The sequence below is a fragment of the Oryx dammah genome, unplaced genomic scaffold (genome assembly GCF_014754425.2).
Source record: "Oryx dammah isolate SB20612 unplaced genomic scaffold, SCBI_Odam_1.1 HiC_scaffold_24, whole genome shotgun sequence".
Taxonomy (NCBI): Eukaryota; Metazoa; Chordata; class Mammalia; order Artiodactyla; family Bovidae; genus Oryx; species Oryx dammah.
In genome coordinates, this window is record NW_024070208.1 from 71,110,023 (window position 1) to 71,396,072 (window position 286,050).

At 42.6% G+C, this 286,050-nt stretch overlaps 4 protein-coding genes and 2 long non-coding RNA genes across 8 annotated transcripts in view; 3 read left to right on the top strand and 3 right to left on the bottom strand.

The window, feature by feature from the left end:
• Positions 1 to 69,520, bottom strand: part of LOC120883243 (multidrug resistance-associated protein 4-like) — a 199,662-nt gene extending 130,142 nt beyond the window's left edge. Inside the window, 15 exon segments of the mRNA XM_040267272.1 lie at positions 1 to 22; positions 1,351 to 1,551; positions 7,639 to 7,735; positions 15,529 to 15,615; positions 15,839 to 15,933; positions 23,522 to 23,713; positions 25,354 to 25,443; positions 29,223 to 29,324; positions 38,148 to 38,397; positions 40,589 to 40,714; positions 50,229 to 50,392; positions 51,612 to 51,701; positions 56,051 to 56,275; positions 68,692 to 68,812; positions 69,360 to 69,520. The exon segment at positions 1 to 22 is cut by the window's left edge and continues 119 nt beyond it. Coding sequence (XP_040123206.1) covers positions 1 to 22; positions 1,351 to 1,551; positions 7,639 to 7,735; positions 15,529 to 15,615; positions 15,839 to 15,933; positions 23,522 to 23,713; positions 25,354 to 25,443; positions 29,223 to 29,324; positions 38,148 to 38,397; positions 40,589 to 40,714; positions 50,229 to 50,392; positions 51,612 to 51,701; positions 56,051 to 56,275; positions 68,692 to 68,812; positions 69,360 to 69,520 — 2,023 coding nt within the window.
• Positions 69,521 to 96,975: 27,455 nt separating this feature from the next.
• Positions 96,976 to 193,179, top strand: CLDN10 (claudin 10). Of its 2 annotated transcripts, none has more exons than XM_040267356.1 (5): positions 96,976 to 97,680; positions 180,540 to 180,701; positions 180,790 to 180,871; positions 191,882 to 191,989; positions 192,699 to 193,179. In XM_040267356.1, the coding sequence occupies exons 1-5, from the start codon at positions 97,467 to 97,469 to the stop codon at positions 192,820 to 192,822; spliced, it is 690 nt and encodes a 229-aa protein (XP_040123290.1). In that variant the 5' UTR covers positions 96,976 to 97,466; the 3' UTR covers positions 192,823 to 193,179. The 2 variants fall into 2 exon arrangements, with proteins under 2 accessions (XP_040123290.1, XP_040123289.1); XM_040267355.1 differs by lacking the exon at positions 96,976 to 97,680 and adding an exon at positions 172,738 to 173,006.
• On the top strand, positions 129,420 to 158,619 carry LOC120883317. The gene is made up of 3 exons (XR_005725736.1): positions 129,420 to 130,100; positions 158,162 to 158,169; positions 158,586 to 158,619. It is a non-coding gene; the product is annotated as an uncharacterized LOC120883317 (long non-coding RNA).
• Positions 131,144 to 132,220, bottom strand: LOC120883316. The gene is made up of 2 exons (XR_005725735.1): positions 131,771 to 132,220; positions 131,144 to 131,325 (listed from the first exon to the last, which is right to left on the bottom strand). It is a non-coding gene; the product is annotated as an uncharacterized LOC120883316 (long non-coding RNA).
• Positions 193,180 to 195,051: 1,872 nt separating the features above from the next.
• On the bottom strand, positions 195,052 to 243,267 carry DZIP1 (DAZ interacting zinc finger protein 1). Of its 2 annotated transcripts, XM_040267352.1 has the most exons (23): positions 243,015 to 243,266; positions 242,242 to 242,339; positions 241,686 to 241,887; positions 240,652 to 240,883; positions 239,960 to 240,523; positions 236,524 to 236,608; positions 233,460 to 233,584; positions 232,820 to 232,981; positions 230,677 to 230,814; positions 227,495 to 227,557; positions 221,552 to 221,692; positions 221,042 to 221,090; positions 219,547 to 219,603; positions 217,064 to 217,120; positions 211,737 to 211,796; positions 207,085 to 207,227; positions 204,020 to 204,182; positions 203,600 to 203,729; positions 202,974 to 203,027; positions 201,128 to 201,324; positions 199,458 to 199,588; positions 198,107 to 198,284; positions 195,052 to 196,134 (listed from the first exon to the last, which is right to left on the bottom strand). In XM_040267352.1, exons 4-23 carry the CDS (start codon positions 240,685 to 240,687, stop codon positions 196,058 to 196,060), a joined length of 2,610 nt encoding a protein of 869 aa, XP_040123286.1. In that variant the 5' UTR covers positions 240,688 to 240,883; positions 241,686 to 241,887; positions 242,242 to 242,339; positions 243,015 to 243,266; the 3' UTR covers positions 195,052 to 196,057. The 2 variants fall into 2 exon arrangements, with proteins under 2 accessions (XP_040123286.1, XP_040123288.1); XM_040267354.1 differs by lacking the exon at positions 211,737 to 211,796 and having other exon boundaries at positions 243,015 to 243,267.
• Positions 243,268 to 279,005: 35,738 nt separating this feature from the next.
• The window catches only part of DNAJC3 (DnaJ heat shock protein family (Hsp40) member C3), a 59,404-nt gene continuing 52,359 nt past the window's right edge, over positions 279,006 to 286,050 (top strand). Inside the window, exon 1 of the mRNA XM_040267357.1 lies at positions 279,006 to 279,276. Within this exon, the coding sequence (XP_040123291.1) occupies positions 279,195 to 279,276 (82 nt within the window). The 5' untranslated portion in view covers positions 279,006 to 279,194. The remainder of the gene's footprint in view (positions 279,277 to 286,050) is intronic.

Below are 286,050 nucleotides of genomic sequence, written 5' to 3' on the forward strand. Positions count from 1 at the left end.
ATGTAACCTGGATGGTCTCAGTCTGGGAGGGAGAACAGCAGTGAAAACAAAATTTTAAGTAAGGAACCCCCAAATTTCAAGTTTACAATGCCCTCCACTGCAAAGCTATGAGGAAACAGACACATCTCATATGCTTGTAGGAGTGCAGGATGGTCCATTTCCTACAGAAAAGGGTGTGCAAATGTCTAGCCAGACCACATATGCATTTACCCTTGGACTCAGCCATCCTATTTTCAGAAATCTATTAGAAAAAGAACATCATTTGCACGAAATTATTCACTTGTTGGGTGGCTTTGCTTAAAGTCAATCATGACTCTCAGCACAAGCACAACTACCTGATTCAAGTACAAATGCAGAAGCTTCTTCCAAAATAATACACAAAGTGATATGGCACTAACATATCCCTCTAAATGACTTGTATCACTTCCAATGATAGAAACATACTTGGTGCTCAAAATCCTAGACAAATACAGCAAAATAAGTTCACACAGGAAGTTGAAATAATGTGAGTCTGGACAGCACAGGACAGCATATGACCCAAATCTATTTAATTCCTGAATTTCAGGGAGTGACTCCTGAGTGTAGAATGTGAGGGACTAATCTGAATATTTATCAGAATCATCCAGGTTCCTAGGTCTGGATATTGTGGGCTTGGATACCAAGGAGTACCCATGTATATTTTTAAGAGAGAGCTAGTGCTTTTCTTCATTTCTGTCTGTAGGACCTAGAATGCATTATAGAGTCATATGAGTCAAAGATGTACTCAACTCTATGCTGACCACTGGACATTCAAGGTGAGTAAGATGTGGCTCTAGGTCTCAAAGGGTAATAAAAAAGGAAGCCAAGAACTAACTCTAAAGTGTCTGGCCTACAACAAACGATCTGACAAAGGGGCAAAATATTACCATCAATCACCTGCAGTGCCAGAACATTCCAACATATAGGAAAAGTAGCCAATTTAATGTGGTCACAGAAAGACTCAGTCTAAGGGAGTCTTCACATTAAACTGCTAGATGCATAAGGGAAGTTGGGATCCACCAGAGTGAGTAGGATGTAACTATGGTAAACTGATGAGTTCTCATATCAGCGTGAGCCACAAACAGCTGGAAATTCATAGCAGTGCACCCACTACTGAGCTCCATACGATTCTTCATCCTACACCCAAAGGAGAACACCAAGCAGGCTTGCTCCCTTCATGCTTTTCTAATTCTACCAATTCCATGGAATGAGGCTTGGAATCTTAGGATCTACTTTGGGATAAACAAAGATGTCATGAGAGAAGCAGACTGAAGGTCCACGAGGCCACCAAGAGCAGACAGACAAGGGCATGTTGCAGGATGAGAAACTCACATCTTGGTCCTCTGGAGCCACATCTTTCAAAGAGGGTCTGGAAGACGGCTGAGACTGAACCGAAGACTCGGAGATCAGAGTGAGTGTTCCTGGACCTGGAGATGGTTCAGCCTCCTCTATCTTCTCCCATAAAATAATATCTTCAAAATCTATCCCAAATTTTGAAAACTCAGCAAAAGTCCCCTTTCTCATAACTTTGCCCTAAAATAAAGAATTTGAGAGGAATTCATTTACATTTGATAATATTAATCCAATCTACATACTAATTAAAAGTTAACTAGTTTTAAATTATTATTTTCCTAAGAAAATTATCTCTAGGTTTAGAATTCTGGTGAAAAAATCTAGTTCAGTTCAGTTCAGTCACTCAGTCACACCTGACTCTTTGCAACCTCAGGGACTACAACACCCCAGGCTTCCCTGTCCATCACCAACTCCCGGAGCTTGCTCAAACTCATGTCTATCAAGTCAGTGATGCCATCCAGCCATCTCATCCTCTGTCATCCCCTTCTGCCTTCAGTCTTTCCCAGCATCAAGCTCTTTTCAAATGAGTCAGCTCTTCGCATCAGATGGCCAAAGTATTGGGGTTTCAGCTTCAGCATCAGTCCTTCCAATGAATATTCAGGACTGATTTCCTTCAGGATTGACTGGTTTGATCTCCTTGCAGTCCAAGGGACTCTCAAGGCTCTTCTCCAACACCACAGTTCAAAAGCATCAATTCTTCGGCGCTCAGCTTTCCTTATGGTCCAATTCTCACATCCATACATGACTACTGGAAAAATCATAGCTTTGACTTGTTGGACCTTTGTTGGCAAAGTAATGTCTCTGGTTTTTAATATGCTGTCTAGGTTGGTCACAGCTTTTCTTCCAAAGAGCAAAATGAGCATGGTGTTCACTGTCAAACCCTATGCTAGGTGCTGGGAGATATGAAAGAAATATATGTTCATGTTTTAAAAATGGAGGCCATTGACATAACTACCATGGGAACTCAGGGATACTAAAACTACAGATGTGGGTAGAAGTACCAGTACAATATTTTTGGGCAACATGGAAATTGAGAGAAGCATCATGTTAAAATGCAAGCAAACAGTTAATTGGGGAAGATATTCCAGGAAAGAAACTAAGGCTGACCCAGACATGGCAACAAGCACATCTCCAGAGGTAATGGTCTCTCATCAAATCTTCACAGACCATGGTTATAGTATCATGTGCTATAGGCATGTAGGAACCAGCCCTAGACAGAGAACCCATGAGCTTTATCTTCATGGTCTTTACCACTTCCCCACAAATGAAGGAAGTTCCCAACTGAAAATTCAATATTCTACCTGCCAAAGTATTTAAACAAAGAGGCCATGAGACTGAGGTGGCTCTAAATCCTTGACCTCCCATGCCAGCAAACCAACACCTAAGAACCAATGCACGCAGATTTAACAAAAAAAAATTTTTTTAATAAAAACTGCAGAACAACCAGTCACAAGCAGTCAACCAGGTATCCTCTACTCAGGCAACTGTTTAAGCTACAGTCAGTCTAATCATTTTCTTTGAACACATGTGACACACCATTGCAGTTTCCCTCCTTTTGTTGTTGTTGTTCCGTTGCTCAGTCATGTCCAACTCTTTGTGACCCCATGGACTGCAGCACACCAGGCTTCCCTGTTCCTCACGATCTCCCTGAGTTTGCTCAAACTCATGTCCATTGAGTCGGTGATGCCATCCAACCGTCTCATCCTCATCCCTCTCTTACAAAGTCCTATAAAATAATGTGCAGATATCTTCACTATATTCTGACCCCACGAAATAAGGCTCAGCTCATTCACTCAGTGTCAAACAAAATACAGGGAAAAATCACAGGATGCAAAACTAAACAGAGGAGGGCATCTCTGGTTAAGGCAGGTCAGATGGAAGAAGATACCCCAGGACCCTAGCTGGGACCTCTTTCACCCTATCTCCTGAGGTGGTCCATTGTGAGAAACTCAACGAAGCATTTGGGTACTGTCTATACTACAGAATTAGAAAATTATTCAGTGTATACTGTGCCTTGTTCCACTTGGGAGGCAAAATTCAAGGACTTTATTTAATGAAATTACCATTTTCTACATAGTACCTATAAGACACACAAGGAAACAAGTAGTGGTACAAGGATAGCAACTTCACTGAGCAGCCAAGCATAGACAACTCTGAGGGGTTGAGAGGGCAGCCATTCCCTTTCTGCTGTTAGAGAGGAACCAGACAAACAGTAAGGATAGACCCCAACTCATCCAGGGGTGCTCACACTTGGACAAATAGTTGTCCTGATAGCACTAAAATTGGGGGTAGTATCCTCAAAAGAAGCAATAAGGGACCCTAAAAGATCTAGGGACAAACTAAATAGGTTACTCTGTCTCCCACTGATCCTGTGCTAATAATACTGTCATCGTTGGGGTTTTACACACTAGTATCACCCTCTTCCAACATGAAATTAACTGCTATCAAATCTGAGAAACCTGAACTCCCCATTCCTGAAAGAGGACATGAGACAGTTGACATGAGATATTTCTTCTAGAGAAGCAGAGGTTCTGCATTTAATAATTTTTCTTAGGACAGAAATTCATTTGATAAATGAGGGATCTGACCAACCTTGACAGCATATTAAAAAGCAGAGACATGACTTTGCCGACAAAGGTCTGTATAGTCAAAGCTATGTTTTTTCAGTAGTCGTGTATGGTTGTGAGAGTTGGACCATAAAGAAAGCTGAGAACCAAAAAATTGATACTTTTGAACTGTGGTTCTGGAGAAGACTCTTGAGAGTCCCTTGGACTGCAAGAAGATCCAACCAGTCCATCCTAAAGGAGATCAGTCCTGGCTGTTCATTGGAAGGACTGATGTTGAAGCTGAAACTCCAATAATTTGGCCACCTTATACAAAGAACTGACTCCTTGGAAAAGACACTGATGCTGGGAAAGATTGAAGGCAGGATGAGAAGGGGACAACAGAGGATGAGATGGTTGGATGGCATCACCAACTCAATGGACATGACTTTGAGTAGATTCTGGGAGTTGGCAATGGGCAGGGAGGCCTGAATGTGTCCCTGGGTCAGCCTCCTATTCCCCTGTCCTTTGTCACTAATGGCAGCTTCAAGATGGGAGAAATAGAAGATTAAAAACAGAGGGGAAAAAACCTTACTACATTGTGACTAACCAAGCCTATGGATGAAATCTGCAAGGCAGCAGAGCAGTGGCTGCAGAAAGTACTCTGTGTACCACACGGGGACCAGGAGAACCAACAATCTGTGTTAGCAATGACAGGGGAAACGGTTCACATGGTTCACACAGGTGACTGTGGGCAAAGGGAGGAGGAAACCAACATTCCTGATGCTCACCAGATCTCAGTCAGTCCTCCTGCTCTCTCCACCCACTTCCCAAACTAATGAGCTCTACGTCTACCCTGGAAGAGAGTGGCCAGGGATATACAGTCTTTCCCAAATTCTCTCCAAATCTTGGTCAAAACTGTCAGGTCTCTGGCTGAGCTCATACATCAACATAATCCAAATCAAACAATGTGACCCAGGGACACATTCAGGTTTCCTACACAGCCTCTATACATGGCTCATTACGTCCTGAGTTCACACTACTTGTGCGTATGTGCTAAGTCACCTCAGTTGTGTCCGACTCTTTGCAGTCCTATGGACTGTAGCCCATCAGGCTCCTCTGTCCATGAGATTTACCAGGCAAGAATACTGGAGTGGGTTGCCATGTCCTTATCTTCCCAGCCTAGGATCGGACCCAAGTCTCTTAAGTCTCCTGCATTGGCAGTCAGGATCTTTATTACACTAGCTCCACCTGGTCTCACTGCCCAATCCTCCATAGCTATCCATAGTCCAGATTTTGCCGGGGGAGGGAGGGTGTCATAGAGTGGGACAGCTAACTAACTATACTGATCTCTACAGGGTGTTACAGTTTCATCACCCTACCCCCAGGGGACAGAAGAGAAATCTACAAAGGAACAGATGCACCATCTTTAAAGAAAAAGGCCCTTTATGTTTTGTTATCAGGAGTCTCATTTGTGAGGTCTGCTGAGCTTTCTTTCCCAGTCCTGTCTTCTTACTGGCTCCCTTTTAATATTGTAAATAGTAAGGAAAATGTTTTCACTCTGTAACTCAACACTAATTGAGAATCCTCTCTTGTTGATTGTGGGCCTTCGGAAATGTTTAATGCTTGATAGATGGTTTGCAAGACAGGGTCTTTTTTTTTTAACACCTTTATTGAGGCATATTATCATAAAGTTTGCCCATTTCAAGTGTACAAGTCAGTGATTGTAATAACTTTCCTGAGTGGCACAGACATACAATTCTGTTTTAGAACCCTTCCATGCCCTCAATAAGATCCTTCTTATCTATTTACATGGTACCCATGGTACTTGGAGAAGGCAATGGCAGCCCACTCCAGTATTCTTGCCTGGAGAATCCCATGGATGGAGGAGCCTGGTGGGCTGCAGTCCATGGGGTCACTAAGAGTCGGACACAACTGAGCAACTTGACTTCACTTTGACTTTTCACTTTTATGCATTGGAGAAGGATGGCAACCCACTCCAGTATTCTTGCCTGGAGAATCCCAGGGACAGGGAGCCTGATGGGCTCCTGTCTATGGGGTTGCACAGAGTCAGACACGACTGAAGCGACTTAGCAGCAGCAGGGAGGCCTGGTGTGCTGCAGTCCATGGGATCGCAAAGAGTCAGACACAACTGAGCAACTGAACTGACTGACCAAGGGCCTGTGGAACAGACAAGGGTTAATGACAGAGGTGCTGAGGCCCAGAGACAAAGAAGCCAAGGTCTGAAGCATCAAACAACCAGTAAGCCTGAAATATTCTCACTAATCTCCACCCCATCCCCAGTCATGCTAGGAGTTGGGGTTGATTGGTAGCCCCCCAAAAAGTAAGTTCAAGCCCTAAACATGATGCCTGTGAACATGATCTTATTTGCATTCAGTGTCTTTGTAGATGTAATGAAGTTAAGATGAGGTCACACTGGAACAGGGTGACCTTAAATCCTATATGACTGATATCCTTATGAGAAGAGACTCAGACACGGGGACAATGGCCATGTGACGTCAGAGGCAGAGACCACAGTGCTGCAGCTGGAACACAGGGAACACAAGGAAGGTCATGACTACCACCAGCTGGAAGGAAGGATTCTCCCCTGGAGCCTTCAGAGAGAGCACGGCCCTGCCAGCACCTGGATCTGGGATCTATAACCTCCAGAACAGGGAGATGATAAACTTCTGTTGTTTTAAGTCACCCAGTTTGCAGTGCTTTGTTACAGATAGAAACTGATACCCTATCCTGAGCCCATACTTCTGCCTCCTCAGCTTTACTAAGACTTCTAACTGCTTCTGCTGTCACCCCTCCAGTGACCATCAGAGGAATCTCTTAACTCCAACATCAGACCACATCACTCCTCTGCTCTGGCCCATCCAAGGCTTCAATCCCACTTCCAGGCTCATTGCCCACTGCCTGGAGAACAGCTCCCTCCACATCCCCCTGCTCACTCTCCTCAGACACACTGGTCTTCCTGCTGTTCCTCCAACCTGCCAGGTCAGCTCCTTCCTTAGGACCCCCTGCCTCTGACCCCCTCCCACCAGGTGACTGTGTGGCCCCCACCTTCATATGGTTCAGTCCCCAAGAGGCACCAGCTCCTCAAGGAGCCAGCCAGGATGTCACCCTTTGTCACATCCATCCCCATAAGAACAGGAGTCCCATGAAGGCAGGGCCTTGTCCTCCTGCTGCACAGGCTCCCACATGTATCGGGCTCATAGAGACCTGGGCAGGGAGACCTGCAAAGTGGGCGTTTCTGACCCAGGTGCTTGGCTACCCAACCTCGCTTCTAGTGTTAATGGAAGATGCTCTTTAGGCAAATTGTGCTTGACAATCATGTGGATACAAACAGGTCTCAGTAGCTCTAATTTCCAAGTAAAAACTTTGACTTAAGTTGTATAAGGGGAAAACACAAGATACAAATAAAATAGCATCATTATCCTTAACAAATTTCACTAGAACCATAATATTTCAGTAGTCCTGTGGTAGCACTCCTATATGCTTTAGTGTTTATGTGGCTTCAAGTTTAATAGTGACACTTTGCAGGTCTTTGGATTGATACTCAAAGACGTGAATAGCATCAGCTCTGAGAAAAAGAGGGAGTTAAATTGAGGGAGAAGAGGATATTTACCATGAATCCAAGGAGAGTGACCTGCTGGAAGGTCTGGCCTTCAACACACCTGAGTGCTAGTAATTTCACAGACTTCTAGAAACTACTTACATCTCTCAGTATCAGAATCTGACTTGCATCTTTTAGGTACTGCAGCTGATGAGTCACTAAGATTGTGATCTTCTCCTTCAAGACCTGACGAATACACCTACAAATGTAAAAGGTATAGAGTGCAAACGCACATTAGTGGGGGTGCTCCAAACTGCAAACACATATTCTGAAAACATAATGAGACAAAAACAACACAGCAAAGGCCTATAGTTTAAATAAAAAATGAATAATACAAATTAAATACAAATATGTCAATGATCCTGAGCAGGTCCTCAAATTTATCAGCAGCAAATGTGAACCCAGCTCTGCTAAAAAAAATTTTAAAAAACAGTCCAGTGAAGGAGGCACTTGCTAAATTTTTTCTAAAAACTCAGCTTAACAATAATTTACATTTCATAATGAAAAATAATTGAGCAATACTGAGATTCCAAAACTTGACTGAACTTAATATTTTATCACTATGTGGGAATGGGAAAAGAAGCATCTATGTTATATTAAAATGTGTGCATTTGCCTTAGACAATTTTCTAGGAAATTATTTATGAGTTATGATGTATACATTAACAACAAAAAATTAATAGAATCTTGGTAGCCTTTGCTAGAGTGCCTTTTCTAGACACTTCTTCCCAAATAATATTAAACAGAAAATGAATGCCAATGTGGCTTCCATCAGTCTCTACAACAGTCCCCCAGTCCCATCCAGGAAACTAGTCTTCTTTCATAAGGACTGAACACCTTCCAAATATGAAAATAAAGAACAGAATTCAGATGGCCCAAATCACAATGGGAATAATCTAACGGCCAAAAGATACACCAGTTCTCTTAGCCAAGACCCATGTGTGATCAGGCCACCCAAAATGGCTCTTCTTTTGCTCTCTATACATCCCTGCTCAACCAGTGTCTGCTTCACCTACACCTACTTACATGACTAACCTTCCTATATGCTTGTCCCAGGGCCCAGTTAATGACTGCTCTAGCTTTAGATAACAACCCTACACAATGCTTGTCAAAGGGGCAAGAGGGACATGACCCTCTGCTGGTTTTCATGGTGACCAATGGCCCAACCTGACATCAACTTCCCCTATAACAGGTAATCTCCCCCCTCTCCTGCCCCCTTGCCCTGGGAGCAAAGACTACCACCATGTCCTGTTCCAACGTGGGCATCAAATGATAGGATGCCCTTCCAGGATTTCCTTTGGACATGTAAGTCGGCCCTAATCATTAAACCATATGTGTGTCTGTCACTGATTCTGGGCTCTTTCTTAAGTCTAACCTGGGCAAGTATTAGGCCTGGCAGATCTGGAAGGCCAACAACCTCTCTCAGTATCCAACCTTAAGTGTGTTTTTACAGTAATTTACCCAACTGCTTCACATTTTTAATTCAGACCCCTAGAAACTCAGCCCCAGTCTCATCCCACAAGGTCCACAACCCCTCCAGGGAAAAATGTAGTTGGATTTGGGGCCCCAGGTGACCATAGTCAGGGCTGCAAGCAGGTACTCTGGGTGCCCAAGTCCCTCACAGAGCAAATCTTAGGAACCTGGGCCAGAGCTCAGCCTGTGAGTGAGTCAGATGGAGAGTGTGAAGGCAGCAGACTGCAGCTCATGAGCCTGATGTCGGATGAGTGATGAAACCTGTTTCTTCATCTCAAAACAAGGCCAAGGACAACTCACCCATGGGTTCTGAGCAATCAAACCACCAATCCACTCAGTAAATGTCAGCACCCTTCTCCACTCCTCCCTAACCATGAGCAGTCATGTACTTTGGACTCATGACAGAAAAATCCTAAAGGGACACTCTGGACACTGGGCCTGTGATCAGAAGCAAGACACCAGGATGTAAATACACACACCATTGCTTCATTAAGTCCAAAAGAATTCATTTTTCCCTTTGACATGTCTTAGTTCAGCATTTGTATCTAAGATTCCTGAGTGATAAACCTCTTCAGACTTAGTACTAAAGCTTTTAATGGAACTGTTTCTCCTTAATTCATAATTACTTGCCAATAGTCCCTGAAGGCAGATGTTAATCAAACCTGATGGGATTCTATGCCCAAGACAGAGCAACACAAAAGTGGTAACATGTTTGCTTCCTAACATTCCATCAGAGACCAAGTAATATAAAGAATTACAACAAAGTGGCCAGTTAAAGACTTTGAAATTTTCCTAAATAATTGCCAACATCTGCTGGATCATTGAAAAAGCAAGAGAGTTCCAGAAAAATATCTTTCTGCTTTATTGTCTATGCCAAAGCCTTTGACTGTGTGGATCACAATAAACTGGAAAATTCTGAAAGAAATAGGAATACCAGACCACCTAACCTGCCTCTTGAGAAACCTATATGATATGCAGGTCAGGAAGCAACAGTTAGAACTGGACATGGAACAACAGACTGGTTCCAAATAGGAAAAGGAGTACGTCAAGGCTGTATATTGTCACCCTGCTTATTTAACTTATATGCAGAATACATCATGAGAAATGCTGGGCTGGAGGAAGCACAAGCTGGAATCAAGATTGCCAGGAGAAATATCAATAACCTCAGATATGCAGATGATACCACACTTCTGGCAGAGGGAAGAGGAACTAAAAAGTCTCTTCATGAAAGTGAAAGACTAGAGTGAAAAAGTTGGCTTAAAGCTCAACATTCAGAAAATGAAGATCATGGCATCCGGTCCCATCACTTCATGGGAATTACATGGGGAAACAGTGGCAACAGTGTCAGACTTTATTTTTTTGGACTCCAAAATCACTGCAGATGGTGACTGCAGCCACGAAATCAAAATCACTTACTCCCTGGAAGAAAAGTTATGACCCACCTAGATAGCATATTCAAAAGCAGAGACATTACTTTGCCAACAAAGGTCCCTCTAGTCAAGGTTATGGTTTTTCTATTGGTCATGTATGAATGTGAGAGTTGGACTGTGAAGAAGGCTGAGCACCTAAGAATTGATGCTTTTGAACTGTGGTGTTGGAGAAGACTCTTGAGAGTCCCTTGGACTGCAAGGAGATCCAACCAGTCCATTCTAAAGGAGATCAACCCTGGGTATTCTTTGGAAGGACTGATGCTAAAGCTGAAACTCCAATACTTTGGCCACCTCATGCGAAGAGTTGACTCATTGGAAGAGACTCTGATGCTGGGAGGGATTGGGGGCAGGAGGAGAAGGGGATGACAGAGGATGAGATAGCTGGATAGCATCACTGACTTGATGGACGTGAATTTGAGTGAACTCCGGGAGTTGGTGATAGACAGGGAGGCGTGCTGCAATTCATAGGGTTGCAAAGAGTCGCACACGACTGAGTGACCAAACTGAAACTGAACTGAATGCTTTTTATCCATCTCCAAAAAGATAGACTATTTTTCAAGTTCACAGTAAAGATTTCCAAGTTATGTCATAAAAATGATTGATTCAGAAACAAGTTAACTGTTAAATTCTATATAAAGGCTGTGTTAATTCTATTTATTGGGTTGGCCACAAAGTTCCTTTGGGTTTTTCCATAACATCTTACAGAAAAACCCAGCTGAACTTTTTGTCCAATCCAGTATCATTCTATATAGGGGTTGTATTAAGAGGAGACACATTCCATGGTAGAGGGGATACAAATAATTCAGAATCCCCACCTTCATCCATTCAATCTGCAGAGGTTTACTGAGGTGCCACTCCCTTGACTTACATTGCAGGTCAAGAAAGAAGACATTACTTTGCACCATGTAAAAGGGGGATACACTGAACAAGTATAGGACATGTGCTATCAGGCCATGATGTGTGCTCTGAAGAAAAAGCAAGGGGGCTGCTGTCTTAGATGGGGAGACACAGGAGCCCTGAGATTCTCTGGGGAAACATCTCTGGAAGAAGACAGAGCTGGTGCAGGGGTCTGGGACAGAACATGCTAGGCTGAGGCGCTTTCCTGCAATCACAGCTTCTTGGGGGTGGGGAAACTCATAAATGGTCAAGTGCACCCACTGAGGGCTGTGGGAAGACAGAGGGCACAGGCACCCGTGGAGGAGCAGGAGGGAATGGCAGGTCCCATCTTCCATCTTCTTTCTGTGTTCTGGCACATTGCTCCCGGGCTCTGGGACAGAGGGGCCAATATGTATAGACAGGGCGAGAAAGGACCCCCACAAAGCCAGCACAGTGGAATACTGAGTAGGTGTGGGGACGAGCTGGAAAGGCTGATGGGGGCAGACGGCAAGGAAGCCTGTTCTCTGAGGACCTGGAGTTGCTTCCTGAATGGAGATGGGAGGGGAGGGCAGGGCGAGGTCTATGAAGGGCCGGAGCAGGAGGGTGAGCTGTGTAGACAGCAGCATGGGGGTCTTATCAGGACAGACCTGAAAAGCTGATGACACAGGAGGCAGGGGTTTGGTGATGTAGGGCTGAACCAGGAGAGGATCCATGGCTGGACATAAGTGAGACTGCATCAGTTCATCTAAGGACTCTCACCTTCTATATGTAATAGAACCCACTTAATCATCACAAAATATAGTTATAAAAATCACAAACATTAGTAACCTGGTATATACTCATGACTAAAGGAAGCTGATAAGGGCAAGTAGAAGTGTGATTCATTCACTTTTAATAGAAAACATTGACCACGACTAAGCTTCAACACAACCACCATCTCTCATAGCATATTGTTCCATCCAATTGCCTAACTCATTGAGAACATTTTCAGTCACTGTTGAGTGATTTCCTTAATTGCCTTTGTGATCCCTGCCCTAAGTTTCCCTAGAGAATGTGGTTCTGATTAGCAAAGAACTCTTAACAAGCTTGCTTCTATCAAGTGAACATCTAAGGTCACTAAACTGAAAGGTTGGAGAGGACTTTATAAACATGTTATAAACACCTCACCTTTATAAACACCTGAGAGAGTTTTTGTGTTCAGCACACTGATACGTGGCAATCAGTAAGCTTTCCATTCCCCTTCTTGCGACACAGACACAAGAGCCAGCAGAAACTGCTCTTGCAGTGATGGGGAACTTTTGCAGATAGCAGACATTTGCAAGTTCAGGGTGGAGCGCTGGGAACAGGGAGGCTGAGCCATTCATGATGCCAAGAGAGTGGGAGATGGAAATTCATGTCTCAGTACTAGTATCCCATCACTGAACTCATGACAAGCCACAAGGCACTTCCTAAGAGAAAAGTCATCAGTGAAAGTGTTGGTCACTTCTTCGTGTCTGACTCTTTGCAACCCCATGGCCTGTAGCCTGCCAGAACCTTCTGTCCATGAGGATTCTCCAGGCAAGAATAGTGCCCTGCCTTGCTCCAGGGGATCTTCTCAACCAAGGGATTGAATCCAGGTCTTCTGCATTGCAAGCAGATTCTTTACCATCTGAGCCACTAGGTGCTTTATATAAGAGAAAATGTATCAAATCACAATCAAAAGAGGGTGGGAAGAGGGGGTGGTCAGATCGGATAATGGGAGGCCATGCCACATGTCAGCTGCCCTGCTCTCTTTTGTTCTGAAAGAGTCAATGCTAATGTGTAATTTTTGTGTGTGGTAAAATATACATAACATGAAATTTACAGTTTTAACTGTTTTTTATGCATACAGCTCAATGGCATTAAGTACGTTCACATCATTGTGTAACCATCACCACCATCCATCTCCAGTGCTCTTTCATCACTCCAACACTAAGCACCTTTCACATACAGCTTTCAGTGGTACCTGCCTCATGACCCCTGCTTAATGGATGTGGAGTCCCAGCTCCTCATATCCAGAGCTCAGAGCTCCTCACATATCTTTCTCACTCACTCCACTGATCTGCTTAAGTCTCTTTACTTCGCTGTTAAGGATTTGCTATAGATGAATTCTGTTCCCCAAAAAATTCGTATGATGGCACATTGACCACCAGAACCTTAGAATCTGGAGACAGAACCTTAGAATCTGGTGACAGAACCTTTAAAGAGCTAACGTTACCCTTAATTAGAGTGGGCCTAATCCAATCTGACTGGTGTCCTTAGAAGAGGAGACTAAGACATAAGGACAGAAACACGGAGGTGTGCATGGACAGAGGGAGGACCATGTCCAAGGACACAGTGAGGAAGCTGTCATCAGAAGATAAGGAGAAGGTCTAAGGAGAAACCAAACTGCCCACACCTTGATCATGAGAGTCTAGCCTTTAGAACTGTGAGAAAATGAATTTCTATTATTTTTGCACTGCTCCCCCAGCGCTGCCATCTCTAACAACCTGCTGTGACTGAATGTTTGTGTCCTCAAAATACATACATTGAAACCTAATCCCCACTGTGAAGGTACTGGAGATGGGGCCATTGGGAGGTGAGATCATGAGGGTGGAGTCTGCCTGAATGGGACTAGTGCCCTTATAAAAGGGACCCACACGCCTCCCTCACCCCTTCCACCACATGAGGACACAGGAATTGGGTCCTCACCAAACACCAACTCCGCCAACACCCTCACCTTGGACTTTCCCAGGCTCTGGTCTCTGTGAGAGCAGCCTGGACAGACACAGCCCCAGCAAACTAACACAGGACCTGACAGCGAGAATTCCCAAACAGCTTCTCTCTGCTGTACAACCTGCCTCCTCCAGGTGAGGACGTGCCTTCTGTTCTCACAGCCTCACTTCCTGTGCTTCTACTCTTCCTCCAGCAAAGAGAACTGGGTCATCTTCTCAACCTCCACATACATACCCAGCCTGCACGCCCCCAGGGCACTTCCCGCCCAGCCCGGGGCACAGGGAGCTGTCCAACATCCACTTCCATTCAGCACTTACTATCCTGTATAGAAACCTCTAAACCCTGACTCAGCTGACCTTTTCCCAGGCAACTGTCTTAACAAACTCCACACTGAGACAGATTCCTCAGAGGCAGAAATGAGAGCTGAGCATCCTAAGTCTCCCTTATGCTGCCCAGTGTGGTCCTTCCCCTCTCCTTGCTCTCCATCCTCCTTGTAAACTAAGAGGTTTCCTGCAGTAGCATCTGTAAGGGCATTGATCTCAGTGCACACAGCAGGGCATTAATAAATGCAGCTGGAAGGCTCATTGGCCTTAACAAGGTGGACAACAGCAAGGTAAGCAACCATGGGGTAGGTGTGGATGCTGTTTTTGCAAAAGCAAGCTCATGAGGCTTTCAAAAAGGCCAGTCTAGACTCCATCAGAGGCTTCAGTCAGCATGTATTAGGACAAGTTATTCACAGAAAAGCATACGAGTTGTTCCATTTCAGTCATTCTGTAGCCAGGCAAGAGCAATTTGTATTCCAGAAACACAAAAACGAAAGTCAAGATTTCCACCAGATTCTAGATCTCTAGTTCCACATTCAAGCTAACCCTACATCATGGGTCTAAGTATTAATTCAAGTAAGCATCCATGAAGCAATGCTAAACAATTAATTTCCTGCTTAGATGCGGAATAAAGTAGTCTTCATTCCAGGCCTTATTAAGAATTTCCAAACCTACAGAATAATAAGCATAAACCAAGAGGGCCTTTCCACAGAACCCCTGTGTCAGTACCGAAAATTTTGCTTCTAATGTGCCTTAAACACATGATGGAGGAAAAGGACACTAAGTACTAGATTACTGGGTCCAACTCTATGATTTAAAAACCATTCATCATCTTTATTTCAAGGGTATGGATCCATCACAGTGTCTGGTTATCAACTGCAGGTCATTGGGAAATCTCCCATCTATTCTTCACTCCCTAAAGTACAGACCCCATTGTCCTTCACACATTGGAAGCACCTTCTGTATTTTCCTGTCCTGACCTCATTGTGATGCAAAATTTCTCTACGATGGATCTTCTGTGGAGAGAAGGGAGGGAAGAGAGAGACACCAGGACAGAGCAAGCTGAGTCTCCTGAAGCACAAAGGCTTTCCTGAGCTCTCTTCCCCAATCTCTACAGGGTTCCTGGAAAGCAGAGATTACAGAAAATAGCAAACTCACTGTTCGAACAAGTGTCTGCTGACTCCTACGTCCACTGCGCTGAGCGGATCGTCCAGGAGGTAGATGTCTGCATCCTGATACACGGCTCTAGAAAACATAGAGAGACGTCAGGAGAGGACACTTCACACTCCCTGGGTCTCATCTCTGAATCATGATGGCGTCCAGCAACTCCAGGTTCATTCCAAGAGCCCAGGGAAAGAGGCAAGACCCTGCTTCACACAGGCCCACCTTGTGAGCGGGGTCTGTGTGCTCACATTCAATAGGAGCCGCAGAGCAGGAGGGGCAGGATGGCAACTGAAACCCCATTTACCTGGCGAGGCTGACCCGGGCTTTCTGTCCTTCACTCAGTGGGGTTCCCCGGTCTCCTATCTTAGTTAGATCATTTTCCTTCAAAAGCTGTAAATCCTACATGGAGATAGAAAAGGAGAGGAAAAAAAAGATCTAAAATATGTTCTCCTCCTGCCATCCTAACTTTTTAGCATCAGTTCTCCCCACAGTGTTTGTTGAGTATATTTCGTAGTGGCTAAACCATAACAGTGAACAATTTAAAAAATCCTCAGGGTTCTTTTTTATTTTCATTCTGTAGTTTTCCCAACATTTATGCATCTGACCATTCTAACAGATATTTATTGTGGATCAATATACACCAGGCATTGTTCTGGTCACAGTGAATTCAGCCATGAGGAAACAAAGCCCATAGAGTTTCTCTCCACAGTAAGAGATGGTCAATAAGGAAAATTAACTTTAGTGCAAGTACTGAGGATGAGAAGGAAAAGGAAGCCAGCTCAGGGGGATGGAGAGTGAAGGAGGGAAGTGAGTCCACACTGGCTCTGCTCAGAGGGGGGTTGAGCAGATCCGGGGGAGGGGCTCAGGCAGACCTGGAGAGGCTGCTCCACACAGAGGGATGGGGGAGTACAGGGGCCACGGGGAGATGCCCAAGGGGTTCAGGACAAGCAAGGGGGCAGGAGAGTGGAGCTGAGTAAGAATGAGGGGAGTGAGGGCAGAGACAGAGCAGGAGGAGCCTGGGGTCACTCCCAGTAACAAGGGGAGAGGGAGAAGGGAGGACTGACCTGGTCTGAGATTTCTACAGACTCACTCCTGTGCTTTGCAGAAAACAAGCAGTAAGGGGGAATGAGTGAGGGTAGATACAAGTAAGGAGGCTACTGGAATAATCTAAGTGAGAGATGACGGTGGCCAGGACCACAGTGGTAGCAGCAGGGATGGAGAGATGGAGCACACTCCAGACACATTCTGAAGGCAGAGTCTGTAAGACCTGCTGATGGGATGCGTGTGGGTTGTAAGAAGAGCACCATGGTGTTTGGAGCATGAGGAAGAACAGGGTCACCATTTACTGAGTTGTTACTGACGAAAGTCAAAGTGAAAGTCGCTTAGTCATGTCTGACTCTTTGTGACTCCATGGAATTCTCCAGGCCAGAATACTGGAGTGGGTAGCCTTTCCCTTATCCAAGTGATCTTCCCAACCCAGGGATCAAACTCAGATCTCCCACACTGCAAGCGGATTCTTTACCAACTGAGCCATCAGGGAAGCTCTTCTACTGATGACTGATGCCTGTTTTCTCATTAATCCAACAGGGGGACCCCATTCACAGTGTGAATGTGACCATGAGGACAAGAAAGTGTCTCCATCATAACCCTCCCTGACAGCCACAAAGACACACAGACACACACAGGTTCCCTGCTCACTCAAAGCTTAACAAGGGAGGATCAAATGAATAGCAGCAATTGCTCTGTCATGAAAATTCATGATTTCTTCTTATTTCTTCATCAAGCTCAGAGGTTAATACCATCTCTCCCTCCTGGTTTTCATATCATTTTAAGATAGGCTCCAGCCATACATACACACACACTGTTTTCTGGGCCTCCATTTCACTGTTGACAGTCCTTGCAAACTGTTATTAGTTTTTATCCTTTAATTTTATTAATGTATCTTTCTGGTTTCCTTCCCCAAATAGCATCACATTATAGCACAGCAATCACAACACGCTCTAGAAAAAGCACTGAAGTTCACTCTTTCACTTAGCACAGTCTGAGCATAAGAAACAGGCTCTCTTCAACTCTGGTGGTAGGACTTTGAGTGTGTTGTTGACTTTGCAAATTACTAATGGACGAGTCCCAGATGGAAAGAACATTTTAAAGGATTTGAGGTAAAATCCAAATCAGGCTAATTTCCCAGCCATGATTTTCTGATTAGGTTAAATGGAAAAGCCTGACTTGAGCATATATTACAATTCTTCCCACTGACAGGAAAGTGTTCTTGTTCATGTTGTTTTCCTCTAAGTTAAATTTAAACAATTTTCACTGAACAACAGATACACAAACTAGAGGCAAACTAGGAAATGAAGAAGCTGGTTCGATACCATCTACCAGAAACATATCAAGGGCCCTTCAGCAATGGTGGAGACTTAACAGTAGAAACACAATGGAGCAGTCATTGAAACAGTTGATGAGTGCCCTGGCAGAGGAGAGCTGGATTCCGGAGTCAAACAATGGAAGGTCACACCTTCCTTTACCACTTGTCTTCCATTTGGAATTGCCCCTCCTCTGATGGCCTGTCAATATCCTGCTCAGCCCAAACACACTCTCCATGAAACCATCCTGGAGTCACTCTTTTCCTACTGGGTTCCTAAGGCTTTGCGTACATTTCTTCTGAAGGACCTGTCCTATTATGATCAATAATTTGTATGCATGCACATAGCTTCTCTCAGCTCCTGGTAGGTAAGGTCTGTGCACCAAGCACTGTGTTGCACCCTAACACTGATTATCTTTAATCTTTGCAACAAGCTACCTGGTAAGTACTGACCCCATTTCCCAGATGAGGAAACGGGGACTAAATGAGGTCACGTCACTGTTCTGAGGGTCAGTTCAGTTCAGTTGCTCAGTCGTGTCTGACTCTTTGCAACCGCATTGACTGCAGCAAGCCAGGCCTCCCTGTCCATTGCCCACTCCCAGAGTTTACTTAAACTTATGTCCATTGAGTCGGTGATGCCATCCAACCAACTCATCCTCTGCCATCCTCTTTTCCTCCTGCCTTCAATCTTTCCAAACATCACGGTCTTTTCTAATGAGTCAGTTCTTCATATCAGGTGGCCAAATTATTGGAGTTTCAGCTTCAGCATCAGTCCATCCAATGAACATTCCAGACTGATTTCCTTTAGGATGGACTTGTTGGATCTCCTTGCAGTCCAAGGGACTCTCAAGAGTCTTCTCCAACACCACAGTTCAAAAGCATCATTTCTTCGAGACTCACCTTTCTTTATAGTCCAACTCTCACAGCCATACATGACTACTGGAAAAACCATAGCTTTCACTAGATGGACCTTTGTTGGCAAGTAATGTCTCTGCTTTTTAATATGCTGTCTAGATTGGTCATAACTTTCCTTCCATGGAGTAACTGTCTGTAAATTTCATGGCTGCAATAACCAACTGCAGTGATTTTGGAGCCCCCAAAAATAAAGTCTGTCACCGTTTCTACTGTTTCCCAATCTATTTGCCATGAAGTGAGGGGACCAGATGCCATGATCTTCGTTTTCTGAATGTTGAGTCTTAAGCCAACTTTTTCACTCTCCTCTTTCACTTTCATAACAGGCTCTTTAGTTCTTCACTTTCTGCCATAAGGGTGGTGTCATCTGCATATCTGTTTTTTATATCTCTCCCAGCAATCTTGATTCTAGCTTGTGCTTCACCCAGCCCAGCATTTCTCATGATGTGGTCTGCATATAAGTTAAATAAACATGGTGATAATATACAGCCTTGATGTACTCCTTTCCTGATTTGGAACTAGCCTGTTGTTCAATGTCCAGTTCTATCTGTTGCTTCCTGACTTGCATACAGATTTCTCAAGAGGCAAGTCAGGTGGTCTGGTATTTCCACCTCTTGAAGAATTTTCCAGAGTTTGTTGAGGTCCACACAGTCAAAGGTTTTGGCATAGTCAATAAAACAGAAATAGATGCTTTTCTGGAACTCTCTTGCTTTTTTGATGATCCAGTAGATGTTGGCAATTTGATCTCTGGTTCCTCTGCCTTTTCTAAAACCAGCTTGAGCATCTGGAAGTTCACAATTCACGTACTGTTGAAGCCTTACTTGGAGAATTTTGAGCATTACTCTGCTAGCGTGTGAGATGAGTGGAATTGTGTGGTAGTTTGAGCATTCTTTGGCATTGCCTTTCTTTGGGATTGGAATGAAAACTGACCTTTTCTAGTCCTGTGGCCACTGCTGAGTTTTCCAAATTTGCTGGCATATTGAGTGCAGCACTTTCACAGCATCATCTCTTAGGATTTGAAATAGCTCAACTGGAATTCCATCACCTCCACTAGCTTTGTTCATAATAATACTTCCTAAGGCCCACTTGACTTTGCATTCCAGGATGTCTGGCTCTAGGTGAGTGATCACACCATTGTGATTATCTGGGTGGTGAAGATCTTTTTTGTACAGTTCTTCTGTGTATTCTTGCCACCTCTTAATATCATCTGCTTCTGTTAGGTCCACACCATTTCTGTTCTTTATCGAGCCCATCTTTGCATGAAATGTTCCCTTGGTATCTCTAATTTTCTTGAAGAGATCTCTAGTCTTTCCCATTCTATTGTTTTCCTCTTTTTCTTTGCACTGATCGCTGAGGAAGGCTTTCTTATCTCTCCTTGCTATTCTTTGGAACTCTGCATCCAAATCGGTATATCTTTCCTTTTTGGCTATTGAACAGAAGAGCTAGAATCTAACCCAGCTCATGTCAGTTCAGAGACATCTGCTCTTTCACATCATACTGCCTCTAGTTTCCATGCTTATCCATGGTGTTGTGCTGCCTCTCGATTGAGGAAGTTTAGAAGTAAGAATTTCTTGAAAAGTGAGCAATGAATGAAGGTGTAAAGGGGCATGTAAACAGAGACCCTAACCAGGGTGTGCCTCTTTCTTCACCAGAAAAGCAAGGTCATGAAAGAAACAGGTACACTCTGCCTGGGTCTCTGGAATTTGTGGGGTTTTTTTTAGAGGTTTTTTTTTTCCATCTTTATTATTTATTGAAGGTTTTTCATGTTAATAAAGTCACATACATTAGATGATAAGACTAGAAAAAATAGTAATTAACAGATTCATAATTACCCATGTGCACATATGCATGTGGTCATTCTTCAGTGAAGTTCTAAAGCTCTTTTTTTTTAGGGGATTATCAGTTTATTATTTATTTATTTTTTCACTTTACAATATCGTATTGGTTTTGCCATAAACCCTGTAGTTAGCACCGACGACATAGGAAGGGGCCTATAGACCTTGAGAAGTACAAGCCGGACCAAGGAACTATCTGAAAATGAACTGACCCCACACTGTCCACAACAGCTCCAGAGAAATTCCTAGATATATTTTTACTATTATCATTTTTTAAATTTGAACAAATTTTTTATTATTTTTAAACCCCCTATTACTCCTTTAATTTTCATTTTTATAACCTACTCAGTTCAGTTCAGTTGGTCAGTTGTGTCCGACTCTTTGCAGCCCCATGAATTGCAGCATGCCAGGCCTCCCTGTCCATCATCAACTCCTGGAGTTCACTCAGACTCACATCCATTGAGTCAGTAATGCCATCCAGCCATCTCATCCTCTGTCGTCCCTTTCTTCTCCTGCCCCCAATTCCTCCCAGCATCAAAGTCTTTTCCAATGAATCAGCTCTTCGTATGAGGTGGCCAAAGTAGTGGAGTTTCAGCTTTAGCATCATTCCCTCCAAAGAAATCCAAGGGTTGATCTCCTTCAGAATGGACTGGTTGGATCTCCTTGCAGTCCACGGGACTCTCAAGAGTCTTCTCCAACACCACAGTTCAAAAGCATCAATTCTTCAGCGCTCAGCCTTTTTCACAGTCCAACTCTCACATCCATACATGACTACTGGAAAAACCATAGCCTTGACTAGATGGACCTTTGTTGGCAAAGTAATGTCTCTGCTTTTGAATATGCTATCTAGGTTGGTCATAACTTTTCTTCCAAGGAGTAACCGTCTTTTAATTTTATGGCTGCAATCACCATCTACCTTGCAAAAAAAAAAAAAAAAGACCCTATTTTTAAAGCAAACTTCATATATATATATACATTATAATTTTTGTGACTCTTTTTTCTTTAATATTGTATTTTTGAGAATCTAACTTCTACTCTAGATTTTTAATCTTTGCTTTTTGGTATTTGTTCTCAACTTTGTATCTTTAAGAACCCAATCTTCAGTATCCATTTTTACTTGGGAGAGATCACTGGTCTCTGGAATTTGATCTGGGTGTCAGGAGCTGGAAGTGATTAAGGTAAAGAGGAAATGCCCGAAATCTGTGTACTCCACACCCTACCTTCCATGGAATCTAGGGTTATGCAGAAACAGATCTGAACTTGAGCTGCAAATGCAGAGATGAGCTGTTTGACCCCCTCAAGTCTCAGTTTCTCCTACTATAAAATGAAGATAGGAACATCAAGGACACTGATAAAGAATTAATAAATCATATTCCTGTTTATGTGTGTGCATGTGCACGTGTGAGAGACAGATACAAAAATGATTTGCACATGGACTCTGAATAAATAGAAGCTATTGTCTCACTGTTTCACATTTGTTTCCCCTCTTCTTTTCTTATGCAGTCTATGCACCATTTAATAAAAATCTAGCTCATTCCTCCTAACTTCACTTCATTTCTGCAAAAGCACAATCTCTCATTAACACAAGCCCAGGAGAAAGAAATAGCAGCCATTAAATGAATAATTCTGTTCTGTCCGTATTATCATAAAATGCTGCTCACCTGATACTATCTATGATGTTCAAGCCATCGTTCAAGCAGAATTATTATTTCGTCACAAAGAGAGTTTGAAGCCTTTAACACCAAACCTTTGAAAGTCTGTCCCAGCCTTTTCCTCACAGTATAAAAGAATAGTCAGATGTCCAGTCTGCCCTGAAGAGACCAGGGGGAGCCCTTTGAAACTGTTTCTCACTGATGTTTATAACCCAAGAGAATAACAAACTATTTACCGGTATCTACATTTTTCTTTCTTTCTGCCAAATTATATTCCATCAGATTTTACTTTTCGTCATTCATTCACTAATTTCATCTAAATCTTAATATAGAGTTAAACATTTCACTTTGCCATTTTCTGTGAAAACTGATGCCCTTTCTGAAAACAATCTCTTCTCCAACAAAATGATGCAGTATTAAGAAGAAACATAAGTATTCTATTTTCTTTAAATAATAAATTATAAATCAAAAATGAAGTAAAGAGGGAAACCTACAGACTGAAAGGGATCGGGGAGGCAACAACTAAGCACAATGGACAGACTTTGTGTGGAATCTGATTCCAACATCAGTGAACAAGATTTCTCAGTGAGATGTCTAACAACCTGTAAACTCAGATTAGAAGATTTATAACATTCAGGGTTATTTTTCAGGTGAAATAATGTAGTGATTTTTTTTCCAAAGAGAAAAGATTTTTTCTCTTAGAGGAAATTAATGAAATGTTGACAGATGAACTAATATGATGTCTAGGATCTGCTCCAGAATAATCTAGGTTGAGGGTGGGACAGGCAGAAGGCAGGGGTAGAGATGCAGCAAGACCAGCCACCAGCTAATCCTGGCTGAAGCTGGGGGTGGTACATAAGGATTCATTACACTGTGCTTGCTATTTTAGAAATTTCTGTAATTGTTGAAAGTGAATGAAACTTCACATAATGGACTGATCCCCTCAAGGGGAACAAAAAATAAAGGCATTCTGTAAGTCTTATCACATCAGGATTAAAACAGCAATAAACCTGCATATATAATAGTATACTGTATATACAGTGTGTGTGTATATATATATATATATATATTTACCCAGAAGATTAGCTTCAAATAATCAGCAACAATCAAAGATTTTTCAAATTAAATAAATAAATAAATAAAAACTCTCAACAAATCTTGTAGGTTAAACCAATACTATCATTATTTAAAATTCAAGTATATCCAACTTAGGAGTCATTACTCACCTCTTCCAAAGCACAAGCCTTTATTACTTTTTCATAGCGTTCTTCTTCATATTTCTTCCCAAATAAAATGTTACTCCTCACAGTTCCTGAGAACACCCAAGGCTGCTGAGAAACATACACGATCCTCCCGTGCACGCTGACCTGTCCCTGGCTCGGGGGCAGCTCCCCCAGCAGAGCATGTAACAGTGACGACTGAAACAGACGGCAACACACACATGTAAACAGGCAGCACTCAGGATGGAACAATGCCGCAGCACAGCTGACCCCACCATGGTGCTTGATACATGATAGAACGCTTGTGTTTAGAACAGGATAAGTATAGTTCTGGCTGCTGCTGCTGCTAAGTCGTGTCAGTCATGTCCGACTCTGTGTGACCCCATAGATGGCAGCCCACCAGGCTCCCCCGTCCCTGGGATTCTCCAGAAAAGAACATTGGAGTGGGTTGCCATTTCCTTCTCCAATGCATGAAAGTGAAGTCGCTCAGGCGTGTCCAACTCTTAGCGACCCCGTGGACTGCAGCCCACCAGGCTCCTCCGTCCATAGGATTTTCCAGGCAAGAGTACTGGAGTGGGGTGCCATTGCCTTCTCCAGTTGCAACCAAAAAGTTGAAAATAACACTGTTAGTCAACGTAAACCCACAGTTGACAAGAAATACTAATAAAATGCTATAACAATCTACTGTGCCCAAGAATTTCCCCCAAATGAAGCGCTATACTCAACAAAGACTAAATAAGAATGTTTAACATTCTTAACTAGCAGAACAGCCCAGCAGGATGTGTATTTCTTGCATCTGATGCTTATGCAGCTATTCCTACATCTGGGTATCCTTCACTTGACAAATACTTGTTCTTAAAAAGCTACATGTGAAAACTATACCCAAAGATGATTATTAAAAGAACTCTGAAGTGAGTTGTGTCCAAAGAGCAAAAGTCCATCACAGAAGAAATCAACCTCTCATGTACACACTTAATGTTTAGATTTCTGTATTTTGTTGTACAGAACACAAGAGACTAAGTGCATGTACACATGTCCTTCAAATCTTGTACACCACACAGATGTGGTGTGTCTGTGTCCCCACATCACAGTGCTAGGGCACTGGGCTAAAATAATCTGCCTGCATATCTGTCTCATCCCAGAACCTGGTTGTCTCTGGATGGCAGAGGTGTCAGGGCCTTGCTCACATCTGTTCCTTTAGCTCCAGCACATGGCTGGTCATTCACTACATGTGCACTGAGCAGATCAAGTCAAGTCATGTGAGAAAACGCTCAAAGCTTCCTGGAAGAGCCTTCACAACCTCCAGGCTTCCTGGAGGGACCACCGTCACAAAAAGAAGTCCCCACTGTCTCATTCTGTCCTAAATAGATGTCACATAAATAATTTCCTTCACTGAGATGTCCAAACTCCCGACAAGCTGTTCCCAACTGTGCAACATGAAACACCAAGAAGGAAAACACAGTGTGCATTTACCCAAATTCATGTGGCCATGAAACCTTCTTGCAAAAGGAATGTCCCATGGAACACACCTAGAGGAAAGCGATTCTAGATTTGCCCAGTTCAAACTGTGTTATACACAGCTTTAGGCTCAAATCTTAAGAATTTTTAAAACATTCATTTATTTATTTTTGGCTGTGTCGGGTCATAGTTGCAATACTTTCATTGCAGCACACAGGCTTAGTTGCTCCAAGGCATGTGGGATCTTAGTTCCCCGACCCATGTCCCCTGCGTTGGAGGGCAGATTCTTAACCACTGGACCACCAGGGAAGTCCCTCAACTCTGAGAATTTAACAGAGGCTGTAGTGTTGCTGCAAGCTGACAAAGGTATCATTGCTTACCTTTCCTGCTCCCACAGGTCCAATCACAGCTAACAGTTCACCAGGTCTGACAGTAAATGAAAGGCCTTGTAGGGTTGGGGTTTCTGATTCCTGAAAATTAAAGTTTATAAATATCTGCCCATTTCAATAAAGTGACACACGTTACTTCAGAAAATGGACAAAATAACAAAATAGTCATTGATATGCTAAACACAGCCCACATTTTTCTCCTTCCTATTTTAAGATAATGTGTTCTACAGGACTTTTCATCCAATCTTTTCTCTTCCAGGGTCTGAAACAACTTCAGTTGCCTTTAGAAGGCTCTTTTTACCAGCTAGCCATATGGACACAGTATTAGATACCCACAGAATTTAGCAGTTGAAATGACAAGTTGAAATTTGAAATGCAAATTTTATGATGTATACTAACTTATTAAAATAATATACTTAATAGAATAGTCAGTATAGGAAGTTTTTAATCATTTATGTTTTCATTATGACCCTTGGTTTTAACTATTTCATTAATCTCTATGATATGGCGATTAAATCATCCTGGCCCTCTACTAATAAATTGAAACCTCCACTATCTCTCCATTTTCATTTGATAAAGAATGAATCTCAGTAATGCTAAGGAAACAGATCACTTTGTATGATGAAGCCTTTCTTGGCAAATTAACTCTTATAAATACCCGTCAAAGCTCTAACTTCACAAGAGCTCTAATTTAACACCAACAATGACAACAAAAAAATAGGGAATTAACAAATTAATTATGACTTTGTGGGTCAGAGTGATAAGACTTCAATTTTAATACGTGTTACATGCATTACCTGTCCTGGCTAAACAGGGGCCATAAAGTACTTCTGCTGTAAGAAAGCAAAAAACATGGAGGTACCTGCAACAGCACACAATCCAGTGTGAGGGAGAAGTCATGCCAATTATAGGTCATATTCCTGAGAGACTTAAGGGTATGTGTATGTATTTACATGTTCTTAGTGTTAAGAAAATTGTCAGTAACTGATAATTTTTGTTTTAAAAGAGAGGTTACAGTTGATCAGTAAAATGCCCAAAAACTAAAAGTACAAAGTCTGGATAAACTATTGGGATAATCTTCAAAATGAAAAAATTTCTCTGGGAAGAAATGAATTATAAAACATTAACTTTTTTTTCTTTTTTTCCTTTTATATTTTTTTTTAGAAATTTTTTGCCACGCGTGTACATGTGTCCCCCATCCTGAGCCCCACTCCAACCTCCCTCCCCATCCCATCCTTCTGGGTTGTCCCAGTACACCTGCTTTGAATGCCCTGTTTGATCCATTGAACTTTGACTGGTCATCTATTTCACATATGGTAATATATATGTTTCAATACTATGCCCTCAAATCATCCCACCCTCACCCTCTCCCACAGAGTCCAAAAGTCTGTTCTTTATATCTGTGTCTCTTTTGCTGTCTTGCATATAAGGTCATCGTTACCATCTTTCTAAATTCCATGTATATGCGTTAATATACTGTATTGGTATTTTTCTTTCTGACTTACTTCACTCTGTATAATAGTTTCATCTACTTCATTAGAACTGATTCAAATGTGTTCTTTTTAATAGCTGAGTAATATTCCATTGTGTATATGTACCATGACTTCTTTATCCCTTCATCTGTCAATGGACATCTAGGTTGCTTCCATGTCCTACCTATTGTAAACAGTGCTGCAATGAACAACAGGATACATGTATCATTTTCAATTTTGGTTTCCTCAGGGTATATGCCTCAGAGTGGGATTGTTGGGTCATATGGCCAGTACTCTTGCCTGGAAACTCCCATGGATGGAGGAGCCTGGTTGGCTGCAGTCCATGGGGTCGCTAAGGGTTGGACACAACTGAGTGACTTCACTTTCACTTTTCACTTTCATGCATTGGAGAAGGAAATGGCAACCCGCTCCAGTGTTCTTGCCTGGAGAATCCCAGGGACAGCAGAGCCTGGTGGGCTGCCGTCTATGGGGTCGCACAGAGTCAGACACAACTGGAGCGACTTAGCAGCAGCAGCAGCAGCATGGTGGTTTTATTCCTAACTTTTTAAGGAATCTCCATACCATCTTCCATAGTGGCTGTATCAATTGACATTCCCACCAGCAGTGCAAGAGTGTTCCCTTTTCTACACATCCTCTCCAGCATTTATTGCTGGTAGACTTTTTGATGATGGCCATTCTGATCAGTGTGAGGTGATATCTCATTGTCATTTTGATTTGCATTTCTCTAATAATGAGTGATGTTGAGCATCTTTTCATGTGTTTGTGAGCCATCTGTATGTCTTCGTTGGAAAAATGTCTGTTTAGGTATTTTTCCCACTCTTTTATTGGGTTGTTTGTTTTTCTGGCACTGAGTTGTATGAGCTGTTCATATATTTTTGAAAGTAATCCCTTGTCAGTTGTTTCATTTGCTATTATTTTCTCACATTCTCAAGATTGTCTTTAAATCTTGCTTATAGTTTCTTTTGAAGTACAAAAGATTTTGAGTTTAATCAGGTCCCACTTGTTTACTCTTGTTTTTATTTCTGTTACTCTAGGAGGTGGTCATAGAGGATTGTGCTTTGCTTTATCTCATTGAGTGTTCTGCCTATGTTTTCCTCTAAGAGTTTTATAGTTTCTGGTCTTACACTTAGGTCTTTAGTCAATTTTCAGTTTATCTTTGTGTATGGTGTTAAGAAGTGTTCTAATTTCATTCTTTTACAAGGTAGCTATCAAGTTTTCCCAGCACCATTTATTGAAGAGGCTGTCTTTGCCCCATTATATATTCTTGCCTCCTTTGTCAAAAATAAGGTACCCATAGGTGCATGGATTTATTTCTGGGCTTTCTATCTTGTTCCATTGGTCTATATTTCTGTTTTTGTTCCAGTACCATACTGTCTTGATGACTGTAGCTTTGCAGTATAATCTGAAATCAGGAAAGTTGATTCCTTCAGCTCCATTCTTCTTTCTCAGGACTGCTTTGACTCTTTGGGATCTTTTGTGTTTCCATAAGAATTGTGAAATTTTTGTTCTAGCTCCATGAAAAATGCGATTAGTAACTTGATAGGGATCACATTGAATCTTTGGTAGTATAGTCATTTTCACAATATTGATTCTTCCTACCCAGGAACATGGAATATCTCTTCATCTGTTTATGTTGTCTTAAATATAAACATACTAAAAAACATTCTAAAATATGTCTAAAACATTAACATACCAAAACAATGACAATAATTTTTCATCACTAAAAAGGAGACTTGGATGTTATAGGAATACAAATCTATCAATGTATGGCAAAACCAATACAGAATTGTAAAGTAAAATAAAAAAGAAAGAAAGAAACAAAAAAAAGGAAGAAAAAAAATAAGAAGCTAGATTTTTAAACATGAGAAAAAATTTTTATGCTTCTCCACTCTTTTCTTGTCTGATATTGAAAGTTCTATTTTACTACTTTCACTCAGTTACGACAACAAAATAATGAGCCACATACATTCAGCTTCCTGTCCCCACACCTCACAGTTTCCCAGGGCCAGACACTGAGCTCCCTCCCTGTTCAGGCTTCAGAATCTGGCATTGCTCTGCCATTTGTCTCTCCAGTCCTGTAAATTCTAACATTACAAACATATGTACTTTAAGTTCAAGATGTGCTAATATGTTGAAAGCTCTCTTGAAAATGAAATAATGAACATATCAAATGTCTTAGGCTGATTTTATATGCAATCTCTATTAGTTGCAAATTTTATCTCTGATTTTGAGAATTTTTATAACATACTTTCAGTAAATGTGTGCAAGTCACATTTTACACCATGGGTAAAATCTCAAAATTCTCCAATAAATCTATGTCACAGTTATCTATTAGCAGTCATGATCTAGGAATGGAGAACTTATTACCTTATCCCAAAAAGCAGTAAAATCTTTCATGTGCACAATTGTTTTATCATCTGATGGCAGTTGAGTGTTGAGCTGTGATATCTCATCAAGTAACAAAAAGTTCTACAGAAAAAGGAAAAACATAGACAGTTTAGTCACCGGGATGAAACACAAACAAAAATAATTGTTTCCCTGGAATTTTCAGTAAAAATCTATACAACCTACAAATTGTTTTGCCATTTGTACTTGAAGTGTTGGCTCACATCAGAACAAACTAATATATAGGGTAATATATACTCTTATTACAGCATATAGTATGTACATTCATAATATAGTATACAGAGTTCTTTATATAAGCGAGTGTGTTGTGTGTGTGTGTGTGTGTGTGCGTGTGTATAATGTGTGTATATGCATGTGTATATATGATATAAATAGAGAGAGTGCTGGCCATGAGTCTATCTGCAACTTTCTCAACATTTCTCAATGTACAAGTTTTTCCCTAAGGGGAAAATATAGCTCCAAAATCCAACACATTTAGAACCAGGACAGTTATACTGCTTTAGTCTTGTGCTACCAGCAATAAACATGGGAGCTGATAGGAAATTATTCCATACATATTTGCTGAATCCCACTATGCACCAAGCACCATGTGACACTGCTAGGAACATAGAGAGGAAGGCCATTCCCAGGCCTTCTTCAGTCAGGTGGCACAAGGCAGGCTGGAAACACAAGACCTACAGCAGAGATGCTGAACGAAAACTCTGGCTCTACTGTGGGTCATGACCCTCACGTGAGCACTCAAAACCACTCTGCTTTTCTCATGTGTGTTAAATCAATATCACTGCTTTTCATTAACTATCACTTGTTATCATTCTAAAAAGAAAATGTTCTTATTAAAATTCTACCTCTTAAAAATACTTCACAAGCATCTTTTCACTATCACTTATCTCTTCTCTTTAGTCAGTACTTTCTCTCCGGCTCAACAGGAATGGCTGCATCTTCCACTTGCTATTTTCACAGCACTTAGCAGTCATTCAATGTGATTTAGCTGAATAATACCAAGTCCTGTGAACCACTACAAAGCTAACATAAACATATACCAGAAAACTCTCTCTTGCCCTACAAATGATAGACATATTAATAACTCAATGAAAGAAACTACAGTGGTAGAGAAATTGAGTAAACAACTGAGACCACCTCCATTGCCCACACCCCAAGAACTATGAATGTGTGGCAGAGACTGCTGACTATCCTCAAAATCTGCTCTCATTCTTCTGTGGTAACAAACCCTGGATTTTAGCTGCACGTGGCAGTTTGGAAGGAGGGCCTCTCTCTCCAGCCTCACAAGCAGATAGGCACAGCCATGTGGCTAAATCGAGGTCAGTGGAGAGTGACAGCAACCAGGACCTTCCTCCACCCCCACGGTCTGGGCCTTGGAGGCTGCCAGCGGGGTCAAGGCCACATGCATTGGAGTAACATAATAAGAGAGAAAGAGTCTGGGTCCCAACACCATGGAGGTTCACACTAGCCATGGGACTTGTTATGGAGAGAGTAGTATCACCACAAAAAAGATATGTCCTAACCCCAGTTTACTCAAAATGTGACTCTATTTGGAAATAGGGTTGTTATAGGTGTAATCCATTAAGGTGAGATCACAGTGGAGTAGGGTGGGCCCTGAATCCAACATGATTAGTGCCCTTATAAGAAGAGAGATGCAGAGACAGACACACCAGCAAAAAACAGCCAGATGATGATGGAGACAGAGGCTGGAGTGATGGCAGTTACAACCCTAGGAAAAACAAGGTTTGTCTGAAACCATTTAAGTTAACAGAGCTAACAAAGGAGTCCCCCTTACAGTATTTAGAGAGATCGCAGCCTTGCTGACACCTTGATTTCAGACTTTCAGCCTCCATGTCTGTGAAACAATATACTTCTGTGATTGTAGGTCTTGTGGTTTTGTGTTACTTTGTAAAGGCAGCCCCAGGAAAAGAATATAGAGCCTTACGAGGACTCTTGCATGAGAGAAAAGCAAACTATCCTTGTAAGCAGCTTTAATATGGGCAATTCTAGGACCCAGAGGCAAACCAAATCCCTACTAACACACGGGCAAATGATAAAAGCTTCTGGGGATGTTTGAGAAAGAAAACATTTGAATAGGAACCTACTTCCCTAAAATCATAAACATCCTCCAAGTCCTTGACATTCTCATCTATCACACCACAGAGCTACATGTGTGATTGCAATCTTCCTCTTCAAAAGGACAATTGGCAAAAACTGATCATGAAAACCTGCTTCTGTGGGAAAGAAAAGCAGTACCCTTGCATTTCTCTCAAAGACCAGCAGCCAGGAGATAAGATCCTCTCGTTTCCTCCTCCTCTCATCCAGGCTCACTGAGAATTTAACATGGGACACAGCTACTCCTCCCTGCCCCGAGCCTGTGTCCAGCAGGAGGCAGGTTGGACAGATGGTGTTCTGAAGACTCCTCTGCAGGCTCTCAATCACCACAGCCTGAGTTCTCTCTCCACATCATCTCTCCCATCATCAGTCACGTAGCAGCTCTTGTCTATTCTGCCACAGCTCATTCATCTCCCAATTTTCCTTTTCTCTTGAAGCAACATAATTTCAGAGTCTAACTTACTATTAATCATTTCAAATACTGATACAATGTTTTGGGGTTTTTTCCCTAGTTCCTTCCCTAGCCACCCCCACCCCCCCCCACCACCAACAGCACTCCTTCCTAATCTCTTTACAATACCTCTGGGAATGTCCACCATACTTAATATCCCCCAATGATCCATAAGCACCTAAGTCCACACTCCCCCAGGTAGCCTCTGCCTGGACACCCTGAGTACTAACCCACCCATCCTTCCAGTCCATCTCAAAAGCTAGTCCTCCTGGGAACCTGTCAGGACATCACCAGCTGGCACTGTCCTTCCTACCCCTGAATCCCATGAGGGATTCTCCTATATGTCACACAGGAGATATAGACACTACATCACTCACACACTTACAGACACTAGTTCCAACTCCAACAGAGACCAAGTCTTGTACAGAGTCAGTAAATCATGGGTAAGGGAAGAAATAGATTACAGGGCTCTTCAAATCCATCCAACCTGCATTGCTACAGCTTTACATAGACTGAGCTAACACAGCAACAAGCAAAAAGTTGTATGCATATATTGTACATCTTCTCTAGACAGAATCAAATGCCAATTTCAGCTTAAATATGTTACCAAGACAAAAAGTCAATATTCAGTGTGCGCATGTGTTCAGTTGCTCAGTCATGTCCGACTCTTTGTGACCCCATGGACTACAGCATGCCAGGCTTCCCTGTTCATCACCAACTCCTGGAGCTTGCTCAAACTCATGTCCATCGAGTCAGTGATACCAGACACCATCAGTGTGTACATAGTAGGACAGAAATTCCCAGCACTTCACAAATAATAGGTTTGAGTGAGGAAATATGTCACAATCTTCCAGGGGTTAAATGAGATTCCAACACATAATCAGCTTGTAAAGGTGTCAGAAGTGCTAGCTGGACTTTTTTCTAGGGCTCAGGCTGATTAAAAAAAAAAAAAAAGCTGAAAATAAATTCCAGATGATGTGCAGACCCAGAACAGATCGTGTGGGAAAATACAAAAGTCAGAACTTCAGCCAAAAAGATTGACTTCCCAGTGGCTGGTGGGGGAAAATCTAAGCCGTTTTATGCATAATATAACTTCAGAGACACATTCTACTGGATGTGAAAGTCACTGAAGACTTATAGTGCTTTCAAGATATTTACAATCCTATCGGAGTCATTCAAAGAAAAGAGCTTCAGTCCATTTTCCTTAGAGGGACTTCTGGGGCCTATAAAGTCACAGTAAATCATTCATATTTTGTACATGGGAAAAAATGACATAGAAAAGCACATGTAAACAAGAAGACACAACACTATGAAGACCATGTGTAGGTCTGCCCTTGGGGATGGACCACCGCACCCCCTCCAAGGTGGGCAGGGGTAGTGGGTTTCCTTCCTGGGGCTGCCAGACATGACCTGAGCAGAAATTCTGGATGATGAACCACCTAGTCTGCTGAGCCCCAAGCTTCAGGAGGCCGTGGGGCAGCAGGGCTCAACACCACACTGTGTTCCAAACTCTGCATGCCCACCACACCTCCAGCCCATCTGAGGTCAAATCTTGCCCAGTTCTGACCACCTGGTCAGTAAACTCAGTTGACCTTTTCTTCCACTTCTGTGGCCCTTTTCACCTTCTAGTTGGGCATCATCACATCTAAGTGAGAGGCAGGGAAAGGAATAAAATGATTATCCAATAATTGCTGCTACCTGTTAGATAACAGGACAGGAGGTTGAATCTGGCCAATGGCTGCTCAGTGAGGTGGGTCTTACAGCAAACACTGAGTATTTCAAAATGCTCTCAGAATCCAAAACCACGTCCAGGCCAGTCATCTCCTCAGATTTGGTTCTCTCTTAGCATTCCTTATTATAGTGAATCCAGGTGATTTTACAGCCTGAAAAAGCAAAGCAGCCTGACATCCACCTCTCCTCTCCCTGCCCCTAATACCCAACTCAAAATGTGCCCCTGAGCAGCTCTCAAATCTGGCCAAGTCTCTCTATTTCACCCTAAACCAAACCACATCATCTCGTCCCTGGACCATGTTCTGCATTAGCCTCCTGACACACTCATCTTCCTGTCTCTGCTCTGGGTCCCTAACCTACCTCATTGCCCTGTTCCCCAGGCTGCAGCCAGGCTGACTTTTGAGATGATAAAAACCTTAATGTTTCCTGTAGGATCCTGTATGGGCCCCTGCTCAGGCCTCCAGCTCTCTACTCTGCAGCCTCAGACATTTCTGGTTCCTCAAATGCACGGATCCCCCTTCTTATCCACAAAAGGCCTTTGTCACATGACCATCCCCAGGGAAATGTGAAGCATCAGCCTCCCATCTCCCACACCCCCACACATGGAATTCTCCAAGTAACTTGCTTAGCCTTCCCTGCTCAAACTTCTCAACACAACCTCCAAAACTACACCAGTGACTCTGCCAAAGCAACTCATGGCCCCTCAGACTTTTCCTTCCAAGAACTATTGACACAGAAATGCACACCAGGTATCACTGTTTGATGCTTTATTAACCTCCCACTTGATGAAACATAAATTGCAAGTAGGAAGGACTTCTCTGCAGTTGCTTACCTGCCACTGTATATACTCATCTGTACCATACTCAAGGCTGCACCAAATTTGTTATTCTGTGGAATGACTGGATGAATAAATTCAAACTTGACCCCCAAAAGTCAAACATAAATCAAGACAGCTTTTTCCTCTCAACTGATTTTGTTTTTAAATGGTCCTGTTATCTTTTGCATTTGCTAAGGTATCTTTTAGATTTCTTTCTACAACTAGGGCAATGTTTCCCAAACGTGATTTATTTTCAGGGACACAGGGACACTTATTAAAGACATAAGTAAGTTGGACCCCAGCAAAGGAATAGAGAATCAGAGACTCCAAGATGTGATAATTTAGTTTTAATAAGCACACCAGGTGATCCTCATGAACTAGAGACCTACATTCTTTATAGGGTAGTAAAACTAAATAGGTTGAAGAAGTTTCTATTAATAGGATCTAAAAGAAAAAAAATACTTCCAAGATTACTTCAACACACCATGGAGCAGTTTCCAACACAAACAATCTCACCACTCTTATTCTCAGCTATTTGCCATGTCTTTACTGCAAACTACCATCAGCAGATCTCTAAATTCCAAGACCACCTTCTGGCCATGAAGAGAAAATTTAGATGTTTTTCCAAAATCAAAGGTGTGTCCTTCATCAGGACACAAAGCAGCCTGACAAAGTCAGCACCAGGAAAATTCAAAGTTCTCCCCAGGCCATAATTTTAATGTTACTGCACACACCTACACAGGAAGAAGTCTCAGGCCTTAGACATTGAATTCATTTTAGTAGAAAAGAAATAAAAATCCACCCAAGTATTTGAGCACAATTCTCTGAAAACCTTCTACAGGACCCCTTTCCCACTACACTCTCTGGCATGTCACATCATCCATCAGAGAATCCCAGTTATCACTGTCTCCACTTCAACCATGCTTAATGGTTAGGTATTTGCAGGATCCCAGACATGATGGAGCTGGAAGGTCCCTTCAGTTACACATTTTCTGAGCGTTTGCTATTTCTGAGCACTATGAAAATGAAGAAGGCACTGTCTGCAAGAAGTCTGGAGTTCAGGGAAGGAAAGAAATCCATAAACACATGGCTTAGTAAGGACAAAGTCACATCCAGGAGCTCAAAGGAAGATACAGAGATTCAATAGGGTGTGATAGTTAATTTTATTAACCAGACACTTGGCAGACCAGCCCCCAGACACTTGCTCAAACACATATTACACTGAAAGCATTTTTAGATGAGACTGACATTTAAATCAGTAGAGTCTGAGTAAATAAGATTATCCTCCATTATGTGGGTGGGCCTCATCCAGTTAGTCAAAGGTCTTAAGAGAAACTAGACTGACCAATTCCAAAGAGGAGGGAATTCTGTCTCAAGAGCACCTTCAGACTAGGGATGAATTTTAGCATAAAGCCTCATGGTATAAATCTTCTTTTATGATGGCCATCAAGACAGACTAATTTTGTTAAACAAGTAAGAGTGTTTCTAGTTTACTACAAGGCCCAGGAGCCAGGCCAGCAGGAGCTACATGAACACCTGGCTGTGCAGGGCACAGCTAGCTCCTCTCTTTAGAGAGCAGGTCCACCAAGCGCACTCGGGCTGGGTTCAGATACACAGATGGATGCACAAAACAAGCAGAAGATTCAGACCTATCCCCCACTGGATAAGATTCAGCTCCCCTGATTTGATACTCTCATCAAGACCCAATGTTCCAGGAATGCCTATCTCCAATCTGCTCCCTCCTCTGCATTTCTCCAGCTTCTAGTGCAGACCGACCCACCCTGGGCCTTTGTATGGACCCAGTCATTTTCTGTAACTGTTGTCTCAGTCAATCCAGCATTTATTTGATATCCATGATGTGTCCAGCATGGACCAGGCACTACGCTAAAGAAGCACTACAGACAGTCCGCTGTCAAGGGCTCAAAACACTCCCAGGGAGTCAGCATCAACCCCACCTGACATGAGGCTGGCTGTGCACATAGATGGAAACCACAGATCAATGTTAACAGAAGTGCTGGGAGAGGGTCATGGGGCTGCTGGAGGCTCAGAAGCATTTACTTAAATCAAGGACAGAAGAGAAAGCAATCCAAGAGGCTGAACAGAGTGAGCCAAGACCTCAAAGTAGGGATGGATATGGCAAGTCACAGGCAAGCCCCTTTCCTCCTCCCCATCCCAGTCCCCATGTGCTGAGAAACAGAGAGACCAGTGGAGCCCAGGGTTTAAAACTTGATTCTTCAAAAAACCGGGACTTCAAAGGTCTTCAGAGTAAGAAAAGATGATAAAAACCATACTTAATGAGATAGTCCACATAACAGAAGGTACAGAGAAAGCAATGTAACAATGGTTAAGAAATCAGGCTTTGGTCAGAATCCTATTTCTGTCATTTGCAAGCTGTGTGAGGATGGGTGAGCTATTTCAACTGATACAGGAACCTGTTTCCTTATCTGTAAAGCAGCTACACTAATGTTTACCCACTCAATTGCTTTCCTGATTAAATGAGATGGCATGATGCATAAAGGGTTCAAGAGGGCCCAGACAACAAGTAGATCACTGGTAGCCATGATCAAAGACAGCAGCTGCAGCAGCAGTAATAACAAAACCACATTAGCACAACACACATATGAAGCTTGCAAATGGATAGGTTAATGTGTCACTAAGAATGTCACTACAGTCCAAGGATTTTCCTAAATGTCTTATTTCAAGATGTGAAAGCCATGAAAAAGGAATTTTTTAACACGTTGCATGGACCAAACCTTATAAGTGTTGCTAGAAGCCCCCATCAGAAAGAATGACAAACTCAGGGAACCAGAACTGACCCCATATGACTGATGTGTTTTATGCGAAATGGTTTTTTATAGCATAGAAACTTCCATCACAAAAAAGATTGGCTTTTATGACAAGACCCAAAAATAAAATATAATCACATGGAGAACTATCTAACTTCACTAGAGATCTATTACTAGTTGCCCATCACTGTGGAGAAGTAGAAACAAGTCAGATTTTACATAAAGCCTAGACATTCAAGCTCATGCCCAGGCTGACTCACAGAACTTTTTTTTAATTTTAGATTTATTCACAAACACATGAATAACTGATCACCTACTGTGTGCCAGACCCTTGTCTTGGTGATGTAAATTATTTGCCCAAGGCAATTTAGGGACAACCAGGAAAAAAAAAAAAAAAAAACATAGTGGGGATGGTGGGAATCACAAATTTGAAGGGAAGAGTCCAGCTACAGACAGAATTAAGCAGTGAAAAGAGGCAGAGAGGAAAAGGCAGATCCGAAAGGCAAGCTCAGAAATTAACAAGCAAACCACTTATGCAGGAAAGAACCCGTTACCAACAGAGAACTAAGTAAATCTTCCTGCCCAAGGAGCAAGGAGCTCTCCGAAAGTTTTTTCCTTCCCAACCCTGAGAGGAATCCTGTTCACTCCAGGACTCTGCACAGTCACTATCTAGCCATTTGAGTTAGCACAGGAGAGGCAACCTGTTCGCTTCTCGTTTTTAGACATATTAATCACCCTGACATCATCACTTGTATGTAGAAAGTCCTGTGTTGTTGCTACTGCTGCCAATAAATGAGCAGGGAACTTATGATATTTATAATATACTCTATCAAAGAAGAGAGGGTAGTATATAAGAGAGTTTGGAATGACTACCAGCTTTGGCACAGAGCTAAACCTCATCTAACTGGCACACAGTCACACCAAATAAAACAAAGCATTTTATGTAAAATACACCTACAACTTTAAAAAGTTATTTGTTCCCAAACCTTGATTCTTCGGATACTGACGATGGCCTCTGACACTTTCTCGATGGCCATGGGGAAGTAGAGGGTGCTCGAGAACCGCAGAGCCTCAAACAGCGTCACCACCACAAACACTTGGCTGGCTGTAATCACCTTGTTGAAAGCCACATTGGTGGCAAAGGTGACAAAAATCATGATTTTGGTTACAGCAAAAAATGATGCCAAATTCAGTCCTCTAAGGTAGGAACTTTGCCGAATCTTGGAAATTTCCTTCCTGGAAAAGAGTAGAAAATAGATTTTAAAACAATCACCGACATCCAAGGCATGAATTCAAGTGCCCTGTGTGAGTGGCCCCTTTTGAGGGAGTGGGCACAGATAAACTATCCCTCACATCATGGGGATGCTACACAGTACACACCCGGGGGTCTGCCCCCAAATCAGGACCACACTCTGCAGCACCACTTCACTCTTCCAACCAGAAGAAGACTTAAAGTCACACTTTTTAAAACATTTTGGACCAATGAGACTGAGTTTGAACTTTCATTCAACATGCATTCAAAACCACAAGCCCTGGACCAGGCTCCTCACTGATGACAGAAAGACACAGCCCATCACCTCCAGAAGCTCATGAACTTGTAGATGAAGAGAATAAGACACCCCAAAACTGTGACACACCAAGACATTAGACAGAGGCAGTCACACAGCCCCCACAGGAGCTCAGAGCAGAGATGTGTAACATGGAGCAGTGGAGTGAGAGCAAGTTGCATGAATGTGTATCTTGAGAAGATAAGCTGGAGTCAGGGTTGGCAGAGGCCAGAGAATAAGGAAGATGGGAGTGTATTCCCATCAGAGGGAGGGCCCCACAAAGGCGCAAAGTAAGAAGTGACAGGGAGCTCCCAGAGAATTCTAAGTGCCCTGTGCTGGAGTAAAACACTCATCGTATATTTAAATGAAAGATGAAAAATTATTCTGCAAAGAAAACAATATAGTGTTTTCATGGCTCTGTTTGGAATGAGTAATAATGATTCACAAAGTTTTGCCTGATACAGTTACATCCAATCTCTAAAATCTCACCATTTGTGCTACATTAAACTATAGTTTTAGTTTTAATGTCATCATCTCAAATACTAGTACCTTCTGTGGAGAAGGAAATGGCAACCCACTCCAGTATTCTTGCCTGGAAAATCCCATGGACAGAGGAGCCTGGCAGGCTATACTACATGGGGTCATAAAGAGACGGACACAATTTAGAGACTAAATAATGACAACAAGCCCATCCTGTACCCTGCATTGACAACAGGCAAAAGCCACCTGCTTCAAGAGAAGAGAGAAAACCAGCTTCTGCCCAGGATCCTGAAATTGTAAAAAGCAGAGGACATTAGCTGGGGCAGAGAGAGGAAATTCCTCACACGCAAACTCCACCAATATAGGACAGAGAGACAGAAAATCCACTTGCTATCATCATCAGAAGAAAAGGCCTTGGACTTTTCAGCTAAAGACTGTCCAACAATTACATACTCTGCTATCTGAAACATTTAGCCATCAACCATCATGTCTCTGCTGATGTTTCTGTATTAGGTAAGAAAATAAAACTTACCTTGTGGAGTTCTTTTGTAATTGATTTCCATACATGACAAAACTTTATAGACAGTGAAAAAGCTAAGGAGTATTATTGGGTAAAAATGAATATAAAAGACAGGGAAAAAATACTAACATCTTGAAATTACTGCTTTTGGGGGGTTTCTGATACTAAGAAATACTTGGAAATTCATTTCTATATAAGTAAGAAGCACATATAAATTTTTCCTTTAAGAAGACAGTAAGTGGAAGAGCAGGTTAAAATGATGTCTCCCCTATTCTACTTAAACTTTCTGCCACATGTTGGTGGTGGAGTGCATAGAATTTAAGTTCATCGTAATGTGAAAAACTTGGTAAGACTTCAAAATTCATTTAGAAAAGTCAACTGTAGTAATGTAGGTGAACCTAGAACCTGTTATACAGAGTGAGGTAAGTCAGAGAGAGAAAAGCAAATATTAATGCATATATATGGAATCTAGAAAAACAGAACTGACGAACTATTCACAGAGAATAAATGGAGACACAGATGCAAAGAACAATCTCAGAGACACAAAGCAGGAGGGAGAAGGTAGGACAAATTGAGAAAGTAGCATTGACATGTATATGCTGTCATGTGTAAAATAGATAACTAGCAGGAAGCTGCTATATAACACGGGGAGTCTAGCCTGATGCTTTGTGATGACCCAGAGAGGTGGAATGGGGGCAGAAGGCAGAGATTCAAGAAGGTGGGGATAGATAGATATATATAATTATGACTGATTCACCTTGATGTTAAGCAGAGACCACCACAACATTGTAAAGTAATTATCCTCAAAAAATAATAAGTAAATTCAGAAAAAATGTGGAGAGGAGTACAAAAATATGGTGTGATATATACAAAAACTTACCTTCTCAAGCTGGTAATGAGGTCTATCAGTGACTTTTCCCAAGCATACATTTTTACTGTTCTGATGCCACTTATAAATTCATTCATGGTCCTGATCCTGTCATCTGTGAGAGCTGCGGTCTTACTCCTAAGGGGACAGACATGATACATAAGCCTTAGTTATCACAGCCTAACTTTCTGTAGCATCAGCAGCAGGGGACATGGGGAGGAACCAGAGATCAAATGATTCCCTACAGCTCTTCTGTGCTGACATCACAGGCAGGTCCTACTCAAAGTACAAATGGAGAAAAAGACTTCTAGGAAGTCAACAACTCAGCCTAATGCAAAGACTAACTCAGAGAACTTGCAGTATCAGCCAAGGAAGACCTGAAGTGAGTCAGATACAAACCATCTGCCCAAGAAGATGGTGGTTGAACAGGAAAGGCAAAAAGGAATTTAACAGGAAGACAGTGTCTGTGCTGTAATAAAATAGGAGTAAAATTCTGGGGAACAGAAAAAATGAGGCTGTTAATAAAATCAGGAAAGGAGAACAAGAAAAACTTCAGAGACCTTGTAGGACTGGAATAGGGCCTCAAAGGATAAGGAACATCTCTCCACAGCAAAGAGAGGAAAAGAAATTTCAGGTAAAGAAAAATACCACATGTAATGGTACACACATAAAAGAACTTAACTAGCTTCAAACAACACACCTTCACCACCTGACAATCTGAACAATGACCCACTCCCAACCCTCTGGAACCTGCCTCAGCTCTAACTCATCACCATTAGCCCTTCATCACCAGTTACTTTTCTATCACATATGCTGCTGAGACTGTGGGACTTTATGAAACTGAAGTCGCTCAGTCGTGTCTAACTCTTTGCAACCCCATGGACTATAGCCTACCACACTTCTCTGTCCATGGGATTTTCCAGGCAAGAGTACTGTAGTAGGTTGCCATTTCCTTATCCAGAGGATCTTCCCAACCCAGGGATCGATCCCTGGTCTCCCGCATTGTAGGCAGACACTTTAGATGTCTGAGCCACCAGGGAAGTCCTAATAAAGACATAGTTAATCAAGACTGGGCGTGGTCCCAAGATGGCAGAGGAATAGGATGGGGAGACCACTTTTGCCCCACAAATTCATCAAAAGATCATTTGCCTGCTGAGCAACTGCCACAAAACAACTTCTAAATGCTAGTGGAGGATGCTAGGCACCCAGAAAGACAGCCTAATCTCTTCAAAAAGAGGTGGGACAAAATATAAAAGACACAGAGAGAGACAAAGATTTAGGGACAGAGACCTGTCCTGGGGAGGGACTTGTGAAGAAGAAGCAGTTTCCACACAGTAGGAAAACCTCTCACAGGCAGGTCTGTGGGGAGTTTTAGAATCTCAGAGGGCAACATAACCAGGAGAGAAAAAAAAAAACAACAGAATATGCACCTAACCGCAAGTGCGAGCGAAGTAGCCCAGACACTCGTGTCTGCTACCAACAATTGGGGACTGGACAGGGAGGCACGGGCTGCAGAATCAGTACTTAGGGTAAGGGCCAGGCCTGAATGCCCTGAGGACGATCTGAGGGAGCTAACATGAGATAGCAACCCAAACTATGGGATTGCCAGAGAGAAAAAAGAGAGAGAGAGAGAGAACTTGCCCATGAAAGGCTCTAAGGCGCAACCTGGCCCACTCACAGAACAAAGGATTGAGCTAACACCAAAGAAGAGATAGCCGGGTGCATACAGGCCCCTCCTCCGCAGGTCCCCAGAGGCAGACAGGCAGGCATGTGACACCCAGAGCCACACTGCAAGGGGCTGCTCCAATCTCGGCCCCAGGGACCGGCATCCTTCACCAAACTGTGAGCAGGTTCCCCGTTGCTAACCACGTCTTCCTGGGATCCTGGACGGTTGACATCTGCCAGGAGTGTCATAGCCTGAGATCAGCTCCCCGGAGGAGACACACCTCTCACACAGCACACCTGAGATAGTGCTCTTGCAGCGCACACGCGATACTAAGCAGCATGGACCAGGGAGGTGATTAAGACGCATGGCCCACCTGGGACAGTGTGCTCACCAAGTACCTGGTTGCCTGAGCTGCTTGGACCTGGGAAAGGCACAAAACGCATGCCCAAATGAGTCTGTGCCCTTGTGGAGTACCCAAGAACCTGAGCAGCTTAGACCTGGGAAGTGCCCGAAAAGACGGGTCCGCTTTGGACAGTACCCCTGCAGAGCACCCTGGAGCCTGAGCAGTGTAGACCCAGGAAACACATGCCACCTTGAGCTTTGGTACACCCAGTGTGGTCCTTACACTGCAAACGCTCCCCACACATGCTAGCAATATTTGTTTGTAGTATCTCCCCCTCCCCACAACAGAACTGAACAAGTAAGCCTAAATAAGCGACCACCTTCACCCGTTTGTGTCTGGGTGGAAATTAGACACTGATTAGACTTGCAAACAGAGGAAGCCAAAATAAACAAAGAAGAGGGAACCGCTCTGGAAGTGACAGGTTCAACAGATTAAAATCTTGTAGTTAACATTGACTAAATATTGGAGGGAGCTGATAGACCTTGCAAAGAAGTACAAGCTGGAACAAGAAACTATATGAAACTGAACTGACCCCACACTGCCCACAACAGCTCCAGAGAAATTCCTAGATATATTTTTACTATTATCACTTTTTAATTTTTTAAGTTCCTTATTACTCCTTTAATTTTCATTTTTATAACCTATTATCTTGCAAAAAGACCCCATTTTAAAGCAAATTCACATATATATTTTTCATAATTTTGTGATTTTGTTTTATAATTTTAATATTGTATTTCTGAGAGTCTAACCTCTACTCTAGATTTTTAATCTTTGCTTTTTGGTATTTGTTTTCAATTTTGTACCTTTAGGAATATAATCTTCAGTACCCATTTTCACTTAGGTGTGTGAAATTGCTGGCTGGCTTTATTGCTGTCTCCCTTTTTGACTCTCCCTTTTCTCCCCCAGGTCACCTATATCTTCTCCCTCCCCTTTCTCTTCTCTACTTAACTCTGTGAATGTCTCTGGGTGTTCTGGGCTGTAGAGAACACTTAAGGAATTGATTACTGGCTAAATTGCTCTCTCCCCTTTTGACTCCCTCTCTTTTCCTCCTGGTCACCTCTATCTCCCTTCTCCCTCTTCTCCATGTAAATCTGTGAACCTCTCTGGGTGTCCCTCACTGCGGAGAATTGTTTCACTATTAACCTAGATGTTTTATCATCTGTGTTATATGGATGGAGAAGTCTTGAGGCTACTGTAAGAATAAGACTGAAAGCCAGAGGGAGAAGGTTTAACTCCAAAACTTGAGAACATCGGGGAACTCCTGATTCCATGGAATATTAATAGACAAGAGCTCACCCAAAAGGATACATTCCTACACTGAAATCAGCTCCACCCAAGAGTTAACAAGTTCCAGAGCAAGATATACCATGCTAATTTTCCAGTAAAGCAGGAACACAGCCCTGAGCATTAAAAGATAGGCTGCCCAAAGTCATGCCAAACCCATAGACACCCCAAAAGTCACTACCAGACACTTCATGGCACTTCAAAGAGAAGAGATCCATTTCCACCCACCAGAACACAGACACAAGCAAGCTCCCCTAACCAGGAAACCTTGACAAACCACCAGTCCAACCCCACCCACAGGGAGAAGGCTCCACAATACAGAGGAACCATGAACTGCCAGCAAACAGAAAAGGCACCCCAAACCCAGCAATCTAAACAAAACGAAAAGACAGAGAAATATTCAGCAGGTAAAGCAACATGATAAATACCCACAAAATCAAACAAAAGAGGAGGCAATAGGGAGTCTACCTGAAAAAGAATTCAGAATAATGATAGTAAAGATGATCCAAAATCTTGAAAACAAAATGGAATTACAGATAAATAGACTAGAGACAAGGATTGAGAAGATGCAAGAAATCTTTAACAAGGACCTAGAAAAGATAAAGACTGAAAGTGAAGGGCTATAAAAGGTATTTCATGCAAATAGAGACCAAAAGAAAGCAGAAGTAGCAATATTCATATCAGATAAAATAGACTTTTATCTAAAGAAAGGCTGTGAAAGAAAGGCTGTGAAAAGAGACAAAGAAGGACACTACATAACGGTCAAAGGACCAATCCAAGAAGAAGATATAACAATTATAAATATATATGCACCAAACAAGGGCTTCCCTCATAGCTCAGTTTGTAAAGAATCTGCCTGCAATGGAGGAGACCCTGATTTGATTCCTGCGTTAGGAAGATCCTCTAGAGAAGGGATAGGCTACCCACTCCAGTATTCTTTGCCTTCCCTTGTGGTTCAGCTGATAAAGAATCTGAGTACAATATGGGAGACCCCAGTTCAATTCCTAGGTTGGGAAGATCCACTGGCAAAGGGATAGGAAACCCACTCCAGCGTTCTTGGGCTTCCCTTGTGGCTCAGCTGGTAAAGAATCTGCCTGCAACGTGGGAGACCTGGGTTCAGTCCCTAGGATGGGAAGATCTCCTGGAGAAGGGAAATGTTACCCACTCCAGTATTCTGGCCTGGAGAATTCCATGGTCAATAAAGTCTATGGGATCGCAAAGAGTCGGAAACATCTGAGTGACTTTCACTTTCATACACCCAACATTGGAGCACCTCAATACATAAGACAAATGCTAACAAGTTTGAAAGGGGAAATTAACAGTAACACAATAATAGTGGGAAAATTTAGTACCCCACTCACACCTATGGATAGATCAACCAAACAGAAAATTAGCAAGGAAACACAAACTTTAAATAATACAATGGGCCAGTTAGACCTAATTGATATCTACAGGACATTTTACCCAAAACAATGAATTTCACCTTTTTCTCAAGTGCACACAGAACATTCACCAGGATAGACCACATCCTGGGCCATAAATCTAGCCTTAGTAAATACAAACAAAGAAGAAGAAATCATTTCAAGTATCTTTTTGGATCACAACATGGTAAGATTAGATGTCAACTAGAGGGAAAAAAACTATTAAAAATACAAACATATGGAGGCTAAACAACATGCTTCTGAATAACCAGCAAATCATGGAAGAAATCAAAAAGGAAATAAAAATATGCATAGAAACAAAGCAATATGAAAACCCAACAACCCAAAACCTATGGGATTCAGTAAAAGCAGTGCTAAGACAAAGGTTCATAACAATACACACTTACCTCAAGAAACAAGAGAAAAATCAAATAAATAACCTATGTTTACACCTAAACCAATTAGGGAAAAAAAAATGAAGAACCCCAGGGTTAGTTGAAGAAAAGAAATCATAAAAATTAGAGCAGAAATCAATGAAAAAGAAACAAAGGAGACTATAGCAAAAATCAACAGAACTAAAAACTGGTTCCTTGAGAAGGTAAATAAAATAGACAAATCATTAGCCATACTCATCAAGGAAAAAAAAACGGAGAAGAATAAAATCAATAAAATTAGAAATGAAAATGGAGAAATCACAACAGACAACACAGAAATAGAAAGGATCATAAGAGACTAGTATCAGCAACTATATGTGAATAAAATGGCCAACTTGGAAGAAATGGATAAATTCTTAGGAAAGTACAACCTTCCAAAACTGAACAAGGAAGAAATAGAAAATCTTAACAGACCAATCACAAACATGAAAATCAGAACTGTAATCAAAAATATTCTAACAAACAAAAGCTCAGGACCTGATGGCTTCACAGGTGAATCCTACCAAAAATTTAAAGAGCTGACATCTATCCTACTCAAACTCTTCCAGGAAATTTCAGAAGAAGGGAACTCCCAAACTCATTCTATGAGGCCACCATCACCCTAATACCAAAACCAAACAAAGATGCCACAAAAAAAAAGAAAACTACAGGCCAATATCACTGATGAACTTAGATGTAAAAATTCTCAAAATTCTAGCAAAGAAAATCCAACAACATATTAAAAAGATCATACATCATGACCAAGTGGGCTTTATCACAGGGATGCAAGGATTCATTGATATTTGCAGATCAATCAATGTGATACAACACATTAACAAATTGAAAGATAAAAACTATATGATTATCTCAATAGATGCAGAGAAAGCCTTTGACAAAATTCAACATCCATTTATGATAAAAAAAAAAAACCCTTCAGAAAGCAGGCATAGAAAGAACATACCTCAACATAATAAAAGCCATATATGATAAACCCACAGCAAACATTATCCTCAATGGTGAAAAACTGACAGCATTTCCCCTAAAGTCAGGGAACAAGACAAGGGTGCCCATTCTCACCACTACTATTCAATATAGTTTTGGAAGTTTTGGCCACAGCAATCAGAAAAAAAAAAAGAAATACAAGGAATCCAGATTGGAAAAGAAGTAAAACTCTCACTGTTTACAGATGACATGATCCTCTACACAGAAAATCCTAAAGACACCACCAAAAAATTACAAGAGGTAATCAATGAGTATAGTATAGTTGCAGGATATAAAATTAATACACAGAAATCCCTTGCATTCCTATACACTAACAATGAGAAAACAGAAAGAGAAATTAAGGAAACAATTCCATTCACCAGTGCAATGAAAAGAATAAAATACTTAGGAATAAATCTACATAAAGAAACAAAAGACCTGTATATAGAAAAATATAAAACACTGATGAAAGAAATCAAAGATGACATAAATAGATGAAGAAATATACCATGTTCAAGGATCAGAAGAATCAATATAGTAAAAATGAGTATACTAACCAAAGCAATCTATAGATTCAATGCAATCCCTATCAAGCTACCATCAGTATTTTTCAGAGAACTAGAACAAATAATTTCACAATTTGTATGGCAATATTACAAACTAGCCAAAGCAATCTTGAGAAAGAAGAATGGAACTGGAGGACCCAACCTGCCTGACTACAGGCTCTACTAAAAGCTACAGTCATCAAGACAGTATGGTATTGGCACAAAGACAGAAATACAGATCGATGGAACAAAACAGAAAGTCCAGAGATAAATCCACACACCTATGGATACCTTATCTTTGAAAAAGGAGGCAAAAATATACAATGGAGAAAAGACAATCTCCTTAACAAGTTTTGCTGGGAAAACTGGCAACTGCCTGTAAAAGAATGAAATTAGAAAACTTTCTAACACCATACACAAAAATAAACTCAAAATGGAGGAAAGATTGAAATGTAAGACCAGAAACTATAAAACTCCTAGAGGAAAACATAGGCAAAACACTCTGACATAAATCACAAAAAGATCCTCTTGACCCACCTCCCAGAGTAATGGAAATAAAAGCAAAAATAAACAAATGGGAACTAGTTAAACTTAAAAGCTCTTTTACAATGAAGGAAACTATAAAAAGGTGAAAAGACAGCCTTCAGAATGGGAGAAATAGTAGCAAATGAAGCAACTGACAAAGAATTAATCTTAAAAATATACAAGCTGCTCATGCAGCTCAATACTGGAAAAATAAATGACTCAATCCAAAAATGGGCCAAAGAACTAAACAGACATTTTTCCAAAGAAGACATACAGAGGGCTAACACATGAAAAGATTTTCAACATCACTCATTATCAGTTCAGTTCAGTCGCTCAGTCGTGTCTGACTCTTTGCGACCCCCTGAATCGCAGCACACAAGGCCTCCCTGTCCATCCCCAACTCCCGGAGTTCACTCAGACTCACATCCATCGAGTCAGTGATGCCATCCAGCCATCTCATCCTCTGTCATCCCCTTTTCCTCCTGCCCCCAATCCCTCCCAGCATCAGAGTCTTTTCCAATGAGTCAATTCTTCGCATGAGGTGGCCAAAGTACTGGAGTTTCAGCTTTAGCATCATTCCTTCCAAAGAACACCCAGGGCTGACCTCCTTTAGAACGGACTGGTTGGATCTCCTTGCAGTCCAAAGGACTCTCAAGAGTCTTCTCCAACACCACAGTTCAAAGGCATCAATTCTTTGGTGCTCAGTCTTCTTCACAGTCCAACACTCGCATCCATACATGACTACTGGAAAAACCATAGCCTTGACTAGATGGACCTTTGTCGGCAAAGTAATGTCTCTGCCTTTGAATATGCTATCTAGATTGGTCATAACTTTCCTTCCAAGGAGTGAGCGTCTTTTAATTTCATGGCTGCAGTCACCATCTGCAGTGATTTTGGAGCCCAAAAAGATAAAGTCTGACACTGTTTCAGAGAATTGCAAATCAAAACCACAATGAGGTACCATCTCATGATGGTCAGAATGGCTGCTATCAAAAATTCTACAAACAATAAATGCTGGAGAGTGTGTGGAGAAAGGGGAACCCCCTTACACTGTTGGTGGGAATGCAAACTAGTATAACCACTCTGGAGAACAGTGTGGAGATTCCTTTTAAAAAATGGAAATAGAACTGCTATATGACCCACCAATCCCACTGCTGGGCATATACACTGAGGAAACCAGAATTGAAAGAGACATGTGTACCCCAATGTTTATCACAGCACTGTTTACAATAGCTAGGACATGGAAGAAACATAGATATCAATCAGCAAATAAATGGATAAGAAAGTTGTGGTACATATACACAATAGAATATCACTCAGCTATTTAAAAGAACACATTTGAATCAAGAAACCCAGAGAGTGCCAAACTGGAGCCTATTATACAGAGTGAAGTAAGTCAGAAAGAAAAACATCAATACAGTTTATTAATGCATATATATGGAATTTAGAAAGATGGTAACAATAACCCCATATGTGACACAGCAAAACAGACACAGATATAAACAACAGACTTTTTGACTCTGTGGGAAAAGGTGAGGGGGGGATAATTTGAGAGAACAGCATTGAAATATGTATATTGCCATATGTGAAACATGACCAGTTCAAGTTCAATGCATGAAACAGGGCACTCAAAGCTGGTGCACTGGGACAACCCAGAGGGATGGGATGGGGAGGGAGATGGGAGGGGTGTTCAGGATAGGGGGCACATATATACACATGGCTGATTCATGTGAATGTATGGCAAAAATCACAATATTGTAATTAGCCTCCAATTAAAATAAATAGATTGATTTAAAAATTAATCAAAACTGACTTTGTCCTTGGACACTTATAAATTAATGGAAATGCTGAATCAAAAATAAAACATGATTATATATACTGGAAATAACAAAAATATATGCAGCTAAGATTGAGCCTGTAGGATTATTACTATTTAATAATGTTTAAATAACGTCAATATAGGTACATTGTACTCAAGGACACTCTACATATTCAGGTACAGTGCTGGGAGGGTCTGGAAAATCCCATAACTTTTCCTGCTTCAAGATTATCCTTCAGCTTAAAGCTGGAGCCGCCACTGGCTAAACTAAGCCTGAAGCATCTACAACACACACAAAGAAGAGATCAGAGAAGGCATTTTATTTGTTAAACAAAAGCATCCAACAGGTTGTAGTTTTCACCAAATATATGTTCAGTTCAGTTCAGTCGCTCAGTCATGTCCAACTCTTTGCGACCCCATGAATCGCAGCATGCCAAGCCTCCCTGTTCATCACCATCTCCCAGAGTTCACTCAGACTCATGTCCATCGAGTCCGTGATGCCATCCAGCCATCTTATCCTCGGTCGTCCCTTTCTCCTCCTGCCCCCAATCCCTCCCAGCATCAGAGTCTTTTTTAAAACCAGTGTTTCACTTACCGGAGTGATGAAAACCACATCCCAAAGCAGCTTTGCAACAGCAGAAGGAAAATGAGAACTGCCATCCCAGCAAGACACGATATTCCTGTTTCCATCCAGAGCAGAGCAGTCACTGCAATTGCCTGCAGTGGCCCCACCCACAGATAGTGCAAGAACATCGTTACCTTAAAGAAAAAGATAAGCCTTTTAAGGATATTATAAAAAACAACACAAGTAAGGACACAGTATAGAAATAATATGCTTGTAAATGGAGCCTGGTAGGCTGCAGTCCATGGTGTCGCTAAGAGTTGGACACGACTGAGCAACTTCACTTTCACTTTTTACTTTCATGCATGGGGAGAAGGAAATGGCAACCCACTCTAGTGTTTTTGCCTGGAGAATCCCAGGGACAGGGAAGTCTGGTGGGCTGGCATCTGTGGGGTCGCACAGAGTCAGACAGCAGCAGCAACAAAGAAGACACAGGAACCAAAACAGAAATGATCACAGTGGGTTTTAAACCTGCTAAAGCAGAAATCCACACATCCACCCCAGATGACACTGTTCTGGGGCAGCACAGGACCAGCCAGAGAGAATCCAACCAGCAGCACTGGGAGGAAGATCTGAATTTTATCCACAACACAGATGAGCTCAGGGTTTCCCCAAACTCTCTTTGTTCCAAAATTCAGCCACCATCTCCCCAGGAGAGCCTATATTATGGTACCTCCTACTTTCTCCAGTAATTACTTAAGTATTTACCTCCCTGACAGGCTGTGGCTTTTGAGGGGCAAAAACTAAGCCTAATTTATCCCTGAAACTGAGTAGAAGTCTTACTTCATGGTTTATGAATGAATAATTGAAGAAATGGTCTAGTGCAGTACAGTTCTGACCAAGAGCTATGATGCCCAGGGTAATATGATCTATTCATAAAGTAAGTGGGAAAAAGAGTACAGAGGGATGACAGAGAGGAGGTTGTGTCTGGCTGAGGACCATCCACTTGGCATTATTCCTCACAGGCTCCCTATACAGCAGGCACTAAACAGGGAAAGAACAACCCCTGCCCACCAGGCCTTCATCATCCAGAGGAGGAGGAAGACAGCCCAGCAATACCAACACCATGTGCCAAGATGAGCTACAGCAGGAGGACCCCTAGGGACACTAACCAAGCTGGGAAAGAATCCTGCTGCCTGTCTATTATTAGAAAAACAAAATTCTCATCCACAGGACAACACACATTGTTACATCTAAGTTGCACACAGAAGAAATGAGACTTGGATAAAAAGGACCCTTGTCTTAGGTGCTCAACAGAACCCTGGCTGACACCAAACACTGGCACCTGGCATCCCAATAAGCTACACTAAGTAAGAAGGATGGGAAATGGAAGAGGATCCCTCAGGGGCAGCTCACCTGATCAAACCTGTTCACATCGTTGGACAGCAGGTTGACTATCTGTCCTGTGGTGGTCTTCCCCATGGCCGAGCTACTCAGACGAAGTACCTAGTGAGAGAAAGATACAGAGAATTGGATTGCTAAGGTGATACCAAGTCAATCTTCAGTTCAGTTCAGTTGTTCAGTCGTATCCGACTCTTTGCAACCCCATGAATCGCCGCATGCCAGGCCTCCCTGTCCATCACCAACTCCCAGAGTTCACCCAGACTCATGTCCATTGAGTCAGTTATGCCATCCAGCCATCTCATCCTCTGTCATCCCCTTTTCCTCCTGCCCCCAATCCCTCCCAGCATCAGAGTCTTTTCCAATGAGTCAACTCTTCGCATGAGGTGGCCAAAGTACTGGAGTTTCAGTTTCAGCATCATTCCCTCCAAAGAAATCCCAGGGCTGATCTCCTTCAGAATGGACTGGTTGGATCTCCTTGCAGTCCAAGGGACTCTCAAGAGTCTTCTCCAACACCACAGTTCAAAAGCATCAGTTCTTTGGCATTCAGCTTTCTTCATAGTCCAACTCTCACATCCATACATGACCACTGGAAAAACCATAGCCTTGACTAGATGGACCTTTGTTGGCAAAGTAATGTCTCTGCTTTTGAATATGCTGTCTAGGTTGGTCATAACTTTTCTTCCAAGGAGTAACAACATAGCAAAATGGAGTGTGTTTTCATGGGGTCTTGAGCAGTCCTAGGACAGAGAGGGTGACCCCAAACAGCAGGGTTCTAGGGACCTACATTCATCCTTTGTCTCCTCAATGTGGCAGCAGCCCCGCCCACAAGAACAACAAGGGAGGAGCAGGAGGTAGAAGCAAAATCCCCCATCCTGCTTCTCAATGAACTTGAACCTGCCTGAAGGATAAAGGGATGTTGATTTAGACTTAATAACAAACCAAAATAAATTTAAGCCAAACTAGATGAGAGTGGAAAGGCTACCTTAAAGAAAGAAATTCGAGGACTTGGACAGACTATAAATCTGGAATCGATTATTAATTCTGTGTGTGATCTCATTTAAACACTTTGGGCTTAGTTTACTCATTCTGAAATGAGTGAGTATAATGTTCAAAACACTGTTCCTGTGAGGAACCTCTGTTCTTAATGCCAGTCTACTGACTTTACAAAAAACACAGCCTCTGCTACAAATTCCTTTATTTGTTAAGAAAAATGCCCTAGAGATCTGAGGAACCTGAACAGACACCATGAGCTGCTTTAAAGACCACCAATTGGATCCAAATAGAGTCTCATGGTTCACAAAACGTTTTCACTTAGTCCTCAGGTTAAACAGAAAAATCAGTGATAAAGTGGGAATTTAAAACAAAGTAGCTGCCATAGAAGAGAGTATGGTTCTTCTTCAAAAAACTAAACACAAAATTAGCATATAATACAGCAATTCCACTGCTGGGAATATACTTAAAAGAACTGAATGTATGAACTTGAACAGATATTTATACACTTGTGTTCAGAGCAGCAATGATCACAATAGCCAAAAGGTAGAAACAACCCAAATGTTCAATAACAGATGAATGGATACAGAGAATGCTGTATATACGTATAATGGAATATTATTCAGTTGTAAAATGGAATTAAATTTGACACCTGCTTCACCATCAATGAACCCTTAAGACATTGTGCTACATGACATAAACAAGACACAAAATGACAAATATTTTACAGTTCCATTTACATGGGACACCAAGTCAAATTCAAAGGTTGAAGTAGAATGGTGATGGCTGGTAGGGGTGGGGGTGGGGTGGCTGGAGAATTAATGTTTATTGGATGGATAGGATCACTTTGTGAAGATGAAATTCTGGAGATGGAGAGCAGTGTTGTTTCCTCAACAATGTAAATGCTCCTAATGTCACTAAATTGTTGTTGTTCAGTCACTAAGTCATGCCCAACTCTTTGCAATGCCGTGGACTGCAGCACACCAGTCTCCTCAGTCTTCCACTATCTCCTGAAGTTTGCTCAAATTCATGTCCATTGAGTCAGTGAAGGTATCTAAACATCTCATCTTCTGTCACCCCTGTCTCTTTTGCCTTCAGTCTTTCCCAACATCAGGGTCTGTTCCAATGAGTCAGCTCTTCATGTCACTAATGTCACTAAACAATGTTCCCCAATTTAGTTAAAATTGTAAATTTTATGTTGTACATATTTTATAATAATTTTAAAATCAATGACCAAAAGCCAAAAGTAACTTTACCAAATTTGTACAAATGACAAATCATTTTATTTATGACACATCCCACAAGATCATTCAAAGTTCAGCTAAAAAGAGCCTAAAATTTTCCCAAAGGTGACATTCCAAAGTGTTAGTGGGAAGAGGAAGAAAAACAGGTGGACAATGGCTCACCTGTGCAGCAAAAAGGAGCTTTGACTGAACCATGACCTCACACCTAACTGAAGGTTTTCACAGTGCAGTTCTGGTGAAATTTCACACATACTTATGGGAGTTAAGCACGACCTAGAAAGACAAATATCTATCTAACTTGTGGAGAAATCTGAGTACTCATCTCCTAAACAGTGAAAGGTGCAAGAAAATAACAAATATATGATGGGGGACAATGAAGAACCCTGGCTAGAGTGTGCAGTCACCACTGCCATTTCCATGTCACCCAGGAGGAAACCAGCTCTTGTGCCAAACACACACAGTGAGATGCCAGGGGCCCTGGATTCATACAGCACTGAGATTAACAAGAATCTGCTCAAAGAAAGATGAGGAGAAGACACTTTACCTTTTTTTTTTTTAGGTTTTTTGTTTTTTTTTTTTTTTTAATTTTACTTTACTTTACAATGCTGTATTGGTTTTGCCATACATCAACATGAATCCGCCACGGGTATACTACCCAAAGCAATCTACAGATTCAATGCAATCCCTATTAAGCTACCAGAGGTATTTTTCACAGAGCTAGGACACTTTACCTTTTGCCAAGAAAAACATTCCCAAGAAACAGAAGCTCTAGATAAGCAGCATAAGTAGCAACTAGGTAAAAAAAGTGATAATTTCAATTTAAATTGTTTGGCTTTAGCTTTTGATTAGGATTTTATCTTTTGATAAAAATTATATGTATTAAGGTGGACAACATGATTATTTTTAAAAATATACATTGGGAAATTATCTCTGTAGTAAAACCAATTAACATATTCACACTTTATGTAGTTACCATTTTGTGTGTCTCCTGTGAACACTTAGGTCTTCCCTTTTGACTCAGCTGATAAAGAATATGCCTGCAACACGGGAGACCTGGGTTCGATCCCTGGGTTGGAAAGATCCCCTGGAGAAGGAAAGGCTACCCACTCCAGTATTCTGGCCTGGAGAATTCCATGAACTACATAGTCCATGAGGTCGGAAAGAGTCGGACACAACTGAGCAACTTTCACTTTCACACTTGCACTTGAGAACACTTCAGATCTACTCTCACAGAAACATTTAAGTATATAATACAATTAAATGAGGATTTTTTAAAGCAAATAACCCAGGGCAACAAGATACTGAGAAACAAGTTTACACAGAGCCTTTCAACAGTTGACATGGTGTATCTGTGGCAATTTCTTTGTAAAGACACCTGAAATCCTAATTCCTTTTACACTAGCTAAGATCAGGGTAAGCTATGAAATAGTTGTATGCCATTTCTCAATATAAAAATCACTGAACACATCAAATCAGGTCTTATTAAAACTTCTATAATGCATACCAAAGAGAAAAAGGAAACATAGTATTATGAAGATAACTTGAAAGAACAGCAACAAATTCTCTCCCAAATTACTAAAGACAATGGAAATTTTCAAGTTTTATCCAAAATAGACAATTATTGTCTTTAATGCCAATAAAACAATCATAACTATAGCATATAGTGAGTCTGTATTTAGCCTGAGTTATATTTATATTTTTCTTTAGTTAACACAGTTGTACTGAATGTGATTAAATGGGCCATTGAAAAATATAATCATTCCCTTTATCAAATCCATTCTGTTCAAGATTTAATTTTATGGATCCAATCCTGAAGTTCACTTTTAAATACAGCTTTGAAGGTTTTAATGAACAACAACAACAAAATTTCCAGAAACACCACTATGAGAATTAGGCATAAAAACATTGAAAATCAATGGGATACCTTTGATACTTTAATTTTTTATTAGTTTTATTACAGATTTAGTGGATATTATGCAACAGTGGATATTATGTGGCTAAAAGTTATAAAAGGTAGCCCTGATCCAATCTCAATAGAAAACTTTTTATTATATATTAGAAAAGCAACAAAAAAAACTTGACTTGGTGCAAATACCAAGCTTCTCCAGTAAAGTACAAATGATCCCAGTTACAAAATTTTTAGTTTACAGAGAACTTTCCCTAAATGTTCCTGATCCTTCACGGGAGGTACGCACTGTGGAACCGAGTGACACTTACCTTGCAGTAGATCATATGGCACACAGCTACTCTCAGCCTCATCCCCACACGCTGAATGTGATAGAAGTACAAGTGGTGCAGGACAGCCCACACGAGCACGCAGGTGCTCAGCCCTGCTGCGTAGCCGTAGGCTTCGTGCAAAGTGGCAGAATCCGTGCGATTGGAGTTTTCAACATAATTAATCATTTTCCCCAAAAATATGGGCTGAACGACTCTGGTGCCTTCCTAAAAGGAAAAAAAAAGGCTTAATTAGAAATGCAAGCTCTACCAGTTTTCTTAACACAAGCTTTACTTTTACTATTAGAGTATTAAAAGGGCATTTTGGCAAAATACTACATTTATGATTCACCTGAAAAGAAAATATCTATCTCCTGTTAGACAAGCAGACAGTAGTTTTAACCTTAAGCCAAAATTTTACATTCACAGACAATGAAGCCTTAGTACTTCATACTCACTACACTCTAGAAGTTCAATAAATACTACAACCAGTGCTTTAGAATGCATTTGGCAAAATACCAAGTTATTCTTAGGGTGCTGGTGCTACATCGCTTCAGTCACATCCAACTCTTTGTGACCCTGTGGACTGTAGCCCACGAGGCTCCTCTGTCCATGGGATTTCCCAGGCAAGAATACTGGAGTGGGGCCATTTCCTTCTTCAGGGAATCTTCCTCACCCAGGGATCAAACCTGTGTCTCTTTATGAACCCTGCATTGGCAGGCAGGTTCTTTATCACTAGCACCAGGAAAAGGGTAAGAAATTTGCTTCCATACAAACAAGCTCTGCTGGCAGTCCATCCCTGTCCCCCTGTTCTTTCAACATCTCAGCCTAACAGAAAGTCAAATTGGTTCATGTATGGGAGACACACTCTTATCACCTTAAGAATCTTTATGAACTGAGACACTGGGACAAACACATTCACTTGTACCCACCCCAAACTTCACACATCAGCACAACAAGAAAATAGAGCCCAGACTCTGTTGGAACATCACAAAGAAACCAGACTGGGGAGGTTCTCAGGGTCTCAGCCCCGAGGGACACTGTGTCAATATGTGTCTACCCTCTAGAAGCTGGGCTGTTCCTTGGAATCAAGCTAAAAAATAATTTTTGTCCACGGTTTGCCATCAGCCACTTATTGAAGGTGCTGGTTTGGAAGAAATGTTACCAATCATCTCTTCCCTAAGACAAAAGTTAAAATCCTAAACCAGTGAGGTGGGGGACACTGAGCCTTCTCCCTTGAGTAAGACTTAGGGAAAGCAATTTTCTTTCCCAAAACTAAAGGTAGAAAAATGCAACACTTGCTCACCCTGCCAAATGGCCACTCCACGCCACAACCTACTTCTTCCCTCTAGTCACCCCTTGAAGGTCCCCTTCTCTCCCATCAAAGAAAACCAAACACTCAACACAAATCCAAGTCATCAGAAGTAAATGCCATGACCCTCAACATCATTTCCTCCACAGACTTCTCAAAAGACAAAATGTCAAAACTTTGGAAATCTTTCAGGAACTTGACTTTGGAGCAAGCTTTTCCTTTTAAGCAATCCTTCCTTATTAACACAGACAGGATAAGCAACTGACAGGTTTTCCTTGATAGCGCTCTTCTGTCTGTCTGAGGTTGTGGAAAGGATATACAAGAGGAAGGGAAGGAGAATCCCAAACACAAACAAAACTAACAAACATTTTCTGCTCAACAAACTAGTGTCTGATGAGGATATATAGAGAAAGTTGTGCCCATTCCTCAAATGGATATAACATTAAACCCCGACATCCCTGTCTTGTTCTGCACCCACAGGTTCATGGTCTACACCAACTGCCTCACCTTCCTCAAGGTAATAGAAAGCTTCATCTATTACAGAGAAGAAATCACTGTTAAGCTAAAGAATTATGCATAGGATGATCAGATCAGAGTAAGAGGATCCATTCTCAAGAACACAAAGTTTCACTGTTACATTTCCAGAAAGCCCTATCATTCACCCCTAGAGATTCTAAGAGCTTATGGATTGTACACTGTAAAACAGACTTTGTATAGACTTCACTGAGACAGAAATATGTAGGCTCACACAGAGAAACAAGAATATCAGCCCAGGTATGGCCGAGGGCAGTCCGGTGCTGCAGCCTGCAAACCTGGGGCTCTCCATCAGAAGCCCAACACTAACACCTGCCATCCCAAACAGTCCTAAAACATGATTTTCTTAGGAAATCATTGTTGCCTGTTACTCAGCTCTCCTTTTGACCCTGATACTGTTCTAATTACAGTAAGAGTAATGTCACCCACCAAAGAGAAAATGATAGATGCCAAAAATTCACCAAAAAGTAGTATAAAATAAAGATACCTCATTACTATCTGATTGGATTTTTTCTGCCAAGAGATAGTATTTAATAACCCAGTTGAGCAGATAGCCTCATTAATGAGTAATACCATGGACTTTCCTGGTGATCCAGTTGTTGAGAATCTGGTTGCAAATGCAGGGGACACAGGTTCCATCTCTGGTCAGAGAAAATCCCACATGCCGTGGAGCAACTAAGCCTGTGCACCACAGCTACTGAGCCCATGTGCGCTGACTACTGGAGCCATCACACCTAGAGCCTGTGCTCCGCAACAAGAGAAACCACTGCAGTGAGAAGCCCGCACACTGTAACCAGAGAAAAGCCCTTGCTCAGCAGTGAAGACCCAGTGCAATAAAAATTTAAAAAAAAAAGAGTAAGGCCAGTGGTGAAAGACAGGGAAGCCTGGCATGCTGCAGTCCCTGGGGTGGCAGACACCGACACGACTGAGCGACTGAACAAGAAATGCCAGCCCTGGCTCAGAGCTTCCACTCCTCTGTCTGCTCTTTTTTAAAATCTTGTTTATTTATTTATCTTCGACTCCGCTGGCTCTTCGTTGACACACACGGACTCTTCCTTGCTGTGTGGGCCTTCTCTCGTTGCAGTGAGTGAGGGCTACTCTCTAGTTGTAGCGGCCGTGCTTCTGGTTTTGCTGGCTTCTCTTTTTTGCAGAGCAGAGGCTCTAGAGCACACAGGCTTCCGTAGTTGCACCAAGTGGGCTCCGTAGTTGCACCAAGTGGGCTCCGTAGTTGCAGCTGATAGGCCCCAGGGCATGTGGGATCTTAGTTCCTGGACCAGGGGTCAAACCCATGTCCACTGCACTGGCAGGAAAATTCTTAACCACTGACCACTAGGGAAGTCCCTCCTCTGTTCTTGATCCTAATCCTCAACGAGTAAGAAATAAAACAATTGAGAAAATGTTCATTAGCAAACTTGAAACTAACCAAATGAAAACCTTCTGGATAGCAGGAACAATATCAAAAATTGTTCCCATAAAGCCTTCATCTTTGACACCAACCTATAACCCATGAATAGCCTTCCCACAAAACAACTGGGAACATTGTTCTTCTTCCTTCACAAGAATTCTGCATCACTGTGAAACTGTAAAAGATATTTAAAACAGTCCAATATAATACCACAACAATCATTTCAAAGTTCTACGAGAGTCTCAGAGTCTCTGAGGCAGACATCCCTTGGTGGAGTCCTTGTTAGTTACCTCCTGTAAGCACTTGACATTCCGGCTCACCTCTTGCTTCTTAGGGGAACTTACAGTTTCCCCACTACATTTCCACACTACTTAAAGTGTTTCTGGCCCAATTCTACCATCTTCAAGAAAAACTGAATAACTCCCTGAGATGGCCCAAGCCAACACCTTGAATACCATCTCCAGCTAAAGAAAGGTTGGTAGGGACACATATGAGAAGTTAATAGGAAAAGCAGCTAAAATTAAAATGGCTGGGTTTGTTACGGAGATTTAAGTATTCTCCATTGACAAGATTGTTCTGTGATTTAGAGACATCCTTCTCTTTTTGGTACTGGGAGGAAGACACCTTTACAAATGGAGATTTCCTTCATCAATGTAAATGTCCCTCACAGAAGGGTGACTTCTGCTCTGTCTTTGCAGTTTCTCCTGTGTCTATTTCTCAAAAAAAAAAAAATCAGCTAAAAATAATCTTTGTGTCAAAAATGCACATTCTCAGGTGACACTTTCTACTACCCTTCAATCATATTCAATGTTTGTAGTTTTGAAATATTTGTAACACCTACAGGAAAAAAAAAAAAAACTCTGTAGGAAGCAGGTGACAGAGGAGCACAGAGCTATTGTCAGAAAAACATATCTTGACTCTGAGTCTCAGTGGAGGCTGTGGGAGGAGAGGAAGCCTCAGGAGAGAATGCAGAGAACACTGGCCTGGGAGTCCGAACACTGGGCTTCAGAAACCAGGTCGGCCACCTGCGAGTCACATGACCCTAAGCCCATCATGTGCGCACCTGCCCTCCAGGTCTTTGTTTACCTCGAGGAACTGTGGGACAACTAAGAGCCACAACAGCTCCAAGTACTCAAAAACCAACACTAAAAACCAAGTGTAAGCTATGATCATTGTTATGATACAGAAGTCCTGGGAAGAGACCTGCTCTATTAATGGCAGAGGCTGGTTTCACAAAGGGCTTGGAAAACTCAGTGCTGCTCACAGGCCACCATGCAGAACAACTCTTGAGAAAAGTCATTTATAAAAGCCAACATTTCTGGATAGCAATTAAAAGTTTCACTTCTAAGCAGATTTTTTTTTTAATTTTTAACCATTATGAATGCAACCTTTAAAAAAGAGGCACCTACTTCCCTGACTTCTAAAGGAAAATGGAATAAGGGAGGAGTGGGGAGAATGAGTGAAATAGGTGATAGAGATTAGAAGATATAATCTTTTAGTCAAAAAAATAGTGAGATGTGATGTACAACATGGGAAATACAGTCAATAATATTGGAATAACTTTGTATGGTGACAGAGGGCAACTAGACTTGCAGTGATCATTTTATAATGTATACAAACATTGAATCACTATGCTATATACCTAAAACTAATATGTCAATTATACTTCATTTTTTTTATTTTTAATGGGAATAAAACCTTTTTTATGCTTTTTTAAAAATGAATCCACAGGTCATCACTGTGGATATCACTAACAACTAATGGCTAATGCTATGATCTCAAGATCCAGCAGGGTGCACACAGCAGGTCTGCTCTGCAGGTCCCCTTCTGCTTGGCTCAGTGCCCCCTCCTCCTCTCCCTTGCTGTGTGGACTTCGGTGGTTGCTCTCAGCCCACAGTAACTTTGCCACCAAAGCCTCCACTTTGCCACTTTTCAGACTCCTGCATTGAGCAGACTCAAGGGACACTTGGAAGAAGGGTTGGGAAATAAATGCAAAAGCCCAATACAGCTCTTGGGGAACCAGCCCTGAGTCAAGGCACAAAACCCGCTGTGAGACTCAAAGGATTCTGTTTACCCCCTGCCCATAAGCTGAGCTCCAAAGTGAATATTTACACAAACATGTGCCTCCTTCAGCCTCCACCTAGACCAGAGACCATCAGCAAAAGTAGCCTTGGACAAACAAGTGACTGGACAAGGCCAGGCCCTTTCTAATGTTCCTGGGAACAGGACATAAACCCTGGTCACTCCGTCCCTCTCAGGGAAAGGGACTGGGTGAACCCACTCTGGTTCTCTGAGGTCATCCCACTTACACACCAGCAGGTGGAGACCTCGCCTCTTAGAGGGAAGCTCTGATGACCTGGAGAGGTGTTCTCTGTGTCTCTAGTCCAGGAAGAGACTTCAGGCCCCTCCTCCCTACCCTGAGGGCCCTGGGCAGGCAGAGACCTGTCCTCCCCACCCACATTCCCCTTGGAGGTGTACAAAGCAGGGGGCCAGACATGCTGAGAACTCGATGCCTGTTCTAATTAGGGGTGACCTGTAAATGCCCTAGGTTCAATATTCAGCCTGGTACTTGTTTCCCCAAGCATTACAGTCACTCCTCAATTCTCACAGGACAGAGGTTCACATACCTTGAAATTCTAACCCCAAAATCCTCGCCCTGGACTAGCATGGCCCTGCCTCTTCCCACTGATGCTGCCAGGGATACCTGCATTATGGTTGGTCAGAGCACTGTCTGGGAACCACAGATAATCCATGAGTCATCCTGTGCACCAGAGGAATTAAAAAAAGGCTGGAGGTCACAAAATAAATGTGTTCATGTTTTAGAGAATCCTGAGCTGAGTTTAGATCTTCCACCATATAAAATAAAAAGCCACTTAGGGACGGTAATGAGGGGAAAGGTGGTTTCTTAAAGGGTTGCTGGGTCCATCTGAACACAGCATGCTGCTGCTGCTAATGTCAACATCCTAGTCACTTCTGGCACCCAGGGTACATGGTCACCTGGAACCTACCCTCAATTACAATCCCCAATCTGACTTCCTGCTCTAGGAAGTTCTTAGCATCTTATTAACTTCAGGCCACGTTCAGGATGCATGTGTCTTGAGACCTGTAGACAAAGCTCTCAAGATAAGTCTTCCTGGGAATTCCCTGATGGTCCCATGGTTAAGATGCTTTGCTTTTATTCCATGGCCGAAGTTAAATCCCTGGTTGCAGAACTAAGATCCCATAATCCACACAGTCAAAAAGAATGTTTAAATAATTTTTTTAAATGAGCATTTCTGACACTGGACAAGCTATGAGTCATTGAGATGGTCAGGATGGTAAGTCAGAGTGCCTGAGACATAATGTCCCTCTGTCCTTTATGCTTTGTGAGACCATGGGCACATTATGGAATTACGTAGCACTCAGTGTCCTCTATTCTAAAACCAGGATAATACTAAGTCAGGAAGGTGGACTCCTCCAGCTCCATTTCTTCTTTCTCAAGACTGCTTTGGCTTTTCAGGGTATTTTGTATTTCCATATTAATTGTGAAAATTTTTGTTCTAGTTCTATGAAAAATGTCATTGGTAATTTGATAGGGATCACATTGAATCTGTAGATTACATTTGGTAGTATAGTCATTTTCACAATATTGATTCTTCCTACCCAGAAACATGGAATCTCTCTCCAGCTCTCGTCTAGTTTGGCTCAAATTTATTTTGGTTTGTTCTTAAGTCTAAATCATCATCCCTTTATCCTTCTGGAAGGTTCAAGTTCATTGAGAAGCAGGATGGGGGATTTTGCCCCTTTGTTGTTCTTGTGGGCGGGGCTGCCACCACATTGAGGAGACAAAGGGTAAATGCAGGTCCCTAGAACCCTGCTGTTCAGGGTCACCCTCTCCAGCTGTTTAAGTCATCTTTGAGTTCCTTCATTAGTGTCTTATAATTTTCTATGTACAGTTCTTTCATCTCCTTAGGTAAATTTATTTCTAGATATTTCTCTTTTTTGCAATGGTAAATGGGATTGATTCTATAATTTCTCTGATTTTTCATTGTTAGTATATAGAAATGCAAGTGATTTCTGTGTATCAATTTTGTATCCTGCAACTTTGCTAAATTCACTGATTAGCTCTAGTAATTTTCTGATACTATCTTCAGGGTTTTCTATACAGTGTCATGTCATCTGCAGTGAGAGCTTTACTTTTTCTTTTCTGATCTGAATTATTTTTATTTCTTTTTCTTCTCTGATTGCTGTAGCTAGGACCCCCAGAACTATGTTGAATAATAATAATATGGTGAATAATAACAATAACAAGACACCCTTGTCTTGTTCCTGATCTTAGGGGGAATGCTTTCAGTTTTTCACCATTGAGAATAATGTTTGCTGTAGGCTTATCATATATGGCTTTTACTATGTTTAGGTAGGTTCCTTCTATGCCCATTTTTTGAAGAGTTTTAATCATAAATAGGTGCTGAATTTTGTCAAAGGCTTTTTCTGCATCTATTGAGATGATCATATGGTTTTTATTTTTCAATTTGTTTATATAGTATATCACATTGATTTATTTGCATATGTTGAAGAATCCTTGCATTCCTGAAATAAACTCAACTTGATCATGGTGTATGAGCATTTTGATGTGTTGCTGAATTCTGTTTGCTAAAATTTTGTTGAGGATTTTTGCATCTATGTTCATCAGTGATATTGGCCTGTAGTTTTCTTTTTTGTGTTGTTTTTGTCTGGTATTGGTATCAGGGTGATGGTGGCCTCATAGAATGAGTTTGGAAGTGTTCCTTCCTCTGTAATTTTTTTAAAGAGTTTTAGAAGGATAGGCATTAGCTCTTCTCTAAATGTTGATAGAATTCTCTTGTGGAGGCATCTGGTCCCGGGCTTTTGTTTTGGGGGAGATTTTTGATCACAGCTTCAATTTCAGTGCTTGTAATTGGGTTGTTCATAATTTCTATTTCTTCCTGGTTCAGTCTTGGAAGATTGAACTTTTCTAAGGATCTGTCCATTTCTTCCAAGTTATCCATTTTATTGCCATATAGTTATTCATAATAGTCTCTTATAATCCTTTGTATCTCTGTATCCTCTGTTGTAACCTCTCCTTTTTCATTTCTAATTTTGTTGATTTGATTCTTTTTTTCTTGATGAGTCTGGCTAAAGGCTTGTCAATTTTGTTTATCTTCTCAAACAACCAGCTTTTAGTTTTATTAATCTTTACTATTTTTTCTTTCATTTCTTTTTCATGCATTTCTGCTCAGATCTTTATGATTTCTTTCCTTCTACTAATTTGGGGATTTTCTTGTTCTTCTTTTTCCAGTTGTTTTAGGTGTAAAGTTAGGTTGTCTATTCAATGTTTCTTGAGGTGGGATTATATTGCTATAAACTTCCCTCTTAGAACTGCTTTGGCTGCATCCCATAGGTTTTGGGTTGTTGTGTTTTCATTGTTATTTGTTTCTAGAAATTTTTTATTTCTCTTTTGATTTCTTCAGTAACCTGTTGGTTATTTAGAAACGTATTGTTTAATCTCCATGTCTTTGTGTTTCTTAGAGATTTTTCTCTTGTAATTGATATCTAGTCTCATAGCATTGTGGTCAGAGAAAACGCTTGATATGATTTCAATTTTCTTAAATTTACTGAGGTTTGATTTGTGACACAAGATGTGGTCTATCCTGGAGAATATTCCATGTGCACTTGAGAAGAAGGTGTATTCTTCTGCATTCAGATGGCATGTCCTGAAGATATCAATAACACTCATCTCATCTAATGTATCATTTAAGACTTGTGCTTCCTTATTAATTTTGTTTTGATTATCTGTCCATTGATGTGAGTGGGGGGTTAAAGTCTCCTACTATGATTGTGTTACTGTCAATTTCTCCTATTATGTCTGTTAGCATTTGTCTTATGTATTGAGGTACTCCCATGTTGGGTGCACAGATATTCACATTCATGTCTTCCTCTTGGATTGATCCCTTGATCATTATGCAGAAACCTTCCTTATCTCTTGTAATCTTCCTTTTAAGGTCTATTTTGCCTGATATGAGGATTGCTACTCCAGCATTCTTTTGCTTCTCATTTGCATGGAACATATTTTTCCATCCTCTCACTTTCAGTCTATATGTGTCTTTGGGGCTGAAGTGGGTTTCTTGTAGACAGCATATATATGGGTCTTGTTTTTGTATCCGTTCAGCCAGTCTGTGTCTTTTGGTTGGAACATTTAATCCATTTAAAGTAATTATTGATATATATGTTCTTTTTGCCATTCTCTTAACTGTTTGGGGATGAGTTTGTAGATCTTCTTTCTTCTCATGTATTTCTTGACTATATAAGTCTCTTTAACATTTTTGTAAAGCTGGTTTGGTGGTACAGAATTCTCTTAACTTTTGCTTGTCTGAAAAGCTTTTGATTCCTCCATCAGTTTTGAATGAGATTCTTGCTGGGTACAGTAATCTTGCCTGTAGATTTTTCCCTTTCAGTACTTTAAATATATCCTGCCATTCCCTTCTGGCCTGCAGAGTTTCTGCTGAAAGATCAGCTGTTAAGTGTATGGGGTTTCCCTTGTACATTACTTGCTGCTTCTCCCTTGTTGCTTTTAATAGTCTTTATTTGTGTTTAGTCTTTGTTAGTTTGATTAATATGTGTCTTGGCATGTTTCTCCTTGGATTTATCCTGTATGGGACTCTTTGTGCCTCTTGGACTTGATTGACTGTTTCCTTTTCCATGTTTGGGAAATTTTCAACTATAATCTCTTCAAAAACATTTTCATACCCTTTCTTTATCTCTTCTTCTGGGACCCCTATACTTTGAATGTTGGTGGGTTTGATATTGTACCAGAGGTCTCTGAGGCTATCCTCAGTTCTTTTCATTCTTTTTACTTTATTCTGCTCTTCAGAAGTTATTTCCACCATTTTATCTTCCAGCACACAGATTCATTCTTCTGCTTCACATATTGATTCCTTCTAGAGTATTTATAATTTCAGTATTTGTGTTGTTTGTCTCTGTATGATTATTCTTCAATTCTTCTTCTGCTGCTGCTAAGTCACTTCTGCTGCTAAGTCACTTCAGTCATGTCCGACTCTGTGTGACCCCATAGATGGCAGCCCACCAGGCTACCCCATCCCTGGGATCTTTGTTAATTGATTCTTGCAGTTTCTCCATTTTGTTTTCAAGGATGTTTATCATCTTTACTATCATTATTCTGAATTCTTTCTCAGGTAGCTTGTCTATTTCCTCTTCATTTATTTGGACTTCTTTTTTTTCTAGTTTGTTCCTTCATTTGTGTAGTATTTCTCTGCCTTTTCACTTTTTTTAACTTATTGTATTTGAGGTTTCCTTTTCCCAGGCTTCAAGGTTGAATTATTCCTTCCTTCTGTTCTCTGTCCTCCTAAGGTTGGTCCAGTGGTTTGTGTAAGCTTCGTATAGGGTGAGATTTATGCTAAGTTTTTGTTTGTTTGTTTGTTTTTCCTCTGATGGGCAAGGATGAGTGAGGTGGTAATCTTGTCTGCTGATGATTATGTTTGTATGCTTTTTTGTTGTTGTTGTTTAAATGAGGCATCCTGCACACGGTGCTACTGGTGGTTGGGTGATGCTGGGTCTATTCAAGTGATTTCCTTTGTGTGAGTTCTCACTATTTGATACTCCCTCGGGTTAGTTCTCTGGTAGACTAGGGTCGTGGAGTCAGTGCTCCCATTCCAAAGGTTCAGGGCTTGATCTCGAGTTTTGCGTGGATCTATATATTCTTTTCCACTGGTCAGGTACTCCTGTCCACTCTCAGCTGGTGTTCTGCATGCACTTCTGTGTCTGAAGGTGTATTCCTGATGTATCGTGGAGAGAGATGTACTCCAGGTCCACCTACTCCTCCGTCGTCTTATTATCCGCTACTAGTACTTCTAATACTACAGAAGACGAGCCCCACATTTACCAGATCCTCAACTTCCCACTCCTCTGTCATGACTACCCAACAACCAACCTCCTGAAAGAGGTTGATCTACCAGTTGCACCTTCCTAGATCCCCAGCAGGCAGTATTACTGGGGCTGGACAACTTTGAAATCAACACTCCATCCTGCCCTCACAAGGCACCTCAGTATCTCAGTGGTCAATGCCCTCTCAAAGGTGGCACTCCACCCCACAAACCTGTCCCCACTCTCTGACACAATGGTTAACCCATCCGTGTCATCAAGGACTCCATCTCCCAAGACCACTCAGTCACCTGTGAGCTGACAGACTCTCTGGTCACTCCAACTGTGTGGGGCAGACTTCATCTACTCTGCTGCCTGCTGCCCACAGTGCCCTTTGGTACAACACAACCTTTAAACAAGAGCCACACCCCCAACTCTAAACCACCTGGCCCACCCCCTTTATCCCCAACACAATGGACTTATGACAACTCACCACCTTCTCCACCCTTTTCATATCACCTGTATCTTCCATCCCTTCTGCTCTCACACACTCACAGGCCACCCATGTCCCTACGGCAGCACTAAGGGACCACTGAGAGCACGAGCCACCAAGTGGGTCTGCAGCAGACATTGAGGCTCAGCCAGAATAGGTGGGCTGATGGCACTGTGTCCCCAGGGTGGAACTGTCTCTCTGGGGAATCTTGACCCGGGATCTTCAGGGTCATGAAGGTCACCAACCTCACTGCTTTCTGTCTCTGGTTTTCTACTACACATCCCCTCCTACACCTTCTGCCAATGCCAGGCTACCAGGAACCCTTTCATGCAGGAAACCACCCCACATCCAGGGACAGAAGCCAGCATGGATGGTGCATGGAGTCTCTGCAATTCAATGATGAAGCTGGAGCTCTTCATCACAGGGAGCTCTGTCCTGGGTGACCCAGCCTCAGCCTACAGGGAGGGAGGCAGCCCAGGGAAGGGTGTACTCTTGGGAGTTCTGGTAGCTCCAGCCCAAATGCAGGGCCTTGTGTTCAGTGTCACAGGAAGAGGAGAGGTGATGATTCCTTCTTAGAAAAGCATTTATCAGATGTGAACTGGGCAATTTAACAATTACTTGCTGAGCACCTATAAAATGTCTTATGTTATCCAGACTCTGGTCCAAGTTTACATCCTCCAAATCACATTTCTTGAGTTGTAGTATATTCTTTTGGTCAAGGATCACTTCCAGCATTTATGTTATTTACGGAGCATCAATAATATCCTAATATGGTATAAAATGTCTTTTCCTTCCACAACACTATATTTTAACCTGTTAAAAGGAAAAGAGTTAATCCCCAGAGGTCCAGTCCTTTAAGCATCTGTCCATTCTAAAGATAAACACAACTGCTGGGCTACATCATGATTTCCAGACATTTTATCCTCTAATCTTAAAATACTGGTCTCTCTCCCCACAGGTCCCATCCATCTCAGTACTGACCTGCATATAGTAAAAAGCAATGCACAGTATATAAAAGCTTTTACCTCAAGAAGTATAAAAATTCCCAAAACTAAATAGGATTTCCAGTGACACCTTAAGATTGCTTTCATTAAAGAAGGCTCCCGCACATCTTTCTCAGCTCTCAAAACTTCTTGATCCCAGTACCTGTGATGAGAAACAAAGTACAGTAAAGAACAATGTGTCCACCAGACAAAACAGGGAGGTGGCAGACTGCAGGAAAAGCCTTTACTACAGGGACTCTGTGGATGCCCCATAAATGCTGGCTAATTGCTCACTGGATGCCTGAAAGATGAGCGGTGTGGACCCTGAAGCACCAGAAAAACAGGCCTTGAGGGAAAAGTCTCAGTCTCAGGAAACAAATTCCTGCCAAGCCTTTGCTAAATTCACAGGGTCATGAGCAGCTCAGCAGAGCAGATACCCTCCTCCAGGGACCCCACCTTGAGGGACGGAGTTCAGCCTCCAGGGTCTTGGCTGCAGGTTCTCTCCACTTCCATAAATGCACAGAGAATATAGGCTCCCCAGCTTCCAAAGTGTGTTAAGCCCAGGGTTAGCCTGAGGGGGGTGAGTGTGCCATGTCAGGGAAAGGAGTCTCAGGAGAACCCAGAGGAAGGCAAAGCTCCCCACAACACAACTTTAGCCATCCGTGGAAATTCTCAGTCTTCCTCCCCTTCTCCTTCCTGCCTGTGCTCACCCTTGTAGTTCTTCTCCAAGGTTCTGGGAGCAATCTTCCGGAAGCACAGAGTACATGTCATCTTCTTCTAATCTTCGTTTGTAACCAATTTTAAACAAGGGGTTTAGCCAACTGTTAAAAATTAAGAGAAATGGAGAGTCACAGATATACAAATCACACATATCTAATTAAATTCTAACTCTTGAGCTTTGTAAAAAAAAGAAGAAGAAAGAGAGAAATGGAAAAGGAAGAATCAATATAGTGAAAATGAGTATACTACCCAAAGCAATCCACAGATTCAACACAATCCCTATTAAACTACCAATGGTATTTTTCACAGAACTAGGACAAATAATTTCAGAATGTGTATGGAAACACAAAAGACCTCAAATAGCCAAATCAATCTTGAGAAAGAAGAATGGAACTAGAGGAATCAGCCTGCCTCACTTCATACTACACTACAAAGCTACAGTCATCAAGACAGTATGGTACCGGCACAAAGACAGAAATATAGATCAATGGAACAAAATAGAAAGCCCAGAGATAAATCCATGCATCTATGGACAATTTATCTTTGATAAATGAGGCAAAAATATACAATAGAGAAAAGACAGTCTCTTCAACAAGTAGCGCTAGGAAAACTGGTAAACTACGACATAATTGGAGAAGGCAATGGCACCCCACTCCAGTACTCTTGCCTGGAAAAATCCCATGGACAGAGGAGCCTGGTAGGCTGCAGTCCATGGGGTTGCTAAGAGTCGGACATGACTGAGCAACTTCACTTTCACTTCGACATAAATTACAGCAATATCTCTATGATCCACCTCCCAGAGTAACAACAATAAACAAAAAGGACCTAATTACACTTTAAAAATTTTGCACAACAAAGTAAACTATAAGCAAGGTGAAATGACAGCCTTCAGAATGGGAGAAGGTAACAGCAAACAAAACAACTGACAAAGAATTAATCTTCATAGTATACAAGCAGTTCATACAGCTCAATATCAGAAAAACGAACAACCCAGTCAAAAAGTGAGCAAAAGACTTTTCTTGAAAGAAAACATACAGATGGTAATAAACACATGAAAATATGCTCAACATTACTGTTAGAAAAAGACAAATCAAAACCACCATGAGGTATCATCTCACATTGGTCTGAATGGCCATCATCAAAAAATTCTATAAACAATAAATGCTGGAGAGGGTGTGGAGAAAAGGGAACCTTCTTACACTGTTGGTGGGAATGCAAACTGGTACAGCCACTATTTTTGGAGAACAGTGTGGAGATTCCTTTAAAAACTGGAAATAGAACTGCCATTTTGAGTGAGTTAAATTGAGTGATGTCTCAGTCGTGTCCAACTCTTTGCGACCCCATGGACTGTAGCCTACCAGGCTTCTCTGTCCATGGGATTCTCCAGGCAAGAATACTGGAGTGGGTTGCCATTTCCTTCTCCAGGGGATCTTCCCAACCCAGGGATCGAACCCAGGTCTCCCGCATTGGAGGCACACACTTTGACCTCTGAGCCACCAGGGAAGCCCAGCAAATTGCCATATGACCTAGCAAATCCCACTGCTGGGCATACACCTCAAGGAAACCAGAATTGAAAGAGACACATGTACCCCAATGTTCATTGCAACACTGTTTACAATAGCTAGGACATGGAAGCAACCTAGATGTCCATCAGCAGATGAACGGATAAGGAAGTTATGGTACATATATACAGTGGAATATTACTCAGCTATGAAAAGGAACACATTTAAGTCAGTTCTGATGAGGTAGATGAACCTGGAGCCTATTATACAGAGTGAAGTAAGTCAGAAACAGAAAGCCAAATCCTGTGTATTAACACATATATATGGAATTTAGAAAGATGGTACCAATGATCCTGCATGCTGGGCAGCAAGGGAGATACAGATGTAAAGAACAGACTTTTGGACTCAGAGGGAAAAGGCAAGGGTGGGATGACTTGAGAGAATAGCATTGAAACATGTATACTATCATATGTAAAACAGATGGCCAGTGCAAATTCGATGTATGAAACAGGGCACCCAAAGCCAGTGCTCTGGGACAACCCAGAGGGATAGGGTGGGAAAAAATGTGGGAGGTGGGTTCAGGATCAGGGGGACACATGTATACCTGTAGCCAATTCATGTTGATGTATGGCAAAAACCACTATAATATTGTAAAGTAATTATCCTAAAGTAAATTAATTTAGAAAATAATTATATATGTGTTACACACACACACACATGTATACACCCTAATTCTATACAATGAGAGGCCCTGGAGTAATGACATACTGGTAGCAAAGAGCATTCTAGTCCTTAGATCTTGGGGTTCTGGTTTTTTTAACATACACAATTACATTTCCTTTCTTGTGGTGAGAATTTTTAAGGTCTAATCTCTTAGCAGCTTTCAAATATGCATAGAGTATTACTAACTATAGTCACCACACCAGACATTACATCTCTATAGCTTATTTATTTTATAACTGGAAGTCTGCGCCTTTGAGGCCCCTTCACCCAGATCTTAACTTTCTGATACCCTTCTTCTCTAAAAGGAGCCAAGGCTCCTTGAAGAAATAGCTGGTTCCAAGGTTGGGGCAGTTTATGTAAGCACCTGATAATTAGCTTTTTTGATTATAATATAAATGCCAGACATTAAGCTTTGGAAACATCCTTGTCGAAGACTGCCACCTCCAATGAACACGTGCCAGCTATACAACTAGATAAAGAGCCAGGCCACCCCACCCATGGAGCTCCCGCTTGGAGAAAGCTCTGGCTGACCTGATAACAGACTCTCTTGCTGACTGCTTGGTTCTCCCTTCTCACACTTTATTTCCCGCTCTTGTGTTTTAAATTCACCAGTAAAGAGTGAACGTTCAAAATTCTAAACACCCCACCCTCAACCCCCAAAAGGCAGAATCTCGAGTCCAGACTTACGTGCCCTCTCTCTATTCAGGACCTGGCTGTGTCACCCCAGATGTGTCTGGTACCCTCCACGACACGTGAATGAGTGATACACCTCATCATTTCAAAGTCCCCAGATGGTTGCTGCTGACACGTGTCTCACAGTCATAAGAACCACAAGAGCCAGTCAAGCCACAACATTGGCTCCAAAAGGAGAATTTCTGTGGGGGCTGCTCATAACTAGTATGAGCCCTGGTAAGCAGAGCCCCAGGCAATCCCGGCAAAAGCCTCACTGTCTACAGCCTAAGACCGACAGGCAGAGAAAGTCCAAGAAGGAACAACTTGCACCATAAAATAAGGAAGCCCTGAAAGAATCATGAGGTTGTATAGAAAGCACAGAGAAGCCAGCTTGAATGACTTTTACTAGACAAATCGGGGATACATTGAGAATCAAAACAAATAAATGGCAATGAATAACAACAAATTAAACAAAGAAAGGATCTCTGAATCCATGTTGTTACATTAACAGGAAAGAAAGGAATGCTCTTGCAAACAAAGGCAAACAAACACAAAAGGAGTGATGGAGACAGAAAATTATCAAAGTAAGTTAAAATCAGTGGGTGAAAGTTTGATGTGGAAGACGGTATCCATATAATCTCAAATTCTCTCTCTGCAAATTACTTATTATAAAGGGAAAAAAGCAGTTAACTATACACATGATACCCCTCAAACCCTGTTCAAATCAATCAGGCATTATTTAAATGATAATAAAATGTAGAGATAGCCCAAAGATTAATACCGTTTTCCTGACCTTGCCAGGGTAAGGAAATTTTCAAGGTCAGACAATATTTTTTTTTTTTTACAATTTATTTTTTTTAGTTTATTTTTTTAATTTATTTTTTATTTTACTTTACAATTCTGCATTGGTTTTGCCATACATTGACAAGAATCCACCACGGGTGTACATGCGTTCCCAAACCAGTGAAAGCAGAGATCACACACTCCTTTTATACAATTATTCCAAGGAGACTATGTGAACAGAGGTGATGCTCAAGAATTATTTATTGAATGTATGAATGTCCATGAATCATTAAAGCAGCAATAAGAGAAGCTGAGCTTCAACTTTTATAAACTCTGGTAGGTTGGCACCTCAAAAGAACCCCAATCCAGGAGACAGAAGACTGGATCCTAATCCCAACAGTGGCAAAGAGGACCCAGGGCCTTAACTGTGCTCCTTCCTCCACTCCAGGTTAGCATCTCAGTGACCGTTCATATGTCTTCAGTTCGGTTCAGTTGCTCAGTCATGTCCGACTCTGTGCAACCCTATGAATCACAGCATGCCAGGCCTCCCTGTCCATCACCAACTCCTGGACATCACTCAGACTCATGTCCATCGAGTTGGTGATGCCATCCAGTCACCTCATCCTCTGCTGTCCCCTTCTCCTCCTGCCCTCAATCCCTCCCAGCACCAGGGTCTTTTCCAATGAGTCAACTCTTCGCATGAGGTGGCCAAAGTACTGGAGTTTCAGCTTCAGCATCAGTCCTTAAAATGAACACCCAGGACTGATCTCCTTTAGGATGGACTGGTTGGATCTCCTTGCAGTCCAAGGGACTCTCAAGAGTCTTCTCCAACACCACAGTTCAAAAGCATCAATTCTTTGGTGCTTAGCTGTCTTCACAGTCCAACTCTCACTTCCATACATGACCACTGGAAAAACCATAGCCTTGACTAGATGGACCTTTGTTGGCAAAGTAATGTCTCTGCTTTCCAATATGCTATCTAGGTTGGTCATAACTTTCCTTCTAAGGACTAAGCATCTTTTAATTTCATGGCTGCAATCACCATCTGCAGTGATTTTGGAGCCCAAAAAAATAAAGTCTGACACTGTTTCCACTATTTCCCCATCTATTTCCCATGAAGTGATGGGACCGGATGCCATGATCTTAGTTTTCTGAATGTTGAGCTTTAAGCCAACTTTTTCACTCTCCACTTTCACTTTCATCAAGAGGCTTTTTAGTTCCTCTTCACTTTCTGCCATAAGGGTGGTATCATCTGCATATCTGAAGTTATTGATACTTCTCCCAGCAATCTTGATTCCAACTTGTGCTTCTTCCAGCCCAGTGTTTCTCATGATGTACTCTGCATATAAGTTAAATAAGCAGGGTGACAATATACAACCTTGACGTACTCCTTTTCCTATTTGGAACCAGTCTGTTGTTCCATGTCCAGTTCTAACTGTTGCTTCCTGACCTGCATATAGGTTTCTCAAGAGGCAGGTCAGGTGGTCTGGTATTCCCATCTCTTTCAGAATTTTCCACAGTTTATTGTGATCCACACAGTCAAAGGCTTTGGCATAGTCAATAAAGTAGAAATAGATGTTTTTCTGGAACTCTCTTGCTTTTTCCATGATCCAACGGATGTTGGCAATTTGATCTCTGGTTCCTCTGTCTTTTCTAAAACCAGTTTGAACATCTGGAAGTTCATGGTTACATAGAAAAGTTTAATTTCAAACTAGGATTCTTTGCACCATTTTCAGAATATCACTTATTCTTCATTAACAGTCAGAGATCCCCATGTTGTAGATTGAGGCTGGGTGACCTCTGCAGGGCTCTTTCTCTGGTCTTGATCTGTTCCCTGTAAGCATTTAGTTTGATGAGTTTTGGTAATTTTATACAATAACTAAAGCCTTAAGCTAGATGTAGAACATCCCAGAGGTGTGGTGTGTCCTTGTGGAAAACTAAACTGCCTAACAAATTTATCACTTGTAGTTTTTTCTTGATTTTTTTTTTGATCTTGATCATGCTACCTCATCACCCTGAGAGGTGTCAATTAGAGTCTTTTCAGATGTGTCAAGGGAATAAGTTGCCTTTCTGAGTCTTCCAGAGGTCCCCCAATCATGTTAACCCCCTTCCTCTCTGTTGGCATGAAACAAATAGGGTATCAGACATTTCTCTGGCAAAGACAGGCTTATGGTATCAACGGAAAATTGTAGTTCAGTGTTTACAACTGTGGGGAGCTACGTGCAAGTCCTCAAAGGGCCATGGAAAGAGATCACTATTATAGAGGGGAAAGGAAGTTGGCAGGTCTGTTAAGGAATGAGTCCAAGGCTTTTCACTGGCTGATTCCTTGCCAGGAAAGAAGCAGAGTCTTTGTTCTTCCTGTCAGTCTCTGCCATTGTAACTGCATATATCAAAATTATCAAAGGTTTTCTACCGGGGCCCAATGGGATTACTAAGGAGCTCTGTCGTGGTGGTGGCTGCTCTTTGTCTGGTGAGATGTTGTTCTGTTTAGAGCAACACCACCTTCTCCGCTGACACCTCAACAGCCTTGGGAGGTGTTATCTCCACATGTTCTCCTCAGTTTCCAGGGGCCAATACTGAGACGGTACGTTGTTAGTTTTTGGTCATACAACCAGAAAGTGACAAAGTCTAGACTCTAGCACAGGAAGATTTCCAACTGAGGCATATCATGTGCAATTTTTTTTTCTCATTACATTTTTTTAGAATTGTGGAAAAAAGCACACAACATAAAATTTACCATCTTGACCCTTTTTAAGCATATGGTTTAGCATTGTTAAGTACATTCACATTATTTTGCAAACAATTTCCAGAACTCTTTTCATCCTGCACTAGTGTGGGGACAGAGTGTCATCATCTTGGCATGTTCCAGTGCTAATTCCCTGAGTGTTTTCTGTGAGGAATGACTGTAGGATAAATGGCTTAACGTGTTTCAAACCTGTTTAGTGGTAAAGCTCACAGACTTATACTTTTGTTTTGGAAGGAAATTGAGACATAGTAAGACAGAGGTGTCAAGAATACACAGAAGTACTGTACAAAAAAGAGCTTTACGACCCAGATAATCACGACGGTGTGATCACTCACCTAGAGCCAGACATCCTGGAATGTGAAGTCAAATGGGCCTTAGAAAGCATCACTACGAACAAGGCTAGTGGAGGTGATGAAATTCCAGTGCAGCTATTTCAAATCCTGAAAGATGATGCTGTGAAAGTGCTGCACTCAATATGCCAGCAAATTTGGAAAACTCAGCAGTGGCCACAGGACTGGAAAAGGTCAGTTTTCATTCCAATCACAAAGAAAGGCAATGCCAAAGAATGCTCAAACTACCGCACAATTGCACTCATCTCACACGCTAGTAAAGTAATGCTCAAAATTCTCAAGCCAGGTTTCACCAATACATGAACCATGAACTTCCAGATGTTCAGGCTGGTTTTAGAAAAGACAGAGGAACCAGAGATCAAATTGCCAACATCCACTGGATCAAAGAAAAAGCAAGAGAGTTCCAGAAAAACATCTATTTCTACTTTATTGACTATGCCAAAGCCTTTGACTGTGTGGATCACAATAAATTGTGGAAAATTCTGAAAGAGATGGGAATACCAGACCACCTGACCTGCCTCTTGAGAAACCTATATGCAGGTCAGGAAGCAACAGTTAGAACTGGACATGGAACAACAGACTGGTTCCAAATAGGAAAAGGAGTACGTCAAGGTTGTATATTGTCACCCTGCTTATTTAACTTATATGCAGAGTACATCATGAGAAACACTGGGCTGGAAGAAGCACAAGCTGGAATCAAGATTGCCGGGAGAAATATCAGTAACTTCAGATATGCAGATGACACCACCCTTATGGCAGAAAGTGAAGAGGAACTAAAAAGCCTCTTGATGAAAGTGAAAGTGGAGAGTGAAAAAGTTGGCTTAAAGCTCAACATTCAGAAAACTAAGATCATGGCATCTGGTCCCATCACTTCATGGGTAGATGGGAAAATAGTGGAAACAGTGTCAGACTTTATTTTTCTAGGCTCCACTGCAGATGGTGATTGCAGTCATGATATTAAAAGATGCTTACTCCTTGGAAGGAAAGTTATGACCAACCTAGATAGCATATTGAAAAGCAGAGATATTACTTTGCCAACAAAGGTCCATCTAGTCAAGGCTATGGTTTTTCCAGTGGTCATGTATGGATGTGAGAGTTGGACTGTGAAGAAAGCTGAGTGCCAAAGAACTGATGCTTTTGAACTGTGGTGTTGGAGAAGACTCTTGAGAGTCCCTTGGACTGCAAGGAGATCCAACCAGTCCATCCTAAAGGAGATCAGTCCTGGGTGTTCATTTTAAGGACTGATGCTGAAGCTGAAATTCCAATACTTTGGCCACCCCATGCGAAGAGTTGACTCATTGGAAAAGACCCTGATGCTGGGAGGGATTGGAGGCAGGAGGAGAAGGGGACAGCAGAGGATGAGGTGACTGGATGGCATCACCAACTCGATGGACATGAGTGTGAGTAAACTCCGGGAGTTGGTGATAGACAGGGAGGCCCTGCATGCTGTGATTCCCTGCATGCTGTGATTCATGGGGTGGCTAAGAGTCGGACACGACTGAGTGAATGAACTGACGGACTGACTGATGCATTCATAATCACTAGTGGAGTGAGGAGGTAACCACTCCCTGATGGGCCAAGTGCAGCTAATCCAAGACCCTGCTCCACCCTCATCTCTAGGGACAGGCCCTGAACCAACACCCAACCTGCTGGCTTCTGGGATGAGGGGGGAAAGAAATGCATAGCTCACCCCCAAGGCTGCAGGGCAAGGCAGCAGGGACATTGCCAGGGAGAGTCTCAGCAAACTGGACATGGTTCAAAAATTGTGCCACTGATTTCCAGTAATGGGAAAAAGGAAGAATCACTCAATAAATCATGATAGGAATATGGGCTGTTTGGGAAAATGGGGTCTATCTTATGCCAAATACTAAAAAAAAAAAAAAAATTTCTAGTTGTCTTTTTTGTTAGAAACTAAAAAAGAAAAGAGGGCCAAAATAGAATCCTTACAGAGATTTAGAGGATGCTAGGATTTTAAAAAGACATGATGAAAGCAATACAAGAAACCAAAAAGAAAAGTTCAATTAATTATATCTAATTTAAAACCTCTAAAGAACAAATGAAAACCTGAAAAAGTATTATATGCACTATTGCAAATTATTCAAATATAAGAATGCCTCATGGGAAAAAATGTCTATGAAGAGACAATTCAAACAAAGACAAATAGTCAATAGACATAAAGTTACAACTCTAAAAATCAAATAAATTCTTATTAAAACTGATACTGGACTTCCTTGATGGTCCAGTAGCTAAGAATCCATCTGCTAATGCAGGAACACAGGTTTGATTCCTGGTCCAGGAAGAGTCCACGTGGCATGGAGCAACTAAGCCCATGAGCCAAAGCTATTCAAGCCCACTTGCCCTGGAGCCTGTGCTCCATAACAAGAGAAGCCATGCACCACAACTAGAGAGTGGCCACCGGTCACCACACAACTAGAGAAAAGCACGAGAACAGCAAGGATGGCCCAGCGTGGACAGCAATAAATAAATAACTGCTTGACATTTTTAACCTCAGGCCTATAAGAAATGTAATTCAGGTACTCACAAATAGCAATGAAATAAGCACACAAGCAGTTTGTTTTTGTTTTTGTTTTCACAAGCAGTTTTTAAGCAGGCAAACCTGATGGAACAGAATTCAGGTTTCACCAGTTACTCTACTTCTAAGAAACAGCCAAATTATCAGTAAGAATACGTGGCTAACAGAAATAAACTTTTATTCATTTCTTCTTCTGTAGTTTTAATTTTATTACAGAAATAGTAAAGCATATATTATTTTCTAAAATCCACAATAATTACGTATAGCCATAATGCATGCCTTTTTTTTTACCCTAAGTCCCATCTGTGTTTTGAAAACACTGAAACTCCAGTGAGATCATTTGTATAAACACAATAAGCTAGTTACTGGCATCATTTGCAAATTTAGAAAGCAGGTGAAATACGAGAAGAGCAAACATCCAATGAGAAGATGAAAACTCAGTTTTTCTCTACAAGGCGGACTTTGTCTCCGGGGGGTATTTCCTGCCTGGGCTCATGTCAGCTTTCCCCAGGGCAGCGAGTGGGGAACACAAGGAAATCACGAGGGTACCTCAGACTTTACGTACAGCCTGGAAATCGTGGTCAACAACTAACTTCACAAAGTCCGGACCCCTTTTAAAAGTTAACATTGAAGTAGTAATGCCAGTGGGAGGGATGGCTGAAAGCAGAAGCCAGTCTCAACCTTACTTCAGAATCACCTGGAGCTTATTTAACCCCACCCCCAGAATTTCTAACTTTACACAATTGGTCTACAAAGAGTGCAGGGGGGGGGTTGCGTTTCTAACAAATTCCCAGGTGAAGAGGATGAGCAGGTCAGAGAGCTATACTCTGAGAACAGTCGCCCTAAAGCTTGATTATAGAGATGTTTCACATGCATCATCTCCAACAGCAAGAACTTTAAGAACTTCCCTTGAGCGACTCCTGCCAATAAGACCAAAGGTGTGTTTGGAATCGGCTTCTCTGTGCATTTACAAACAAGGACACAAATAGAACCTACTCGATACAGCACAGGGAGCCAGACTGCCTGGTTTGGGATCCAACTCTTTCACTTTCTAGCTATGTGCTGGTAGACAACTCACTCAACCTCTCTGCTTCAGCAACTTCAAGTGTGAAATAAGAGGTAATAGCTTCTCTCCTTCCAACAGGAAAACTGGAAATTGGTGTCTACCAAAATCAATGAGAAGTCTTTATCTTCCCATTTCCACACACACATTTTGAAAATCCACAGACAGAAGGTGGCTGGAGAGTTGCTTGCCCTGCCTTTAGCAGATGTTTGACTGTTTCAGTATTATTTAGAATAACCACACCCACATCGCTTCTTCTAAGCCCCTCTTTCCTTAAGGGCCACCAAATGACCAAGAGATGTAACTACACACTGAATACACCACCATCAGAACAAGCATAGGAGCTTCCATTCCCTGGGAATCCCTCAGGCTGTCCCATAAAAGAAGTATCAGACTTTGTGGAAAAGATGAATGGGTTAGGTTCCAGAAACAAAAGACCTAATAATCACCCAAGAGTGATTAAAATCCAGAAGTTCAGGCCTGCCTAGTAAGTTCAGTTCAGTTCAGTTGCTCAGTCATGTCCGACTCTTTGCAACCCCAAGAATCTCAGCATGCCAGGCCTCCCTGTCCATCACCAACTCCCAGAGTTCACTCAGACTCACGTCCATTGAGTCAGTGATGCCATCCAGCCATCTCATCCTCTGTCGTCCCCCTCTCCTCTTGCCCCCAGTCCCTCCCAACATCAGGGTCTTTTCCAATGAGTCAGCTCTTCGCATGAGGTGGCCAAAGTATTGGAGTTTCAGCTTTAGCATTAGTCCTTCCAATAAACACCCAGGACTGATCTCCTTTAGAATGGACTGGTTAGACCTCCTTGCATTCAAGGGACTCTCAAGAGTCTTCTCCAACACCACAGTTCAAAAGCATCAATTCTTCAGCACTCAGCTTTCTTCACAGTCCAACTCTCACATCCATACATGACCACTGGAAAAACCATAGCCTTGACTAGATGGACCTTTGTTGGCAAAGTAATGTCTCTGCTTTTGAATATGCTGTCTAGGTTGGTCATAACTTTCCTTCCAAGGAGTAAGCGTCTTTTTAATTTCATGGCTGCAATCACCATCTTCAGTGATTTTGGAGCCCAAAAAAATAAAGGTCCCAGCTATTAGATGAAGACCAGGTAAGAGCTTCAGCTCTCTGCAGCATTTTTCATTCGTGTTTCCTCACAGTTCAGGGACCCTTCAGTGGTTTCAGGACCAAATGACTCCTGGGCAGGACCACCTGCATCAAGACCATGCACTGCTTCTCTGAAGGCTAGAGATCTGCGTTAAGACCCCACAGGTTTCAGGGACCACATCCCCAGGGTTTGGTTCTCAAATGTGGAAGTAGAGATATTCACAATAGAGAAAGGGGCTGTTCAAATACATACTCCAGTCCTGGCTGTGTGTCCCAGGCAAAAGCAAAACGTGTTCAAGAATAGTATCCCCATTCCTTACATTAAAAACAAGTGTTTTTACACACATGAAACTTGTCACAAATAGATACCAGGAAACGCAATGAGAGATGCACAGGGAGAGAGGGAGGGAGAACGACAGACATTGTCACAGGCACAGTGACGAGGGAGCCCGGTGCAGGCGGAACTCAGCTATGACCTAAGGAACATGGGGGAAATGGGGACGTTCTTGGAGAAGGCAATGGCACCCCACTCCAGTACTCTTGCCTGGAAACTCCCATGGACGGAGGAACCTGGTAGGCTGCAGTCCATGGGGTCGCTAAGAGTCGGACACGACTGAGCGACTTCACTTTCACTTTTCACATTCATGCATTGGAGAAGGAAATGGCAACCCACTCCAGTGCTCTTGCCTGGAGAATCCCAGGGACGGGGGAGCCTGGTGGGCTGCCGTCTATGGGGTCGCACAGAGTCGGACACGACTGAAGCGACTTAGCAGCAGCAGCAGGGGACGTTCTTGGACTATGACAGCAGTGCAGGGCACTAATTGAATATAGGAAGCTGTTCATAAACTGCTTGCTTAGGGGAAAAATAAGCATGCCGCTTTAGTTCAGAACTGCGAATTCCTGAGCGGTACTGGGGAAGCCGGCTAAGGATGGAGTGTGGGTGTGTGGCATTGGGTGTTGGCGGGGAGGGGTGGTCCAGTCCTTCTCCCGCTTGGCGGGAGACTCCCCTTGGGCAGCCTGGGTTCTCAGCTTCCCTGCCTTCTGCTTCACTCGCCGCCCCTCCGGCTTCACCCGCTTCCCCTCCTACTAGGGCCTAAGGAGTTCGCTGGTGGGGCAGCGAGCTACAAGTCAGGGAGCCCCACGACGAGTTCCCTCTCCCGGGCTCTGTTCCCCTCGCCACATGCCAGGGATCGCGTGGCCCCACGGGCTACAAGCAGCCAGGTGCCCAGGGCGCCAGCGGAAAGCACTCCCTCGCCCCGACCACCCCCCTCCTCGGTCCCCAAAAGCGCAGCGGCGGCGTCAAGCACCCGCCCCACGACGGCGGAGGTGTCCCAGCCCAGGCGGGCTCTCACCAGAAGAACAGGCGCGAGCAGAAGTTCGCGTCCTGCAGCGGGTTGGGCTTCCCCATCTTGCCGGCGGGGGCGGCCGCGGGCCGGGGCCGCGCTGCTCTGGTGATGGAGCTGCTCCTGGAGGCCCCGGCAGGGAGGCTGGAGGCTAAGACACAGCACGGTGCTCTCAGGGAGACAGAACCACCGGCTCTGGGAGTGGAGCCCCGGGGGCCGCCCGCTCTGCGCCTCTGCCTCTGGGGACTGGAGTCGGGAGCGGTGGGGGCAGCAGGACCAAGGGGCGGCCAGGCGGGCTCTGCCCGGGCCCACGCAGGTGTGAGGCGAGGCTACAGGCGCACGTGATGGAGCCACTTAGGGAAACTGCGGCACCCAAGGCAGCGGACAGAGGCGCCCAGGTTTGGGCACCGGGCTGCAAATTCTACCAAAGGGCGCGCTCTGAGCCCGGGCCCCCACCTAGAAGACAGAGAGGGAGGGGCAGGCTGCATCAGAAACGCTCCCTCAGCTGTGGTGAAGACCAGGAGAAAGGTGGCACAAGGAGATAGCAGCCCGCGCTCTGGGCACTCTGCCCTCATCAAGACCAAATAGGGGTGCTATAGGAGGGTGTCCAGCTAGTATGGAGCAGGACCCCGTGGGGCCTTCCTGGGATAGATCCCGCCCCACCCCACGCCCTCTGCCTGCCTCTTGTTTATGCATGTGGTGCTCACTCAGTCCTGTCCGACTCTTTGCGAACACATGGACTATAGCCCACCACACTCCTCTGTCCATGGGATTATCTACTCAAGAACACTGGAGTGGGTTGCCATTTCCTCCTCCAGGGGATCTTCCTGAACCATGGATCTAGCCTGCATCTTGCTTCGCTTTGCATTGGCAGGTGGATTCTTTACCACTGAACCACCTGGGAAGCCCCTCTTGCTTGGAGAAAAGTTTTAATCTCCCAGGCCTCCTCTGAGCCACAGAAGGCTGGCTCAAGAATTAATGATTGAAAGAATGTGAATGTGTAGTAACAACAACAACAAAATATTAAACAATAGATCAGCCATATAGCAATCACAAAATCTTCAGTCCTTCCCTGAAGGATTTAGATCATATAGATGACAGTGTCTGATGCACATTCCTGAGTTGTTCTGCAGCTACTAAAAGCCTCACCAGATGGAAGAAGTTAACTGCATGATGACCACGAGCAGGGAGCCCCCACACCAGCTGGAGCCTGAGGACTGAAGATGTTAAACCTCTTGACAGGACCCTGTTACCTCATCATCAACCAATCAGAGAATAATGCTGAAGGTGATCACCTACACTGCACTTTCTCCCTCACCTTCCCTGTAAAAACTCTCCCCTGAAATCCATCAGGGAGTTTGGATTTTTTTGAGCATGAACTCCTTGCTTGACTCTTTTCAATAAACCTTTCTTTGCTCCAAACTCCAACAGTTTTTTTGACCTCAGACAACAGGGTTTAGCACAGATTATGTTTGTAGAGCTGCAAGACCTAATGAAAAGTGACAGAAAGTTAGAGGAACTCAGATGCTTTTGGAAAAGGAATGCATGGTGTTAATGGGGGCAGCTTTCTGGCATCTTACATGCTACATTGTACAGGGAACCTCTGTGAGCTTGTTGCTGCCCTCTTAGGCTGGGAAAGGGAAATCTGAGGGGAGAGAGACTGTCTCATGATTTCTTTCACCATGAGCTCAGGGCCTAGACAAATAACAGTGGCATATGTTACAGAACACAGGTCATGTATATTTCTGGGGAACTTCCTTCACCTTTAACTCTAACAACACCCTATTCAGCAAGGTATTATCCCTGTTTTATGGATGAGAATGATGAGGCTCAAGGACAGCACTTGTCCAGGGTCTTTGAATCAGTAAATGATGAATCCTGATTTGGACTCAAGTCCAAGTGCAGCATGACTATCTCACTGGTGGATGGACAGTGTGCATCAAAACTGCCTAGAATGTGCTGTTTGAAAGAATGAATGACTGTAGGACTGAATGAACAAAACGTTGGGCTCCCACCCATAAGTATGTAGCTGTTTGTGTGTCCATCTTATCAGCTCAGCATTTTCTTTGCTTCCACCCTAAATGAAGAAAGATCAAAATTTGTGGAGCTTATTACAAGATCATGTTGCTATTCTTTGATAATTTCCCTTTTTAATGACTTTTGGCTTCAGTTACAAAAGATGAGTAAGTTCTGGAGAACTGATATACAGAAATGTGACTCCAGTTGACAATTATGTACTGTGAAATTTCAATTATCTACGAGAAGAGATTTTGGAAGTTCTCAACATTAAAAACACAAAAGGAAAACAGTTAAGGTGTGAAGTGACGGCTATGTTGATTGCCTTGGCTGTGGTATTTTCTATAGTCCATGGGGTTGAAAAGAGTCGGACGCAACTTAGCAACTGAGCATTTATGTGTATCAAGTCATTAGGTTGTATCTTCAATAGTTACATTTTTAATTGTCATTTATACCAAAAAACCTGGAGGGAAAATGATTTTAAAGAAAGCCTTAATGTATTCAAATATTTTTTATAAGTCAACTTGTAAGAATGACAGAATGTTGATCATGTTCTATCAATGGGCATTATGAAATTTTATTATACTATTTTTTTGAAAGTCCATGCACGTTTAAAATTTTCTGTTGCAAAAAAATGAAAACAGCTGAAATTTGTAACAATTACCTACTTTCTGGTGTTAGCTCTTTCTGAGATAATACGGTCTACAGTCTACATAACCAGACTTCACCTGATTTACAGTCCTCTTAAATCTCTTGCTGAAGTTGGAAGCCTAGTGACTTCCCTTATCAGGCTTCCCCAGACTATTCTCTCCAGTCCCCACAAGTATCTCAGAACCATAATTAGCATCTCCAAACTGTCAAATACACTCAGTCCCTTCAGCTTCTGCTGTCTTTTTTGCTTTTAACTAAGATCTTTTGAAACTTCTTAGCATTCTTTTCTGAACATTAATATGAAACTTAGAAGAGATGTTAAAATCCAGCATTGCATTGTATACAGAAGACTCGACATGAACCCAGGGGACCAGAACTTTAGATGCTTCACTTATTACTTAACCTTTCTGACCTAACCCATCTAAGGTCTAACATGGGAATTGCCATTCTTTGTACTCCCTGTAGGTCTATTGTGAGTCTCATAATTTGTAAACGCACTTTTTAAAACTAAAGCAACATACAAATAAAAAGGTTTCCATTCACTGGAATGGAAATTCCATCCATTCCATTCATGTTTAGCTACATGACCACAAAGCCAGACATGGAGCTTACAAACACAGAGAAGATGTATTAAGGTCTATATCTGCATGTGTTTTCTGATCTTTAATGTTCAGTACTATAACTAAAAGACAATAATAACAAGTGTTGGAGAGGATGTAGAGAAATTGGAACTCTCATACATTGCTAGTGGGAACGTAACATGGTACAGCCACAAAGTTACAACATAATCCAGCAATTCTACTCTAGGCAGATAAATGAAGCACAGGTACACATGAAAACTTACATATGAATGTCACAGTGGCACTATTCATAAAAGGAAAAAATGAATTGGAGGCAGGGGGATCCAAGGGTACATAAACTGATAAATGGACAAATAAAACATGGTATTATGGGCTATGGAATATTATTTGGCATTTTATAAAATACTGATGCATGCTATAACATGGATGAACACTAAATACATTATACTGAGTTAATGCAGCCAGCCATTGATTCTAGTGAGAATGATGAGACAGCATCTAATGAGAGATTCAATCTTGTTGGACTTGATTCATTCTCAGACAAACCTCAGGGACATATGATGCAAATTTATAACTGTGTGAAAACTGATGTTGAAGTTGAAACTCCAATACTTTGGCCACCTCATGTGAAGAATTGACTCATTGGAAAAGACCCTAATGCTGGGAAGGATTGGGGGCAGGAGGAGAAGGGGACAACAGAGGATGAGATGACTAGATGGCATCACCAACTTGATGGACATGGGTTTGGGTAGACTCCGGGAGTTGGTGATCAACAGGCCTGGCGTGCTGCAATTGATGGGGTTGCAAAAAGTCAGACATGACTGAGCTACTGAACTGAACAGAACTATAAATTATTAACTGATCTACGGTATCTCTGTCAAATAGTCAAAGCATCAAGCATTAAATCTGCAGCAGATATAAGAGCAGTATTAAAATAGTTCAGCTGAGACAGTGCTGGTCTTCAGGCATTTTTCTATCAAGACAAATGGGACAAATGGGATTCACAATTTAAATACATTCCAGTGAGTAGCCATAGTCTGAACATGGTTAAAATTTCATTGTCACTCCACCTTTCCATAATATACCCACCCCTGTAACCTCAGGAATGGACATCTCATTCAAATCTAGCCAATAATAGTATGCTTTGTCTGTGTCCAAAGGGTTTGGCCCAGAGATAAACTGTAAGCCCATGTTAGGCCAACTGGCTTTCTTCCTTGAAAATATTTTTGTTGCTGTTCTTTTCTTTTTTTTTCCTCATTTATTTTATTTTTTTATTATTTTTATTTTTAATTTTTTACTTTACAATACTGTATTGGTTTTGCCATACATTGACATGAATCTGCCACAGGTGTACATGAGTTCCCAACCCTGAACCCCCCTCCCACCACCCTCCCCATATCATCTCTCTGGGTCATCCCAGTGCACCAGCCCCAAGCATCCTGTATCGAACCTAGACTAGTGATACATTTCTTACATGATAGTATACATGTTTCAATGCCATTATCCCAAATCATCCCACCCTCTCCCTCTCCCACAGAGTCCAAAAGTCTGATCTTTACATCTGTGTCTCTTTTGCTGTCTCACATACAGGGTTATCATTACCATCTTTCTAAATTCCATATATATGTGTTAGTATACTGTACTGGTGTTTTTCTTTCTGGCTTCACTCTGTATAATCGGCTCCAGTTTCATCCACCTCACTAGAACTGATTCAAATGTATTCTTTTTAATGGCTGAGTAATACTCCATTGTGTATATGTACCACTGCTTTCTTATCCATTCGTCTGCTGATGGACATCTAGGTTGTTTCCATGTCCTGGCTATTATAAACAGTGCTGCAATGAACATTGGGATACACATGTCTCTTTCAATTCTCGTTTCCTCAGTGTGTATGCCCAGCAGTGGGATTGCTGGGTCATAAGGCAGTTCTACTTGCAGTTTTTTAAGGAATCTCCACACTGTTCTCCATAGTGACTGTACTAGTTTGCATTTCCACCAGCAGTGTAAGAGGTTTCCCTTTTCTCCACAGCCTCTCCAGCATTTATTGCTTGTAGACTTTTGGATCGCAGCCATTCTGACTGGTGTGAAATGGTACCTCACTGTGGTCTTGATTTACATTTCTCTAATAATGAGTGATGTTGAGCATCTTTTCATGTGTTTGTTAGCCATCTGTATGTCTTCTTTAGAGAAATGCCTATTTAGTTCTTTGGCCCATTTTTTGACTGGGTCATTTATTTTTCTGGAATTGAGCTACATAAGTTGCTTGTATATTTTTGAGATTAGTTGTTTGTCAGTTGCTTCATTTGTTATTATTTTCTCCCATTCCAAAGGCTGTCTTTTCACCTTGCTTATAGTTTCCTTTGTTGTGCAGAAGCTTTTAATTTTAATTAGATCCCATTTGTTTATTTTTGCTTTTATTTCCAGTATTCTGGGAGGTGGATCATAGAGGATCCTGCTGTGATGAACCTTCTCCAAGATAGATCACATCCTGGGCCATAAATCTAGCCTTGATAAATTCAAAAAAGTTGAAATCATTCCAGGCTTCTTTTCTGACCATAATGCGTTAAGATTTGATCTCAATTACAGGAGAAAACCTATTAAAAATTCCAACATATGGAGGCTGAACAACACGCTTCTGAATAACCAACAAATCACTGAAGAAATCAAAATATGCATAGAAATGAATGAAAATGAAAACACAACAACCCAAAACCTGTGGGACACTATAAAAGCAGTTCTAAGGGGAAAGTTCATAGCAATACAGGCATACCTCAAGAAACAAGAAAAAAGTCAAATAAATAACCTAACTCTACACCTAAAGCAACTAGAAAAGGAAGAAATGGAGAACCCCAGGGTTAGTAGAAGGAAAGAAATCTTAAAAATTAGGGCAGAAATGAATGTTCTTTTTTGGTTTTGTTTTTGTTTGTTTCTTTTTCCTGGAGTTAGAAAGGGGGAAACTTCACTTTCCTTTCTAGCGAGGGAGTTATAAGGACATTACCCATGACTGCTGGTAGCTATGTGCCCCATTTACATGGAGAGACCCAAAAGAAAAAAAAGCTTCCCAGGTGCGCTGGTGTTAAACACACCACCTGCCAATGCAGGAGACATAAGAGATGTGGGTTCGATCCCTGGGTTAAGCAGATCCCCTGGAGGAGGGTATGACAACCTACTCCAGTATTCTTGCCTGGAGAATCCATGGACAGAGAAGCCTGGCAGGCAACTGTTCATAGGGTCGCAAAAAGTCAGACATGACTGAAGTGACTTAGCATGCACACACATGCCTAAAATAATAAAGCTGGTACCCAAAGGAAAGTGAACAGCTGTTTATTAATGGTGGATTCATGTCAATGTATGGCAAAACCAATACAGAATTGTAAAGTAAAATAATTAAAAAAAATAAAACTAATTTAAGGAAAAAAAAAAAACACTTACTGTGTGGCAAGACTGATCCAGAAGCCAGGGACAGGATAAGTTAAAGAGGATGAATGATGTAAAGGAGAGTCTTGGCATCAGATCTCCAGGGCTCCTGAGACTAACAGGATCCCTCCTTGGACGGTGTGACCTGCTGGGGCAGAAACTGTCACATTCCAGCTCCTATCCTCTGACATTCCTCCAGAATTAAGGCAGCTCACTGTTTTGGGAACTCTGTGCTTGAAGAGCACATTGGGGCCACATGCAAGACAAGCCAAAACCCCTGGATTCAACCCTCAGCCACTGATCAATGGGGAGTTCCTAGATAAATGCCTAGTGCCTTGCCCATTAGTTGAAGCAATTCTCTCTCCCACGGTGACCCAGCAAGAAGGAATCCAGTAGCCCAAGCTGTAACTTGCTTGTTAACAAACTCTTCATTGACTTCCTTCCTTATGTATATCACTTCTCCACTCCCTAAATGTATTTTCCAGAGATCACTTCCAAAATAAACTACTTCCACCCAAATACTTGTCTCAGGGTCTGCTACTGGGGAACCCAAACCAAGACACCTACCAAAACCGTCCTTCTAATTACTGAGAAATGTCTTCACTCCTTTGCACCCATAGAAGTCCTAACTAATAATACTGTAAACCCTGGGTTGTCCAACACATTTGAGGACTTCAAATGCATCTGGTTAAAACTGAGGTGTGCTATATGTATACAGTACACAATGGATTTCAAAGACAGTGTAAAAATATTTTTCCCTCATTAATGATTTGTCACATTGATTACATGTTGAAATGATATTATTGTGAACATACTGGTTTAAAAATATCTTACTAATATTCATTTCACTTATTCCTTTTTACTTTTTAACATGACTACTACAAAAATTTTAAGTTATAGTTCATGTCATATTTCTGTGGCTGCAAGATAAGGCAGTAGCTTTGGATAAGAAGCAAATGAGAAAGGGCAGCTGGCCTTTGACCCAAAGCTGGGAGTTTTGGTCAGAAAGCCTGAGGTGCCACCTCTTCAAATGAGCCTATCTGCAAGGGTACAATTAACCCCATGTCATGTATCCATGCAAAGTTCAGAATTAAACTATAAGGTACAACTTGCTTGTATCCTGTGAGAAATGCCACTCTGTAAACAAAAATCAAATTCTGACCCAAAAGTTTTCTCCCTTTTACCAGGTGGTGAGTATGCGTGTGTCAGTTATCATTCTTCAGAGTGCAGGTGACTTAAGTCTTTACTCTTTAAACAACAGCCAGACTATTCTAATACACATCTGTATGTCCTATAGGACTGCAACTTTTCCTCGCTACCATCAAATCACTATTCTTATTTCAATTTTAGACTTTCATCCAGCAACTGACTATCAAGCATTACCATCCATCTCTGCCCATCAGTCAACTTGTTTAATTTCCATAGAAGAACCATCCCTGTATTGTGATGGCACTGCTTTGTAGATCCATTTGGGTGTTTTATAACACTTCCCTGAATTGTTCAAATAAATGGAAGATGGAAAAAATGAATATGTTAATATTAGAAATAATTAATGTAAACATGGAGAAAGTATGAAGTAAAAGAAAGGAGGTACCTATTCAGTCTAGTTTGCATGCATATTAGAAGTAATGGTTCATTATATGTTTAACTTTGAAGGAAGAGAAACAAATTTTTAAACCTGTAAAATACGTATAGCAGGTTTATTTATAATTACCAAAACTTGGAAGCAAGCAAGATATCCTTCAATAGGTGAATGGATAATTAACATAGTTCATTCAGAATGGAGAATTATTCAGCACTAAAAAAAAAAAAAAAAAAGATGTGCTAACAACCCATGAAACAACGTGGAGGAAATTTAAATGCTCATTACTAAGTGAAAGTAGTCAGTCTGAAAAGGCTGCTGCTGCTGCTGCTAAGTTGCTTCAGTCATGTCCGACTCTGTGCAACCCCATAGATGGCAGCCCACCAGGCTCCGCCGTCCCTGGGATTCTCTAGGCAAGAACACTGGAGTGGGTTGCCATTTCCTTCTCCGATGCATGAAAGTGAAAAGTGAAAGTGAAGTCGCTCAGTCGTGTCCACCTCTTAGTGACCCCATGGACTGTAACCCACCAGGCTCCTCCATCCATGGGATTTTCCAGGCAAGAGTACTGGAGTGGGGTGCCATTGTCTTCTCCCTGAAAAGGCTACATGCTGCATAATGCTAACTGTATGACAAAAAGGCAAACTATGGAGACAGTAAAATGATCAGTGGTTACCAGAGAGTGGAGATGGGAGTAAGGGATGAATAGGTGGAGCACAGAGGATTTTTAGGACAATGGAAATACTCTGAATGATACCATGATGATAGAAATGTCATACATTTGTCTAAACTCATAAAATGCACACCAGGAGCGAATCGTAATGTAAACTATGGACTTTGGGTGACTATGATGTGTCTGTCTAGATCTGTCAGTTGTAGCAAATGTATCATCTGGTGAGGGATATTGGCAGTGGGGAAGCCATGGAGTGTGAGGACAGGGGGTATATAAGAAACCTCTACAATTGCCGCCCCCAAAAAGTAAAAAAGTCAATGGAATACTGATAAAATATTGATGAAGATTATATACCCAAATGGTGAAATGTTATAATAGAAGAAATGGAGAGGGTGTTTTTGTTTTTTTTTTTTAAGTTATAGACTGAGATTCCATAGTACTAGTATGCAGGTCAGGAAGCAACAGTTAGAACTGGATATGGAACAACAGACTGATTCCAAATAGGAAAAGGAGTACATAAAGGCTGTACATTGTCACCCAACTTATTTAACTTATATGCAGAGTACATCATGAGAAACGCTGGGCTGGAGGAAGCACAAGCTATAATCAAGATTGCCAGGAGAAATATCAATAACCGCAGATATGCATATGACACTACCCTTATGGCAGAAAGTGAAGAAGAACTAAAGAGTTTCTTGATGAAAGTGAAAGAGGAGAGTGAAGAAGTTGGCTTAAACTCAACATTCAGAAAACTAAGATCATAGCATCTGGTCCCATCACTTCATGGCAAATAAATGGGGAAACAATGGAAACAGTGGCTGACTTTATTTTTATGGGCTCCAAAATCACTGAAGATGGTGATTATAGCCATGAAATTAAAAGACACTTACTCCTTGGAAGGAAAGTTATGACCAACCTAGACAGCATATTAAAAAGCAGAGACTTTACTTTGCCAACAAAGGTCCATCTAGTCATGGCTATGGTTTTTCCAGGGGTCATGTATGGATGTGAGAGTTGGACTATAAAGAAAGCTGAGCGCCAAAGAATTGATGCTTTTGAACTGTGGTGTTGGAGAAGACTCTTGAGAGTCCCTTGGACTGCAAGGAGATCAGTCCTGGGTGTTCATTGGAAAGGCTGATGTTGAAGCTGAAACTCCAATACTTTGGCCACCTAATGCAAAGAGCTGACTCATTGGAAAAGACCCTGATGCTGGGAAGGATTGAGGGCAGGAGGAGAAGGGGACGACAGAGGATGGGATGGTTGGATGGCATCACCCACTCAATGGACATGGGTTTGTGTGGACTCCGGGAGTTAGTGATGGACAGGGAGGCCTGACATGCTGTGGTTCATTGGGTCGCAAAGAGTCAGACACGACTGAGAGACTGAACTGAACTGAACTGCCTGGGAGCCCCAGGCTCACACTAGATCCAGGAGCCAACAGCATCAGAGCATTTTCTCCTTCAGACACCCACACCCTACTGATCTGAGCCCCCGGAAAACACGCCTAAACTGTCACTCTAAACTGAGTGGTTTAGACTTGAGACTTGGTGACTGGCCAGGGGAAAGAAGCCTTGAAAGGGAAATAATACATTTACAGTGCACAAAGCTGAAACCAAATTAACATTACCAATGTTGAAACACAGCTACATCACATATTTCCTCATTTGATGTCAGCTGGACTGCTTACAGAGTGCCCAGATTAAACACTGATTCTGGGTGAGTCTGGAGTGAAAGCAGGGCTTCTCTGCTAACTAGGACTGTATTCCCAGAAGAGAAATACTCATCACCTGGCTTGAGTGGTGGAGGTGGAGCTGAGATGAACAGAAGGGATTAGAGACCAGGAGATGAACTCAACAGTATCTGGGTAAATAGACCCGCCATGATGACCCAGTCCTCAATCCCTCTCTCTGCTTCCCTCCTTCAACATTCCACCTGCCCTGAAAAAGGAATCTGGTGTTGTGTGTGTTGGCAAATACTCACAGTCAAATGGCACGTGGAATGTAAAGTTCATTTTCACTCCTTTGAGTCTGCGAGGGTATTTCTGAATAATCAGTGTTTGACTCAGTGAATTTGTGGATTCTGTAGATTGCTACCCGCCGCCTCCCACATTGTGAATGGGCATCATCCAGCCTGTTAAGGGTCTGACTAGAAGCAGGGCAGAAGACAGAGAATTCCCTCCTTTTATTCTTCCCTCACCACTGGAGCTGACCAATCTCATCTTCTCCTGTCCTTGAAGTGAGACTGACTTCATCACTGACCCCCTGGGTTCTCAGCACTTCGGACTTGAACTAAATTACGCCATTGGCTGCCCTGGTCTCCATGGAGACTGTGGGGTTTCTTACATAATCAGTAAGCCACTTCCTCCTTTATAAATATACACATATACATATACATATACATATACACATACACATCAGTTCAGCTCAGTTCAGTCCCTCAGTCATGTCCGACTCTTTGTGACCCCATGAATCGCAGCACGCCAGGCCTCCCTGTCCATCACCAACTCCCGGAGTCTACCCAAACCCATGTCCATCAAGTCGGTGATGCCATCCATCCCTGGTGGCTCAACTGGTAAAGAATCCACCTGCACTGCGGGAGACCTGGGTTCAATCCCTGGGTTGGGAAGATCCCCTTGAGAAGGGAACGACTACCCACTCCAGTATTCTGGCCTGGAGAATTCCATGGACTGTATAACCGATGGGGTCGCAATGAATCAAATATATACACATACAAGTAGGTAAATGTCCACAGAAAAATGAAGATGGGAGAGCTTGGACTGGGAAGTTTTTGATCCCATTTGATCCCAGTGTCTGCATTTCCCGCCACTACTCTGCATTGCCTCCACGTTCTCAGCCTTCACTCACTTCCCCGGGTTTGTCGTTCTATGTCCCTTGTCAGGGTCACCAGCCCTCCATGGGATGCAAGCCTGCAGAGCAGCCTGAGCCCAGCAGCCATAGCGTCTTACTGGTGCATGGCGCCATCTCGTGGCAAAACTAGGCAATTGTCAGGGTCAATTTGACACTACTGTATTTGGGACCCTTACTGAGGTGATGGCACCCCACTCCAGTACTCTTGCCTGGAAAATCTCATGGACAGAGGAGCCTGGTAGGCTGCAGTCCATGGGATCGCGAAGAGTCGGACACGACTGAGCAACTTCACTTTTACTTTTCACTTTCATGCATTGGAGAAGGAAATGGCAACCCACTCCAGTGTTCTTGCCTGGAGAATCCCAGGAACAGGGGAGCCTGATGGGCTGCCATCTATGGGGTCGCACAGAGTCGGACACGACTGAAGCGACTTAGCAGCATAGCATTAGCATTACTGAGGTGAAAACAGAGCTCTCAATCGTTTGTTTTTTCTCTTCTCTTCTTTAGTTTTCTTTAGACAGCAAATCACATATACTCAAAGAAATTCATGTTCCTATTTTAATCATCTCACTGAAGGAGCAAGAAATGCATGTACAGATGGAAATGGGGAGTATATCACAGGAGCAAGAGGGGTTGCAAAGAGCATTTTATTGTGAATGCAGTACCAATGCCTCTTTTTCCAGTGTGATTCAAAGGGAGAAGTACAAGTGTGCATCCAAAAAAAAAAAAGGAAAGAACAAATTAAAAAGAAGAAAAAAGAGATTTATTTGAAGGGGGTGGAAATCTGTGAACTCTTCCAGGCTCATACATTTTATTATATCATAAATGCCTCCCTCCTAACTTAGGGTGAAGATTATGACCTAAGACATGCAGAGCAGAGCAAAGTGCTAAATAAATGTCATCTGTTGTTATTTTTATTCCCAGAAAGAGGAGGCTACTGATAGCAGGGTGATGAACACTTTTGGTTTGCTCAGATGGTCCAGATTTTAACACTGAATGTCCTGTTTGCTGTGGATCCGCTTATCCCCAGGGACACAAATTGTTCCAGGTTTTCAGCTTTTGTTGGGGTTGAGGAGGATGGAAGAAAGTGACTGAACGTCTATTTTCCACAATCAAACGATAATCTCCTGTCAGAAGCCCAGCAGTTCCTATTTCTACCTTATCTTCTCCTCACATTGCCACCTGCCTGCAAAAACGAAAGAAATTCTTGTCCTGGGAGACAAGTCAGCACGTTGCACTGAAGAGGGCAGCCTGAAGCTGGACTTGGTGTTCTCTGCCCCACTCAGCACCTACCAGCAGAGGGCACACTCCTACCCTGCTCACTGTATTCCCAATTCCCCTCCCCCGACATGCCTAGTTTCTGCCTTCCAGGAAATCTTAGTCCATTAATTGCTCTTCCAAGTTAGGCTGTGTTCATCCTTTTTCCTCTGCCTCCTTCCTCTCCCTCCTTCCTGCCTCTCTACCTTCCTGCCTTTCATTTCCGTGAGTAAAGTTGCAAGGAATGTGAGCTCACAAATACAAATTACAAAGCACCTGTTTTAACAAACTACCATGAGTAAGAAAGTCAAACTTTTAGAAATTTTATGGAAAAACTAAAATCAATCCAACCTGCAAAAACTACAGATATGAGAATAGTGAGATACAGAATATAAAATACCTCTTTAGGGACTTCCCTGATGGCTCAGTAGTAAAGAATCCACCTGCCAGTGCAGGAGACATGGGTTCGATCTCTGATCCAGGAAGATCCCATATACCTCAGAACAACTAAGTCTGTGCACAACTACTGGGCCCATGGTCTAGATTCTGGGAGCCACAACTACCGAGCCCACAGGCTACAACTACTGAGCCCTCTCACCCCAGAGCCTATGCTCTGAAACAAGAACAGCCACCACAATGAGACGCTCATGCACCAAAACTGGAGAGGAGCCCCCTTCACCCCAACAAGAAAAAACCCATGCTGCAACAAAGACTTACCACAGCCAAAAATAAATAAAAATAAACAACAAACATCTCTAATACTAAAAAATAAAATATGGCTTCTGAATTTTGACTAAAGAACAAGAAGTTAGAAAAAATGAAATAGGCAGATTTGATTAATAAAATGGAAATTCTAGAACTTTTTTTTAAGAGTTTTACATAGCCAAAGATAAATTTTTTAAAATCAGAACATATGTCTGAAAAAAAATTCCCAGAATGCAGCATGGAGCAATAAAGAGGTTAAAAAAAAAAATGTTAAAGGAAGTTTGAGATATAGAACAAAGTAAAAAATACATCTTATCAGAGTCAGAAGGAGATAAAGGATAAGTGCAGAGGTAATTCCTAGAGAGAGAAAGGACTAACAGTTCTCCAGAACTGATAAAAGAGCATCAGTTTCAAGAAGATCAGTAAATCCTAAAGAAGATTTAAAAAAGAAAAATCCACACTTAGAAAATTAGTGAAACTGCCAAAACCAAAGAAACAATCTTAAATCCAGCCAAACATAGATTAATCTACACAGAAATGACAAATCAGGCTCTCAGTTTCTCAAAAACAACAATGGAAGTCAACTAAAAATAGTTGTATCTTCAAAGTACTGATTCAAAACGATGATTCAGTTCAGGTCAGTCTCCCAGTCATGTCTGATTCTTTGTGACCCCATGAGTCGCAGCATGCCAGGCTTCCCTGTCCATCACCAACTCCCAGAGTTTACTCACACTCATGCCCATCAAGTTGGTGATGCCATCCAGCCATCTCATTCTCTGTCGTTCCATCTCCTCCTGCCCCCACTCCCTCCCAGCATCAGGGTCTTTTCCAATGAGTCAACTCTTCACATGAGGGGGCCAAAGTATTGGAGTTTCAGCTTTAGCATCAGTCTTTCCAATGAACACCCAGGACCCATCTCCTTTCGAATGGACTGGTTGGATCTCTACAACCCAGTAAAAGTCATCTAATTAAATACTATATTCTGCTCTCATAATTTATGAACTATAGCTACATTCCAGAACACAGATAAATTTCACAAATGCAATGTGTGGGAAAAAATAGGTTACAGAAGAAACCTAACACAATGATTCCATTTATGTAAGACTCAGAAACACACAAAATTAAAGCAATGGGTCAAGTAAGCCTTCACTGTTACTGTATAATTTGTACTTTGTAATATCTGGTCATCCATGGTTCGTTAAGCTTCAGACTAACAGAAAATTAAGCATTAACTACGGAGCCAGGAAAAAAAAAATCTGCAAACTCAAAACTTTTAGAATCGGTCTACAAAGTTTTAGTAAATACCCGTGTAGAAAGATTGTCTTTGGCTACTTCTAAAACGCCATCGGTAAATCAGACTGTATTCTAAATTCCAGTCCTTCCTCCGGCCATCCGAGCATGAAGCGCTGTCACCTACCCACATTGACTCGCTGCCACGCTGGTCCACGCGGGTTGTGCCCGCTGCATGCCTAGACCACGGCTGCCATCTGTCTGGACAGTGTCCCCGGAGACGCCTGAGCGACATGTCCAGGGCTCAGATCTCGGCTCTGGTGTTCGGCGTCGGGGGCTTTGGCGCTCTCGTCGCAGCCACCGCATCCAATGAGTGGAAAGTAACCACCAGAGCGTCTTCGGTGATAACGGCCACTTGGGTTTACCAGGGGCTCTGGATGAACTGCGCAGGCAACGCGTTGGGTTCTTTCCACTGCCGGCCGCACTTTACTATCTTCAAAGTAGAAGGTAAATATAATAGCTTTGCTTGGGGTGGAAGCAAAATGTCGCTTTTACCTCTCACGGCGATCAAGTGTGTGCGTTCAGTCTGCTGTTGACTGGGTGCTTAATCCAAGTGCCAAGATTTGCCTAAGACGGATGATGTGTGTGAGTGTTGGCTGAAAGAATTAAATCACGCCTTTTATATGGAAAAGGAAAATTAAGAATAACTTTATGGATATGGTGAAAGTCACTCAGTCATGTCCCACTTTTTGTGACCCCTCCATGGACTGAGTCCATGGAATTCTCCAGGGTAGCTGTTCTCTGCTCCAGGGGATCTTCCCAACCCAGGGATCAAACTCAGGTCTCCTGCATTGAAGGGGGATGCTTTACTGTCTGAGCCACCAGGGAAGCCCAATGGTTGTGTTAGAAATATCTAATGTGAATAATAGATGCCAAGGGAAAGGGCAGAGGTGACTGGCTTGTTTTAAAACTCGTTTCCATTTGCCTTATGTCATGGAGGACTCCATATACACACATATAGGACGCACACGCCACCAGAAACCATATGTTATACTGTTTTGTTTTCTTGGTCTCCCTGCCTGGCATGTGGGGAATCTTAGTTCCCCAACCAGGGATCCAACTTTTGCCCCCTACAGTGGAAGCAGAGTCTTAACCACTGGACCACCAGGGAAGTCCTGATCCTATGTTATCCTAAATCCTTGTATTTCCTCAGGCCATTCTAACATGAAATCCATATACACGTATGTAGATACTCATATATATGTGTATATATACTTATATTCACAGTGATATGAACATATGAGAAGACATATAGTATTGAGAGAGTAAGAGCTTTTAGAGGGGTTTCCATATTTTTAAAGAACTATGTTTAATGATAAAATAGCAGGACAAGAAATTTTTAAAGTAGAAGGGAAATAAAATGCCCATGAGGTTTTCATCAGGATTTATCAAAAATATGTATGTAGATGAGCTTTCAACTTTATGCGTATTAGAAACTACTGCAAGGGGTTTCTTGCAACATACTGCAAGTATATATATCCTCAAGAGGGAAAAAATTTAAAGGTTTTTCAGTATAATCTATAAGAATACCAAATCACTGTGTAGTACACCTGAAATTAATATGATATTTAAATCAACTATACTTCAAAGAAAGACATTTTCATACCTTGGAATACCTCCAGGCAACAATTATTGGCTACTTGCTTGTATGTCATTATAGAATTACTATCTGCATCTGTTTTCTGCCTATTAGGTATGTTTACGAATCAGTCACAAGTTGTGGGTTTATTATACTAAAAATTGCACCCAGTAATTTATAATACATAGAGGTTTCACAATCAAATGGCAAAACTGAACCTTGGCCCCAGTAAAGAAAATGAAATAAAATTTTAACTAGGAAGTTACTAAAGCATAATATTTTAAGGGGTTTTTGTGTCAAGTATTCATGTCATTAGTCCACAATGTGTGCCAAGGGATAAAGAGAGGATATTTAGCTAAATTCAGGAGATTCTAATGACAATCAAGGGAACAGTTCAAGCTTGGACACAGGCCTCCAAATAACATGAGCTTTCCTAAGCCCTCATTAGAGGAATCAATGCTCATCTCTCTTCAGTCCCGACTTCTAAACTTATCTTGGGATATTTCATAATTGTTCCTTCTGCTGTGGAAGGTTTCCCGAGGTGCAGGGGAAACTGTTAAAGGAGAGTGTTGTGGGGGACATGGTTGTCATTCCACAGACCTCTTGGCCCAGTTCCACCTCGGGCAGCAAGTAGAAGATATCTCATGTGGGTAAGTGTATTTCTTTGTTCTTTCTGGGTTTGTTCTTTATATATATACATACATATATATGCTCTGCTGCACTGTGCGTTAGTCACTCCAGTCATGTCCGACACCTTGCAACACTATGGATTGTAGCCCGCCAGGCTCCTCTGTCCATGAGGATTCTCCAGGCGAGAATACTGGAGTGGGTAGCCGTTCCCTTCTCCAGGGGATCTTCCCGACCCAGGAATTGAACCGGGGTCTCCTGCATTGCAGATGGATTCTTTACCCACTGAGCTGGTATATATTTATCTTCTATCTTTCATTCTCTATTCCTTAATGAAGCCTAATTATTGTGAAAAATAGGCAATCAATCTTAGCTCCAAAGTGGGCTAAAGAATCACTGTAACCTTTTATAATGATTTCAACAGCTACTTCCCCAAATGTATCTTAGAAAATGTGGAGTTAGAAATTTTGTTTCTAAATATTGTTGATGGTGATCCAAACAATCTTCTACCCTTAAACTTCATGCTCTTGCCTTTGCTTCTTGATAGAAATATAGCATGTTCTGTTCTACGTCTGCTGTGTACGCTGCACATGAGAGGTAATTTGGAAAACTTTCTTCACTGACAATGCTTCAATTAGAATTTTTAAAATTCATTTAGGGCTTCCCTGGTGGCTCAGAGGGTAAAGTGTCTGCCTACAATGCGGGAGACCTGGGTTCAATCCCTGGGTTGGGAAGATCCCCTGGAGAAGCAACACAATCTTTCTACTTTCTTCATCCTGAATCAAAATCTTTATCAAAGACACAGGTTACTATTGAGGTGTATGTTCAACATCAGGAACACTGATTCATATTTTCAAGAAAATGGACATACAAACTTGGATTTCCTCAGTCACACAGAGTCATTGCTGTCAACACTAATTACTTTTCTTTTATTCTTTTTTTAAAGCATAACAGTGAGATGTTTGGAAAGTTTTCTATGCCAATAAGCTCTTAAATGTCACAATAATTTCAAACTGAGTTAAAAAATTCAGAAGCCAAAGAGGAATGAAAATGGTTGTATCGTGTTTTAAAATAATAAATTGATTTAAGCCTATACTGTCAATTTGAGACAAATCTTCTTAGGCCAGATTAAGCCTCCTCTAAGAAAGAAAAAGAGAAGATCTTTTTAAGCTGCCAGATTTTTTTTTTCTTTGATGTTTACATAACTTCATGTCAAAGTCATACCTTCTTGTTGCTCACCATCTTAGATGCCCCAGTATAGCTACAGATTTTTAGGAACTCATTTAGATTAATAATGATGACATCCTTAAAAGATTTGATGTAAGCCAGCACCTCTTTGGACAAGAGGCATTTCCAGTTGTGAAAAATACAAGCCTCCTTTTACTGTAGTTATAAGGAATCAATTTTAGGAGATTACCATATACTTTATTTTTCTGGGCTCCAAAATCACTGCAGATGGTGATTTCAGCCATGAAGTTAAAAGATGCTTACTCCTTGGAAGGAAAGTTATGACCAACCTAGACAGCATATTGAAAAGCAGAGACATTACTTTGTCAACTAAGTTCTGTTTAGTTAAGGCTATGGTTTTCCCAGTAGTCATGTATGGATGTGAGAGTTGGACTATAAAGAAAGCTGAGCTCCGAAGAATTGATGCTTTTGAACTGTGGTGTTGGAGAAGACTCTTGAGAGTCCCTTGGACTGCAAGGAGATCCAACCAGTCCATCCTAAAGGAGATCAGGCCTGGGTGTTCAATGGTAGGACTGATGTTGAAGCTGAAACTCCAGTACTTTGGCCACCTGATGCAAAGAGCTGACTCATTTGAAAAGATCCTGGTGCTGGGAAAGATTGAGGGCAGGAGGAGAAGGGGACAACAGAGGATGAGATGGTTGGATGGCATCACCAACTCAATGGACATGGGTTTGGGTGAACTCTGGGAATTGGTGATGGACAGGGAAGCCTAGCGTACTGTGATTCATGGGGTCGCAAAGAGTCGGACACAACTGAGCGACTGAACTGAACTGAACCATAGTTGTTCAGTTGCTCAGTCGTGTCTGACTCTTTGCAACCCCAGGAACCGCAGCACACCAGGCTTCCCTGTCCACAATCCCCTGGAGTTTGCTCAAAGTCATGTCCCTTGTGTCGATGACACCATCCAACCTTCTCATCCTCTGTCACCCTCTTCTCCTCCTGAATGAGATCTTTCCCGGCATTAGGGTCTTTTCCAATGATTCAGATCCTCACATCGAGTGGCCAGAGTATTGGAGCTTCAGCTTCAGATCATAGGAACACTTGTAATTCAGTCCTCACTGTGGCCTGAAAGAGTCTTGACTCAATTTCAAAGCACTTTGTCATCTTTAGATGCAATATCCACTCTAAGCTGTGTCTCTTGTTTTGTCTTCTTTGGTTTTTCTTACCTGTGAAATGGTGATGAAACAAAAGAACATAGGCAAAGCACCTTGTACAGTGCCTGACACAGAGCCGTGCACCATAAAGGGTGGCAACCATTCCTATGAATACAGATTTTGATGCCGGGAGAGCTCACATCTCCGTGGTAGGAAGGTGACTGTTTCTTCTGCTCCATCTATTTGTTTCTAGCCAGGACAGTCATAGCTGCTACCTGAGATCCAAAACCAAATAGAAAGAGGCCTCTGATCCTTTGTTGCACACCCTATGTCATGTTTATGACAAAGTGAAGGCTATTGTGTTCATTGGATTAAAGTTTATGCTTATCCTACACGTTAGGATTCACTGTACATCATTAGCCAGGACCACACTTTGTGTCAAAGCCAGTTTCTCAACACAGATGTGGGCCTGTTCCTTCTGTCAATCACATGTTGCATCTGCTGAAATGGGGAGAAAAGGCCCCCTTCAGGCTTCATGGTGGGAAGTAGAGCCTCACCAGACCTAGGATGTGTTTGTATGCTCCTACCGTTACCATGCTGTGCTCATTCGTGTCCAACTCTTTGCAGCCCTATACACTGTAGGCCACCAGGCTCTTCTGTCCATAGGATTTCCAGGCAGGAATATTGGAGTGGCTTGTCATTTCCTTCTCCAGGGGATCTTCCCAACCCAGGGATGGAACCTGTGTCTCCTGAGCCTCTTGCATTCCAGGCAGATTCTTTACCTACTGAGCCATTGGGAAAGCCACTGGGATAGCTTATAAAAATAGACAAAGTCTCCTTAAATATTCCTGGTTCTGAGCACTGGGAAAAACTTTGTGACAATTTAATTTACTGAGTTGATTCACATTTGCATTTTACAAAGTGATTTCACATACATGATCATATTTATCCAAAAGATGGTACTCTGTATTTCCCATTTTACAGAGTAACCGAGACTCACAGGAGAGTGTATTTATAACCTTGTATGGTTGTCTATAGAATTTTGGGGGAAATGTCCAGTGTTTGTACCAGCCTAAAACCTGCATTGAAGTCCCAGCTCAGCCACTAATTTTTTGTGTGACATGCATGCACAGATAAACTACTTAAATTCATTGTTTCCCTTTCTCACTGAAAAGATGATGATATTGGTTACATACCAAAATTTGTGGGAAGATTGAGAAAAAGAATCCTCTGTGTGTGTGCGTGCTCAGTTGTGTCCGACTCTTTGCAGCCCCACAGACTATAGCCCACCAGACTCTTCTGTCCATGGAATTCTCCAGGCAAGAATACTGGAGTGGGTTGCCATTTCCTTCTCCAGGGGATCTTCTCAACCCAGGGATCGAACCCATGTCTCTTACATCTCCTGAATTGGCATGGGAGTTCTTTACCACTAGCGCCACCTGGGAAGCCCTATTAAGTATGTATTTTTAAATGTGCCTGGAATTTGTTTTAATCAGGGATGATAAGATGCACAGACATGAAATGCCATCGAGGAGGAAGTTTTCACAGTCACAGATCCCCAGAAGTAGGAGCCTGGATCCCCACACAGGCCCAGGCTAGGAAGCACTAGAGTCAGTCAGGAGGCTGAGGAGTGAGAGGAAAACAGAGGCAAGAGCTTTTATTGAGTTGTCTGGTACCTGCCCCAGGTTGATCACGATGGAGGAACATTGGCTTGATGTATGAAAGCTTGATCAAGGAGATCACTGGGGTGTGGGCTTTGGATTAGTTGATTTGTCTCTGAAAACAGCACGTGTATTTTATCTCTAAGAATCCACTGGCCTTGGTACTGCCCTCCCCTACCTGCCACGGTGGTGCCCTGGATGCCAGAGCATCGAGAATGCAGAAAGCAAGAAAATACAGGGACTTTCCAGATGGTCCGGTGGTTGAGATTCTGCCTTGCCATGCAGGGGACATAGGTTCGAGCTCTGATAAACAGCTAAGCCTGCCTGCACGCTCCAGCACTCGTGTGCCATAACTAGAGAGTCTGAGCATGGGAACAAATCATGCACTAAGACCCCATGTGCTGCAGCTAAGACCCCACACAGCCTAATAAATAATTTAAAAAAAAAAGAAAGAAAGAAAATACAGTAAACACAGTATGGCTATGAAATCCTTTGGTAGTGTTTGCATAGGTAGATCAGGAAGGCAAGTGCTTTGCCATCCCCCCTCCCCTTTATGGCCTCTCATGCTTATCTGATGGGAGAAGGCAATGGCACCCCACTCCAGTACTCTTGCCTGGAAAATCCCATGGACAGAGGAGCCTGGTAGGCTGCAGTCCACAGGGTTGCTGAGGCTCGGACACGACTGAGCAACTTCACTTTCACTCTTCACTTTCACTCTTCACTTTCATGCATTGGAGAAGGAAATGGCAGCCCACTCCAGTGTTCTTGCCTGGAGAATCCCAGGGACAGGGGAGCCTGGTGGGCTGCCGTCTATGGGGTCGCACCGAGTCAGACACGACTGAAGTGACTTAGCAGCAGCAGCAGCAGCTTATCTGATTGTCAGTCTTTGTTTTCTTGTGGTGAATATTTTGTGTAGAAAAGGTTCAGGTGTGTTTCTTGCCAGGTCCAGGGCTCATCTCTCGCTCATTGCCCATCTGACCCTGAGTGCAGCCAGCTGGCGCCGGTGAGTCTCTTCTGCTCCGATTCCCCGACTCACCCACAGACTAATTCGCATCCTCAAGCGGATGAACTCAAAGGGCATCTAAGCAAAGAGCATGCTGGGACTGATAAAACCCACCACTGTTATGCATTTTTAGACACTTGCAGAGCATTTCAGAAAGCAGTAATGCTCTTGAATAAAGCCAGGATAATTGAGCAGATTTTCAGGAGACAGCTGGTCTACAATTAAACTTGGACCAAATTTTTGTACACATTACAGGAAAAAACTGATGATCAAAATTAACAGTCTGACAAATGGCTGCTGCTGCTGCTAAGTCGCTTCAGTCGTGTCCGACTCTGTGCGACCCCATGGACGGCATCGTATTACAACTACAAAAGGAATCCTCTAAGTAGTTAATTTGCTTATTCGCTAATGAGTTCCTTTCCATTCATTAGATTCCCAGGGCAGCATATGGAGACAAGTGAGGACAGGACCCAGGCCTATCCTCTGTGGATATATGGCTTAGAGGAGATGATCATTTAGCAAGCGATTAGCACAGGACAGTAAGTGCTGTCTGGGGTTAAGTTCAGGGCATAGGCAGACTTCCCAGAAAAGCTAATGCTTGAACTGACTTAAAAGATGGGTAGAAGTTGGCCCAGAGAAAGGAAGGGAGGGCATCTCAGGTCAGGGGACTTTCCAGCTCTATAATTTATTAACTGTGTGACTCCAGACAAAAATGCTTAAAATATGAGCTCCCCTATCTGTAAAATGGAAGTAATATTATTACTACTATTTAATTAATTAAATATAATTAATATTATTATGGGAAATATATTACTAATATTATTAGTAATATTATCTACTTTAGAGGGCCGTGGTGAGGAGAAAGTGAATTGATTTGTGCAGAGGATTCAGAGCAGGGCCTGAAGCATCTACAAGCAAAGACCTCAAGGCAGAAGGAGCTAAGTGCATCAGGGACCATCAAGCACATCGGAAAGGCTGACATGTGGACATGCAGGAGCAGGCTCAGACGGGGTGCAGGTGCAGAGAGAGGGGAACTTGCAAAGAGACCTTTAAGCTTCATTAGGGGATTTAGACTTTGTCTTAGAGGAGCTGGAAAGCCGTTGAAACATTCTGAGCAGAGAATTTCTGATGGGACTTGCATTTCAGAAAGATCCTGCAGTATTTCATGTGAGAACCTGAACCAAGAGGGCAGCATTGGGAACTGACAAGGAGGGTGCTTAGAGGTAGAGAGGATGAGACCAACTAACTTGGTGACTCGTGAGGGATGAAGGGGTCATAGATGCTCTGAGGTTCCTGCCCAGAGACTTGTGGGCAGCGAAAGAAGAGGCTGGCTACAGAGCAGGTCCCAAACTAATTTCCATCCCTTCTCCCAGAAGTGTTTTCCAATACATACCAAGATCTCAAGCAGTCAGATCCTCAACTTAATGTCTGGCTTTAGACATCAGTTGGATAGAATGAAAGATAATAGTTTGAACCAAATTAAAAAAAAAAAAACTGTGCTGTTTAGATGCTTAATAAAGAACAACAGAAAAAGGTGGCAGCCATAAGGATCAATGCAATCTGAAGCGCCATTAATAGCATAAGAATGTTAAGTTAGAAGACATATTCTCCCCATATGCTCCCCATATTTCTGTAGTCAAATTGCATAGCGCTAGCCTGGGCACCATACTTCATGGAACACAAATACAAACCACATTCATTGATTTGAGAGGAGGGTAACTAGGAGGATGGAAGGTCTTGAAATAAATTCACATGAGAAATTGTTTCACCTGGAAAAAGGAAAAAAAAAATGCTGGGTGTAGGAGAGACTGAGGAATGGGAAGAAGATGGGTAGGACCAATGGGTAGAAGGTACCAGGGAATCGGAGTCACAGGGGCTATGAGGAATTTCTGAGTTGCCCAGTGATGGAACAGGCTGTCCCACAAAGAACTGGCTAGAAGTATCTGGAGGAGGCTGCAATTGGTCCTCTGTTAAAAAGTGGTAGAAATAATTCCTGCACTGGCTGGAAATACAGACTGTGAGCATACTCAGTCACTCAGTCATGTGCAGCTCTTTGCGACCCTATGGACTATAGCCCCCAAGACTCCTCTGTCCATGGGATTTTTCAGGCAAGAATACTGGAGTGAGTTGCCATCTCCTCCTCCAGGGGATCTTCCCAACCCAGGGATTGAACCTGGGTCTCCTGCATTGCCAGGTGGATTCTTTACCACTGAGCCACTTAGGAAGCCCAGAAAGACAGACTAGGTAATCCCTCAAGTCAATTCCAGTTTGAGATCTGAGATTCTGTGACATGTAAGTAGAAAGAGAATATTTAAACATCAGTATTTCTGATTTGCATATTGACTTATTATTGGACAACTCATGAGCTCCATGCTGGTTATTTTGGAACAAAATAATAAAAAGACCTGTCTGACCTGGAGATTGTTCACAGTCCAGAAGGGAACATGAATTAAGGTAGTAAATGTTATAGTAATGTTATTATATTTAAATCAATATATTAAGGTATGTTAGAATTAATATAATAATCAGGTAATTCTCTATCTTGAAGGTCCTAAGCAAGCCCTAGGGGTGTGCCCCCTAACCCTTGCAGAGAAAGGAAGGACTCCTGCTAAATTGAGGTATAGAGTAAGCCCTGGTGGCTGAGGGGAGGGGTGGATATAAGAGCACAAGTCTTGCCTTTAACTGGATTTCTTTGAATCAGTAATTTTGCTTTATATGAACCAAACATAGTCCATGAATATAACAGCCAAAGAGTCACCTTATTGGGAGATGCATTTTCTGCAGAACACAAAATGTGACTCTCAGTGACATGGGCAGGAAAATGAAGGCTATTTTCTCCTTGTCTGACCACAGCAGAGGCTCTCATTCATTTACCAGCAAACCTCCAGCCAGTCATGTCTGGGGATTTTCACCCACTCTGCAGGACTCTTACACACATCCCCAGGGAAGCTGAGTCTCTCCTGTGGGCGTCGGGACCCTTCCTCAGTCCTGCATGCCTGCTCTGTGCTCTTCCCACTATGATCAGCCTCCCACTTTCTGGAACAGAACAGTAAAACCGCTCTCCTGTTGAAACCTGGACCTCAGACCTCACATTTTGCTCTGCCCGCTGATGTCTGGGCTCCAGACAGTACATCTGTCTCATGACTGTCCTACCCATAAATTGCAACCCATCAGGCCACTCAGTCCTGACCCAATGCCTGCTCTCAACTCTGAGCTCCAGTCCCAGCTGGCCGGACTGCCTGCTGGTTTGCCCAGTGGGTTCTCCTGCCCCGGGTTCTATTTCCTTAGCAGAACAGGCTCCTCTCCTACCCTCTACCTTGGGAAGGACTATTCTCCAAGATGTGAGAATGTGGGTGGGAAGGTGTGAAGCAGGAATCACTTCCACGGTCCAGTTAACAAAAGGAATGCAGTGGGTGGTGGTCTTGGTAGGAGATGGAGCCACAAAGAGGAGCCAACAGATGCTATTTACAAAATTAGAATTGATTTATGTCACCTGGGAAAATACCCAAGTTATCCTAATATCTTGTCCTATCACTTCATGACAAATAGATGGGGAAACAATGGAAACAGTGACAACTTTATTTTGGGGGACTCCAAAATCACTGCAGATGGTGACTGCAGCCATGAAATTAAAAGATGCTTGCTTCTTGGAAGAAAAGCTATGACCAACCTAGACAGTATATTAGAAAGCAGAGACATTGCTTTACCAACAAAGGTCTGTCTAGTCAGGGCTATGGTTTTTCCAGTAGTCATGTATGGATGTGAGAGTTGGACTATAAAGAAAGCTGAGCACTGAAGAATGGATGCTTTTGAACTGTGGTATTGGAGAAGACTCTTGAGAGTCCCTTGGATTACAAGGAGATTAAACCAGTCCATCCTAAAGGAAATCAGTCCTGAATATTCATTGGAAGGACTGATGCTGAAGCTGAAACTCCAATACTTTGGCTACCTGATGCGAAGATCTGACTCACTGGAAGACCCTGATGCTGGGAAAGATTGAAGGCAGGAGGAGAAAGGAATGACAGAGGATGAGGTTGTTGGATGGCATCACCAACTCAATGGACATGATTTGAGTAAGCTCCGTGAGTTGGTGATGGACAGGGAAGCCTGGCATGCTGCAGTCCATGGGGTCACAAAGAGTCGGACATGACTGAGTGACTGAACTGAACTGAACTATCTAACTCCCTCTATTCCAGATTCAAGTCAGTACTGGGAGGGTTAGGAGACCATAGCGGCCTCCCCAGGGAACTTCTGTTCCAATGCTGTCCTGTAGGGGCGCCCAAAGGTTCTTAGGGAGCAGTAACTACACTCTGCTTTATAGGGCTCTTTCTGCTTCTGCTTCCTGCTCCTTCATTAATCTCCCCTGGGAGTGCTAGGGGTGGAGGGGACTGCCATTGCCCAGGGTGGTGAGCCATCCAGCTTGTGCTCCAGGTACTCTGGAATCATAAGACAGACTCACACCAGAGTGCTCACTCCATGTGGGCACAGGCATGCACACAGACACAGCTGGTTCTACAGCTAACTACACGTCCATACAAACTCTCACCATGAAAACACCTCTACACATCATGTGCACATACACACACACACACACACACACACACAACTCACCATGTAGACATCTCACCCATATCCCACACCACAGTCATCAGAGTCAAAAGACAGACTTAGAGACCAAGATTTTCACAGACAGAAATGTGGACCCAATGAATAGAAATGACTGATCACCATTCATCCAGGCCATAGTAACAAATAATTCATGTAGATCCGGGGTCAGCACAAAAAAGCCATTTTCCTGCCTCATCTTCAAATGCCTTCCTAGACATGGGCAGTGCCTAAAAATAACCTTCTATTACATTGCCATCATCTTTCACCTCCTTCCAGGCCTTCCAGCTTCCTAAGTATTCCCTTGGGGGAATTTGGTGTCTGGCAGATTATAAATACTCCATGACCATCAGTTTCCTTCGTACTTCCTTCCAGAAGGCAGAACCTGAAACCTGACTTCCTGTTCAAATCCTAGGTTTACCAATATCAGCTGTGTGACCTTGGTCTAGTTTCTTAACCTCTCGTGTTTCAGTTTCTTTCCCTGTAAAATGAGGATGATAATAATATCTCCCTTATGAAAAAAATTGAATGAGCTAACAAATGAGTTCACTATTATTGTGGTGGTTGTTTTCTCCAACCAACAAATCTTGCCTTCAAGACGATTTTGAATCCTGATTTGGTCATCTCCATGTTGGGTGTTCATTGGTAGGACTGATGCTGAAGCTGAAATTCCAGTACTTTGGCCACCTGATGCAAAGAGCTGACTCATTTGCAAAGACCCTGATGCTGAGAAAGATTGAGAGCAAGAGGAGAAGGGGATGACAGAGGATGAGACGGTTGGATGGCATCGCCGACTCAATGGACATGGGTTTGGGTGAGCTCCAGGAGTTCGTGATAGACAGAGAGGTCTGGCATGCTGCATGTCATGGGGTCACAAAGAGTCGGACAGGACTGAGTAACTGAACTGAACTGAACTGATGTTTAATATCGGGCTTCCCCGGTAGCTCAGCTGGTAGACAATCTGCCTTCAGTGCAGGAGACCTGGGTTTGATCCCTGGGTTGGGAAGATCCCTTGGAGATGGAAACAGCTACCCACTCCAGTATTCTGGCCTGGAGAATTCCACGGACTGTATAGTCCATGGGGTCCCACAGAGTCCAACATGACTGAGCAACTTTTACTGTCACTGTTTAATATCATATAAAACCCTTCTGCATACTCCCTGTGGTCTCTGTGGAGCTCCTCCTCTAGAGGTAAAGACATCTTCCACCCAGTTGCACACTTAGCCCCGGATTTCCAAATCCAAGAGGATGCGGCATAATTTCTCCTCTTTGTTTTTCCCAAACTGCTGATCGCACACTTTAGTGGTGGTGGTTTAGTAGCTAAGTCATGTCCGACTCTTGTGACCCCGTGAACTATAGCCCGCCAGTGTCCTCTGAGCCCCCACCTTGTCAACTGCCAAACCCTGCAGAATCTGCCTACTGCCCTCCCATTGCCCCTCCAGGAAGCTCTGCCTTGTCTGTGGCTCAGCCAGTGGTTCACCTGAGCTCAGCCTCCCCGCTCACCTGCTGTACTAGATTGAGAAAGACACTTTCTGCTCTTTGACTTGCCATCCGGTGCTGCCAGTTCATGCTTGCAAAACAGAGCTTCTTCCAGTTTAATTCTGAGAGCTTCTTGCCTTACTAAGAGCTCTAAAACCACTTCTTTAGTTATCTATTCTAGAATTGATCTGGGGTTTGCTATCAAGCACACCAATGGCCATTTCTGAAATGTACCCTTTTGAAATTTGGGATATTTCCTTGACCTTTGCCCTTCTCCCTGGTCATTGCCTTCATTCTGAAATCATACCTGGTCCTTTCATCCAGATATTAATGTTATGAAAAATCTCAGGCATCATTCACAATATTCCCCTAGGGCCATAGCAAACAGCTTGTATTTGAAAGGCGCAGCTGAGAAATCAGAAAGTGATTTTATTAAAAAAAAAAAAAAGTCTGATTATTCGAGCATACTCACTCTCTGAGAACTTTCTATCCTCTGAGTGGTTGTGGGCTGAGTCCTTCTCTTGGTAATTAGTGACTCTGAGATATGGATGTGGTTGTTGGTCTTGACCATAAATCACCCAGCCATGCATGACCACCGTCAGCAGAAAACGGAGCTCCCTAGCCCTTCATCTGCTGAATTCTGAAGAGGGGCTGGACTGTGGGGCCCTTTCTGTGAGGGTTACTTTCTGCAGGTTACAAGCAGCTGGGTAAAAAGTGCAGGGTAAACATAAATGTCATTCACTGCAAGCAGACCAGCAGCAGCAGCAGCAGCAGCACCTCCTCGAGACAGCATGCTACCACTCAGGTTAACTGTGTTACAAAACATGTTTGAGGACCACTTCTCTGGAAACAGTGGTTCTTTCACAGGTCTTACTTTAACTCAAATGGTTGACATGAGGAGGGGAAATCAGTAAGCTACTTCCTTCCTGAATTTTTTTCTTGTCAGGATTTTCTCCTCATTACTCTGTTGCCTGGCCACACACCACCCCCACAGCTGAACTATGCTTTCTTAGCTTCTTAAAAAACATTTATAATTATCTTTATTGACAGCCCTTCTCTTCCTATTTACAAAGCTTGATTCTTCCCTTAATCAGCATGCAATTTTTTTTTTACTATTTAATCTTTATCTTATATATTTTTTTCTTATGTGTAAAAGTTATATTCTACACTACACCAACCTATGGGAACAAATGCTAAATCTTCACATTTCTGCCCCCAGTTCAAATGGAATCCAGGCAGAAACTCCAGACTTTTCCAGGGATCACTGCCCTAAATATCTCCGAGCTCCCTGGTAATGCCTACGATGATCTCGTCTCCTACTTGGATTCTCCTCAGCAGGGCTCAAGTCCCATGACCACCACCTCTGCTCCACCTCAGACACCATCAGCCTTTCCTCTACGTGAACACACTTTGCTTTCTATGCAACAAGGCTTCTAGAAAAGACCCCAGGCATAAGTTTCCCAATGACATCACTGCACACAAGCTCCTCCCACCTAGAAATCCAGCACCTGCATTTCTCGTCAAGGTCATATTCCACCACGGCTGGCCCCTGCGTCCACCTGGCTCCTTCCCCCTCCCTCCCGATGTCAACTGCAGAGAGGCTTGTCCCAGGGCCCCAAGACGGTGACGCTTTCAGCTCACCTATGGGCAGGTGTTTCCCACAGAGACACCACAGCCGGGATGGCCAAGGCAAGACAGGTTTTAGTGTTGGTGCCACACTGGACCAAGACCTGGTCCTCCTCTCCAACAATTTAAAGAAGGCGGATGCTGAGACCACACCACTGTTCAGGCTCCTCGCCCACTCTCCCCACCCATTTATGGGGTTGATGGCAGGGTGGGAAGGGAAGTGCTGTCCTTTCTATACTCTGGCCTCATCTTAGCTGTTCAGGGGAGATGAAAGCAGAGTGGGTGGTGTGTGTGAGAAGGGAAGGATGGGAGGGGGCCTGGAGATGATGTCAGGGTCAGAAAGCTTGACTCTCGTGAAAATTTGTCAATATGAATAGATATTGAAGACAAACTCCATAGGACATGTCATACATGTAATGCAAAAGGACATTTGGGGGCCTAATTCCATTCCCCCATGTCACAATAAAGTTTGAATTCCAACCCTTTAAGTCCAGTTGAAGAAAAAAATGCCCCTTTACAGGAACCCCTGGCTGGTGGACTTTTTCTGCCAGTGGGACTAGGCCATTCTCTCTCCAGGTTGTTCTGTGCCGACCAGTCCCTGGAGCCACAGAAAGAGATGGACATTGCTATTTCTAGAAGCGTTGATAGTTCCTGAGCGCACCGTGTCTTCTCATGCAATGTTTTGTGGGTCTCAGAGGCTGACTCTCGTCCACAGCACACTGACAACCTCAGGCAGGCAGCAGCCCCCTTGTGACTGGTCCCTTCTTCCCCCAGGGACCAGTGGGACAAGCAAAGCCAAGGGCCTCCCCAAAAATAGTTCCCTTGAGTTCTTCTGCCTCTAGCTTCCACTGGTCCTCATCGCCTCCAGGAAGCCCATGACAGCGTCCTCATCTCCAAGGGATTCCACAGCCTCATGCAACTCACTTATGACTATTATTACCATCCACCATGGTTTGTTTTTTTTTTATTTTGGACAATGATGTGTTGGTAAATGTTAACAACCAGTGCCCCAAAAAAGTACAGATAAAGTATAAATAAAGATATAGATATATATCCTTATATCCACATGTAAGTACATATGTATGTTTATGATAGATTTTACTGATGCAGGACTTCCCAGGTGGCTCAGCAGTAAAGAACCTGCCTGCCAGTGCAGGAGACACAGAAGATGCAGCTTTGATCCCTGGGTCGGGAAGCTCCCCTAGAGGAGGAAATGGCAACCCACTCCAGTATTCTTGGCTGGAAAATCCTATGGACAGAGGAGCAGGACAGGCCACAGTCCATGGGGTCACAAAGAGTCAGACACAAATGAGCAACTGAGCATGCACTAGTATAAGGAATATGTAGCACACAATTTATAAATAGAAATATGATGCACAGTAGTGGGTTTTTTTGACAATTTTTAAAATATTTATTTATCTATTTATTTTACTTTTTGGCTGCACCACACAAGACATGGAATCTTAGTTCCCTGACCAGGGATTGAACCTGGGTCTCCTGCAGTGGAAGCGCAGAGTCTTAACCACTGACCATGAGGGAAGTCCCTAGATGCACAATATTCTTTATCATAAACTACATATAATCTTCAGCAAATTGGACCAAGAATCTCCCAGTGAGTTGAAAATTAATCCAGTGAAATGTTCTGTTTGTTTTGGATGAGGGAATTCTATCCCAGATAGGTCACACTCTCTCACTAACCTCGGGTCTGGTTGAAAGAAGATTCCTCTAATCCAAAACATCCTGCGATTTTAATTTAATTACAGGACACATTTTGCAAGTTAAGTTGGACTTCAGGATGACTTAGCAGAAAGACTCTGCTTTTACAGGAAAACAGGTGCCATCTAGAGCAATAAAAATGACCACACCAGGCCAAGCAGTCAGAGACAAGTGAAAAAAATAAAAAAAAAACTGGGATGGCGTTTACTTAACATGACATTAGGAGCAATAAATTTCTGTGTCATTCAAGGTTAAATTTTAATTTCACATTCTATAAGCATAAAATGCATTTGTCATTTTCACGCCAAGTAGACAATCTAGCTGTCTTTAGTCTCTTTCTTTACTTCTCAAATCACAACTTATTTTTAGGTTCTGCCAACTCTTCTTTCTGATCTTATACATCTGTCTGGAAAGATCGCCAGCCTTTTCCAACCTCTGCTCTCCTCCTGACCCACTTTCCTCTAAGGAACTCCAAGGAGCAAAGGGAAATCTCTGCTCAGGAACATTTGAGTATTCATCCACTCATCCATCCATCCATCCATTCACCTATCCATTCAGTATCTTCTATGTGTAAGGCATTTTGCTTGGTCGTGAGATCAGATCAAAGAAAACCAAGCTCTTTCTATTCTCCAAGAGAGGTTTAAACTTGAAGGGAAGACTGAAGCAAAGCAGCAACAAGAGAAAGATGGAGCTGATACACATAAATGTATGATATGAATTCACCAGGTCATAAGTAGGTCCTGAACGGAACTCATCATATTCCCCTACAAACCACTTCCTTTTCCAGCCTTCCTCACGTAGGCATGGTCCCACAGCTGCTCCTCTGTCTTCAGGTAGCCTTTCACTGTACCCGTCTCCTGTCCACCTCTGTCGCTCTCAGTTATGCATTGGGGAGACCTTCTTGAGGAGGTCTGTACCTTAAACCTGGCAGATCTGATTCCTAGTCACATCCTCATCCCTGGAGATGATTCCAGTTTCCACAGGGAAGGACACTTCTCAAGACCATTATTTATGCAAAAAACCACTTTACTTTTTTCCTTCCCCATTCATCCCCATTGATAATCATTCACCCCCATCTCTAAATTATTTGGCTTTTCTCATCATAGCATTAACTCTTTCGAATTCTGCCTGAGTGCTCCTTCCACTCTCACACTGAGCTGCAGTTTAAATCAAAGCTAACTATTCCTCCTACAGTGCAAATGCTTGAATTCTCTGTTCCTCTGTGAGACATAGAACAACAGAACCCGCTCTGTATAAAGCAATTTCCATGTAGTACCTAGCGCTTTTGCTAGGCCAGCCTTTTTTCCTCCACATTTTTATAAAATATTTACAAGCATTTTCCCACAGTCTATAATACACACAGGGAACATTCACCCAAGCCTAGGATTCCTTGTGATCTGGGGGAAGGAAGCAAGGAATGGGGCTGAAGAGGGAATGGGGAGATATTAATAAAATGAAGGGAGAAGCTGTGAAAGATGCTGAAAGGGCAAGAGAAGCTACAGAATATCACTTCAGTGAAATGCTGGATTATGACCATTTGCAGGGTTGTTTTATCCTGCCGAGGTGAGCACACTGGTCTGTCAACTAGGTTGTTTTACAGCTCTGTTGCGGCAGCAGTTAACCTGTAGAAAACGAATGGTGATACAAATGATTGCTGCTCACAGCAGTGCAAACGATCCTGCTCACGGCGATAGCGAGGAGTTTGTCAGGGACAGACTATAAAAACTAATTGTATTATCTTACTGATTCCATCACGAATTAATAACAGTTCATTTTAAAATCCATTTTAAATTTAGAATGGATTAATAATGACCATTATTTGCATGAAAGTCATGATTTTACTTTTTTTTCACATATATTTTTTAAATTAATTTTTATTGGCGTATAGTTGCTTTACAGTGTCGTGTTAGTTTCTCAGTCAGTCAGTTCAGTCTCTCAGTTGGGTCCGACTCTTTGCCACCCCATGGGCTGCAGCACGCCAGGTTTCCTTGTCCATCACCCACTCCCGGAGCCTGCTCAAACTCAGGTCCATCGAGTTGGTGATGCCATCCAAGCATCTCATCCTCTGCCGTCCCCTTCTCCTCCTGCAGTTAGTTTCTACTGTGCAGCAAAATGAATCAGCCACACATATACATATATCCTCTGCCTTTTGGGCTTCCTTCCCATTAAGGTCACCACAGTGCATTAAGTAGAGGTCCCGGTGCCCTACAGTATGCTTTCCTTAGTTGCCTATTTCACACAGAGTGTCAACAGTGTATATGTGCTGATCCCAATCTCCCAATTCCTTCCACCCAATCCCTTTCCCCCTTGGTATCCATATATTTGTTCTTACTCACGTCTGTGTCTCTCTTTCTGCTTTGAAAATAAGATCATGTATACCATTTTTCTAGATTCCACACATATGCATTAATATACAATACTTGTTTTCTCTTTCTGACTTCCTTCACTCTGTATGACAGTCTCTAGGTCCATCTACATCTCTACAAATGACCCGATTTCTTTCCTTTTTATGGTTGAGTAATATTCCATGGTATACATGTACCACATCTTCTTTATTCATTCCTCTGCTGATGGACATTTATGTTGCTTTCATATTTTTGGCTATTGTAAATAGTGCTACAGTAAACATCAGAATACATGTATCCTTTCAAACCATGGTTTTCTCCGGATCTACGCCCAGGAGTGAGATTGTTGCATCAAACGGTAGCTCTATTTTTAGTTTCTTACAGGAACCTCCATACTGATCTCCATAGTGGCTACACCAGTTTATAACCCACCAACAGCGTAGGAGGGTTCCCTTTTCTCCACACCCTCACCAACATCTATTGTTTGTAGATTTCTTGATGACGGCCATTCAAACCAATCTGAGGTGATACCCCCCTAGTTTCATTTGCGTTTCTCTAGTAATTAGTGATGTTGAGCATCTTTTCATGTGCTTTTTATCCATCTGTATATCTTCTTTACAGAAACGTCTATTTAGATCTTCAGCCCATTTTTTATTAAGTCGTTTGCTTTTTGATGTTGAGTTGCATGAGCTTTTTGTATATTTTGGAGATTAATCCCTTGTTGTTTGCTTCATTTATAAATATTTTCTCCCATTCTGAGGGGTGTAGTTTTTGTTTTTTGTGTGATGTCTTTGTCTGGTTTTGCTATCAGGGTAATATTGGTCTCATTAAATGGATTTGACTTCCCTGGTGGCTCAGACAGTAAAACGTCTGTCTACAATGTGGGAGACCCAGGTTTGATCCCTGGGTCGGGAAGATCCGCTGGAGAAGGAAATTGCAATCCACTCCAGTACTATTGCCTGGAAAACCCCATGGACAGAAAAGCCTGGTAGGCTACAGTCCATGGGGTTGCAAAGAGTCAGACACGACTGAGCGACTTCACTTACTTCACTTATACTTTGGAAGAGTTTGTCTGCCACATAGAATGGAGTTGATTATTGAAGGCTTGCTTTGTCAAAATAGAGGGTATCTGCATTTTATTACTTACTAGAATATGCATTTCAATAAAATTTTTTAAATCACTACAAGTAAACACAACTTTAACAAGCATTCTCTTTGTAAGATAAAGAGAGTTAAAAATATACAGTTTAGGAGGCAGAAGAGTATATTTCCAATAGTGAAAATGGAACTGGTTTTGAATGGTACCTTAAAAATGGAGAAGCATTTGAAAAAACAGCATTTATTTGTAAAAAATTTTATTATGGAAATAAAATACAAAAATAGATAATATAATCAGCTCCCATGTTCTCATATTCTACTCTCCAACGATTATCAATACACGGCAACTTTTGTTTTTTCTGTAGCCACTCTACTCCTCAACCTTACTCCTACACTTCCTGAATTATTTTGAAGTGTCAGATATTAAAATTATTTCACTCACATATATTTCAGCCTATATCTGAAAAATATGTGGGCATTAAAAAGCATAGTCACAGGGCTTCCCTGGTGACTCAGTGGTAAAGAATCCACCTGCCAGTGCAGGAGACATGGGTTCGATCCCTGATCCAGGAAGATCCCACATGCCACAGAGTAACTAAGGCCACGTGTCACATGCCACAACTATTGAGCCTGTGTCTAGAGCCAGGGAGCCTCAACTACTGAAGTCTGTGCACCCTAGAGTCCATGCTCTGCAGCAAGAAAAGCCAGCGTAGTGAGAAGACTTTGCACCTCTAGAGAGCAGCCCCCGCTCACTGCAATGAGAGAAAAGTCTGCACCACGACAAAGACCCAGCACAGCCTTACTAATAGCACAGTCTTATTAATATAAATAAATAAAATTATTTTTTTAAACGGCCTACATCAAAAAACCTTTTTTTAAAAGAAAGTATAGCCACATAAATATCATGCCACCTCTCCCAGTTTACAGTATTTCCATAACACCATCAGATCTCGAAGCAATGTTTTAAATAGACCTTATTTGTTCATAATTTCATCATTTTTACAGTTGATTTGTTTTAGTTGGCCTCCATACTAGACCCCTATATTCGCTATATTGCATTTGGTTGGTGTGTCTCTTAAATCTCTTTTCATCTACAGGTTCTGGTCCCTCTCTCTTTTTTTATGCAATTTATCTGTAGAATGTCCCATAGTTGTTTTGTTTTGTTTTTAATTATATTCCTGTGGGGATGGATTTCCTATAAAATGGTCGTAAGATCTAGGCTGACTTCATCATGTTCATTTGTTTAGTCTTGCTTTGTTTGTGAAGAAGGCTTCATAGGTGGTGGTGTGAGCTCTCGCTGCATCTTATCAAGAAGTTCATGAAGCCACATTAAGAATCATTGGTGGGTTCTGGTGTCATAGCCTGTTCCATTCATTGTAAAATTTCCTATCCGTGTTTCACCTAATCTTTTAAGTAATTGAAAACCATTTGCCTTCATCCATCAGTTCAGTGCTGCTGCTGCTGCTGCTGCTAAGTCACTTCAGTCGTGTCCAACTCTGTGCGACCCCATAGACGGAGGCCCACCAGGCTCCGCCATCCCTGGGATTCTCCAGGCAAGAACACTGGAGTGGGTTGCCATTTCCTTCTCCAATGCATGAAAGTGAAAAGGGAAAGTGAAGTTGCTCAGTCGTGTCCTACTCTTAGTGACCCCATGGACTACAGCCTACCAGGCTCCTCCATCCATGGGATATTCCAGGCAAGAGTACTGGCTGCTGTTGCTGCTAAGTCACTTCAGTCTTGTCCAACTCTGTGCGACTCCAGAGACGGCAGCCCACCAGGCTCCCCCGTCCCTGGGATTCTCCAGGCAAGAACACTGGAGTGGGTTGCCATTTCCTTCTCCAATGCATGAAAGTGAAAAGTGAAAGTGAAGTCACTCAGTCGTGTCCAACTCTTAGTGACCCCATGGACTGCAGCCTACCAGGCTCCTCCATCCATGGGATTTTCCAGACAAGAGTACTGGAGTAGAGGTCATAAAATAGCAATATTCCAATTGTATTATCCCTCTTCATTTATTAGCTCAAATTCCTCTAAAAGAAGAAATTTAGTTTGTAAACTATTTGGTTATCCTTCAATAACAACTTCAGTATAATTCTGCAGGAAAAAGGTTGAGCAATTATTTTTCCCTTCTCTTTATTTCCCAATTTTCAGAATAAGAGTTTTAGCTTCCTTCAAAGGTGTGTGTGGATGGGTGGAGGGAGGTAATGACATGAACTCATAGATTTTTAACATATTCATTGTGCCTCAATCCTTCCTTTTCATGTTGAAACTGTATAATCTCTGGCCTACAGAGATCTCTGTTTCTTCAGTTTGGACCCTAAGTCTTTGGGGCACAATCTTGTGGTCTTTGATAGTTCCGTGGCTTGTTGGCATGTCAAGATATTCCAGGCTTATCCTTGACTTGGATTCAGCCATTTCTCCAAGAAGCTCTGTTCCTTTTAGTGGAAAATGTTATTTAGTAGCACAATCTAGATGCTAAAGGTGTTGGGGCTATGGGTTAGTCAAGGTATCTAGGCCTTTGTAACAGGCAGAGCTAGAAAGAATGTTTTTTAAAAAAACAGAAAACACATATGCATTGTTACTAATATTTCTAAATCAAACTTAAGCTACAGGGCTTTTATTTAACCTCTTTGATTCAATCTGTATATCACTTTTTTGTTGCACTGAAAAGCTTGGTTCCTAACAAAAAATATACATTTTATTTTGTGGCAAAATATATTATTATTTAATAACTGTATCAGAAGTCATAATATCAATCAGGGGGAAATCAAGCTAAAAAGTAAACTCCTGAAAACCATTTGAAATTTCTTTGCAGTTTGGGGACTGTTTCTTTTTATCTTTTCTTTCTTTTTTAAAAAATTAATTAATTTTAATTGGAGGCTAATTACTTTATAATATTGTAGTGGTTTTTGCCATACATTGACATGAATCAGCCATGGGTGTACATGTGTCCCCCATCCTGAACTCCCCTTCCGCCTCCCTCCCCATCCCATCCCTCAGGGTCAACCCAGTACACCAGCCCTGAGCGCCCTGTCTCATGCATTGAACCTGGACTGGTGCTCTGTTTCACATATGCTAATATACATGTTTCAGTGCTATTCTCTCAAAACATCGCACCCTCGCCTTCTCCCACAGAGTCCAAAAGTCTGTTCTTTACATCTGTGTCTCTTTTGCTGTCTCACATATAGCTAATCAATGACTATAGTAAAGTTGCCAGATATAAAATTAACACAGAGAAATCCCTTGCCTTCCTATACATTAACAATGAGAAAACAGAAAGAGAAATTAAGGAAACAATTCCATTCACCACTGGGACAAAAAGAATAAAATACTTAGGAATAAATCTATCTTTTCTTTCTTGATATGTACCCAGCTAGAAATAAATGATCTAATTGGCTTGGCTTTGTGCTTGGTCATGTCCGACTCTTTGTGACCCCCTGGACTGTAGGCCCTCCAGGCTCCTCTGTCCATGGAATTTTCCAGGCAAGAACATTGGAGTGGCTTGCCATTCCCTTCTCCAGGGGATCTTCCTGACCCAGGGATCAAACCTGTGCCTCCTACATTGGCAGGCACATTCTTTACCACCGTGCCACCTGGGATGTCTACAGTCCAATTAGTGTGGTTTAAAAATAGAAGCATTTAAAAAGTTCAGGTTCAGCTGAAAAGAATTTTAGCTAACTTTGGAGGCAGAAATGACACAACCTGGAGCCATTATCATCTCAGAGCTGTAATCAACTATTTATTAACTCAGGTTTCTGCTAATTCAGGAAAGGATATGCACATCGTTATATTTGCAATAATTGCTTTCACTTAACCAGCTATATTTAGTAGGAGGTAGAACCTTGCTAATTATCAATTTCCCAACTGGTTGAGAGTTCATTTCACTCGTGAGGCTTTGGTCTTCTGGAGGCAAGTACAAAGTCCTAGAGCCATGGAGGGCTGGCTTGTTACTGAAACTTACAGGTCACCTGGTTTAACCACTTCAGTTTGCAGAGGCAGAAACTAAGCCCAACAGAGTCTATTAACCTCTCTGACATCACACAGCTAGTTAGCAGCAGGGACAGAACCAGAAAGCAACCTGCCCTCACCCTCCATACACTTTGCCCTGCTCCCTTGCTCCCCTTGTGTGAATTTTTGCAATGAGCAGAGGCCCAGTGGAAACTTGAATCTCAAGACTTAAAATGATCAATGTTTATGAGCACCTGCCCTCCATCATTTGGCAGATATTCCTAACTGGCTCCGAGTACATAGCAAGATGGCTTTTACTGTCTACTTTTTCCCCCTGTACGGGTAATAAACTGAAGAAAACATGTATTTGGTACAAAGTTAAAACAGGAGATTCTCAAACATTTAAGACAACTTTCCCATACTCTTTTACCAAAACTCAACACAACATTACTTTAAAAGTAATTTCTACTGTCCTGGTTGTAAATGTTGTCTGTGTTTATCTAATTCAATAAATCACAACCATGGACTGGGCTAACGGAGATTTTCCAATAACCAGAACTCTCTAACTATGGAACTGGCTGCCTTGTAAGTTAGTGAAGTGGGGAATGGAAGGCTGTGAGTTATCATCAGAACCTGCAGAGGGCATTTCTGCAGAGGTCGAGAGATGGGACTCAATGATATCCACGTCCTTTATAACCCTGAGAATGGATGAGAGATTCAGACACTATAACTTGTGCGATGTTTCTATTAAAGTGGCTTATTTGGGTTGGAGAGCTGCTGCTGCTAAGTCGTTTCAGTCGTGTCCGGCTCTGTGCGACCCCAGAGACAGCAGCCTACCAGGCTCCCCTGTCCCTGGGATTCTCCAGGCAAGAACACTGGAGTGGGTCGCCATTTCCTTCTCCAATGCATGAAAGTGAAAAGTGAAAGTGAAGCCGCCCAGTCATGTCTGACTCTTCGTGATCCCATGGACTGCAGCCTACCAGGCTCCTCCATCCATGGGATTTTCCAGGCAAGAGTACTGGAGTGGGGTGCCATTGCCTTCTCCGGGGTTGGAGAGCAGAAGCTATTTATACGAAGACCCAACCTTTGTCTCCCTCAAGTTCAGTTTCCACTCATAGCTTTGACCTCAGAGCTTCAACATATCAGAGAACCAGCCAGAGTGAGCCCTGGGGGAACGTCTCCATGGCAGAATCACTCTGGGAGCCCCCTTCACACACACAGGACAGGCTTTGTGCAAGTCACAGCAACTGTCTGTCAGCCACGCTCTTCCTGATCTAACAAGTTCTCTCCTTCCTTCTCTCTCTGGCTGACTTCTATTTAAATCATACACGTGTCCTCACTCTGATACTTCTCTGCACACATCTGAAGTTTATTAGAAGCTAACTCCTTAGTCCAAGGGAAAAAGAGAAGTGGACTTAGAAATTTGGGACTCGGAAAGTTGTTCACCTACAGCCTGGGTGCTTTCAAAGTCACCCACCAAGTACTGAGCCCTCCTGTGCCCAGGTTCCCAGACATGTGCTAAGGTCCCTGGAGGGGACACAGCTGCTGCTCTTCCAGGCTGAAGGAGGAAGGAGAGGAGAAAGGAGCTGACGCAGGAGAGTCTGGGCCAGGGCGGGGGGTGGGGGTTCATCTCACAGAGGAGGAGGCATCCTGCTGGGCAAAGCAATGTTTCACTTGTGACCTGAGAAGAGAGTAAGAGTCAGTCAGTAAAAGACAGAGGAGGGTTTCCAAGCAGTGGAAAGACAGGCCCAAAGGTCAGAACAAAGGAGACGTTTGTGGGTTCGAGGAACTGAAAGGGATTAAGACACATTGGAACTCAGGCTGGAGAGAGAGAAAGTCTGGAGATGAAGCAGGACTCAGGTGATGGAGGCCTGTCCCCTCACCCTCTGATGGGCTACATGCCTGTGTGCTAAGCCGCTTCAGTCGTATCTGACTCTGAGACCCCATGGACTGTAGCCCGCCAGGCTCCTCTGTCCATGGGATTCTCCAGGCAAGAGTACTGGAGTGGGTTGCCATGCTCTCCTCCAGGGAATCGTCCCAATCCCTTCTATGCACACCGTCTTCAGTCCTAAAGGAGTCCTTCTGCAGCTTCTTACACACCCTGTCAGGGTTTTTCACTGGGTAGTTAAAGTCCAACATTTGCTCAGCACCTTTTAGGGGCAGGTATGATATTGGGCCTGGAGAAAAGCAGTAATAACACACAACCCCCCATAAACTCATAAAATTATATTCTGTCTTTTTAAAACACCAAATATTAACCACAACAAATACATCCAACAGCCCAGAGACAAAAATTAAGGAATAAAAACACAAAACAAAACAACCCACCCCATTAACAACTTTAGAAGAGACACATCTCTACAGTCAAAATCAAAACTTTAAGGCAATAACATTCTAAGTTATTTGACAGTGCTTTTCAATTGAGGTATAATTGACATAAAACATATTAGTTTCAGGTGTACAACATGATTTGATACTTGAATATATTGCAAAATGATTTCCACAGTAAGTCTAGCTAACATCTATCACCACTTTTAAGATCTACTCTTAGCAACTTTCAAATACACAATACAGTGTTATTGATTATTGTCACCATGCTCTATGTTACATCCCCATGACTTATTTTATAATTAGAAGTTTGTATATTTTTACTACCTTCAATCATTTCATCAGTTCAGTTCAGTCGCTCAGTCGTGTCCGACTCTTTGCGACCCCATGAATCGCAGCATGCCAGGCCTCCCTGTCCATCACCATCTCCCAGAGTTCACTCAGGCTCACGTCCATCGAGTCAGTGATGCCATCCACCCATCTCATCTTCTGTCATCCCCTTCTCCTCCTGCCCCCAATCCCTCCCAGCATCAGAGTCTTTTCCAATGAGTCAACTCTTCGCATGAGGTGGCCAAAGTACTGGAGTTTCAGCTTCAACATCAGTCCTTCCAAAGAAATCCCAGGGCTGATCTCCTTCAGAATGGACTGGTTGGATCTCCTTGCAGTCCAAGGGACTCTCAAGAGTCTTCTCCAACACCACAGTTCAAAAGCATCAATTCTTCGGCCCTCAGCCTTCTTCACAGTCCAACTCTCACATCCATACATGACCACAGGAAAAACCATAGCCTTGACTAGATGGACCTTAGTCGGCAAAGTAATGTCTCTGCTTTTGAATATGCTATCTAGGTTGGTCATAACTTTTCTTCCAAGGAGTAAGCATCTTTTAATTTCATGGCTGCAGTCACCATCATTTCATACCACCCACCATATCTTCAACTACCAATTTGTTCTCTGCATCTCTGAGTTTTGTTGTGGTGGGTGGGTTTTTTTTTGGGGGGGCGGGGGGGAGGCTTTTGTTTTTGATGAAGTATTTTTAACTTCAGAGTGTAGATGAGAAGCGCGGCACCATGACCAGCCTCACAGTGGAGGCTGACTCTACTGACCATGGTGTTTAGAATCCAGGGCTCCCTGGGCATTGGGTTTCTGCTCAGGACACACCTGAGATCTTCATGTATATTAACAACACCCTGGGGAAGGGATGCACCACAACACAATGATACAACAAGGGCTGAGGAAGAGATGGGCCGTGGGCACCCCAGGCAGCTGTAATACCCCGTGACCCCAAGTAACAGACCAGGGAAGAGTTCTGTCAACCAGGCACCGCCCTGTGACCGCTGAGTCGAGGCCAAATACTAAGAGCAGGTTCCCTTCACATCCTATTTCCTGAAGTTCTCATTTTTTAGATTCAGCTGATCTCCAACTTGAGTATGCATTAGACCCTGGAGGGTTTGTGAAACCTGAGCCCCACTCCTGGAGTCTGACTCAGCAGGTCCGCGGAAGGGCAGGAATCTGTATTTGTGGCAAGTTCCCAGGTAATGCTGCTGCTGGCAGTCCAGGGACCACACTCAGAGAATCATTGATGTACTCCTTCCACAAAAACTGCCCAAGCCCTGCTCGGAGCCAGCTGTTCAGCTTCAGAGGACACAAATCCCTGCCCCCCAGGGGCTCGCCCACTAGGGGAGGAAACAAATACAAAGGAAGTAAGCATAACATAAGGCAGTAAAACAAGGCTCTTCTGGGGGTTAGAAGAGGCTGTGATGAGCTCACTGAAGACGAATGCCCACCCCCCACCCCGCCCCCACCGGTACTCCTGGGGAGTTGAGAGCAGCTCAGCCCGGGCTTCCCGCATGCAGGGAGGGGAGTGGATGCAAGACGAGGAAGAAGGAGCCACGTGCACGGAAAGGGCAGGAGGCCCATGGACAGTGGTCTGTGTCTCAGTGGAACTGGTGGGGGAAGGGGGAGATAGTTCATAGAAAGTGACCAGGGATGGAGGAGGCATCAGAGACTGATAAAGGGTCCTGAGCGGGTTGAACTGATGGGATCTGCCTTTTAGGAGGATGGTTCTGGTGATGGGAGGGATAAAGGTGGGGGCGGGGCCAGGCCTGTCTGGAGGCTGATGAGTGTTAACATATGAGACCATGATCCTGAGCTCAAGCAGGAGATAAAAGGATGAGGCTGGTGGATCCCAGGGACACTTTAGCACATATCAGTGCCTTGGTGAGGAGTGTTAAACCTCACAGGTTCCCTGGCTTTGGGCTTGCCTGGGGTGAACTGGGTCTGCTAAGCAGTTAAGGGCACACACGCCAGCATCTCATGGTTTGAGCAGGAGTGTGGGAGTCACTGGCTGTGTACCACAGCTTAGACAGGGCAGCAGCAGCAGCTCAGGTCCAGGGTTTAAGGGCCCCCTTGCTCCCTGCCTCCCGCACCCGCTACATATGGGGCCAGGGGGCATCCGAGTGGCCTTGGAAGCCCCCTGATGGGAGAAGCGAGAGGTGAGAAAGAAGAGCATCTGGACCTCAGCGGGGACCAGCCCTCTCTTCTGGGAGCTGCAGAGTTTCCTGGCGCTGCCATGACAAGCTCCACAGACTGGGTGGCTTAAGCAGCAGAAATTCAATCTCTCACCATTTGGGAGGCCAAAAGTCTGAAATCAAGGTCTGGGCCGGGGGGCACTCCCTCTGAGGGCTGTGATGACCTGCGTCTCTCCTAGTTTCTGCTAATATGGTGACAATCTCTGGGGTTCCTTGGCTTGGAGACAAGGCGCCACTATCTCTGCCCTTCTCTTCATCTAGTATTCCCGGCTATGTCTAAATGCCCCCTTTTCATAAGGACAGAAGTCAGACAAGCTGGATTAGGGCTGCCCTAGTGACCTCATCTTAATTACACCTGCAACAACACCTGCAACAACTCCCAGTCCCATTCCGAAGGACTGGGGCTGAGGAATTCTATGTATGAATTTAGGGGGTGGGAGACACAATTTAACCCATAATGTGCGTGCATGCTGAGTTGCTTCAGTCGTGTCCGACTCTGTGTGACCCTATGGACTACAGACCTCCAGGCTCCTCTGTCCATGGGATTCTCCAGGCAAGAATACTGGAGTGGGTTGTCATTTCCTCCTCCAGGGGATCTTCCCGTCCCAGGGATCTAAACCTTTCATCACCTGCATTGGCAGGCAGACTCTTTACCCCTGGGCCACCTGGGAGCTCCGGTGATCCACAGGCACATTCAGATATGGAAAGCACTGGCCCCGACTACAGACAAACGAATGGACAGATGGGGGAGAAGAAATGTGACAAGTTAGGGAGGCTTCTTGGAGGAGGCCTCTAGCGATGAAAGCAGCTGCCATGTGGGAAGAAATGAGACCTATTGCTTCCAACCGTGGTCCTCACTTGGCTGTAGGGTGGAATCACCTGTGGGGTTTTATTAATAAAAAATGTTGACGCCTGCCTCCCCTCCCCCGAGATTCTGATTTAACTGAGATGAGGCTCCAGCCCTGGGATTTTACAGAGCTCCCCTTGTGATTCAAATTTGCAGCCAAGTTTGCAAACCGCTGACCTTTGCCATATTTAAGATATAAAGGACCGTACCTGGACGAGGAAACAGTAAACAGGTCAGGTGATTCTGCAGGAGCGTGCGTTTCTGTGTGTGGAGGGTGGGGTGAATGATGAGGGTGAGGCAAACTTAGAGACGCCCACCCCTCTTGACTGCTGTGAGGCCTTCCATGGCTTTCCGCCCTCCTCACCTGGCCTGGACTCTGCTGCCCCCTGGTGGTGGTTTTCAGTATGGCACCGTTGTCCCTGAAGCTTTCATACAAGCCCCGCCTTAGCATTAGTATTAGTCGCTCAGTCGTGTCCGACTTTTTGCGACCCCATGCACTGTAGCCCGCCAGGCTCCTCTGTCCATGGGATTCTCTAGGCAAAAATACTGGAGTGGGTTGCCATTTCCTTCTCCAGGGGACCTGGAAGGAGATTTCATTAATGTGCATTAGAGGATACCCCAGGTTAACTGTCATAGAAAACTGTCTCTTGAGCCTTTAAATTCTATACCAATTCTACACCTCTGGTTAGCCGATTGTTTCTTTGTTTAGGCTTTGAGGTGAATGACCTGGGGTTATTTGTTTCCATCAACCTGATTGCGAATCTAAAGGTGCAGTTGAAATGTCTGTTTTTCTTGCCATCCTCAGAAGAGATTGCTGCAGATCGACTCTATGATTCTCATTCTTTTCAGCTTACAATACAAATAGCTTATTATTTTTTGCAACCTATGTCTTATAATAAAGCAGTGCTGAAAAATTAAATAGAATGTTCAGTTACCATATAGGCTACAAAAATGATTTGCTGGTGGTGATTTTTAAGCTTGATTCTAAATAGATTTATGAAGAATGTCACTTGGAAGAAGTAGTTCAAATTTTGCTATTTAAGGTATCTTGAAATCATAGGCTCACTCTCCCTAAAATTTCAAAAAGCGTAGAGCTTAGGCTCCTAAGGGTATAGCAGTGATAAAAGCTTTCATAGTCATTTCTAAAAAGCAACACTTCATAGTTTTCTGTCTCCAATGGTTCTCTAATATACTTGTAGAAGGAAGGCAACAGAAAACCAAGAATAAAAATGTGAACTAAGCCCCACCTTAGTTCATCACAAACCTGAGCCTGAGTCCCAAGGTGTGGCTTCCTAGAAGCAAAATCCTGGTAACTGTACAGGATGAGCAGCTCGGCAGTCGCTTCAGGAGTTGCTCCTGCGCAGAGAAGCTCAGGGAGCTCTAGGTCACTGGCCAAGCGCAGGTCTGGCACATGCCTGTGACTGGAGCCTTCCTGTGCCTGGGGTTTGAGGAAATTGGTCTTATCAGCCAGTGACAAGCACCTATGATATCAAGCATCAGGAAGTGCAGAGGTGTAAGGTGACAAGCTTCACAATAAGCAGCAGCTGCCCCTTATTCGGCTCTGTATTGCAAGGTTGTGTTTTTACTTAACTATCACGTTTAATTGTAACAAAAGCTTAGAGGGTGTTAGGATTCCCATCTCAACAGACAAGGAGACAAGCCTACAGAGCTTAAGGAAATTGCTCAAGGGCATTTGACTCCTGACAGATGACCCTGAGCCCCGGTGGAACCGCACAGTCTGTCCCAGCTCCTCCCGTATACCAGCAGGACCCGGAGGTCTCCCTACCCAAAGACCTGCTCAGCAACTTCAGCCTGACTCCCCAGGTGGGTCCGTGAGGTCCTTCCAGGCACCCACAGCCCCTCTGCTCCTACTGCCTCTGACTCAGGTCCTTCCTTCTGCAGGGCAGCCCCTGAGAGCCCCACGGTCGGCAGGAGGACACCCTTGCCCCATTCTAGCAGCTTCTCCCTGCAGCCAGCTCCCATGGGTGGGGTCAGGCCAGGTTGTGAGGAGAATCAGGAGAGAAGCAGGAAGGGTGTGAACTCGTGGTCAGCAACTTCCTCTGACCTGTGACCTCCCTCTCTCCTCCCTGATGCTTCCTGACCCTCAGGTCAGCTCCTCTCCACGCCACCCCCTGCCCCATTACAAGTACTCCTGTAGCTCTGCTGTGGATCAGAGTCACCAGGGAGGGGTCAGAATGCAGAGTCCTAGGCTCCAGCCCCAAAGATCTGATCCAGGGGGCCACTCAAGTGGGGCCTGGGAATTTGAATTTATACCAAAAAAATGCAATTCGGATACAGGGGGTCCTCTGAGCACACTTTGAGAAGCATTTAACAGACCTGCCACTCATATCTGTGACCTCAGGTCAAGAGTATAAGTGAAGTCCATACTATTTGCTTAAATATTCACAAGTTATAAATCAAGCTAACACACTCTCAGGTACACCAGCGCTTCTCAAACTGTAATGTAAGCAGGACCCACCTGGGATCTGGAGATTCTGAGTCAGTAGCTCTGGAGCAGAGACCAAGAGTCTGTCTTCCTAACAGCCTACCAGGCCACATTGACGCTGCTGGTCCACAGGCCATGTTTAGAACAGCAGAGTCCTAGGGCAAGTGGGCAGGGTGTTTCCGTAAAGGACCAGGAAGTACATTTCCAGGCTTTGTGGGCCCCTTAATCTCTGCAACTCCTCAGCTCTGTTGCTGTAACATAAACTTAGCCTTGGGGAAATGTGAATGAATGAGAAGGGCTGTGCTCCAGTGAAACCTTACTTCTGGACACTGAAACTTGAATTTCATATAATTTTCCAGTGACACTAAATATTCTTCTTTGGATGCTTTCAACCTCTTAAAAATGTAAAAACTGTTCTTAGCTCACAGACCATAACAATAGTGGGCCAGACTTGGCCCCAAATCTGTAAAAGATAAGGATGCTTTAACATAACCAAGACACCAACATCACACCTAAAAATAATTAGCAATAATTCTTTAATATCAAATACCTTTCCATGTTTGAATCTCTGACTGTCTCCTTAGCAGATTCAGCCCCGTTCTTAAACATATAATCACTAATCTGTCCTTTTCCCCTTTCCCTGTCCCCTCAGTAGCTCAGTGTCTTGCACCCAATCAGTTCAGTTCAGTTCAGTTCAGTTCAGTTCAGTCGCTCAGTCATGTCCGACTCTTTGCGACCCCATGAATTGCAGCACGCCAGGCCTCCCTGTCCATCACCAACTCCCAGAATTCACTCAGACTCACGTCCATCGAGTCTGTGATGCCATCCAGCCATCTCATCCTCGGTCGTCCCCTTCTCCTCCTGCCCCCAATCCCTCCCCCCGTCAGAGTCCTTTCCAATGAGTCAACTCTTCGCATGAGGTGGCCAAAGTACTGGAGTTTCAGCTTTAGCATTGTTCCTTCCAAAGAACACCCAGTAGATGGCATCATACTACATTTCACCAGTAGATGGCACTAAAATCATGACATTTACTAACTTTGTCTAAGCATTTACACAAGAGAAAAGTTATATGCAATTTGTAATTACAGGTGAATATAAGATTACAAAAATTGAAAACAGCCTGATTGCTCTGTGTAACATGAGATAAACCTCAAAATTTTCCAATTCCAAGAAAAAAGTTATTGCTGTTAAACAAATTTCAATTTTAAAAAACCAAAAGAGAACGTAGGGAGCCCATTTCTCTATATTGAGGCTTACCTTTACTGTGTCAACATTCTAAGCGTTAAATAATGGAGGCCCTTAAAACTTCATATTCTCCTGCTTAAGAAAAAAATCACTGAATCTATTTGCACAGTTGATCTCTGTTAAATACCCATTACTAATGTACTGTCTGAACTGTATTAAGTGTTCCTACCTCTGAATAAAACAATTTCTTTTCCAAACTTGTTCCATCCTATTGAGAAGAACAAGTAGTTAGGATGTGAGATTTTGATGGAGTCTTTAAGGCCATCTTGTCAAGCCCCCTCAGCTAACAGCAGACTGAAATGTCTCTATGAAATCACACAGCAATGTGATGGTTTTCTGTGCCATTTGCCATCTTTCTCCCAAAGATCTCCCTTCCTTCCCTCCATCCCTACCCTGCAATAAGCATGAACTATTTAAAATATCTAACTACTCAATAATAAATGCTTCATTTTCATGCAAGTGTTTTCTATTTATGAAATATATGCCAATATTTAATAAAATATTTAGTGCAGATATTTTATTTGCACAAAACCCAAATTGTGCAATTAACCCTCCCCTTGGCTGTCCTTGAAATATATTCAGCAGAGATTTATCGGATCCTGCTGTGTCCCAGCAAGATCTTGTTCTCTTGCTCAGCTGGGTCTTCCATTTGATCTCACATCTTGTAATTTCCTAGAGAGAAGTGAAGACAGCTTTAGGAAATCAGCCTGGATTATGTTTCTAAGGGGCAGCATGTATTAATATGACACTTTCCAGGAGACGGTCACAGTAATTCTAAGAGATTTGTTATCCTCTCCTCCTATATTCACGATATAGGAATATTAACATGATACTGGAACATCCTTTCTGTTTTGAAAATCGAGTCTTTTGTGCAGGGCAGGCCCTATACTACCCCCTTGACAGTTTTCACCAGATTTACTCCAAGACCCTCTTCTTTATGGTTCATCTTTCCCAAGTTCTGGAGCATCCGGGTTCTTCTCCCTGCAGCACGTCTCAACATCTTTCTGGAAAGAGCCCTCTGCTCCGCCGCATTGCTTTGCTCCTCTTGGGCTCACCTGCCAAGCCTCCCCCTGCACAAGCTTCTGACCCCCACCTGGAAACAGACACACAGTCTCACCTGCAGCCCCTTTCAAGTGTGTTCCATGAAAGATTCATGGTTTCGGGGTGTTCCATAGTCAAAAATCTTGAGAATTAAACAAATTTAAATACCTTTCCTTAAACTGCAGGATTTTTCACAGCCTTTGATCTCCTGACAGACATTGTGAGTTCTTTTAAGATAGGGAGGGAGTGAACTGAGCCTTTTCCAAATCGCCGTGATTGAAGAGAGCCCTCCCCTGTATTGAGGGCTTCCCTGGCAGCTCAGACAGTAAAGAATCCACCTGCAAAGCAGGCGAATCGCAGTTCGATCTCTGGGTCAGGAAGGTCTTCTAGAGAAGGGAATGGCTATCCACTCCAGTATTCTTTCCTGGAGAAGCTCATGGACAGAGGAGTCTGGCGGGCAACAGTCCATGGGGACGCAAGGAGTCGGACACGACTGAGTGACTAAGCACACACATCCCTCTGTATTAAGTCAGCTGAAGCTGCTATTTAAAAAAAAAAAAAAAGGTTTAAACAAGAGCCGTTTATTTCCCACAATTCAGGAGGTTGGGAAGTTCAGATTCAAGGTGCTGGCAGCTTGAGCTCCTACTGTGTCCTCCCTTGGCAGCGGCAGAGGAAGCCAATCTCACCTAAGCCTAATTCCCTCCCAAAGGCCCCTCTCCAAGCTCCATCACACTGTGGGCTTGGGCTTCAATGTATGGATTTGTGAGGACACATTCAGTCCATAATAACCCCTGCTTTTGTTCTTCTCATCTGTAGTATGTTGCATGGAATAAACCTCGGACACACACTCCCGGGTAGGCTCTGAAGGCAGACCACCTGAGCTGGAAACAGACACTCCAATTCCATCCCAGCTGCCCCGCTGCCTCCTGACTGTGGGTTGTTTTTGTTTTGTTTTGTCTTATTTGGCCATGGGACATATGAGATCTTAGTTCTCTGACCAGGAATCAAAACTGCGCCACATGCATTGGAAACGAGGAGGCTCCTGGACCGTCAAGGAAGTCCGCTGACTGTGGGACTTCCTACAAATTTCTTCATCTCGCCTTGCTTATCTGAAAAAACAGGGTTGACAATGGTTCCCATATCATAGGGTGGCTGTGAGGATTAAACGGGTCGATACCACACATTGACAATGAACTGTATAATTAACCAGTTTATCGTATGAATTGTTACTGAGCATGTTAATAATTACTAACTCATTTGATGGCAACATGTAATTTCTGTTTAGGTTGAATATTGCTTTTTTTACCATTGGGGCAGGGCCAAGCCTCTTTTTTATTTGCTTATTTTTATTGAAGTACATGTAGTTGGTGTACGATATGATATGAGTTGCAGGTATACAATGCAGTGATTCACAATTCTTAGAGGTTATACTCCATTTATAGTTATTATAAAATATTGGCTATATCCCCTGTGTTGTACAGTGTATCCTTATAGAGTTTGTGCCTCTCAGTCCTCAACCCCTCTCTTGCGCCTCCCCCACTCCTCCTCGCTGGTAACTACTAGCTTGTTGTCTATCTGTGAGTCTGCTTCTTGTCTGTTGCATTGACTAGTTAGCTGTATTTCTTGTATTACGCATACAAATGATATCATACAGTATTTGTCTTTCTCCATCTGAGTTATTGCACTTAGCGTAATGCCCTCCAAGTCCCTCCATGCAGCTGCAGATGGCAACACTTTGTCCTTTTTTTATGTCAAGCCTATATTTTAGACAGCAGACTCCTAGGGCAAAGTAGCCCTGAGACAAACAGCAAGAGGAGACCTTGAAAACGTGTGCCAGGAATCTGAAGTGGTGTGGCTCGATTTAAGGGAGAAGGGGCCGCTGGTCTCGGTGCCAGAGCTCTGTGCCAACCACCACAGCCCTGGCAGGAAGTGAGCTGTGATTCTGCAAAGGGCAGACCAGCCACACAATGAGGGCGGCAAGCCTGCCCCTCACCCTCTGCTCTCTGCAGACACGGTCCTGCTCGCTGTAAATAAAATTGCTGTTTGCATCATCTTTGAACTGCATAGTAACTATCATCCATATTTACCTTCCCCAATAATCCTAGAACAGAGAAACTTCAACACAAATATGTCCCTGAAGTTTCAAAGAGGTAAGGGGGTTCCTTTATGTAACAAGACAAGAGATCTGTGCCAGCCGGGAAACCCAAGTGTTTAAAACTTGTTCAGCATTTTTGCAGTGCAAGAGTAGTTGCTAAACATCGCTCTCTCAAAAGAAAGCAGGCCACTGAATGAATTCTAGACAAAGGAAGTCCGAACAAAACTGGAGAATGAAAAGGGATGTCTCAAAATAATGTCAAACTTAAATTGAGATGATAATATACTTGAACATATTCGAAACCCACACAAAGAGAGAAACAGAATAAAGCTGATTTTTAAAAGCCAACCAAGAGAAAATGTTATGAGCTATTAGCTTCTAGATGTAATCAAACAAAAGCAGATATTCTTTGTTAGAGCATTTTAGAACACTCGAAGAGTTATGGAGTCAGGCTCTTCCTGAGAAATGATCTAAAAGGTCAAAGTCAAGGTCTGAGGCAAGTACTTCTTTGGAACGCGCCCTGCAGCTCTCATCTCCTAGCATCATAGAATCTCATGCCCCTCCTTATTATTAGTTAATCGAGTTCTCATGGGACCCATAAGGTCCAACTCCAGATTTTCAATAGATATTCCTTAAGGAGAAACCGGAGTGGAATCTGTGCTCTGGGAGGAGAACAGGAACTGTTGCTGACAATTGCTGGAGGCTTGGTACAGACAAATCTGAGAGTTAAATACTCCAGGGGTATGTTCATAGCATTATTCACAATAGCCAAGACATGGAAACAATCTAAATGTCCATTGACAGATGAATGGATAAAGAAGACGTGGTACATATATGCCGTGGAATGTTACTCGGTCATTAAAATGAAATAATGCCATTTGCAGCAACATGAATGGACCTGGAGATTATCATACTGAGTCAAGTCAGAAAGAGAAAGACAAATATCATATGATATCACTTATATGTGGAATCTAAAATATGACACAAATGAACACATGTATGAGACAGAAACAGACTCACAGACAAAGAGAATAAACTTGAGCTTGCCGAAGTAGAGAGGGGGTGAAAGTGAAAGTGAAGTTGCTCAGTCGTGTCTGACTCTTTGCGACCCCGTGGACTGTAGCCCACCAGGCTCCTCCACCCATGGGATTCTCCAGGCAAGAATACTGGAGTGGGTTGCCATTTCCTTCTCCAGGGAACCTTCTCAACCCAGGGATCGAACCCAGGTCTCCTGCATTGCAGGCAGACACTTTAACCTCTGAGCCACCAGGGAAGCCAGGGGGATGGAAAGGTTTGGAGTATGGGATGAGCAGATGCAAACTAGTATACATAGGATGGATAAAGAATAAGGTCCTACTGTAGAGCACAGGAACTATAGTCAATATCCTGTGATGTTATATATATATGTGTATAACAGAGTCATTTTGCTATAGAGCAGAAATTAACACAACATTGCTAGTTACTTTTCAATAGAACTTAAAAAAAATTCAGGGAACCTTGTCATAATGGGGCCTCACTATTCATATATTCATATATGTGAAAATTGAGGGCAGAGGAGAAAGGGGCAACAGAGGATGAAATGGTTGGATGACATCACCGACTCAATGGACATGAATTTGAGCAAACTCCAGGAGATGGTGAAGGACAGGGAAGGCTGGCATGCTGCAGTCCATGGAGTCACAAAGAGTCGGATCTGACCTAACAACTGAACAACGTATATATATATAATATATTGGCTGCATGGGACAGCTTGTGGAATCTTTGTTCCCTGACCAGGGATTGAACCTCTGCCCACGGTAGTGAGAGTGTGGAGCCTTAACAACTGGACCATCAGGGATTTCTCAGCCCCACAATATTTTGAGATTTACCTCCAAGAAGTCGACTAACTTCCCACAGCACGTATTGAAGAAAAATCATCTCACGTTTCCAGCAGGGAGATGGGGAAAGGAACCATTTTAAAATATGCCAGCAAGCTCTGTTCCCAAGGCCCACCCTCAGGGGAAATCAGTTAACCAGGGCCTCACCTGCTGGAGTGTAATCAGAGAGGGGAATAGAGTGACGTTTATTTTGTTAAGATATGGAAGGCCACACACAGGCATTCTTATGCACAGGAAAGGAAAAACATTCTGTTTGCCTATATGTTAATTCTCCCACAAATCCTCTGCAAGAAACACTAATCTCGTTTACCAAAAGATAGTGCAAACTTTAAATGTGCTTTAAAATCATCCGTTTACTTATCTGCATAAATTACCGTTGAAATTATAACGTTTTTTTGAAAATTCTCACCAAGTCCAAGTACTGAAATGTAAAGTCAGATCTTCTGATTCTATTTCTCTGGAAATTTAGCAGAACCCCAGAGCTGAAAAGGCAGGCACTGGTGTAGCCACACGGTTCATTCCTTGCTCAGATGCACAGTGGTATGCAAGAGACATCTCGGATTGAGCACAGCGAGGTTGTTGACCGAGTCACTTATTAGCTCTTATTAGTATAAATACTATGGTCTTTGGAAGTTGATTTTGGTTCTAACCCAGGCCAACAGTCTCCTTGTGGCTTGTATGAAAGATATTTTTGGCTCCATAAGCAAAGCCAAGATGGTTGTTGGCAGTAGGAGAAATAAGTACCATTTGAAAGCTCTCATCTGTTTATTGGATTACTGCCACAACTCTTAAATCCACTGATGAGGAAGTGGGCAAAGCAGTGTTTGCAAAGTGAGGTTGACCTGTACTAGGGCTTGAATGAAATGAAACAGACGCAATGGTAACTTCGTTTGCAGCAAGCGCTCAGTTCCCGAGTTGCATCCTTTCTCCATGGGATTCTCCAGGCAAGAATCATAGAGCCGGTTGCCATTTTCTCCTCCAGGGGATCTTCCCGACCCAAGGTTGGCAGGCAGATTCTTTACCACTGAGCCACTGGGGAAGCTCTTCTTAAGAAGGCCCTGTCTTGTGGCAAGACCCCTTCTTAAAAGGGAACCAGTTAATCGTTGGTAAGGTAGGTATAAGGAACTCAGCCTCACTGCCTGGTCTCTCAAAGGGCCTTCTCTGCTGAGCCAGCCTGGGGTCTCTGCAGCTGCTGATGGGTGTGTGTGTGTGTGTGTGTGTGTGTGTGTGTTCCTGAAAAGTGAAAGGATAATCTCTGTCCTTCCCCCAAGTCCCTCCTGCCACATCTATAGTCTCTTTCCAAACACGCAGTGAATTACGATGAGTTTGCTTCAGAAGAGTTGACAGATCTCAAAAGAAGAGCCCACTCAGTGTAGGAAGGACAAACGGTGGACTTCATGCTTGAACCGTGGACCTCCAGAGGGAAGGGTGCCCATGGGCACTTCTCCCTGCCACCTGATCTCTCTCGAGCCCTCTCTCAGTGTCCATCCTGTTTCTGAGATCTCAGCTTTTAAATCCATCTGCTGCCTCTCTCCTCCGTCTCAGGGGGAAGTTCTGCCTTCCCAGTGTCTGTAGCCTCAACCCCTCTTTCCCCACCCATGGTGGTCCTTCTGTGCTCAATAAAGGGGAAGGTGGGCCCAGTCCTCTTGTGAGGACAGGGTCAGTGGGCCAAGCCTAGCTCAGTCTCTTTAGCAGGACAAGCTGATGTCTTTACTGTTTTAACCAGAAGTAAGAAGACCTTGCTATGGGACTTCCCTTATGGTTCAGTGGTCCCAGTGCAAGGGGCAGGGGCTCGATCCCTGGTCATGGAACTAAATCCCATAAGTCACAACTAAAGGCTCACATGCTGCAACGAGTATCAAAGATCCTGTGTGCCACAACCAAGACCCGGCTCAGCCAAATAAATAAATAAGTGTTTTTAAAATATATAGAGACCGTCAGAAAAAAAAAAAAAAGAAAGAAAGAAAGAAAGAAACATTGCTTTCTATCAGTTGACCCACAGGGGGCGCACATTCCCTTGTCACAGGAGAGGACACGCACTAGGCAGCCCCGAGGGCACTCTCTCCAGCGTCTCCACCTTCCCTCAAATCCTATTTCGCATCCTTGATGCTGAGGTGAACAGCAGGAGTGTCTGCAGGCAGGGCCAAAATCCTCGAAGAATTCTTCTAGATCTGCTCCAACGAGCAGAGAGACAGGTGGTCAGACCATACACCAAAGCCACAATACTTCTAGCTTCATAAAAATACTAGGAGTGGGGCAGAATATAACCAGATTAAAAAAAAAAAAAATTCATCACTCACATAATGCAAAGCTCTCCGCAACTCTACTGTCACCTAAAGGGATAATGCAGGTGCTTCCCCTCGCCTCTGGACACATCTCTGCCCAGCTCGCTCACTCAGTCTTCTCCAAGCGGTTTCCTCCACCCTGTTTTTGTCCACCTCTGACTCCTTGCTCATTTCTCCTGCCCCATCCCCTGGTTCCCCTTTCTCCTCCTCACACACGACTACCCTTAGAGTTCCCTGATTGTAAAATGCTGATCTTCCAGGTGTGCTGGTGTGTATTTAATAATGTGGGGATGGGGTAGACATGGAGGACTGATTTGTAATGATTACCAGTCTCCGTGGTGTAAAGACTCCCACCTCAGCAGATTGCAAACTTCCAATGATATACTGTGAATGGCCTCTCAAAATTCCTATAATGTTGACTATGGCCAAGCTTTCCTAAGCCTTTGCAAGTGATCCAGCACACCACTTCTGATATGAAGAGTCACATTGAATGTGGTAGTGTCCCTTCCCTTCCCCTTGGGGGAGAAGCTGGAATAAAATGGATAGTCTGTCTTGCAAGTGAAGATGTTCTCAGGGGATGACATTTGAATTTTGTTTTTGCCTACCCTGTGATCTCAGCTCTACAGGGAGGAATTGAACCCCCAATCCCTGTAGTGGAAATTTGGGGTCTTAGCTCCTGTACCACCAGGGAAGTCCCTGAAATTTAAAATTTTCTAACTTTGAGTTTTGCTTTGGCTATTCTGCCCTTTCCTCATCAATGTGCATGTTCACTCTGCCCTTTTTAGAAAACCTCTGTGATTTTCCTGACCCTTCTCTGCACACATGAATGTTTATGAATTCATTCCTTATTTTGCAGATCCTTGTATTTTGCACAAAGGACCAGCTCTTTGTGCTAGCATCACTTAGAGAATATTTATTCTGTTTTCTTAGATTGATCGTAAACTTCTTAAGGCTAAGGATCTTATCTCTACACATGATTGATTCTTGAACATTTGATTGACTGCTTATTTGTAAGCCCGTCTCTGGTTTGCCTTATCCTAATTTTTCCTAGGCCCTGCATTTAAAAAATTATGTTCCTGGCTTAACATTAAGCCATATGTATAAATCTTTTATATAGAAGGAAATGTATACGTAATCACATAATTTTACATAATCACATAAAATGTCTTTGCACATTAGAGTCATTTGATGTTGGTAAATTTATAAATTACTTTGCAGGGAAATCAAAGGGATCAGATACACTGGTTCATTGGAGGTTTCCCTCTGTCACTGACTGCTACCTGGGGCAAGGTATTCAGGCCTCAGGCCTGCAGCTGACAAAAGGGGGATAATTAGAAAACTTTCAGGGTGTTGGAAAAATTAGGTCAGCTAAAAAAGTGTGTAGTATGGACTTTCCTAGTGGTCCAGTGGTTAAGTATCTGCCTGCTAAAGCAAGGGATACGGGTTCAATTCCTGGGCCGGGAAGATTCGACATCCAGTGGGCAGCTAAGCCCATGCACCATAGCTACTGAGCCCGTGTGCCCTAAAGCCCACGCTCCACAACAAGAGAAGCCACCACAGTGAGAAGTTTTCCCACCGCAGCTAGAGAAAGCCCTCACACACAGCAAAGAAGATGCAGCATGGCCAAAATTAAGCAAATTTTTAAAAATATATAGTCTTTGAACTCTAGTGTAAAAGTGAACATGATATATCTATCAAGCATAAAAATTTTATAGACAATAAAACATTTTACACTGCAGGGAACATTTGTTCAAACTCAGTGATTCTTGGAACTGCTACAAAATGTAGGATTTGACAACCAGTTTTACAAGAACCGGGTCCAGTCCCTTCACACATCCGAAAGTCAGACAGCCGTAAGAACCCCGAGCAGCATTAAGTGAAGTGAGATATTATAAACACAGATTAGTGTCATTTGCCCAAGCCATTGTGAGGTTTTCTTTAGATTTAAAAAAAGCAAAACAGATGATAGAATGGCAGAGAACAAAAAGGTAGGAGGAAAAAAATGCCTGAAACAAGGAGGCCTTTCAAACCTATGTCTGTTTATTAATAGAAACAAATATTGAGAAATGTGGGTGATGTGAAGCAAACTTTTTCAGAGAAAAGCATTCCTTCCTGCCAGAGTTTTCTGCAGTAGACAGGGATGAGAGAAAGAGGTGAGGAGTCCTCTTGGTGTTTCAGAGGCCAATAGTGTGTGCATGCTCAGTTGCATGCAATGCTTTGCGACCCCATGGACTGTAGCCCCCCCGGCTCCTCTGTCTGTGGGATCTCCCAGTCAAGACTACCAAAGTGGGTTTCCATTTCCTTCTTCACCAGATCTTCCGGACCCAGGAATCGAACTCACATCGCTTGCATCTCCTGCATTGACAGGTGGATTCTTTACCACTAGCACCACCAGGGAAGCCCACAGTAGATTTAGGAAAAGCATTTACTGTAAAGATTCATTCTTCCTCCCTTCCTTCCTCCCTCTCTCTCTCCCCTCTTCTCTTCCTTCCCCCTATTCCTTCTTTCTTTATTTTTATGGAAATGGGAGCAACATGCTTGGCCAACACAACTTAAAGGGAGAGATGGGCAAATGCAGCAATGGTGAAGGTCTTAACTCTCTTTGAGGTAGGTGATTTCATCCAAGGACAGTAGCTTAGTTTCTGCCACAAAGGATGATGTCCTGGGAATTTCCCAGAGGCCCATCCACTCCTAGACACCAGGTGTCATCTTCTCTCTGCCACTTCCACCACCTGTACTTTGAGGTGAGCTGGGCAGAGGTGCTTCTGTGTCTGGGCTCCAAGTGCCTACAGGCTTACTTAGGAGAGTGGGCTGAACCAGAACACAGAAGCTTGAGCTTTCTGCACAGAGAAAGTGCCTAAAGTGTTTTATCAATAGCTGATGCACATTCAGTGTTTTATTAACTGGAATGAGGAAATTTCCTATCATTGTACTGGTCCTTACAGTTCAAAATCAAGAGCTCCTACATTATTTATTACTCAGTAGATATGTGAGTACCTGCTATCTGCCAGGCACTGTGCTGGGTATGGACTCATAGCGTGAAAGTGGAGTCACTCAGTCGTATCCGACTCTTTGCGACCTCATGGACTATAGCCTACCAGGCTCCTCCGTCCATGGGATTTTCCAGGCAAGAATACTGGAGTTGGTTGCCATTTCCTTCTCCAGGAGAGCTTCCCGACCTAGGGATTGAACCCAGGTCTCCCGTATTGTAGGCAGATACTTTACCATCTGAGCCACCAGGGAAATCTGAGATTTACATTTTACAACAACAAAAGGCAGACATGGTCTACACTGAAGAGTGGCTTGTTTCCTAATTAACACAAAGACTGAAAATCATTCCACCTGAAAAATTCAAACCACAAATTCATTCCTTCCATACAACACCCTCTAACTCCTGTTACGCTTTCAGCCCTTCCTTCTTCCACACCGGCCCTGCCTGACGTCCTAGCTCCTTCTTGGCCTTCTGAATTTTAAAAGCAGTAAAATAAAAAAAATTTGTTCTAAAATAAGAAAATAATTTTTTTTACTTAAAAAAGCTAAGAAAAGTAAAAGGCTTGGGAAAAAAAAAACCTTGTGTGTGACATGAGCACTTGACATTAACTAATAAATATTTATTGAAAATATAATTGATAAGAATTGGGCAAGGGCTGAGATAGACCCTCCTTCCTAGACCATATATTCTGAGAGACATTCAGTACCTTTTTCCCCTTTGAAAAGAAGCACTAAAATTAGGTTCTCTAAAACCCCCACATTGAAGAAACTTTCTTATGAAAATGATGCTGTGTCCCTTGTTCCAATAACCAGTTACTGTGGTCCTTGTTGGCCACAATGCAGACAACGTGTGCAATATTGCTATTTGACACATTTTTCAAATATTCAACTTCCTGGAAGAAAAATATGTAAAGGAGGGCCTGGAGGTTGTTTTTGTTGTTTATTTGTATTGGGTAAGGAGGGGTGAACAGGCTATCTTGAACAGGGAGATCTTGAAGTGGTGTTTATATAAAGCCCTTCCTTGCAGGAAAAATAGGAGCTGATCTGTCAGATAAGTGCATTCCTAATACCTATTGGCTGGGGAAAATAAGCAGGTATCCCAAGCTGGCTTGTTTTTTTTTAAAGTTTTTTCTAAATGAAGATTTGATAGATACCATGGGAGAAAGAGAAGGGGGTGGGAGGAGTTGGGAGTTTGGGGTTGACACATTTACACTATTGATACTATATATAAAATAGATCATTAATGAGAACATACTGTACGGCACAGGGAACTCTACTTAGGACTGAATGGGAAGGAAGTCCAAAAGGGAAGCGATGTTTCTGTATGTGTGTCTGATTCGTTTGCTGTGCAGTAGAAACTAACACATTATAAAGCAACTATACTCCAATAAAAATTAATTTAAAAATAAAATGAAGCTCCATTTATAGCTTCAAGATAATGTGTTAAAATAGCCAAATAAATAGTTGCTATAAATGTATGTTGATCAAACAGTGGGAAAGAACTAGAACTTCACAGTAATAGAGTATTTCTCACATGTATCAGTTGGCCCATTATCATGATATCCATACAGTATCATTACACTCTAAATATTCAGATAGATTAAATAGCATCATAAAAACATAAGAAATAACATGCAAGTGTCCGGAGATCCAACCAGTCCATCCTAAAGGAAATCAGTCCTGAATATTCATTGGAAGAACTGATACTGAAGCTGAAGTTCCAATTTGATGCCAAGAGCCAACTCATTGGCAAAGACCCTGGTGCTGGGAAAGATTCAAGGCAAGAGAAGTGGATGACAGAGGATGAGATGGTTGGATGGCATCACCGACTTAATGGATATGAGTTTGAGCAAACTCTGGGAGATGGTGAAGGATAGGGAGACCTGGTGTGCTGCAGTCCATGGGGTTGCAAAGAGTTACTGAGTAAATGAACAAGAGAGAATGCAGGTGCAACTCTCTGAGATCTTTGACCATCATAGCTTGAGGCAGAAAGGATTCGCAGAGAAGGCACAACAGCCTTCAGGCTGTGTTTACTGTAGACACACCTTCAAATGAATGATTGTGTTTGGGGAAGCCCATTATTTTGTTAATGCTCTCATTTTTTTTTTTTTTAACTTCTTCTGAAATAAAAGAGAATATTGTTTTTACCAAAAATATTTACCAGTAAATGGGAAACTTAAGTGATTCCCAAAGAAAATCAATTTCCAAAAACCCTTAAAGCCTCTATTATTAGGCAACACTATACAGAGATCCCATCCCTCTGCCATTCTCAAGAACCCCTTTGGGGATGGCTGAGAAAGTAACTTCAGATCTCTGGGTGTGCAGAGGGCGCCAAGGGCAAGACTGTCTTCTGCGGTCTTCATCGGTATGTTGTAAATCCTTTACTATATAAATTAAGAAATTAATTAGAACTTTTGGTGGGGTTGGGAGAGATTTCTTTCTGCCAGATAAATGGCTAACCACATCTACTAACTACAGGCAATATTTATCCATAAAGTCATTTGTGATGAAACCATTCTCTAGGTTAAAAGATCATTTTCTCCCTCCCTCCCTCCCTCCCTCCCTTTCCGCCTTTCCACCTTTCTTTTTTCCTTTTTTTTTTTTCATGAACTTTATCTGCTTATCTTTGTGCTGGGCCTCCGAGGATGCCAGTTGGCTTTCTCTAGTTGCAACAAGAGGGAGCCCCTCTTTGCTGTGGGGTGTGGCCTTTTCACGGCAGTGGCTTCTCTTGTTGGGCAGCACGGGCTCTGGGTGCCTGGGCTTCAGTAGTTGTAGCATGCAGGCTTAGTAGTTGTGGTGCATGGGCTTAGTTGCCCAGTGGCTTGTGGGATCTTCCCAGCCCAGGGGTCGAACCCATGTCCCCTGCATTGGCAGGCGAATTCTCAACCACTGGACCACCAGGAAAGCCCAGTGAACTTTTACTGAGCATTTACTCCTGTACTATGCTAGGAGCTGGAGGTACAGACAGGAATGTGGCAGCCCTTGCTCTCTGAGATAATAGGACCATGAAGCCATGAACACATACTGACCTTGAGGATCTGGTGATGGAAGAAGATGGAATCATGGGGGAAAAGTTAATAGTTAAATTGAATCTTAAAAGATTAAAAATTATAGAAAATTATCAACGAGACAAGTGGAGAATAACTGATCTAGGCAGAGACTAAAATGTACTCTATTTTTTTTCTTGTAAAGTTATAAATAGGTATAATATTCATAACTGTGCTAATCTTTCCTGGGAAGATATTAGGAACCTTAGCTCAGACATTTAGACAGTTTGAACATACCCAATATTCAAAATCACATTTTAAAGTCTTTACATGCTTCCTCTTTCCAAAAGAATGTCAAAGCAGCTTATAAAATATATAATATAAAAGAAAGCATGAATAGATGAGGCAAGAAATGTAAGAATGTTCCTAAATATTAGGAATATGAAATAAAGCTTACAGCCTGCATGCCATGGGTCTTTGACAGTTATTGGAGATGGTCAGCAAATAGAATCTCAAGTCTCCTTCTTACCATATGGTGAACATAATCAGGCACGATGGTCATAGAGTCTATAAAATAAAATCCCACCAGAGTTTCTCCCACAAATATGTTAAGAGGACCATAGTGGAGTGTGATGGTTTTGCTGCCTGGAGCCCATCCACTCTTACTCTGAAAACTAAACATAATTTTCCTCTCGAAGTGCCATCTTCTACTCACCCATGACCTATGTGCATCTTCTGGATTTGACTCCAACCTCCCCCTTGACCAGAGGTTCAATAGTGACTCAGACAAGACTATTGAGTACACTGCATTTGGCTACAGGGATTGGTTCAGAGATAAGCATGTGACCTAATCAGAGCTAATCTGGACCCAGTCAGACCATGTGGACTTCTGGAAAGAGATTCTGAACTTGAACATGAGAAAGCATGAGTCTTGGAGCTGCCACTGAAGCTATTGAGAGATCTCAAGAGCAGAGCTTATCTGAGAATGGGGTCAAGATGGAATGAGAGAAAGTAAATCCTGCTGACATCTTCTGTGCATGGATCTAACCATCCTTGAAGCCCATTTAGACTTTTCAATTCCATGAGCCAGTAATTTCCAATTTTGCTTTAGCCAGTTTGTGCTGGACTGTTTATTATCTAATGATATTATATGGTGGAGCAGAAAACATTTCCAACAAAGTCATTATAGTAAATACAAGATCTATAAAACTTTCTCATACCCTCAGCACAAACTAATTGCTAAATGCCAAAGCTTAGCAAGGGGTTTCCCTGGTGGCTCAACAGTAAAGAATTTGCCTGCAATGCAGGAGCCACAGGAGATGTGCATTCAATCCCTGGGTGGGGAAGATTCTCTGGAGAAGGGCATGGCAACCCACTCCAGTATTCTTGCCTGGAGAATCCCATGGACAGAAGAGCCTGGCAGGCTACAGTCCATAGATTGCACAGAGTCAGACAGGACTGAAGTGACAGCATGCACACAAAGTGTACTAAAGCGAAAGTGAAGTCGCTCAGTCGTGCCCGACTCTTTGCGACCCCATGGACTGTAGCCCACCAGGCTCCTCTGTCCATGGGATTCTCCAGGCAAGAGTACTGGAGTGGGTTGCCATTTCCTTCTCCAGGGGATCTTCCCAACCCAGGGATCAAACCCGGTTCTCCCACATTGCAGGCAGACACTTTAACCTCTGAGCCACCAAGAAAGCCTTAAAGTCGGTTCTAAATGGAACCAAAGCAACATGGACCCAAATGATAATGCTGATGTGAGCCAAGAATATAAATACACTTAACATTCTTCACAACATTGCCAACGAATATTCTATCTTGACACCACGATTACAATATGAAGCGAGAGTTTTCTAATGGGATTTAAGTGTAGCTATATCAAATTGCCAACATCCGATGGATCATTGAAAAAGCAAGAGAGTTCCAGAAAAACATCTCTTTCTGCTTTATTGACTATGCCAAAGCCTTTGACTGTGTGGATCACAATAAACTGTGGAAAATTCTGAGAGAAATGGGAATACCAGACCACCTGACCTGCCTCTTGAGAAACCTATATGCAGGTCAGGAAGCAAAAGTTAGAACTGGACATGGAGCAACAGACTGGTTCCAAATTGGGAAAGGAGTATCTCAACGTTGTATATTGTCACCCTGCTTACTTAACTTATATGCAGAGTACATCATGAGAAACGCTGGGCTGGAGGAAGCACAAGCGGGAATCAAGATTGCCAGGAGAAATATCAGTAACCTCAGATAGGCAGATGACACCACCCTTATGGCAGAAAGTGAAGCAGAACTAAAGAGCCTCTTGATGAAAGTGAAAGAGGAGAGTGAAAAAGTTGGCTTAAAGCTCAACATTCAGAAAACGAAGATCATGGCATCTGGTCCCATCACTTAATGGCAAATAGATGGGGAAACAGTGGGAATAGTGGCTGACTTTATTTTTCTGGGCTCCAAAATCACTGCAGATGGTGATTGCAGCTAGAAATTAAAAGATGCTTACTCCTTGAAAGGAAAGTTATGACCAACCTAGACAGCATATTGAAAAGCAGAGACATTACTTTGCCAACAAAGGTCCATCTAGTCAAGGCTATGGTTTTTCCAGTGGTTATGTATGGCTGTGAGAGTTGGACTATAAGGAAAGCTGAGTGCCAAAGAATTGATGCTTTTGAACTGTGGTGTTGGAGAAGACTCTTGAGAATCCCTTGGACTGCAAGGAGATCCAACCAGTCCATCCCAAAGGAAATCAGTCCTGAATATTCATTGGAAGGACCGATGCTGAAGCTGAAACTCCACTACTTTGGCCACCTGATGCGAAGAGCTGACTCATTGGAAAAGACCCTGATTCTGGGAAAGATTGAGGGCAGGAGGAGAAGGGGACAACAGAGGATGAGATGGTTGGATGGCATTACTGACTCAATGGACATGGGTTTGGATGGGCTCCGGGAGTTGGTGATGGACAAGGAGGCCTGGCATACTGCGGTTCATGGGGTTGCAAAGAGTTGGACACGACTGAGCGACTGAACTGAACTGAACTGAACTGAATACCATATTACCAATTAAGAGATAGAGTGTAAGCTTTGATAATCAATGAATACTCTCTTACTAGACAGAACAGACAGCTGGCCCTCCATATCCATGGATTCTGCACCTGTGGATTATACCAATCTCAGATCAAGAACATTAAAAAACAATTCCAGAACGTTCTAAAAAGCAAAACTTGAATTTGCTGCATGCCAGAAACTATTTCCATAGTATGTACATAGTTGTATTTACAACCATTTACATGGTATTTACACTGTATTAAGTATTATAAGTAATCTAGAGATCCCATAAAGTATACTGGAGGATGTACATAGGTTATATGCAAATACTACACCATTTTATATGGGTCTTGAGCGTCCTTGGATTTTGTATCTACATGGGTCCTGAAACCAATCTCCTTCAGATATTGAGAACAACTGTGTTTCTAGAGTCAGCCTTCCAGAGTTCAAATTCCTTTTCCGTCACTTATTAGCTTCAGTTTTCTCACCTGAAAAATGGAGATTATTGTATCACCTGCCACAGAGTTGCTATGAGGACAGAATGAGTAGGTGATGTGGTTGTAAAGTGACTTGAATCATGCCAAGAACACAGTTAGCACTCAAAAAATGTTGTAAAACCATTACTTTACCATTATCACATCCTTACAAAGAATCCTTTAAGGGCAAGACCACTCAAACATTTTCAGGTCCACACTTTGTTGTCATCCAGTCACCTCCTTGTGACCTCAGGGACTGCAGCATGCCAGGCTTCCCTGTCCCTCACCATATCCCAGAGTCTGTTCAAATTCTGCTCTAACACCACCCCCTAAAATGGATGACCTAGTCCCCAAAGTTCTGTCATAGATCATATCCCTAGTCATTTCCATGGGAACATTTACAAAGCCTAGACTTACCAATGGCAACCATGAAGGGAAAATGCCACCCACAGAACGTCTGATTTTCGGGAAAGCAACTTCCTGATGACACAGGTGTAAGACAGAGTAGCTGCAAAATGGAGCCCAGGTAACACAATCAGGATAAAGTGACCAGAGTTATAGAACTGTCGGGAGATGTTGGTCAGAAAAAAAATGTTTTCGTTTTAGGGTGTGATCTGGTATCATATTTCTGACAATAATTAAATAACTGAATCCGTTGTTGAGGCCGCCACGAGTACGTGACAGCCACCAGCAGATCCACGTGGCACTGGGTGCATTGCTTAATCTCGCTACCCCTCAGTCTCCTGGGGGGTCACAGGGCACGTCTGCCAGGTGCTTAGCACGGTGGCCCGGACCCAACACAAGCTCGTCCGAGCTCAGTATCTCAGGCGGAGACTGAGTCTTCTTGCACAGAACAGAAATCACAGCAAATGGCGTCTTCAACCTCTGGCGTTTCTTTTTTCTCTCCCAAGAAATCTGAAGGTTGGTGGCCCAGGACTGGCCCGGAAGCTTGAAAAGGCAGAAGCCAGGTCTCTGTGACTCTCTGGGCCTTCCTGTCACCTATGGTCACCGGATGGCTGCCACAGCCATCACACCTACGCTGCAAGCTTTAAGCAGGAGCAGGAATGTTTAAGGTCTATTCATTTTGTAATAGGGGGAGAATTGATATGGCAGGTTTCACTGCAGTTAGCTCCAGTACTCTTGCCTGGAAAATCCTGTGGACAGAGGAGCCTGGTAGGCTGCAGAGTCGGACATGACTGAGCAAGTTCACTTTCACTTTTCACTGTCATGCATTGGAGAAGGAAATGGCAACCCACTCCAGTGTTCTTGCCTGGAGAATCCCAGGGACGGGGGAGCATGGTGGGCTGCCATCTTTGGGGTTGCACAGAGTCAGACACGACTGAATCGACTTAGCAGCAGCAGTTTATCACACCAGATCTTAATAGTCATGGAGGCAGGCATGGGAAATGGCTCCATTTTACAGATGTGGAAACTGAGACTAGAGAGGTGAAGAAATCTTCCCAAGGCCATACAGTCATAAGTGGCAGAAACAGGCTTCTGACTCAGGCTACCATTCTCCTAGCTCTTAGTTGATAACCCTTTCCAGGATACGATACTGCCACAGGGGACAATCCTTTGTCAGAGGCACTTGGATGAGTTTTAAGACTATAAAGGGGCCAGTGTAAAATGATATCATTACAGGTGAATTAAGGTTCTGTGAAATACTCTGAGAGTCTAGGTGAAGAGGACAGCGAGGGGTAGAACTTACAGATTAAGATGGGAGGTAAATGAGAATCATACACGAACCATTTACAAAGTCATAGACGAAAATCAGATAGTATAAGCAGATGAAAATCTAAAGAGCAAAGAAAAAGTTGTTGTAATTGTGCCTCTGCTTTCCCTCAAAATATAGTTTGAAGAATAATGTGTGTGTGTGTGCACTTGTGCATAGATGAACATGCATTCATGGGTGTATCCACATGGCTGATAAGAGACACAATCATGTGAATAAAATCAGAAGTAACACCAGATTGTGTTCTAGATTAATAAAAGCTTTCAGCCCATGTAGATAGATTTTTGCACAAAATATTCTATATTAAAATAGATTTCCCATATGGTATGTTATATATACATGATTTAAGCAACTTTTAATATTTAAATATATATCTTATATGAAATGACCCCACAGTAACAAAATCCATTTTTGTGTATTTTAAAAGAAGGGTTAAAAAAAAAAAAGAGGACTATTACAGAAATTATCATAAAAATTAACCTTCCAGAAATTAAAGTTTAATCAAAGTATTTCTTCAGTGATGAAAACAACTAGCATGATAGAAAGAATGGTAGACATTTTAACCTAAGAAAGTGCCTGGAGTGGAATGGTGGTTTCATTTTTTGTTTCCTCATCTGTAACATGGGGATATTTGCCTCAGAGTTGTTTTGAGAATTAGATTTAATAATGTTTACAGAGTCCTTAGCATAGTATCTGGCATATATAGAATATCCAACATTAGTAAATTTCCTTTTTTCAGTAAATCGATTTAATTTTTCTTATCTTTAAAGAATTGGCAAAAAGTTCTCAAATGCAGGCATTAGGATTTTTAGTTTAAAGCATTAAGTTATTTAATAAAGTTGAAATTCCAAATGGTTTATCTTCTTACTTACTCTGCTGCTGCTGCTGCTAAGTCTCTTCAGTCGTGTCCGACTCTCTGCGACCCCAGAGATGGCAGCCCACCATGCTCCCCTGTCCCTGGGATTCTCCAGGCAAGAACACTGGAGTGGGTTGCCATTTCCTTCTCCAATGCATGAAAGTGAAAAGTGAAAGTGAAGTCCCTCAGTCGTGTCCAACTCCTAGCAACTCCATGGACTGCAGCCTACCAGGCTCCTCCGTCCATGGGATTTTCCAGGCAAGAGTACTGGAGTGGGGTGCCATCGCCTTCTCCATCTTACTTACTCTAATGGCTACTAAAAGGAAAGCTAGGCTTAGAAATAATTCTATGGATATATTTTGTAAAATTAAACTGCAACATTACTTCTCTAAGTTTCAAAACATACTTATTTTAATGCTACAACAATTGCCTTGGAATTTAAACACCACCGTCCATTTTTATGAGGTAAGAAACCAAGAATTACTCACACTATAGAACTTTAACAAACTGTCACTGCCTCTTGGTTACGTCATGGTACTTACTTGTGCTTAAATCCTGTGAGCTGCCATCTTGACCTTTCAGTGGTCAGGGTCCATATGAAAATTATCATTAGGCATAAATGCTTCAGCCAGTTCCTATTACTTTATACAAAGCAGGGAGTTCTGTTCCAGTAAGAGCTGAATCACCAAAGATTTCCTTTAATCTCAGTAGTAACCTTCATGTTGCATGTTCAGTCACTCAGTCATGTCTGACTCTGCAACCCTATGGACTACAGCCCTCCAGACTCCTCGGTCCATGGGGCTCTCCAGGCAAGAATACTTGTGGGTTACCGTTTCCTTCTCTTGGGGATCTTCCAGACCCAGGGATCGAACCCATGTCTCCTGTATTGCAGGAGGATTCTTTACCACTGAGCCACCTGGGAAGCCCAATCTTCATGTTACAGACCTGGAAACTCAATAGATACTATTAAAATCTCTTCTTGCTTTGCTTATGGATTAATTTCTTCAACCAGTAAGTTAGAGGTGCTTTCTTTTCCAGTGATTGGAAATGTTTCCATCAGATTTCATGAAATATTTCTTCCATGGCAAGTGAGATTTCCAACTAATTGGAGTAAGCATCCTTCTGTCAAAAGAATGTGCCATGTTTCACAGAAAACAGGACTTGAAAGGAATTGTTATTAATATTTTATTTTTGTTGCCGTCAAGGGCACTGGGAACTCCCGTCTTTCACAGAGGAATTCCTAGCTTCTAAGTGAGCCTGCCTCCAGGCTGGAATAATTTAGTCACCTGACTTTCCTGTAACTTTTATTATTTTTGGCTTTGTGAAGCTGCATTCATGCACAAGTGGCCCTTTTCCATGCCCTGAAAGTTCTTTTGGAGGACACGGAAAATCTTTTTTCTTTTTCTACTTCTCTGCATGAAGTGTGAAAAAATCGCTGATCATACCCAGGGCTCATATACTAATAATAAATACAGTTGGGATTCTGATTTTGTTATTATTTGTTGCAAATAGTTTTGGGTTTAACATTGTTGTTTCTTGGTTTAGCAAGAGATAGCTGTCCCTTAAAACAAACTGATTAGATCTGGTCATTTGGTAGTGTTTTTGATAATTATGGTAAAGAAAACATTGTAAATTATCCTAGAGTCAAATCCACTCTAACTGTTATGGAAGGTCACTTGCATTATTTAAAACACTGAGTTCATTACACTTTAAAAAGATACTAGGAGTGCATAAGTTTCATATATGAAACGAAAGGCCACATTCATATAATGATTTTTAATGTCCATTCACATCAACTAGAAAGTGTGTTATTTCCAAGCACTTATATTTGTTTGTTCTTGAAAACTGGAGGGAGGCGGGGAGCATCAGAAAGTTTCCACAATTTCCCTAGTTACTTAAATTCACTTCCTGTACAATGAAGGCCCTATAACATTTCCAGAGCTGCTGTTTATTTGGGGATGTGAGGGATGTTAAAATTCTTTGTGCTTAAACCACAATATTTATGAGTGGCATGAGACAAAGACGCGGGGCAGGGTGTAAATGGTCAGGCAATCCTTACCGGAAGGAAAGAGGCTATTGCATTACCGGAGTCGAGGGCAGGCAAATCCACCTGGGTTGGCAAGCTGGGTAGAGGCTGCCAAGAAAGACTGACATCCGTGTTCCCTCTCTGAAGGAACAACATGTCTCTGTCTTCTCACGCAAAGGGGAGCTTACGAGTTCATACACTCGTTACACCCTTTTACACAAAGGAGAACGCGTGCTACACGGATGTTCAATGAAAACAGCTCATATGTCTCAACCATCTCATACTATTTATTTCTGACTATTCTATCTGTATGTTTCACTGCAGTTATTTCCCTGAACTCACTGTCTTAACAGCGCGTGCATGCTCAATCGTGTCCTTTGCTACTCCGTGAACTGTAGCCCACCAGTCTCCTCTGTCCATGGGATTTTCCAGGCAAGAATACTGTGGCGGGTTGCCATTTCTTTCTCTAGGGGATCTTCCCAACCCGGGGATCAAACCCTGGTCTCTTGTGTCTTCAGCATTGTAGGTGGATTCTTTACCACTGAGCTACCTGGGGAGCCCAATATCTCATTGTAATAGGAACAAAGAATTACTTTCTTTTTTTCTTTTTTCTTAAGGTATAATAGTTTCAGATGCGTGACATAATGATTCGATATTTGACGTCCATAATACATCTAGTTAACATCCATCCCCATACCTAGTTTTCCTTCATACATTTCTTTCTTTAAAAATAGAAAATAGAGAAAATCACTTATCTAAGTTCATATACTAAATTCCAGGAAACATCCCTTGCCCTTCAACTGCTTTACTCTTATGGTATGTGAAAAGTGATCATCTCGATTACATATTAAAATATGGTGAACTTCAAGTTAGAATATAACAGGAGTAGCCTAGTTCTTTATTTTGCATTCTAAGGCCGTTTTCATTTTCAGATGAGGATTTCAATATATTTAATGACCAATATGAAAATGTTCCTGGTGAATTTAAGGTTTTTGCTTCATTTTAGGAAGAATACAGAGATGAAGCAGGGAGGTTAACAAAGTAAAGTGAGAAGTTATTTAAGCAAGAATACACTCTCAGAGGAAGAGTGGGCAGAAGGGTGAGGAGCTGCTACCCTGGGTTTCTTTGGCAAGCTGGTTATAAGGGGTGTACAAATGAAGGGGTGGAATATTCACCAGGGAAGGACGGGTTTGGGATCATATTCCCTGATTTTCATCCCAGCTCCTTCTGTCTGAGGGGAGGAGGGATTTTTGTCTTTATTTAGCTTAGATCAGAAGTGTAGATGTATGATGAGTACTCCTTATCTGCAAGACTAATTTATTGCAATGAGAGCAAATGAGCAACAGATTACATCCAGATACAGGAGGTTCCCCAGCTTCCCATGTGGCTTAGTGGTGAGGAACCTGCCTACAGGAGACTCAGGTTTGATCCCTGGGTCGGGAAGATTCCCTGGAGAAGGAAATGGCAACCCACTCCAGTATTCTTGCCTGGGAAATCCCATAGACAGAGGAGCCTGGCAGGCTACAGTCCATGGGGTCACAAAGAGTCAGACATGACTGAGAGACTAAACAAAACAAAACAAAACAAAAAAAGAGCATTCACTATTTGCATACCCTGCAGGACGTGAAGGCTGGGAAGTCCTAGGTCCTACCTGCAGGGGCCACACTCTCACTGGGCAGCTCTGAAAAACTCAGCAAAGTTCAGTCCTTAAAGCACCATAGAACAAAGAGAAGAAACAGCTGCTCAGTCCTGTCTGACTCTTTGTGAGTCCATGGACTACACAGTCCATGAAATTCTCCAGGCCAGAATACTGGAATGGGTAACCTTTCCCTTCTCCAGGGAATCTTCTCAACCCAGGGCTCGAACCCAGGTCTCCTGCATTGCAGGTGGATTCTTTACCAGCTGAGCCACCAGGGAAGCCCAAGAAAACCAGAGTGGGTAGTCTAGCTCTTCTCCAGGGGATCTTCCCGACCCAGGAATCAAATCCTGCATTGCAGGCAAATTCTTTACCAACTGAGCTATCAGGGAAGCCCTGAGGCACCATAGGTGAAGGATAAATACCCAAATGCCTAGCAACGTCTTCAAGGCCCAGCAGCGCAGGCAGCCAGGCCCAGCTCGGCTAGCCCCTCCACGCTGGTCTCACTCTGCCTTCCTCCCATAACAGGCCCTACGGGACTGCTGGCTCCATAGACAGCGCTCTCCTCCTACTCCACACAGGAGTGTTCCCCATCCTTCATGAAGCCCCAGCCCCAGCCCATTTCCTCAGGGCGGTTCTCCTTCACCCAGAGCATGGAGCAGGTCCTTTGTTACACAGCTTCAGAGGACAGCAGTCCTTTATTCCAGAACACTGGCTCATCTCATAATCCTACAGTCACTGCAGGGATTGTCTGAGGAGTGTCTGTCTCCTCTACTGGTTTTAAACTCCATGACAGATAAACTATATCTTCTTTTCAATTCCAGTCATATCCCCAGCTATCTATTACATAGAAGGTTACACAGGAAAACACATAGACAAATGTTGGTTTTGTTGAATTGTTTTCCCTCAATAGGAAAGAAAAATACACACACACACACACACACACACACACACACACATTGGTATTACCATATGAATCTACTGCCAGGGTAGCTTGTTAATAATATAAGTTCAATAAAATATTTTTAAATCAAAAGAAGGAAAATGTTTGTAGACTCATAGAATCTTAGAATCATAGGCTGGAAGGGACGCAGTAGAGGCCAACCAGTCCGCCCCTGTTTCACTATATTCCTGTTGAACTTATGAATTGTTGCTGTTGTTTAGTCGCTTAGTCGTGTCTGACTCATTGAGACCACATGGACTGCAGCATGCCAGGCCTCCCTGTTCCTCACCATCTCCCAGAGTTTGCCCAAGTTCGTGTCTATTGAATTGGTGATGCCATCCAACCATCTCAACTTTGGTCTCGCCCTTCTTCTCCTGCCCTCAATCTTTCCCAGCATTCAGTTCAGTTCAGTTCAGTCGCTCAGTCGTGTCTGACTCATTGTGACCCCATGAATTGCAGCACGCCAGGCCTCCCTGTCCATCACCAGCTCCCGGAGTTCACCCAAACTCATGTCCATTGAGTCAGTGATGCTATAAAGCCATCTCATCCTCTGTTGTCCCCTTCTCCTCCTGCCTCCAATCCCTCCCAGCATCAGAGTCTTTTCCAATGAGTCAACTCTTCGCATGAGGTGGCCAAAGTACTGGAGTTTCAGATTTATCATCATTCCTTTCAAAGAACACCCAGGACTGATCTCCTTTAGGATGGACTGGTTGGATCTCCATGCAGTCCAAGGGACTCTCAAGAGTCTTCTCCAACACCACAGTTCAAAAGCATCAATTCTTCAGTGCTCAGCTTTCTTCACAGTCCAACTCTCACATCCATACATGACCACAGGAAAAACCATAGCCTTGACTAGATGGACCTTTGTTGGCAAAGTAATTTCTCTGCTTTTGAATATGCTATCTAGGTTGGTCATAACTTTCCTTCCAAGGAGTAAGCATCTTTTAATTTCATGGCTGCAATCACCATCTGCAGTGATTTTGGAGCCCCCAAAAATAAAGTCTGACACTGTTTCCACTGTTTCCCCATCTATTTGGCATGAAGTGATGGGACCAGATGCCATGATCTTCATTTTCTGAATGTTGAGCTTTAAGCCAACTTTTTCACTCTCCTCTTTCATTAGGGTATTTTAATTATTTTTTAAAGAACTATTTATGTTAAAGTGTTGAAGAATTGAAACCAAATATATTCTCAGTTCTTCAGAGACTGATCTCTGTATAAAGCACTTTGTACGATGCTGGATTCACAGTAATAATTGTAATTATTATAGTTAAAGTAGTAGTATTATCAGAAAATCTATAATTCTGGGTCGTCCAGATGACCATTTTTGCCTTGCGGTCGCAAATCTTGCCTTGCAGCCCCATTCGTGTGGTCTTTGCAATGTCTCTCTCATCTGTTCTTTCTTCTCCTTTCCCACGATCTTTGAAACAAAACTGTGTTTATTTTTAAGCCATTGACTGCATTTTAAAGCTCTCATTGAACTGTCTTAACACTCTTTATCCCAAAGAGGGCGCCAATTTCTCATGAAACATAGTGTAGTATTTCACAAAATTCACTTGCTCCCAGTAGTTTTTAAATTTCACAGCTGCCATAATTTTATCCAGAAAGGTTGTTCCAGTGGCATGTTTATATAAATTAAGCCCTATTGTGTGAATGCTAATTAAAATGTTTTGCTTCTTCAGAGTAGCTTCAGAGAAAAGCCACACTTGCTGTTAAATAAGTTGAAGTTACCTTTTTTTCTAGCAACATCAAATTAAGCATTAAATGGGATTTTAAAAAATGTTTGTTTACAATCTACCAACTTTAGGGTGTGTTCCCATTCTTTGTTGTTGTTTAGTCACTAAGTGGTTTCTGACTCTTTTCGACCCCACAGACTGTAGCCCACCAGGCTCCTCTGTCCATGGGATTTCCCAGGCAAGAGTACTGGAGTAGGTTGCCATTTCTTTCTTCAGGGGATCTTCCCGACCTAGGGATCAAACCCCCATCTCCTGCTAGGCAGGCAGATTATTTACCACTGAGCCACCCGGGAAGCCTGTTTCCATTCTACTACTGGCTTAAAGAATGACTGGTGGAGCAATATAGTTCAGACCTTACGTGTGGGAAGTTAATAGGTTACCATGGGTAGGGGGCTTGTCTGCCGGTTTTAAGTTTTCTTGGCCATAGCTGGAACTGTTCCTATTTTGAACACTTGTACTGTATGCAGTATGACTGTGAATAGAGGAGGTAACGTGGTTTCTGATCTCAGCTTCAACTAGTCCTTTAGGTTGAGTCCCTGTACTTCATGTACATTTTCTCAGGAGAATGATGTGCCGAAGAAGTGCCGAAGTGCTGGTGGGCTTCATAAATTCAGGTGATGGAAGTAGAAGGAAATACAATAATGGTAATGTACTATAGGCCCCCTTATTTAACAGAAACTCATTTAACTAAAATCATTCTACACTCAAAATGTAAAGATTCAGCACAACTTCAACTGTGCCCTTCCAAATTTGAAGGTCCTAGGAGCCTGGCAGGTTACAGTCCATGGGGTCACAAAGGGTCGGACATGACCGAGCAACTAACACACACACACTCACACAGACATACACACCCACACACATAGGCATTAATTAGCTTATTCTTGCCTCTATAACTGGCTTGGATTCCAAATTCCAGCTTTTCTCTCTATGATCCCTGACTGCCAAGTAATTTGCTGGTACATGGTTACAATGAAGGTTTACCCAGAAAAAATACTACCATTTTGATTGATCTCTAGCCCCTAAAAGTAAAGCCAGTGATGAGTAGAGAATCACTGAAACTTTGCTAACTGATTACTCACTGGCGGCTGTTACTCAGAATCCAAATTCCATCCTCGAGTGGCAACATAGAAATAGCCCTAAGTGAGGGCAAGAGCTGAATTCGCAGCCCCTCTTCTTCATGCACCAGTCTAAAAGGACATTAGGACTTCCCTGGCAGTTCAGTGGTTAGGACTCTGAAATTCCACTGCAGGGGACACAGGTTCAATCCCTGGTCATGGAACTAACATCCTGCATGCCTCATGGCCAAAAAAAAAAAAAAAAAACACTGGCAAGATCTGCATATCTTTTCAGTAGGTAAGACAATAACCAAGCAATATTTCCAATTTTCATTTAATTACAAATCTACAACCCATTGCCAAATTGTTTCCAAGAATTGCCGATAAGTGCTCATACCCATCCTCCTCATTTGATCAGGTACGTGTAAGCTCAGTCGCTTCTGTTACGTCCAACTCTTTTTGATCCCATGGACTGTAGCCCACCAGGCTCCTCTGTCCATGGGGATTCTCCAGGCAAGAATATTGGGGTGGGTTGCCATGCCCTCCTCCCAGGGATCTTCCCAACCTAGGGATCGAAGCCAGGTCTCCTGCATTGTTAGGCAGGTTCTTCACCACTAGCTCCACCTAGGAAGCCCCTGATCACAGAGTACCACAATTGATTTACCTCACTGATTTTTCCTTGTGATCAGCCAAAAGTTTCCTTTATCTTACACCACCCCCACAACTGCAAGGTCACTGGGTGTGTTCACCTTGAAATGCCCACGCTGCGTCTTGGCTAGCTTCCTCCTTTTCTGACCAGAAGATTCAATCTCCTCTTCTGTAGGGCACAGCCTGAACCGCGTTCTTTTTCTTGGATTTTGGCCGTCCATGACTCCTCCTCTTCCTCTGCCCCTGACACAGCCAACACCCTTGTTCTGTTGTACCTCTATGGCAACACCTGGAACCCCGCTAGATTCCAATCCTGTAGACTCCACCAAGAAGGTAATTTTTAAATACTCATTTAAGTTTGATGCCAAACTTCATTACATTTCTGATACTTTCAATCTCTCGTCAACAACGAAAACCAGATCAATCAACCACCAACAATATCTAGAGACAGCTGTGTGAAAATGGAGGGTATAAAGACACAAGTATCAGTTCAATTCAGTCGCTCAGTCGTGTCCGACTCTTTGCGACCCCATGAATTGCAGCACGCCACGCCTCCCTGTCCATCACCAACTCCCGGAGTTCACCCAAAATCATGTCCATTGAGTCGGTGATGCCATCCAGCCATCTCATCCTCTGTCGTCCCCTTCTCCTCCTGCCCTCAATCCCTCCCAGCATCAGAGTCTTTTCCAGTGAGTCAACTCTTCGCATGAGGTGGCCAAAGTCTTTGGAGCATGGTGATAGGGCTGGACGTTGAGTCGGATTTCCACATCCAGTATTTCTATTGAGACATTAGGGGATACGAATTTTTCAATATACCATCTCTGAAATGATCATTTTCCAGTTGGTACATGACTTTAAAATGTATGCCACATTTGCTGGCATAAAATTCACACACCAAAATCAATCTGTTTAGAAAATGAATCTGATTTTATAATAAAAGTTAAAAAAAGATTCAATTAGAAATGAGCAGCTGGAAGAAAGCTGTTGCATTATTTAAGAGCATTAATGATACATAAAGGTAAGTGGGTAATAAAAGCTAATTACAAGATGGTTTTACTTCTTATGGGAGTTATAACTTCTGCCTTTCCAGAACATCATCATAATAATATTTACACATTCCTTTTTTTCTAAAGGAAATTGTGGAATTAGAAAATGATTATTATTTTGAACTCAAATGACGATGCTTTCTTGGGTTCTTATCCAGCTTCCAAAGGATAATTTTGATCCTTTGACAAATATTTACCTTTATGAACTGTTTACCACTGAAATATAGCAGAATATATATAAAATTATTAAAGATTACTTTTAATTGCTAATCTGAATGAAATAAGAAGCAGATGGCATATATGAAGCCATTGAAAATATCAGGAAAAAAACTAAACAAAAATTAGATGCTGGCTAGTGGCTCTGAGAAATGAATTAATTTCTAGAGTCGTTTCCCTTTATTATCTGTAAATATAAGATCACATCTGTAACTGAAGAGCTTGAATGAAATGTCATGTTTATTGGAAGTTGCCTCTCCCCTCCGACACTGACAATACCAGTTTACTATCCTATGAAACGTCCTTGTTTAGAACTGAAAGAGATATGTGGTATTTTTCAAAGTTGGCATTCAGACTCTCTCAGACCTGTTATGTTTGAGAAAGCTTGTTCACGACCCTGGGCACCAGAAGTTGCCTGCAATTGACAAGAATGTGATTTGCACACTGTGTGGAGCAGCCTCATGGCCCGGCTGCCTGGGGCCCACACTGAGAATTCAGCAGCTATGCGTGCTCACCGGGGCCCCATCATTAACCTGCTGTGGGACCTTCTACAAATCGCGTAATTCCAGCCATGAAAATAAACACAGACACCAATGCCCCAGAATAGATCTGAGGGAATTAGACTGTGTGCACGGAAGACAGAAACTGCCTTTCTTTCTAACACTGTTGAGGACAGGGAGTGATCAGGCTGTAGCTTACTGCTCTTTGCTTCCAAATAGGCACACATAAGCAAGGGACTATAACCAGGAAGAAGTGTGACAGCTGAGGTAAGGATGAACAGAACTTGAGCAAAATTCAAGAACTGAAAGGTCAATCTCCGGGGCTGTAAGAAAGATTTCTCAGTGATTCTAACTCTTCTGCTGGTTCCATTTGTGGGCAATGACTCCATCATTCTTGCCACTTTAGCTCTGTAGCTGAACCTTCCTTTTGATCCTGTTTCTCTTTCTCTGTCTCCCCCATGCCTTCTGGTTTTTTCCTCATTGGCACGGCACTGTTCAAAGGGAAGGAAGAAACTATTTTTCCACGGCATTATTCATGTCCTCCCTCCACTGTTGGAGCCAGGCAGAATTTCACAGACTCTCTACAACCCAAGCACTTTTTAGATGGAAAAATGGGCCCAAGTTCAGTACATGTAAGTCAACAAGGTAGTAACAGAGCTACTAGTTGCCAGGTCCTTTATATGCCAGTCCAGTGTTATTGCCATACATTGCACTTGCTGCTGCTGCTGCTAAGTCGCTTCAGTTGTGTCGGACTCTGTGCAACCCCATAGATGGCAGCCCATCAGGCTCCACCGTCCCTGGGATTCTCCAGGCAAGAACACTGGAGTGGGTTGCCATTTCCTTCTCCAATGCATGAAAGTGAAGAGTGAAAGTGAAGTCGCTCAATCGTGTCCGACTCTTAGCGACCCCATGGACTGCAGCCTACCAGACTCCTCCATCCATGGGATTTTCCAGGCAAGAGTACTGGAGTGGGGTGCCATTGCCTTCTCCAACACTGCACCTAGTGTAATGATAAAAAAAAAAATCCAAACCTCCCAGGCTGCATTGACCTTCTATTTTTCATATGTAAAAATGGTATTCTATATGCATTACTTTACAAGCTTAGGAATTAAGAGCAGGAGGAGGATTTGATGACACTTAAACTCCACTGTTTCATGTATGTAAGACTATGTAATTTAGAATATGAATGTGTGTACTTCAAAAGGCAATGTGAAGGCTTCCTTGGTGGCTCAGTGGTAAAGAATCCACCTGCCAGTGCAGGAGACATGGGTTCGATCCCTGATTCGGGAAGATCCCACATGTCACGGAGCAAGAAATCCTGTGTGTCACAACTACTGAGCTTGTGCTCTAGAGCCCAGGAGGTGAAACTACTGAGCCCACACGCCGCAACTAGAGAGCAGCCTGAGAGCAGTGAAGACCCAGCACAGCCAAATACATAAATTAAGCTTAAAAAAAAGCAATATGATTTTGAATTGTAATCACAAATATGGTTCATGTTTGGCCAGAAATAATATTTCCCTAGAAATATGTATGTTACACTCAGCAAATAACTTTGAAAAATTATAGTAAAAATTAGAATTATGGTCATAACCATGAAAAAAAAACGTCATATTAGTAAAGACCCACATCTGTCCAGTGATTAGGTAAAGCAAGGAGGTTGTTTAGTCCCTAATTTGTGTCCGACTCTTTTGTAACCCCATGGACTATAACCCCATGGACATGCCATGGGATTTTCCAGGCAAGAATACTGGAGTAGGTTGCCATTTTCTTCTCCAAGGGATCATCCTGTTCACATCTCCTGCATCGGCAGACAGATTCTTTACTGCTGAGCCCCTGGGAATTCCCAAACACTGGGCTAAATGAGGGTTTAAAATCCAGCCCTTTAAGAAGTCTTGTGCCTGAGAGCTTTCCAGGTGGTCAGAAAAGAAGAATAGTGTCATTTTTAAGCAGGTAGGATTGTGGAGGTGTACACTGCCTAGAGCCCAGCTGGGTTTTCCCCCAAAACCAGCAAAAGATAAGCATCTTGAATGTCAGAATTAATTGGCTATTAGGAGGAAGGGTACAAGAAACTCATGATTCTAAGGGTGAGTTAAGTTAGCACATAGCTCTTCCTGGGAGAGGCTATGGAGTCAACTCTGCTTACAAACAGGAAAAAAAAACCAAATTAAAACATACGCTGCATTTTCATATTGTGTGATTCCCCACCATCTATTGAGAAATTATTTAGCGATAATTATTTATATATGTATATGTGCTCAGTTACTCAAGTCACGTCTGACTCTTTGTGATCCCATGGACTGTAGCCCACCAGGCTCCTCTGTCCACGGGATTCTCCAGGCAAGAGGACTGGAGCACATTGCCATTTCCTCCTCCTGGGGATCTTCCCAACCCAGGGAATGAACCCGAGTCTCTTGCGTCTCCTCAATTGGCAGGCGGGTTCTTTACTACTAGAACCACCGGAGAAGCTCCAATATATATAAATATTAAAAATCAGGAAAGGGCAATTATTGGAGGATGAATTTGATTATTTGACTTGTAAAATAAGGCCTTATTTTTGTTGCAAGACTGTAATATGAAAGGATATGATTTTTCATCATTTAAAAACATAAATTACTTGAAACAGCAAATAAAAATTAGACTTTGACAGACAGTTTTTGAGAGCTTATGCTTAACATTCCATCCAATATTTTAAGTCATTTATCCTTTGACCAATAAAATTAAACAATTTATCAAATACCCATAATATATCCAGTTTTTTTTTAACATCTATGCTTTAATGTATTTGATCCTCTCAATCACATCTGAAAATTAGTACGAAATAAAAGAATTTTATTATCTGCTTTTCTCCTCTATAAAAACTAACAAAATATCATTCAGTTTACTTAAACAAATTATACTGGGGGAAGGAAGTTCCAGAGGGAAGGACATATGTATACCTATGGCTGATTTGTTGATGTATGGCCGAAACCAGCACACCGTTGTAAAGCAATTATCCTTCAATTATTGATACAATTTTTTAAAAACCTTTATTTACCATATCAAAAGTCTACAGTATACTTTTTCATGTAGTGTTTTGATCTGAAAGGAAAGCATTGCTTAACTCTGTAAGATTACATGGGTGAACTGCAGGCAGAGAAGTCGTTGTCTTCAGGCATATTTGTTTGTCGGAAAGATTTATGTCCAAAATCCTAGCGGTGTGGCAGTGATAATTGTAGGCAAAACATGACATCGGCTTTGTTCTTTAGACCTTTTAAATAACTCTTCACAAACCCAAGTCAAACGCGGAAACAGCTATTGTGGAAACAGCTATTCTGTTCCACAGAAAGAGCCACAAAAAGAGGTGTGTCTATTATCTGTCTACCCTCTTATCGGCATACAACTCCATTCTTTTCAGTTCATGCTGCGTGCTCAGCCGCTCAGTCGTGTCCAGTTCTTTGCGGCCCCATGGACTGTAGCCCACCAGGCTCCTCTGCCCATGGGATTTTTCCAGGCGAGGATACTGGAGTGGGGTGCCATTTGCTTCTCCAGGGGATCTTCCCGACCCAGGGATCGAACCCACATGTCCTGCGTCTCCTGCACGGGCAGGTGGGTTCTTTAGCACAGTTCTCTCTGAGCTGCCGGCCCTGGTGTGGTGTTATAGCCACACGGGGGACAGGGCACATTCGTTGAATTCACACAAAAGTGCCTTACAGGCCAACAAGAGGCCCTAAGATGTGATTACTTCTCTCATCTTAAAAAATACTGACTCCCTCATTTCTACCGGTCTTTCTTCACCCAAAAGTCATCTTCTTAAGGAGGGCCTCTCTGGCTGCCTAACTAAAATTTAACCCACCTACCCCCACTATGCACACACACTTTGTACAACATTCCCCTTCCCTGCTGGCTTATTTGTTCTCTTTAGCACGTATTATCTGCTATACTAAGCCTTTTTCTCACCTTGTAATATTTGTCTCCTCCAGTAGAATGTCAGCTGTTTTAGGGCAGAGATTTTGTATGTTTGGTTCACTGTGTCTACATTGTGTGGAAGGATGCCTAGAGCATAGTAGGCACTCAAATGTATTTTAATTTATTTCAGTGAACAAATACTGCTGTTTTTTAAATGGGAGCAAAATGCCTGACCAAACTCTCCAGGCTGTTTCATCTTCTCAGGGCCACGGATCCCAACCTCTTACACTGGCTCCTCCAATCTCTTCAAATCCCCCCCAGAGGTCAAAACAGCCACCTGGCTATCACTTTCTTCAGACCACTATTCCCCTAGCTGGTCATTCCTCCCAGGTTTCAGTGATGTTCAGTGGTCTCTGATCACCTCTGTTTTTTCAATCACTTCCTTAAAGGCACCTCCAGCAAGTTCCCTGGCAGTTGAAGTTGCCTTCAAGGATATGGCAAAGGAAATGGAAGGCAAAAATCAGTGGACAAGAAATTTTGTCTTTTTGTCATGCCTAGCAATTAAAACATACTATTTGGTGATGAGAAGATTGTGGTTACAAGTTTCTTTTCCAACACTTGGACAATTTAACTCGAAAGGAAAAAACCAAAGAAGTCGGTCATGCTGACATGACCCAAATGCTTAATTCAGTCATTGTGTTCAACCTTTCATCATCTTCCCAGACACATAAGAACAGCACTGATATTGCTGTTTAGATGCCTTAAATCTCCAGTGCTCAGATATCTGTATGTCTATACATGGAGATGGCACAGCAACAGTGCAGAGCAGGAGCTGGTCCTTGCTCCTGCCTCCCGCCTCATTCCACACAGACATACAAACTTATATTAAAAACCCCTTCACCATCTCCTACCTTATCACCTTCAGTCCCAACCAATGTGTTACAGAGAAAACATCTTCTTTTGTTATTACATGTTCCTCTTGTCTCCCTTTTACTTTCATCCCTTAGCCTTGTTCCTTTCACCCTTTGTCTGTGTGTATGATAGAATCACAAACATTTGTACACATATATACTAGTTTCCCTGACATTTCGGTGCAATAATCCAAATTTCTCTCTCCCTACATCCCTATTCTCCCATAATCAGTAAAAAGAGGCCAAAGGAGAACAAAAAATAGTGATGGACCAAAAAAATATTCAGATAATGACTTCTCTTTAACTTTGGATACAGTGATGTGTGGATATTTTTAGTGTTTGTCTTTGAATGTCCTCAAAACTTGGATTACTGTGCTATCCTTTAAACGTAAGAATATGAACTTTGGAGACATATAAACTCCAAAGTCCAAACTCCAAACTCCATTACTGTATTACTCATACAGTAATATAGCAATTACATAGTCAGGTAAAATAAGTTTGGGGAGAACATGAGAAAATGAGAACCATTCTACACTGCTGTGGGCACGCCATGGGGTATAGCCATTCCAGATACAATATGGCAATACCTAGTGAGAGAAAAGCTTGCCTTCCAGCACCTGAATGGGACACTTTTCCTTTGTTTTACTGTGGCACACCCTTTGCTGGTGAATATGGGTCAAAATTCCAATCAGAAAATAAGCATAAGAAGCATAGATCATGCACAGTAAACAATGAGAGTGAAAACAGACCTACTCCATAGGACTGTTAATAACACGAGTGCAGTGTCTAGAATGTAGCACCTGGTACCTGAAAGGTACCCACGTACGTTTATATTAGATAAAAACCGGAGAAGGTCTACATTTGGAGAATAAAAAAAGGCCTCACAATTATTTGCTTATGAGTATGTTTTTGCAAGAACTTTCATTTCTGACCCCTAAAGAATTCGTTTTAAACTTCCACAGATTTTTCCCATGAAGTGAGCCAAATGGTAAACACAGGACTCCTGAGAGCTTGGGGTCAACTTCTTACCAGCTCTATTCTGAGGCCCAGGGAAGGGGGAAGCCTCTTCAACTGTAACAGGCACTAGAATGAGGCCCCTCCCACCCCTTACGTGCAGCGGTATAGAAAGGTGAGGGCTGGGAAAACAGCCCTCCACTTCTGCATACAGATTTCCCATCTTCTCTTCTCAGTGCTGACTTACTCCCTCCCACACGCCTTCCCATCCACAATGGTCCCCCTTTCCTTCCATCCCCACCCTGGGGCTTCCCATCTCTTTTTCTTATCCCTTATCCTTATTTCTTGTTCCTTTCTCTTTGTATTTGTTCTCCTTTCACTTTGGATTTGTTACCTTTATTTTAGCTCAGCTGGTAAACCCCAGTTTGATTTCTGGGTCAGGAAGATCCCCTGGAGAAGGGATAGGGTACCCACTCCAGTATTCTTGGGCTTACCTGGTGATTCAGAAGGTAAAGAATCTGCCTGCAATGTGGGAGACCTGAGTTCGATCCCTGGGTTGGGAAGGTTGCCTGGAGGAGGGCATGGCAACCTAATTCAGGATTATTGCCCGGAGAATCCCATGGAGAGAGGAGCCTGACGGGCTACAGTCCATGGGGTCACAAAGAGTCAGACATGACTAACAGTTTCACTTTAATTTTATCTTGTAGTTGTCCACTCCCTTTTACATTTAACTATTCTAGTTTTCTTTCTCATGTTTGTTGTGCTTCCTTTTGCACACCCCCCACCCCTCCCAGTTCCCCCCAGCAAAAAAATGACTAATCTCACTCTCACTTCCTGGTTTCTCTCCCTCGCTCTCAGCATCAACCCCTACCATGTTGGCACCCCACTAAAGTCCTTCTGTGTTCTTATTAAGATTTGCAATACAGTTTATTCGTATTTGCTTGCTGCATGTCAGTCTAACTCTGATTAATCCCCCTTTTATGGAAAATGCAACTTTATAACTTTAAAGAGAGGTAGGGAAATGAAAAAGCATGAGTGAACTGGAATAGTACCCATTTTTTTTTAATATCTACCATGTTCCAGATCCTTGATGTACATTGTCTCCAATCTTCACAATAACTTTGAAAAAGCTATTATTTGTTCTCATTTTATAGTTGAAGAACAGATACAGAGCAATTGGGTGACCTGCCAAGGGACACAGAGAGAATTTTATCCCACACCTTTACAGTTCCTTCATCTATTCCCAGCCCAACATCACCGCTTCATAAGTGAATTGAACTACTTACTGCACTTTTTTTATGCAACTTAAAGGTTAATTTCCATTTACAGTTATTACAAAATATGTTCCATATTCCTCCTCTGTATAATACATCCTTGAGCCTATATTATACCCGACATCCTGTATTCCCATTCCCCAGCATCTTTACTGCCCCTCTTCCCCTTTCCACTGGTAACCACAATTTTTTTCTTCATTTTAATTTCTTTTTAACACCAAAACCATTTTGCATTGGGGTATATCCAATTAACAACATTGTAGAAGTTTCAGGTGAACAGCGAAGGGACTCAGCCATACATATACATGTATCCATTCTCCCCCAGACTCCCCTCCCATCCAGGCTGCCACGTAACATTAAGCAGAGCTCCATGTGCTCCACCTGGACTCCCCGAGGGAAGGTTTCAACAACTGGGCTGGGGCTGCGGTTGAGTGAGTTACAAGTGCTGCTAAGGACTAAAAGTTTATGAGTACCCCCTACCCCATCATAGGGTTCCGTATTCTTGTCTGGAGAATCCCATGGACAGTGAAGCCTGGTGGGCTACAGTCCAAGGGGTTGCAAACAGTTGGACCCGACTGAGTAACTAACACATACATATATACAATCTGGATCGGTTGGTTGAATTAATACTCATAAGATGCTCATGGACCAGCAAGTCCTAGAAGTCCCAGCATCCCAGAGTGAGAGTCTTTCCAGACTGGAGGCGTATTCACCAAGACAGCTATGAGCCACTGGCACCTCAAACTCTCCAGGTGCCCAAGAGGAATCTAGATAGTCTTAATATACCTCAAAAAGTCACTGAGCACAAGTTCGTGTGCCCAACACACAGTGAGGCCAAACAACATGGAAACGTCAGAGTTTGGAGCAGACAAAAGTTGATTTCAGGACAATGCAAGGAGACCTGTGGCTCCTGCCCCAAAATGCCCCAGACTTTCTGAGGGGTTTCAGCAAAGCATTTTTAACAGCCAGGTGAGAGGGGGAAAGTCACAGAGTAAGTGGTCATATTGTGCACAGTTCTCTGACTGGTTGATTGATTGTGAGATAGGTAACAGGGTGGCTAATTTTAATCAATCCTTGGGTACCAGTAGGTCCGAGGGCTACATTCCCAAGACTATCATGGAGTTAATTCCTTCTATTTGGTTGGTGGGTTTTAGCATCTGAAAAACTCAGGAAAGATGCATGAGATACCATTATCCAAGCACTTTAGAGAGGAACTACGGCAGAGGATGTGGGGGAAGGGTCCTGTTTGGTTACAAGAATTGGAAATCAGTGTTTCAAATGAATGTATGAAAGACAAGCTCTTAAGATATACGGCATTAACTTCTGATGCAGTTAGCCTCAGAAGGTACCGGATGTCAAAATAAACCTCTATTCCCTTATAATTTCCAAAAAAAAATTATATACATAGACACACATATATGATCAATGATGTAATGATAAGCATGAGTATTCGTTCCTGTAACTACTCCTCTCACTCAGTAGCTTTCATGCTAAGTAACTAACAAGTATCGTAGAATTAGGATAGAGCATTAAGATAAACTAAGAGTGTTAGGGGAAATGAAGGGAAAAGAATACAGATATGCTATTTTACTATCTTAGTATCGGTGTTAATGTCTTCTTGAAGGTAGTGTGACAATAGTTGGCTCCTGGGCAGTTGTTTTTTTTTTAAGTTAATACAGCATTTATCAGGACTTTAGTCCCTTCCCATCTGGTGAGCAGTATGTCCCCTCATTGGAATCTAAGAAGGAGCTAGTGTATACTGAAACCAGATTTGATGCTTAGAAAATCCTTGAGCTGTTAAAAGGCACACCTGTGTTGTTTGGCAGCTGAGTTGAATCTCAAGTAAAGAATTTCTGCAAATCTCTGGTTCAGTCGGCTAAACTGGTTTCACTCCCACTGAACAAGTGTGGGGTGGGGGAATCCTCTATTTTTCCTTAACAACCATAATAATGCCAAATAAATAACTTCCGATGTTAAATCTCAGCAGCTTAGTTCTCAAATGTGGAAAGGCTCAGAATATATTTCAGGCCATTTAATGTCTTTATGTCAAATTTATTATAAATTAGTACTATTCATATCAGAAAAGAAACAATGCTTATTTTTTTGGAAAGGCCAAGTTAATGTTAATTAAGACTTTTTTTGAATAATTTGGAGAAGTAACTTTCTGTTATCACTTTTGTGTTTAAATTAAGAATGGTTTGTTATGACTAGTTACATAAACAGTTCAGTAAACTGAATCCTAAAGAAAATAAGGAAGCATTTATCAGTTGAAAGGTACTCTGTAAACGGGTTTTCAGATTAACTGCAAAGGTTATTTGGGACTCTAAAATCTTAAAGTGAAATAGGTCATTTATCCATTACTTCCTTTAAAAAGACTCTCTTCAATCTGTCTTCCTTTTTTGGACATTCTTATGTTAGATGATGTGGTTTCTTCTGACTAAACTGGTTTTGAAAAACTTAAGATATAAGACATTTCTAAGTAAATACTTGATTCACTACATAATATTCTTTAGGTGTTAAGGAAAGTTAATATTTTTCATCCTTCGGTCAGGTACTTGTGGGCTCTAAGAAGTCACTCTTCATAGTTAATATGCAGTCCATGCCAGCGAAGAGAAGTCTGGGGCTGTGAAACCTCACGGAACAGACAAAGGATAAAAGTAAAAGAAAATTAGTCAAGTCCACAGGCATAACGACCCTAGTCTGTTTCAGCTGGCAAAGGAACTAATAGTGCTGCCACACGGTTAATAATTTATGGGTTGTTTGTGGTATTTTCAACCCTTTTAAGTTGAAGCTGTGTGTTATGATCTCTGTAGTAAAAGAGTATTTCTTTTTTCAAAGTTTTCAACCAAGAAAGGAATATTCTTTTTCTCTATAACACAAATCATCCAGTTTGCTAAATTGACTGTTTATATACATGAATCTCAACTGGTCAGAGCTGTGATGTCCAACCTGACTGTGCATTACAAGTTTTGGAAAAATCACTACCAGAGGCACCCCCAGAGATTCTGGATTAAACGGTCTGGTGATGTAGCAGAGTCTTCCTTGGAGGTCCAAGTTAGAATTTAGAATTTGTTTCCTCCGAAAGCTATATTGCAATGATAGGTTCGTGGATATTTTAAGTACAGTTCGCAAAACTACATTATTTGTTAAATAAATCTGTGGGGGCTAGTCTGAAGCACCAAATTATTCTTCACAGTTGTTTTTGTAAAACCATGTACCTGTGGTTCCAAATGATGGCATTCATAACCAATTTATTAATAAATTAGGATCTTCATGAGTCTTTAAGGTCACAATACTAGACTTATTGTGTGTCAAAAGTAAGTCAGAGCCTTGCAAAAAAAGAATCAACAATTTAGTGAGAAACTACCATGAGGAAGACAAAAGCAAACAAAGACACTCAAACAAGGCCAGGAAATAAAGTACAAAACCAACATCTGTGCACATTTTAACTTTTGGAAAGTCCATAGGGAATGTTTTGGATTATGACTTCTTGTGTTGTCTGAACAGTAAATCGGATTAAAAGAAAGCAGATCATCCAGAAAGAAATATGACGTAGAAATAATGGTGTAAATATGCTGGAGGGTATGAAACCAGAAAATAAAATCATTTTAAAATGGCAAATCATACAAAAGAATAGAGGACACCTTGTTGTCAATACTCAAAGGTGACTGAGGAGGTTAGGTATGTGCTTCCCAAATTATTTCTAAGCTGGATCCCCCAGTAAACCCAACATTACACACCAGGACAAGCTGGGACCAAGGGGAGCATAGTAGTGGAATCACGTCTGCATTCCACCAGGTAAACTGTCTTCACCAGTATTCCCATTCACACAAGCCGTGAAATGGTCAAGCACACACACACACACTTCGCAAGAGCTGCTGCATGGCACCAAAGTAGGACTTAACTTGTGTTTTCTCAGTGCAAATCACGGCAGTTGCATGGATGTTAAAGAGAGACAGATTTGGACTCAACAGAAACAAAAACTTGCTCAAAGGCTGTCAGTACAAAACAAAACCAGAACACACACCTTGCCACACGCTAAAACCTGAAGTTCTGAAGGTTAGAGCGTGAACTGAATATTATCTCTAGAAACACGATGATTGTGTTGAGTGTGGAGTGTGTCCGTGTGATCTCCAACGTTCCTCCCAAATCTTTTCAGATGTTTCTATAATTCAATGCTCTCTCTTCTCCAGAGACATCAAATCACTTCTAATTTCATTCTATACTCGTTTATTATTTTTTTTAAGTGACAAAGGGGAATTGAGAAATTCTTCACAATGAACCAAAGTGTCCCTGCATAAACATTGGGAAGCAGGCTTGTTGTTCAGTCACTTAGTCGTGTCTGACTCTCTGTGACCCCATGAATTGCAGCATGCCAGGCTTCCTTGTCCTTCATTATCTCCCTGAGTTTGCTCAAACTCATGTCCATTAAGTCAGTGGTGCCATCCAACCATTTCATCCTCTGTCACCCCATTCTCTTCTTGCCTTCACTCTTTCCCAGCATCAGGGTCTTTTCCAATGAGTCAGCTCTTAGAATCTTGTGGCCAAAGTATTGGAGCTTCAGATCAGCACCAGTCCTTCCAATGAATATTCAGGGTTGATTTCCTTTAGGAAACAGGATTAGCTAGCTTTATTATAGCACTGATTTAAAGGTTCATTCCAAGAACTTTGGACCTCCCAGGTGGCTCAGTGGTACAGAATCTGCCTGCCAATGCAGGAGACACAGGTACAAATCCCTATTTGGGGAAGATTCCTTGGAGGAGGAAATGCAACCCACTCCAGTATTCCTGCCTGGAAAATCCCATGGACAGAGGAAACTGGCTGCCCTACAATCCATGGGATTGGAAAGAGTCGGGCACAAAAGAGCACCCTCGCACCAAGAGCTTTAAAGGGACAAATAATAAAGCCAGTCTTTATTCTCTCATTTTTGCCCAAATGTGTGACCTCTGGAGCCAAAAGTACACCCTGCCAAGTTTACTTTCAGATAGCAATGAAGGAATGAGTTTATCCCTCAGTTGGATGCTAAAGGTGGAGCTGGTAAAAAAAAAAAAAAAAGTAAAACAAGATGCAGAGAAGCTGAAACAGACCATCGTAGAAGAGACTCAGAAACGGGAGCTGGAAGGAACCCACAGGAAAAGTTTAAATGCATGTCCTACGTGTAGTGCATTGGTATCAGCAGGCCAGCGCTGTGACTGGAACAGTCACGATCAGGACTGTAAAGAAGGTCCCCTTGCAGCCTGGGCTCTGCACAGACCGCTGTCCTGAATTGAGGTCTGTGTCACCCACCTCCTTGCAATGACCTTCTGCATGCCGCCAGGCCGAAAGGAACTGCAGAAGCTCAGGGCAAGGCTGACTTCGAGCCCAGAGCTGCAGGGATCGCTCCTTGACAAGCTGAACTGGGTCACCCAAAAGAGCGTGGCACGAAAACCTTTAGAGTTCAGCGGGCCAAGGGCTGCGTTAGCAGGCCGTGTCCTTTCCGGGCATCAAAAGCCTTTCTTTTTTTTTTTTTTTTTGCTCTGCTTTTACAAGATACTCTGAACGCCAAGCTACTGCCAATGGGTAGAGCGGGGGAGGGGAAAGAGGGTGGGTGCAGCAGGTCGTCCACATTTGGCTGCCAATTTGTTCAACAGGAGAGCCCCTCTCCACGGTGCCTCGGCCCCGAGATGGCGAGCAGGGAGTGGGGAGCCGCAGGGACGCGCAGGGTCGCGTTGGGCCAGCAGGCTGGAGGGGAACCCGGGTAGCAGCTCCGCGCGAGCCGTTTCTGCTCCCCGAGGGCGCGTCCCGGGTCCGCGCGCGCCCCCTAGCGCCGGGTCCGCGGGTGGGCGGGGCGACGGGGGCGGGGCCGCGGGGCCGGGCGCGCGGGGGTCGCTGTGCGGCCGCCGAGTGGGGAGCGCGAGAGCGAGCGCGGCTGCAGCGGGCGGCATGGCGAGCACGGCGTCGGAGATCATTGCCTTCATGGTCTCCATCTCCGGCTGGGTGCTGGTGTCCTCCACGCTGCCCACCGACTACTGGAAGGTGTCCACCATCGACGGCACGGTCATCACCACCGCTACCTATTGGGCCAACCTGTGGAAGACGTGCGTCACGGACTCCACGGGCGTCTCCAACTGCAAAGACTTTCCTTCCATGCTGGCGCTCGACGGTCTGCATCCCCTAGCCCCCCAGCCCCAGACCCTCGCTCTCTCCTCCCCTCCGCCCGCGGTTGGGCGCCCGCTGAGCCTCACGACCCCCGGCGGGACCCGCCCCAGCCCCCCGCCGCCCGCCCCGGACTCCTTCCCAAGCCCGGCCGCGCTTTCCCTCTCGGTCCCTGGAGGAGCCGGGGAAGAGTCCCCGGTGCCCGTGGCCCGCCTTCCCCGGACATCTGTCCCGAGGGGGCGCCTGTTTGAGCCCAGATCCCCGGGGCGGGTGAAAGGGGACGCGCAGAACCGACCTGGGTGGGGTGGGTTCCTCTCAGGCGACTGGGATGGAGGGAAGCAGGTCTGCTGTCCTAGGAGTTGAGGACTGAGTTGTGGGACCCCCCTCTCTCTTGAGAACTGTTGGGGCAGAGAGTCACGGAGAGGGGGCTTGCCCTCTCCAGCCAGCACTCCCAGAAGGGCTGGATTCTGATTTAAACGGACTCGTCAAAGCGAAATCTGCTTGTTCTGAACTCTTTGTAGCCGTTTCATTCGTGGTTTTAAAAGTGGGCTGGGGGAAAGGAAACATACTGCAGGGGCACCCTCCCTCCAAAAAAAAAAAAAAAAAAAACCGCTAAGTATCTGCAAATGGATCTGCTGGGCTTTAACTTTTGCTGTACATTTTAGGAAAATAAATAGTTCTTGCTTCTGCTGCAGAGAATAGCTGAATCCTGGCCACCCAGAATCTTGTGCGGGGGAAACTGACAAGTTCTGTGTGGCTCTAAGTCCACATCTGCTGCCAGTTGTTCATGAGACTGTTTTCTAGGCTGTTCTTGTTAGCTGGGCTGTATAAGGTATTGTATTAGAGCAACAGATGTTCACAAAGAAAACTGGCTATTTTTAGTTTCAAGAGGAATGGTACCTGTCCATTGCTCAAGTTCTAGGCTCCTTTCTCCCAGGATTTCACAGCACATCGTTCCTGGCAGAAACTTTAAGAGAGTCATTTACATGAGTTCTTGGTTTGAGGTGTTTTCTTTTTCTTTTATTACCGCACAGCAAGTCTTTGTTTGCGTAGCTGAGTAAATAACAGACAAAATTTAATTCCCCTGAGATGGTGCTGGCCACGAAAAGCAAACTCTTGCTCAACGGAGGTATTTGGTGGAAACTCCACCGAAGGGAATAGGTATCTGGTTTTAGATGAGTGACACCTGGCTCTGCCATCGTGGTGTGTAAAATAGGTAGCTGGGATGCCACTGATGGTCTGGAATGACTGTTGAATTTCCTGTGCCCTGCAGAGCACACATCCAGATAGATGTTTGGACAGGCAGGCTCGTTTCTGTGGTTTCCATTTAGGAATATGGATTGACAGTTGTTGTTCTAAACACGTTCGTACTGAGAGGCTGCCAGGCAGGTGCGCTTCCTTCTATGGGACAGTTGGGGGACAGAGGTGGCGATCGAGAAATAAATACATCATGAAAATGATTGGGTGTAGAATAGTGAAGCCCTCACCCTGTGTGTCTGAGGTGAGAATAGACGTCATGGTCAAGATCTGGGGGCATGGGAACTTCGCTGGTGGTCCATGGGCTAAGACTCTGAGCTCCCAATACAGGGTGCCCAGGTTTGATCTCTGGTCAGGGAACTAGAACCCTCATGTCCCAACTAAGACCTAAGGCAGCCAAATAAGGGGTTCCCAGGTGACTCAGTGGTAAAGAATCTGCTTGCCAATGCAGGAGACACAAGAGACATGGGTTCAATCTGTGGGTCAGGAAGATCCCCTGGAGGAGGAAATGGGAACCCACTCCAGCATTCTTGCTGGTAAAAATCCCCTGGACAGAGGAGCTTGGCAGGCTACAGTCCTTGAGGTCGCAAAGAGTCGGACACGACTGAGCCACTGAACACACATACAGGACACATACGAATACATAAATAAATTTTTTTTAGAAAGATTTGGGGGCCAGAGAGGTAGTGAGGAGGAAGAAGAGCATAGCTTTCAACCATCCAGCTCTAAAGAAGAGGAGTGACGTTTGTATACAACTCAGCTCACAAAATGGCCTTCCATATGTGCTGTTGTGTCTAGAAAATGACTTTACAAAACATAAATGACATCACCGCTTGTTCTGCCTTGTTTTCAAGTTAATAACATAGCTTTCCAAGTCAGTACCTATAGAAATGACTCTTTTTAACGACTGCATGAATACTGTTAAATAAACTGGTTTATTTAACGACTTACCCACTGTTGGACGTTGGGTAAAGCCTTCCTAGGTTTTCACTGTCGTTAGCGCTTTACGGAAAACCTTTCTGTTTGCTTCTTTGTGCGTATGTGTGTTTCTGTAGCGTAAATACTGAGAAGTAGTATTGTCAGAGCAGCCGAATATTCATTTTATTAGTTTATACTGCCACATTAATTCCACCTATAGTATGAGAATACCTGTTTCTCTCCACATTCTCACCACTAGATTTCTCATCCAGTTTAATGGGCAGCAGCCTATCACTTTATTCTTCTAGTTGGCATTTCCCTGATTACTGTGATTTTGACCATCTTATCATATACTTATTGACCACTTTTTTTCCTTTTATGAGTTGCTTGTCTGTATCTTATGCCCATGGTTCGGTTATTTCCTCTTGGTTTAAATGACTTTTTTTTTTTTAAGATTATAGATGTGGGTCTTTGATTTGTTAGATATGTTGCAATCTCAGCCCATTGCTTGTCTTTTAAATGTGGGTGTCTTTTCTCATACAAAACATTGAAATGTATCCTATAATCCAATGTATCAGTCTCATCGTGCTGGCTCAGCTTCTTGTGGCTTAAGAGGGCATCGCCTCTACCAAAGTGATCATTTACTTTTCATTATCTCCCAGGATAATATTTGAAGGGGGGAGTTCAGCCATGCAGCTACATTTTTCCCTGTAGAGAGAAGTCAGTTCCCCCCACTTACAAGTGGAACTTCCCAGAACAAGCCTCTTTGCTTGTTGATGCTCTGCAGTGTACTTTTGGGGCAGCCACATATGCTTGGATGCTGGCCCTCAGTCAGGTCCTGCCCTCAGCACGGTCCACTTGGACTTCTTGATATTGCATTTGAAGTGGAGGGAGAAAGCTACATTAGCAGGGGGTGTTGTGGCCACAGCTCTGAGTAAGCCAACCCTCCCCTTAATCCAGGCAGAAAAATCCAAGGGAGAGAGAAGGCTCACAGTGCTTCCCTGTCTCATCTGAGGTGGAAGAACATGTCTCTTGGACACAGAGGATGGGGTCATTATTCTGAATTTCCTGTATGAAGTCAAAGCTCTGATTCCTTATTGTCAAGCGGTATTATTGTTATCCCAGTTTTCCCTGTATGGAAGAAGCTAAATGTACAGATTGAATGTAATGCCATGTTAAGATTCCAACTCTAATTTCTGCCTAGAATCAATCTTAAGTGTTAGAGACAGGAAGCTTTGATGTGTTTCTTACCACTCACCAGACACTTAGTTCATTTATTCCTCCTGTGAAGTAAGTGCTGTTCTCCCTGGGTTTTACAGATGAGAAAGCAGGCTTGGAGAGATTAGGGAATGTAGTTAAGGATACACAGCAGGTAAAGAGAGGAACCGGAGCTGAAATTCAGAGTTCCTGTTTGCCCCTCATACCATCTTTCTCACAAAGGATCTGCTAAAAGCACATTTTTTTTTCTTTCTTCCTTCAATAAACAACTAGCAAGAGTGCTGCTAGGAAATTGTCTCCACCAAGTGGATATTTTTATTTCTGCTAGTTGGAAAATAAGGTACGTGTGGAAAACATTTAACTTTTACGGGACACCTTGAAGGTTTCCTCCAACGGAATTCATTAAGGTCATGGTATTTTACTAATTGAAAAACTCACGGTTGAACGAGCTGGTGATTTCTGTTTATTGCTAACCCATATTCCTTTCAAAGCACCACTTGAACTACAGCTGGGAAGCATTTTAAGCTATGCTTTAGTTGGTTTTTTTTTTTTTTTTTCAGTTTATGCCATCTATTTTTGTTAGTGGGAATGTTTGTCATTTTTTCCAAGGAAGTTAACTATAAATTATACTTCAGAGAACTTCTGAGCAAATATGTTCATGCCTCAGCACTTTAATGTGTTAATTAGCTATTAACGGTGTCAGTAAATTAGACCTGTCAAAAATAATAGCCTCCTTGACTAGGTTTTTACCACCACTTCACTTGAGGGTGTTACTTATAAATTTTGACCTCCGGAACTGTTAAAAAAGCAAGGTTGTAGAAGTCTGCTTTGCAAAAGATAAACTCTGAGAGAGTTTGTGGGAAGTCACCCAAGGCTTGAGTCTGTGGGTGTTTTAAGAACCAGTAGCCCCTAATTTGCAGACCTCGAGCCTACCAACAAATGCATTCCATTTATGGCTGGCAGTGGAGTTTATCCCAGGAACTCCAGACCCTGCAGTACCTTCCTTTGTGTGTGTGCTGTGTGTGCTTAATCGCTCAGTCATGTCCGACTATTTGCAACCTCGTGGCTCCACTGTCCTTGGGATTTTTCATGCAAGAATACTGGAGTGAGTTACCACTCCCATCTCCAGGGGATCTTCCCCACCCAGGGATCGAACCCCCATCTCCAACATTGTGGGCGGATTCTTTACTGTCTGAGCCACCAGGGAAACCCTTTATGCATGTGATGAATTAGCAACTTATTGCTACACTTCTCATGGTAGGCAGAGTTACCTTCCCCTCCACATCAGGGTTCTGGTTGGTTCTGATGAAGGACTGACATCATCAGAATCTGCTCTCTCTCTATCTCTCCTCTTGTGCCAAGAGGGCAGAGCCAGTCTTTCTGTAGGTATCAGAGCTGAGACAGGAGAACCGAGTGAGAAATTCAGAAAAAAATAGTATGAGTAATGGTTAAAGTTTAAAGCCTACTGTTATTTTCCCCAGTCATATTAAGGGTTGAATGCACCAGCCTCGGATTCTGACCACTGTGTACCATCTGGGAAAATGCATTCCACGTTCTGAGTGATCAAATTGTAGACTTAACCGTTTGCACGGCTTGTGTATTTTCTGTACATAAAGTCTATGAGATTACTAAGGTAAATGCAAATTATGGTAGATGATAAGGTTTTCTAGAATAGTTTCTTTTTTTTTTAACATTATAATAGAGGTTATGGGCTTCCCAGGTGGCACTAGGGGTAGAGTCAGCCTGCCAGTACAGGAGATGCAAAAGACGTGGGTTCAATCCCTGGGTCGGGAAGATCCCCTGGAGAAGGGAATGGCAACCCATTCCAGTATTCTTGCCTGGAGAATCTCATGGACAGAGGAGCCTGGTGGGCTACAGTCCATGGGGTCACAAAGAGCTGGACACAACAGAGAGACTATTAGTACTACTAAGTCACACATACACTTTCTAGTCTGTTTAGGATTGCAGTAAGAATCAGCTAAAACATCTCAAAACCATAGGTTGAAACAAATGTCAAAAAAATTTTGAAACCGCACTGTCCCAGTAGCTCTGGTGGTAAGTGATGAGCTAGTTGCAGTTTCTCTGGAGGACTCTCTTTAACCTTGCAAGGGGGAGGGAGGTGGGAGGGGGGTTCAGGATGGGGAACACGTGTACAGCCGTGGCAGATTCATGTCAATGTATGGCAAAACCACTACAATATTGTAAAGTAATTAGCCTCCAATTAAAATAAATTTATATTTTAAAAAATCCTTGCAAGAAACTAACAGGCTTCCTCCCCCTGTGCTTCTGCTGCTCCCTGGGTTCGGCTGGGGGACTTGAGGATTGCAGCTTAAAATGGAGCTGAGTTAGGATTCCGCAGCAAACACACAGATCACCCTTGCAGCACTACTATTACTACCAAAATAAGCCTCCCTTATCCTGTTTTGCTAAAAAAATAAGTTTCTTTTACTGTTTTTTTTTTCTTTTGACAGCCTCACCATCAGTAAAATTATTTTCTGTCTGGAAACAGTTCACACTATAAAATGGAAGATCGTTGTCCTTGCTTTCTGCATTTGGGGTGGTGTTCAATTGCTAAGTCAGGTCTGACTCTTTGTGACCCCGTGGCTTGCAGCATGCCAGGCTCCTCTGTCCTCCACTGTCTCCCAGTATTTGCTCAAACTCATGTCCATTGAGTTGGTGATGCATCCTAACCATCTCATCCTCTGTCGTCTCCTTCTCCTCCTCTTGCCTTTAATCTTTCCCAGCATCAGAATCTTTTCCAATGAGTCAGCTCTTCGAATCAGGTGGCCAAAGCTTCAGTTTCAGCAACAGTCCTTCCAGTGAATATTCAGGACTGATTTTCTTTAGGATTGACTGTGATTTGCAATTGTAGAGGCCTAAATTTGTTAAATTAATTAGAACATCTTCTGGGTACTCTTCAAAATGGATCCTGGGAATAGTAATAAAACTTAAAATTTAATTTTTGACCAAGAAACGTGGCCTGGAGGCCACCTTCCAGCATTATTCCCTGAATATATGATTGTTGTAGCCTTAGAATTATTACTTATGTGATTATCATAGCCTTTGCCTGAACACAGTAGGAAATGACTTGTGTATCTTGGCACTTATGCGTTTTTTCAAATTAAAAAGTTTAATTCCAACTGTAAACCCGATAGATATTATGTTCATTTGTTCAACAAATATTTACTTACACTGGTGTGTCATCAATGTTTCAGAATATAGCACTGTTTCAGGCTGAAATATACATAATGACATTTTAAAAATGTATTCATTTATATCCTATTAATTTAAAATTTGTTAATGTCTGGACAAAAGCCAGTCTGAAGTTTACCATCATCCTGGCTGTGCAAATAAAAATATATGACTAAGAAAATGAGTGGTGTAGGAGGAATGTTCAAAGAAACCAACAGAGCAAGCTTTTAGGATACTTGGAAAGCATCCATTTGTATGCAGTTAATTTCATAATTATAAAATATTCTTCTAGGAACTAACCACTGCTTATTTAAACCCAGTGTTATTGTATGTGCCCTGAAAATTTTTTAAAAGGTCATGAAAATACATTTTGATTTAGATTCCTCATGGTTCATATTTTTCATGATATTTCAGTTGGTCTCATTTATAATCTTTCACTAATATTAGAAGATGTGAGTCTTTGGGAGCTCTGCTCAGTTATAAGGTTTTCAATGTCAGAATCATCAAAACATCTGTTTTAAAGGTCTGATGTGCAAAGGAGCAAGAGGGTTGAGAGAGCGGCGGATGAGGTTTCTCCGGGTGAAAGGCAGTATCATGTGGATTTTGTAGTCAGATCTGGATGGAATTCATTCCAGCCTCTTACTCGCTCATCCCTGGCATACCACGTAGCTCTTGTGTGTCTCGGTTTCCTCACCTGTGACTGTGGGAATAATAACACTCAGAGATGTAGCCTGAGGACCCTGCATATGCCAGACTGAAAAGTGTGCTATAGGGATTAACTTTCTTTCCATTCTTGCTTGTTTTAACATGTGTTTTAACCATTTTTCGGTCTTTTTTTTTTTTTTTTCTTTTTTTTCAGAAAACAGAAAGTCGTTCAGGAGGACAATGTAAAATGTGTTTCTCCCTGGACAGCCACATGTTTTATGCTAATGTAAATGCCCTACTGTAATTGCAGGTTACATCCAGGCGTGTAGAGGACTTATGATTGCCGCTGTCAGCCTGGGCTTTTTTGCTTCCATATTCGCCCTGATTGGCATGAAATGTACCAAAGTCGGAGGCTCAGATAAAGCCAAAGCTAAAATTGCTTGTTTGGCTGGGATTGTATTCATACTGTCAGGTAAATAGTAACTTTCTTCCAAACAAGGGGCTTCAGGATGTTAATGAAATACCCGGAGTCATAGTCTTTTCCTTCTGATGCTCTTTAGGGCTGTGCTCAATGACCGGGTGTTCCCTGTATGCAAACAAAATCACAACAGAATTCTTTGATCCCCTCTTCGTGGAGCAAAAGTAAGTACTCTTCTTAAGTCTGTATGCTTGTGGCTTACAGGAAATGGATTTAAAATCATCTTCTAAATTAAGGTACCTAAATTTCCTCTATGGCTTATGAAAGTGGGGTATACGGATAGAGGCTATTTGATGACATCATTTAAGAGCAAACGGGGTATGTGCTACATTGGCAAAAGATGCATGGAATCACTGCATTAGTGTTACAAATGTCTTGTAACATACTTGTCTGTAAATAGCTCAAGGCTTAGGATTTAGAACGCTAAAGCTCGTCTACTATACATTGTAAAACTGAAGTCAAATAGCGGGAAAGTGAAAGAGAGGTGTAAGATGGGGAGGAAAGAAGGAGAAAGGATGATAACCGAAAATTAAGTGCTTGCCTTGATTGCTGTCCATCCAAAATGATACTTGCCAGATTTTAGGCTGTGGGCCAGTTTCCATTGCAGACATTGAGATGAAAACGAGACTGTGGTTCTGAAGATTAGAAATGATTAAATGATAGTGAATAAAATATTATTTTTCATTTTTAATCAGCCTTTTCCATTTGTTCTGTTGACTATGGCCTTAACAAGTTCTACCTAATAAACCTTTGTAAAGAAACTGTACATGATGCAGGGTCTTTAAAAAAAATGCTCTAAGAGTGGCACAGACACCCAGATGTGACCAGTTTCAGCTGCGGGTGAATGCTTTGGCACTTACAGACCAGTTCTCTTGTTGCTGTTGGTTTTTAACTGTGGGCTGTTGCTTTTTATAGTTTCCCTAGGCTTATTTCTTTGCTTTGGAAAAAAACCAAGGAATACCAAATTAGAAATCATAATAGATCAAACAGTTTGTCTTCCGTGAGAATATTCCCATAGATTCCTGTAGAAAACTGCTCATGTATGCATGTGTACCGCTATCAACCAGGCTGGGGATTTTCTTTTAGTCTTCAGATAAAATACTATAGAATTTTAAGAGAGTAATTACTAAAATGTCTGATCAGGATCCATTACTTTTTTCTGGTGGATTCAGGAATCTTTAGGAAATGATTTTTCTAGTAGTGTCTCTTGTGTAGTTCATGCATAAATAGTAAATGCTAATATAATGAAATATAATGAAAGTAATAGATTAACACATGTTAGGCCCCTACCATTGACCAAGCAGAGCATTGCAAATATTATTTTATTATTTTACTCTTACAATAGCCTCTAGTAGAAGAGAAGGAGACAAAAATTAGGAAAATCAATTAGCTGAAAATTGGCTATCAACACAAAGTAAACTGATTCCATAGGTCTTAAAGTATTTAATTTCTGAAGTGAGATTTTGACTTTGGCATATTCTAGGGGAGAGGACTTCCCAAGTTGGCATTTCCTAGAATTTAGTAATCGGTGCCTCTGATGTAGTTTGTGCATGAACTCGGAGAGGAATATGTTGGAGAATTGCTGCCAAAGGCAGAGCCAGCCCTAGGGGTACTGGGGTGAGGGCACCCCTCCAGGGGTGTTCTGATTATTTCCTTGGTGTCTTCACTGATGTTCATGAGAGTAAGTTCCTTGAGATCAGAAAACACTTATATATCATCTCTTATTTGCTTAGCACGGTGCTTGGTTAAGTGAAATTCTGATCTGCAGAGCTAGTCCTCTCAGGATTAGTAGAAAGGCCCTCTGTTATCTCAGCAGACTGAGGAAGCCTCTGCAAAGATGGAGAGAGAAGGCTAGCTCATCCTCCTCTCCCATCTGTATCATGCATTCATCTTCCTAGAGCAGTATCTCTCCCTGCAGCCCTAGATGGCTCAGCTGGGCACAGGGATGTGTGTGTTTAGCAGTGAGGAACAGGTGTTTGCCACATGCTCTAGTTTAAATTTCTGGTGTCAGTTCATGGCCTAATATGTGGACTATCTTGGAAAATGTCTTGTGCACTTGAGAAGAATATTTATGCTGTTGTTGGTTGGTATTCTCTGTATATGTCTGTTAGATCTCATTAGTTCATTGTATTAAGTCCTCTATTTCCTTATCATCTGGCTGGTTGGTCTGTTCATTACTGTGAGTGAGATATTGAAATCTCCAACTATGATAATAGAACTGCTTATTCTTTTTTTCCATTCTGTCAGTTCTTGCTTCATAGATATTCTGTCATTATGTGCATAAATGTTTATGGTGGTTATATCTCTTGCTGTATTAAATCTTTCATTAATATAAATAAATAAATAAATTTCTGGTGAGCAAATACCTGCCCTAAGATGCAATGAAAAACAGTTCGGGCCGCAGAACCTGATTTTGTTGCTGTTGTTTTTCTTAAGGATTCTCTACCATGTAAACTGAATCTTTGTGGATTTCCAAGACTCACCTTAGTTGCTTAGGTTAGACACACACGACTAAGCTCATCCACAGAGTTCCCACCACATTCCTACTATGTGCAGGAAACTCAGGAGGTGCTTTATTGATGAGGGAACAAAATGAGCGGCTTCTGATGTTTCACTGGGGTGAAGATTGTGGCAGCTGCACCACAAACAGTATCAGGCTTTGTATTCAGTGGCTGATTATTTCTGAAACCCTTTCCTTCCCACAACTTATCTGGGAAGATTTTTCTTCCTGCCTACAATCATTTGATTGCAGTTGCAATCTTTAAAGAGTTTCACCTGGCTCTGGTTGTGTTCTGCCATTTCCCCATTTTCCCCCCTTTTGTTTTGCTTCCTTGCTTTTATTCAAGTTGTGGTTATGTTTTACGGCTCTAGGATGGACTCCTGCAAAGCCTTGAAAACTGTTTCTCAATGCTTCCCTTTGGGCTGTTTCAAACCAACTTCCTCCTTTTTATTAAAGCAAAATCTACCAAATTGAAACAAAATCTATCCTCCTGAAAGCTCATGGTCATAAGCACCCCTTAGTATGATTCACCCTATCATTTTGTTGAAATATACATTATTCTCACCATCTGTTGTCCAAACCAGTATCTTCCTGAGTGTCTTGCTTTGTTTTTTTCTTAAATAGACAGTTCCAATGAATTGATTGGCATAAAGAAACTTATTTTCAAATCATGCAAAGTTAGAGTATTAAACCAATTTCCTTAATTGAGAAAACAGAACATCTGATCTTAGATTTATTCTCTTTCAGTCAGTGAGATTTATCAGTAACATTTTGGCTCAGATATTCATGGTTTGAGTCTTATCATACTCAAGCCTTTTTAATTTCAGAGTTTTTGAAACCACAGAGTTACTTACCTTTAGCATGCTTCATTCCTGGAATACAGTTAGTTTCTACTTTAGTATCTAAGTTTTACTAAGGTAAAATCTTTTCACTGTTGTGGTTATTTAGTAGTTTAGAAATAAACAGCTGTCTGCTTCCTGGTAAATTCTCTCATTCCTGTTATCTATCAAGTTAAATGCACAGCAGACAATTCAAGAAGTATGTTTCTAGATTAGACACATTTTCCCAGGTGAACTTGAAAGACAATCGATCTCACTAGGTGGCCTTGCCAAGATATTTAACTTCTCTATTCTGTCCTTATTATAATTTAATGAATTATAGATGTTTGTTTACTTAAGCTTGTTCCAATCATGAGGTTATTTGGAGAATGAATTAATGCTGGTAAGAGGGTCAGAGTCTCAGGTAAGGGATTCCATAGCAGTGCCAAGTGTTAAGAACAAACCGGAATTTGACTGTTAAATATTAAGAAGGATTCACTTTGTTCTGTGGTAGGACTGACCACTTGAGATCATCAGAATTGCTCTGATGCCTTTTTCATGCTGGCAGAACTTAATATACTTAGAAATCAAATGTTTGGCAACTGCGTTTTGTTTTCACTGACCAGTATACGAAGCCAAAATTTCCAGTTTGCCATGCTTCCTGGTGACTCAGCTTTTACCACCACCCCTTTCCCTCTCCTTTTCACATCCCGGCCCACCTCTATGTATCCTGCTGGAATTGCATTCTGGGTGAGGTGCCCACCAGGGTGCTCTCTTTGCTCCTGGTACTTCTGTTACAATCCCACTGGGCAGTGGCACTTGCCTGTTGGTCCATCTTCCAAACGAGACCAGGAGTATCTTGAAGCGAAGACCACATCTTGCTGATTTGGGCATCTCTTCTAACTAGTCCATACTCTATGATGTTTACAGCAAAGATGATTAGTAAGCAATGGTGTATAGCTGTCTGTCTGTCTGTCTGCATCTCTCTTAGGGTGGAAAGACTGAGCATGCTTGGGAAGATTTGGTCAAAGGAATGGGGAAGAGGAGACCTCAAGAATGAGGGCCCTGGATCCAGGCTGCCTGGGAGAGAACTGCAGCTCTGCCATCTTTTAGTGCTGTAGCCTTGAAGAAATTACTTGTCCTTTTTTGTGTCCTGTGTTCCTCATCTGTAAAATGGGGAGAATGAGAACTACGAGTTTATCATGAGGATTAAATGAGATAGTACATTTCAGCTGTTTAGACTGGTGCCTAGAGTAGGCACTCAGTGAATGCTATTCTTTTAAATGGGACTGACCCTTAAGCAGAGGCTATTACGTAGCAGTTCATTTATTTTACATTTCCTAAATTTGAGAATTCTCCACGAAGTTTCCATATGCAAGTAGATGCTGATTTAAATTATCCCTTTCTACTCGAGCCATGGTTTGGGAGGTGCCTGCCACTATTTCGTGGCCCTTTGGGAAGCCCTGGGTAGGAGATTTTGTGGTGTCTTACAGATCACTGAGTAAGCTGTTTGGGAAGCCCTGGGTAGGAGATTTTGTGGTGTCTTGCAGATCACTGAGTAAGCTGTTAACTAACATGAATTGCATAAGGCAGAGGAGAATTTAGCGGCCTTGGGAGATACATGGATTGGTGGGCACTAAACAGCCTGCTTCCCGTACCTGGGACCCCAGAAGAATGCAGGCTATTTGAGGGAAAGGTGTGCTTGTAGATAATGCCTGTAGAATGCTTGTTCACATAAAATCCATCCATGTAGTGATACAGAGCTTGATTATATAAGTAATAGTTGCTCAGTCATGTCCAACTCTTTGCGACCCCATGGACTCGGGCTTGCGAGGCTCTTCTGTCCATGGAATTCTCCAGGCAAGAGTACTGGAGTGGATTGCCATTTCCTCCTCCAAGGATTATATAAGCCTTTGAGTTGTTTTTTTTGGATGGTAATGTTTAGAAGATCAGTATACCAATGGAATTCAATTTTTAAAAGTTAGCATTGATAATATATGGATGTACTTCCTAAACTTGGAACTTTTAAAACATATTTAGTTGTTTTAAGGTAACAGCAATGTTTTGGCTGCTACCACCCTTGATTAACGTAAGGACTAGGGCAGTATGTTTGGAAAAAAGTCCATCCTTGAGGTCAAAAGACTTGGCTTCTAGCTCTGCAGCCTCTAGCAAGCTCACTTTTCTCTGGGGATCTTAAAAGGATGAGGTTTTTTTCTTTTGTTAAACAGTTTTTGTTTTGTTTATGGAGGAGCTGCAGTTTGCAGTTTCGTTTTTCAAGTCCAGCAAGTCCTGATTTTAATTACTACCCTCACCTCTTTTTGTGCTGGGTGAAAAGACAGCCGGAGGGAATTCTGAAAAAAAAATTCCATACCCTAGAGCCACTGAGAAGGCAGTGAGCTGGGGAGAGAGGGAAAACTCACATCTGTCTGAAATGACAAGCCCAAAACATTGCACTGATTGTATCTTTTCATATTGATCCCATCTTTTCCTTAGCTAAGGTGAAAAGGGAGAAAAGAGTGATGGCTAAGAGCTTGGGATTGGCTTATGGTATCCTTTGCTATGCAAAAGCTTTTAATTAAGCCCCATTTGTTTATTTTTGTTTTTATTTTGTTACTCTGGGAGGTAGGTCCAAAAGGTTGAGATTAACTGATTGACTTTGCTATACAGCAGAAACTAACACAACATTATAAAGCAGCTACGTGTGTTAGTAGCTCAGACTCTTTGTGACCCCGTGGACTGTAGCTTACTACCAGGCTCTTAAAGCAACCATACTCCAATAAACATTAAAAAAAAAAAAAGCTCGAGGATTGGAATCAGTTATGGGTTTTAAATCCTGGTTCTACTATTTACTTAGCTGAGGTATGGGGAGGCAGGTAATTTAAACTCACTCAGGTTCAGTTTTCTCTGATGGTAGGAAGAACTCTCTTAGAATTGAAGATCAAATATGATACTACATGCCAAAATACTTAACACAAAAACAAAATCCTGCTACAGTGATCTGACGGTAGCTGTTGTTATGGTGAACTCTTACTTGGACCACATCTATACATATTTGGGAGAACATGTAATGTTTACTTTGCAAACACATGTTCTGCTTCTGTTGTTAGGCTTCATTGTCCTTTAATTATTTGTTTAATGTCTGACCATCGCCTCTAGACTGTAAAGTCCTTGAGAACAGCGCTGTGTTCTCTCATTCACCCTGAAACACATGATTTGAACCGAGGTAGGTGACAGGGTAGGTGGGATACACGTGCTCCCTGTAGATGGCAGATCAAATGATAACAGAGCTTTGGGTGCAAGAAAGACAAGAGATAAGAGGTGTTCCTCAATCTGTTCCCTAAGGATTACTGTGCATATTAGGCTAAAATAGGAGGTGAGTATGAAATGCATCAGAATTTAGACTACTGAGTGTGGTTCTAGCCCAGGCTCTCTCGTTAGCAAATGAACAGTAGCCTGGAGTCCTAGCACAGCCAGGTGAATAAGAATTAACTTCATCTAGTGATTCAAGGTGTATTTTAATGCCTTAGATCATTATGGTTCTTTTTTGGGGAAACTCTGGTCATTAATCTGTGCTTTACTTTATATAGAAAGAAAAATATTCCCTATTGCTTGTTTACTAGATTCACAATTATATATATGAATTCAGGTCATAAGGCTGCTTTTATGAGTCCTTTCCATTGATCAGAATATGTGAGACATAATCCAAGAACAACATTCTGATCTGTAAAACAGAGATCAGTCCTCAGCCTGTTGATCCTGCGTCTGTCTGGTGCTAAGCAGACTGGTAGCCTTTCCGAATAATAAAGAAATTTTGGCGATTGTAACAGCTTAATAAAGAGTGGGAAAGCTGGTCTAGGACCAGGAAGATGTTGTTAACAGAACACAGACCTGCAGCAGATAATCTGAAATTTGGATAATCTCCTGAGGCGCTAAAGTCAGCTTTTCAGTTTTACCAAAAGTGAAGAAAGATTTCCAGGCAGAGATGGAGTTTCCCAATGAATGTCAGAGGAGGAGTGGCCCGGAACAAACCTGAATGGATGTTACCTGGCTCACCCTCAGTCCTGTCTTTCAAAAACACTTCCATTTTTGCCAGATCACGCACACTGATGGGTGTGAATTCAAGCCACTGTTGATGAGTCTGCTGTACGTGTCTTTCAACAGAAGGAAGAAGAAAAAGTCTCTAAGAGAGAGAACCACATCACAGAATCCCTCACATCCAATTATTAGAAGCTATTGGTATAGATGTGGAATCTCTTTAACACTTTAGCTTTAAAATGGTTCTATTTATTAAATATTTGACTCTGACAGAATTCATAAAATGCTCAAAAGGAAATGATACTCTCCTTGGAATAGAGTCTATATTTAGTGACTTCAAGAAAATCTAAAAATATGTTTAAAAACAGGAGTAAGTGAACCAGTTCCATGACCAGGGATTGAACCCGTGCACCTGCAGTGAAAGGTCAGAATCCTAACTACTGGACCCCCAGGGAATTCCCAAACCAATTTTTAATATAAGCCACACTGGTGACTCTTAAATCCCTTCAGAAAGTTTCAGTTTGCTTAAATGAATATAAAAACATAGTTCCCAACATCTGAGCTGTGTGGGTAGTTATCCTCTGATTTCTCCCTAGTTGTATGTTCTTTTTAAATGAATTCACAGTGCTGAGCTATGATTTGAGTTCTACCAACCTATGCCCTAACGGACCACTATCAATTATTAGAGACTTATTTTTAACCATGATCCTGGCACTGGCATCCTGTTTTAGAAAGCTAAATGTTTTAAGGAAAATCTCAGACTGTTTTTTCCAGGAGTATTTACACTGAAAGTTAATATACTAATACATAGTTTCAGGAGAGAAGACAGCCTAAGCTCTAAGGAGAAAAACAAAGAAAAAATAGAAAGTATTGTTAAATTGTAATCCTATAATAATGTCCTCCATGTCGAAATGTTCAGTGTTCTCATCCTTTAGTTGTCTTTGCAGTAATAGCATGACAATGGATGGACTGGATGCCAGCTTACTGTAGAAATTGCAGATATTTTAAAGAGGTCCATTGACCGGTACCTACAACTTGGCAGGCCCTCTGCTCATTTTATTTGTATAATGTCATCCAAACATTGTACAAGAAGGGCCTATTGTGGGAATCCAGGATATCCTTTGTAGATGTATAACATACTTAATGAAGGTATCTTTTATAAAACTACAGGTTAACACTCTTGATCTGGCCAGCTCTTTTCAGCTGTACACTGTCCAGTCCTCTTTCAAGCTGGTTTTTACGGACACTGAAGGCTTTTTCCCCACTTAAACTGACCTTCTGTTTCTGCCACTGCCTCAGATTGGAGCAGTTTGAGAAGTTTCTCGGTTCCCAGAGCCTAATCAGTGCTTTAGTGCAGGATGGGGTGCTTATAAGCTGTTCCTTTAGCTCTCACCTTGATTCCCCAGGTAAAGCAGTGCAAGAGTGAAAAAGAAGGGATCACGAGGCAGTGTATATTATGTAACAGTGGCAACCCACTCTAGTACTCCTGCCTGGAGAATCCCATGGACAGAGGAGCCTGGCTGGCTACAGTCCATGGGGTCACAGAGTCAGACACCACTAAAGCGACTTAGCCTGCATGCACACGCCAAGTTGTAGTGTGTATTATATAATTCACCTCTTCCCAGTTGCAAATGGAAGCTGTGAAATTAACAGAAAAGCCAGATCTGGAAATGGGCAAGTAGATCACCAGGCCCTTGTCTTGTGTAAAGGCTGCTTCCTTCTCCCACTGGCTGGCTACCGGGACCACACTGTCATACCACCATCGCTGCCTGCCCCTGCCAGATGGGAGTTCAGACATAGTGACCCAGCACGCCGAAAAGGATAAGACAAAGCTCAGGACAGGCACAGGCCACGCATGCCAGATGCTGTCCACAGTGTGGGGAGGCCTTGATACCTAAGCCTGACCCTGCACCAGGGCCAGGGCAGGTAGCCTGACCTTGACCCCAACTTTCCCCTCCTACTCTCGACTCTTCCTTTCATTCTCAGCCCCTCTGCGGATTCTGTATGATCAAAACAGACCCTTCCCCCTCTGACTTCATTTAACACTGAAAAGCACCATTAGGTAGGGAATGTCATCCATTTGTTTTCACCTTGTGATAGAGGTCTGTGAGCTAAAAGTCTGAGAATCACTTCATTTAAAAAAAAAAAAAAAAAAACCTAATTCTTCAGGAAAAGGACAGGCAGACATGAGAACACCACAACCTCATGAGATTTTGGTATACTTTCCTCGTTCTATATTTGTTTCTCCATACATATATATATCTCCCCTGAAAGGATATCCTCCTGCCCTCCACCGTGACTTCCTTTGTTGTTCTCGGTAGTGCTGTTTGTTGCATGGTGACCTCTCCAGGGCAAGGGCTGTCTTACTTACCTTTGCATCTGTTCTGGTCATCGGGGTGTACTATGGCCTGCCATCAAGGAGAGGCTTCATAGCAGGCTGTCACTAAATGATACTTTTTTATTCATCTCTCACTGGACTGTAGTGATAAGCATGAAGAGGCTGTATCTATCGTGGACACTGTAGAGGAAGAAAAACGATTTTTTCCTCTACTCTCCTAGGCTCTCTGCTGAGAAGAAAGATAGATTCATAAGAGAAAACTGGAGTTGACTTATATGTGCATCGCCCCTACACAAGAGAGTACCCCGTGGCATGTAATTCAAAGGGTGGCTAGAACTTGGGCTTATATAGCATCTTAACAAAAGAACAGTACATCTCTAGAGAAGTGACAACACAAAGGAAAAGGACTTTGAGCTTCTAGAGGCACGAATTGTGGGAAGGCACGTGAGGAGGGACAGTCCTAAAGGAAATCAGTCCTGAATATTCATTGGAAGGACTGATGTTGAGGCTGAAACTCCAATATACTTTGGCCACCTGATGCAAAGAACTGACTCATTGGAAAAGACCCTGAGGCTAGCGAAGATTAAAGGCAGGAGAAGGGGACAACAGAGGATGAGAGGCTGGGTGAAATTGCCAACTTGATGGACCTAAGTTTGAGCAAGCTCTGGGAGTTGGTGATGGACAGGGAAGCCTGGAATGTTGCAGTCCATGGGGTCGCAAAGAGTCAGTCACAATTGAGTGACTTACCTGAATGTAAGGAGGGAACTAATGAAAAATGCAAATTAGTGAAGTTTGTTAATGTAGATTGCTCCGGTGCCACTTGTGGGCTAAGCAGGGTGTTCAGTGTGTCTGAGAATTAACTTCTTCCTGGTAGTGAGGGGATGGGGACAGTTTTACACATTTATGCCCTGCTTTTAGGCAAATGGGAAGAAGGCAGAGAGCTTTCCTGTTTCTTCTCAGTTGCTTTTGGCTCCTTGTGCCAAAGTGGCATAGTTGGGGTGGCATGTTCTGTCACCCTTTGGCACCTTGCACATGACTGCACACAGCAGATGCTTAACCACTTCCTGAGTTGAGCCAAAATAAAAGCAGAGGCAACTTTCCTTTTTCCATCTAAAGCCTGCCTAAATAATTTACCCTGCACAACAGGATAAATAGATGGAAATGTTTGGGCTTCAGGCAGAGCCCAGAGGCAATATGCTGGCAGAGCCAGGAGGCCTCACCTTGAGTCCATGGCTTCTGCTTGACCCAGAGGCATCCCGATGCCTTCAGCTTCCTTTTGGGATGTTGGGAAGATACAATTGAGTGAAGGCTAGAAAAACACTTTGAGAAAAGTATAAAGCATTCTTTACAGATATTATTGCTTCCTGTATAAGCTCCCATAGCAAGTGTATTATAAGCATTTAGTAAGTGTTGGCTAGTAGTGTTAAATGCTGTTTACTCCCCCAATCAGTAAGCTGTAACACTTGTGTGCTGCTCTTCACAGGTATGAGTTAGGAGCTGCTCTCTTTATTGGATGGGCAGGAGCTTCACTCTGCATAATTGGTGGTGTCATATTTTGCTTTTCAATATCTGACAACAGCAAAGCACCCAGGTATGAAAAGAGACAAAAATGACCTGTTAAAAAGTAAAATACTATTCTAAATTGTTATATGTGGGATAAATTATAGGTAGTTCTTATGATTCTTAGAAACTTCAAACACCCAGAATTGGGAAAGGTTAAGAATATATAGTAACTATAACATTTAATATGGTAAAATTATATTGACTAGAATATAGATAATTATAGTTAATTTAAAAAGCAGAGCTTGTGTTGATATAGGACAGAAACCAACACAATATTGTAAAGCAATTATCCTGCAATTAAAAAAATTTTTTTGATGAAGCATCAAAAAAAAGCAGAGTTTGACATTCTTACGTTCCAAAGCTATTGCTGTCAGTAGAAATTTTGTCTAACTTTAGGGGCATATTCTTCACTTTGGCCTCACAATTTTCACATAAGTGGAAATTGCTGATTAAGGTCATCACAGACTCCCAAGATTCCAGGAAGATAAGTTTTATGTAAGTTTTGAAGGAGAATAAGTGAACAAACTAAGAAGCCATGAGTTTCTTCTGAGATCCTCTTAGTCACAGTAGCTGTTCTGAAATGACACTGAACGATTTCTTGGGCTAAGAAGGAAGAAAGCTAAACATAATCAGGGAAAGATGACTTAGCTGTGACAGAAACGGAGGGATATGGTTTCTTCCCATTTGTGTTTGTCCTACGTGTGAAAGACCATCTGCCAAACCGTTTTGCCTTTCAGAATGGGATACACGTACAATGGGGCCACGTCTGTCATGTCTTCTCGGACCAAGTATCACGGCAGAGAAGGAGATCTCAAAACCTCAAACCCTTCAAAACAGTTTGACAAAAACGCTTACGTCTAAAAAGAGAGCTGTCTTGAGCTTGTTCTAAACGTGAACTGTTCACAAAATGATGCCATCAAGGCCCTCCTATAATTAACACTCAAAACTATTTTTAAAATATGAATTTGAAGAATTTGTTGATTCTTGGATGTAAATGTTCTTCTATAGTTACATACTAATCACTTTCTGTTGTGGCTTTCTATAAAAAAAAATAAACAGGCTATTTACAAGATTTGTATATATCTTATACATCTGTGTTTAACACCAAAGATTCCAGCAGTGTTCATAATGTAGCCTTCTTAATCACCCAGACCTTGCAGTATTTGTCCCCATTTTTTATGTGTTTGTTCCTTCATATATTAAAGAGTGTATTAAGGAGTCATGACTTGTAAACAGTATGGGGGTGATCTGAGACTATTCCTCAGATGTCTGGGTTGAATGGACATGTACTGGCTGGGTAGAGCCAATTGCTAGCTGCTGACACCTGTCTGTCACCACTGTGCTTCTCAACGGCTGCTCCAGGAAGGGCTCACGGGGCCAAGATGCTACTGCCCACTACCCGGCCAGTCCTCCTTAAATACCTCCTCCTCCGGTATAGAGAGCAGATCTGGATACGCTGGTCATGGCCGACTCTGAGGCTGACAGAGGAGGGCCTGGAGCCACACGGTCCCTGCCTCACTCAGAAACAATGGACCGAGTTCCTGAGGACCTGTGTCGCTCAGGCTCTGTGTGGGGAACCAACTGGCAATGGAGAGACAGCATTTTTTTCAAGACGTGTAAGTTCCTCCAGGGATCTCTGACCAAAGACAATGTTTTATTTCTCAAGCCAGCCCTTCCATCTCATATCCACAGGGCAATAGTTACCTCAGCCTGTGTGTGCCCGTTGCTGCTCTACACACTGTGTGCCCTCAGTCACTGCAGCCTCAGCCACCCTCTGAGGTAAGTACTGTAGGACCCTGAACTGACAGAGGATGAAATGAAAGCAGAGAAGCTGAAGTGACTTGCCACAGCAAGTGACAAGACCTCAAGGACTTTGAACTGAGACAGTCTAGGGTGAAGTATATACAGTCTCAGGCTGTGGCTACGAATCGCTTAGCCGTGTCATCTGTGACTCAGGTACCCAACAATACCAGTCACAGCATGGGTGACTGTGACATCTTCCTCAAGCCTGAAGGACTTAAAAAGGAAAAATCACATTGTTTGGAGGTGCTCACTGAAAAGAAAATGGACGAGTTTATTACTGAAACAGTAAACTTTTTTTTTCCAGACCATGATAATACTTAAATACCTTTTCCGGGGATACAGATGAACTGGAAACCACTGAGGGAAGCTGGGTACTATAAGCAATGTGGGCACAGGGTTTGGTGAATGTATGTTTAAAACAAATTTTTAAATTTTTAGAGCTGTACTGGTGAAGAAAATATTTTGACTGCATTGAATTATCACAGCTTCTAAAGAATTTAGGGCGAGAAGGAGTCAAAGTACAGAAAAGCTGTCAAGAGCCAGAAACATTAGCCGTGTGTCTGTGACAGGAAATAATAAGGCGATGGTCCAAAGGAAAATGAGCAATTCTAGTACAACCTAACATAACAGGACTAAACAGAACATCAGCTTTTGCAACACAGATGCGTAAAGACTTGTGTTACTTAGCAGACAGCCATCATCGTTCCCCAATCCTTGCTGTTTAGGAATAAAGACCCGGCAGACCCAGGACTTGGGAGCTGAGGCCTGGGTTAAAGCCTGCTTTTGTCATTTTTCTAGTCATACGGCTTTTGGCAAGTTATTGTATAGCTTAGTTTCTCACATCTTTAAGAAGAAGATTAAAATAATATGTCTCAAAGTTGTTCTCATCAAATGAACTAATAACATACATTAAAACAGAACAAGGAGCTCAACAGATCTAAGTGGATAAGTGAGTGGACATAGGAGCCCACGTGCCTTCTTAGGCATCGTTGTAGGTTACTTATCTGTGTCTTACTACAGTGAAGATTTGATTCAGGGTTTATTAGAGCTTTTAGAAACATATTTAAAGCAGGTATATTTGCATTAAATGGCCTTTGTGGGAAGTTTTAAAAAAGATAAGTGGCCCACAAGTAAAAAGGATCCTGGTGGGCCAGAAACAGATAAAAGAAAAATTGCTCTTTTAGATCAGCATGTTACATGGCATGGCTACCAAGACAAGCTTAAATCCTTGAATGAGATGAGTTTAACTTGAAATCAGCTCTAATAACTCAGCCACAGTCACAAGGGTGTCACTGAGGGTTTTACTTGAAAGGCTGACAAAACAAAGAGAGGTCCAAATCCTAACAGATCATTTAGTTAAAATATTACTTTTTGGGGGGTAAACAAAAGTAGAGATAGTACCACAAAGTATAAAAAAAATACAAAAAACTTTATATGAACGTGTTGACTGTTGATAATGTCACTGTTAAGAATATAGCTAAATTAGTTTTGAGGTATTTTCTAATGTGGAAAGGGCATTTTAAAAAAAGTAAAAAAAAAACTACAGACACATATGAATTCAGGACTGACTCTATTCTATTCATAGTCTGATAACTGATATTTAAAATGGCTACATTTTATTCATAAAATATCCAAGGTCAAGGTTATGCTGCAGAAATAGTATTTTTAAGTTCTAAAACATGCTGACAGTGGCCCAAAGCTGCATATGGTAAAAGTACTTCCAGAAAATGTAGTTAATATGGGCATAACTATATTCTTATTAACTCTAAACTTACTTCTAGATGAAACATAAGCTGTCTACTCTTAAAATTTCACTGATTTCCACCAATTCCATTTTAAGGATACTAACAGAACTTTATAGTGAAACACTTCCAACATGACAATGTACATAAGAAAGATTTCTTTTTTTTAAGTTTAAATGCAAACTAAAACCTGCTATTAGTTAAAAAAAATTCACTTAAAAATTAGTTGAAAAAAATACACCTAAACACTAGAGTACTGTTCTGAAGAAAAAACTTTTTATGACTTCAGTTGACACATTATTTTTAAGCAGCAGCAGCATTCTTAAACACCTTTATATGCTTCAAAATACTGTTGACAATTTGTCTGTATGTGTGTTTAACACTGTATTAGGTGCCATTAAAGAGACTCTTGTTCTCTGAGAGCCGGTTTCCTTGTTATTGCAGGAGATACTGTCAGGCAGGACAATCATAGTTGTGTAGGCAGTGCTGAAATAGCACGATACCAAATACTGCTGATGTCTGGACGGACCTCCTGACGCACAGGGTGACGGTTACACGTCTGAAGAGTCGCTCCATTCAGTCACGGTTACTAAGCTGCTTTTCAGTGTACTGGACTCATCCTGAGGTCCTGTGCAGGAGACAGGGAGGGAGGGAGAGGAGGCCCCCGTGATTAAACGAGCACATTGTCCAGCCAGTAAAAGCTCCATAACTTCACACTGTAATTCGTCACTCGGGCCTGAGTCGGCTTGCCAACCCCACCCCCAGCTCCCACAGGCTGGGGCAGGACACCTCGGACCATCCCACCACTGCGGGACGGCCCTCTCTCTAGGTCAGCCTCACAGGGCCCTCGAAGCTTCCAGCCGGCCCCCACCTCCTGGCATTCAGCACAGCGCCTGGAGGCGGGCAGCCATTAAGACAGGAGAATAAAATTAACAAGCCAGGGAGGGACTACATGCTAAAAATAGGTTCTCTAGCATAGATGAGCTAAAAGGTGAAAGATCAAAAGTGCCTTGAGCCACTGAAACAGAGCACAGAGAATTCCACTTGAGCGTGACAAGGGATGTTTTCTTTGAGGGGCGTGGGGTCATGGCAGTGGCAGGAGGAAATGTACTCAGGGCATTCTGAGTGTCCTGTGTCCGTCCACAGTCACTGGAGCGTAAACGCGTCTTTATGATGAGGATGGATGCTGAGACATAGCACAGAAAACTTATGATGGTGCCAGAAGAGGTCAGTGTTAACAACTGACACATGGGTGGAGAGAAGAGATCAAGTGAAGACAGAGGCAGCAATGGTTCATCTTAGAAATGCGGGGTGCGGGGTATAAGATCCTGCTATCAACAGACCAAGAGATGTGCATGTATTAAAATTATAGATGGTGCGGGGGGGAACGAAAGTACCGAAGAGGGGGCATGAGAGGTGCAGGCAGTGGAGAGGGAGCCAAGTCTTCATCTGTCATATCAGCACCTAGAAAGTTCACGTCTAAAATTGCTAAGTCTAGAAACAAGTCTGAGCCGGTTACTTGCAGGGATGTAGGATGGCTAGGAGGAGGCACTGTGTGTATGTGGGGTGGGGGAGGTGAGGGGGGTTGGGGGCAAAGTGGAAAAGCACTTCTCTGATTCAAAAAAATACAAATAATATTTTCTGATTTTAAAAATTAAATGTGTTGAGAGGTTAAGTGACTGGACTTATTATCCAGACTCTAGCCTGGGTGGATAGAATCAATGGCAGTAAACAGCTTCCCTGGTCCTTCATTCCACTGGCTACAATGCTCCAAGAAGAATCTTCCTTGGAAGAAAATAACAATATTTAACACGTAGACAGATGAATGCAGGAAGACAGTTAGGAAAAAAGTGGCCTCATTTAGGTATGTATCAGAAATGTAAATTTCTACGAGGCATTTCGGAGAAGGCAATGGCACCCCACTCCAGTATTCTTGCCTGGAAAATCCCATGGATGGAGGAACCTGGTGGGCTGCAGTCCATAGGGTCGCTAAGAGTCGGACATGACTGAGCGACTTCACTTTCACTTTTCACTTTCATAAATTGGAGAAGGAAATGGCAACCCCCTCCAGTGTTCTTGCCTGGAGAATCCCAGGGACGGGGGAGCCTGGTGGGCTGCCGTCTATGGGGTCGCACAGAGTCGGACACGACTGAAGCGACTTAGCAGCAGCAGCAGTAGCAGGAGGCAATTACATGAAGAGTATCTGCAGGGGCACTTTCAAAAATAGATACTTAAAATTTTTAAAGATAAAAGATTAGAAACTGACATTAAAACTTAGAAAATTAATAAATAGATACTAAATCAGTAAGTTTTCACATTCAGTCCTTATTAAAATAATGTTTTTTAAGTCGCTCAGTTGTGTCCAATGTTTTTGTGACTCCACGGACTGTAGCCTGCCAGGCTCCTCTGTCCATGGGATTTCCCAGGCAAAAATACTGGAGTGGGTTGCTATTTCCTTCTCCAGGGGATATTTCTGACACAGGGATCAAACCCACGTCTCCTGCTTGGCAGGCAGATCCTTTTCTGCTGAGCCACCAGGGAAGCCCATTAGGGTAGCCTGGTATTTATAAAGGCTTCCGGTAGACACCAAAGCTGCGAACCTTCTCCCTTTGGTCCTTTCGGGTTAGCTGCACCCCAGGCATTTGGCACTTGAGTAGAATTTGACTCATTCTTCACAGGTGGAGGAGGTTCCTTCTGTTCTCTCCCAGCTTTTCTCCCTATAGATCTGTCTTCCTCTAAGGATGATATGTCCCAGTCATCATCATCCACATCTGTACACTAAAAAAAAAAAAAAAAAAAAAGGCAGAGAATAATGAATGTTCCCTAAAGAAATCATGTGTGTTAGAGCCCCTCAAAAAGACTGGGCCACTGATGCTAAATGGTAAGAAGTTGGGAGCCTCAGAGGGTCTCTCATCTGGTCATCTCCGAGGGTGATGAAATGGGTTTGGAAATTGTGCTTCGAAAGCAGAGGGAACCACCTCTTTTTGTCTGTTGCTGTGGAAATATATGTTTCCTACGCAGCAATCGTGAATTTAGAAAATTCCAGAAACTGTGCTGTAAAGTCAAGTCAGGATGCTCCCCAAGGAGCAGTCAGACCGGCTCTGGGGCTCTTACCTCTGTGATGCTAAGACATTTAACTGCAGGAGACATCACATGAGGGCCCTGCAAAAGCGGCCCCGATAGGAAGGTCTGTGTATTTCTCTAGTGCACCTTCTAAGGAAGACACAGTGGCTCTTGTCTGATGTGACTTTTTGTCATTTTGGGCTTGTGTAACACAAATGGCACTAACTTATGAAAGTAGTTGGCCAGAATGCTCTGGATTCCACAGATGAGCAGAGGAAGAATTAAATCTAGTGTAAGTGAAAAAGAAACAGCAACTACTACTGGAAGACCCAGTCAACAAAGAGAAGCCCACCCAGGTCTCCATCCACCGGAGCACTTCCGGGGCCTGGTGCCAGACCTTGGAGTGTGTCCGAAGTCTCAGGGAGGAGAGCTCGGCTTTGTCCTCCGCTCGGGTCACAGTCTCTCTAAAGCATGTCTTATGGACTCCAGCTGCCAAGTGGGGGTAAACTCTGAAAAGTCCCTATTTCACTTCCAGGTCATGTTTTGGTAGCAAAAAGATTCCTGAACTCAGATCTGAAAGCCCAGATTCTGTTCAGTCACAAGTTTCTGTGAACAAACTACCTAATATCTGCCAGTGTCAAATAATACACACGAAAGGATTCTGAAAACCTGTAAAACCTGATAAGCATAGGATGTATTATTACCAGTTATCCTTTCAGTATCTTTGATTCCCTATGGAAATGCAATACTGAAAACAAGATAAAGTAAAAATCTCAACCTCTGCTATACTAATAATTGTATTTGTTTTACATTTCACTACAAAATACATTATGATATATTCATTAAATGATGAATTTGTGTATGTTTAACAAGTAAAAGTGACTTCACCTTTAGGTCTTCTTTTAGTTCTTTTTTGATGAATGCATCAGCAACATTAATTCCACCAACTGGCTTATTCATATTTCTGTGATTTGAAACCGTCTTTTCAACTTTTCCAGTTAATGTTTTAATGGAGGTTCCTATAGGACCCATAGAAAACAGATAAGTTTTTAAAAAATTAAATCTTCAGTTCTAAAATAATCTTACAATGTGAGAGAGTCTGTGTGTTAGTCGCTCAGTTGTGTCCAACTCTGTGTGACCCCATGAACTGTAGCCTGCCAGGCTCCTCCGTCCATGGTATTTTCCAGGCAAGAATACTGAAGTGGGTTGCCATTTCCTTCTCCACAGAGAGTCCAAGCATCACAGATAATGCCTTTAAAAAAATCATGATCCTCTAGACTAGAAGAATAACATTTTTATTTTAAATCAAAAAAAGGATGTCATTCAGACTCATGATCAGAAACTTTAATTTCAGTGAGGCAGCCTGTGTGAATGGATATTCATATGGTATTTTCAAAAGCAATTATTTTAAAATTTATATTTTACATATTATAAAAATACATGGTATATACAAATTCTACACAATAAACTACCTCTGATATGTTTACATATCAATTAAAAATATACAATTTTTAAGTTGGATTAAACAGAGTTTCTTTCTTTTTTTTTTTAAATGACCCTTTTGCCTCTTCTCCTTGGCAAATTATCAGCAATCACCAACTTGGACCTCACGTTCCTTTAGAATTGCCCTGTTTTTGAAAGGCAACATGGTGTGTTAGAACAGTTATTCTCAAAGACACACAGTATTAGGGATTAATTGTGTCCCCAATGCGTATGTTGACGTCCTTACCCCCATTACCTCGGAAGGTGACCTTACTTGGAGACAGGACCTTTAAAGAAGTAATTAGGTTAAGATGAGGTCATTAAGGAGGACCCTAATCCGACACAACTGGTGTCGCTGGACAAGAGTGGGAAATTTGGACACAGAGGCACCCACAGAGAAAGTCAATGTGACGAGACATAGGGAGGAGACAGCCATCTACAAGCCAAGGACAGAGACTCGGAGCAGGTCCTCTCCTCATAGCTCTCAGAAGAAACCAACCTTGCCACCTTGACTGTGGTCTTCCAGCTCCTATGAGACAGATTCTGTGGTTTAAGCCACACAGTGTGTGTGCTTCATTACAGCAGCCCTTGTATTTGTTACTAATATACCCAGACACCCTCAACCCCTTCCTCTCCTTCCACCTGAACATCAACTACTTGCTAAGCCCCTTCCATTTTTCCTCAGGCATCGACAATTTTTAGATTAACCCCATACTTTCTTTCCTGGTGGCTCAGATTGTAAAGAATCTGCCTGCAATGCAGGAGACCCGAGTTGGATCCCTGGGTTGGGAAGATCCCCTTGAGAAGCCAGTGACTACTCACTCCAGTATTCTTGCCTGGATAATTTCAAGGACAGAGGAGCCTGGCAGCCTACAGTCCAGGGGGTCGCAAAGAGTCAAACACGACTGAGGGACTAGCACTTTCATTTTACTTTCACACCATTTCCTTGAGAACTTTCTCAGCTCAGATGCCCAGTATGGAGAGCTGAGAACCACTGTCCACAGAAGCACTGTGGTTGAGAACCACTGTCCTAAAATCAAAATTTCCAGATGGATTTTCAGTAAAGGAAAGCTTACCTGTGGGCTTGGGGGAAATATCAGAGTCCTCAATTTCACTTCCCTCGGTCCAGTCAGTGTCGCTTTTGACGACAGCGCTCTTTCCGAAACTACTCTTGTTGCTTTTAGACGACAGCACAGGAAGTACATCTGGGGAAGTGAACGCCTGGATGAGGTCGTCAGCATCCAGCTCCTCCTCGGAACTGAAGGGAGGAGTCCTAAACAAATCAAAGCCCAAACAGGGGGTGCTGTTTCCGTTTCAGAATTTACAGACAATATGGAGAAGGCAATGGCACCCCACTCCAGTACTCTTGCCTGGGAAATCCCATGGACGGAGGAGCCTGGTGGGCTGCAGTCCATGGGGTCGCAAAGAGTCGGACATGACTGAGCAACTTCCCTTTCACTTTTCACTTTGATGCATTGGAGAAGGAAATGGCAACCCACTCCAGTGTTCTTGTCTGGAGAATCCCAGGGACGGGGGAGCCTGGTGGGCTGCCGTCTATGGGGTCGCACAGAGTCGGACACGACTAACGTGACTTAGCAGCAGCAGCAGCAGCAGCATGCCCCTTAAAGAGGTCGGAACTTTCTCAAGAGAGCCTAACAAACACCTGCGTGGCCACAGAACAAGATGGCGGCCAGGCCGAGGACTTACTATGCAAAAGGCGAAATGGTCATTTCAAATTTACATCTGCCAACGACATGCCACATGGCCTATTTATTTACCAAAGTGGACTGAAGTTAGGACATTACTCCTCTAAACTCAAATTTTGTATTTTTTTAATATTAGTTTTTACACACCTAAGAAACATATTTTATATATTTTATAGTGGAAAAAAATATTTCTGGGATAAAACTATGCTGTCTTTTAAAATAGTGTCATTTGCAAAGAGTCCACACGACTGAGGACACACACAGGCATGCATGCATTACTTATAGCTTACCTTTATACTGTACCCTACCAAGTACTTTTATATGAATACACACACTCATTTGTAATATCATGTAAATCATCACCCCATTTTAAAGTGAAACAAATTCAGAGCAGTATCCATTCATTTAAAAAATATTCACTGAGTACCTAAATTCCACACAATGTTCAGTTACACTACATCCCATGAAATAAAGCTCTTCCCATGAGATTATTACATGATAAGTGCTTCTGAAGGGTGTGTTATCATTTACAGTGTCTTTATTATATTTATTCTCTCTACTATGGCATTCAATGATCATAAAATTAGTTTTACTCACAATTAATAACAATGATATACCTACAACTTATTGAGTACCCACAAGTGCCAAGCACTGAGGCCAAGTCCTTTTCATATGTTCTCATTTTAATTTGTAGAACTATCCTGTGAAAGAGGGAGCATCATCCCATCTTACAGATAGAAAAACTGAGGCTTAAAACAGGTAATCAACTTAATCAGTGTCACACAGTTAAGGAACGACTGAGATAGGGTTCTCAGTATCCTAAGCAAGCCTAACAGAGTAAGGGCTAAGGCCGTTAACAACTTCCACAAGAAGCTGGAACACTAAAATTCTACCCAGATACACCATCATGGATCCAGCCACTAAAAAGCAACATCACGCATTTATCATGCTTATCGAAAATTACTAAACTAGGCAGGGGTGGGGGTGGGGAATAACAAACATGACTCAGGTGTGGTCCCACTTATTAATGGAGGCCACAAGTGATACTGACTTAGGATAAAGAAATGAAGGTGTAACAAAGGAATCACAGATTAAATATGATACGTAATAATTATGGTTCTACTGAACCACAATGAACATACTAATTTACAGTGAAAGGAATGTTCAGTGAAAAGAACTTTTAAAAACCACCTTTCCCTGCTCCCTCAGTACTCACACAATAGTGGAAGACCTCCTGGGAAAATGATCTTCTGTGGCATTTTTCTTAACTCTAAAAGCAAGAGAAAAATATTTCCAGCATGAGCAAATCATGTAATTTAAAATACAGTTCTATGGAATTGGTGATTTTTACTTTATTAGAGGGTGAGCACTTATGAATCTTCCTGAACTGAGAGAAGGGTAGGCATTCCAAGTGTGATTCTCTGTTGGGTTATACAATGCTGTGGGCTGAATGCTTGTGGCCCCCTAATATTCCTGCACTGAAGCCCTAGCCCTCAGTGTGATGGTATCTGGAGATGGGGTGATTTGGTTTAGATGAGGTCATGAGGATGAGGCCCACGCTGAAAGGAATTAGTGCCCCCGTAAGTAAAGGAAGAGAGACCAAGGCTCTCTTGTTCTCCTTGGCATATGAGGACACAGTAAGAAGCTGGCCATCTGTGAGTCCTGGGAGAGAAGCCTCCCAGAACCTATGTTGGCTGGCACCCTGATCTCAGACTTCCACCCTCCAGAAGTGTTAGAAAATATATTTCTGTTGTTTAAGCCACCCAGTCAATGGTATTCTGTTATAGCATCCCAAGCTGAGACAAATATTAAAAAAAAAAAATTAGAGTTGAAAATACTCACTTTGGAACAGATGTTCTATCAGAAAAAACAGGTCTTTGTCTAATCAGCTGTCTGCTTTTGGGAGGAAGGTGTATTGCTTTGGGTAGTTCTCCAGTTGAAAGGGTGTCCATCTGAGAAGCACCATACCTGTCTGGAATAGTAGTGTCATTTGTGAGTCTCCACTGCATGAAAAGCAGAAGAAAATGCTACAATATTGTCTACACTGGCACTGAAACAAACAAGCCCATCTCAAGGGTCTAGAGTCCATACTACAGGAGGTTTTTAATTGTAAAAATACAATCTAAAATGCAACATTTAATGGTTCAAACAGTAACAGAGTTGCCGATTACGTGCCAAGGTTTGTGAACCATATAAAATCATGAAATGGTTGCTCTATCAATATTTCCGCAGACATGAAATGGCAGTGGGTGACAGTCTTACCTGTGGACAGCAGTGTTCTCTCTTCAATTTTACAGCTGACCTGATGTTCAAGGAATTCTCGAATTTGCTGAATGTTAGGTATTTGTCTTTCTCGCTCATGTCTTGTTGATTCTACAGTTCTTAGCACTCTATTCAAGTGATCGCTTGGAATACCACGTATATCCTGAAGGAACAAAACATTAAGTTAATCAATTATCCTTTGATGTTTTTCATTTCATGGATGTTTGTCTGCATTAACCGTGCCAATCTTTCGTCCTTACTGCTACATGTAAGATGGGGATATATAATACCCGGTCCCAGCCCCAAAAGGAGCTCAAGGTGCAACGGGACACATAAAGAGTATGGAAGATTATACATGGCTGGCTAGGAATACTGTGCATTTGGGATCAGGACTGAATGCATGGAAGGCATGTGAGTGTCTGATTATGACTGATTAACCAACAATGCAAGATGGGTGATAAACACTAAATGAATCCACAAGGGCTGAAGGAATTCAGAGATTCAGGCCATCAGAGGCCTCAGTGGCCCAAGAAGGCTTAAGGCGGAGGCTGGGCTGTGCCCTGAAGGATGGGTAGATGAAACAAGTAAAAAGAAGGGTGGGTTCAGATGGGGGCATCTTGTGGGGAAGGCAGGCAATGAGGCAGTAACAGTCAAGGTGCCCAGGGATTAATGCTACAGAGGAACAGGTGAGGAGAGCAGAAAAGGAGACTGATGCCACAGTGAAAAACTTCAAGGCTAGTTATGCCACAGGTAAGAGAAAAATCATCAGGCTTTCAATTATGAAAATCCCATAATTTAAGAGGAGATTTGAGAAAATTCTTCAGGATTTGAAAGGTTCTAAGGAAACCAGTTAAAGAGTGATTTATTCATGTATTCAATATCAGTGTCACACACACACTCCCATCTCCTCCTTCACCCTTCCCTCAGTCTTCCTCATTCCAGGAAGTGGCCCTACCACCCATCCAGCTGCCCAGGGCAGAAATCTCCATCATCAGATCGACTGCCACCTCCAAGCAGTTTCTCGGACCTCAATTATTCAGTCCCTTCTACTTTTCCTTCATTTCACATCCTATAGTTATTATGGATCTACCACCTGTTTGTGTGACCAGGTGTGCAGCGCCTGTCTTCCCATACCCTGATGCTGGATGCAAAGACACAATTCTGTACAAATGTCAGTTCTTCCTAAATAATACACAACTTTTAAAGCAATTCTAATCAGAATCCCAGCAGGGATTATTTTGGAACTGCCGCAGCTGTTTCTAAAGTTCACTGGAAAACAAAATACGAAAGAACTGTGAAGAAATTTTTGAAATAAGACTAATAAAAAGGCATGGCCTGTAACACATACTAAAATACAGGACAAAGTTACTAAAATTAAACCAGTATGGTGTTAGCAAACAAATGCCAAAAAATTGAAAGGATAAAATTATTGAACGTCCAAAAATAAATCCAAATGTATGTAAAGATGTCCTTTATGATAAAACTGCTATTTCAAACAAACAAAGAAAGGGTGGGTTATTCAACAAAAGATATTGAGACAACTGATCCAACTGGAAATAAGTTTAGATCTCCAACTCAGTGTTTCCAAACTTAATTGTTAAAGCCCAGATAGACAAAAAAGTAAACAAAAAACTATACATTCGATTTTTAAAAAGGGTATTTTTATACTCATAGGATAAAAGTAAATGTCCCAAATAAAACATATAACACCAAAACCATATGCAGCTTCAACAGGAGCTCTCACACACTCATAGGGATATTGTTTACACTTTGGAAAGTCATTTGGCTACACCTACTAAAACTAAACATGTATAGTCTTAGAAATTTCAATCCTAGATATACATCCAAGAGAAAGGAATGTCCATGTCCACCAAAAGACAGTACAAGAATGTAAAGCCAAAAAGCCCCAAACTGGAAATCCAAATGGCCCTCAAACAGGAGAACAGATAAAATGTAGTGTATTTATACAACACAATATTACAGTACAAACTACTGTGAAATGAAATAATATCAATGAATCTTAAAGAAAAAATCATAAGCAAAACAAATGACACAAATACTACACGGTGTAGGATTCCACTCATATGAGGTTTAAGAACAAACAAAACTAAATCTGAATAGCCACTGCCTCTGGTTGGGGAGTACAGAGCAATATCGACTTAGGAAAGCCAAACAGAGTCTGCTAGGATATTGGAAATGATGGATTTCTTGACCTGGGGGTTAGTTACAGACCATGCACACACCCCCCACATACATACACATCTGTAAATACACATCTTTGTATACACACATACATTCAGATACACACAAATGTATGCACATGTGTAGATATACATATATGCATGTATGCATACAGATTCATGTACCTGTGCACACATGAATAAATATATACACACAGATCAACATGCACAAACAGCACGTGCATCTGCACACATAAACACGCATGCATGCATGTACACAATGCACACATGTTCATGTGCACACAACTGCACAAGCCACGCACACAGGTATGCATACTTTCGCATTACACATTCACACACACACGTAATATGTATACTCATATGCATATATAATATATAAATTCAGGTTGTTCAATTAAGTTTGTGTATTTTATGTATGCAACCATTCAATCTGGCAACACCATGAAATACAATTCATTCACCCATTCATTTAATAAGTGCTGCTGATTTTGTAATAGACACAGTTTGGAGCTAACATCAGAATGTAAGCAGCTCGGCAACTGCCTAGAGGCAAATCCTGGCTCCTTCATCACTAACATGTGACTTGCATCAATGACTTCACCTCTGCAAAATGCAGATGAACTGACTGCCACTTACCTCAGAGATCAATCTCTATGTTTAAATGAGTTAACACTGGGAAAGCTCTCTGAAAGGTGTCAGGCACACAGTGAATGCCAGCAAAGTGTTTAATGAATCATGTCGCATTAGGCTCTGGTCTCCAAATGTAACAGAACTGGCATGCTACCTCCTCTTCTCTGATCATTTATTATTTAGAAAACAAAATAAAACTTAACCAGTAAATATTCCCAAAGTGAGTGAACTTACTGCATTAATTCCCAAGGTTTCCAGTTTCTCCACCAAACTCTGCTCCAAGACGGTTCTTATTTCTTTAGTGAGGGAAGGGTTATTCTTCAAAGTTTTCCTTATATGTATCTTGTTGTCATTTAATTTCTGTTCATTTTCTTTTCCTAAAATAAGGTTTTTATAATGTGTAAAAAGGAATTAAACAAATGTATCAAACCTCTAAGCAGAAAATGGCAAAAAAACAACTTCTAAACAGCAAGCAAGCATTTATAATGTTTTCAAGTCTTTGAATATTTTAGTCATTCAGCATAATATATAATCCTTAAGTATTATAGCTTTTAAAATTATCTTAAGCCTGCTTCAAAACTTCAGGATCTTCAAAGACTTTTTCTTGATTACTCAACCAAATTATGGCTAGATAAGTAATGTGAGAAATAAGTCTCTAGAGAAGCAAAATGGAAAAAAAAAAGTATTTAGAAGTTTAATGTTTTACCCTAAAATTATTTTTACTGCTTCCTAAAGAAATCATCTCTCCTAAATCCAGTTAGAATTTAGGTATTATCTAATGAAGAAAAAGCCTTATTTCTTTTAAATAATTAAGTTTTATGTAATAAATTTAGTGGATGTTAAGTTCACATAAAATTTCAAAATGTGAAGATTATGATCTCTCTCAAAATACTTACCAAAATGAAAAAGAAATTAACAAAAGTCTTAGGAAAAGTACATTTTGCTTAAAACAACCTAAAGTTTGAAACAAAAAATAACAGGACAGAGTCTCTTAATGTGTCCTTCCTTATTCCTTTTATTTCCTTCCAGAAAAAAATGTCTAGTTTAAGAAGGTTTGGAGAAAGGGGCAGGACTGTATGACCTTGAACAACCGAGTGCTTGTGTCAAAGGAAAATGAAGGCTTAGGAAACAGCCTCACTGCTGGGCAGTTCAGACTCTTAGTGAACACCATAGGCAGATCTGGAGAAGGTGATGATGGTACTATCGTCACTTTGAAGCCTGTTCTCCTAACAAAAGAATTTCACCCAAAGAAAGTGGCACCAAATTCCACTGCCCAGGTGTGGGGCTGCAGGTCCCCACAGAGACTCCACTCTTTGAAGGTCTCACCTGCCTCAGCAGATGGGATTTTTAGGTTCCCATGGCACGTGGATTTGCAGAATATCTTAACAACATGCCTTTTGGTTAAGATGCTTTCTAAACTAATTCAATTCCAACAGTAAAGAATATTTCTGTCCATTGTTAACAAATTTCAGGCAAAATTAGCCACATTATTATTGGTCCATTAAATAGCAGGGAAAAACCTGCATGATGATGCTTTTCTACACTTTGCTACCGTGGCTCACTAAATCAAAATTATGAAATTTTATATGAGTCTATATGGATAAAAGTCAGATGTACTCTTAAATTTTATATTCTCAGCATTTATGCTGCTGTTTTCCCAATATTCTGAAACTACAAAAAAAAAAAAAAAAAAAAAAGAACTTCTGCCCTAGGAACTGAGTCCATCAAAACCTAGAGGGCTTAGCTGCAGACACGGCTGCCGCTGACTTTGGCTGCTGGTTGGCCATCAAGTCTGCAACTGTCCAGGGCTGAAAGTAAAAAGTACCAAGAGAGAGCCTGGAAGTCATAGAGCTACTATTGAAATAGATGCACCTGAGCTAGGCAAAGATAATTCTTTGGCCAGCACCTCAGATACAAAAAAAAACAACACAGAAGCACAGTCTGAAGAGAGGCTCCGGGACACAGGGCCACAAGCAGGGCTCAAGCGACACCGGGAATGGACTGGCCACAGTCTAGAAGAGTTGCAAGGCCGTTGATAGAGGTAACTCAATTCATTTGCTGGCTGGTCCAAGTTCACCTTCAGCCCTGATGACAAGTTCATTTTGATGCCTAAGTTCCCCCAAATGATAAAAGATTTCCCTCTGTCCTTAAATTCCTTCATAAGTAGGTGCTCACTTTGGAAAGTCATTTGTGAATAATTAGAAAAACTTTTATACGAAGAAGTCTTATGAGCCTGGGGCTGGCAAGACAGAAGCAAGAGAAAGAAGGTAGAATAGATAGGAAAAGATAATAAAGATAAACCTTTTCTGTAAAGGTGAAATGAATGACTTGAAAGACGATCAGAGCTGAAGATTTTAGGTAAAGCACATATTGTTTCACCAAGATCAAGACAAACTATTCTAGAAGTCCGCATTTCCTCTAATTAAAAAACGTGAAGCATGCCCAAGCAGATGGCCAGGCTAACGCATAATAGCCCATACATGTAATCAGTTATATCAGACTCATTAACGCACCATACCATTCATGGTGAGCAAATAATTGTAGTGCAAAGCAAGCAGTTAAACAAAACAAAAAGCAACACGCAACAGAATTTCTGAGTTGGAAGGGACTTGATCGTCTAGTACTCAATTTCCTCATTACTCACAGGACTCTAAAACCAGAGAGGTAGAGAATTCCCCAAAGGCCACCCAGCCAGTCCTGCAAAGGCTGGACCTGTTTGCCTTCCTCCATCACTTTGTCCTTTGCATTAAACCATGGAAAACAGAAAACCTAGACCTTAGGCCCAGCCACTGTCACTAATTAAACTCAATGACCTGGAGCAAGCTCCTAATCCCCTTGTGTTCCAGGTTTCTGAAAAATAAAGTAACCCCTGAGATCCCTCCTGGCCCTCGCATTCTAACATCCAACGGAAATGAGATCAAGTCTGCCTCAAAGGATGAGTTAATTCTTGGTAAAAAAGCTGTAGTGTTTTTGCAAATCACTGCCAAAATTCAGCTGCACAGGCATTTGTCTGCAAATGTTAGTACAAGCAGAGGAATTTATTGATGGCAATTAGTCTGCTGCTAGCCGGCTGGCTCCACAGAGGCACTAGAAAGATGCAGTCACTGGTTTCTGTAACAGTGCGCTGGGACTCAGTTGATCCCAGTGGTCCTCAGCACTCACCCATCTCCACCAGAGCTGTGTCTGAACACACAATGGGTGGCAAAGATGAGTTTCCCAGCTTGGCTCCCTAAATGTGGCAACAGCCAATGATGGTGTTTGCCATCAGCAACGCAAACCTTACATTGTCTGAGTAGAAGAAACCTAAAAGAAGCCCAGGCAGAATGTGCAGTGGGTGAAACCTAGAACTGAAATGGTGATGATGGACAAACCAGGAGTCCTCTTGGAACCTAGCTGACTCATTTTAAACAGTACAAACTATGTAACTGGAGACACTAGTTTCAAAATTTTGGACCCTATCTATGAACCTCCTGACATTTTCATTGGGATTCTTCCAAGAATAAGGGATCTTGTGTTCCGGACATCAATAAATGATACTTATGAAAAAGCAAGCACGTTACATGCAAGTAAAATGAGAAAAAAATATCATGCAGATGTTACAGATATGCTTGATTTAGTCCCTTCTCAATCTGTATCCTTATACAAAAAAAAAAAAAAAAATTGGGACAAGTCTAGAGAACACAGAAGTTATAACATTAAGAATTTACATATTAGAATGTATAATTTTACTTTTCTTCCTAACAAAAATGATACAACCACAGCCCATATAAATATTAACAATTTGAGAATTGATGCTTTTGAACTGTGGTGTTGGAGAAGACTCTTGAGAGTCCTTTGGACTGCAAGGAGATCCAACCAATCCATTCTGAAGGAGATCAGCCCTGGGATTTCTTTGGAAGGAATGATGCTAAAGCTGAAACTCCAGTAGTTTGGCCACCTCATGCAAAGAGTTGACTCATTGGAAAAGACTCTGATGCTGGGAGGGATTGGGGGCAGGAGGAGAAGGGGATGACAGAGGATGAGACGGCTGGATGGCATCACCAACTCGATGGATGTGAGTTTGAGTGAACTCCGAGAGTTGGTGATGGACAGGGAGGCTTGGCGTGCTGCAATTCATGGGGTCGCAAAGAGTCGGACACGACTGAGCAACTGAACTGAACTGAACTGACTGAAAGAAGTAAAATATGGTAAAGCATTACTAAGGAGAAAATTATGATAAACTGATCCAAATATAATTGTTTTAGGGTCTCTAAGTCATTAGGAAATACTATTAATAATGTAAATAAACATTCACAAACTTTAAAAATTAGTTGATAGGAAATAATTTTTATTATTACTGCCAAATAAAATGAGGAAGCAGTAATAACTTTAATTAACTCCCCAAACCTGTAACTGCTCTCAAATTCTGCCATTGAGATATTCTGCATGTAAATATTCCACATTCAGAGCTTAGACATTATGCCTTCCTTGCTATTAAAAACAGTTTTTGAAACGGGCACTTTACTTATTCATTTGGTAGATTCAGGGTATGAGAAATGCCTATTGTGGTATTGATATTTTTATATAATCTGGCACGAAACTGTCAATTTTTCACCTGATCAGAAAATCTTGGCACTGAATATGGCTTAAAATTTTTTTTCAAGTTCCCTGACATAGAAAATTTCTTACTCATATGCTAAAAAAACAGTAAGGCAGGGAGGAACTATAACAGCACATTATGGGAACAGGATGCCAGAATACTACAGACAGATTGGGAATGTAATCCAAACATAAATGCCTTCCTAATTTTGATACCCTACGATAAGACTCAAGTACTTTCAAAGCTTGGGTTTTAGCATCTAAATGTGACTGATGCAGATATAAACCCTGATCAAGCTCATTGTTACCTTTTTCTTCCTCTGAAAGTTCTTCTATTGGTTCCAGTATGTGCGATGAGAATGCCTGTTCTATTAACGAGGAAAAATAAGAAAAGTACAGACAGGACAACAGCAAAGTAAAGTTAGTTCCTTTCAAACAATTTTGAAAGACATCGTTCCATTGTACTTTAACCAGGCCTGAAATAGCAGGCCTGAAATGGGAAAAAAATGTTAAGGCAAGGCAGTCAGTTAAAGCTGGTTACTTTTCCACAGTATCCGCCCTTTCTATGTATTTTCTGTTAACTTCACTCTCAGGAAATTATATTTTTAAATAATTAGGTTAAAATTTCTTGCTCATCAACTTAGTGCCAGACATGATTTCTTTAAGGCACAAGGACACAACTACAGAAGTTCTTCTTCACTTATCCCTAAAAATATTTTTGACACATATATATTTCCCTTATATAATATATATATATATTTCCCTATATCTTATATACATGTTCTTATATCTTATATCTATATTTTTCCTTATATAAAAAAATATATGTATTTTTTCCTTATATCTTAATCAGGTAGCTAAATAGAAAATTATTGAAACAATTTCAATTTCCAAAGATAAAAACATAAAAAATTCCCAGGGCCCTGGGGTTCCCACTTCTTTTTAGCCCCAGGGCCTTCGAGTAGAAGGACCAGAATAGTAGAAGGGCAAGAAGAGGTCTCTTGGGATCAGCAGGAGGACTTAGACCCACTCTCATCATACACCTCTGTGTCCCTAAACAACGTTTCATGTGCTCCCAGAAAATCAACGGGGTAAAGCTGTCATCAACAGATGACAGATGAAGGTGGGCTCTTCCCAATCCCACCCCAGAAGAGTGAGCGGGGGAGATGAAGTCTCTGGGTGACTTCCCAGGGAAATGTCACCGTGCACACACAAGAAAACCTAGGGCAGCATGGATAAAGCAAACCCCATCTATCAGCAGAGGGAAGAGGAGGGCAGGGTTTGGCTGAAGGTCTAACTAACCACAGCAGTCAGGCATTAGGGCACAGAGGGAAATGCAACCAAAAGCCTGGCTTAGGAGGTGCCTGGTTCACTCATTTTCAGCCTGGAGGCTGACACAGGTTGCCTGAACAGAGAGCCGTTCACGGGCTCCCACAAACAGAAGCCATTTCATTCCACCACCAGACCCCAGGGTGGGTGACTGGGAGGGTAATAGTGGCCACCAATTACTCCCTGGGCTTCCAGGCACAGACCTAAGTGCTTTGCATGTATTATCTCAGATTTACTACTTCCTACTTTGAAGGTCTTCTAATTTATTAAAGGGTATTTATGGTACTCTATTTTAGGCATATAAAAATATATATACATAAACACACACATATATATAATAGCTATATTTAAGTGTTTATAACTAGGCTCTTACAGCTAGTTCAGCAATATACTCAACATCTCTAACACTGACTATATGGGAGAAATGCATTTTAAACTACTTTCAAATGAACTGTCAGCACACAGTGTATCAGTAAATAGGATTCCACTTTAATTCTGAAACATAAACATGGCCCCACCACAAAGGAGCATGTGATTTGAACCCTGTAACACAAGTGGTGAACACCACAAATGTGCTTTTGAATTTATTATTCAGCATCAAGATTTTAAAGTTATACATGTGTAACTACGGGTGGTGGTGGACGTTAACTAGACGTGGTGATTATTTTGCAACATATACAAATATCAAATCATTATATTGTATACCTGCAAATAATATAATATTATATGTTAACTATACTTCAATAAAAAGTTTAAAAATTAAAAAAGTAAGGTTACACAAGTATTCTCCTAATTTGAACTGCTGAAAACAGAGATTTAAGAGGATAGCTAATTTCATTTTTTTAAGTCACATAGTTTATATTTTATTGTAATTTCTGAAAAAGACAAAAATAAAAGTTATGAGGAAAACTTTTATAAAATCTTACAATATCATAATATACATACTTATTATATTATAGGGATAATCCTATGATTTATCTTTCTTGAGTCAGGATTAATGGTCAAAATCTGACATTTCCTACCGTGATGCAGAAGGCAGGGGAAGGACAGATTCCTGAATCTGGGCTCCTACAATAATAAAGGCTGAGGAAGTGAGGTTGACCAGACCCCAGAGCACCGAAAGCAGGCTGATATCCCAAATTTGGGATGGAAGGCCTGCCATCCTCATGCTTTATAAGCTGAGACCTCCAGGGTAAGAGTTGAAACGCTCAGAGGCTTCCAGAAAAATCTTTATGTCAGTCTCCCACCATTACCTCCAGAAGAAAAACCCCCAGTTCTTCACCCAGCCCTTTCTCCACTGGCTGACTTTGTTGGACTTGATCGCTCCACCCTAGAAGCTAATGTTTAGCCTGTGCATGCTCAGCGACTTCTGCTCCAAAGGCCTTGCCTCATCCATCCTGACCACAGCCCAGTGGAGTAGCCAAGACCCTTCTCCCCATCTGGCAAACAAGGAAACCCAAGTCCACAGTCTCATGACTCAACCATGAATCCAGACTGCTTCCAAACTCCTGGCTCTTGGCCATGAAGCTCCAGTGCCTTCCCACTGATGCCCATTTGGTTTGTCTTCCAGACATCACCCAGCCAGTACCTGAGCTCATCATGTTCTGGCCTTTCTCTCTCCTTTGCTCCCCAATCACCCGCACAGCCTTTCCACCAATCCCATGGAACAGCTGTTATGTTCACTCCCTCCCATTTCATCACCATAACCCTAATCCCTAGGTAAGGAATCTCTTGCTTAGTTGCTCAGTCGTGTCTGACTCTTTGCAACCCCACGGACAGTAGCCCACCAAGCTCCTCTGTCCATGGGATTCTCCAGGGAGGAATACTGGAGTGGGTTGCCATTTCCTTCTCCAGGGGATCTTCCTGACCCAGGGACTGAACCCACATCTCCAGCTTGGCAGGCAGATTCTCTACCACTGAGCCACCTGGGAAGCCTGTCACAAAGGAGAGGAGACCATTCAAGGACAGACTAGGAATCTCTCAGACTATGTCTAACATCACCAACTGATCTCCCAGCTCAGATTCTTTGAATTCTTCCTGCAGCTCAGCTCTCCAACCCTGCCATGCTCAGTCTCTGAACATTCAGCAGCTATGAAATGCCGCAAGAACGACCCAAACAGCTTCAGTCCATCACTCAGTGGTTGCCATAAGCAACCTCAACCAACATCCCTCCAATCTCTTCTGCACATTCCCTACTCTGTCAACAAATTCATCGGCACCAATAATTCACATCCAGTGCTCTCCTGCCACCTTTTGCTGCTAATTTTTGCCTGTCTCAGCAGAAAGGAGCAGCCAGTACCCCTCTCTCTAGGGCAACGCATATCTTATAACTGTTCACCTCGACTCTGGACAACTCCACAATGCCCCTCCCACCTCTAAAACTCCCAGTCAGACCTGTTGAGACCTCTACTGCAGCTACCTCTGGGATCAACGTCCCTTTAACGCCCAACCCTGCTTCTCTCATGGGTGTCATCTGAGAGCAGTGCCCAAATCTCACCTACAAACCTCCACCCCACAGCCTGTGTCTCGGGGAACCCAACCTCAGCTGGTGAGTAATCATGAGATTTTTTCATGGTAAAGGACCTCATCAAGGTTTATGATGGAACAAAAGGAAAGACAGAGAGGAAGCTGGGCTAATTAATGTTGTGCAATCCATGACCAACCCTCCCTATCCCCTCCAACCCCCTGCACCTGGGGAAGCTGCCGTGGCTGGGGGCAGGGGCAGTGGGCCCCCGCCAAGCCGGCTCCTCACTCCTAACCATTGAGATGCTCACAAATCAGCTTTGATCCCAATCCAAGGGCTGTGGGCCTCAGGCCAGTCTGGCATTTAAAATGAGCATTTCAATCACAGCAGATGCCAGCAAGGGAGCATGGCTAATTCATGCAGCCCCAGCCTGGGCAGGGCGGGATCCACACAGAACACGATGCTCTAACGCTGACAGACTTGTTGGGACCCAGGAATCAGCCCCAGATAGCATTCCATGCCTACCATATGTGTCCCTGCTCGGGCACCAAAGATATAAACAACAAAAACACGGCTCTCGTATAATGTCAGATAGGAGGCTAGCAATAACAAAGGGGAAACAAAAGAAGCTAAAACACATGTTGATGTACAAAAAGAAATAGCCAGCAATGCCTTATAAAAATCAACCCTAAAAAAGGAGGCAACAGAGAGATATTAACCTGACATAAATAATATGAATAGACAATAATTGTTAGAAATGATTTCCTCATATATTCATATATAATTCATATTGAATATATTCACATATTTATCTCTGTTACTGCTTCAAAGGGAAAAAACCCTGCATGTTCTAAACACTTGAAAATAATAACATCCAATATGTGAAGAATTTATGCATTACGTATTATAAACGCATGCCCAAGGGAACCAATCCCCCTGAAGTGATCTTAGGAAAAAAAATCAGGGACAGTAAATACTTCATCAGTCAGTCAGTGAGTAAGGAGAATAATTACAAAAGGCCATCATACATGAACCACAATATTTCTGAAGACAAAAAGACCAACTCAACTGGCCATAGATTTAAGTCCAAAGTAAAAGGCTAAATAGAGAAGTGGAATGAAGTAATCATTAGATTCCCGAAACATTTGTAGGTAAGACAGGAAAAAGATGGTCCCCCTCCCACTTTAATTCATTTAACACACAGCAGACCACAGGAAAACAATATATTGAAAACATACCATAAAAACTGCTAGCACCTTACTTGTATAAAAATGTTTATAAATATTCATCCTGTCTACTGGATCATGTTAATAACAATTATTACCCTGTGACCTGGTCCAAGACCTGGATCCTGGCAACAATTTCATCCAGGCGTTCCTACTTTTTCCTTTGGTTTCCATCACGTGTCTTTTCTAGATCTTCTCAACCAATCCCTGAAACTGTTTGCTTAAAAAAAGGTGATTAGCTGCCACATTGAAAGTTATACAAACAATCACGTATGCCCTGTGGCATGTGCTGGTTGGCTGGTCTAGTAGGAAAGTCACCCTCTTACCCGATACCTACTACTTTCCACCAAAAATCACAAATGCTCCAAGAACTATTCAGAGTTAAAAATCTCTACTTGTGAGCCCAGCAATAGAGACATTTTCTACTTTATGACTGGTAGGTTTGACTAGTTCATAGTAACATTACATAGGAAGACTGCAGTTTTATTAAGTGTTTTGTATTCATCAAAATGTTTTGTTTGCATAAATAATCCCCACAGAAGAACTTTTCAGTTAATAAGTTATCTAACTCAGGTGGAAACTGTATATAAAACGCTGAGACTTTGCTGAAACTTACCATGTGCCATTGTTAGACTTGACTTCGCATCCAGTGTCTGGGGAGCTGTGGCATTCACTGAAAAAGCATAAAAATGTAATTACAGGGTCCTGTATATACAGCATCAACATCTGAACATGAGGATAAACTGAGTATTCATTAAATTAGTCAAGGTATATTAATATACAGATCATGAGGGAACAAATGTTTCAAATGACAAAGATAGCACCAACTAACCTAAACCAAATTTATAACAATTTGAAATACAATCCACCCTTTTCAAATATACAAGTCAGTGGGTTTTAATACAGACACAGAGGTGTACAATCATACCCACTCTCAAGTTTTTGAACATACTCACTACATGTACACCTCCCCAAATACCCATCTCTATTAGCCCCATCTCTCCCTCCCTGCAGGCCTGGGCAACGAAGGATCTACTTTCTATCTCTATGGATTTGCTATTCTGGTCTTTACTTATAAATGGAATCCTACAATTCGTTATGTGACCTTCTGTAGTCCGCTTACTTTAACTTAGCATCATGTTTTCATGTTTCATCCATGTTGAAGCATGTGTCAGCATTAGCATGTCTTTTTATGGCCAAATAACATTCCATTTTGTAGACAGACCACATTTTATTTATCTATTCATTAGTTGATGGCCAATAGGGCTTTTTCCACTTTTTGACTATTAAGAATAATGCTGTTATGAATATTCATGTACAATAAACCAATTTTTAAGACTACCCCAATCACTGGGCTGAAAGACGCCTTTTAAAGGCATTAATTCAGCTAGAGCCTTTAGAAGAGTATACCTGATTCAAGTAAGACTGAACATTCTTTACATCAAAATATCTCAGAAAATTAGATTCCACTGCCTCTCTTATAATACTGAAATTTCTATCTGAGGTTCCTCTCTCAACTATTTGTCTTTACTGACTCTTTCCACAGCTTATTAAAAACAGATCTTTAATTCTAATCTTATCTAAGAAATACTGGTCACAAGCCCCAGCTACCCCTGTAGGCATAAAATTTCATCTTTACAATGGCTAGTGTGAAAGTGTTCAACTTCTAACTATGGGTAAACTGCTAACGATTTTGGAAATATGGCCTTTGAACCCATCTGCAACTTGCTAAGCTAGATCCAGGTTTGACAAACTACAGTCTATAAGACACACCAACACCTGCCTTTTTTTGTAAATAAAGTTTTATTGGAACATGTTATTGTTTCAGTGGGCTTCCCAGGTGGGTTAGTGGTGAAGAACCCACCTGCTAATGCAGGAGACTAAGAGGTGCGGGTTCAATCCCTGGGTCAGGAAGATCCCCTGGAGGAGGGCATGGCAACCCACTCCAGTATTCTTGCCTGGGAAATCCCATAGACAGAGGAGCCTGGCGGGCTACAATCCATGGGGCTGCAAAGAGTCAGACACAACTAAACCGACTTAGCACAACTGTTCCAATATTGTGCTGCTGCTGTTGCTGTTGCTGCTGCTGCTGCTAAGTTGCGTCAGTCGTGTCCGACTCTGTGCGACCCCATAGACGGAAGCCCACCAGGCTCCTCTGTCCCTGGGATTCTCCAGGCAAGAACACTGGAGTGGGTTGCCATGTCCTTCTCCAATATTGTGCTAAGTATATTTAAAATATAAACAATAGTAATTGAACGTCTTGTAATTTTTCCATACTTCTCTGAAATGCTTCTGTTCTCCCCTTAGCTCCACTCTTGGCACTTCAATTGTCCTCTCCTCCTCAGCATCTCTCAACCTCTTCAGCTTCCAGGACCAACATCAACAGGCCTCAAGAAGCAGTTGAGCATTTAAAACCACCAGCCTTTCTAGTCAATTGTGCCCACTTCCCAAACATGCTCATTAGTGTCCTTTCATCATTACAAGTCCTGGGCCCACATGCATGGCGTTCCATGCCCAGCCTCGAGGCAGGCCCTCCCTTACTATTCAGATCCTGTTCACACGCTTTCTGAATGGAACAAAAATATTTCAACTAATATTAAGAAGACAATCCACCCATTTCTCAATTGTACAGATTATGTCTTTTTGGATTCTAGCCAAATCCTGACAGCTCTGGAAGACAGCGGTGCTGTGACTTTGTGAGTGACTGACCCAAGGGCCTTGGGTCAAACCCTGTAGCACGGGGTCTCAGAGATGCCAAAATGTGGTCACGACACACAGTCACATTGTCACAGTGCTTTGCCTTGGGAAACCCAGAGCATGCACTGGGGTGGTGCCAAGGAAATTTTAGCCATTCTTTTATTAGGCAAACTGTTAAGGTAATAGGTATGGCTAACCAAAACCACCACAAAATCACACGGACATTTATAATAGTGGATTTTAGAACCAGGTCAAGGCCAGGAATCAAAATAGATCATTATGTAATCTCCAGACACACTGATGTTCCAAGAATCATCTCTAAAAAGAGTAAGTAGAAGTTATATATGGGTTTAAGCACTTTAAAACTATCTTTAGAACCCTGAGCCTATTACAGAAACTTACTTGATACAGTTGGGGCAGTTGGCTTAGATTCAAAAGTTTGCCAGGTTAAAAGATTCCCTGAAATAAAAAAAGATAAATTAATAACAAAACCCACAAGCTATGGGTTACATTTTGCTAGTGTACATCCTAATATTTTCCCCCAAAATACAATACATGAAATGTACCAACATGTAGCGACTTGTTACAACAAAGATGCTTAACATAAATCCCTTAAAAGTTAACTTGTTCCTAAAATTATTTTTCAAATATTTATTCTAATTATTCAGGTTTTCCTAATTATCTGAACTGTAACTATTCCAAGAGAAGTTACAGCCACCCTTTCCAAAACTTGATCTTAAAACAAGGAAAGCAAGTGTCTAGGTCAACATATAGGCCAATCTCATTTTACTGCACTTATTGCACTTTTACAAAGTGAAGGTTTGTGGCAACACTGCATCGTCAGGTGACAGCATTTTTAGCAATACAGTATATGTGCATTTTTTAGACATAATGCTATTGTACACTTAATAGACTATGGTATAGTATAAGCATAATTCATATACACTGGAAAATCAAAAAAAATTGTGTGACTCACTGTATTGTGATTACTGGTTGTATTGCAGTGGTCTGCAACTGAACCTGCAATATTTCCAAGACATGCCTGCATTTCTCATGACCCCAGAAACAGGGAGGAAATGCAACCCATACACCCAGTACCAATTCCCATTTGGCATCCCTCAAGTAGACAAAAGATGCCCTACTATCTGAGACAGATGGGAACCAAGACTGGGACCACTCAGAAGGCAATCAGGCAGAAGGCAAGCTTGATGCTATGATGGGAGACTCTGTACTTCTGACTCCCAGTCCCACTTCTGGACCAGTTCCTGAATGTTGTGGAGATGGGTGGCTATCATTGCTATTTTCAGTAGGCTGTATATCCCCCCACTATACTTAGAGCAAACCTTCAACCCCAGCAGACCATAACACAGAATTGCACATCGAGCCTCCATAGCACTTTAGGCTAATTAAGAGTTTACTATCAATAACAATAGCCAACATTGATGAGTATTTAACAGGTGCTCTTTACATGTTTTCCCATTTAATCCTCATAACAAGTCTATGATGTAAATACTACTAATATTCCAGCTTCTGAGCTGAGGAAACAGGGGCAGAGGCTCACAAAGCTACAAAGAGATGGGAGCTGAACCCAGCCTGCCTCTGGACTCTGCGCTTTTAATCCTAAGTCATCTAACTGCACATTCATCCAGGGGTACTGAGCATGTATTATGTGCATAACAATACTCTGATAAAAAGGACAGGAGACCATTTGATGACAGATTAGGTATTTGAAATTCTTCAACTCTCTGGGTTGTGGTAACAGAGCTCCCAAGTCAAAATAACTAGAGGAATGTCATCTTAGCACCTATGAACCATCTTAGCCCCACATTCACCAATGTTCAGCGCACAGTTAGGATGGCCCAGCTTGCCTTCAGCACTGGGATCCTGGTCCACTTACCTTTGGGTTCACTGACACTGTTTAACGGTTTACTGGTGAACTCTTTAATCTGCAAAGAGGAACAGGCTTTCAGCGATCCATGTTTGAAACTAGACAGGGATGTACTGGATGATCAACAGATACTCGGCTCAGGAAACGAACCTTTTCACTAAATGCCCCAAAGACACAGGACATGTGGACTTCAATGACATGGAGACAAACGTTTTATAAAAGCAGCATTTGGATTCACCTGCTTCTCAAAGGAATTAGCGAAAGAAAGTCTTAGGTGCCTTCACATTTATCCTGAATTCTAACTGAATAAATCTGATTGCTCTATAGTATTTCAAAAATACTTAAAAAAAATTATTGACTTGGACAAACAACCATGGGGAGTGAGGAGGTGGGAAGATATTCTATCTTCATCTTATCCAACTTACAAATGCTCTAAAGACACGTTCTTAAATAAGCTGCACTGGTTACAGAAAAATGGTGCCTGTATATATATATATATATATATATACACCAAAATACCTGCTGTCTCTGAGTGATGATCAGCTCGTTCTGTTCCTGGAGCCTCTGCCCTAGTTCTTCTATCCTTTTCTTATAGAAGACATTGCTTGCATTTAGATCGTCTATCATTGAAGTTCGAAGTTTCTCTATATGTGACAGGAGCTGCAAGAAAACGAGGAAGAAAGGCATGCATATGGAACCTGCAAGCAAATTTCTTCTTTCTGCAGTTTGTATGTACACACCCCGCCTTCTCACTGGCTTATGTCGTCTACACATTGACTAACTCTCTAATCATGGTGTCCCAAGGCCCTGGTTGTTACAAGGGGCTTCATCTCTGTTCCTAGGGAGCTCATGGCCCAAAACAGACAACATTGATCATGTGAACGGCGTAGTGACCCATTACATGAAATCACATGGGGAGGAGCAAGGATAAAGGACTGGGCCACCCGCAGAGCAACTCCGACCCCAGGCAGTCCTCACATATCATCCCAGCTGGAAAGCACACTCCCCCAGCCAAAGAGCCCAACTTAATTATTTTATACACCTAGCAGTCTCTGTCCTTTAGCAGGTTTTCAATAAATATTTACTGAGAAATGGAAGGGGGTTGGGGGTTGAGGAAAAGAGGAAGAGAGGAGGGAGAAGGGTGGAGAGAGGGTGGAAAGGATGGATGGAGGAAGGGAAGAGAAGGAAGGGAAGCACAGGGCAGATAGATCCAAAGATGCACAGATTCATCTCTAGAGGGAATATCAGTTCTGGACAAGAATTCAAGAAAAGGAACTTCCCTGGTGGTCAAGGCTAAGATTTGTGCTTCCAATGCAGGGGACCTGGGTTTGATCCCTGGTCAGGTAACTAGATCCCACCAGCCACAACTAAGATCCTGCATGCTGCAAAAGACCCAGCCCAGCCAAATTAATTAACTAAATATTTTTTGAAAAAGAATACAAGAATTTGGTTTCAAAAATTCAAGGAAACATTCTTAAAGCAATTTCAGATGTTGCTTAAAAGGAGGAGAAAAAACCCTTGGTAAATGGCACGAAGGACATTCCAAGCCTGTGGCCTGGGAATGGAGACAAGGAAGTGCAGGTCAGAAAAGGCGGGTAACTGTGTTGAGAGGAGCACAGAGAGAGCCTGAAGCAGCATTTCCTAACTGGAGAGGTTCGTTTGTTTTTTAAACAAACACTCAACACGTTTTAAAGGCTAAAAGGTTAAGCACATCTTGTTGAATCTACACCACAGCATCATGGATACATGTTTTGACCCCGTTGTCCAGATGGGGAAACTCAGTCTAGAGAGGTAAGTAGCTGACCCACATGCAGACAGCTGGAGGAGGGAAGAGCCCAGACCTCAGCTTTCTTGTCTTCCAAGTCCACACTCTCAAACTTAGTGTCTGTGTCACGAGATGTGTTAAGAAATTGTGCATGCGTGCTCAGCTGCTCAGTCTTGTTTGACTCTTTGTGACCCTATGGACTGTACACCGCCAGGCTCCTCTGTCCTTGGGATTTCCCAGGAAAGAATACTGGGTCGGGCTGCCATTTCCTCCTCCAAGGGATCTTCCTGACCCAGGGATGGAACCCATGTCTCCTGCATCTCTGGGTTTCTCATTCCAGCAGCTTCTCCAGTTGTGGACCACGGGCTCTAGGCACGGGGGCTTCAGTCGTTGTGGCTCTCGGGCCCTAGAGTGCAGGTGCATGGGCTTAGCTGCCCTGTGGTACATGAAGTCGTCCCGGACCAGGGATCAAACCCATGTCCCCTGCATTGGCGAGCAGATTCTTATCCACTATACCACCAGGGAAGTCCTAGAGTTCATGTCTTGTGACTTTCTACCACTGCAAGTTTTACATTTTTTTTCTCTACCAGCCACATCACCCCATTCTGCTGTCCTTTTACTGCAGGACCATTCCACAACGTCCCAAGCTCTAAGAGTCTTCTGTTGGGCGGAAAAGGGCATGCCACCATTTACCTGTGGTTCCCTTTGAACTCCTACCACTGTTATTTAAAAACAAAACCAAAAAAAAAAAAAAAGACTGCCAAGAATTTAGGTAAAGCAATAAAAAGTTGGCAAACGCAACTTCCCGTAAGCAGAGAAATACAATATGTGCATTGTAGGAACGAACAGTAGGCACCAATCATGTGGAATAATTGATAGTCAGGTCTCGGGCACAGACCACTAAACCTGAGGGAATTCGCCTCTCTGCTGGGGTTTAAGAGGAATGAAGGGAGAAGCAAGGAGCTTCTGAACAAGCAAAGCCAACAGACGAGGGAGCAGCGTAGCCTGGTGGCAGCACCAAAACTCCCTGCTCCCAGCACGTGGGGCGGGGTGCCTCCCTCAGAACCAGACCTTCCCTTCCTCTCTGTCGCCCCCTGCAGGGGCCAAGTGGGAACGTCTACAGCTTACACGAGGTGCCTCCCTCAGAACCAGACCGTCCCTTCCTCTCTGTCGCCACCTGCAGGGGCCAAGTGGGAACGTCTACAGCTTACACAGCAGTCTAGCCAGAAAGCCACTGAAATTCCCACAGCTGCCTGGAACGCAAGAGGCTTAAAGGAGCAAGGGCTAAAATCCCCTATTAAAAACGAAACCTGAATTTCTGTCCCTAAACCTCCGTGTGCTAAAGAAGCTTTGAAGAATAAAAGTAGGACTTCAAATCGTAAGAGCAGTGGTTCAAACCATGGATCCAAAACACAATGATCTGGGGTCTGCTGCTGCTGTTATTGGTGTTTATTTTTTTCCAAACTCTGCATGTCCCAGACTCACCTGCCAAATGAGTCTCGGGAACTGCTGCCTTAGAGCATCTCAAAGGAAAGATTCAGGATTCTTACAGAAAAGCAACTGCTCTAAGTTGTCTGTTTCCCTCCCCTGCTGGCTAAGTGCCTCAAGAATGACAGGCGAACAAGGCAGCGGGGCAGATAAGCAGGGACCCAAGGTTAAGAGGATCTGGATTCAAATATCATGCTCACACTAACAGACAGCTCTTTCCACCCTGCTCTTCTGCCCCCTACAATCAGCATCCCTCTCTCCGCAAAAAAAAAAAAAAAAAAAAAAAAAGGCTGAGTGATCCCCTTGTTGGCCACCTATCAACCTTCTGCATTCATTTAGCAAATATTTAGTAAGCCCCTAAGAACGGATGCTTTCAAACTGTGGTGCTGGAGATGACTTCTTCAGAGTTCCTTGGACTGCCAGGAGATCAAACCAGTCAATCCTAAAGGAAATCAACCCTGTCTATTCATTGGAAGGACTGATGCTAAAGCTGAAGCTCCAATACTTTGGCCACCTGATGCAAAGAGCCAACTCACTGGAAAAGACCCTGATGCTGGGAAAGACTGAGGGCAGGAAGAAAAGTGGGGGGACAGAGGATGAGATGGTCGGATGGCATCACTGACTTGATGGACATGAGTTTGAGCAAACTCAGGGAGATGGTGATGGGACAGGGAAGCCTGGCATGCTGCAGTCCATGGGGCCTCAAAGAGTCGAACACAACTGAGCAACTGAACAACAACCAGCACATTTTAGGAACATTATTAGATTCTGGGAATACAGTGGAGGAGTAAACAGAGCCCTTCCCTCAAAAGGCTAATGATCTGGCTGGAGAGACAGACAATAAACAAGTAAACTACTTAAAATAGTGATCAGTCAGAGGTACACTTGTGAGGTGATGAGAATAATTAAGGGAGAGGATCGCGAGCCTGGATGGAGTGGTCTTGGGTGACTTCAAGTGTCTTAAAGGAGGAGAATGAAGGCAGGAGCGATGCTCTCCTATTGGCCCTGAGGAAGTCACAGTCAGGTTGTGAACTGCGGAGCTGAGGGTCTCACTCCACCCTGACTCCCACGGCTGACCATAGGGAACTGCACATTGCCAACCATCTGAACAGGCTTTGGAGAGTCCCCAGAGCCCCAGAGGAGACAGCTCGGCTGACACCTCCAATGCAGCTCGTGAAACCCCGAGCAAAAGACCCAGCTAAGCCGTGCCTGGATTTCTATCCCATGGAAACTGACATACTAAATCTGTAGTAATTTGCAACACAGCAGAGAAAATTAGGGCTTTCCTGGTAGCTCAGGTGGTGAAGAATCTGCCTGTAATGCAGGAAACCTGAGTTTGATCCCTGGGTTGGGAAGATCTCCTGGAGAAGGGGGGACTGGGAACCCACTCCAGTACTCTTGCCTGGAGAATTCCATGGACAGAGGAGCCTAGTGGGCTACAGTCCATGGGATCACAAAGAGTAGGATACAACTGAGTGACTAACACTTTCACTTTCAGAGAAAACTAAATCAGATGGGAAGGAGCCAGCTGCATAAGGAGCAAGGGGAAGTACCTCCCAGAAGTAAAAAAACCACGTGTACAAGGAGAAAAAAGGCTGTGTGTTCTATAAATTACCAGAAGGCCATCATAGCTAAAATAGTAGGTTGAGAGAGAGGATCAGGACGAGCTGAGCAGCCAGGTTGTTCTGTCTGCTCTGCAGAGAGTAGATTATAAGAGAGGAAGGCTGGAACTGGAAGACCGGATAGACCCAAAAGGGGTTTCCCTTTTGGAAATGCTGGGAGCTCAGTGGAGAAGCAATGGAAGGCATAGAAATGTCCGGAAAAACATGGATATGAGATACTCAGCAGGACCCATCAATAGCCTGGAACTGGGAGTTGAGGAGGAGATGGGAATCAATGTCTGCACTTGAGTGGACGAGGATGCCATCAGCCAAAAAGAAAAAGATGTCTGGGAACAAACCCAAGGACCTCATTTTAGACACATCACATTTAAAAAGTTGTGCAGAGGCCGAGTACCAAGCTGGCTATCTCGTCTGGAGCTCAGAAGGGTGGCTTAGGTTGGAGAAATGAATTGGGTGTTATATCTACTCATAGGCCAGCCACTATTTTTAACAAACTCTCTCTGTCCAATTGCTGGAGCAATAGAACCATGAGAAATAAGTTTCTGTTGTTTATCAGCCACCCAGTCTATCCTGTTTGCCCAAAAGGGGATACAAAGGGCTATAAAACACATATAATTTAAAGTGAAAAAATAAACAGATGTTTTCCTACCTAAAAATCTCAAATAAATTTATTTTATATTTTTGCACTATTATAAAAGCATCTTAACACTTAAATTTCTGATGTACCTAGCAGAAAGGAAACAAGTGTTGCAATTAATTTTTGTTTTCATTAAAATGACTTAAAAAGTGACTTTAATATAAACAGTCCTCGTTTTTATAGACAGACCTGGAGATACTGTGGATTAAGTTCCAGATCATAGCAATAGAGCCAAATTGCAATAAAATGAGTCGCATGAATTTTTTAGTATCCTACTGCATGTAAAAGTTATGTTATACTACACTGTGGCCCATTAAGTGTACAATAACATTATGTCTAAAAAACGATACACATATGTTAATTTAAAATACTTTACTGCTAAAAAATGCACCATCTGACAATGCAGGGTTGCCACAAAACTTCAATTTATATAAAACACAATTATCTGCAAAGTGCAATAAAACAAGGTAGGCCTGTATTCAAAACTTAGATTGCCACTCTGTAATATAGAAAAATTAGAAATATGTATTCAACAATGAAGAAGAGATTAAACAGCTGATGATACATCAATAAGATCATCATGGAGTCATTAAAAAAAAATCACAATTTTGAAGAATATTTTAAAACATAGGAAAATGTTTATGATATATTAAATGAAAATGTATAAAGTTATAGATATAAAGCATAATTTTAAAACTGTGAGACAAATTATATGTATGGGTCTCTATACCTAAAGAAGCACATTTACAGCATCAAAAAGACTGAAGAAATTATAACAAAGCAGTAGCACTGATTATCTTTGGCATTGGAATTATAAGTAATTTAAGTTTTTGTTATACATTTCTCTACAAATTGTTTTCAGTGGACAAATATTATCTTTATTATAAAGATAGCAAATATTCTTTTTGAAAAGACCCACTTTTTATAGGCCAATCATTTCTTAATCTTACCCGGCTCTTTTCTTTCTTGTGTTCTTGATGAAGAGCCTGAACACGAGCTGTCCACTTGCTTTCCTGCAAAACAGTAAAATAGGAGAAAGTCAGGTCCAACTATAATAATGACAGGCTTCCCAGGTATCACTAGTGGTAAAGAACCTGCCTACCAATGAAGGAGAAATAAGAGATGTGGGTTTGATCCCGGGGTAGGGAAGATCCCCTGGAGGAGGGCATGACAACCCACTCCAGTATTCCTGCCTGGAAAATTCCATGGACAGACGAGCCTGGTGGGCTGTCCATTGGGTCGCAAAGAGTCAGACATGACTGAAGCCACTTAGCATGCACTCATAATAATGACATCTACTCAGAACGAGAGCTTCTTTTTCAATGAGTATCTAAGAAACCCAACTATTTGGGTTTTTAAAGACGAATACAGTCAGAAACGTTTAATCACACTTGCACCTGGTTTTCACCTTACATCCTGAGGCAGAGGTCAACAAATATTTTCTATTAAGGGGCTAATAGAAAATATGTTAGACTCGGGGGGCCAGATGACTCACTACTACCAGGAATGGGAGAACAGCCATAAGTAATATGTGAATGAACAGCCACAGATGATACATAGTAGCAAGGCTGCGTCTCAGTGCTTAGTTGTTCAGTCCAGTCCGACTCTGCAATCCCATGGACTGTCCCCGCCAGGTTCCTCTGTCCATGGGGATTCTCCAGGCAAGAATACTGGAGTGGGTTGCCATGCCCTCCTCCAGGGGATCTTCCCTACCCAGGCATAGAACCCAGGTCTCCTACATTGCAGGCAGATTCTTTACCATCTGAGCCACCAAGGAAGCTCTGTGTTTCAATAAAACTTCATTTAAAAAAACCAGGTGTCAGCCTGCCAACCTAAGAAGTCAAAAGGAAACGTCACGGTTTCTGAGTCTATGGGTTATGAACTGACAGAGCTCACAGGAAGGCCTCAGACAAATTCACGTGGCACCTGAGAGTTTCATAGCCGAGTCCCTCAGCTAGTGAGAGAGCAGCCTGCTGGGAGCAACCATCAGGACCCAATTCCTGAGTCCCTGCCGTATACCTGCACCTCACTGGGCAGCTGCAGCAGGCTGTGCGCATGCATGCTAAGTCGCAACAGTCGTGTCCAACTCTGCGACCCCCTGGACTGTAGCCCTCCAGGCTCCTCTGTCCATGGGATTTCCCAGACAAGAATACTGGCATGGGTTGCCATGCCCTCCTGCAGGGGATCTTCCCAACCCAGGGACTGAACCAGCGCCTCTTATGCCTTCTGCATTGGCAGGCGGGTTCTTTACTACTGGTGCCACCAGGCTGGTAGAGGACTAAGAGGCAGGCCGTGCCCTCCCTGGGGGCGGTTGGGGGGAAGGTGGACATAACAATGGGAGTGTTCCACATAATGGCACGTGGTCAGGTCCAGCTTGGAGGACTGTGGCATGCATTAACCCAGAGGCCCGGGAGAACTTTCCAGAAGAGATGCCATTGCAGCTGAGTAAGTGACGGGGCCTGAAAACTAGGAGGTACATGACAAAGAAAGCTGGAACCAGGCGCTTTTAGGCACTGCTGGTGTGTCGAGGTAAAGCCAAGAATGGTGGGAGATAGCAGGACCAGATGCCCAGGGGCTCAAATGGATCTAGAGTTTGTTCTGTGAAAAACAGGGAGTCACCGAAGGATTTTAGGCAGGGTGGTGGTGTGTTCAGCCTGGCTGCAACGCAGAAGGTAGATCTGGGGGAGAGAGGCAAGACAAGAAGCTGTGGTTGTAGTCCATATTCACAAACACATCTGTTTTTTTTAATTTTTAAATTTTGTCTTAGGGTATAGCTGGTTGGGCTTCCCAGCTGGCGCTAGTGGTAAAGAACCTGCCTACCAATGCAGGAGACAAAACGGATGCTGGTTCGATCCTTTGGTTGGGAAGATCCCCTGGAGGAGGGCATGGCAATCCACTCCAGTATTCTTGCCTGGGAAATCCCATGGACAGAGGAACCTGGCGGGCTACAGTCCCGGAGGTCACACAGAGTCGGACACAACTAAAATGACTTAGCACACACATGCAGGACCGTTTCACAAGGTTGTGATAATTTCAGGGGACCAGCGAAGGGACTCAACCATTCTCATACATGTATCCATTTTCCTCCAGATCCCCCCTTCCATCCAGGCTGCCGCATAACATTGAGTCGTTCCATGTGTTATACAATAGGTCCCTGAAAAACACATTTACTTTTTAAAATGATGTAATACTGCTTTTTGAAAAAAATCGTGACTTCATAAGCTTTAATCTCTATGTTTTCTGGCTAAAAAAAGTTCTCCTAAGTCAGTGTGACCAAAAGAGCCAGGATGAGGGCCGTACTGATTACTGAGGTTCACTTCCAGATGATTGCAATTCATCTGATATGTGTAACAGATCATCAGCTCACCAGTGCAGCTGTATACGCTCTGAAAAAACAGTCTGTGCTTCAAAATGCCTTTCTATGCCTTTCGAAAGTGGGCCTTCATCTGAAACATGAAAAATAACTACTAAGGTAATATGAACTAATTCAAACAGATTTCATTTGAGGGAAAATTAAACAACTTTGCCAGACGTTCTGTATCCACATCTATTAGTCAATCAGTAAGCATCTCATAAAGAAAGCTGAGTGCCAAAGAATGGATGCTTTTGAACTGTGGTGTTAGAGAAGACTCTTGAACAAGAGTCCCTTGGACAGCAAGGAGATCCAACCAGTCCACCCTAAAGTAAATCAGCCCTGAATAATCATTGGAAGGACTGATGCTAAAGCTGAAGCTCCAATACTTTGGCCACCTGATGCGAAGAACTGACTCATTTGAAAAAACCCTGATGCTGGGAAAGATTGAAGGCAGGAGGAGAAGGAGACAACAGAGGATGAGATGCTTGGATGGCATCACTGACTCGATGGACATGAGTTTGAGTAAGCTCCAGGAGTTGGTGATGGACAGGGAAGCCTGGCATGCTACAGTCCATGGGGTTGCAAAGAATCGGACACAAGTGAGTGACTGAACTGAAGTATCTAATGAATATCTATTATGAATTACACATGCAATAGGAGACAAGAAAAAAAGAATTAGTCACTGTCACCATCACTGAAAGAGACACTTTTTCTTAGATGATGTCTCCTATAAATTACTTCACCAAGAAAAATCAGTAGTCACCCACTTCTGTATACCTGATTGTCAAGTAGCTGCATCACATTTTGGAAATCCTGGGGATGCTGTGGACGGTCTTCTTTAAACTCATGGGCATCTTTTAGCGTGCCTATGTTAGACTTGATCTGCATATTGGACTTCTGGATTTCTGACAATTGCTATAAAATAAAAGTAAAAATCACTGGTAAAAATGTTCATACTTCTATAAGACTGAAACAGAGGGCCTCCCTGGTGGCTCAGTGGTAAAGAATCCACCTGCGAATGCAGCAGATGCGGGTTCAATCCCTGATCCATGAAGATCCCACATGCCATGCAGCAACTAAGCCCATGCGCCACAACTATCGAGCCCGTGCTCTAGAGCCTGGGAGCCGCAACTACTGAGCCCACAGGCCACAACTACCGAAGCTGGCGTGTCTTAGAGTCCATGCTCTGCAACAAGAGAAACCAGTGCAATGAGAAGCTCGAGCTTCACAACTAGAGCATAGCCGCAGCTCTCCCCAGCTAGAGAAAAGCTTGCAGAGCAACGAAGACCCAGCACAGCCAAAAAAATAATGTTTTTAGTTTTTAATTAAGAAATAAAGACTGAAACAGAGAACAAAATTGGGGCGTCTGTAGCCACATATTAAATCTGACTATCCTACAAGACAACACATCGTGCTTCTCTTCACAGTGGTTTTCCTGTTTTACTTCTTCCAATAAAAGAATATGCACAGGGTGTCAAAGGGAAAGGAAAACCTAACTTTCTAATCTTAGGCGATGGGCGATGGGCAGGTTAACAGTTGCCAGAAACAGGAATTGGGTGCAGTTGATAGACTGGGTAATTTAGTGAGGAGGCCAGAAGGGGGCGACAGAGGATGAGATGGTTGGAGGGCATCACCAGCTCCAAGTTTGAGCAAACTCCAGGAGATGGTGCAGGGCAGGGAAGCCTGGCATGCTGCAGTCCACGGTGTCGCAAAGAGTCAGACACGACTGAGCAACTGAACAACAACAACTGCCCAAGAGCTCTGATGCTCAGACCCAAGGGAGGTGACGTGGGGACACCTAAACCAACAGGGAGTTGCCTGAAGGAAGCCCTACAGAAAAGACACAGTGAGCCACCCCACGTTAACTTCCCCTCAACTTTTTATCTGCAAATTACAACTTACGGAAAAGTCGAAAGGACAGTATAATGAACATCCATTTCACTGCCACCAATAGCTAACTAACCCTGGGCCACATTTGCTTTATAGACAGCGGCTGGCAAACTTTTTCTGTAAAGAGCCAGATAGTATTTGACTTTGGAGACACGTAAGGTCTTGGTCACAGCGACTCAATTCCATGGCGGCAGCACAAAAGCTCCATAGAGAAAGTGTAGAGGAAACTGCACAGCTGTATTCCAAAATACTCTCTTGTAGACACACCGGAAGGTCAACTGATACCATTTTCATGTCATGAAATATATTTTGACTTTGTTCAGCCACTTTAAAGTGTAAAAACCTTTCTTAGATCAAGGGCCATACAAAATCAGGTGGTTTGCTAGATTTGGGTCCCAAGTCATAGTTTGCCCATCCCCATGAGAGGGTTCAGGGCGTTTTAGAGAAGGATCTTCGCAGTTTTCCCAAACTACCCCTCTGTTTCAGTTTATAAAACATGTTGCCCCTAGAGGGAGCTCGAGAATCTTCCCTGGTCTCCTTTGCTTCCCTGGGACCAAGGCTGCTGCCACAGGGAAGTGGGAGGGGCTGCATTTAATCACATCCAGCTCACCCACCTCACTCAGACTGAACAGGCCTGTCTTTCTGGGTCAGCTTCTTTCTCCCACATTGGGGATCTGTATCAGTCTTTCTAGAAAGTTCCTTTGGAACTCTGGAAAGCTCCAAAACTTGGGGAAGGGGTTATGGTTTCAGGCTATCCAAATCTAATGAGTTAAGCAAGAGGGCCCTTCTCTGATCTGACCCAAATGTACCAACTGTTCTGCACTGGGGTTTGGGGCCAGAGCTCATGCTCTTAAGAACTTGCTCTGTTTTCCATATGCCCGAGCTCCCTAGGCTCTCAGGGAGCATGGGAGTCTGGGCCAGGGCACGATAAAGGAACTTGTGGGTCTGAGGGTCATATTTCCACTGTTATGCCACCCCTAAAGGCCACAACTCTGTCAACGCTATGAGGACTCCTAGGTTTAATACTCACATATTCTAATGCTGAGTTCTTAGAAGTCAGTTCTTTAAACTCCTTCATAAACATTTCCTTGACTTTTTCCATTTCATCAACTAGTTTCTCCTTTTCTTCTTCTTTCCATCTATCAAATAACTTCAGAAATTCTTCCTCTTTTGTTTTCTGCATTTCATATTCCTGAAATCAATTTAATACATGGCTTTAAAAGCTCTGACATGAAGCAAGCCTGCAGAATAATAAATGGGCACAGCTTCACCTCACATGGGTCGGTGAGACTTGCAAATTTCAGTTAGGCCTTTCTTGTTTTGTTGCAAAAATCACTGCGTATAAAGGGAGGTCTGTGCAGAATGATTTTCCCAAACCAGAGGCAGCACAGAGCATCCTTTTGTCCTTACATCTCTTAAAGTATAAACACAGAGGTCCAAAGTCTCAAAAATTCCTAGAGACTATACAATCTGCCAAGACTGAATCATGAAGAAACAGAAAATCCAAATAGACCAATAAGGAGGAGAGATTGAATCAGTAATCAAGAGAAACTCCCAATGAAGAGAAGTTCAGGACCTGATGGTTTCACTGGTGAACTCTACTGAATATTTAAAGGGAACGAACCCCAATCCTTCCCAACACATCACTGCTTCAGAATTCAGCCTCATACCTTAGAGAGCCTGACTGCGTGGGCATGCTGTGCAGCCTCTAGCTGAGACTTGGTGAGCTGCAGCTGCTCCTTCAACATGTCGATCTCACTTTGGAGCTTGTCCGTCTGAGCCCTTGCCTTATACTCTGTTGTAACAGAAATATCATTAAAATACCATCTCTTAGAAACCCACTGGAAAACTTACAGGGTACAGTGCTACTAATAAGACAAAGACAAAGGAAACTGCTTTTTCTTGGGATATTACTCTTTTTCATGCTGCACGAGCCAACTTTACTCTTTACTTTGTATTTTCAGCCCTTTGCATCGTTGGGCACCGAATTATTTTTAAGCAGATTCTTTCAGCCACTGGGTTGAGGTTGGATTAACCCTGCAGAGGCAGGGTGAGAGCCCATTCAGGGAGCAAAGGAATAATCCTGGGCTCTTCTCCAAGACGCCTGTCTCAATCAGAGAAAGGAAATCAACAGCTTCAACCGCAGGTACCACAATATTGAAATCTCTATGGTCACCATCTTTCTGGCTCCCACGGAACTCTGCTGAACATGTCATCAGTGCTCAGACAAGTAGAGGCTGGCACTCAAAATGCAAACTTGGGCCACAACCCATCCATGGGGCAAAAATGAACTACTGAGAAGTTGTAAAAGGAAGCAACAAGTGAAGGGAAGAACACTTATGTTCATGTACTTACATGCAGATGTACACATGACTGAATGGATATACATGTGTCTGTGAGTGTAGACATGAAAGGTATGGAAACCAAAGTAGAAAGTCAGAATCTCAAAGATGACCTGAAGAAATAATACTCATTTCAGAGTCTGAAATACTCTCTGAAACGAGTATGAGATAGAATAAGATACTGAAACAGAAGAGAAAGAAGGTCAGTTTCACACTGAAGAATGATAGGTTAATTTAAAATATATTTAATCTTCCCAATTTCTCCAATATACTATTAAACTGTATCCACGATTCATGGCTTATAAGTGGAATTTTATGCTATTCATATTGTTTATACAAAGCTCAGCTGTTTCCTAAATAAATCTATCAGAAATAGGCAGAAATGGAAACAAGCCCAAAAGGGAGGGAAAAGCAGGTACAGGTAGTGAGTAACAAGCTAGAAGTATAAACGTCCAGGTACCAAAAACATTTAGATCATAATGAGCATTTCCATGGGTTACTGTGGCAATCTGTAGAGTTGCTCTGATCTGCTCATGGAGAAACAGGCCTTGCATTCTTCGCTTCTGAGAACATTTAGATTAGTTGCAAACCTGGTTCCTTGCAAGCCACAGAGCCCCTCCCCTCTTCTGTTCCTTCAATTAGCCCCTCTAGGCACTGGTTAATTCACACTGGCACCCAAACACATCTTAGTATCTCCCACTGCAAATAAGATAATAATCTTCCCTTGGTCCCACTTTCCCTCCAGATACTGCCTCCTGTCCCTGCTTTCTCTCCCAGCAAACGTTACTGAAATAAATGGCTGTAATCGACATGACCACTTCCTGGCCGGATCCTCAGCTCAGCTCACTCCAGTCCAGCTTTTGTCCCCAGCAGTTTGCTGCCACTATGTCAAGGCCACCAACGGCCATTTGGTCACTTCTTGGTCTTTATCTTACTCTGTGCCTCAAGATCACTGGGGGTCAATGCCTCCTTCTTGGAACCCTCATGCCCCTTGGTTTCCATGACAACACACTCTCCACTTCCCTCCTGCCTCCATCACTGCAATTTCTCACTGTCAGCTGCTCCTCCTGGGCTCCTAGTGCGGGGCTGGCCCTGAGTTGTCTTCTCTTTTTAAGTGACCTCATCCAGCCCAGTTCTGCTAACTTCTCCCAGGTTTTTATCTCCAGCCTGGGCCTCTACCTTGACCTCCAGCATCTCCACATGCATAGTGATTGTATGTGTGACTTGAGTGTACCCAGAGCCAACCCAAATTCCCCATCCTTCTTCCTCCCTCAGTGTGCTCCCCTCCTGGTCCTCCCCTCAGTAAACATGATAACCATTCACCCATTTCTACAGGACAGAAGCCCAGGATCATCTTTACTTCATCTCCAGCTCCCACGTGGAGTCACATCTCTGTGGTCTCTGTGTCCAGAATAAATCCTCTCCATCTCCACGTCTCCCACCTCCCGTCCTGGTCCAGCTGCCGCCTTCTCTCCCTTGGGCTACCTGCTGCAGCCTCCTCACGCTTCAACCTGCTTCCATCTCCTTCCCTACCGTCTGTTCCCCGCCCACTAGTAGATGGGTCATGTAAAGGTACAAATTGGAGGGAATTCCATGGCCATCCCATGGTTAGGACTTGGTGCTTTCAATGGCAGTGCTTTGGATCCCTGGTCAGGAAACTAAGATCCCATAAGCTGAGTGGCTCAGCCAAAAAAATATAAAAATACCAGTCCAAATTACAACATGTCCCCCCTCCTCCAACTTAAAATCCTCCCGTGGCTTCTCATTATGCTAATTAAATCGCCCACATTCCTACCCAGGGCATTTGAAGTCCTACATGACCTGGCCCCTTCCTAGCCCACCTCTGCTCACTCTGCTCCACCAAACTTTTATCTGTTTCCCAAACACACCAGCCTGCCCCGCCCCCCAAACACAGCTGACAGCAAGAATTCCCTTTGCCTGAGATCTTCATTTCCTAGATTTCCTGCATGCCGGGACCCCCTCACCATTCTGGTTTCTGATCAAATATCACCTCCTTAATGAGGTCTTGGCTGACCACCAGGAGTCACTCTCAGTCCCATTCTCCTACTTTATTTTCTTCATTGCACTTGCTGCCACTTGAAAACATCACTCATTTGTTTAGATGTGACTCCTCCATCCCCTCTGTTAGGATGTAAGAGAGCTAGACAGGATCTGTTTTGCTTATGGCTGCATCCTTGAGCCCTAATGTAGTGCATGGCACATCACAGGGGGTCAATATTCACTTAATGAGTGTTCAAATAAGGACTATGACACTTTCTTTTAAAAGATGCCTTGGATCATGTCTCGCTGAAAAAAGAAAAAGCTACCAGAAATAGTACCTTTATTATAGGGTTAAAGAAAACAGCTCTCTGAAGCAGAGCTCACTACTTACCAAGATGGGAATCTTCAGGGTGGCGGCGCTGAATATGACTTTGTAGGAAAGCTTGGTTCATAAAGGCCTTGTCACAAAAATGACACTGAAAAGGAGAGAGCAATGAATCCAAGTGTCTCTAACAAGTGCCCTTCCACCTAATTTGAATTAAAATCTGGGTACCTGAAGCACTCCCTCTTGGGGGCTTTTCCCCAAGAGATACCAGCCTGGCAAGTGATGCTGAAAGCATAACTAAAAAGACATTTACAACCGGGGTGTTCTTCCCAAACTGAACACATGCCAGTGAAAACCATCTCAGTTAACGGAGCCCAACATGGTGGTTTCTGGAACCCCTGAGGCTGCTCCCGTTACACAGCTGGTTCCCAGCCCACCAGCACCAACTTGTCCATGACCCTCCAGCCATGCCAGCCTTCTTCCTGTCCCTCACGCAGGCCAGCTTCAGACATTCTACACTGGCCAGTCCCCCGCCTGATTTTCCCCAGACTTTCCCGCGAAAGTCTGGCTCCTTCCCAACATTCGAGATGTCATTTATGGAACATCTTCCATGCTGGGGCTGTGCCGCACGTCCTTAAGAAATCTTCCTGGATACGCTCCCTGCCAGGCACTGTCTTTTTGCATCACTGTCCATCTCACCACTTAATATTATCAGGTTTAGTTACTTCCTTTGCTTCTTATCTCCTGTCCAGTTCCTCTAGGATCTAGAATGTCAGCTTCCTGAGAGTATGAACTCTCTTCTTTTTATTCACAGCTTTATCCCCACAGCCCAGCATTAACAGATCACTGATCACATCCTTAGGAATATTTGGCCTCCTAAGATGAACTTACTGAAAAAAACCAATCTTGCCAATATCTCTATTCTCTACTTTTTAACATAATTTTTAAACAAATAACAACAAAAAACAATCAACTTGTTCATCTATATCCTTCCCCAGGACTATTCTTAGTAAATCCTGGATATCATGTATTTCATCGGTCAATATTTCAGAATCTATCTCCAAAAGGATTTTCTTTTAACATGATCATAATATTATCATCTCACCTTTTAAAATGTGTAAATTTCTTAATTATTGACAAATATCCAACCATTTATTTTTTCCCAATATTTCACACATTGCCTTAGAAAACATTTTTGCATTTTTTAAAAATAATTATTTCTTTTTATTATTTATTTGACTGTACCAGGTCTTAGTTGTGGCATGTGGAATCTAGTTCCCTGACAAGGGACAGATCCTGGGCCCCCTGCCTTGGGAGCACAGGGTCTTAGCCACTGGACCACCAGGGACATCCTTTGCACTTTGTTTTGAATCAGGACCCAAATAAAGTTATATCTTACAATTAGTTGTTTTGTCTCTTAATTCTCTGCTAGTCTATAGGTTGAACTTCCAGCTCTCTTTTCCTTATAACTTTCTTGATAAGGAAAATGAACATTTGTCCTGCTGAGTTTCTCTCAGTCTGGATTTTGCTGCTTCAATCCTACTGTGCTATTTACATGCTTTCCTATTCAGGTTTTGCCTTAGGCTTATTCATTATAATTATATCACAAAGACATAGATCACAGGTAACCACAGCTCACTATGGAAAAGCCCCCGCAGATATCAATGTCCACTTGTCAGATGTTATTTACTGAGCCTTCCTCATGCTATTGGAGAAGGAAATGGCAAGCCACTCCAGTATTCTTGCCTGGAGAATCCTAAGGACAGAGGAGACTAGAGGGCTACAGTCCATGGGGTCGCAAGAGTCAGACATGACTTAATGACTAAACCACCTAAACCACCTAAACCGACCACCTCATGCTATACATGCATTGTCTCCTGGGATTCTGCTACTAAGGCTCTTGTTTTCCATATGAGGATCTAAGGTTTAGAAGTTAAATGACTTGTGCAGAGGAATAGCTGGGATTCAAACCCAAGTAGAATAACTCTGGAGTTGTCACCCTAAATGCTCTCACAGCTCAAGAGCTCCACAAAGAGACCACAGCAAGTCACTTAACAGAGGACAGAGTGTACCTACACTAAAGATACTAAGTAGGAAAAGGTGGTGTGGTCTTTCCTTCCTCTTCTTGGCCACCCCCTGGGCACACCATACAGCTACCACTACCACTCAGAGAGTCTGTTGAGTGGTCAAGAGTTGGCAGGTTCCACTCATTTGATAGAAGTGTGCCATTAGTTTATTATCCTCATATATCATTAACATTTTACAGTCTTCATTTACTAACAGCTGTTTCTATGATAACCAAAAGAACGAAAAAATGTTTATAAACATAAAATTTCTATGTTACAGGTTTTAATGTTTCACTGCTTAACATCAAAGCCAGCTGCACTTTCTTTAAAGGTTTTAAACAGAACCCATTCTATCCATTTTACAATAATATATTTCTCAAGAACCATCTCGGCACTATTTATCAATATTTAGTTTTTAAATAGCATTTATGAAACAAATAGGCAATTATTGTACTTCACCTAGTGTAAGTACACTTCTCCAAAGGCTCCTATTGGGATGGTCCTGAGGACAATTCATCACACTGCTTTCTGCACCCACACTCATTTCTCTACACTCTCTCCTGCTTTGGCTCCACCATTCCCTAAATCCACTAAGGCCTGTTCAGTCCTATTTAGCCAAAATGACTGGGTGTGAAATCAGTCTCTGTCAGTCTATTACCTACTTTGATATCTTCAAGCATTCTTCCTTTCTCCACCTAATTCATAAAAGATACATACACTGACTTCATTACACTCAAAAATGACAATATTTATCTTGGGCTCAAGAACAAACAAATCTTGGGAGATTAAGAACAAAAAGACAAGAATTTTAAAACAGTGCTGTTATACTGGCAAGTATTCTTCTTCTTAGAAAGTATATATATTGAAATATTTAGGACTCTGCAACTCACTGCCAGACGGCTTAACAGTAATAGCATGATACAGAGACAGAGGAAATAAAGTCAATGTGGCAAATGCTAATAATTGGTGGATTTAGTTGAAGGGTATAAGAAGTCTTAGCATTGTTCTTGCAATCTTCCTGTAAATTTTACAACATTTCAAAATTTAAAAACGAGGGGGGGCAGAATCCACAAGATGCAAGTATTCCATATCATTGCTGTTGGGGCCCAACCTCAACAGCAATTTGCACCTGGTTTATTTTTCATTACACCTGTTAGGAGGAGGAAACAGCTTCTTGAACCACCAGCTTTTAGATAATTCAATAAAGCATTGCAGACAAGGCTGCTCGTTAAATTATTAACCCTGTGTTAGTCTGCACAAGGTAATGAGCCATGTCATCTGTTAGTTAAAAGTACTCTTTCGCTTAAAGAGTACTTTCTCCTGATTTAAACAAATCTTAAACAAACACAAAGGGCAGAGCTATAGGAAAGGACTCTCAATATCCCAGCCAGTAGGTACTGAGGGTTTTACTGGCCAATCGCGAGGCAGCGTCCCACCTGGTAATAGCTGGCTTTGGCCTCGATCATCAGCTGCTGGGTAGAGATCAACTTCTTCCTGCGTTTACACTCCTCCTTGAGCAGCTTGATCTCTCCGGCCTGCTTGGTGAGGAGCTTCTTGCTGTGCTCGCCTTCGGCCAGGCTCCGGCGCAGCCGCTCCTCCAGGCCGTGCAGCTGCGAGGTGAGGAACTCCTGCGAGTGCAGCAGGTACTCGATGGTGAGCTGCGCCAAGCGGATGAGCTTCAGCAGCACCGGGTCCACGCCCGACTGGCAGTGCGGGCACTTCTCGTCCTCCAGCTTGCAGAAGGTGATGTTCATGATGTTCTCCTGCAGCGTGAGCACGTCCACGGCGCCCGCCACCTTGTCCACGTCGATGGCGCTCAGCCGCCGCCAGTCCACGCTCTCCAGCCGCGGGCGGAACTGGAAGAAGGGCAGGGGGCCCGACGCCGCGCTGGGGGGGCCACAGGCCATGGCAGCCCCGCCCGCCGCGGCCGCTGCGGAGGCGTCGGGTGCCTCCAGGCCGCCGGCAGCGGCGAGCGGGTAGTAGACGTGCTTCTGAAAGGGCTGCGGGAAGGAGAGAGAAGCAGGGGGAGGCGGAGGGAGCTGGGGGTCCCGCCGTCCCCCACATCGTTCCCCCCACCCCACCCCCGCGGCATCCGCAGGCGGGCACCCCCGGGTTCCCGGCTCCTTACCATGCTTGGAAGCAAATCCGCCGCCTCCGCTGGCATCGGGGGAGGGGGCAGTCCCGTCTTCCCGGCCCGGGCCGCCGCCGCCCCACCCCTCGGGAGCAGGAGAAGGCCGGGTCCCGGCGGCGGCGGCGGCCTAAGGTCTGGGCGTCCAGGCCGTTGCTATGGCAGCGCCCCGGGCGGGCACCTGGAGCGAAGTGCGAGGCGGCCAGCGCGCGGTCAGCGGGCTCCCAGAGTCCTGCGGGACCAGAGGAGAAGTCGTCGTGGGCCCCAGAGGACAGCGGACCACCCTTCCAGGGGACACACTTCCCAGTTCCCCAGACGCCACCCTCCAAGTCCCTAAGGCTTGGGGGACCACATCCTAGCCGCCAGCCTCTGACCCTCGCCTTAGGTTTTGGGATGAGAAATAGCCATTCATCCTGATCTTTCACACGCAGCTCAGAAAATCGTTAAGCCACAAATCTTTGTAAAAATCAATGGGATGGAGGGGGGCTGGCTGCCAGAGGGCATAAAGACACTGTGGGAGTATAATAAAAAATGTTCTCTATTCTGATTAGGCTGTTGATATACCCAGGGATATATATACATTTGTCAAAACTCATTGAATGGTACACTGAATATTAAGGGTCCATTTTGTATAGTATACTTAATAGTTGTTTTAAGAATTAAATTTGTAGTGTAGTCAATTATATTTGATGGAGCGTGTGTGTGTTAGTCCTTCAGTCGTGCCTGACTCTTTGCAATCCCATGGGCTGTAGCCCGCCAGGATCCCCTGTCCATGGGATTCTCCAGGGAAGAAGACTGGAGTGAGTTGCTATTCCCTTCTCCAAGAGATCTTCCTGACCCAGGGGTCAAACCCGGGTCTCCTGCATTGCAGGCAGATTCTTTACTGTCTGAGCCACCAAGAAAATTCTTACAAACCAGAGAACTTCCCAGAATGTGTAATACTTTACTTGTCTTTCCCAAAGGATACATTTTCAAAACATGAAGATGTGAAACAGTTATACAGAGGGGAAACTTTATAGGGCCCTGGTATTTACCTTACAAATTTGTGTGGCAGCTGCATTCTGTTTTCTGGAGGGGCTAAAATATTTCTAGCAGCAACCTGTAGACCTCAGGCCTCTCATTCTCCAGATCTTCTGGGGGCTGCCTGAGATGCATGAACTGAGGAAAAGCCAGCCATCCCTCAGTCCACCAGGGAGTCCCTGTTTGGACCAACCATTAGGAAAATTTCTGTCTTTCCTAACAGCCAAAGAACAGAAGAAAGGAAACTACAGTTGAGAGTAACTGGAAGCAACATTGTAATATCAACCATTTCTAGCCCTTTCTAAACACTGAGAACTACAAATTAGTCCACAGGAAAGCATCCAAAAATTTAAGCATACACTTCATAAGACTTCACAGAAACCATACATCCCAATAATTTTGAATGGGATTTTGAGGGGAAAAAGAGCTAGTACCAATTCACTGCAGCCAGCGTACAAATCTTACAGATTAGCTTCAGGGTCTGATTCTTCCACGTGCAGACCTAGAACAAGTTGTATCAGCCCTAGGCCTCAGTTTCCCAGTCTGCTTAAAAGGCATCAGGACACCAACCTGGCAGGTCTAGGTACCGTGGACTCCATCCACTGGGCTGCAGGATCAGCGGGAACAAGGGCGGTGGTCTCTCTTGCTCACCGTTATATCCCCAGCACCTAGTATACGTCAGGCAGAGAAAAGGTGTTAAGAATTTGCCAAAGGACACGTGGATAAAGGATGATCCGAATGAATCAGGCGCTTGGTTAGGTAAAACGTCAGCTCCCGGCCCCTGTCCCTCGTATGTCCTGTGCCTCTGGCCTTTTAGGGGAATTCACCCGGGCTCTGGGTTCAAGCCCTTGGAAATGAAGGTGGGGGAGCCCTCTGTATTCGGGGGAGGAGGCGCGCGGGGCCCCGAGGCGCTCATCTCCACTCCCCGCCACCGGCCTGGCCCCGAGCGCCGCGTGGTTGGCCACGCTGGCCCCTAGGCTGAATCTGAGTCGCAAGATGGCCGGAACAGGAAAGAAGGGGGACCGCTTTCCCATTTCCTCTGGCCCCCAAGCCTCAGCGGGGCCTCCAGCCGGGTGCAGCGTCTCCCGCCCCGGGCGCACCGCTGGGCCGACCCGCCGAATCCACAAAGACAAAGGCCCGGGAACACGGGCTGCAGTGGGGCCTCGGCGCCGCCCCTTGAAGGCAAGACAAACGGGGAGTGAGGATTGCGGCAGGCAGGCCCCTCGGGGTCTGCAGCGCCTTGGCTCGCTTGGGCGAAAAAGACGGAGGAGGCCACGTCTTCGCGGGCACCGAGATGCTCCGGCCTTCTCTGCACGCCTGGCGCATCCCGGACTTAGACTCACCCCAGCCGCGCGCTCCTGGGCAGGCGCCGGGCGCTGCAGGCGGACGGGGGCAAGGCTGGGGACGCAGATTCCAGCGGTGCTGCTGGCGCAGGCGGGCCCGTGGAGGCCGAGGAGCAGCCAAGCGGAAAGCGGTGGGCCGGCTCCTTCTTCCAGGGCGCAGGGTGAGGCCTGTGTGTTCTGGGCAAGTTGTGGCGAGGCGAGCCGCCTGGCGCCGCTCCGGGCCCTCCCAGATTCCCGGGCACGGGCGCCTCCGGATCCCCCACCCCCCTCCCGCCCCCTCCCCTCCGCGATCTCCCTCCAGCCTCTTCTCTCGGCCTCCAGGCTCCTCTGGCAGCTGGGCGGGACCGTGCGCGTCTAGACCGCAGAGCTAAAAAGCGCTGGGCCAATCCCGCTGTTGGTGCAAACACGTGGTACCTCGGCGCGCTCTGTTGCTGGCGGGGGATGCTAGCCCCTGGAAGGTTTTTCAAAGAGAGACCAGATTTACTCCTACCCTGTGGTTAGCCTAAACCCTCAGCTAGCTAATTTCCCATAGAGTCAGGAGCTTTATGTGAATTCCTTATACGTTTTAATCGCAGTAGTCTGTAGATGCAAGAGACCTTGAAGAGTCTAGCTAATGCAACCTTGGGAAAACCGGAATAAAGACCATGTGCCAAAGCACACAAGAATTTAAGATTTCTGTGCCTTGGCACGTGATTTCCCTTCTCTTTTGGTTATGCCCATTTTAGGGCGAAAATCATGGATCTCTGTTGAAAGGAAGCTTGTCAGTGGGGTAGAAGGGATGGATGTCCTGGGTCAAGAGCAAGGTTACTATCTTTGAAGCTAAAAGTGGAACACGGTCTCGAACAATGGGACAAAATTCCATATTTTTAAATAATGAGTAATCTTTAACAACCTTGAGGTTGACCCAGGTTGAGAAATCTGAGTGCATCTTTTGGAAAATCTTAGTGCCTGTTGTAGCAAAACTGTTCTTTGGTTAGAAAGGAGTAACTACTGAAACTCCAGTACTTTGGCCACCTCATGCAAAGAGTTGACTCATTGGAAAAGACTGATGCTGGGAGGGATTGGGGGCAGAAGGAGAAGGGGACGACAGAGGATGAGATGGCTGGATGACATCACTGACTCGATGGACGTGAGTCTGAGTGAACTCCGGGAGTTGGTGATGGACAGGGAGGCCTGGCGTGCTGCGATTCATGGGGCTGCAAAGAGTCGGACACGACTGAGCGACTGAACTGAACTGACAGAATTTTTATTAGATGTTATGTTACTGTAAAAGGCCTTTCCTTGTGTTTCTCCTTGAAGGAATTTTCTTTAGAGACTATTTACCATGAGGCTTCAAACATAGTAATAGCTCAGTATGTATTTATGTTGAATTCCTTCCTTGTTTTAGTTTTTACTTAAAATCATAAGGACTTGGGCTTCCCAGGTGGCTCAGTGGGTAAAGAATCCACCTGCAATACAGAAGAGGTGGGTTCGACCCTAGGGTCAGGAAGATCCTCTGAAGATGGTCATGGCTACCCACTCCATATTCTTGCCTGGAGAAACCCATGGACAGAGGAGCATGGTGGGCTATTGTCCATGGGGGCACAGGGGCTGAACAGGAAGCGAAAGGACGCATGCGGGACAGCCTTGGCGGTTTTTGTTTTTTTAATTTGTTCAATTTCAATTTAATGCTTAAATTGGAAAGATCCACAATCCCATAAAAATGTTCCAAAGTAGTGAAGGAGATGTGGCCACTGCTTTGCAAAATCTATATTTTGTAGCACTTCGTGGGGGGCGGAGCGGGGGGGGGGGGCGGGGGTTGTGCTCGCGCATGCGCGTGCATAGGATAATTACTTCATAGACATGATTTGATAATACACCTTTTGTGTTATGGGTATTCCCATTACCAACTCTGAGTATATTATGACACATGTACAGAATTGGAAGAGGTAAGATGAACCAGTGACGCCCGGATTTGTCACAACACAGCCCCGTGTCATGACAGGGGCAAACGTGATTTTCCGTCTGGGAAGTTTGTGGTCTTAAAGGCTAGCAGTTTAGCTCCAGGCAGAACCCTCTGCCAACTACAGTAAAGTCAATTGGATTGGGAGCTTAAAAATAAAGAATGTTGTTTTGTTAGTCGCTCAGTCGTGTGGGACTCTTTGCAGTCCCATGGACTGTAGCCTGCCCGGCTCCTCTGTCCATGGAATTCTCCAAGCAAGAATACTGGAGTGGGTTGCCATGCTCTCCTTCACGGGATCTTCCCAACCCAAGGATCAAACCTCTGCCTCCTGTGCCTCCTGCCTTGGAGATGGATTCTTTACAGATGAGCCACTGGGGAAACCCTGCAAACTCTCTAGGGCAACCATTAACAAATTTTAAAGAGTAGTATGATTAATATGCTAAGTGAGGAGATAAATGGAATGATATAAACTGCTCCATTAGAAACAGAAAAGGCAGGAAAAGGGGGCAAAAAGAAAGAATGAGCAGAATGAACAGAAAACAATTGCAAACATGGAGGATATTAACCCAATGATATTAACAATCATTTTATATGTGAATGGTCTAAATGAAACAATTTAAAAACAGAGCCTTCTCAGAATGGATAAAAACAAAACAAAACAAAGACCCAACAGTCTGTTATCTATAAGAAACTCACTGCAAATATAAAACTTAAGATAGTGTGAAAGTAAAGGGATGGAAAAAGATACATCAAAATTCAAAAGAAATCTAGAGCAGCTGAATTAGTTTCAGACGAAGGAGACCGCAGATCAAGAAAAATGTTCAGGAATTAAGAGGAATATTGTATAATGTTGAAGGGGGTCAATGTTCCAAGAAGACATAATACTAAACAGGTATGTATGTACTTGTATGTACGTAAGAACAGAGCATGAAAATAAATGAGGCAAAACATAACTGCAAAGAGAAATAGACAAATCCACAATTACACTTGGAGATTTCAACATCCCTCTCTAACAATAAATAGATCAGCCAGGACAAAATTGACCTGAATAGTATTATCAGTCAGCCTGATCTGATTGGCAATTATAAAATACTGCATTCAAGCTGGTTTTAGAAAAGGCAGAGGAACCAGAGATCAAATTGCCAACATCTGCTGGATCATGGAAAAAGCAAGAGAGTTCCAGAAAAACATCTATTTCTGCTTTATTGACTATGCCAAAGCCTTTGACTGTGTGGATCACAATAAACTATGGAAAATTCTGAAAGAGATGGGAATACCAGACCACCTGACCTGTCTCTTGAGAAATCTGTATGCAGGTCAAGAAGCAAAAAACAGTTAGAACTGGACATGGAACAGACTGGTTCCAAATAGGAAAAGGAGTATGTCAAGACTGTATATTGTCACCCTGCTTATTTAACGTATATGCAGAGTACATCATGAGAAACGCTGGGCTGGAGGAAGCACAAGCTGAAAGCAAGATTTCCAGGAGAAATATCAATAACCTCAGATATGCAGATGACACCACCCTTATGGCAGAAAGTGAAAGTGAAAGTGAAGTCGCTCAGTCGTGTCCGACACTTTGTGACCCCATGGACTGTAGCCCACTAGGTTCCTCCGTTCATGGGATTCTCCAGGCAAGAATACTGGAGTGGGTTGCCATTTCCTTCTCCAGGGGAATCTTCCTGACCCAGGGATCGAACCCACGTCTCCCGCATTGCAGGCAGATGCTTTAACCTCTGAGCCACCAGATGAAAGTGAAAGAGGAGAGTGAAAAAGTTGGCTTAAAGCTCAACATTCAGAAAACAAAGATCATGGCATCCGGTCCCATCACTTCATGACAATATAGATGGGGAAATAGTGGAAACAGCGTCAGACTTTATTTTGGGGGGCTCCAAAATCATTGCAGATGGTGACTACAGCCATGAAATTAAAAGACACTTGCTCCTTGGAAGGAAAGTTATGACCAACCTAGCAGCATATTAAAAAGCAGAGACATTACTTTGCCAACAAAGGTCCATCTAGTCAAGGCTATGGTTTTTCCAGTAGTCATGAATGGATGTGAGAGTTGGATTATAAAGAAAGCTGAGTGCTGAAGAATTGATGCTTTTGAACTGTGGTATTGGATAAGGCTCTTGAGAGTCCCTTGGACTGCAAGGAGATCCAACCAGTCCACCCTAAAGGAGATCAGTCCTGTGTGTTCATTGGAGGGACTGATGTTGAAGCTGAAACTCCAATACTTTGGCCACCTGATGCGAATAGCTGACTCATTTGAAAAGACCTTGATGCTGGGAAAGACTGAGGGCAGGAGAGGGGGACGACAGAGGATGAGATGGTTGGATGGCATCACCGACTCAATGGACTTGGGTTTGGGTGGACTCTGGGAGTTGGTGATGGACAGGGAGGCCTGGCGTGCTGCGGTTCATTGGGTCGCAAAGAGTCGGACACGACTGAGCGACTGAACTGAGTGAAAAACAGGAGAATACACGTTCTTCTCAAACTTGCATGAAACGTTAAGAAAGACAGGCTGCATTCTGGGCTATCAAACACACCTTAGCAAACATGAGAGGATAGAAATCATACGACATATGTCCTCAGACCTCAGTAGAATTAAACTAGAAATCAGTAGCAGAAAGGTAGCTGGAAAATTCCCGAATATTTGGAGATTAACCAACACTTCTATGTAATATATGGGTCAGAGAAGAAATCTCAAGAGAAATTTAAAAACATTTAGAACTAAATAGAAACACAACTTATTTAAATTTGTGAGATGCAGTGAAAACAGAGCTTAGAGGGAAATTTGCTCATTAGAAGTGAGTCCCTAAGTTTGACCTACACCCAAGTGGAAAGCAATCATGTTTGCCTTTTGAAGGAAGGAAGCATCAAAGATTTTGGTACCCTATTACCAATACCATTATCTCTCTTTCTTTGATTGTTCCCAGGTGGCTTAAGTAGAGAAAATGATTTGGTAGCAGCCTCAACTTAATAATTCAATTGAACCATTTATGTGTTGCCTTAAACTGACTTGGATCTGGAATGTCAGTTAAAAAACAAAACCGAAACCTAACTTTCATGGAAGACGTGGCTCAGTTCTGCTGTTTTGAGTGAGATGGGAAGGGTCCTATAAATCAGATAAGAATTTGTATTTAAATGTCATACTTTGGACCCCCTGATGAATTTAATCAAGACCAGGGCTTCCCCAGTGGCTCAGTGGTAAAGAATCTTCTTGAAATGCGGGAGATCTGGGTTTGATCCCTGGGTTGGGAAGATCCACTGGAGAAGGGAAAGGCTGCCCACTCCAGTATTCTGGCCTGGAAAATTCCATGGACTCTACAGTCCATGGGGTCGAAAAGAGTCCGACACAACTGAGTGACTTTCACTTTCACTTGAATGATTTCACTTGAAGACAGAAGTGAGACAGAAGCGATTTTCCTGCTATAATTTTTGCAAGGTCATACGCCACAGAGTGTCCAGGGTGTCAGTGGGTAAAGGGAGCAGCTGAATTCCATGTCTAGTCAAAACCTTCATCATGTCAAGTGGCAGTTGAGACAGCAGTGACTGCACTGGGTTTTTTCAATCAGAGGATTAAACCCCCAAACCTAAAAGTTCCAGTGCTACTGTTCCCCACCCCAAACTGCTCTATCCCTTTCTATGATTTTGCAAGTATCTAATTAGGTGCAAATATCCTGAGATGCAGGTTCGATCCCTGGATTAGGAAGATCTCCTAGAGTAGGAAATGGCAACCCACTCCAGTATTTCTTGCCTGAAAAATGCTATGAACAGAGGAGATGGTAGGCTACAGTCCATGGGGTCTCAAAGAGTCAGGCACGACTGAGCTTGCATCCATGCACACACCTTGCTGCTTTAACTACCTAGAGTGGCTTCGACTTCCTACACTAAAGCCATACTGATGCCCTTTTTATTACTAAAAGTTTATATCAAAGATGTGGTGAAGAGGTGCCTGGACTAGATAAACATAAACTATCCCATCCTTTATTCCCTTTTCCTGAAATCTTTGAATTCCTTCCTTGTTAAAGGGTTTCTGACTTTGAAGATATAATGGATTGTGGGACAAAATCCAGTGCACATCTGCTTTGAAGTCTTTCTCCCAACTTTTCATATGATGAATACACAACCTCTGGGAAGGGCCATATCTACCAATACATTTAGCCCCATCCAAATTACGAACAGTGCTTCTTGATCTAGAAACCTCAAGATCTACTCCCATAAACATTCTCCCAGTTTGGGGGGGGGCATAAATTAGCAAATTCCTACACCATCTAGAGTTCTAAATCTTCCATACCAATGTTCTTCCTGATTGTCTCACCCACACTCCCCACCCCACCCCCAGGCAATGCTAAATTGGTATTCTGTTGTCATAGCAACAGTGTGGCTTGGCTCCAGAGAAGAGATTGTTTTATTCTCACCTGCAAAGGTAGCAAAGATTTCTCTGCCAAAGAAAGCAGAGGGAGGAGTTATTTTTGGATGGCTGAGGACTTCAGCTCTTCTCAAACTTTCAGATGCTCTCAAACTTTCATCAGCATTTCCTGAAAGACTTGTTAAAACATAGATAGCTGTACCTACCAGTAGAGTTTCACATTTAGTAGATCAGGGCTGGAGCTAGAAATTTTGCCTCCGTAACAAGTTCCCACTTGAAAACCAGAGATAAAATTGCCATCATCCGCTGGATCATGGAAAAAGCAAGAGAGTTCCAGAAAAACATCTCTTTCTGCTTTATTGACTATGCCAAAGCCTTTGACTGTGTGGATCACAATAAACTGTGGAAAATTCTGAGAGAGATGGGAATACCAGACCACCTAACCTGTCTCTTGAGAAATCTGTATGCAGGTCAGGAAGCAACAGTTAGAACTGGACATGGAACAACAGACTGGTTCCAAATAGGAAAAGGAGTATGTCAAGACTGTATATTGTCACCCTGCTTATTTAACTTCTATGCAGAGTACATCATGAGAAACGCTGGACTGGAAGACACACAAGCTGGAATCAAGATTGCCGGGAGAAATATCAATAACCTCAGATATGCAGATGACACCACCCTTATGGCAGAAAGTGAAGAGGAACTAAAAAGCCTCTTGATGAAAGTGAAAGCAGAGAGCGAAAAAGTTGGCTTAAAGCCCAACATTCAGAAAACGAAGATCATGGCATCTAGTCCCATCACTTCATGGGAAATAGATGGGGAAACAGAGGAAACAGTGTCAGACTCTATTTTTTTGGGCTCCAAAATCACTGCAGATGGTGACTGCAGCCATAAAATTAAGACGCTTACTCCTTGGAAGGAAAGTTATGACCAACCTAGATAGTATATTCAAAAGTAGAGACACTACTTTGCTGAGTAAGGTCCATCTAGTCAAGGCTATGGTATTTCCTGTGGTCGTGTATGGATGTGAGAGTTGGACTGTGAAGAAGGCTGAGAGCCGAAGAATTGATGCTTTTAAACTGTGGTGTTGGAGACGACTCTTGAGAGTCCCTTGGACTGCAAGGAGATCCAACCAGTCCATTCTGAAGGATATCAGTCCTGGGATTTCTTTGGAAGGAATGATGCTAAAGCTGAAGCTGCAGTACTTTGGCCACCTCATGAGAAGAGTTGACTCATTGGAAAAGACTCTGATGCTGGGAGGGATTGGGGGCAGGAGGAGAAGGGGACGACAGAGGAAGAGCTGGCTGGATGGCATCACGGACTAGATGGACGTGAGTCTGAGTGACCTCCGGGAGATGGTGATGGACAGGGAGGCCTGGCGTGCTGCGATTCATGGGGTCGCAAAGAGTCGGACACGACTGAGCGACTGAACTGAACTGAACTGAACCATTGGTCTAGGGACCCCACTTTGAGAGCCACGACTGCATTCAGTTTTATAAATCCTCTTAAATGTCACCCTTTCCACTGTCAGGATCCACTGTCTTCTCATCAGTTCTCCAGCCTTCATAGAATGAATGTGACCCTAACTCACAAAATCCGTTTTTGGGGTAGGTTTTGTATGTTTGCAGTCTTACAGCTTTAGGCAAAAATTGATTTTTTTCATCCAAATCATAGAAAGACCTGGAATATTGCCAATGTGAAATGTTGAGATTTGATCCTTTTCTCTTAAATTATACATAAGATGAAGAAAGGTCATTATGCCTAGTTGTCCAGCATGCTTCATCCTTTTAAAGTTGATCAGTGGCAGCAACTACTTAGCCCCAGCCTTAATGGACAAGCTGTCTCAGTGAATGTTAATCAGAGTCTCAGATTCTTCTTACCTCATTTTAGTCAAGTAATTCCAGACATCCCACATTTCCCCAAGAGTGCCTGTTCTCAGGCACCAATTTCCATATTAGTTAAATTTCTTTGCTCGTCAGCAACAGAAAACGATTCTGTTAACTGACACAATGATGGACCTGCGTAGCTTGGATACAAATTGGGAACTCTGGAACAAGTATTCATGAAGATAAAGAATAGGATATACGTTTATCTCATTTAAAGAAACTCTAAGGACTTCCTTGGTGGTCCAGTGGCTAAGACTTCACGTTCCCAATGCAGGGGAGGCACAGGTGCAATCTCTGGTCAGGGCACCAGATCCCGTACGCCTCAACTAAGAGTTTGCACACCGTAACAAAGAAATTGTGCATCCTGAAACTAAAGAGCATGTGTGCTGCAACAAAGACCAAGCACAGTCAAATAAATCAATTAATTAAAACATTAAAAAATAAGTCCAGAAAGAGGCGATTCGAGGATAGGTGGCTCCACAAAGTTACCAGGCATTCAAGCTTCTTCCAGCTCAATCCTGGTGTGTAGAAGATGGATCCTGCAGTTTCCACACTCAGGTCTCATGAAATGAATTTAAAATAATACCTGAAAAACTATGATCAGAAGTGCAGCCTCCATGAGTATTTTTCCCGGAGGCAAATATAATAATACATGAAACCAGAAAAAACTTCAAAAATGACTAGTAGGACCAATATTCTGGTGTTCTTGCATATCCAAAACTGTTGATCTGTTGGCTTTATTCTTAAATAAGTTTTGCTAATTGCCCATAGCGCTGAGTGTTTGGAAATGACTGACCCATTCTAAATGTTTATTAAAGTAATAATTGACAGAAAAAGATCTCATGTGAAAGACGGGTAAACAATATGCAATGGTACACTCATTTCAGAGTTCCCAAGGGAGAAAAGGAAAATAAGGCAAAAGAAGAAATGTATCAACATGTAAGAAAAATTTCTAAGAATAAAGGAAGACTTGACTCTGTACATTAAAAGAATGCTCCTGATATGGAAAAATTGCACATAGTATGCAATGTGTTTGCATTTTAAAAATCATTATATGAATGAACGTTTTAGTTTTATTTTTTAATCCACTCTTTTTGTTGGAGGAGGTATTTTCAATCTGTGGCTCTTATAAATAAAGCCACTAACAACATTACAGTACAAGACTTTTTGTGGACATATGTTTTCGTTTCTCTAAGACCAATACCTAGGAGTGGAATTCATTGCTAGGTCACTGAGTCCATATAGGTTTAACTTTTTAACTCATTATCAAAGTTTTCCAAAATGGTCGTCAATCAGTTCAGTGGCTGAGTCCTGTCCGATTCTTTGAGACTCCATGGACTACAGCACGCCAGGCCTCTCTGTCCATCACCAACTCCAGACTTTACTCAAACTCATGTCCATTGAGTCGGTGATGCCATCCAACTATCTCATCCTCTGTCATCCCCTTCTCCTCCCACCTTCAATCTTTCCTACCATCTGAGTCTTTTCAAATGAGTCAGTTCTTCTCATCAGGTGGCCAAAGTATTGGAGTTTCAGCTTCAGCATGAGTCCTTCCAGTGAATATTCAGGACTGATTTCCTTTAGGATGGACTGGTTGGATCTCCTTGCAGTCCAAGGGATTCTCAAGAGTCTTCTCCAACACCACAGTTCAAAAGCATCAATTCTTCGGCACTCAGCTTTCTTTATAGTCCAACTCTCACATCCATACATGACTACTGGAAAAACCATAGCCTTGACTAGACAGACCTTTATCAGCCAAGTAATGTCTCTGCTTTTTAATATGCTCTCTAGGTTGGTCATAACTTTTCTTCCAAGGAGCAAGCATCTTTTAATTTTATGGCTGCAGTCACCATCTGCAGTGATTTTGGAGCCCCCCAAAATAAAGTCTGACACTGTTTCTACTGTTTCCCCATCAATTTCCCATAAAGTGATGGGACCAGATGCCATGATCTTTGTTTTCTGAATGTTGAGCTTTAAGCCAACTTTTTCACTCTCCTCTTTCACTTTCATCAAGAAGCTTTTTAGTTCCTCTTCACTTTCTGCCATGAGGGTGGTGTTATCTGCATATCTGAAGTTATTGATATTTCTCTTGGCAATCTTGATTCCAACTTGTGTTTCATCCAGTCCAGGATTTCTCATGATGTACTCTGCATATAAGTTAAATAAGCAGAGTGACAATATACAGTCTTGACGTACTCCTTTCCCGATTTGGAACCAGTCTGTTGTTCCATGTCCAGTTCTAACTGTTGCTTCTTGACCCGCATACAGATTTCTCACGAGGCAGGTCAGGTGGTCTGTACCATTTCATAATCCTGCCAACAATGTAGGAGAATTTCAGTTGTTCCAGATGCTTGCAACACTTGGTATTGTCAATCACTTTTCATGTTGGCCCTTCTGGTGGGTGTGTAATGAGATCTCATTATAGTTTTAATTTGCATTTCTCTGATGATCAATCATGTTGAACATCTTTTTATTTGCTTATTGCCTTTTTGATTCTGTCATTTATGAGTTCGGTTGGCTTTTGAACAATGTGGGGAGTTCATCTGAGTACAACTTATACTTGGCCTTCCATATGCATGGCTCCTCCATTTCCACAGGTTCAGTGATCCCGGGTCAAGTAGTACTTATTATTATTGAAAAATATCCACGTATAAGAGGACCTGGGCAAACCAGAAGTCAACTTTTTTTTTTTTTTAATTTTTATTTATTTATTTGGCTTCACTGGGTCTTAGTTGCAGCATGTGGGACCTTTAATCTTTGTTGGGACATGTGGGATCTTTAGTTGTGGCCTGTGGGATCTAGTTTCCCAGCCAGGGATTAAACCTGGGCCCCCTGCATTGGGAGCTCAGAGTCTTAGCCATTAGACCACCAGGGAAGTCCCTGTACTCACTTTTGAATAAAGTGATTTTTTTTTCCCTAAAACTGCTTTTGTAGAAAGTTTGTAGAGGAGGAGATTGGGTTGTGTTCCACACTAACCATAATTTTTCTTTTGATCCAAGTTTTTGTTTAATTTTATTTAGCTTTTATTTCTCCTCTGCAAAGGGTGGCATGTAGCTATAGAGTTGTTCATCATGTCACATTTCTCTCTTCTTCTGCCATGGGGACAAATTGCTTCCTGGAGATGATAATTAATAAATAAATCATCTTTCAGGACCATACATTTTGTTTCTTGGAACCAAAGTATGTCCTAAGTAGATTCTGTCCCTAAGCATTGCATCTCATTCATCTTGTTGCAAATAAGATATTTGGGGTTTTTTCACTACAGAATATGCTTCTAACTTTGTAAGACAGGCTAGGACCTAGGACCCATTACTGGAGTTTATGTACCTGGACTAAAATTTCCGAGCATCAGAACACAAAGTAACCATAAGAAATTAAGAATAACTGCATGAATACTCAGCTGGAGCAAAGTATGAATGGTAAGACACAAAAGGCCAAAACCCAAATGCCACTTCTGAGGTGCCAGGAGCAATAGCAGGATACCACGGATAATCCCTATACACATCACCACCAAGGGGCTGGCCGACCACCCAAGCCACCCCTTCCACCCAACCCACCAATCCACCTTCACCTTCACTCTATTTGTCCCTTCCACTCATCCTGGGGAGTGAACAAGGGCACGTGTGTGTGACTTGTTCTCACTGCCTCGTGCTACAGCATAAGTCCCAATAAAGCCTTGCCTACATTCCTAGTCTGGTCCTCTTATCAAGCTTTACTGATTAAAGAGTCCAAGAACCCAGGCTGGTAACACTTGGAGGAGTAGCTTCCTGAATTTTTGTGAAAGGAGCCCTGGCAGACATTCTCTCTCCGATTCCTCTCTTGTTTGGCATCCCTCCCCCTTACTTTGGGAACTGGAGTTTTCAACATTTTGTTGAGGTTGTAATTTGTTTTTCTGTGTTTTATTTGTTGCTGTGGTTTTGGTGATTTCCAAGAGGGAAAGGAGGCGATATTGATCTGATACTATCATTCTCAAAATAGAAGTTTTGGTAAACACCAAGTTAAAGTAGTTAGCTTCCTTTTTTTCTTTTTTGGTCGAGGTTTTTTCTTTTAAACTGGAATGAGTGCTGTATTTTATCAAATGATTTTTCATCTACCTTTTAATTTGATGTATTTCATTAAAAGATGTTTCAGTGTTGGTCTGTCTTTGTATTTCTGGTTAACTTCTTGGTTTGTTTTTAACTGCTGAGTTGGTTTTGGAAATAGTCCATTTAAGACTGCTATATCTATCCTCATAATTCACTTCATGGTTTTCTTTTCTTTCCAGTTTTAGCATCAAGACTTTTAAATTGAATTGGAGAGGTTTTAATTTAACAACAACAAAAAAAAAACTCTTACTTTATATAAGATAGGGATTACATATCTGTGAGGGCCAGGCAGATTTTTTTTTTAGGTTGGAATGTACAACAAATAATTTATGTTCTTTTTAGCTCTTGGATTATTTGGGCATTCTGTTTTTCACCTCTGTTTTCAATTTATTGGCATAAATACACTCAAATGTTTTATCTTACACATTAAAACATCTCTACTATATTTGTAGCTGTTTGCCCCCCTTTAAATGCTAATATACAGATTTTCTCTTTTATTTAGCTTGCTTTATTTTTGTCCACTTGGCTTTCAGTTCTTAACCTTTTGGTTTGTATCCTTCATATTTCTTTGTCACTCTCGTCACTCTCATCAGAGTACATTTTACTCACTTTTCATTAGTTTTTTTTTCTTTCTGTTTCTTTATTATTGTTCTGTAGTGTTTATAACATCCTAAGCTAAGTACATCTCTTCATTCCTTTCTTTGTTAACTGACAGCATTTAAGGCTCTGAATTTCTTTCTAAATACTTGCTTTAGCAGTTCAGTGCAGTTCATTTCAGTTCAGTCGCTCAGTCGTGTCCGACTCTCTGCGACCCCATGAATCACAGCACGCCAGGCCTCCCTGTCCATCACCATCTCCCAGAGTTCATTCAGACTCACGTCCATTGAGTCAGTGATGCCATCCAGCCATCTCATCCTGGGTTGTCTCCTTCTCCTCCTGCCCCCAATCCCTCCCAGCATCAGAGTCTTTTCCAATGAGTCAACTCTTCTCATGAGGTGGCCAAAGTACTGGAGTTTCAGCTTTAGCATCATTCCTTCCAAAGAAATCCCCGGGTTGATCTCCTTCAGAATGGACTGGTTGGATCTCCTTGCAGTCCAAGGGACTCTCAAGAGTCTTCAACACCACAGTTCAAAAGCATCAATTCTTCGGCGCTCAGCTTTCTTCACAGTCCAACTCTCACATCCATACATGACCACAGGAAAAACCATAGCATTGACTAGACGGACCTTAGTCGGCAAAGTAATGTCTCTGCTTTTGAATATGCTATCTAGGTTGGTCATAACTTTTCTTCCAAGGAGTAAGCGTCTTTTAATTTCATGGTTGCAGTCACCATCTGCAGTGATTCTGGAGCCCCCCAAAATAAAGTCTGACACTGTTTCCACTGTTTCCCCATCTATTTCCCATGAAGTGATGGGACCGGATGCCATGATCTTCGTTTTCTGAATGTTGAGCTTTAAGCCAACTTTTTCGCTCTCCTCTTTCACTTTCATCAAGAGGCTTTTTAGTTCCTCTTCACTTTCTGCCATAAGGGTGGTGTCATATACATATCTGAGGTTATTGATATTTCTCCTGGCAATCTTGATTCCAGCTTGTGTGTCTTCCAGTCCAGCGTTTCTCATGATGTACTCTGCATATAAGTTAAATAAGCAGGGTGACAATATACAGCCTTGACATACTCCTTTTCTTATTTGGAACCAGTCTGTTGTTCCATGTCCAGTTCTAACTGTTGCTTCCTGACCTGCATACAGATTTCTCAAGAGACAGGTTAGGTGGTCTGGTATTCCCATCTCTTTCAGAATTTTCCACAGTTGATTGTGATCCACACAGTCAAAGGCTTTGGCATAATCAATAAAGCAGAAAGAGATGTTTTTCTGGAACTCTCTTGCTTTTTCCATGATCCAGCAGATGTTGGCAATTTGATCTCTGGTTCCTCTGCCTTTTCTAAAACCAGCTTGAACATCAGGGAGTTCACAGTTCACGTATTGCTGAAGCCGGCTTGGAGAATTTTGAGCATTACTTTATTAGCATGTGAGATGAGTGCAATTGTGCGGTAGTATGAGCATTCTTTGGCATTGCCTTTCTTTGGATTGGAATGAAAATTGACCTTTTCCAATCCTGTGGCCACTGCTGAGTTTTCCAAATTTGCTGGCATATTGAGTGCAGCACTTTCACAGCATCATCTTTCAGGATTTGAAACAGCTCAATTGGAATTCCATCACCTCCACTAGCTTTGTTCGTAGTGATGCTTTCTAAGGCCCACTTGACTTCACATTCCAAGATGTCTGGCTCTAGATTAGCGATCACATCATCATGACTATCTGGGTCGTGAAGATCTTTTTTATACAGTTCTTCCGTATATTCTTGCCACCTCTTCTTAATATCTTCTGCTTCTGTTAGGTCCATACCATTTCTGTCCTTTATCGAGCCCATCTTTGCATGAAATGTTCCCTTGGTATCTCTCATTTTCTTGAAGAGATTTCTAGTCAGCAGTCCACGAATTATGATAATGTAGGATTTTCATTATCCTCTAGTTTTTCATAATCTGGAATTTTCATGATTTTTTTTTTACCATGACTAGTTTAGAGATTGGAGAAGGCAATGGCACCCAGCTTCAGTACTCTTGCCTGGAAAATCCCATGGGTGGAGGAGCCTGGTAGGCTGCAGTCCATGGGGTCGCTAAGAGTCGGACACGACTGATCGACTTCACTTTCACTTTTCACTTTCATGCATTGGAGAAGGAAACAGCAACCCACTCCAAAGTTCTTGCCTGGAGAATCCCAGGGACGAGGGAGCCTGGTGGGCTGCCATGTATGGGGTCACAGAGTCGGACACGACTGAAGTGACTTAGCAGTAGCAGGTTAGAAATACATTGGGGTTTCTAGGGCTTCGAAAAATCTGTTAGTTATTGACTTTCAATTTAATTGCATTATGGTCAGAGAACATAATATATATGATAATGATGGTTCAATTCAGTTCAGTCACTCAGTTGTGTCCGACTCTTTGCAACCCCATGAATCGCAGCACGCCAGGCCTCCCTGTCCATCACCATCTCCCAGAGTTCACTCAGACTCATGTCCATCGAGTCAGTGATGCCATCCAGCCATCTCATCCTGGGTCGTCCCCTTCTCCTCCTGCCCCCAATCCCTCCCAGCGTCAGAGTCTTTTCCAATGAGTCAACTCTTCTCATGAGGTGGCCAAAGTACTGGAGTTTCAGGTTTAGCATCGTTCCTTCCAAAGAACACTCAGGCCTGATCTCCTTCAGAATGGACTGGTTGGATCTCCTTGCAGTCCAAGGGACCCTCAAGAGTCTTCTCCAACACCACAGTTCAAAAGCATCAGTTCTTTGGTGCTCAGCTTTCTTCACAGTCCAACTCTCACATCCATACATGACCACTGGAAAAACCATAGCCTTCCAAGTCTTTTAATTTCATGGCTGCAATCACCATCTGTAGGGATTTTTAAAACTTCCTCTGTGGACGACTACTTGGTCAGTCCTGTTCAGTTGCTCAGTCGCGTCCGACTCTTTGGGACCCCATGGGCTGCACAGGCCAGGCTTCCCTGTCCATCACCATTTCCCAGAGCTTGCTCAGACTCATGTCTATTGAGTCAATGATGCCATCCAACCATCTCATCCCGTTGTCCTCTTCTCCTCCTGTCTTCAAGCTTTCCCAGCATCAGGGTCTTTTCAAATAGTCAGTTCTTTGCATCAGGTGGCCAAAGTATTGGAGTTTCAGCTTCAGCATCAGTCCTTCCAATGAATATTCAGGACTGATTTCCTTTAGGATGGACTGGTTGGATCTCCTTGCAGTCCAGGGGATTCTCAAGAGTCTTCTCCAACACCACCTTTCTTTATAGTCTAACTCTCACATCCATACACGACTATTGGAAACACCATAGCATTGACTAGACGGACCTTTGTCAGCAAAGTAATGTCTCTGCTTTTTAATATGCTGTCTAGGTTGGTCATAGCTTTTCTTCCAAGGAGCAATCGTCTTTTAATTTCATGGCTGCAGTCACCACTTTGCAGTGATTTTGGAGTCCAAGAAAATAAAGTCTGTCACTGTTTCCATTGTTTCCCCATCTATTTGCCATGAAGTGATGGGACTAGATGCCACAATCTTAGTTTTCTTAATGTTGAGTTTTAAGCCAACTTTTTCACTTTCCTCTTTCACTTTCATCAAGAGGCTCTTTATTTCTTCTTCACTTTCTGCCATAAGGGTGGTGTCATCTGCATCTCTGAGGTTATTGATATTTCTCCCGGCAGTCTTAATCCCAGCCTGTGCTTCCTCCAGCCCAGCATTTCTCAAGTTAAATAAGCAGGGTGACAATATACATCCTTGACGTTCTCCTTTCCCAATTTGGAACCAGTCTCTTTTTCCATGTCCAGTTCTAACCATTGCTTCTTGACATGCATATAAATCTCTCAGGAGGCAGGTAAGGTGGTTTGGTATTCCCATCTCTTTAAGAATTTTCCAAACTTTGTTGTGATCCACACAGTCAAAGGTTTTGGTATATTCAATAAAGCAGAAGTAGATGTTTTTCTGGAACTCTCTTGCTTATGAGTATTTGGTAGATTTTTGAAAATGTTTCATGCATCCTGGAAAAAATATTTACCCTAATATTACCCTAAATAAAATATTACCCTAGAAATATTACCCTAAATAAAAAATATTTACTCTAATATTTCAATATTAGAGAGAGATCGTCACCTCTCTCTCTGCATATAGAGCTATTAGATTCAGTGTCTTTCTTGGGGGGGTTGGGGGCTACTTTTAATTTCAAAGATTATTTATTAATTATTGTGGTGCATAAAATCATGCTCCTCACTCCAAAATTCATGTACACGCAGATCTTACAGTGTGCACTATTTGGAAAGAGGGTCTTTAGAGATGTAATTAGGAAGAAAAGGAAAGGACGCACAGTAGAATGTCATGCAAAGATGGAGGCAGAGGTTGGGATGATGCAGCAACAAGCTAAGGAAAGCCAAGCGTTGCTGGGAGCCACCAGAAATGAGGAAAAAGCAAGGAGGGATTCTTTTCTAGAATCTTCAGAGAGAGAGTGTGGCTCTGGCAACACCTTGATTTTGGACTTTTAGTTCCCAGAGCTATGACAGAATAAATTTCTTTTCTTGTTAAGTGAAATCACGGGTTAAATCCATTGCACTTGTAACCTGCCTTTGTTGATTATTTTGATTGTTACCACCAAAAACTTGCCTGTCCTCCAAGATGCTGCTAACTTATACAAGATGTTTGCCTGCGTTGTTTTTCACGAAATTGGAGTCAGCTGTTTCTCCTTCTAGATCAAGCCAGTTAAGACTGGTTAGGACCACCTAGCCTTCACTGGGCATGCACCAGTGCCCACTATTTGACCTTTTGATATCAGAGGGCCTAAAAGTCCGCCCTCAGATCTTGAGCTCGCCACCATTTTCTGAACTGGCATCCTGTGAAGACTCCTGTAGCTTATTGAACCCTTGAAAAATGGTAATTACCTTACCCTTTTCTTATTTCCAGTCACTTTTCCCCACAACTCCCACACCTCAGACCACTCTGCTTCTTTATCTCACAAACCCCACAGCCCTTCACCTTTGGGGAGACAGGCTTGAGACTCACTCTCTCCTTGCTTGGCTGCCTTGTAAGTAAATGCATTATTTGCTGCAGAGCTTGTCATGTCAGTGGTTTGGTTTGCTACAAGTAGACAAACCAACCTAATTTGGTAACAAGACCATCCAGTTTGTGGTAATTTATTATGGCACCCCTAGGCAACTGTTCTTGTTTTGTGTATGCCAGTTTTAGTCCATTCTTTTCTGTAAGTATGGATGAGATTTCCTTATCTCTGTCTGGAAGCCTCCTTAGCCTCTTTAATTAACTTCCTTTTAGGTGTGTTCAGCTCAGTTGTTGATTTGTTGCCTTTTTTAGCTTTACAAAGAAGAAAGTGTTAGTCGCTCAGTTCTGTCTGACTCCGCGACCCCACGGACTATATAGCCTGCCCGGCTCCTCTGTCCACGGAATTCTCCAGGGAAAAATACTAGAGTGTGTAGCCAGTCCCGTCTCCAGGGAATCTTCGAGACTCAGGTATCAAACCCTGGTCTCCTGCATTGCAGGCAGATTCTTTACTGTCTGAGCCACCAGGGAAGTCCTTTTTAGCATTTGAGTTCTTGATATGTTTTGAAATTTTATTCTGTAGTTCCATTTGGAGTGGAAAAGACAGTTTTTGTTTATTTGCTTCTTCTCTTGTTTCTGTTCAGTCAGTAAGTCATGTCCAACCCAATGAACTGCAGCACGCCAGGCTTCCCTGTCCTTCAGTGTCTCTCAGTTCAGTTCAGTTCAGTCGCTCAGTCATGTCCGACTCTGCGACCCCATGAATTGCAGCACGCCAGGCCTCCCTGTCCATCACCAACTCCTGGAGTTCACACAGAGTCGCGTCCATCGAGTCCGTGATGCCATCCAGCCATCTTATCCTGGGTCGTCCCCTTCTCCTCCTGCCCTCAATCCCTCCCAGCATCAGAGTCTTTTCCAATGAGTCAACTCTTCTCATGAGGTGGCCAAAGTACTGGAGTTTCAGCTTTAGCATCATTCCTTCCAAAGAAATCCCAGGGTTGATCTCCTTCAGAATGGACTCTCAAGAGTCTTCTCCAACACCACAGTTCAAAAGCATCAATTCTTCGGTGCTCAGCCTTCTTCACAGTCCAACTCTCACATCCATACATGACCACAGGAAAAACCATAGCCTTGACTAGACGGACCTTCGTTGGCAAAGTAATGTCTCTGCTTTTGAATATGCTATCTAGGTTGGTTATAACTTTTCTTCCAAGGAGTAAGCATCTTTTAATTTCGTGGCTGCAATCACCATCTGCAGTGATTTTGGATCCCCCCAAAAATAAAGTCTGACACTGTTTCCACTGTTTCCCCATCTATTTCCCATGGAGTGATGGGACCGGATGCCATGATCTTCGTTTTCTGAATGTTGAGCTTTAAGCCAACTTTTTCGCTCTCCTCTTTCACTTTCATCAAGAGGCTTTTTAGTTCCTCTTCACTTTCTGCCATAAGGGTGGTGTCATCTGCATATCTGAGGTTATTGATATTTCTCCCGGCAATCTTGATTCCAGCTTGTATTTCCTCCAGTCCAGGATTTCTCATGATGTACTCTGCATATAAGTTAAATAAGCAGGATGGCAATATACAGCTTTGACGTACTCCTTTTCCTATTTGGAACCAGTCTGTTGTTCCATGTCCAGTTCTAACTGTTGCTTCCTGGCCTGCATACAGATTTCTCAAGAGGCAGGTCAGGTGGTCTGGTATTCCCATCTCTTTCAGAATTTTCCACAGTTGATTGTGATCCACACAGTCAAAGGCTTTGGCATAGTCAATAAAGCAGAAAGAGATGTTTTTCTGGAACTTTCTTGCTTTTTCCATGATCCAGCGGATGTTGGCAATTTGATCTCTGGTTCCTCTGCCTTTTCTAAAACCAGCTTGAACATCAGGAAGTTCACTGTTCACGTATTGCTGAAGCCTGGCTTGGAGAATTTTGAGCATTACTTTACTAGCGTGTGAGATGAGTGCAATTGTGCGGTTGTTTGAGCATTCTTTGGCATTACCTTTCTTTGGGATTGGAATGAAAACTGACCCTTTCCAGTCCTGTGGCCACTGCTGAGTTTTCCAAATTTGCTGGCATATTGAGTGCAGCACTTTCACAGCATCATCTTTCAGGATTTGAAATAGCTCCACTGGAATTCCACCACCTCCACTAGCTTTGTTCGTAGTGATGCTTTCTAAGACCCACTTGACTTCACATTCCAGGATGTCTGGCTCTAGATGAGTGATCACACCATCATGATTATCCGGGTCGTGAAGATCCTTTTTGTACAGTTCTTCTGTGTATTCTTGCCATCTCTTCTTAATACCTTCTGCTTCTGTTAGGTCCATACCATTTCTGTCCTTTATCGAGCCCATCTTTGCATGAAATGTTCCCTTGGTATCTCTAATTTTCTTGAAGAGATCTCTAGTCTTTCCCATTCTGTTGTTTTCCTCTATTTCTTTGCATTGATCGCTGAGGAAGGCTTTCTTATCTCTTCTTGCTATTCTTTGAAACTCTGCCTTCAGATGCTTATATCTTTCCTTTTCTCCTTGGCTTTTCGTTTCTCTTCTTTTCACAGCTATTTCTAAGGCCTCCCCAGACAGCCATTTTGCTTTTTTGCATTTCTTTTCCATGGGGATGGTCTTGATCCCTGTCTCCTGTACAATGTCACGAACCTCATTCCATAGTTCATCAGGCACTCTATCAGATCTAGGCCCTTAAATCTATTTCTCACTTCCACTGTATAATCATAAGGGATTTGATTGAGGTCATACCTGAATGGTCTAGCAGTTTTCCCTGTTTTCTTCAATTTCAGTCTGAATTTGGTAATAAGGAGTTCATGATCTGAGCCACAGTCAGCTCCTGGTCTTGTTTTTGTTGACTGTATAGAGCTTCTCCAACTTTGGCTGCAGAGAATATAATCAATCTGATTTTGGTGTTGACCATCTGGTGATGTCCATGTGTAGAGTCTTCTCCTCAGTGTGTGCTCAAACTCATGTCCATTGAGTTGGTGATGCCATCCAGCCATCTCATCCTGTGTCGCCCTTTTCTCCTCTTGTCTTCAACCTTTCCCAGCATCAGGGTTTTTTCCAATGAGTCGACTCTTCGCATTAGGTGGCCAGAATATTGGAGCTTCAGCATCAGTCCTTCCAATGAATATTCAAGGTTGATTTCCTCTAGGATTGACTGGTTTGATATATCCACTTTTCTTTCCCTATGGTGCCTCTTTCCTGTCCTGTACTGGCAGTTCCAGGCTGAAATTGCAGAGCCAGTCAGAAGCAGCTTGATTCCCCATTCCTAGATTTCTACAATCCATGTAAACAAGAAGTTATAACAGAGCTGCTGCTGGTGGTGTCAAGCACCCAGGGGAACAAGAAAATTATTTCTGGATTTCTTTTGGTCTAAAACAGTGGCTAGCATCCCCCTGGCTTCTGCTGACACATGATTTTGTGATGTTTTCCCCATTTCTAGCCCATAGAAATACTTATTTTGGCTTAGGCTCCAGCAAGTTTCTTTTTTTTTTTTTTCTGTTTGTTTTCTCGTTTTAGTTTCCATATCATTGCTATGAATTTGTAGTAGAGGCTCAACGAGTGAACGCTTTGAGTCCCATTGCCAATTGGTCTTTCCAGAGCCTAAGTAGCTATCAAATATATTTTGGCTATAGCCCATGGAGCTATAAATGAACAGGTCACTTCTGGATTCAAATTCTATTTTTCTTTCCATTCCTGGGCAACAGCAAGACCTTGTATGTTTTGGCAGAGTCACAACACCTTGAATATATTATAACCAGGAAACCTGATTACTCACTTGGTCCTAATCAATCCTATTTATCACCAACAAAATACATGCCATATTTATTTGTGTATCTCAGTCTCCATCTCTTGTTATCACGATAGTTCAGACTACTATCATCTTTTATCTGGTCTACAGCAATAGTCTCCTAACTGGCTCACAGTTTATCCCTTTCTTATTCATATGGGAGCCACTGGGATTACTCTTAAACCTAAAGCTAATAATGTCAGCCCTTTGTTTAAAATCCTTAAAATCCTTAAAACCAGGGACTTCCCTGGTGGTCCAGTGGCTAAGACTCAATGCTCCCAATGCAGAGCATTTGGGTTTGATCCCTGGTTAGGGAACTAGATCCCACATGCTGCCACTAAGAACTCACATGTTACAACTAAGACTGGCACAACCAAATAAATAATTTAAAAAAAAAATCCTTTGGTGACTTCCTGTTTTCAATGGGATGAGATAAAAACTCCCTTTTAACAGCCTAAATGGCACCATATGATCTGATTCTTTCCTACCTCCTGACATCATATTCTACTACTGTCCCCCAAGTTTATTACATTTCCACAATCTGTTCCTAAAACACTATAAAACTGCTTTTATTTCAAGGTCTTTGCACTTACTATTTCCTCTGTCGGGTTTCTAGGGTGACTGACTCATTTTCATAACTCTGGCCTCTTTCTTGCCTTCCCCCATTCTTGTACCCCCGCATCTATCAGCAGTCCTATTGGCTCTGCCTCCAAAAGTGAAAGTTGCTCAGTCATGTCCAACTCTTTGCGACCCCATGGACTGTATGTATAGTCCATGGAATTCTCCAGACCAGAATACTGGAGTGGGTAGCCATTCCCTTCTCCAGGGGATCTTCCCAACTAGGGGATCAAACCTAGGTCTCCCACATTGCAGGTGGATTCTTTACCAATTGAGCCCATATTCCAGATCCTCACACTTCCTTCCATCTTTGCCATTATCACCCTGGTCCATGGAACCCTGTTACACTCTCAGTCACTGTAACAGATATATTGATATTAGGGCTCACTGATTATCCGGGTGCCCCAACAAACTTCTGCATCCCTTTCAAGTTACATGAAGTCACGTCACTCACCATAGCCAATGGAGATACAAATGAACAGGTGACTTCTGGATTAAAGTTCTATTTTTCTTTCCGTTTCTGGGCAGCCACAAGCCCTTGTATGTTTTGGCAGAGTCACAGCACCTTGGGTATATTATTCACTACTTGTAGACATCTGCACAGGACCTACATTGGCCTTTGTGTGCTTTAACTGTATGTAACCCAGAAAGTTTGGTATGTTGTAGTTTCATTCTTATTTGAGTAAAACTATTTTCTCATTTCCCTTGATACTTCCTTTTTAACCCATGGAGTATTTAAAAGTGTGTTGTTACAAGTATTTGGAGATTTTCCTTTTGGAGATTTTTCCTTCCTAGTTTTCTAACAGAAACGACTTTTCTGTTATTGATTTCTAGGTTAATCGTATCATGGTTAGAGAACATACCTATGTAATTTAAATTCTTCTAATTCTTTTGTAATTTTAATTCTTTTAAATTGGTTAAGATTTGGTTCATTTTATGACCTATCTTGGTGAATGTTTCATGTGCGCTAAGAGAATGTGTATTGGTAGAGTGTTCTATAAATGTCAATTAAATTTAGTAGCTTGATGATCAATTCTACTGATTTTTTTCTTGTTGATTTTTTGTCTATTCATTCTATGTATTACTGACAGAAGAGTATTGACCACTCCAACTAAAATTGTGAATGTCTCTTCCTCCTCTCTGTTCTGCCAGTTTTTGCTTATATATTTTGAATCTCTGTTGTTAGAAACGTATCATGTAGGATTATTGTCTTCTTGGTGAATGGATTGTTTCATCACTATGTAATGTCCCACTTTATCCCTGATAATTTTCTTTGCTTTAAATTCTACTTTGTCTGATACTAATGTCATTGGCCCCTTCATGGATCATAGCATTACGGTGAAGGGGCTTGCATAACCCAATGAAGCTATGAGCCACGCTGCACAGGGCCACCCAAGTTGGCAGATCATAGTGAAGAGTTCTGACAAAATGTGGTCCACTGGAGGAGGGAATGACAAACCATTCCAATCATGTACAGGTGTGAAAGTTGGACCATAAAGAAGGCTGAGTACTGAAGAATTAATGCTTTGGAATTGTAGTGCTAGAGAAGATTCTGCAAGGAGATCAGACCAGTCAATCCTAAAGAAAATCAACCTGAATATTTGTTGGAAGAACTGATGCTGAAACTGAAGCTCCAATACTTTGGCCATCTGATAGGAAGAGCTGACTCATTGGAAAAGACCCTGATGCTGGGAAAGATGGAAGGTAAAAGGAGAAGGATGAGGATGAGATGGTTAGATAGCATCACCAACTCAATGGATATCAATCTGAGCAAACTCTGGGAGTGAGTGGAGAACAGCGGAGACGGGTGTACAGAGCATGGGGTTGTAGAGAGTCCGACATGATTTAGCGACTGAATAACAGTAGATGTAGTTGGCCACTCCAGCTTTCTTTTTAATGTGTTTTCATAGTTGTGCTGAGATCTAAAAATATTCTTTTAAATTGTGGTAAAAAATTTACCATCTTAACCATTTTTAAAGTGTACAGTTCAGCAGTATTAAGTATATTCACATTGTTGTGCGACAGATCTCTAGAACTTTTTCATAGTGTGAAACTGAAACTCATAGAAACTCACAGAGCCCACTGAACAAGTCCCAACTTCTTCCTCCCCCATCCCTCTGACAACCACAGTTCTGCCTTCCGTTTCTATAGGTCTCACTATTTCAGGTGCCTACTCCAGCTTTCTTTTGATTGGTGTCTGCATGATGAATGTTTTTCCATTCCTTTAAAACTTTTTTTAAAGTGATGATTCACGTGAGAGAAAATTCATTCATTGAAAGTCTGCACTCTGTGGTTTCTAGTATATTCACAGATACGTACACCCATCACCATTACCTAAATGTAGAGCATTTCATCATCCCAAGAAGAAACTATGCCCGTTAGTATTTTTCCATATTACCACTAATCTTTCTGCCTTTATGGAATTACCTATCTTGGGCATTTCACACACAATTTGTGACATTTTGTAAGCAGCTTCTTCCACTTAGCATAATCATTTTCAATGTTGTACCATGCATCTGTACTTCATCCCCTTTTTATAGCCAAAAACATTTTATGATTTTTAGCCCAGTTTGCCCATTCTCTTATTGATGGACATCTGGACTGTTTCCACGTTTTGACTATTATGAACATATAATAGCTAGGAAGGTTTGGCTACAAGGTTTTGTGTGAAGATGTTTCCAGTTCTGTAAACTATATGCCTAGGAGTAGAATTGCTGGGTCACATGGTAACTCTGTTTAACATTTTGATGTTTAACTGTTTTCTAAGGTTCCTGCACCATTTTACATTCCCTATAGCAATCTGTGAGTGCTCCCGTTTCTCCATACACTCACCAGCTTTTGCTAACGTTCATCTTGATTATAACCATCCTAGTGAGGAGAAGGCAATGGCACCCCACTCCAGTACTCTTGCCTGGAAAATCCCATGGAAGGAGGAGCCTGGTGGGCTGCAGTCCATGGGGTTGCTAAGAGCTGGACACGACTGAGCGACTTCACTTTCACTTTTGACTTTCATGCATTGGAGAAGGAAATAGCAACCCACTCCAGTTTTCTTCCCTGGAGAATCCCAGGGATGGAGGAGCCTGGTAGGAGGCCGTCTATGGGGTTGCACAGTCAGACACGACTGAAGCGACTTAGCAGCAGCAGCAGTGCACTGAGTATGAAGTTGTTATTGATTTGTATTTCCTTAGTGGCTAATGAGGGAGATGTTTAGATAGCATCACCAACCCAATGGACATGAATTTGAGCAAATTCCAGGAGGTAGTGAAGGACAGGGAAGCCCAGCGTGATGCATCCACAGGGTTGCAGAGTCAGGCATGACTTAGTGACTGAACAATAACAGCTAATTATGTGGAACATCTTTTCATGTATGTCTTGGCCATTTTCCCCCCATTTTTCTTCATTAGAATTTTTTTCTTTTTCTTTTGTCTTGGCCATTTTTATATCTTGTTTGGAAAAGATGTCTATCCAATTCCTTTGCCCATTTAAAAAATTGGGCTGTCTTTTTATTTTTGAGTTCTAAGAGGGTACTACCTCTTGAGAAATCTGTATGCAGGTCAGGAAGCAACAGTTAGAACTGGACATGGAACAACAGACTGGTTCCAAATAAGAAAAGGAGTACATCAAGGCTGTATATTGTCACCCGGCTTATGCAGAGTACGTCATGAGAAACGCTGGACTGGAAGACACACAAGCTGGAATCAAGATTGCCGGGAGAAATATCAATAACCTCAGATATGCAGATGACACCACCCTTATGGCAGAAAGTGAAGAGGAACTAAAAAGCCTCTTGATGAAAGTGAAAGCGGAGAGTGAAAAAGTTGGCCTAAAGCTCAACATTCAGAAAACAAAGATCATGGCATCCGGTCCCGGGAAATAGATGGGGAAACAGTGTCAGACTATTTTGGGGGGCTCCAAAATCACTGCAGATGGTGATTGCAGCCATGAAATTAAAAGACGCTTACTCCTTGGAAGAAAAGTTATGACCAACCTAGATAGCATATTCAAAAGCAGAGACATTACTTTGCCGACTAAGGTCTGTCTAGTCAAGGCTGTGGTTTTTCCTGTGGTCATGTATGGATGTGAGAGTTGGACTGTGAAGAAGGCTGAGCGCCGAAGAATTGATGCTTTTGAACTGTGGTGTTGGAAAAGACTCTTGAGAATCCCTTGGACTGCAAGGAGATCCAACCAGTCCATTCTGAAGGAAATCAACCCTGGGATTTCTTTGGAGGGAATGATGCTAAAGCTGAAACTCCCATACTTTGGCCACCTCATGCGAAGAGTTGACTCATTGGAAAAGACTGTGATGCTGGGAGGGATTGGGGGCAGAAGGAGAAGGGGACAACAGAGGATGAGATGGCTGAATGGCATCACGGACTCGATGGACGGGAGTCTGAGTGAACTCCAGGAGACGGTGATGGACAGGGAGGCCTGGCATGCTGTGATTCATGGGGTTGCAAAGAGTCGGACATGACTGAGCGACTGAACTGAACTGAAGATCGTACTTTATATATTCTAGGTAAGGAAGGTTCCTTACCAAATATGATTTGCAATTTATTTCTTCAATTTTATGCATTGTCTTCACTTTCTTGATGGTGTCATTTTTTTAAGAGAAATTTTATTTATTAATTTATTTTTGGCTGTGCTGGGTCTTCATTGCTTTGCTTGGGCTTTCTCTAGTTGCGGCAGGTGGGGGCTACTCTCTAGTTGTGCGGTGTGGGCTTCTCATGTTGGTTCAGTTCAGTTCAGTTGCTCAGTCATGTCTGACTCTTTGTGACCCCATGGACTGCAGCACACCAGGCTTCCCTGTCAATCACCAACTCCCAGAGATTACTCAAACTCATGTCCATTGAGTCGGTGATGCCATCCACGCATCTCATCTTCTGTCGTCCCCTTCTCCTCCCACCTTCAATCTTTCCCAGCATCAGGGTCTTTTCAAATGAATCAGTTCTTTGTATCAGTTGGCCAAAGTATTGGAGTTTCAGCTTCAGCATCAGTCCCTCCAGTGAATATTCAGGACTGATTTCCTCTAGGATGGACTGGTTGGATCTCCTAGCTGTCCAAGGGACTCTCAAGAGTCTTCTCCAACACCACAGTTCAAAAGCATCAATTCTTTGGCACTCAGCTTTCTTTATAGTCCAACTCTCACATCTATACATGACTACTGGAAAAACTGTAGCTTTGACTAGATGGGCATTTGTTGGCAAAGTAATGTCTCTGCTTTTTAATATGCTGTCTAGGTTGGCCATAGCTTTTCTTCCAAGGAGCAAGTGTCTTTTAATTTCATGGCTGCAGTCACCATCTGCAGTGATTTTGGACCCACCCCCCCCAAAATAAAGTCCGTCACTGTTTCTACTGTTTCACCATCTATTTGTCATGAAGTGATGGGACCAGATGCCATGATCTTAGTTTTATGAATGTTGAGTTTTAAGCCAACTTTTTCACTCTCCTCTTTAACTTTCATCAAGTGGCTCTTTAATTCTTCACTTTCTGACGTAAGTATGGTATCATCTGCATATCTGAGGTCATTGCTATTTCTCCCACAATCTTGATTCCAGCTTGTGCTTCATCCAGTCCAGAATTTTGCATGATATACTCTGCATATAAGTTAAATAAGCTGGGCAACAGTATACAGCCTTGACATACTCTTTTCCCAATTTGGAACCAGTCTGCTGGTCCATGTCCAGTTCTAACTGTTACTTCTTGACCTGCATACAGATTTCTCAGGCAGGTCAGGTGGTCTGATATTCCCATCTCTTGAAGAATGTTCCACAGTTTGTTGTCATCCACACAGTCAAAGGATTTGGCATAGTCAATAAAGCAGAAGTAGATGTTTTTATTGAACTCTCTTGCTTTTTTGATGATCCCACGGATGTTGGCAATTTGGTCTATGGTTTCTCTGCCTTTTCTAAATCTAGCTTGAACATCTGGAGGTTCATGGTTCATTGTAGTGTTGAAGCCTAGCTTGGAGAATTTTGAGCATTACTTTGCTAGCATGTGAGATGAGTGCAATGGTACAGTAGTTGAACATTCTTTGGCATTGCCTTTCTTTGGATTGCAATGAAAACTGACTTTTTCCAGTCCTGTGGCCACTGCTGAGTTTTCCAAATTTGCTGGCATTTTGAGTGCAGCACTTTCACAGCATCATCTTTTAGGATTTGAAATAGCTCAACTGGAATTCCATCACCTCCACTAGCTTTGTTCCTAGTGATGCTTCCTACGGCCCACTTGACTTCACATTCCAGGATGTCTGGCTCTAGGTGACTGATCATACCATCATGGTTATCTGAGTCATGAAGATCTTTTTTGTACAGTTCTTCTTGTACTGTGCCACTGTGTATTAATAATCTTCTGCTTCTGTTAGGTCCATATCATTTCTGTCCTTTATTGTGCCAATCTTAGCATGAAATGTTCCCTTGGTATCCCTAATTTTCTTGAAGAGATCACTAGTCTTTCCCATTCTATTGTTTTCCTCTATTTCTTTGCATTGATCACTGAGGAAGGCTTTCTTATTGCTCCTTGCTATTCTCTGGAACTCTGCATTCAAATGAGTAGATCTTTCCTTTTCTCCTTTACCTTCTGCTTCTCTTGTTTTCACAGTAAGGCCTCCTCAGACAACCATTTTGCCTTTTCACATTTCTTTTTCTTGGGCATAGTCTTGATCACTGCCTCCTGTATAGTGTCACGAACCTCTGTCCATAGTTCTTCAGGCACTGTATCAGATCTAATGCCTTGAATAGCTTCTCTTATTGAGGAGCACAGTCTCTAGAGCTCAAGCCCAGTGGTTGTGGCGCATGGGCTTAGTTGTCCCAGGGCATGTGGAATCTTCTTGGACTGGGGATTGAACCCATGCCCTCGGCATTGGCATGTAGATTCTTAACCACTAGAACACCAGGGAAGTCCAGTGGTGTCTTTTGAAGTACAAAATTTCTAAATTTTTGTGAAATTCATTTTATCCAGTTTCTCTTCTGTGCTTGTGCTTTTGGTTTTGTACTTAAGGTTTTATTCAGTTTAGGATTATGAAGATTTATTCCTGTTTTCTTGCAAGGGTTTTATAGTTCTAGATTTTATATTCAGGTCTATGACCCTATTTGAGTTATTTTTCGTATATGGTGTAAGGAAAGGGTCAAATTTCACTCTTTTGAATATATTGAATAGATACCCAGTTGTCCCAGCATCATTTGTTGCTTCCCTGGTGGGCTCAGAGGATAAAGCGTCTGCCTACAATGCAGGAGACACAGGTTCAACCCCTGGGTTGGGAAGATCCCCTGGAGAAGGGAATGGCAACACACTCCAGTACTCTTGCCTGGAAAATCCCATGGACTGATAAGTCCAGTAGGCCACAGTCCATGGGGTCACAAAGAGTCGGACACGACTGAGCAACTTCACTTCACATTTTCTCCATTGAATTATCTTGGCATCCTTGTTGAAATTAGTTGATCAGTGTGAAATTTTACCTTTCCTGTAGATAGCTTATAGTTGATTCATGTTATTTATTTTTGAATTATCCATTTTGACACTTTTTAATTACTATATTTATAACATTTACATTTAATGCAATTATGTATATATTTGGATTTAGATGTAAGGATTTGGAAAATAAGCATTAAGCCCTTATGACTTATGTTATTGAAGTTTTATAAGTCTTTTTCAAGACATTGGTTATTATAACTTCATTTAGTTAACTTAGAAACTTACAAGGTTTAAGTTTTTAAGTGTTTATTATATATAAAATGTCATGTATTAATACTGGAGAAGACATAGAACTGCTTTTTTGTTGAGATATAATTGACATATAGCATTGTATTAGTTTAGGTGTTTAACATAATGTTTTGAAATACACATGTTGTAAAATGATTATCACAGTAAGTTTAGTTACCTTTAATCACCACACATTAACAATTTTTTCCTTATGATGAGAACTTTTAAGATTTACTCTCTTAGCAACTTTCAAATATACCATACAGTATTGTTAAACATAGTCACCCTGCTATACATTACAGTCACAGGAATTTTTTATCTTGTAACTGGAAATTTGTACCTTTTGACCACCTTCACTATTTCACAATCCTTCCCCACCCACATCTCTGGCAACCACCAGTCTGTTCTTTTATCTATGAATTCAATTTTTGTTTCCACATATAAGTGAGATCATTCAGTATTTGTCTTTTTCTGTTTGACTTATTCACTCAGCATAATGCCCTCAAGCTCCATTCATGTTGCCTCAAATGGCAGGACTTCCTTCTTTTTTTATGGATGAATACTAGTTCATTGCATATATATGTATCCAAACACACTATATTCATCCATTCACCTGCTGATGGACAGTTAGATTGTTTCCATGTCTTGGCTATTGTAAATAACGCTGCAGTGAGCATGCTGGTGGACAAAGAGCTGTCTTTAAGTCAATATTAACTCATCCCAATTGTTGAAAGATTCACCTATTTATCAGAAATAGTTTGTGAACCTTTAAAAATACAATTTTAAACCTTCTATTCCAGAACCAAATATTAAAGAATCCCTGTCATGCTTCAAAATTTTTATCTTACAATTACTGTAACATAGGCTATCATTTACATACACTTGTTCATATTTTAAAAACAAAGTACAGTTAATGAACTTATAGAGATTTTGATTATCTGGACTATAATATTCTTAGAGTGTATACGTAACAGATTTTAAATCAAGTAATAGTTTGCCAAGTGAAGGGAAAAGAGAGAAAATAGGAAAAAACAAGAGAGGAGCAGGTTTTAGACAACTAAGAAACTGTCTATTCTCTTTCTTCTGCAAGGAAAAGGAAGTTTAGATGCAAAAAACTTATACAATCACTCATTACTATTGATGTAGTCCTTCACAATTAAGTACACATTTTTTCTGAAATAATTTTAGAATAAAGCTGCAAGGATGCTACAGAGAGGTCCTAAACACTCACTCATTTATTTCCCCCTATTGCTAACGTCTTACATATAATCATGGTGCATTTGTCAAAATTAAGGAAGTAAATAATGGTCCATCACTATTAACTACACTTGAAACTTTATGTGGATTTCGGCAGTTTTCCCAGTAATACCTACTTTCTATTTCTGGATCTGGTTTAAGATAGCACCTTTTAGTCATCATGTCTCCTTAGTGTCCTCCTGTCTATTTAGTTTTGAGGAGTACTGATCAGGTATTTTAAAGACAGTCCCTCGATTTTCTATTAGGTGATTATTTTTTTTTCATATTTACACTAGATTATAGAATGGAGAAGGCAATGGCACCCCACTCTAGTACTCTTGCCTGGAAAATCCCATGGATGGAGGAGCCTGGTAGGCTGCAGTCCATGGGATCTAGAAGAGTCGGACATGACTGAGTGACTTCACTTTCACTTTTCACTTGCCTGCATCGGAGAAGGAAATGGCAACCCACTCCAGTGTTCTTGCCTGGAGAATCCCAGGGACGGGGGAGCCTGGTGGGCTGCCGTCTATGGGGTCGCACAGAGTCGGACACGACTGAAGCGACTTAGCAGCAGCAGCAGCATAGAATGGAAGGAATATCACAGAGGTGAAGTACCCTGCCCATGACTTTGAATCAGGAGTATACAGAATATCTATAGCCTCACATTAGTAATATTTACTTTGACCACCTGGCCAAGTTAGTGTTTGCCTATCTCCACCCTGGTCTTTAAAAGCTAGTCAGTAAGACCACATTCAAGGGAGAGGGGAGTTCAGGTCTACCGCCTGAAGTGTGGGGTGGGGGGGGGCAGGGAGTATCACATTAAGCTGAATAGCTTCCCCACCTAAAGATATCTACGTTTTGAATCCCCAACAACCTTGTATTTTATGGCAAAAGGGATTGCGCGCATGTGAGTAAATTGAGGCTGTTGTGGGCAGAGAATATCCTGGATTATCTGGAGGGATTCTAAATAATTAATTACAAAGATCCTTATAAGATGAAGGAGGAAGGTCAATAAAGAGAGAAAATGATGTGATGAAGGAGACAGGTTGATGTGGCCAGAAGCCTGCTAACAACATAAAAGAAGGTGGTCAAACAGAGGACTGGCTTTTTTAAAGCCAGATTTCTACATGAGAACACCGAAGTTGGATCAGAGTCTTCAAATTGCTGCAAAGAGGTAGTAAACTTAGAGGGGTAACGTTTTACCATCAGGTTGGCAAAAACTATGGAAATCAGTTATATTTGGTGACGGTATGTGGGGACATAAATAGTTGTTAGGAATACAAATGACCCTGACTTTTAGGGAAAATAGTCTAACAGTATATCTTAAATATTAAATGTGCAGTCTTTGACAAAGTAATCTGATGTTTAGAAATCCCTTTGACAGAAATCAAAGCTAAAGTTCATAAAGATAAATGTAGAAGGATGTATACTACGTCATTCATTATGTGAATTACAATGCTGCCTATTTTGTTTTTGAAGTGAAGTCGATCAGTCGTGTCCAACTCTTTGCGACCCCATGGACTGTAGCCTACCAGGCTCCTCTGTCCATGGGATTTTCCAGGCAATAGTACTAGAGTGGATTGCCATTTTTGGTTCAAAAAGATGTTTTAAGTATCATACTTGCTTTTGAACCATTTATTTCTCCCCATGGCTAATCCATCAGCAAATCTTATCTTCTTTACCTCCAGAAACTGTGTTCTAGATCTGTCCATTCCTCTTTGCCAGTATTATTTTACTGGTCAGTAAACACAAATCAATATATTTTTATATATTACAATTATATAATATTGGTGGTTTTGCATATACCACAATTTAAATATTCTACTATTATTTTAAATCTTTTAATATCATACTGAATAGGTGCTATTAATTACTGTAGGGTGTTTATGTTTAATTTTTAAAAGTACTGCATAAATGTTGATAAATGCAAACAATATTTATAATTTTCTCTACAATCACTGGATTACTTTGATTTTATTGGCAGGGATGACCAGGTGAAAACCATGCCCAGATGAGCACTGGAGAAAACATTCCTAAGCATTTTATACATAGAGATAATTTTAGCCCTGGACACTAACTGCAGTCTAAAATAATGTTTCCTTTCTTTGTTGTAAAGTTCTCTCTTCCACAGGATACTTTGTAAATCTTAGTTTTAAGATTTCAGGCTTCATTGATAGGCAAGTTGATCAGTGAATTTTTAAAATCACTCAACATTGAAGGCCCTTGTTATTTATTATCTATGGAGAAGGAAATGGCAACCCACTCCAGTATTCTTGCCTGGAAAATCCCATGGACGGAGGAGCCTAGTAGGCTACGGTCCATGGGATTGCAAAGAGTCGGCCACGACTGAGCGACTTCACTTCAGCACAATGTCTGTCCTCTCCTTAATCATTTTTAATTTCCATTCTTAGAACGTCTTTAGCACTGCTCTTCCTTAAGATCAAGATCACAGACAGGCAGCATTCTGGTGATAAGTCATGGTATAGTATTATTTGTTTGGGCTCCCCACGGTGGCTAGGTGGTAAAGAATTTACCTGCCATGCAGGAAACTTGGGTTCAATCCCTGAGTTGGGAAGACCCCCTGGAAAATGAAATGGCAACCCGCTCCAGTATTCTTGCTTGGAAAATTCATGGACAGAGGAGCCTGGGGGCTACAGTTCATGAGATGGCAAAGATTCAGACACGACTGAGCAACTAAACAACAACAAATTATTTGCTCACAAAATTCTGTCCTCATTATGTTCAACATTTTGTTAGCTGCCTTGGCCACAGTATTTTATCCAGATGATGTCTTCACTAACTACTTGTGGACACTAAAATCATCTGCTCTTTTTTCACTAACACTGCCTTGTGATGGTCGATAAGGAAAAGTGAAGTGAAGGTGTTAGTTGTTCAGTCATGCCCAATTCTCTGCGACCCTATGGACTGTAGCCTGCTAGGCTCCTCTGTCCACGGAATTCTCCAGGCAAGAATACTGGAGTGGGTAGCCATTCTCTTCTCTAGATCTTCCTAACCCAGAGATTGAACCCAAGTCTCCTGCATTGCAGGCAGATTCTTTACTTTTTGAGCCACCAGGAAAGCCCTATACGGGAAAGGACAAAACAAAAATTAAAAAAAATTCCAAAGAGGAGTCTCATGATCTCACTCTTGTTAGAAGTATGAATAACACTTGCTTGCATGTGTGTGTCCCAAGTACCTCCAGTTGTGTCTGACTCTTTGGACCTTAGCCTGCCAGGTTTTTCTGTCCAAGGGATTCTCCAGGCAAGAATACTGGAGTGGGTTGCTATGCCCGCCTGCAGGCGAGCTTCCCCACCTAGGGATCAAACCAGCGTCTCTTACATCTCCTGCATTGGCAGGCTGGTTCTTTAACACTAGCCCCACCTGGGAAGCCCACATAATGCTTTATATTTTAGAAAAATTTGTACTCCCTTCCTGAAACCTCAGAGCAAACCGTTGAGGCTATCAGTGTCATACCCACTTTACAGATGAAGATAGCTTTAGCTAAGAGGTGTGGTGTGCAGCAAAATTTTGTGGATTTGAATCCTCCCCTGTTCACATTATATTGTATTACACTTTCCACCACAACTACTAAGGGACTGTGTTTTTGGCTTGTTTTTCCTTTCTGCAAACCATTTCCTTTGCATTAATTCCCTCTGGAATAAAAGCTTAGAAAATTCACTATGCTATTTATCATTCATGAGTTCTAAAGTGTACAGTACCACCAAGGAAGCAAGTGTAATCTGGAAAAGTAACAACTTTACACTTGACAACGCTTAGCACAGAAAGGCATTACTGTCTCACCCAAAGGGAAGCATCGCTGGTGTATAGCGTGCATTGTGTTGGGGATGCCAGAGGAAGTGGATGTGAACAAGTTTAACGCTCAGACTGCAGAACTTGAACTTTATCTTGTTCACGTCTCTCAAGTTTCATCTCATAAGCACAAGATACAAAATCCAGTCCTAACAGCTCTTTTTTCCCCCGCCCTTATAGTTGACGTCGGCTGTACTCTCAACAGCCCTTTGCCCTCTTAGCTGCTGTGCTTCCTAGGTTTCTTTTGCACAAAATCTTCCAGAATTGCTCTTTTCTGGACACGCTGGTCCCCTGGACGGTCGGGGGCTGGGTCCCAAGCTTCCATGCCATTAACCTCACTTAACCTGCCTTAGGACCCTAACGTACTTGACTGTGCCTGAAAAGCTCCCTGAAATATTCCTGGCTCCATCGGTTAACCCTACTTTACTGCGCTCCAGGTTCTCGTGCTCTCCTCAGGGTTCGGTCCGTATTGGTTCCGAGACGCTCAGCGGGAGGGCAGCAAGCTCTGCGACTCGTCCTGTTCCGCAATCCAGCCCCGAAGACTTCCTGGTACCAGGTCTGGCTTCTCATCCCGGACGCGTCGGCTTCCCTTCTCTCTCTCCAAACACCACACCGGAAAACCTCGGATTGCTGACAGCCGCCTCCTAGCCAAGCCGGCGCGCTGGGGGCCGATCCGAAAAGAATTGGGCGGCCTGCGCATGCGGACTCGGCGGCCGCCACACAAGCCTCCCGGGGCCGCCTCCCCTCGGCCCGGCCGCGGCGGTTTAGAGCTCCTGACAGCTCCGCCACCGGCGGACGCAGCCTCGTCTCGTGCTTCCACGTTATCCTATCAGAGGCGGGGCGGGGCGGCGGCCCCCGCGGCCTATCAGCGCGAACCACGATCCCGGCGAGCCCAGTAGGAGCGCGGCCAGAAAGGAGGCGATTGGGCCGCGGCGGCTCTGGGGGCGTGGCGTAGCCAGGTCCCCGCCCGCCGCCGCCGCCGCCGCCGCTGCCTCCTCCCTCCCCTGGGCGCCAGCCGCCTTAGGCCCGAGCGAGAGCGGACGGCGGGCGGGCGGCCGCAGCTGCAGCCTGAGCGCCGCGGCGGGGGGCTAGTGGGCCCCGCAGCTTTACTTCTCCTCTGCGCCCGCGCTCTCGGACATGGTGGCCCCCGGCTCTGTGACCAGCCGGCTGGGCTCGGTGTTCCCCTTCCTGCTGGTCCTGGTGGACCTGCAGTACGAAGGTGAGTCGTGTCCCGCCCCGGCCCGGAGGAGGCGCGCTCCGGGTGGGGTGGAGGGGCGGCCAGGCCTCCCGGCGCTTCCCCGCCGAGCGTCTCGGGGCGGCCGGGGCGGGAGCCGGGGACTCCGCGGCCGGCCTGGGCCCGAGCCCGCCCCAGGGCGGGGGCCGGCTCCCGGTTCCGGGTTTGTCTGGGGGAGAGGTGCGGGCAGCGGCGGGCCGCGGGACCGCGCGTATGGACTGAGGGGCCGGGTCGGTGGGCTCGGCGGGAAGCGGGGCGGCGACTTCTGGGGAGTCTTAGGGCGCGGAGACCCGGGCGGCCTCGCTTGGGACCCTCGATCGGCGCCGGGGGCTCCGGGTCGGCGGTGCTGGGAGGAGGCTGTAAAGGTGGCCTGAAGGGAAGCTGCTTTGGCTTTGGAGTTCCAGGAGGTGGAGGGGACAGTGTCGTGTTGGATGTTAGAAGTGAGTAACCGTCACCCCACTCTGTTCTGGGTTGTGTCTTGAAGTTGTTAGTTTGGTGCGTTAAGGAGCCGCTGCTGAAATTCAAGCTCCCGGCGGGCAAGGCACTAAAAGTTTGTGGCTTTACAGTTTCCAGTCTGGTGTCAACTCAACCTTTCCTTTTACGAGTTCCCTGGGGTGGGGGTGGGGTGGTAGGGAATCCACTTTTAAGAAGATACGAACGCTAATTTTCGCTGCAGTCCTACAGTTTGGCGTGTTGGCTGCTCTTAACAGAACAGGAAACTGAGAGTTGTCCCGTCTTAGTTGTCAGCGGACAGGAGTAAGAATGAAAGCCGCGAGTGCCCATTAATCTGATGTTCCAAGCGTGGTTACCCTGCGCGATATTCGAGTATAGTGAAGTTATCTCGTGCACTCCACTGTTTCCAGCCCCGTGTACAGGCTAGTAGTCACGGAGGTCAAATTAAACAGTTTAATATTGGACTATTAGAGGGAGTGAGGAGATGAACGCAGGAATTGTTTCTGGTAAAATCCCCTCCAGATTTTCAGCTTACAAAAAGAGTAATACTCTCCGATTTTTAGGTCTTATTCATAGCAGCGTGTTTTTTGTTTTTTTTTTGGGGGGGGTGTTCTGGAGGACCATATTTTTTTTTAAATCAGAAAGCAGAATATGTGGCATGGCAACATTGGGAAAAAGAATTTGACAGTGAGGCTGCCCCAGAAAAATATATGGAATTGGAACTGGAATGCCTGGACCATGACCTTTAATATAGGTCATGTATTCCACTTCTTTTACCTATTTTAATGTTAAATATCTTCTACCCTATGAAGTGTAGTACTAATGTCGAGTTAGCATTAATTAATTTTGGCCACTTAAGAGAAAGTTGAGCTTCCTTGGTGGCTCAGATGTTAAAGAATCCGCCTGTAGTGCGGGAGACCTGGGTTTGATCCCTGGGTCAGGAAGATACCCTGGAGAAGGGAATGGCAACCCATTCCAGTGTCCTGGCCTGGAGAATTCCATGGACAGAGAAGCCTGGTGGGCTACAGTCCATGGGATTGCAAAGAGTTGGACACCACTGATGGACTGATACTTAACTTTGAAGAGAAAGTTGCCTATGTTCTGCTTAATGTGAGTTATTATTTTAAGTTACACAGGTATACACTTGTGTAAGATTTGCCTTTTCCACTGGCTTATAGCCTGTCTTTTTAGAATCACTGTTCTGTATATGATTCTGTAGGACTTTAACACTTCCTATCTATCTTGTAGTATTTTCCAGAAGGAAAACCTCACCCAAGAGCTATTCACCCAATGTGGAACGCGTGGTGACATTTCACAAAGGGGTGCCAAAGAGGGTGAAGTAGCCAGGACTTGGTCCAGGTGGTAGAGAAGAAAGGAAAAAGTTCTTAAACTTATTGACAGTGACTGGCACCCCCCTGGGCACCTTTCTGTAAGCTGTCTCCTGTTCATGGAGGTACAAGATGTTGGTTCTACTCTCCAGATGAGGAAACTGAGGCTCTAAGAATTTAGGTTGGATAAGGTCACATAGCTGTTAACTCTTAAGAGACATAAGTTGAACTTACATTATTTGACTCTAAAGTTAATCTTGCTTGTGGACTGGAGACAGAAGTTAAGTGGCTGAGGCTGTCCTGTGGGCCCAAGCACTTGTAAGTGGTGGCAGCTGAGAAAATTCAGCCTTTCTATTTGTTTGCCACCAGCAGTAATGAACAGGAAGAGAATTTCCTGACATCTTTAATACAGTGGTTCTCCAGCTTGAGTGTGTGGCCACCTGGATTCCTTTTTAAACAAAGTGCTGAGCCTCACTCCCAAAGTCCTTGATTCAGTAAGTCTAGGTGGGACCTGAAATTTTGCATATCTAAAAAGGAATCACTGGTATAATGAGTTATGCAGTGGAGTTAAATTAGGTATCTGTTGTGTAAATCAGGTGTCTGCTTTATTTGATGGAGATATAAAGATAGGAAAGAACCTCTGACAGCAAGCTGTCAGCTCCAGTTTTCCCAAGTAAGTTGTGTGTCTGAGTTTTCTAACTTAAGTCTTTCTGGAGGCATTTAGGACTGTGTGATTCCATTGTTGAGCCTAAGGCTTGGAGACAGAAGAAACAGAACAGGTATGAGAAGAGTGCATATGAAACAAAGAGTTGTATTGCAGAGTGTCCCCAATAATTAGCTTAGGGGCCTAGTTTTGTCTGATTTAAAAATACTTATTTTTTCCCCTAGGCTTTTCTGTTAATTGTAAGTCAGAGAATTGAAGTATTTAATAGGCTCATGAATTGAAAGGTTAAATCTTTTAGCACCCCTTTTCAAAAAGGCCTTTGAAAGAAGGAAGTCTGAAGCACTAGTTTAGGAATAGAATTTTTGGAGCAGAAGGAAAACTTTTGTATTATCTACTTTAGTATTCTTATGTTACAGATAAGGAAGCTATTTTAATTCTCTGCTAATGGTGTGTTCTATTTGGTGATTTAAGTGGGAACATAACCTGGGAACCAAACCTTCTTTTATCTCTTTCTTCCTTAACATTCTTTCTGTACTCAGTTTATCTTTAATTCACTGAACTGACCTGACAAAACCATATACTTTGGACACTGGGAAAAGAATGGTTACAAAAGATGGTGATACTTTTTATGTGAACTGTGCTCGCTAGGATTTTCTTGACATTATTTAAATATGAAGATAATAAATAGCAAAAGCAAAGGACTTTCAGTAATTTATATACCCCCTACCCCTCACCTGTGGTTTCTCTTTTCTTGGTTTCGGTTACTTGTGGTAAACTGTGGTGTGAAAATATTAAATGGGAAATTCCAGAGATAAACAATTCATAAGTTTTAAATTGCAAACCTTTCTGAATCGCATGATGAAATCTCACGCGGTCTTGCTCTGGCCATGAATCATCTCTTTGTCCCCTGTATCCAGCCTGTCACTTAGTAGCCATCTGGATTATCAGCACTACTGCAGGGCTTGTGTTCAGGTAACCCTTCTTTTACTTAATAATGGCCCTAAAGTGCAAACCTAGAGATGCTGACAATTCGGAAGTTTGGATGTGCCAAGAGAAGCTGTAAACTGCTGCCTTTAAGTGAAAAAAGTCTGTGTCTGAGTGAGGAAAGAAAAAACAAAACAAAACTGTATGCTAGGTTGCTGAGATCTGTGGTAAGAATTCATCTCCTATCTGTGAAATTGTGAAAAAGGAAAAAGTTAATTTGTGCTAGTTTGGCCATTGCACCTCAGACAACAGAGGTTGTGGTCACAGTCTGTGATAAGTGCTCAGGTAAGATGGAAAAGGCATTCCATTTGTACAATAAGATATTTTGAGAAGAGGGCACAACATTCACATCTTTTATTATAGTATATTGCTATAATTGTTCTATTTTACTATTGTTGATCTCTGTGTCTAATTTATAAATCAAGCTTATCATATTGTTAAGTGCGTATGAATAGGAGAATATAATGTGTACATAGTGTGTGAGTGAAAGTCGCTCAGTCTTGTCCGACTCGTTGCAACCGCATGGACTATAGAGTCCATGGAATTCTCTAGGCCAGAATGCTGGAGTGGGTAGCCTTTCTCTTCTCCAGGGGATCTTCCCAATCCAGGGCTCAAACTCAGGTCTCCCGCATTGTGGGCAGATTCTTTACCAGCTGAGCCACAAGGGAAGCTGAAGAATACTGGAGTGGGTAGCCTATCCCTTCTCCAGTGGCTCTTCCCAACTCAGTAATCGAACCGGGGTCTCCTGCATTGCAGGTGGATTCTTTACCAATTGAGCTATCAGGGATGCCCTAAAAGTACTATCTGTGGTTTTGATAACCACGGGGATTTTGGAATGTATTCCCTGAGAATAAGGGACTAAGTATTCTAGCAGACTCTCAGAGAGCTTCTAGAAAATTATTTTAAGTTCATCTAATGATATAGGCTATTATTTAGCAGTAGTGTCCAGGTCCCAATTCACTTGACTAGGTAGTACTTACTGAGCAAGTGCCCAGAAATGGAGTAGTTTAGTTTCTGTGGGATGGGGGGAGTTGTGCTGAAATGGGATGGCCAATAGTCAATAGGCTTTACTTTCCCATATGAAGTTAATGAATTGTGGTTAAGTTTAATTTCTGTTGCCATAGTGTTCCTTTGATTATTGTCCAGTTATTAATCTTTCTTTGTATGGAAATATCATGGGAACGCAGTCACTCACTCTTAAGAACAAAAACATCATGTCAGCCATAAATTGATTTTTCAAGATCTTTGGGATGCTGCTTTTAAAATTTTTGAAGGTAAGTTTTAAAAATCTGATGAGTTTGTGTTATTCAGAGTTCTAGAATACAAAGACTCATTTAATCAGTTAGCAGAGGCTTCACCATAGTGTTCTTTATAGGTGAGATACATGCAGTATAGAACTCTTGGTTTTTGTCTTTGCATTTATAGACAACTTGGGGATATAACACATGTTTTGTGAAGCATCTGTGTTCTTTTGCTACTTGCTCAATGTGAATTTCATGATCCATCTTGTAGGCAGTCCATTGGAAGCACCCTTTGATTTTCTTGTCCGTGTAATCTTTGGTTTTATTCACGTGCCAAAATTTGAACTGATTTAAATTCAACCTGGCCAGCTGGTTTGTTGAACCTCAGAGCTGATCATGGATGGAGAAAAATGAAGATAACCTTGCTGTCAGGTCTCATTTTAAGCCTATAGTCTCTATTTCCAATGCATACTCAGTACTGCTAACATTCCTCCCTACAGTTCCTACAGTTCCCTAGTGTTCTTGAAAGTCCGTGTCTCACACCTTTTCTTCTTTCTTTAAATCTCCAGCTGAAATCCTCCTTTCTTTTCTTCCTCCTTCTTTATTTTGGCTGCACGAGGTCTTAGTTGTGGCATGCCGGATCTAGTTCCCTGACCAGGGATGGAACCCAGATCCCCTGCGTTGGGAACTCAGAGTCTTAGCCACTGGACCACCAGGAAAGTCCCTCTTCCTCATTCTTTGTGACCAGGGGTCCCCAACCTCTGGATCTCATGCCTGTTGATCTGAAGTGAAGCTGATGTGATGATAATAGAAATAAAGTACACAATAAATGTGGTGAGCTTGAGTCATCCTGAAACCATCTCCCCTCCTCAACCCTATCCATGGAAAAATTGTCTTCTAGGAAACCTGTCCCTGGTGCTAAAAAGGTTGGGGCCTGCTGTTTTAGACTTTTTTGTCTTTATTGAGAAAATGAAAGCCATCACAGGGCAGTTTCTTCTTCTTTCTACCTCTCAGTTTAGTAGCCTACCTGTATTTTTACCCATTCTGCTACTTTTTTAACATTAATGATTAAAAAAAAATCCCTCCTCTTGGCAAAATCCAATTTTATACTTACGCCCTGGATTCCATTTCCTGTCACCATCTGAAAACACTGCTTCTACAGTTACAGTTTTTCTCCTGTATCATCGCTTTCTTCCTCTACTGGGTCACTGACATCAGCACTCCAGCAGGCTGTAGTGTTTCCCTCTTAAACTGGGCTTCGATGTTATGTGTCGTTTTAGCTACTGAACAGTATCATCGTTTGTCTTGAGAGCGGAACTTCAGAGAGTCGTTGGTAGTCTCTTGCTATATGCTCATCATCTTTCCTCTTCTCAACACAGTAGAGCCTGCAAAGCCTTACGTATCTGACTCCTCCTATTTGCTTAGATATTTTTTATCTTAATCGTCTCTTTCACTGTGCTCCTGCCACATCAACTTGACTTCCAAATGCCCAGCTCATTTCTGATGTAGGTGTCTTTATTCTTGTTGTTCCTATACTCTGAAGATTTCAGAGAACAGCTTTCCAAATGAGCATTCATATTTCAGCCCTGACATACTGTTTAAGAAGCATGCTCTAGGTCAGTTAATAATCTCCCTTTGCCTTTTTGTGTTTTCTTCATAAAACTTAATGTTGTCCTCAATTACTTGATTTGTATTTCTTGTCTGTCTGCCTCTCTAGAATATAAGCTTTATGGAAGGTGCTCTTATCTCTGTACCTAAACTATGTTGACATGGAGTAGATTTGCAGTAAATGTTTTCAAAATGGATGAGTGAGGTTGACTGTTCTTTTTTTTTTATATGAACCCTTCTAAACTGATTTACCAAGTTGAAGTTCATTGAAAAAGGAAACCCATCACAACATGTATGCTTTCACATTTAACTGAAGCGAAGACTAAAGTCCATTGGAACTGAGCAAACGTGGTTACAACAGATCTTATTTTCCTAGTTTACCCAGGAGGATTTTGGCGTATACGTAGTTCATATGTACTTGCTACGTAACTCAGCCTTGTCTTCCTTTAAGTCTGTGTGTGTGTGTGTGTGTGTGTGTGTG

Coding starts and splice junctions, on each gene's coding strand:
- CLDN10 (XM_040267355.1), top strand. CDS start 172,787: ATGGCGAGCACGGCGTCGGAGATCATTGCCTTCATGGTCTCCATCTCC. Junction 173,007..180,539: donor TTCCATGCTGGCGCTCGACG/GTCTGCATCCCC, acceptor CTGTAATTGCAG/GTTACATCCAGGCGTGTAGA. Junction 180,702..180,789: donor GATTGTATTCATACTGTCAG/GTAAATAGTAAC, acceptor GATGCTCTTTAG/GGCTGTGCTCAATGACCGGG.
- DZIP1 (XM_040267352.1), bottom strand. CDS start 240,687: ATGCCAGCGGAGGCGGCGGATTTGCTTCCAAGCATG. Junction 221,091..221,551: donor TCATCACTCAGAGACAGCAG/GTATTTTGGTGT, acceptor TCCTCTTTGCAG/ATTAAAGAGTTCACCAGTAA. Junction 219,604..221,041: donor CAGTGTCAGTGAACCCAAAG/GTAAGTGGACCA, acceptor TTTTTATTTCAG/GGAATCTTTTAACCTGGCAA.